Genomic DNA, 251,367 nt, shown 5'->3' with positions numbered 1-251,367 from the left:
TGGGTAGAGCACTAGACTGGTATCCAGAAGACTTGAGTTCAAATCCAACCTCAGATATTTTCTAGCTGTATGGTCCTGGGCAAATTACTTAATCTCTGCCTGTTTCCCATACTGTGAAATTGGTCTTCCACCTTCCAGAGTTGTTGTGAGGATAAAATAAGATATTACTTGTAAAGTACTTCCCAAACTTTGAAACACTGTATCAAAGATGGCTGTATCCATGATCTCACTGTGGTATCTGACATTGCAGGTGGCAGTCCTTCCTCATTAATCCTAGGCAATTCCATGGCTTTCCACAAATCTTCCATTGAAATTCCAGGACTTCCAGGTCTTTTTTTTTTTAACCTTACCTTCTGTCATAGAATCAATACTGTGTATTGGTTTCGAGACAGAAGAGTGATAAAGGCTAGGCAATGGTGGTTAAGCGATTTACCCAGTCATACAGCTAGGAAGAATCTAAAATCAGATTTAAAGCCAGGAACTCCCATCTCTAGGTCTGGCTCTAAATCCACTGAGCCACCCAGCTGCCTCCCTCTAGGTCTTTAAGTATCCTGTGTATGCCATAGGAAGTGGTCATCTGCCTATTACAAGGCAAGGGTTGCCTTCTTTTAAGAATGTGTTTTCTATATCCTTTAGACTAAAGTCCTGCTTCATTTCTTCATGGTAACATATTAGGGACTAGGTTTCTTTAAGACCATGCTAGCAAGAGTCCAGAGTCTGATAAGTTCTACCAAGGCATTGATTAAAGTCATAGCAATAGACTACCAAGGGGTCCCTATTGAGCTCAGGGAGTTTGTGAACTTGAAAAAAAATACATCTCTGTTTTCAGTAGTATCTAATTAAAATTCAGCATCTCCTTTCAGTATGAATGTGGGCAACAAACATTCTGAGAAGGGGTACATGATCCTCACCAGACTGCCAAAGGGATACATAACACAAAAGGTTATGGACCCTTGTTCTGGGTCCCTGTCAGTACATGCCAGAGGAGGCTGCTCCCTTCCTCCTTGCCACACTCACCTGAAGATGTTTTTCATATCATCCAACCCCCTGACCAGCAGCCCAATGAGAGTGCTTCCTCCTTCCCCTGTCTGGGATAAGATGGGGGGCTTATATGCAGAATGAGGACTCAGGAGTTTGGGAACTCAATCTCTAAGGTCTCTAAAAGGTTTGCCATCACTGCTCTAGGTCATGAATTCTGTGACCATGACAACCCATGTTTAACACACAGACCAATTCCATTTATAAGCATTAAGACATCTGCATAGAAGACACTGCTAGGAGAATAGTAGCAATAAAGAAATTATGACATAGTTCTTATCCTTATAACCAGAATTGCCAGCCAAACCTGGAAAAATTTGTAAGAAACTCTGCTAATTGATAAAAGAATGCTGACAGTGACCCTGAATGCCTAACTTCATGGGGGATAGAGTTGATAGGAGCCTGGAATTATTATTCTGTTTTGTAGTAAATCTTTCTTTGTTCTTCTTTGAGAGTATCTGGAACAACAACAAAGCAATGGAAAAAAAAAGGAATATAAGAGGAAGCTAGCTTCTCATATGTTCCTGATTTCTAGCTTGCATTCCTAGGGATTTTGGGGAAATTCCCTTGGATGAGATAAGGCCCTCTCTCTTGGTTAAGCTGAGATATCTCTCCCAGAGGAAGAGCTCATTTACTCTATTTTTCTAGTATAATAAAATCTATATAGCTTCTATTTTTCTTTGGTTTTTGCTTATATAAATGGATTTATTTGCTATTCATTATTTATGATGGTCCCTTGTATAATCAGTATTTGGCAAGAAGAAACCATGCTTGGTACTTTTGTCCCCTTAAGAGATGGGAGCCAGGAAGCTAGAGGCTTTCTGCTCTTAACATTTTTGTTCTTAAACCTCTCTAACAGCAATGTTTAGCTGGATATATAATATGTAATTCTATTCTGGTAAACCTTCTTTCAAAGTAGAACAAGGTAGCCACCTTTATGGACCCTTTTCCTGCACCTCATAAGGCCATAATCAGAGTCACCTTTGGAGAGAGACGGGCAAAATTACAAATATATCTATTCATATTTCTAAATTATTTGTTTATATACTTACATATCCTGTGTAGACATACATAACCTACAGAGAGAACACACACCTTCCACTCACTAGCTGCTTAGCCTAAATACAAAGTATACTTGCTTCAAAATAGAGTAAAATTAGGCAAAAGAGAAACTGACAAAGTACTTGAGAAAAGCATTGAAAGAGGAAAGAACACTTGGGAGATCAATAGAATTAGTTCTAGAGTAGACCTTAAAAGATAACCCATCTGAATTGCCTCATTTCATAGATTAGGAAATTGAGGCCCAAAACATTTGATTTGTTTAAGATTATGTAGATTGCAAACTGCAGAAGCAGGATTTGTATCCAGTCTCTTGACTCCAAATTCAGCACTCTTTATGAGACAGTGTTTCTTACTATATTCTACTATCCTCACCTACAGTGAATCCCTGGAAGACTAGAAAAAAAAAAGCAGGTTTGGGAAATCTCTACAGTAGATTCTAGCTTTTCTCCACTAGTGTCTCCACTCTTATTCCAGTTCAAAAAGGCTCACAATTTCCCAATGTATTTTTAAAATTTGTTAATAAATATTTCACTATTAAAACAAACTTTTTTTGAAAAATAAAAACAAATGTCTTGAAAATTATTCTGGGAAAGCTAAACAGAAGTGATACCTGAACTGACTTCCATGCATGGGGGATGGCTTGCATCTTAGACAGGGAAAATGGCAAGATGATATCAAGGAATAGCTACTAGTCCAGTTTGGTTAAGATTAAAGAGTGTATAAAGGAGAGTAAAACAAAACTGGAAAAGAAGATTGAAACCAGATTGTGGCAAAGTTTAAAAGCTATGCTGAGCTTTAAAAATTGTCTTATTGACCACAGGTAGTCATTAAAATTTTTGAACCAGGGAAATGACATTTTGGTATTAAGAATGGAAGAATGGTACCAAAGACTAAGAATGAACAGATATACCAGCTTTCAAAATAAGGGAATAATGGCATCTTCAAATGATCAATTAATTCTAGGCAAAATTGTAGATTATTGTTATAATATAAAAATAGTATACTTATATTATATACACAAATAATCATATACAAATAAATATACACAAAACACAAATAATTATATTATGAACCATTAAAATTATTATTCTTAGAATTTACAAAGAGAAGCAGTAATGGCTAAGAGCAAGCATGGTGTTATTAAGAACATGTAAAGCAGACTAATCTCATTTACATTTTTTATAGAGTTCCTAATATTAGGTCAGGAAAATCTCATTGGCATAATATATCTAAAATTCATTAGACAAAGAAACTCCTTATGGGTATTTTGATGGCACTGTGGGGTGGACTGAGAAGTGGCCAGACTAGACTATGAACTAGACCCAAAGAATATTATAAATGATGCCAAATTAGAACGTTTCTAATAGAGAGCTCCAGGGACCTATATCTGGTCCTATTCTGTTGAGGCATTTTTATCCATAACTTGGATTAAGGAATACATGATTAACATCACATTTACAGGTGATCTAAACCTAGGAAAGGTAACTAATGTGCTAGATATGTGTTGGTGAACTTATGGTGTGCCAGAGGGTGCTGTTTGCTTCCCTCTCTCTACACTTGCCTGAGGACTTTTGTTACCTCACCTGCCCCTCTGCCCAGCAGCAGGAGAGCACTTCCTCCCTCCCCTGTCTGGGGTAATGGGGGGGGGGGGGGAAATCATAGGTAAGATGAAGGTTACAGTTTGAGCATTCAATCTCTAAAAGTTTCTCCATCACTGTGCTAGATGATAGGATCCAAAATTATCTCAGCAGACTCCAACTGAGGACCAAACCTAATGAAATAAAATTGATAGGGATAAACATAAAGTACTATATTTTTTATTACAAGAATCAACTTGAAAAGTACAGGATTGAAGAGACATTGCTAGGTAACAGTTTAATATGAAAGAGATTTAGAAGTTTTAGTGCACTGAAAACTCAGCTTGAATCATCAGTATGATATAAAAATGGAGTCAATGGGATCATAAGCCTTATTAATAAAAGCACAGTGTTCTCAATCAATCAATAAAAATATGAGAGAAGAAATATAGACTGTCAACAACCATATTGTTTAGTCATTTCAGTCATGTCCTTCTCTGTAAGACTCTATTTGGGGTTGTCAAAGATACCAGAGTGGTTTGCCATTTTCTTCTCCAGTTCATTTTATAGATGAAGAAATTGAGGCAAGCAGGTTTAAGTGACTTCCCCAGGATCACACAACTAGTGTCTGAGGCTAAATTTGAGTTCAGGAAGAAGAGTCTTTCTGATTCGAAGCTCAGCACTCTGTCCACTGCACCATTTAGCTGCCTATTCAACAACCATATAAAATGCTCCAAATAATTACTCATTTAAAACATCTCTGAATTTCAACATTACATACATCAGTCTGGCAAAGACGATTAAAAACCAAACCAAACAAAACTCCTCCCATATAAGAGATTTTCAAGAAAAGCCAGATGATCACTAAACCAGTAGATTGAATTCTTAAATATTTATTCATAGTCACTAAAATCTCTTCTAACACTGAAATTGTTTAATTCTGAAGAAATTCTTTTGAATCTTTGGATAAGGAATTCATGTCTAAACAAGGTAAAGAAAAAACTGCTAGAAATAAAATAGATAATTTTTTATTAAATAAAAATTTAAAACTTTTGCATAAGCATAACCAATGCAGCTAAAATTAGAAGGAAACAGTTAATTGATAATAAAATATTTGCATCAATATAACCTAAGTTCTCATATCCAAAGTATATATGAAACAGATTCAAATTTATTAGAATAAAAGTCATTCCTCAATTTATAAATCATCAAAGAATATAAACAGGACAATTTTCAAAGGAAGAAATCCAACCTATCAATAGGAATATGGAAAAAATTCTCTAAATAACTAACAATTAGAGAAATACTTATTAAAAGCAACTCAGATTTTACCTCATGCCTATCAGCTTGGCAAAGCTGACACAAGGAAAATCACAAATGTTGGAGAAGCTTTAGGAAAACAGAACACATTAATTCACTGATGTTGGAAGTATGAATTGGTCTGTCCATTCTGAAAAAAAATTTGGACCTATGCCCCAAAGGTCACTGCATTATGCATGCCCTTTGACTAAGTGATACCACTATTAGATGTATATTCTAAAGCAATTAAAGAAATAGGAAAATTATCTATATGTTCAAAAGTATTTATAGCTCTTTTTGTAGTGGAAATAAACTTATATTTATAAATTGGGGAGTAGCTAAACAAATTATGGTATATGAATATAATGGAATACTATCATGCTATAAGAAATGGTAAAAGGGATGGGTTCCAAAAATCCTAGAAAGATTTGTATGGACTGATGCAGAATGAAGTGAACAGAACCAGTAGAGTGGTTTAATACAATAACAACCTCACACCTATGAGATTGGCCAATATGACAGTAAAGGAAAATAATATATGTCAGAAGGAAAGTGGCAAAATCAGGATACCAATGCATTGTTAGTGAAGTTGTGAACTGATCCAAACAATCTGTAGGGCATTTTGGAATTATGCTCAAAGAGCTATAAAAGAATGTACACCTTTTGATCCAGTAATACCACTACAAGGTCTATATCCCAAAGAGATAAAAAAATGGGAAAGAACCTATTTGTACAAAAATATTTATAGCTGTTCTTTTTGTGGTAGCAAGGGATTGGAAACTATGGTGATGGAATACTAACTATTGTGCTATAAGGAATGATGAACAAATGACACATGTAAAACCCAGTGGAACTGCGTGTTGACTATGGGAGGGGGGATGGAAAGAGGGGAGAGAAAGAGCATGAATCTTGTAACCATAGAAAAATATTCTAAATTAATTAAATAAAATTAAATATTAAAAAAAGAAATTCTTTACACTAATAAAATAAAGGAATGATGAACAGAATGATTTCAGAAACAACTGGAAAGATCTACGTGAACTGATGCAGAGTGAAATAAGCAGAACCAGGAGAACATTATGCACAGTAACTGAAATATTGTGGAACAATCAAATGTGATAGACTTTGGCTGACAGCAATACTATGATCCAGGACAATTCTGAGCAACTTATGAAAAACAATGCTATTATCCTCCAGAGAAAGAACTGTTGGAGTAGAAATGCAGATGAAAACATATGATTTGCCACTTGTTTATGTGGGTATATGATTTGGATTTTGGGTTTTATAAGATTATTCACTTACAAAGATGAATAATATGGAAATATATTTAACATGATAAAAAAAATTTTTAAGTCCAAAAAAAGTGTGGGTGGAGCAAGTTCATGGCCAAACAATCTTGTCCATGGTACTGATTACTTCTAGAGGACCACACAGATATATGCTACCACACACTGAATTACATACAAATAAATAAAATCTTGCTTAAGAGCCCCAGAGACAGAGCCTAGCCTGAAGTAAATAAAGATGGCTAATAGACAGTTAATCATAAACAGTTCACCATAAGGATTCACCAAGAAGGAAAACAGAAATGAAGAGTGAGGACCAACACATTTTAAAACATATTTACAAAAGTTGGAAGCAAAATTTAATAACAGAGGATGAAAATTTAAAAACATAACAATACCATAACATTAATGATGAGTGCTTAACACTCAGAATAAGCTGAGGCTAAGGAGAAAAGCTAATTACAATAAATATTTGTTCATTCTATCTTTCTCCATCCCTTATAATTCTTAACCCTATTCTTTGTTCTTAAGATGATCTCTAAATACTATCTCTGAGTTCTTTTCTCAGCCTCAGGCTGACCATTCCCTCCTCCCTTCCCTATTTGGACTCCTGAGTGAATCAGTTCAACTCTGTACTATACATATAATTCCCTTGCCCATTTGGTGATCACATCAACCCAAATCCCATCATCATCTGCTACCTTTACTTCTATTCATACCTGCTGAATTTGAGCTGGATAAAGTCATGAAATTGTGATGACTGTGTCTACCACAATTCCTACCTTTCCATTCTTCTTTATATTTTACTTCACTCCTTGTACTCTATGAGTCCTTAAAAAATGCTTGTTGACTTGTTGACAGAATTAAACCTATATTGGGGAGGGGAAAATGGGCTACAAAAGGAGTAGGACCAGGAATCAAATGGATGGAATGAGTCAGCCACTGATTACTGTTCAGAGTGGCTTGCACAAGGATAGTAAGGCAATAACATAAGATGAAGAGAAATTGAAGCTGCTCAACTCTTATTTTACTTCTGTTTCTTTGCCAAGGATCTTTGGGTTGGAAGACAAATTTAAGACTAATAGGGAATTGAAACTCAAGTAGGGAAAAGAAATGAACCCCTGGCTGCCTTGATAAGTTTGACTCACCAGGTCCAAATGGGTTAAATTCAAGGTTACTTTAAGAAACTACAACACATGAGTCACAATGATTTTTGAAATTTCAAAGAGAATAGGAGTATTACAAGGTGGGAAAAGGACAAATGTTACAGGTTTTTTGGGTTTTTTGGTAATGGTAGAGAACAAAGTCTGATTTTAGTTCTTGGTAATATTCTGGAATATATTTTAAACATAAGACTAGACCATAAGAGGCCAGTCATTAGGTGCGTGTGAATTATATGAAGCCTGATGAAATCGTCATCTAGATTTTGTAATATGTGCACATTTTCTATGGCTGTTTCTGTGGTAATGGTTTTGGTTGGTTTCTGAGCCAGAACTGAGAATGTATACAAAAGACTTCTTGAGCTCTTTTTGCTTCCTTGCTACTTGTGGGACTTCAGATGAGAGAGGAGTCTCATCTAGACTCTGCATGATACCATAAATGTATGATGCTATTGTTGTTGAGAGATGTATTTTTTGTACCAGGGATCTACTCTCTTCATTTTGGCCAAAATGAAGCCATGAACACATGGAACTAAAGTTACTTCTGTCCCTGTTGTGTCTATTTTTCCTAACTTAAGTGATATGGTCTTTGTTTTAAATATGGAATAACCTTGTGAGCTTTAAAAAGATAAGAATGAGCAGAAATAGGTCCAGTAATGGGAATCAATACCAGAGTTTTTAAACTATTAAGCCTGGTGAGGAGAAGCCCAGAAGATGTGTATGACCCAGCAGAGCAGTGGATATAAGGTAGTCAAAAGGAATATACTATATTTAGAAGTGGTCATGAGAGAGTTCAATGTTTTGTAAAAACTGCTTTAAATTTGAACTAATTCTCCCCAGAAACTGAGGGGATTTGGGGAAGATCATGGGGGCAAATGGTTGTACTTCTGTTCTTACTATATCTTCTCAGTCAATGTCCTTTTGTAATGGCTAATTTATGTTCTGGTGATTGGTATTGGGTAGAAAACACTAGAATGACCTCTTCCACAAAATGACTTTAAATATATTTTACATGATTACACATGTCAAATCTGTATCAGATTACTTACTATCTCAGGGAGGTGGGGAGGTAAGAGAGAATGACTTGGGTGAAAGGAGGGAGAGAATTAGAACTCAATATTTTAAAAGAGAATGAATGTTAAAATTGTTTTTATATTTTATTGGGGGAAAATAAAATATAAAAAAACAACAAAGCAGTATTTGAATTCTATTAGGTCTAGGAAATATTTGGACCCAGTTGTTAATAAACAACTCAGTGTGGTTGTAGGAAAAAATACACTAGGAAGAGGGCTTAAGCTGATAACATAAATTCTCAGAGGCTCCCCTAGAATCTTAAGAGCACAAAGTAGCCAATTATGCTCTAAGACTCAAACTGCTAATGTGTGTGTGAGTTGGAAAAATAAGTCTAGAGCCTTCATATGTAATATTAAAAATAATGAAGTGGTGAATCCATTAGCTTTATCTTGAACAGGTCATAGTCGACTAACCTCATTTTCTTTTTTGAAAGTACTCCTAGACTACTAGATCAAGTAAATATCATAGGCAAAGTTTGGCTACATTTTGGCAAAATATTTGAGAAGTATCTTATGCTATTCTTGTGCCAAAAGTAGAGAAATGTGGGCTAGGTAGTATAATTTGGTAGATTTGGAAATAAGTGAATGACTGGAGCCAAAGAGGAAGTATGGGTTTAATTTCAACTTGGAGATTTCTTGGTGGAGGGCCCCAATGATCTGTCCTGAACTATTTAACATGGCTATCAATGTCTTGGATAAAGGCATACTGATCAGATATACACATAGAGATAATATATTTATCCCATTAGCAAAAAAAGTAGGAGGCAATAGGCAAAACATGGGAAGACAATCAGCTTGTAAATATCTTGATGGGATGAAATGCAGGTTTGAGCTTAATAAAATGAAATTTAATGGGGGTAAAAGTAAATTCTTATATTTGTGTTTAAAATATCAGCTTCACAAGTACAATGTGGGAGGTGTCATGCCTAGATTCATATGAACAAAAATCTAGATTTTGATTGACTAAAGGTTCAATATGAGTCAATAACGTGTTGTAGTAGCCAATATAGATAGCTAGCATAATGTTGGAATTGATTGAGAGGAACTGGAAAAGTGATAATCCCCTGTGCTCTCTGCCCTGAGCAGACCCATCTGAGTGAGCTGGGCACTTGCATAGAAAGTTTAGAAGATCTGGAGTATGCCAGGAAGTCAATTAGAAATAATAAAAAGATTGCCACAACAATACCAACTCAATTGATGTTAGATAATATAAATATGTCTTTTAAATTATTCTCTTCTCTCTAGGTTTCCTGCTTCCTCCTGGTTCTCCCATTTATCTGATATAAGTCAGATAAACTCAGTGACATGATTTTCTCCCACAGTGATTATATCTTGCAGTAGAAATCCGTGAAGCTGTTGTTGCAGCTTGACCACAAAGACTAGCATAGTGTTCAAGATCTTAATCTCTCCTGCCAAGAAACTGCAACTAGTTCTCAGTCTCCTTTGCTGTATCTACATCCAGTCATACCTGGTAACAGTGGGTATCCCAAAGGACTCTGTCCTGGGTTCCCTTCTATTCTCCATCAATACTATTTCACTTGATCTCACTAGCTCCCATATATTCAATTATCATCTCTATGCTGCCAAGCCTCAAAACTACGTATCCAGCCCTAACCTCTCTGCTGACCTCCTGTCTTATGTCTTCAATTGCCTAGTCACCATTTCAAACTAGATATCCCATACATTTTTAACTCAACTTTTTTCCCCCAAACTGAGCTCATTATCTTAACCTACCAAACACTCTCCTCTTCCTAATTATCCTGTAACTATCCTGTGAACCACCATCCTCCCAGGCCCTTAAGCTCCCAACCTACATATAATCCTTGATACCTCACTTTCTCACCCTCCCCATATCCATTCTGTTGCCAATTTGCTTCTTGATTTTGCATTGACAACATCTGTTTATTGCAACCTTTCTCTCCTATGGTATTGCCATAATTCTTATGCAGGCTTTCATCACTTCTCTTTAATTTATTACTAAGTATAAATTGTCCCTTAGTCAATACTTCCAATTTTTAAATTCTATTTGCACTTTTCCCTTACCAATACCTGTTACGTTTTCTTCTTTTTCTGCCTGGAATGATTCTCTTGTAAGCTCCTACAAAGCAAGGATCACATCTCAAGTAACTTCCCTACAGTAGCAAAATGAATGGTACACAGTAGAGACTTTATAATGAATGTTAAATTGAATATGAATCAAATTAAATCTAAATCTTATCTGTTCTTGATCCAGTCTAACTTTTGTAATCTTTCCTGATTAACTAGACCACATTGATCTTCCCCTTCTTTGAACTTTTATAGCACATCTGTTCTGATTGTTTAAATATGTAAATCTTGTTTCCACAGTTATAAGCTCTTCAATCCTCATGGGCAAGGACTATGATATATTAACACAATTTTCAGCTTCCTTTTTTTTTTTTTTAAATATATTTTATTTGATCATTTCCAAGCATTATTTGTTAAAGACATAGATAATTTTCTTTTCCTCCCCCCCCACCCCCCATAGCCAACGCGTAAGTCCACTGGGCATTAGATGTTTTCTTGATTTGAACCCATTGCTTTGTTGATAGTATTTGCATTAGAGTGTTCATTTAGAGTCTATCCTCTGTCATGTCCCCTCAACCTCTGTATTCAGGCAGTTGCTTTTTCTCGGTGTTTCCACTCCCATAGTTTATCCTTTCCTTATGAATGGTGTTTTTTTCTCCTGGATCCCTGCAAGTTGTTCAGGGACATTACACCGCCACTAATGGAGAAGTCCATTACGTTCGATTATACCACAGTGTATTAGTCTCTGTGTACAATGTTCTCCTGGTTCTGCTCCTCTCGCTCTGCATCACTTCCTGGAGGTTGTTCCAGTCTCCATGGAACTTCTCCACTTTATTATTCCTTTTAGCACAATAGTATTCCATCACCAACATATACCACAGTTTGTTCAGCCATTCCCCAATTGATGGGCATCCCCTTGTTTTCCAGTTTTGGGCCACCACAAAGAGCGCAGCTATGAATATTTTTGTACAAGTCTTTGTGTCCATTATCTCTTTGGGGTACAGACCCAGCAGTGCTATGGCTGGGTCAAAGGGTAGATATTCTTTTGTTGCTCTTTGGGCATAGTTCCAAATTGCCCTCCAGAATGGTTGGATCATTTCACAGCTCCACCAGCAATGAATTAATGTCCCTATTTTGCCACATCCCCTCCAGCATACATTACTTTCCTTTGCTGTTATGTTAGCCAATCTGCTAGGTGTGAGGTGATACCTCAGAGTTGTTTTGATTTGCATCTCTCTGATTATAAGAGATGTAGAACACTTCTTCATGTGCTTGTTAATAGTTTTGATTTCTTTATCTGAGATCTGCCTATCCATTTCCCTTGCCCATTTATCAATTGGAGAATGGCTTGATTTTTTGTACAATTGATTTAGCTCGTTATAAATATGAGTAATTAAACCTTTGTCAGAGGTTTCTATGAAGATTTTTTCCCAATTTGTTGTTTCCCTTCTGATTTTAGTTATATTGGTTTTGTTTGTACAAAAGCTTTTTAGTTTGATGTAGTCAAAATTATTTATTTTACATTTTGTGATTCTTTCTATATCTTGCTTGGTTTTAAAGCCTTTCCCCTCCCAAAGGTCTGACATGTATACTATTCTATGTTTACCCAATTTACTTATGGTTTCCTTCTTTATGTTTAAGTCACTCACCCATTTTGAATTTATCTTGGTGTAGGGTGTGAGGTGTTGATCTATTCCTAGTCTCTCCCACACTGTCTTCCAATTTTCCCAGCAGTTTTTATCGAATAGTGGATTTTTGTCCCAAAAGCTGGGATCTTTGGGTTTATCGTATACTGTCTTGCTGAGGTCGCTTTCCCCCAGTCTATTCCACTGATCTTCCTTTCTGTTTCTTAGCCAGTACCAAATTGTTTTGATGACTGCTGCTTTGTAATATAGTTTTAGGTCAGGGACTGCAAGGCCCCCATCATGTGTGTTTTTTTTCATTATTTCCCTGGATATCCTTGATCTTTTGTTCTTCCAAATGAACTTTGTTATAGTTTTTTCTAAATCAGTGAAGAAGTATTTTGGTAGTTCAATGGGTATGGCACTAAATAGATAAATAAGTTTGGGTAGGATGGTCATTTTTATTATATTGGCTCGTCCTATCCATGAGCAGTTAATGTTTTTCCATTTGTTCAAGTCTAGTTTTAGTTGTGTGGCGAGTGTTTTGTAGTTGTGTTCATATAGTTCCTGTGTTTGTCTTGGGAGATAGATTCCTAGGTATTTTATTTTGTCTAAGGTGATTTTGAATGGGATTTCTCTTTCTAGTTCTTGCTGCTGAGCTGTGTTGGAGATATATAGAAAAGCTGATGATTTATGTGGGTTTATTTTGTATCCTGCAACTTTGCTAAAGTTGTTGATTATTTCAATTAGCTTTTTGGTTGAATCTCTAGGATTCTTTAAGTAGACCATCATGTCATCCGCAAAGAGTGATAACTTGGTCTCCTCCTTGCCTATTTTGATGCCTTCAATTCCTTTATCTTCTCTAATTGCTACTGCTAGTGTTTCTAGTACAATGTCAAATAGTAGAGGTGATAATGGGCATCCTTGTTTCACTCCTGATCTTATTGGGAATGCATCTAGTTTATCCCCATTGCAGATGATATTAGCTGTTGGTTTTAGATATATACTGTTTATTATTTTTAGGAATGACCCTTCTATTCCTATGCTTTCTAGTGTTTTTAATAGGAATGGGTGTTGTATTTTATCAAAGGCTTTTTCTGCATCTATTGAGATAATCATGTGGTTCTTGCTAGTTTGCTTGTTGATGTGGTCAATTATGTGGATGGTTTTCCTAATGTTGAACCAGCCCTGCATCCCTGGTATGAATCCTACTTGATCATGGTGAATGATCCTGATCACTTGCTGGAGTCTTTTTGCTAGTATCCTATTTAAGATTTTTGCATCTATATTCATTAGGGAGATTGGCCTATAGTTTTCTTTCTCTGTTTTTGACCTGCCTGGTTTTGGAATCAGTACCATGTTTGTGTCGTAAAAGGAGTTTGGTAGAACTCCCTCTTTGCTTATTATGTCAAATAGTTTGTGTAGTATTGGGATTAACTGTTCTCTGAATGTTTGATAGAATTCACAGGTGAATCCATCAGGCCCTGGGGATTTTTTCTTAGGAAGTTCTTTGATGGCTTGTTGGATTTCAATTTCTGATATGGGATTATTTAGGAATTCTATTTCCTCTTCTGTTAGTCTAGGCAGTTTGTATTTTTGTATATATTCATCCATTTCTCCTAAATTGGTGTATTTATTGCCATATAATTGGGCAAAGTAATTTCTAATGATTGCCTTAATTTCCTCTTCATCAGAGGTGCTGTCCCCCTTTTCATCTTTAATGCTGTGAATTTGCTTTTCTTCCTTCCTTTTTTTAATTAGATTGACCAGTACCTTGTCTATTTTGTTTGTTTTTTCAAAGTACCAGCTTCTTGTCTCATTTATTAAATCAATAGTTCTATCACTTTCGATTTTATTAATTTCTCCCTTAATTTTTAGGATTTCTAATTTGGTTTTCTGCTGGGGGTTTTTAATTTGATCGCTTTCCAGTTTTTTCATTTGCATTTCCAATTGATTGATCTCTGCTCTCCCTTGTTTGTTAATATAAGCATTCAGGGATATGAATTTACCTCTGATTACTGCTTTGGCTGCATCCCAAAAGGTTTGAAAGGATGTTTCGCCATTGTCATTTTCCTCGATGAAATTATTAATTGTTTCTATGATTTCTTCTTTAACTAAACGGTTTTGGAGTATCATATTGTTTAATTTCCAATTGGTTTTAGATTTGGTTTTCCATGTACCATTACTAATCATTATTTTTATTGCCTTGTGATCTGAGAAGGCTGCATTCATTATTTCTGCTTTTCTGCATTTGTGTGCTATGTTTCTGTGACCTAATGTATGGTCAATTTTTGTGAATGTGCCATGTGGTGCTGAGAAGAAAGTGTATTCCTCTTTATCCCTATTTATTTTTCTCCATATGTCTATTAATTCTAATTTTTCTAAGATTTAATTCACTTCTTTTACCTCTTTCTTATTTATTTTTTGATTTGATTTATCTAAATTTGATAATGGTTGGTTTAAGTCTCCCACTAGTATGGTTTTATTGTCTATTTCTTCCTTCAATTCTCCTAGTTTCTCCATTAGAAATTTGGGTGCTATATTATTTGGTGCATACATATTGATTAATGATATTTCCTCATTGTCTATAGTCCCTTTTAACAAAATATAATTACCTTCCCTATCCCTTTTGATCAGGTCTATTTTTGCATTGGCTTTATCAGATATCATGATTACCACTCCTGCCTTCTTTCTATCAGTTGAAGCCCAGAAGGTCTTACTCCATCCTTTAATTCTGACCTTGTGGGTGTCAACCCGCCTCATGTGTGTTTCTTGAAGACAACATATGGTAGGGTTTTGGATTCTAATCCATTTTGCTATTCGTCTACGTTTTATGGGTGAGTTCATCCCATTCACGTTCAAAGTTATGATTGTCATTTGTGGACTCCCTGGCATTTTGATTGCCTTCCCTAATTCTAACCTATTCTTCTTCGGCTCTACCTTTTAGTCCAGTGATTTACTTTGAAACAGTCCCCCTTGTCCCCTCCCTTGATGTTTCCCTTTTTAGTCCCTCCCTTTTTGTTCCCTCCCCTTCCCCCCTCTCTTTCCCTCCCTTTTTGTTCTCCCTCTCCCCCTCCCCCCCTTGGTTTTCCCTTCTCCTTACCCTTGTTGGGTAAGATAGAATTCAAGATCCCAATGGATCTGGATGTTTTTCCCTCTCAGAGTTGATTTCCCTGAGATTGAGGTTTAAGTAAATCCCCCCCCCCCTCTCTTCCTCTCCTTCTTATAGGAGTTTTCTTCCCCTCCCCTTCCCATATGAATCTTTGTGTGAGAATGATTATTCTATTTGGTCTTTCTTTACCCCCTATTTATACATTACATTTTCCCCACATATTAGTATACATAGGTTGATATAAATGTAGTCCTTATAGAAGAGAGTTTGAGTAAAAGAAGAAGATAACATTTTCCCCTTTCCTTAATATTTACCTTTTCAGGTATTCCTTGCTCTTTGATTTTCGGTATCAAACTTTCCACAGAGCTCTGGTCTTTTCTTTGCAAAAAGTTGGAAGTCTTCTATTTTGTTGAATGCCCATACTTTCCCTTGGAAGTATATAGTCAGTTTTGCTGGGTAGCTGATTCTTGGTTGGAGACCCAGCTCTCTTGCCTTTCTGAAGATCATGTTCCATGCCTTACGATCATTCAGAGTAGAACTTGCAAGGTCTTGTGTGACCCTGATTGGCATTCCTTTATATCTAAATTGTCTTTTTCTGGCTTCCTGTAGGATTTTTTCTTTTGTTTGATAGCTTTGGAATTTGGCAATTACATTCCTGGGAGTTGTCTTTTGGGGGTTTAGTGTAGAAGGTGTTCTGTGAGCTCTGTCAGTGGCTGTATTGCCCCCTTGTTCTAGAATCTCTGGGCAATTTTCTTTGATTATATCTTGTATCACCATGTCCAGTTTGGTGTTTATTTCTGGCTTTTCTGGGAGTCCAATTATTCTTAAATTATCCCTTCTCCCCCTATTTTCCAGATCTATCACCTTGTCGGTGAGATATTTTATGTTCTCTTCTAATTTCTTGGTATTTTGGCTTTGCTTTATTGATTCTTGCTCTTTTACACGATCGTTGTCTTCCAGCTGCCTGATTCTGGCCTTTAAAGCCTGGTTTTCTTTTACAGTTTGGTCAAACTGGTTTTGTAGATGCGTGAATTTCTTTTGCATTATTTCCAACTTTTCCTCCCAGAAGGCTTCCATCTTTTTGGTCATTTCTGATTCAAATTCTTCATAGGTTTGTGGAGAGTTTCCATTTCCTTTGGAAGGTTTTGGAGCATTTTCTTTTATATTATCTTCTATCTGCTCTGTATTTTGTATTTTGGCTCCATAGAATGTGTTCAAAGTCGCCCCTTTCTTCTTATTTTTCTTGGTATTTTGGGGCTTCTGTGCTTCTGTGGAGTTTTCCATCTCTGAATGTGGAGGATTGGCTTTTCTTGTCTCTGTCTGGTGTTCAGAGGCTTTAGTCCTGGGCAGATGGTTCTATGACTTTCCCTGGGTTAAACTGAATATGCCTCACTGGAACTGGAATGGAAGGGTCGGACCACGTTGCTTTCAGGAAGTTGCCTTCAGAATTGCTGGCCGTGAGGCTGTTTCATCGGCCTGCGGGGGGATGGGCTGCAGCTAACCCAAGCTTGGAGAGCAAGGACTTTCACTGAGACTTGGATAGCAGGATCCAGCCCGTGAGGCTGTCTTGCCCGCCCTGAGGGTTGCTGTTGTTTCGACCAGCTCTCTGCAGCGGAAGCCCCAGGCAGTAACTTTCACCGGGACTGTAGAAGGCCCTGAGGGTTCTGCTCTCTGAGCCCAGCCGGCAGGGCTGCGGCTTCCGGGAGCCTTGGACTCTGCGCTCCTACCCCTGAGGTCCGAGGGATCTCGGGTTCTGGCTTTTGAGGGGAGCCGTACCTTTTGAACCGGGTCCAGGTCCAGGAGGAGGGTTCTGTTGATCGTTTTGAATTTCGGCGCCTTAGGAGCTTATCGTTTGAGATCGGTCGGGAAGGTTTTTCCAGAGATCTGAACTTGAGCTTTCTCTAAGCCGCCATCTTAACCGGAAGTCCTCAGCTTCCTTTTAAATAGGATATTTTCAGAAAAATTTATTTTCCAACTTTCCTATTTGGAACGTGTAATTAATTTTCTTTAAAACAATGTTACAAATGGAGGATAAGTTCCTAAGCCAGTATATAAGCCATAATGCTTGTGGAATATGGTGATAAATTACTTCAAGATTGATAACCTTATATTAAAACTTTTACTATGAGAAAATACATTGTGAATTCTAATCAGAAGCACATATACCTGTCTTTATTGCAAGATGGTACCAATTCTCTTGAACACATAACTTTTTTACAAGTACAAGAGAACATCCTTCAAGGGCAACCATTCCTCAGGATATACTGAACTAAGGATCTTGACATCATCATTTCTCCACATCCCCAGCTGCTTCCTACATTATAACATAAGCATATTAAGAACAGGGACTATTTTCTGTTTTTGGTTTGTATCTCCAGCACTTATTACTTTGCCTGGCTCATAGTAAGTTCTTTATTAAATGCTTGTTGACTTGACTTTATAAATTGCCTATGTGATGCATGCCATCTCTGATGTAGCTTCTTCTTAGCTTATTTCTAAATATTCATAAATCAAACTGTCTGTATTTTTTTCTTCTCCTCACAACATAGTCTAGGCACATAGTAAGCACTCAGATATTTATGGATCAACTATTTTTTCCTAGGTATTTGACCTAGACCAATAATTCCCAATGTTTTGTTCTCAAACTCTTTCAACAACAAAAATGTTTTGTGAATGCTGAAAGTAACTTAATGTAGTATTCATATTTTTTTGGTTATTCATTAAGTGCTTGACAAAATTACCATGATAACTTTTTTCCCCAAAAGCTCCAAATGGCTGCAGAAGCAAATCTGTAACGCTTTAAACATGCACATTTGCATGCACATGCTGACACTGAAGCAAAATATATTTGAAGCATACTTGGACAATTCTTTACTGCTTAAGGTGCCCTTAAAGATTTCAAAATCCCTTGAATAGGAACCACGATCCCAAACAGTCTCTCTCATCTATATTAATAATTGAATATTATTGTACCTTAAGATAAAACAAGTATGAATGTAATCTGAGTTTCAATAATCCTTGCCCCATAAAGAATTTGGAAAAATGTGGGAAGACTAATATGAACTGAAACAGAGAGAAGTAAGCAACCAGAAACCAATTTACATGGTGACTACAAAAACATAAAGAAAATAATATCGAAAGATTTCAATATTTTAAGGCCTGATAGTGTTTATAGTCCAGTATGAAGCGTATATTTTCAGACATGTCTGGTATAATTTTTTTTACTCAACTATTTGTTAGGGGTAGAAAATGGAGGAAAGGAAAGATTGGGAAGGGAAGGTTATGTTTAAAAAAAAAAGATAATCAGAAAAACTTTTAAAAAGACATTTCTACTTATGTAAAGGCATTTGAACCTTGAATTCCTTTAATCTCACATTTATAGTTGTATTAATACTCTGAAGTTACCTCTGCATCTTTTAGCCTTGTCCAGATTCAGCTGCAAAATTCCTTTTTCATATAAATTTTTTGCACATTTGGCAGACTCCTCCTTAAAAACATTCCATACCCTAAGATCAATGACATTTTTGTAAACCTAACATTCATTGAAAATTCAATAATAGTTTTCATAACACTTCAAGTTTATAAAGTATTGTCTTCACAACAACTCTAAATTAAGTTTATCCTCAATATAACTAAAATGTTTTTTATTAAAGAGGTTTTCAAATTTTTTGTGATTATGGAGGAACCCTTATGCATTATTTCCTGCCTCAGTCTGATTTAACATAGAAAATACAAATTAAACATAATTTAAAAATCCAAGGTTTATTCCTAAAGTCTGAAATGCATAGTTATACATAAGTTTTGAAGCACTGGTCTCATTAACAAGTCATTCTCATGAATTCAGGAGCTACCGTCCATACTGCTTACTCATTACCAATACATAGAAAAAGATACTTATTTCTCATTCTCCACAAGACAAGGCCTGGTACTTAAATAAAGAGGCATTTTCTCTTTAAAAATTAGCTTTATTTGAAAGAATTTACTGCAAAATAACAATATAGGAAAGCTTACAATACATATTGTTCAAGAAAGCCTGCCATACATAATTTCTACTAATAGTAGATCTGTATTCTGATAAACAAACATTCCTCTTACTATGCACACATGACATCTGGCATAATCTTTGAAATTAAAAGGTCAACAATAACTCATATTATGAACTGTCTGGATGGCAGTAACTGTAACTTTTCTTACTACTTTTCTATTTGCCACTAACCTGAAAGGCCACAGTAATGTGAAACAAACAAATAAAAAATAAGGTGGAAGACAATAAATTATATTCCTTCAGAAGGTCTTATACTTAAGAATGGTTGGTGTGTAGGGGGAGAAGAGAAAGGGAAAAGATAACTTACAAATTAACTATACTTTGTAGGAAACATTTTTAAGTTAATTTGCTCGTAAAGAAAATAGAATTGGCTTGTCATTATCTAATTAAAGAAACTGAGAATATTTGGCTTAAAATTCAGGAGCACTTAAATAAACACTTAACATTCAATCAGTGAGCCAATTTTATTTCCCTGAAGACAGTAATCTACATACTGTCTATATAAAAAAGTCTAAACCATTTTGAGCAAATAATTCATCACACCACTGTCTTTTCTCATCTTAATTTTTCTACAAAGTCACTAGAGTTAGCAATTCATGAATCATTTAATAATAAATACTTCTTTAAACTTGTATAATAGAAACAAAAAAAATGAGAATCACTTTCAAAATATAATATGCTAAAGTGCCAGGCAAAAGCAAAATGCTAAAATTTTTCTTAAATACAAATTCTAAATAAAAAATAGACCCATGAAAAATGTTGTATATTCAAGTCTAAAGTCATGTCCATAATCAAAATAATCAGACCAAAGACTGATAAGAGCCTGTTTTTGTTTTTGTTTTTTGTTTTTAATGTCAAGACCTGAAACCAATTTCTCTTTAACTGATGACTAAAAATATCAGGTCAGTTGTTTAATATCTGATGCATTCCTGCATCATGAAAGTAGTGTCAAAATGAACACAGATTATCAATACAGTAAAACTTCACTAAGTTAGAACTTGAATAAAAAGTTTAAAAATTAGAATATTTTTATAGAAGTACAATTTCTATCCCGTTCACGTTCTTGTTTGAATTAGATTACATTCTCTAGCAGAGGTACCAAATGAGAATGCTGTGTGTTTAGCATATTATTTATATGTAAGCATAAATAATATTTACTTCTTATGTGCTTGAAGTGTGTTCTCTTAAGATTAACATTAATTATTCTTCCAATCTTGTTTTATGGGTTTCTCCAATAAACACCCATCTCCATATAAAACACAGAAGTTAAGTCCAATTCAGTACTTATCTTAATATAAATTCTTATAGTTTTTCATTTTAATGAAGTTTTACATTATCCCAATGCTTTTTTTTTTTTTTTAAGAAAAGTTGGTTATTATTACCTAAAAGGGGAAGGAGGGAAAGGGAATGATGGCAGAAATCTGTATAAGAAAGGCATACAAGTACAAAATCTGGCATGTTTGAAGTAATTCTACTTAATCTTTTTATTTTAAAAAATGTATAGAATTTATTCTAACCTACAAAAGCCTTGTAAAATAATTAGATGACTGACTGTCAAAAATATATTTTAGTCAATTGTTGATCACATAGTATAGCCTAAAGTGTCTATTTAAAATTTAAAATTAAATAGCACCTTAACATTATCAACCAAATTAAATAATCCTACCATATACTATATTTTCCAGATAATCCTTTCCTATTAAATTATACCAGTAAGAGATGACCAAGTTTTCAAGAAGTATTTATTCCATTATGGATACCATGAATTGCTAACATTAGATCTACCCTTCTCTCCCAGATCAAGGACACCAGGCCAGCCACCAATCCTTAACAGTGATGTTTCACATACTTCATAGAGTAGCTTAAAACATACCATCACATGAAATAATTAGTATTACATAGTAATTTTTCTTTGTCATAAGAATAAATGTTGGACAAAGTCTGGAAACTTTTTTTTTTCCAATTTGAATTACAGTAATTTTGCCACAGACCACAGCACTAATGCATGTGTTAATTCAGACATGCTCTAATTTATAATCAGAACAAAACTCAAAAAAATTAGTTGCAAAAATACATGTCACCAATGTGGAACACACTCAGATTTGTATAAAAGTACTGAACTAATATCCCAAAAAGAGGCATATGTAAACAGTACATAAGGAAGGAATAGTTTTAATATGAAACAGTCATTTAAGTCACATACATCATGATAAGAAGCAGGACTTTCTTTTATAAAAGATAACATTTTGACTAGCAGGCAACATCATCTATATAACATGAAAAGTACTAGTAATTGAAGATGAAGTCCTTTAAATATAACTACAGATAGTGCTACTAACAAGAATGAGAAAAGTGTTCATTTCTGTAAAAACTTCAAAATTAAGAGTCCTCAACTTTTAAAGCCCTTCTCATGAATGACCTTTATATCAAAATAGCTTATTCAATATCTTCCCCTCTATCTTTTGAGACAGGATATGCTGTCCCAAAAGTCTCTTCCACAACCAGTAGTAGGGTCCATTTATCTATCACTGGACAAATTTAGTCAAACTGGACAAAAGCATGCCATCCAGATGATTGGATGATGTTGAATGAAGTTCGAGTAAACCAGTATAATATAAAGGCTGTGAGAAAACTTGGAAATGTAAAATAGTCTATGGGCTTAGCAGGGTAGGAAAAAGAAGTCTGAGAAAGCAAGGTTAGGAAAACTGACCCCAGGCTATCTATTCTAAAATACCTCAACCACCACAGCTCACATTGCATTTTTTTTTTCCATTTCGGCTAATGACAATTCTTGAAATCCTACTAATTAGAGATTCATTTGGGTTAACAAGCATTCTGTACTCTAGGATGGTACTCTGTAACAAGCATTCTGTACTCTAGGATATTAGCCACTGACACTTAAAGCAATTTAGTTAAATGAGCCAAAGTCATTGAGTAGCAATTTCTATACCTGATGTGTGGTTTGGGGGTGGGGGTAGAGGTCAGGACAAGGAAGAATTAAGGACTCAGGCTGGGGAAAGAGTTCAACAGACAGGTATATGAACAAGATGTCAGTGTCCTGGAATACTCAGGGGCTCATCAATCAGGCAGTTTTCCTCCTAACATCTAGCTGAAACAACGATACTAAGGGAATGGGAGTTTTAATTAGATAGGAGACTGGTAACAGAGAAATCTGATGTAGGGAAAGGCTGAGATGATGTTTTAGGGGTAGTGGTTTGGGCAGCATTAGGGAATCTGGAGATCAGCAGAGAGAGGAAATAAGTGTGAGAAGAATGCAAAATAATAAAATATAAAGGTGGTAAAAGAGTTATTTACTAAAACATTTACTTAAAAATTCTGCATAAGGCAGACCCAGTACTAGGAAAGTAATAGGAAGGACCCTATCTTTCTCTTCTCATGTCCTCCCTCCTCTATGGACCATGGAACCCAGCCTCAAAGACCTCAAAAAAACTTCAGCCTCACTGTAATACAGCTACCACATGAATTAATTAGGTTTTTGTGGGCTAGCCTGGAAACCTAACTACTATTTATAAACTTTATTTTTATGGTAAATTGTGTTTTAAATTCCAAACCACTAACTTACAAAAATTTTTTCAACATATCCCTCATTTGTAACTTAAGGGATTGCCTGTATTCTTTAAATTAAAAAAAAAATCTAAAATTGTATATATTTTTCCATGCCTTTATACACTAGCAAAAGAAATCCAAAGCCTCTTCAGCTGCCTTCAAAAATAATAACTGCTTATATATTATTTCAATATGAATTATAAAATAGTTAACACAATGAAGGGTAAAATATACATCAGCCCTTTTAATGTGTGCCAGATAGACAAGTTTAAAAGATTATTAGATGAAGACTCTTGATACTTATTTCACCTGGGATTAAAACAATAGGTTGCAATGTTAAAGCACACTTTAAGGAGGTCATTCTACTAGGCAGAGCTGGGAGCCTTAGAAAAATACTGGATTTCTTTATATACTATTTTATCATCTATGCAGAACAATCACTAGCCAAGAAAATGTCCAGTTTTATTTACACAAGTATGCTCATTTTGACACTAACTCTTTAGCATTTAGAAACTCTTTTAAATATCACACAACTTAAAGTTAAAATCAGTGCAGATCTAATTCTAAGTACTCTAACTGATAAACACAATTTATTTTCCTGTATAAACTAAGCTAATTCTTGACTAGTGAAACTGCAATGTTTACAACCAGCATAATAGGAACTCTCCAGTGTTATACCAAGACAAAACCTCATAAAAAGTTCTGATAGAGGAATTGCCACTATGAAAATTGCCGTTAGTAACATAGCCTTTTTGAAAGGCCTCTTGTCATTTTAGCCAGGTGGAACATCAGCAAAACTTCCAAGCACGGATAGAAAAATTTTTTAAGATTTTCTGTTAAAAAATGTTTTCTTATGACAAAAGGAGCCTTTCAAGAATATAAAGGAGACTGCACCAGAGAAACCGTGATGCTGGAGAATATAACCTTTGTGCAAGTTCATTACAAATTCTAAGTTTCAGGGCAGTCCACTACTGTCCTGATGAGATCATATCTGTGTTTTTGATTAATTCAACCCCCTTTTGGTCAAACTGAGCCAATCAATTAGTATTTGGCTATAGCTTGTCTTCCCTACTCCCATCAATTAGAAAACTGTTGAATGAGTAGTAAGTGTAGGAACACTCTAAAAGTATCACTTATCTAAGCACACAAAAACATTTGGCTATTTGTACACAATTCAGATATAGTAAATATATTGTCGGAATCAATTACATGAAGTTTTCATTCAATGTTTGCAAGATAATATTTACTAATGTTGTTGCAAACTTAAATATTTCAATGAAAATCCTCTTGATCACAAGCAGGTAACTTCTATTTGAAAATGGAATATGAGAGAAGAATGTTATGAATCAAATATCTTAAATTTGCTTGGGAGAGGTAAATTTATTTCACTTTCATAGAAATAGTTGGCTGCACATTATAAAAGAGAGTCTAATTCTTCTCAAGTAGAGAGCTAAAAGAAATGTAGGATCAATTTAAGCCAGAATACAACTCAAGTGCTATTGTGTAGAATGTTAAGTGGACTCCTGAGAACAAACACTGAAATGCTCTATTCACAGTATCTATCCAGCTCTGTACATTATACACAAAACCAGAAGAAACTGTGATCTTATTCTATGAACAGAACACAGTAAGCAAAGAACCGTTTTTTAAAATCTTTACACAAAATCAAAAGAAACTGTAATTGACCAAGTTGATTGCTTAAAAGTTTACAGTAATTACAATTTCCAACAAAAATATAATGTAGACAAACTAGGAGTTTCACATTTTGCTGAATGCAAAGTGGCAAGAAGAGAAGAAAGCACAGACTATAGTTTAACCTGATTTATTAAATGCTAATTTTCACAAAATATTATCTATCCAAGTTTGGGGTTCATTTATTTTTAAACTTCCTACAAATATGCAGATGTTCTATTTACCATAGTTTTTAATAATTTTTCAGTACTTACCTCTAATTAATTGACATCAAAGAAAGAAAAACTGACCAGAATTGAGTGACTATTATGTATGTGTCTTCCCACCTACAAAAGACATATGCCCTGAAAAGGAATATTTGCAAATGTAAAGATAGCTAAAATCAGATGTCTAGAAAATTTTGATATTGTTCTCTTTAAAAATTTGTGAAACCTTAGTGTTTTTCATTTAAGTTTTTATTTACAGACACAATATTCTTAAAATAAGATAAATGGACCCTTCCCTAGAAAAGGGGATGCTAACTCAATGTTTTATATGGTGCTTTCAAAATTTAGCACTTTGGTACAGTTTATTCATTCAAAATATATATATTTATATATATTTGGATTCACTAATTTTATATTTTTTTAAAGTTACAATCTATGTGCAACCAATCTAAACTTTAGTAGATTGTTTTGAAGATTAAAGAGGCTTTTATATTTCTGATGAATACAAGAACAAATAAGCAAATACTATACAAAATTTACAACAGTACTGAGGCTAAATATTTGTAAAAACTAAAGGATAAATAATTGGTTTGGCTTGGTTTCTGTAATGTGAAACTTTAAGATCTTATGTAATAACCATAAAAAAAAAACCCTACTCTAAAAAATTTACAGATTACCCATCAGAACCCACTGCAGGTGGTACAAAAGTTTCTCTAGTGCGCATTAGCTGGACATCTTTTTCAGCCATGCAAGTATCACAACCCCATACTGCTGAAGCTTCTGCAGTCAGGAGGCCATAAGCCGTTTCAGTCATCCCTGTACAGATCCGGTGGAACCATTTCTGGCATGAGGCCTCACATAAGATGGCATCCTGATCATCATTCACTTCATTTGTACAAATGCCACAAGGATATACTGGGTCTGAAGATGAATGGCCATGTCGACTTGGGTGGAGGGTGGTTTTGTTGCTCTTTTCAGAATTACACCCATCAGCTGTAACTCTGGGTTGACGGGGCTTATTCTGAGTTCCATTCGCATGGCTGCTATTTGCATTATCAGTGCTGTTGGAACGGTTGCTTTCTTGATTTACGGTATTGTTTCGACTAACATTTTTCAAGTCAATATTACCCTGGTTTACAGTTTCATCCATATTGAGATGAGAGGGGTGGGCAGAGGAATTCTGATTAGTGTTTTTGGTTGTTCCTTGACTAAAGTCTTGTTTTTGTGGGGGTGCTTTTGTTTGACCAAAAGTGTTTGGTGGAGGGATAAATGAATGATTTGATTCTAATTGGGAAGTAAAATTTGGATTATTTCCAGGGACAAAATTGGATGCCAAGTCTGGATTAGATACTTGGCTGGCATTCTGTGGAGGAATCTGATTGAAGTTTTCAGCAGGATTTTGCCTAAAATGTTGATTAGACATGTTAACATTCTGACTTAGTGGACTATTATATGCTGGATTTCCAAAACCTGAATTATCGTGTGGCCCAAAGTTAAAAGCATGAGGTCTATTAAAACCAATTCCTAAAGGATTCTGAGGAAATGGATGTGGCTGGTTCCTAAGTGAGTAAGGACCACAGTAGGGGGATGACATTCTTGGGGGCACATGAGGTGGCATTCTGAATGAGCCGTAACCTCCAAATCCAGGGTAACCGGGGCTAAGATATGGGTTTGATGAAGGTAAAGGCTTGTAGGAAATAGTATTATAGTTGTCATCAAATGGATTAGCCGCTACTAGATGGTCAGCATTTGGATTCGGTGGTGGGGCATATTCAGACAGTGGAGGAAAAGAAGGCCCCTGGAAAGAGAATGAAAAGTAAAATATATACTATGAACAGAAGAGGACCTAAATTATTCTTTTATCATAGAACCAAATGACTTCTTTCTAGTACTTCTTTTGTGCTTGTGTTTCAGAAAATGTAATCTTTTCCCTTTTTTAACTATATTTTTCATTTCATAATCTTTTATTTGCATTTCATATTAATGTTTCTTCTTTTAAAAAATACCCAACAAGACAAAGGCATTAAATTTAAATCAACCTTCATGTAATACAAAGAAGTATAGGTAATTTTCATAAGAGACCAGATAATTTACATTTACTGTTATTATACATCTAGGAGATAATTCATTTAAAATACAAAATAATTCTAATTACAAACATTTATTAATGTCTAAATTACCATAAAATGATAGGGGTATAAATAGATTTGAAATATTTTCTTAGCTACATTTCATAAAGGAATTGCTAAAATAAGGCATTTCAGGGCTATAAACTAGAAAAATAAATTTACCAAATCAGTCATGCTGCAAGTTTCATAATTAATAATGGTTTCAGGAAGAAAAAAAGTATCTCTATGCACAGTGTATTTATCACCAGTCTTCCAGGATAAAAAGAATGCTTCAAATCTATAGAGAATAAAATGACATGAACTACATGTCTCCCACAGCATACTATATAAACACAAGACATCTACTATATTACTTTATACAGATATGATTATTTCCATAATACTAAATTTATAACAATATGCTATTTTTCAAATGCTTCAAATAAAACCTTTCGCACACATGTTTTAAAACATTATTTTGGCAGAACTATAGATTATTAGAAACATGTTTGGCATTTTCATCTTTGAAAACAGGAATATCAGTAATATGTGACATTGGATTTTTCAATTATTTCCAAGGTTTTCTTGTCTTTACTTCTATTTGCCTAAATTTGTATCTGAAGGACACAAAAATAATTCTACAAAAAGTGAAAAATTTAGTCAAGAAAGAATCATGAGAACTGATGGAAAAACCATGTCTAATTTTTCTTTTCAATAACAATAACTTGAAAAAGAGGAAAATTAGAATAAACAATTTTAAAATGTCAATTTACCTGGGTATTTGTTTTTCTCTTTTTCTTATCTGGGCTTCCAAGTTGTACACCCGGTCCTCCTAACCCATCCAGTCCACTGTCACCACCTACAAAGTCAGATACATTTTCTACTTATAAATGAATATAATGATGTCACTCATATAATAGAAAGTCTATTACAATTATCACTTGTTTTTATTCCAGCAAGATGAAATTATCACAGGAAACAGCACTTAACTTTTGTTAACTTTTGAACAATAAAAAAACTCAGTTGCTTTACATTAGAATGTTCTCAAATTTGGTGACATTAACATGAAAAATACTAACTAGTTCTCTATACTATCAAATTTTTGTTTTTTTAAAAGAGCCTTTCTCTGGTTCTACCTTCCATAAAATTAGTACCAGAATGAATTTGAATATTAACCAAAAGTTCTAGTTTCATTTGGTCTGAGGGCTCCATATAGACTCTACTCCTAAGACATATCCAAACCATAATCACAAAAAGTGAAACTTCTAGTTCAAAGTAAACCCTGTTTCTGTTGACATCTTCACCTCACTTTTTGGACCTCATCATCATATATTAGCTATTCTCTTCCTCTTCCTATAAAATTATAGGATTGGGGAGAAGGTTGGATTAGATTACCTCAAGTGACTTCCCATTTTAAATTTGTGAGCTTATGAAAATATTTTTTTCTACAAAAAAAATTCTTCTTGTCAAGGGTAAGGAACAAAAGGGACCAAGAACAATATGGTCCCTATCTAGCATCCTAACTTAATTGATTATAATTATAATATATTTAATTATCATAATTAAGCATATATTAAAACTCTTGACATTTAAGGATCCCTTCAGCAAACTTGTAAGCTGTGAATGAGCTGTTTTAAATACATTTGGGGAACAAAGTTACATGAATTACATTTACATTCAACAGTCTACCATCTTCTATAATGCAAATCTCTACTCTAAGTTCTCAATTTAGCAAACATGTTGCAATTATTGTATAATCTTCCCTGTCAACAATGGAAAGGTCAATTGAATACCCTGGGATTTCTCTACACAATGAAATCAGTGATGGATGGCTGAGAGGACTTCTGGTCAGTATAGCTTGGACATGGAAGAACTCTACAGGCATTTCTTTCACTTTTTTTAAAAAAAAATTTTATTTGGTCATTTCCAAACATTACTCATTGGAGATAAAGATAATTTTCTTTTCCTCCCCCCTCCTCCCACCACCTCTCCCATAGCCGATGAGCGATTCCACTGGGTATCACATGTGTTCTTGATTTGAACCCATTTCCATGTTGTTGGTATTTGTATTTGGGTGTTCATTTAGAGTCTCTCCTCAGTCATATCCCCTCAACCCCTGTGGTCAAGCAGTTGCTTTTCCTCGGTGTTTTTACTCCCAAGTTTGTCCTCTGCTTGTGGATAGTGTTTTTTTCACCTAGATCCCTGCAGATTGTTCAGGGACATTGCATTGCCACTAATGGTGAAACATTCGATTGTATCACAGTGTATCAGTCTCTGTATACAATGTTTTCCTGGTTCTGCCCCTTTCCCTCTGCATCACTTCCTGGAGGTTGTTCCAGTCTCCATGGAATTCCTCCACTTTATTATTCCTTTTAGCACAATAGTATTCCATCACCAACATGTACCACAATTTGTTCAGCCATTCTCCAATAGAAGGGCATCCCCTCATTTTCCAATTTTTGGCCACAACAAAGAGCGCAGCTATGAATATTCTTGTACAAGTCTTTTTCCTTATTATCTCTTTGGGGTACAAACCCAGCAGTGCTATGGCTGGATCAAAGGGCAGACAGTCTTTTATCGCCCTTTGGGCAAAGTTCCAAATTGCCCTCCAGAATGGTTGGATCAATTCACAACTCTACCAGCAATGAATTAATGTCCCTACTTTGCCACATTCTCTCTAGCATTCATTACTTTCCTTTGCTGTCATGTTAGGCCAATCTGCTAGGTGTGAGGTTGTATTTTGATTTGCATCTCTCTGATTATAAGAGATTTAGAACACTTTTTCATGTGCTTATTAAAAAATACAAAGGAAGGGGGCCTTGCAGTCCCAGATCTCAAACTATATTATAAAGCAGCTGTCATCAAAACAATTTGGTACTGGCTAGGAGACAGAAAGGAGGATCAGTGGAATAGACTTGGGGTAAGCGACCTCAGCAAGACAGTCTTTGACAAACCCAAAGACCCCAGCTTTTGGGACAAAAATCCAGTATTTGATAAAAACTGCTGGGAAAATTGGAAGACAGTGTGGGAGAGATTAGGTTTGGATCCACACCTCACACCCTACACCAAGATAAATTCAGAATGGTTGAATGACTTGAACATAAAGAAGGAAACTATAAGCAAATTGGGTGAACACAGAATATTATACATGTCAGACCTTTGGGAAGGGAAAGATTTTAAAACCAAGCAAGACTTAGAAAGAGTCACAAAATGTAAAATAAATCATTTTGACTACATCAAATTAAAAAGGTTTTGTACAAACAAAACCAATGTAACTAAAATCAGAAGGGAAGCAACAAATTGGGAAACAATCTTCATAAAAACCTCTGACAAAGGTTTAATTACTCAAATTTACAAAGAGCTAAATCAATTGTACAAAAAATCAAGCTATTCTCCAATTGACAAATGGGCAAGGGACATGAATAGGCAGTTTTCAGATAAAGAAATCAAAACTATTAATAAGCACATGAAAAAGTATTCTAAATCGCTTATAATTTCTTTCACTTTCTGTCAAGAATTTGGTTACTAACCATCTAACCATAAACTAAAGTGGGATCAGTTGTAGAAAGGACCTGTCTACTGAGCCAAGAAATGTTAACAGAAGACTAAGAAAGAGGCTGGGAATAGTTTTCAAATCTGTCAAAGAGAAACTATAGCTGTTTCTGCATTATCATTTGTTGTTGAGCAGAGTAGTTAACCAATGAGAGGATGAAGTATTCTACTGCAGCCTGTTGCTAACAACCAACTGAGAGGTTATATACTGCTTTCTTATTATTACTTGCTGCTGAGAGAATAGAGAAAAATATGATTTATTCTTTATTATATTTTTTCTGCTGATTAGAAGATACAATCAGGATGGTGGCAGATACTTCTCTGTATCACCACCTGTTGTTGCTGAGAGGTAGAGAAGAAGAATCCTGCAGAGGAGCAGATTTTAAGCTGATTTGCCAATTTAATAATAAAGATCAATACCTTTTCCTAAAAGAGCAAAACATAACTTCAGCTGAAAAGGCATTAACTAAGCCTAAAACTGAGAATAGTTTGGAAGTAGAGAACTTGCCCAGTGGGTCACTAGTCTAGCGATAATGTCCTGCTCAGTAACTGATCAGCTTAGCTTAGCTGTGGAAAAATCTTCAATACAAAAGTCAAATTCATCAAAAAATTTTTACAGACTGATCTTCAGACAAAGAGAGGAAAATGAAGTTTGTAGTTCAGACCTGCAGGTTGTTCAGGCCCCATTTGTTCCCTATATTGGTCCTTTACTACTCTGGAGCTCTAGTGTGACCATTCGTCCCAGGGACACTGTGTACATCGGTGTGAGAGTATAATTATGGGTAATATGTTGTTATAAATATTATGTGTTTGCTTTAGATTTTCAGTAAATGTTTTGGTGAAGATTAATTATTTGTGGCTGATTTACTGATGGGAAATCCACTGATGGGGTCTTACTAGCTACCATGTTCTGGAAATAGTCACCCATGAGAAAGAGTTAAGAGCAATATCACAGCTCTTCCCCAAACTAAGGAAAGAAGGAACCTACATTTCACATTGAAGAAGTGAAATCTAGCCCCAAACCAATAGTCTTTTCAAAACAAAACCTCAAGATTAAGGATTTCCTGAACATGTCTTCACTTTTTGGTACAGCAATGAATTCCAAGATGTTAAAGCACTTTTACATTTATTATATATTAAGTCATTTAATCATAATAAGGATATTTTTAAACCATTCCCTCATTTTGACAGTTTTAGAAATAATAGTTATATTTTTTCAAATATTTTATACTTTAGAATTTTTACTAATTCAATGCAGCCCAACAAACATTTATTAGATATCTGCTTCAAGCCATTGAGCTAGATGCCAGGGAAAAGAAGAAAGAAACAAAATAGTCCCTACCTTGGAGAAAATTATATTCTTTTGGGGACCAGAGTCAGACTAGCCTCTTCAATTATTTCAATTTTGTGATGTTTTACTGTATTATGTACTATGCATTAACATTCATCATGTCAAGTTCAGTTTGGTGAAACAACATTTATTCAATATATACTTTGTTGCCTTGAAAGACCTGTCATTTTATCAGTGTGGATACTTCTTCTAGCAATGTAAATCATAACCCCACCCTATCTTTTTACTCTTTATTCTTGCCTATATTTTCCTATAAATCTCTATAGAATTTTTTTTTTCATTGTGTCATAACCCTCCCCTGTATAGCATCACTAGAGGCATAATAGCACAGTAAATTAAGGCCCAACCTTAAAGTCAGAACAGTTCAGCTACAAGACCTGTTTTATACAATATCTTGGGCAACAAAGGAATACAAATAAAGAGATAAGTAGTCTATCTGTAGTACTGAAAGGAGCTTCCATGCCTGGGGTATCCCACATGGATAAAATCAGAGGTCAAGATAAAAGAAAACAAACACCATTGTGTTAAAGAAACAGGTTTTTGTGGTAGCAAACAAGTTTGGGATCATTCAAACCACAGTTCACTTTCCCAGAATTTTTCTTATGTTTCCCTAATTCTTTTTCTGTTTTAATTTTGAGTTGATCCATAAATTAATCTGTAATAATTGCTCAAGAAGCTCATGTTGAGGCATAAATTAGATGAGCTGCCCACCTAGTTTCATGTCAAAATCTCATTATTATGATTTTTTAAATCTACTTTGTTTTTTCAGTATATATGGAACTATCTCTTTCACAATTTTCAATGAAGAAGTTATTGTAATAAATACAATGTCACTTGGGAAGGAGCATTTTAAAAACTTTGACACTAATATGAAATATTTCTTTTTACAAGATCATTGGCTCAAATATGTATGCATGTATGCATGTTTGTATGATAGCTGGCCAGTGAGTCCATCAAATTATCCCTATTCCACTTAAGGTAACTGGCAAGACGATCTGTTCTACCTTTGAAGTGAGAACAAATCTCAATTGACTCAATTAGAGATGTAAACTATATGCTAACACAGCTTGAACATGCCCGATTCAATTCAAGCATTTCAACTAGGAGCAATAAGTATGTTAAGATTGGTTAAAGATCTTCCTTTGGGGCTTGTATAAAACCAGAAAACTAGTTTGGAAATGAGGAGTCTTGAGCCTAGTAGCTTAATGCTATAGTAACCTCCAATCAGATTCCTGAGATGGAATCATTTGGTGGAGGAAGAGGGCATTTTGATCTTCATTCCAGTTTCCTCTACCAAACACCTTGAAGAGAACCTAGGTACTGCTAAGTCAGAAGATTTAGATTTTCTCATCAGTAGCCAGGACAGTAGTGGCTGGCAGCACTGTCTGTGTAAAGAGGCCAAGGCAAAGTAGGTTGACTGGATGAAATAAGTAAAGGCAGATTCAGAGCTGTAAAAGGAGCCCAAAAGAAATGTTATAGCATACCTAATGTAAGAAAAGAATTGCCAACAAACAGAAACTATAAGTTTTGTCACGTGTATCAAGTCATATTTCTATTCTTGGTCCCACATTCCCTTGATCTCTGGTGTTTTAGAAGGAAAGTGTGCCATAAACTGTTAGGAGGGATGTTTTATACCAACTATTCTTAGTATACCACCAATATAAGTAATAAAATACTCTTTTTCTAAAAAGAGGATTCAATCTGGCTAATTGACAATAACAAAAACATGGGAGAATAGAGAGGTTATTGGGAGAAAGAGGAGATAGAAAGCAAACCAATGAAGGCTTAAAAATTAAGAAGGACTCTAAAAGAACTTTTGTTTATATGGCTTTTATCTACTGATATTTACATAATAGAAAGGAAAACAAAATTTTAAATGATTAATTAATTTAAAATAATAAACTTATTATATCCTAACATAAATAATATATTTGTGTGAAAATAACTATATTTTCCAAAAATACAGAGTGAAAAGAGTAGCATTATTTTACATATTTTGGCAAATCTCTTTAATGTCTATCTTTTGTATTCAATCTATTGTAATATATTATTTTGTTTGAAGAAGGAAATAACATATACACAGATTAGTAGTTGGGAAAAAGAAGAGTAGTATATTTTAATAGAGAAATAACAGTTTAGTATTATTGTGAAATTGTTTTGACCTTATTGACCCTCAGGGGTCCCATGATCATACTTTAAGAACCACTGAACTATAGCATTAGAAAACCATGACCAATTCCTTAAAAATATACTTAGAATCCTGAAGGAAATTATAGCAGCTATGGGAACTCTGTTTACTCTTGTTAGTGAGGATTGTAAGAATCATTCTAGAGTATATATACTGCCACTTTCTCCCACATACTCAGGTTATATATACATATTGATATAAAGTTAACAGTTTACTTGATATTGATAATTCAATAGCAGGTCAATGAAAAAAATTCTCCATCATTTATGCATGCCAGGTAACTTTATATAATTTATACAAACTTATGAGGAAATTCTCATCCGAGTACATGGTATTTAAAGTTGTAGTTTCTCTCAAGTCATAGGCTTTCTTAAAATCAGTAAACATAGTGGGGGTCTTATATTTTATACATCTCTCAAGAGTGTGATTCTAAAAATGTGGTCCACTTTAGAAAAAGGCCTACAAAACTCTACTGGTGCCCTTCTCAGGTTTTCATCAAGGGTGCTTTCCATATAATCTCCTCTCCTAAAGATTTTTTTTAGAGCTAAGAAACCAAGCACATATGTTAGATGTTTCTAATGCTTTCTGATGCCTTTTGGGAAGTGGGGAGAACTATCATTGATAATTTTTTTCTATCCTTTTGAGTTCTTCCTTTATTTGTAATATATTGGGAATTGATCCTCAAATTTTTTCAAAATTATGAAATCTTTAATATTAGCATGCATCAGGTTCAGCTATTATTCCATAATTTAACATCTTAACTGCTTATATGTATAAAACATCTTAAATGCTGTTATCACCATTAAATGTGTGATCACTTTTGGTGATAAGAACAGATAACTATAAAAGCCAAATCCACAAGTATTTCTTAAAAGTGCCCCCAAATTTTTTTGCATTTGATTATAGTTCTAAGGTTTTCATCTATAAATGCTTTGGGGGAACATCGGGTTTAGCTAGAACTCACATTCAAACTAGCTCTTTGAAAGATTGCTATTTCCTTAACTGATTTTGGCTATTTTGTGAATACTGTTCTTAACCTTTTGTCATTTTTCTTGATGGTGTTTTACTGATTTTTTTTTAATGATCTTGTTTTCTAAATAGGCATTGCCCTTTGCTACCATATCTCTGCTTGGCAAAGAGAAGTCAAGTTGGTTTCTGTACTCTTTTCTCCTCTAGAGTATAGTGACTATTTTATGTTAAACTTCTAAAAAACAGTAATCAATATAGTCAACATCTCCACTTTTATCCATTTCTCATTTCCAGATTGGAAACAAAGGCCCATTCAAATAAAGTAGGTTGGAGTTTCTTTAATTGCAAGTGGGCTTCTCATCTTTTTTCTCATCATTTTTTCTTCTAATTTAGTGTTTTCTTTCACCAGATGGAAAACCCAAAGTGGAACATGTATATCCACAACATTTTTTTTAAATAAGAGGAAGGACTTTAGTGCATAGGACCTCTATGAAATATTTATGGAAGTGCATGGCATGTGAAGGCAGGTAAGATTTATGTAACTCACAGTCTACTAAAATATCAAATTATGACTGACCTTTGCTCTGAACAGCACAAAACAGCTAGCTGTACATAGACAGCTAATTTGGAAATTCCTATTATCTCTAATATGTCTCTTCTGGTCTATATTATGTTGAGATACTCAGTATCTTAATTATTAATTGATACTTTGCTTGAATTTTGGTTCTGCTATGCGGTACCTTTATGGCTTTGGACAAGTCACTTCATCTCTTCTTCCTCTATAAAATAAGGCAGTTGAACCAGATGGTTCTTCTAGCTGGATCTTCTAGTTATTTGGAAAAGAGGTATAAGTCATGTGACAAACAGTCTTAGCTGCAGCAATAGCTATCAGTCTTTGAAAAGAAGGCAGCAAAAGGTCATGCAATTAACTTAAGGCAGCAGTTTTCTGTTAACAGAAAAGAAATTATTTTCCCCTTAACTCTAACACTGTGCTTTAAAAGGGCTTCCCTTCCCTCTGATCTTTTTCTACAGGCAGGTGGGCATCTCTGCCATTATATGGCACCCCTTCTGTTCTCTCTCTGACACTCTTTTCTTATGGGTATGGCAGGTCTCCTCTTCTCCATTCCCTTTTCTCTCTGTCACTTGGTGAGACTCAGCCACATAATAATCATTGATAATAGATTTATATATTTGTATTGAGTCAGAAACATTTCTGAAAGTCCATAAGCCTGCAAGTTCTCCTTGAATATTCCCTCCTTCTCTGAAGAAGGCTCACAAGAAACTAGAAAGCCTTAAGTGAAACTTAGGTGAGATTCAGTCAGCCAAGGCCTTGACTCAGAGCCCAAGAGTTGCTCATTAGGTGGTATTTGAGGCCCCAGTCCTTTCATAGAGCATTGTTCATAACAGATAGATGAGAATGTGGTAATAGTATCCACAGCAAATCAATTACATTTCTAGTTATGTTGTTTGGCACTCATCCCCAGAGGTAACTAAGGCTGGGAGACCAGGGTTTTGCCCCAAGGCAGGAGGAGTGGAGAGCAGGTCTGATTTTTTTAAAGAGATGCTCACTGTCTTCCTAAAGTGCTCTAGAGCCTGCTGTTCCTACAGCACTTTACAATATTTTCTGGTTTGTGCTGCCACAGACATTACTTAAAAAGCCCTAAGAGAAGGGAAAAGGAATAGGACTAAAGTCAACAGAAGCCAGGGGAATAGGGACAAGAGACCATCACCTTCTGGCCCACAAGTACTCACAGTTGTACTGTTCCTCCCAGGGCTCACCTATTACTGCCAAATCTATATTTGCCCCATGTGCTAAACTCCCTCATTATTGCTCTGCTTACTACATCCATTACTTTTGGACTTTCTACTTAAAAAATCTGAGTCATCTAAAAGACTAGCCTACCTATTTACTTGATCCCAAATAATATTTTCCAATTTAGTGTTCATCATTCTTCCTGGTGTACATATTTATACTGGTCACAAGAACCAAATTTACAAAGTAACAAATAACCAAACTCAAGTGTTTCCTGACTTCAAGTCCTGCATTTTGTCCATGTGTATTATTATCTCTGGCAGCAATAAGAAATTATTCCCACAGGTTCCTTTATCTACTTCTTCTAGTGAGTTATCCTTTCATTCCTTTTAGCTGCAAGCTTTTTTAAGCCTCACATTTTCATTCTATACTGAGCATGTCTGCACTGATACACGCCTCTAGTGGTATGTGACTTTGTTGGTCACTCAACTGAATTTGTCAGTTTTATTAAATGACCGTGTAACTTCAGGATTCCTAATACTCTCTGCTTCTACCTACCACTCACCTATCATCATTGCATAAGTAAAAGAGGGATGCACACAACTGTACTTTGTATTTTTAAGTATTTAATGAATCACCATAGCCAAAAGAAATTTATCATGTGCTCGTCAATTTCCAGGAGATGGACTTTGTTGCACTTGGCAAGCTTTCTTATGGGAAGGCAGACATGTAGTTCGTTGCCTCGTTCATGCTGAAAACCTTTCCACTTTTGTAGGATCTAATAGAGCATAATTACACTCTATATTACTTTGTAGTGTCTAGGGCCAATGTCATAATACTGCATCAAAGAAAGAATTGAATACTATATATGCTCAGTTGAAAATAAAAACCAATATTTAATGAATGCCCAAAGACTCTGCAAAACTGTATATTATAGAAATGTTAGAAGATGAAAGGACATGAACAAGATGGCATGAATCGGGTACAGACGGTGATAAAATCACATAGCTGTTAAACATTTCTGTTTATTATGTAGCATAAGAGGTTCTATAAGTAGAGAAGGGAGTCAGTTATCTTACTTGAGATCTTTAAGCAAATGTCGAGTGACCATCTAACTGTCTGTTAGGTTGGAGAAGAGATTATATCTAAGAACTGTTGTTATTGGTGTTTAGGCATTTCAGTCATGTTCAACTCTTTGTGACCCCATTTGGGGTTTTCTTGGCAAAGATCTTAGGGTGCTTTGCCATTTCCTCTTCCAGTTCATTTTATAGAAGAGGAAACTGAAGCCAAAAGGTGACTTTCCCAAGGTCACAAAGTATCTGAGGTCACATCTGAACTCGGAAAGATGAATCTTCCTGACTCCACACCCAACCTCTAGCTATCCAATGAGCTACCTAGCTGCCAAGCTAGTATTTGACTAGATGGTCTCTGGCGCCTCTCAACTCTGAGATTCTAGGATTCTTTCTATATATTTTAATCTCACACATGATACACAGTATTCTATCAAATATCTCTTATGCCTTGTATAAGTACTCAGTAAATAGCATGATGATAAAGCACAAGATTAGGATTAATAGTAAAGAATTTTAATTCCTAATTTCAGTTTATCCAATAATTCACTCAACTCAGAGCCAAACAACTTATTTTTTGTGTTCTTAAACAAAATGTATTCTTAAGAATAGTAATCTTAAATTGGAAAATGAGGACATGCCCTTCAAATGGAAAATGGCTGAACAAATTGTGGTCTATGTTGGTGATAGAATACTATTGTGCTCAAAGAAATATTAAACTGGAGGAATTCCATGTGAACTGGAACGACCTCCAGGAATTGATGCAGAGTGAAAGGAGCAGCACCAGAAGAATGTGGTACACAGACTAATACACTGTGGCATAATCGAATGCAATGAACTTCTCTAATAGCAGCAATGCAATGATCTAGGACAATTCTGAGGGACATATGAGAAAGAACACTATCCACGTCCAGAGAAAGAACTGTGGGAGTAGAAACACAGAAGAAAAACAACTACTTGATCACATGGGTTAATGGGGATATTATTGGGGATGTAGACTCTAAATGATCACCCTGGTACAAATATCAAAAATATGGAAATAGGTTTTGATCAATGACACATGTAAAACCCAGTGGAATTGCACATTGGCTATGGGGGGGGGGGAGGAGAGGGAAAGAACATGAATCATCTAACCATGGAAAATTTTTCTTAACTAATCAATAAAATAAAATTTAAAATCTTAAAAAAAAAAGAATAGTAACCTTTATCGTGGGCTTGGCTTGTGAATATATGAAAATAAGACATAGAAACTACTTTGCCTAGCATTCAAGACCCTCAACAATGTGGTGAAACTGAACTTTCCAGCTTCATTTCATACTAATCCCTTTCACATATTCTATGTGTCAGCCAAACTGGACTACTCAATCACCCATATGAGGTCCATACTTTCCAGCCCATGTGCCTTTGCTCATACAGTTTTCTGTCTGTAATGTCCTCCATTATCCCTCATCTTTTGCCTTTTCATTTCCATCTAGCATAAAGCCAGCTCCTGCCAGGAAGACTTTCCTGATTTCCTTGACATGAACTTATCTGTGAATCTCACATTTCAGGGTTTGTTACTGTCTTATGTACGTACTAATTTACATATAAATGTCCTATCTACTTAATAAACTCTAAGCACCATGAAAGCAGGGACTCTGTAAACTTTGTATGTCTCCTAGTTCTTAGCAGTGTGCTCTGCACACAGTAATAACTGATTAACAAATGTGGAAACTAATTAAACTGAATTGAATGCAAGACAAGTGTTTGAAAAAATATTTTTTCAATTTGGTAGTTGCCATTTTTTTTAAATAAACCCTTACCTTCTGTCTTGGAGTCAATATGGTGTATTGACTCCAAGACAGAAGAGTGGTAAGGGCTAGGCAATGGGGCTTAAGTGACTTGCCCAGGGTCACACAGCTGGGAAGTGTCCGAGTCCATATTTGAAGCTAGGACTTCCCGTCTCTAGGCATGGCTCTCAATCTACTGAGCCACCCAGCTGCCCCTGTTGCCATTCTTTTTAAGAGTATAAGTAAAATTGTTTTTCTCAACTTAATGCTTTCCTTCTAATCTTGGTTACATTAGTTTTATTTGTTAAAAAAACTTTTCAAGTTAATGTATGCAAAACTATTTTACATTTAACAATGCTTTCTATCTCTTGTTTATTCATAAAGTCTTGTATCCATAAATCTGATAGGTATATTTCCTGTTCTTCTAATTTGCTTATATCTCCCTTTGGGTTGAAGTCATATATATCCATTTTGAACTTATCTTGGTAAATGGTATAAGATATTGATCTGTATCTAGTTTCTGCCAAATTGCTTTCCAGTTTCCCAACAATTTTTACCAAATATTGAATTCTTATTCCCAAAACTCAGATCTTTACCTTTGCCAAGCACAAGGTTACTATAAAATTTTACAACTGTTTGTTGTATATCTATTCTGCTGATCTACTTTTCTCTTTCTTAGACAGTATCATATAGTTTTAATAATTACTACTTCATAATATAGTTCAAAATATGGTATTGCTAGGCCCTCCTTCCCTAACATTTTTTCATTATTTCCTTTGATATTCTTGACCTTTTTTTTCAAACACATTTTGTTATTATTTTTTCTGGCTCAATAAAATAATTTTTTTGTTAACTCAATTAGGATGGCATTAAATAAGTAGATTAGTTTAGGTAGGATTATTATTTTAATTATGTTGGTTCTGCCTACCCATGAAAAATTAATATTTCTCTAATTATTTTAATCTGGCTTTATTTGTATAAAACCATTTTTATGTTCATATAATTTCTGGGTTTGTTTAGAAAAATATACTCCTAGATATTTTATTCTATTTATGATTAATTTAAATAGGTTATCCCTTACTATCTCTTCTTGCAGGACACTGTGGCAGACAGAAATGCTATTGATTTATTTTATATCCTGCTACTTTGCTAAAATTATTGATAGTTTCAATTAATTTTTAGTTGAATCTCTAGGATTTTCTCTCTCTATATAATCATATCTGAGAAAAGAGGTAGTAGTTTTATTACTTCTTATTCCTTCAATTTTTTCTTCTTCTCTTACTGGTATTGCCAGCATATCTAGTACAATATTAAATAATATTGGTGATAATGTTAGGATCCTCATTTAACTCCTGATCTTAGAGGGAAGGCTTCTAACTTATTCCCATTATAATGTTTGCTGATGGTTTTAAGTATATACTTTAAATTTCTTAAAGACACTTTCTCAAATGGAGGCCTCAGATCTAAAATATATAGAGAACTTTATCAAATATACATGAATATCAGCCATTCCCCAATTGATAAATGGTCAAAATATATGAAGAGAGTTTTTGGATTAAGAAATCAAAGATACTATATGAAAAAAATGCTCTATATAATTATTAATTAGAGAAATGAATATTAAAACAATTCAGATATCATCTCATACCTATCAGATTGGCTAAAATGATAAAAGGGCAAAATGATAAATGTTGGAGGGGATGTGGAAAAATGGGGATACTAATACATTGTTGATGGAACTGTGAAGTGATCCAACCATGCTGGAGGGCAAATTTGAATTATACTTGAAGTGTCATAAAAAATTATGTTACACCTTTTGATCCAGCAAATTCACTATTGGGTTTATTTTCTAAGGTGACCAAGACAAAAGGAAAAGAAATTATATGTTCTAATTTATAGTAGTTCTCTTCGTGGTGGCAAAGAACTGGAGGTTGAAGAGATATCCATCAGTTGGGGAATGGCTAAACAAGTTGTAGCATATGATTGTGAAGAAATACTGCTGCGCTATAAGAAATGGCAAAACAGGTTGATTTTGGAAAAAAACACAGACCTACATGAAAATATGAAAAGCAAAACAAGAAGAACTAAAAGAACGTTTTCTACAGCAATAAAAATAGTCTTTTAAAGATGACTTGTGTATGTCTACCTCTAGAGAAATGACTTGATAAATAGGAAAAGAAGACAGTTTTATATATACAAATGTCTTTTTGTCAAATGATGCTTTCTCTAATAGGGGAGGGGGGGAAAAGGAGGTAGTTAATTGAGTATCTTAATATTTTAAATGTTACAAATAACTAAACATATAAATTTTAAATATAAATAAAAGACAATGTCATCAATTCTTAGCTCACTATATACACTGAATGAATTTTAAATAAAGAGGCATTCCTAGCTCCTGATTTGAGATTTTGAATATTTATGGTCCCCAAAGCCAATTCACCTCTTTCCCCAAGTAATAATTCTTTAACTTTATTGAGGCCAATGGGATATAGAACAACTTAAAAAGATGAAGAAGGGATATGAGAATGATGCACATTTGCAATGTATAATAAATACTTCAATTAACAAACCCCTGGGAATGTAATTCCTTTATAACTAACAGTGGTTTTTTTTTAAAAAGCCTTTCATAAATCATGTAAAAACAGAGCTTCAGTTAGTCATAAAAATACCTCCAGACATAGATTCTATTTACCTTCTCACATAGCTCAATGTACATAGAGCTGCTCATAAGAACTCTTAAATTTCAATAGTTTATTTTCTGAAATTATGGAGGGAAAAGTTTATGCTAAGGGACAATCTGATATAATATCGTTGTTGTCCAGTTATTTCAGAAGTGGCCAACCCTTCATGGTCCCATTTGGGGTTTTATTGGTAAAAAAAAATGAAGTGGTTTGTCATTTCCCTCTCCAGCTTATTTTACAGATGAGAAACTGAAGCAAACAAGGTTAAGTGACTTGCCCAGGGTCACCTAGCTAGTTAATGTCTGAGACCAGATTTGAACTCAGAAAAGTAAGTCTTCCTAACTCCAAGCCTAGCACTCTATACAATGTACTACCTGGCTGCCTCTCAGTTTATTAATGGATTACTTTAAAGAACATTTTAGATTTCTAATTTCTAAATGTGGATTCAAAGGATTTATTTCCTACTAAAAGAATTTCAGGCAAATGTCAAACCTTTTCTTGGGGAGGTGGAGGGGTAGCAGAGAAGCCCTTAAAATTACAGTTCATATGTTTTCTCCTTTATTTTTGCTTGCTTAGGATGACTAAAAGTGGAAAATAGAAGGTGAGAGGTAAGAGTGGACACAGGAAGGATTGACTAAGGAAGGAATTAATGAGGAATAGTAAAGGATCTCTTCTCATGTTCAGTTTCTTAATACTGTAATTTCTTTATTATTTGATTTCTTCTAGGATTGAAAGCCTTCCTAGCTACAGCACATGCAACCCTCCCTTCCAGAGTTTTCTAACTCCTTTCCCTTCTCTCTGCCCTTATATTAATCCAACTCCTTCTTTTCTCTACTCCTAGAAGCACATTTAGTTGTCTGGCATATTTGATTATTTTATTAAGAATTTTGGAGTATTTTTCAATCAGAAAATATTTTTGAATGGGCCTTAAAGGAAAGGGCAAGTTTTTTCCTTACCAAGGCTGATTCCTTTCCTTGTATCCTTGATTCCATGCCTTCCTATCTCAAGAGACAGTAAGGTATAGAGTAAGGAGAACTTATTGGGTCCAGGATCAAAGACCCAAGCTGAAATATTGGAGGTTTGCCACTCACTAGATGTGTGACTTTGGTCAAGACATTTAATCTCATTAGGCCTCAATTTCTTCTTCAGTCACAACAATGAAGTTTGACTAGATGATGTTTATAAACATGATCTATGATATTTCATAAATCTGACTATCAATCATACTCTCTATTTCTGATCATCAAATTCTACTGGCCTATTGGTTTCTTCCCTCTCCTAAAAAATTCTTACCAATTTCCCCCTTCTTTATAAATAAAAAACAACCTCTCTTTGAAGTTGTCATTCCCTCTAGCTATCTTCCTGTATTTCTTTTCTTTTTTACTGATAAACTGCTGGAAAGAATAGTTTTTGCTACCTGTCTTTACTTTCTAACCATTATTTTATTTTTTGACCACTTCAAGTCTCAACCACTCTACTGAACTTGTTCTCTGAGGTTGCCAGTGATCTCTTAAGAACTGAATTGAGGGCAGCTGGGTGGTTCAGTGGATTGAGAGCCAGGCCCAGAAACCGGAGGTTTTGGGTTCAAATTTGACCTCAGACACTTCCTAGCTGTGTAACACTGAGCAAGTCACTTGACCCCCATTGAGTAGCCCTTACCGATCTTCTGCCTTAGAACCAATAAACAGTTCCAAGATGGAAGATAAGAGGTTAAAAAAAAGAACTGATTCCAATGGCCTTTTCTTAAAGCCTCAGTCTCCTAGACCTTTCTGTGGTTATGGACACACTGTCAACTATCCTTTCATGTTCAAAACCACTTACTCCTGTTTCACTTCCTACCTAGTTTTATTTTCTTAGCCAAACCATCATCCTTTTCTCTCACTTGACATATGCGTGCCCTATAAGGCTCCATCCTAGGTCATCTCCGCTCCTTTCACTATACTCTCATTTGTATGCAGATGATTGCCAAATCAATATATATATATATATAATGTGTAATCTCTCTGCTTAAGTCTAGTCCCATATCTTTAGTTGTCTGTTGGATATCTCTACCTACAGGTCCTTCTGGCACCTCCAATTTAGCATGCACAAAATTGAATTCATCCCCTACCTCCCATTCAAATTCATTCTTCCAAACATCCCTACTTTCTGTTTAGAGCTAACACCACAAACTTTCCAGTAACCAAGGTTCCTAACTCAGTGTTATCTTTTCCAGTTTCCAATCCCTTCACCCTACCCATGGCCAATCAGCAATATCAGCTTCCTGGTCCATTGATTATTCCTCTACAAAATCTGCTCCTCCTCTATATTCATATTCCAGTTACCACCTTTTTTCAGGCTCTTTTTACCTCTTTTGGATTATTATTTTAGTTTCCTAATTATTTTCTTTTCCTCTTAAACTATGTCCTTCCCAATCCATCTTTCGTACAGCTATAGCAAAATAATCTTCCTAAAGCATTGATTGCTCTGATCATGTCACGAAGCTCATAACTCTTCAGTGGCCCCCAAAGGCAAATAGCAAAAATATAAACTCCTTAGCATGACCTTCCATAATCTAGCTACAAACTACCTTACCATATTTATTTCACAATATTTCCCTTTATATATTTTTAAGTTTAGCCAAATTGAACTAGTTGTTTCCTGAACATGCCTTTGTGTGGGCTTTTCTCCACCCTTGGAAAACACTCCCTCCACACTTCCAGTTGTAGAATTCTTAAATTCCTTCAAAGCTCAGCTCAAGTGCAAATCAAGGTATTCAGCATGATACCTATTCTTCTCCCTCCCCAACTCTATTAGAGTCCTTTCTCACAAGTTACTTTACCTAAATTATTTATTTACTTTTCTGGGCTCAAGTTATATGGCAGTAATTGAATTTCTTGTAGGCATTTTTTTTCTGTGTATCATCAGAACCTAGCACAGTGTCCAACAATTAATAGATGCTTAATAAATACTTGCTGAATGAATTTTCCTTCAATACTCAACTCAGAGGTCATCTACATATAACTTCCCCAATTCACACAACTTAAAATATTCTTTCATTTTTAATTTGTCTAATTGGCCTGGAGCTTTCCTTTATCAGAATTGTTTTCTACCTCCTATTATCCGTGTCTATACTATTCCTATGTATATACTATATTCCTGGGTAGGATATAAACTTTATAAGGAGAGAAACTATATCATTTAAAAAAATCTTTTTTATTCCTCACACCTAACACCTGGAAAGCAATAAATACTTAAATGACTGTCCTTTCTATTTGTGATACTAAAGTTTTTGAAGATGCTGAAGTCAGAAGAAAAAAGGACCAAAACAAGAATCAAGAGAACTGGGTCTAAATTCCAACTCTATTGCTTATCTAGCTTAAATTGTGTGGGTTTTGACAAGCTGCTTTATTTAAGTCTCAATTTCCTTTTATGGAAAGAATACAACATGGGGCAAAGAGGAGTGCTAGAAATGGTTTGTGACTTAGGGCAAGCTACTAAATCTCTAAGTACCCCTAGTTAATTCTTTAATACTATAAAAAGACATAGATCAGTTTGATATTCTGCAATAATGTAGTGTTTTCTTCTCTCAGAAAAAAAATCTTTGAAAGATACCTAAATGGATTAAGAGAGAGAGTTCAGAGCAGGCACTGAGGATATTTTAAAAAATTATCTCCAAGCCCATTCTACCAATTAGAGATTCAATTAGGTAAACAAGTTTCTCTTTTAAAATGTAAACACTTCCTTCTAGAGTTAAATCTTATTCACAATTTAATGCTAAATTGCTTTAATTACTGAAAGAACTAAGTTTGAGATTGGACCCTAGAGGAGAAATTCTCAAACTGAAAGGCAGAATTGAGTGGATGGGAAAGGAGGAGGAAGAGAAAGCACAGATACCTAAAATATTGGAAGCAAAAGAGGTTTGGAAAGAGAAAGACAGACTAACACTAGAATTCTTCAATTTGGCCTTGGGGGCCTTGGTAATACTTGAGTGCTATAGCCAAAGAATTTGCCAGGAAGTGAAGAGGCTCTTAATATTTATAGTTAGATTGGTCTTTGGATATCCATGTTACTGAAAATTGGGATACTCCTTAGCTTTGTGACCCTGGGCAAATCATTTAACCCCCCACTGCCTAGCCCTTACTGCTTTTCTTCCTTGGAATCAATATGTAGTATTGATTCTAATGTGGAAGGTAAGGGTTGAAAAGAAAATTGATATATTTAAGATAAGATGACAACACCATATGAAAAAGCTTCTAAACTCAGTTTCCTCTAATTCATCTTGATATATCCCATAACTTTCCATTTTTGGAGGAAGGAAGTAATAGAAAAGAAGAGGGGAGAAAGTAGAGGTGTTACACATACGTATGGAACTTCATCTGTCCTTTACCTCTTTATTACCAATGTAGTATAATTAGTATTCAAGGGACCTCCCTATGCCTGGAACCTCTAGAATGAATGTATCAATGACAGATGGCAGTTTAATCCAATGATATCTTTATAGTGGTGAGTACCAAAATTGCAAAGTGCTACAGAATTTTGTTACAAAGGTTCCTTAAATATTTTGGTGCCTTTAACTATTCTCAAAGAAATCAGTAAACCAGTTACTACAAAATCATGTATTAGGACTTTGCACACTGCCTTCAAGAAAATTCATTTTCTTTTATAGTCATTAAGTATAGAATATCTTTAAGCCTACACATGAATGTACAAGGCACTGCTGACTAAGATAGAGTGAACATGTTTAAAAGCATCAAACAAAATGTATATAAAGTCACATCCCCTAGGCAAAGCTAAAACATACACTGATTTTTACCTAGATTAACACAACGATCATGACTTCAATAATTGAAGCCAAAGGCATAAAACTGATACCCTGCTCCCACCCCCACAGACCAATTTGTAATAGGCAACTGTGGCAAAATATCAAGGGAATAATTGTACTTAAGAAAATCTGCTCCTTAGGGACTCTTGGCAAATCATAAACACAAGCATAAAGGAAAACAAGATGGCAAATCTTCACCAATGAATAACTAAACAACAATTAAATTCCTCAGATGATTTTTTGAAAGAGCATAGAATCAGCTTAGGTGAGCTCTCTTTGGGCCTCAGTTTCCTCCTCTGTAAAATAAGGTGGTTGGCCTAGATGAGAGGTGTCATAATCTCTGTCCTCAGGCAACATGTACCTCTAACCTGATAAAAATATAATTGGGAAATGTTTAATAAATTAAACAAAAAAATCAATAGAACATAGATAAGGTTGATTAGTGATTTTTATAAGACAATAAGCCACAGGGATCTGTTTCTATTTGATTATTACACCACTAGCCTAGTTGACCTCTTTTAGGATCTCTTTCAGGTCTAAATTTCTCTGTTTTGCATATCAGATTTTACTTTTTAAAAATAATCTTAAATGTTAAATAAGTTATTCTCTACTTAGATACTTCTGGGTCACACAGGCCTCTGTAACTGTACCACAGAAAAATAAAGGAATGTAAAAATTGACCTCTATGTTACTTTTTTCTATGGTGAAACTGTGTTACTACTCATTAATTTGAAAAGAATTCTGAGTTGTTTGGATAAATACTGTTTCTGGGAAACTTTCCCTGGAACTAATGTGAAAAAAACCTTCAAGTCTCAGCTAAAAGTTCCACCTTTTGCACAGTGTTTTTTTTTAACGCTCCTTAACCTTGCCTTCCCTTTCAGATTATTTCCAATTTATCATATATATATGTACATATATATATATATATATATATATATATATATATGCCTTGTTTGTACATTTTTGTATGCATGTTATCTTCTCTATTAGACTCAAAGCCTTTTGAGAGCAGGGACTAGTTTTTGTCTTTCTTTGTATCCTGGCAGTGATAGTATACAGAGGCTGGCACACAGTAGGCACTTAAGAAATGCTTGCTGACTTGACTTGGTGAACCTAAACACTAGGAAAAAAGGTCTTCTACTTTCAAAGAGATAGATGATCTTTGTTAATCCATTCCTTCTTAATTTTCTGATTGTGAGGTAACAGAAAAAAAAAAGATCCTAAAAGGTCTATCATTGTTTACAAGAAGCAACCAAAATTAATTCATAAAACAGGTTTTGTTGCAATGTGAACGTTATTGGGTAAACTATCTCTTAAATCTATAACAAGAGCTAGCATTTACATAGCGCTTTATGGTTTGCAAAGCACAGTCCACATTATCTCATTGGGTACATAAATCTTTAACCGTTAAAGAAAGAAGTTTCTGGTTTGTTATTGTTAATGGTGAAGGCCCTGCAAACCTTCTCCCCGAAGTGTCTCGGGCAAGCAAACTAACTTTTGGAAAAATCACTCCAGGTCTCTACCACAGAAGTCTTCCCTGGGCAGGTAGCTCTGGTGCACAGATAGTTGGCAGGAGCGGGGGTAGGCAGAGAGGACTAAAGAGGGGGGAAGGACGGGATGGAGATGCTGAAGGCGACTTTAACAGCTTCTCCACGCAAAATCAGGGCAGGGACCCTCCTGCCCAGATCGTGCCCTGGGAGTCCGTGGGGATGCAAACAGGCTGCAGGGAGGGCGGCGGTCACGACCGAGCTTGGATCGCTCTGGGGCCAGGCAAGCTCTGCAGTTAGGCCCCGGACGGCGCCCCAGGACCGCCTTCCCGCCCCCGCCCCGCGACCCCCATGCAAGCCCTTCTCACCGTTCGCCCTCCCTCCCTATCACCCCCTTCCATTCCCCCAGGTCGGTTACCTCGAACTCTCTTCAGCGCAATGGGATCCTTCTCCTGTTCTGCTGACATTACAGACTGCAAAGCATGACTCCCCCCTAGGCAGCGGGAATCGCGTCTCTTTGATGCTGCTGCCGCCGCCGCCTCCGCCTCCTCTCCGTGCCACTGCTGCCGCCGACGTTGCTCCTGATGCTGCCACTGCCACCGCCGCCGAGCTCGGGAACGGCCAAGGGCGCGAGGGACGCGGGCCCGACTTTGCAAAGTTTGGCAGGAGAACCGGGCCTAGGGGCGGCCTGGCCCGCGGGGGGGTCGGCGGCTTAGGGACGGCTGTGAGGACCACGGCCTGGGGGCAGCCCCCCGCCTGGGGCCGGCGGCATGTGCGGGGGCCGAGCCCGCAGCCTCTGCCACTGCCTCGGCGCCTGGAGCCGCAGGAGCCGCTGACAGCAGGAGGCGGGAGGTCCGGGCCCGGGTCGGCTCTCGCACACACACGCACACACGCTCACGCTCACACTCACACACTCACACAGCGCCCTCTGAGGAGAGCCCCGCTCCCCGCTCCTAAGCTGCGCCTAGACACAAAAGCCGCCCGCTCCCGGGCCGGGCGAGGGACGTGGCGCAGCCCCGCGGCTTCCCCTGCCCGAGCTTCTCAGCCCCGCACCGGGATGGGCTGCAGGGGCAGGGGGAGGGGGCCCCGCTCCCTCATCCCCTCGTCGTCGCCGCCCCTCTCCGCCCGCCGCCGCCTCTCCCCGCTCTCCACGTTCAGTGTCGTCCCTGCCCCCACCCCGCACAGCGGGCCCTCCCGCCGCCGCCACCGCCACTGCCGCCGGGCGCGCGCTCCTCCGTCTCTGCCCAAATGCACTGGGGGAAGACGTGTGATGTGGCTGCCCCGCCACACACAAACATACACACTCACACTCACATGCACGCCCACACGCACACCCCCCAAACGTCTTGCCCCCGCCCCAACCCCCACCTTCACCCCTGGGTTGGAGAAGGTCTAAGCGCTCGGGGGGACTGATGCCCACTAGCCCTAAAGCAGATGCTGCCGCCTCCAGAGCACGGGCCCACTTAGTGACTGTGACCCGCGCTGCCTGGGCGCTCGGTTTTTGCAGCCCCAGCGCCAACCCTGGTGCCACCCTTCTCTGCCCGCCTACCCCCGGGAGCCTGCCGCCAACCAGCCAGCCAGGCTGAGCCAGGCACTGGGTATAATCCGCAGGAGCGCTCACACCCCTTGTGCGCAGAGGTTTTGTTTTTGTGTTCTAAAAAGCTGGAGGTGGAAAACTTCTTCTGAACGGGAAGAAAAGGGGATGGTTCCACTGGCCAGGGCACGAGGAAATCGGGGTCTGAGGAAACTTCACTAACAGACATAGAAGTGGGGTTTGGTTTCTCCCGTGAGGCACAAGTGACACAAACACCCTGGTAGTCACACTTACTCCTGGAGTTCCCCCACGGGTAGTTCTGTCTAAGGCTTTCCAAGAAAATCTAAGATGTTAAGAAACACAGGCATATTACACGGACAAGACCCGATATTGGGAACTTGTTTGTTTCCGAAGTAAATATCCTCTTCCCATTCCCTCAATCTCCCTCTCTGTGCAATATTAGTTTGTACTCGATTCCTGGCATCCGTCATGAGTTTTAGCCGTATTCCTAGTTAAGAAGTGTGTGCCTATGGGAGCTGAAGTTATTTCTCTCAGAATTATCAAAAATCACCTTTTCAGCACCTACATTTTAATCTGTGCCATGAGCTATCTTTAAAGCACTCCTCTTCAGAATCTGCATGTCTCTCATCCAAACACTCTGGCCCCAACCTGCCCTTAGAGCTTTATCTTGCACTATTATTTCCTTACACTAAGTCTTCTCTCTTCTCCAAACATTATCAATGCTTTCTTCTCTCTTTGCTTAAACATTTCTGCCTACTGGAATGCCTTCCTTCACTTCAGGCTGCATATTATCCGATCCTTCAAGGCATAGCTCAAATGCCTCCTTCATGAAACTTTCTCTGATCCTGCCAACTAGAAGACTTTCTGAGGGTCTTCTCAGAAACTGTAGTACTTTGTACCACTCTATTGGCAGAATATGGTTAATATGCTTTATTGTACAATAAAATGTATATGTTCTATCCTTTCAGGAATGGTAAGCTCCTTCAGGGCAAAGGACTATGCCCTCCTTTTGAATCCTTCTCAATGGCTAACCACACAGTAGGCAATGAATTAATGTTGGATGAACATACAGATTCCAATGGACAGTATATTTATGGAGTGTAGAGTCATGGAAGTTCTGTTCTTTCAAAGGAGAAGGCAGGTCCAAGTGAAACTGTCAGTTCTCAACAGTTGGGAAAGTCTAGGGAGGTCGTGTGACTTTAGGAATAGTGAGATTGGCTAGAAGTTAGGTTAGTCTTGAGTCAAATCATCAAAGATGCTCCATATGATGATACATCTGAGAAGATGGATAGGAACTTACATTAGAATGATTGAATAAAGGGGCCTTGGGGGGGGGGGGGGACAAAATAGAAAATAAAGAGAAATGAGAATAGTAAATTAGGTCCCATGAAGATCTTAGAGGTCTGGTAACAACCATGAGTTTTTAATAATAGATAATGACATGATTTGAAAAGTTAAAAGTACAAAATCACGAACACATGATTGGAGGATACCTCAGAGGCTATCTAATTTATAATTCCTGGGATCATCCAGGGGTCATCCATTTGAAAACTTTCAACTATAAAGAACCCACTAACTATTGAAACAACACATTCTGCTTTTGGACTCTTTTAACAAGTTGGGAAGTTTTCCTTTTAGTCTGTCAAAATTGTCATCTGTACCTTTAGCAAAGCTATTAGTTTCTACAACAAGAATAAGTCTAATCCCTTTCTGCAATGATGGTCCTTTACATATTTGAAAATAGCTATTATATCCTCCCTAAATCTTCTCTTCAATCAATCATACACTCTGGCATTTTTCTAAGGTTCCCCCACCATCCTTAGAAACCTTCTCTGAATATTAATCCTGCTCTAAAAATATGATGCCCAGAAATGTACACACCACAACAGGTACTAAGGCAGAATATAAAATTATCATTTCCCTCAATCTAGACATTATGCTTTTATTAATGCAGCCCACAATTACATTAGCTTTTTTTTTGGCTGCTACAACATACTAGGTAACATTTTAAGCTTGTGATTCATTAAAATCCCTACACTTTCTATTAGGTTCTTTTCAGTTCTGTAAAGCTTTATTAAATTTAGACAATATAAACAGAACTATTCTAGGCACTGGAAAGAGAAAAATGAAAAAGTCTCTCTGCCCTCAAGGAACTTACATTCTACTAGAGGGATATGTACAAAAGTATAGAAGAAGAAAAATTAGGGAGGGAAAAAAGTATGCTGGGGGGAAATCAGGGAATTTTTTAAATGTCAATTGAGTCAACCCTTGAAGGAAAAGGATTCTGTGAAGCAGAGATAAGAAGAAAGTATATTCTAGGCATGGAGAATGATCTGTGCAAATCATTGCAAAGATGATTAATAAAGATGTGTTTTGAACATGGTTAGTAGAATAGTTTGTCTAGAATGTAGAGTTCATGATTGATGTTAGTATGCATCTGGACTGAAAAGGCAATTAGGAGCAAGATTATGGAGATCTTTAAATGTCTTGCCAAATTGTTCTTTAAGAAATAACAAAGGGGATGATTTCAGAGAAACCTGGGAAGATTTGTATGAGCTCATGCAGAATAAAGTGAGTAGAACCAGGGGAACAATTAATACAATAATAATATTGTACAGACAAACAACTTTGAAAGTCTTAGGAACTCCAATCAACACAATGACTAACTATAATTCCAGAGGAGTAATGAAATTTGCAATCTATCTCCTAATAGGGAGGTAATGGACATAGAGATCAAGACATATATTTTTGGAGATGCGTGAATTTCTTTTGCATTATTTCCAACTTTTCCTCCCAGAAGGCTTCCATCTTTTTGGTCATTTCTGATTCAAATTCTTCATAGGTTTGTGGAGAGTTTCCATTTCCTTTGGAAGGTTTTGGAGCATTTTCTTTTATATTATCTTCTATCTGCTCTGTATTTTGTATTTTGGCTCCATAGAATGTGTCCAAAGTCGCCCCTTTCTTCTTATTTTTCTTGGTATTTTGGGGCTTCTGTGCTTCTGTGGAGTTTTCCATCTCTGAATGTGGAGGATTGGCTTTTCTTGTCTCTGACTGGTGTTCAGAGGCTTTAGTCCTGGGCAGATGGTTCTATGACTTTCCCTGGGTTAAACTGAATATGCCTCACTGGAACTGGAATGGAAGGGTCGGACCACGTTGCTTTCAGGAAGTTGCCTTCAGAATAGCTGGCCGTGAGGCTGTTTCGTCGGCCTGCGGGGGGATGGGCTGCAGCTAACCCAAGCTTGGAGAGCAAGGACTTTCACTGAGACTTGGATAGCAGGATCCAGCCCGTGAGGCTGTCTTGCCCGCCCTGAGGGTTGCTGTTGTTTCGACCAGCTCTCTGCAGCGGAAGCCCCAGGCAGTAGCAGTAACTTTCACCGGGACTGTAGAAGGCCCTGAGGGTTCTGCTCTCTGAGCCCAGCCGGGCTGCGGCTTCCGGGAGCCTTGGACTCTGCGCTCCTACCCCTGAGGTCCGAGGGATCTCGGGTTCTGGCTTTTGAGGGGAGCCGTACCTTTTGAACCGGGTCCAGGTCCAGGAGGAGGGTTCCCAGGGTCTGTGCTGTTGATCGTTTTGAATTTCGGCGCCTTAGGAGCTTATCGTTTGAGATCGGTCGGGAAGGTTTTTCCGGAGATCTGAACTTGAGCTTTCTCTAAGCCGCCATCTTAACCGGAAGTCCCAGACATATATTTTTGGATATGGCAGATGCAAAAATTAATTTTATTTGACTATACATATGTGTTATAAAGACTTCCCCCACCTTTCATTTCCACAGTAGGGGGATGGGGGGGGTAAGGTTCATCATTTAGTTGTGTCTCCTTCATGACCCAATGGATCATACTGTCCATGGGTTTTTCTTGGCAAAGATACTCAAGTGGTTTGTCATTTCCTTCTCAAGGGGATCAAGGCAAACAGGTTAAGTGACTTGCCCAGGGTCACACAAATAGTTTTTCAGATAGGACTTGAAGTTTTATCTTCCTGAATCCAGGTCCAGAGCTCTAATCCCTAAACAACCTAGCTGCCTCCTAGGGAGAGAAGGTAGATTTTAGTTAGTTGAAAAACATTTTTTTTCAATGTCATGCCATATTATATGTTAAATGATACATACCTATGAAAAATAGGTAGACAATGGGTGTTTCAAGCCGAGAAGGAAATAGCTCTATGTCTAGGAAGAAATTTTAGTAGCTATGTGAAATATAGATTCTATAGGGAAGAGGCTTGAAACAGAAAGACCAATTACAAGGCTATTCCCACAGTCCAGTCAACCTGTTTTGATTCCATCCCTTCTCTATTGGGAGGCAACCAACCAGACTTCTAGAGGACCAGTGATAAAGTATGCTACCCACTTCCTGACAATGAGACAATAGTCTATGCAGAAATGAAGGATACATTTTTTAACCCCTTTCCTTCTGTCTTAGAATCTTTACTAAATATTGATTCCACAATAGAAGAATGGTGAGGGCTGGACAATTGGAGTTAAGTGACTTGCCCAGAATCACACAGCTAGGAAGTATATGAGTTCAAATTTGAACCCAGAGCATATATTTTTTTCATGTGGTCACGGTGGAACTTGGTTTTGCTTAACTGTGCTTGTTTGTTATGATGGCTTTGTTTTTCTTTGGGGAAGGGTGGGAAAGAAAAGAAATACTACTTATTTTTAAAAACATTTATTAAATGTTTTCATTGTTCTTAAGTCTGCATCAATATATATTAATTAATTCTTCTCTGACTCTTCATATTTGTTTTATTTTTCTTATAGCACAGTTATATTCCATGATATTTATGTACCATAGTTTGTTTAGCCAATCCCCTAATGATGTGCACCCACTTTGCTTTTTGGTTCATTGCTATTACAAAAAGGTGCTACTACAAATATTTTGGTATATATTACCTTTTTCTGTCTTTAACCTCCTTGGGATGTCTGGTAGTAAAATCTCTAGGTCAAAGGAGATGAACTTTCTTCCTCTTCAAACTGTTCTCCAGAATGCTTGGACTGATTCCTTATTCTCACAATGAATATTAGTGGGTTCTTCTTTCTGTAGGTTTCCAGCATTGCTCATCTCTTGTCTTCTTTACCAAGTCACTGAATGTAAGGTGAAATCTGAGTTTTTTGATTTACATTATTTTATTATTAGTGATTGGAGCATGCTTTCATATGGTGGTTAATAATAGTTTACAATTCTTACGTGTAAACTCTATATCAGATTGCTTTCCGTCTCATGTAGAGGGAAAGGACAGGGAGGCAGAGAGAGGAAGGATCAGAAGAAGGGAGAAAATTTAAAACTCAAAACTTAAGAAAATGTTTAAAATTTGTTTTTACATGTAATAGGGGAAAGATAAAATATTATTTAAAATTTTTTAAATAGTTTACAACTCTTGGGCAGTTAAGTGGCTCAGTGGATAGAATGCCAGGCCTGGAGTTGGGAGAACCTGGGCTCATATCTGGCCTCACACACTTCCTAGCTGTGTGACCCTGGGCAAGTCACTTAACTCTAATTGCTTAGCAGTTATCACTCTTCTGCCTTAGAATTGATATGTGTGTCTATTCCAAAAAAAAAAAAGAAAAGAAAAGAAAGAAAGTAAGGGTTTAAAAAAATAGTATACAATTCTTCATTTAAGAACAATTTGGGGGGCAGGTGGGTAACTCAGTGGGGTGAGAGCCAGGCCTAGAGATGGAAGGTCCTGGGTTCAAATGTGACCACAGACACTTTCTAGCTGTGTGACCCTGGGTAAGTCACTTAACCCCCATTGTCTAGCCTTTATCACTCTTGGAACCAATTCATAGTGCCGATTCTAAGATGGAAGGTAAGGATGAAAAAAAAAAACAGTTTGTTAATTTCCTTTGACAATATATCCATTGGTTCTTGAGTTAACAGAATGGTCCTTAAACTGGCTGAATTTTTCACCTGTCATTGGCTTATCTGGACTTAGGTGAACTTAATTTCAGAAAAAAAAATTATCTTTCTGTTGTCCTCAGACTTTTTAAATGACTGATTTTACTTGGAATAGAGATAAAAATCAAAGTTTTGTTCTATTTGTTAAGTCTACAGTGTCAGTTTGTTGTTTTCAAGGATGTAAATAAGGAGGAACCTTTTTACACTTGCAAATTTCCAGGAACTGCATCCTAATAGCAATAATCCTTTATTGGTGAAGTGACACCCCCTTGCCCCCAAAAAGTTTTCCACATAGAATTGCATTTCATACTCATACCTCTTCCCCAACTGGAAGAAATGTTATAGGGATTTTAAATACTGACAGATATAAAGAATTTTCTGAAAATTTTATTGAGAGGCAGCTGTATTTTAAAAAGTAGAAAGAGCATTCACTGGAACTAGGCAGATTTCAATTAATTTATTTCATGCTTACTAAATTTTAGGTTCCCTGCTTGAAGTTAAAAATATAAAGATAAAAATTAAACAGTCCTTGCCCCTGAAACAGCTTATAGTCAACTAAGGGATATAACAGACAAATAAGTAACTACAAAGTATATACTAAGTTTTATTTTATTATTCTTTAAATACACAATTCTGTGTATTGGTTCCAGGCAGAAGAGCAGTGAAGACTATGCAGTGGGGGTTAAATGACTTTCCCAGGGTCACATGGCTAGGAAGTATCTGAGACCAGATTTGAACCCATCTCTAGGCTTTACTCTCAATCCACTGAACTGCCTAGCTGTCCCCTATACAAAGTATTTTAAAGAGAATGTTAATAACTAGGTAGATTAGGGCATGCCCCATATAGGAGACAGTGCCCAAATTGTACTTGGAGGGAATTTAGGAATTCTGTGATGAGGGAGTAAGGAGAGAATTCATTCCAGACATGGGAGACTACTTATGCAAAGGCATAAAAAGATTAGCTATTCGGCTACTCTGATGAGAATGGAGATGGCTGGAAGGGCAATAGTATGAAATTAGGTTGGAAAGGCAAATGGGAACCAGATTGTGAAGGAATTTAGATGGCAGACTAAAGAGCTTGCCTTTTATCCTAGGGACAACAGTAGTGAGTAGAAGATTTCTGAGCAATTGATAAAATGGTTAAGGCTATATTTTGAAATTTCATTTTAGTATCTGGGTTGAAAAAAAGAGAGACTAGATGCAGGGAGACCAATTAGAAAGCTATTATTGTTACTGACCAGTCATTTCAGTTATGTCTTTTGGGGTTTTCTTTTTTTTTACTCTTTTTTTCCCTTTTAAACATTATTTTATTTGGTCATTTTCAAACATTATTCATTGGAAAAAAGGATCATTTTCTTTTCTTCCCCCCCTTCCATCACCCCTCCCATGATTCCACTGGGTATCACATGTGTCCTTGATCTGAACCCATTTCCATGTTGTTGGTATTTGCATTAGGGTGTTCATTTAAAGTCTCTCCTCAATCATAGCCCCTCAACCCCTGTAGTCAAGCAGTTGCTTTTCCTCTGTGTTTTTACTCCCACAGTTTGTCCTCTGCTTGTGGATAGTGTTTTTTCTCATAGATCCCTGCAGATTGTTCAGGGACATTGCATTGCCACTAATGGAGATGTCCATTACATAGGATTGTATTTTGGGGTTTTCTTGGCAAAGATACTGGAGTGGTTTGCCATTTCCTTCTCCAGTTCATTTTACAGATGAGGAAACTGAGTCAAACAAAGTTACGTGACTGACCTAGGATCACGCAACTAGTAAGTGTTTTAGAATAGATTTAAATTCAGATCTTCCTGACTCTTGTCCAGGAGCTCTATCCACCCTGCCACCTAGCTGAAATATGATACATGGATAGAGAGAAGGGGACAGATTTGATGTTATGGCATTTACTAGTCTTGATAAATGATTGACTCTGTCATTAGGGGAAAAGAAAGAATCAAGGATATAAAATTATGTGACTAGAAGAGTGATAAGTCTCAACAGAAAATCTATAGGGAAGTTTGGAGAAGGAATTGTTTTTAGAGACATATGAGTTCCATTTTAGACATGTTGAGTTTGAAAGGCCCATGTGATATCCAGGTAGAACAAACAGTCCAGTGTGTTCAGGTGAAATTATAGTTAGGTCTAGATTTACAGATTTTGGAGTCAGCTATACAGAAGTAATAACTAAATCCATATAAACTATAAACTAATCAAATCACCAAGATAGAATATATATATATATATATATATATATATATATACAGAGATGAGAAGAGAATTTAGAAGTAAGCCTTGGAAGATGTCTATAAATAATCATCATCATAATAATAACATTTATATAGTGCTTAGGTTTACAAAGCACTTTATAAATATTATCTCATTTGATTCTCACAGCAACCTTTGGAAGTAGGTGCATTTATTATCCCTGTTTTAACAGTTGAAGAATCGGAGGCAGACAGAGGTTAGAAGACTTATCCAGGATCACACAGTTGACCATAGACTTGAGTTCAGGTCCAATTCTTTATCCATTGTACAACCTAGCTGTCTGCCATACTTGGTAGGAGAAGGGTGACCTTGCAAAGGAGAATGAAGATGAATTGTCAGGAAGTTAGGAAAACAAAGAAAAAGTAATGTCAAAGAAGACAAGAGAAGTGGCAGGACACAAGAGGAAGAGGTGAATAACAGTAGTATAATCAATTTCAAAGAGATAAAAGAAAATGGGGAATGAGAAACAGCCATTGGATATATCAGATGAGAACACAGGTAAATTTTGAGTTAAGAGTTTCATTTCAGTGATAGTGTACAAGTCAGATGGTAAGGGACTGAGAAGTAAGTGAGAAATAAGGAAAATAAGGCAATAAATAAAAATGACTAGATTTTTTATTTTAAAAAATGAGAAGATATATAGGATAGGCTTTTAAGGGAATGGTAAGGTCCAGTAAAAATTCTTTAGAGGTAGGTTGCACTCAGAATATGTTTGTAGGTAAGAGGAAAAGCACCATTGGATTAGATGAAATTAAAGATGAAGAGAAGGATGATGAAGAGGGTAAGTTTCTGAAAGAGATGGAAGAGAGTACTCTCAAGATCATGAGTGGAGGATTAGATTGGGCAACCTCTTCATTAAAGACTGGAGGAAAACAAGGGAAGATTTTGAAAGATTTTGAAATGTAGTGAAGGAAGGATGTAGTGAGGGGGTTCATGGAAGATGGTCATTTTTTTCTTAAATAGAAGATAAGTGCTCTGTTGAAAGAGGAGAGTATAAGTTGTCTGAGGAGAGAAAAGATTTGGAAGTAGACATATGAGGGAATGCGATTATCAATCAAGGAAGAATAAAAAAATTGCCATGCAACAATAAGGACATTGTTTAGATTAGGTGTATAATTAGAAATTTGCTCCCCAAGAACTCTCCCAGCTTCCCATGTTCCTTCTCATATTATGTGCTAAGGTAGAGAGGGATATAAGTTTTGGGTAACTCTGCTCTCTCGCTCTTCTCTCCTGATTGTGGCTGGGAAAGTTGGGTGAGTGCCAGGCAGGAGAATTTTTCTCATGTGTCTTTACTCAGGCTTTTACTTTTGTTCTTGTATTTTTTTCTGCTTCAAGTGATTATTCATAAACTTTATAAAATATAATACTTTGAATTATTGGATATTAATTTAAATCTCATATTTTTGGTGATCACAAAGGAAAAGAATCCTTGATTTTTTTAAAGAAAGCCTTTGAGTAAAGGATAGGGAGCAGATAAATTTTGCTTCTGCTGATAAACTGCTTTTTGTCCTGCTGGTTTTTTTCCCCGTTTTTTCCTGGGCTGTCCACAAGCTATTGCTATCCATGCCCAATTGCCTGAGGGTCCAAGAGCCATTTAGAAGCACCTTGTTTTTCTGTGTAGATGGTGAGGTATATAAATCCATCAACTCCCCCACCTCCCTCACATGGGTCTGAAGCCTGCATTAGCTGCTTTTCAGGAGGGGAACACAGCATGGAGTAGTCTTTCCACACTATTCATCCAAACCCCGGTCTGGCCAACCCAGGGGGGCTTCCATGCTCCTGGCTGTAGAGTGGGGCCCGAAGTGTCATGGGGTCACTGGCTTTACCCCTGGGGGGGAGGGAAATGGAGGTTACTCTTTCAAACTTCTTAACTTTATTCCTAGCCAGTATATACTAGGGGAGTGCCATCTACAGACAGGAAATAAATTTGCAACCAATTTAATAATTAGATTTTTTAAAATGGCCCACTCTATGAAAGAGCAGTGCATTACCAAAGTTTTAGGGTATCTTTTCTTACTACTGTTCCTGGGTCTACTAATTGGATACCTTGAGGTTGATAGCTTGAGTAATCTCAAGATTCAATTCATCTCTCTATACCCCCTTGCCATTTTGGCCTGTCCAATCTCTGCAACACATTCAATATGGAGTTTGTCCACACTATGATCAGTGCAGGTATGGGGAATCCCAGAAGTGTGACCAAAGGGATCTAAATGGATGATGATACTTGGGAGGAGAAGGAACCTTAAAGAATTTGGAGGTGAATTTTAAGCCTTTTCAGACTCCATTTTCCTTATTGATGTTAACTGTTTTAGTTTGTTCCCCTCCAAATAGTAAAGAAGCTATTGGAATTGGAGAAAAGGACTCTTGGATTGATTGCTCACATCCTGTCACATATCTTATATTTGCTGATTGTTTTAAGATTTGATTTTGTTTTTTAAGTTCACATATTTATCTAATCTAGTATCTTCTGTTACACTAAGTCATTTGCAGCTACTGTGTTCTGGCCATTAGTTTTATGTATTGTTACATTGGCTTTATTTGTACTCTCCCCATATGATGGTACTGGAGAAAATACCATTACAAAAGTCCATAAACAATGTGGACAAACCCTTTTTCATGGCAAAACCATTGGTCCTTATAGATGATGGGTTTGTCACCAGATCCATTGAGGTCACATGTTGCCTAAATGACCTTTTTTTCCTTTTTGCCTTTGTTAATTGTCACATAGATGCTAATGGATGTACTCATCAAACTGGTTACAACCTGTATACAACCTTTGGAGAATTTAATGAGCTAAGAATTTCAATTTGATTTAAGGGGTCTTCAGAAGTGATTTTCAGGTATTTAGTAGCACCACTACCTCTGACTGATTATTTGCCTACCTTTGAGTTGTTTGTAACAAGAGGTAAGGATCCATTTAGTAGTTGAAGTGAAGTGCAATAGCATTATTGTATTCCATACCTCCACATTTATAAAAATGTAATGGATGAGACATCAGAAGTGATTTTGATTTTCACTTATGTAGTGCTTGTCTCCACATTGCAATGGATGGGACATATAAAGACATGCATATTACAGTTGTTACAGTTTCATACCAGAGGATAGAGGTTTCCCAAGGGGCTTGGCTACCCCATGATGGATTATAATCTCATTCAGGAGGTGGGAAGGTTTTCCCAGGTGGCTTTGTAATCCCTAGATGGATTTTTCTACTTGTAACTTTTCAGCTTACTCTGCCCTTTCACCAGAATGATCTAGATTCTTGGTGAAATTTGAGATTCAAAAGGTTTTCATCAGTGGTACAGAGGATTTTCTGGTTTCTCCTGCCACATTTTGTTATTATGGCAGTAATAGACTTTGTTAGAAATATTTTTGCTAAGGTTGAAAGATTGGCTAGATTCTGGAGAATTTGTGACAAGTGTCCATGAGTTTCAAAGGTTTTTTTTAAAAATGTCATACTACAACTCATGTGAATCCTAATGATAGTGGGTATGTTTGCTGTTGTCATTAACTGGGCTATTATGATCTGGGGAATTTTGGTACTTCTTTGAATGCACATTAGCTGCTGTACTACTGTTTAAAAAAGCTGTTACTTGGTGAAAATCATGTGCACTCATGCTGTGGATCATAGCCAAGTTAAAAAGGAAATGGATCTCATTTTTGAGTAAAAAATGTTTGTGTTGTGCCTCTCTTTGGCTAACACAGTGTGTCACTGATTGTGAATTATCAATTTTTTATTTCTTTGAAATTTTATTATTGTTTTTCTTGTATGTGCAATAGAGTATTCTTTTTTCTCTCATTTTTGTTACTTGAAGTACATGTTATTAGTATTAATGGTTTTTTGATTTTGCACTAGGGTAAGTTTTTAATGTCCATTAGCCCTAATGTCAATGCATATCCCAAAGCTTTAGACTATGAAAACCTGCCATTGATTGTTATATATCATGGGACTTTTATTAATGATTGTGTCTGATTCCAGAAGAAGGGATCACAAAAGAGCCATTGCACAGTGCCAAAGAACACAAAGGTCAAGGAGACCAACCAATCCCAGTGGGACTAAGGAGATTCTGTGCCAAGACAGAGGAATTGAATTTATTTTGGATTTGAGGAAGCAGCTGTTTGCAAAGTCAGACTCAGGATTCTGTTGTGCCAGATCCAGATTTCTACCAAGTACCTCAGTTTGGCTGCCATTTTGGCTGATGTAAGGGTTAGAAATGTGAGGGTTTTTTTTTTATAAAAGGTTGGACTGGATTATTTAAGAATAGGATCATCAGGAATTTAATTAATTCCAAACATATTTTTTAACAATTTATTTATAAAATATAGAGAGTGAAAGTAAGAAAATAAAAGAGAGAATAGGATAAGATATCTAGCCTATACACTAAGTATTTTGCTCTGGCCCTGGGCTCAACCCAGGAAGGGCTAATTAGTCCTTAGCCAGAGGGGCCTCAGCCTCAAGCTGAGGATATGGGGATGCAGGGAGCCTCTTTCAAGAGGGTAGGTCTCTCTTGAGGCTAGTCCTTTCAGAAAATCCAGGGAAGGAGTCAGCCTTTTTCACTCACCAACATTGTAGTTCAAAGGGAGAGATTTAGGAACATTCACACCTAGTTCAAGGTCTCAAGTCCAGTAAGCAGATTCTTCACCAGCCTCCAACTCAAACTCAGAACTCCAGAAGAACTCCCCATAGGAGGCTGTAACTCCTTTTAAAAGACACTTCTTTTGTGTCACTTTTTGTGCCTCCTTCCACTTTACATATACCAATTACAGCTAAAGCTTTGCTTAGGACTGCCCAGGGGGCAGTCAGTTGATTCTGATTTGTCACTCACTTTTGCACATGTGGGTCACAGACCTCCCCCACTCAAGTGCAAGTGGGGTGTATGCAGTTTTGGTGATTAAATCTAAAAACAAGCAGGTGAGAGTTAATTTAATCTTCACACTCCCCTATCCCTGAGAGGAAAGGTAAAACCAGACCAGGAAATTCTATTTCCCTTCCTCTTCAAAATTTATTCTTTGTTTTCACTCTTTTTTGGTATGACAATTTTCTGTAGTCCTGGATGCTGATTAGGTAAGTACATAATTGCTACTATAAGCTTGTGAGACATAAATCACTTTAATTGGGCCCTGATTCAAAGACCTTTAATAGGTTTATTCTTCCTTACTTAGAATTGTTATACATGAGACTTTGATATTTTATGTTTCATCCAGAAGTTGCTTTTTTCCTTTTATTTATTTATTTATTTTTGATGTTTTTGATTTTTTTTTGACAATTGATTCATATAACTCATAACTCAGCCATGTATCCCAGAGTGATCCATGTGCTGGTCAATATCCTCCTCAGGGGGGATTGTATTATTATCACAAAATTCTAGATTTATAAAAATTTTTCTTGTTTGAGAATAAATTATAGGATAAGAAACTTGCTACTTCCCTGAATCTAGAAAGTAAACTGTTTGGAGAAGGTGCCATGAAGATACCTGCAGAAATTACACACTATACCAAAAGATCCAGAGTGAACTTTGGGATGTAGTGGATTGAACTGTGGGGAGTTGAATGCATTTATTTTGAATGTATACTCTTATGCCAAAGGGGACTGCCCTTGATTAGTTTTTTGTCAATGCACCTAGCAATCATTGGTTTTACTCTCTTTCTTTTATTTCTCTCTTATCCTCAAATTATTATAAGTTCCTCTTTAAAACTGCAATATTGCATGTACCTCTAGTTAGAGATCTTTAGAGATTTAAGTAGGTTATGTGTTCTGATTCATTGGTGTAGCAGTCCACCCCTAGCTATGGGCAAGGGAAACAGTTAGTATGTACAGAGTAGCTTAGAAGAGAGCATGCTCAGTCTTGAGCATGCTCAGTCTTGCGCATGGCTAGGAAAGCCTCTGACCCTTGACCCCAACTTCCCCCAGGTTAGGTGGGAAAACAGGTTTCTTGGTGTTCACCTGGCTAAGAGAAACCACACCTATACCTTGTCGTTAACCAATGATAATCATCCCTATGTATTGTGTATATTTGCATATCAAAGAGATTAAATACAGGGCCGCAGCAAGCTCCGCCCCCTCTTCCTCTTGGATCTCAGCTCTCACTGATGCCTGTCCTTGCTGGAGCTCTGGCCAAGCTCCATCTTTGATTCCTTTCCCGATCTACCTCTCCCACCTGGGACCTGGCCTTCAGCCAGGCACTTTCTTTTCTCTATCATGTCTCTGACTTGTGTGGTATTAAATTTGGAGCTTTGGACAGGTATAAGCCTTCTGAGTAGTCCACTGATCAGAGTTTTTGCTGTGGCTCCTTTGTAATCAATGAGGTCTGGATTTCTGACTCATTCCTGCCACCTCATATCTCTAAGTTGGCTCCTCCATCCCCCTCACAGCATCCAGAACTTCTATCCTTCCTCTATCTTCCTACCTTGAGGCTTTTCGCGGGTTCAAGGAAGCTTCATTCGGGAAAGTAGGCATGTAAATCTCGGAGATTTACATGCTCATTTCCCAATGGAATCACAGAGGGGATTGTATGATTAGAAATTTGCTCTCCAAGAACTCTCTTTCCCAGCTTCTCATGTTCCTTCTTATACTACGTGCTAACATAGGGAGGATATAAGTTTTGTCTAACTTCACTCCTTGCTCTTCTCCCCTTATTGAGACTGGGAAAGTTGGGTGAGTGCCAGGCAGTAGAATTTTTCTCATGTGTCTTTACTCAGGCTTTTACTTTTGCTCTTGAATTTTTTTAACTTCAAATGATTATTAATAAACTTTATAAAATATAATATGTAGAGTTATTGGCTATTAATTTAAATCTTACATAGGTAATATAAGATCTAATGATCTTATATTATATATATACATATATATATGTATATATATAATAAAGCCCTGTTGGCTTGGTTGCATTATTTTTTCGAGGAACATCAAGTGAATATAAATGAAGAAAGTAGATAGTGGGAGGAAAAAGGTAATCCAGAGTTGGGGTATAGCTAACAAGTTATGGCTGATGACAGAACAAGGAGATAAAAGATTATATCATTTTACTGATCAAATGAAGTGAGGGAAAAAGACCAGAACATAGGAAAATAAAAAACAGATATAGATAGAGGGACTGGCCATTACTATGATAATGAATAAAAGGTTTGGAGGTGGGGGTGGGGTAGGAATGAGGCAGAGAATGGAAACTTTGATAAAAGGAATAATTTTGAAGTTCCAGATTATGGAGTTGGAACAGTTAAAGGTGCTGATCACATCAAAGGCATGCCCATGTACATATAAGACTGTGGGGTTAAGATGGAAGTCTTGGAAGTTAAACAAGTTGATTAACTGGGAGTCCAGAGGGTTTGAGATGTGTTTGAATCCCAATTCTGCCAACTATTATAGTTCACATTTGCCTCAGTTTCTTCATCTTTAAAATAGAAATGATAATATTTGTAATACCTACCAAAAATCTAGCCTTCTACTGAAAGAAGGGGAACTCTTGGAATGGAATATTCCCTTTAGAAGAAGAGGATTGAACATATGGCTCTTCAAAGTGTAGGAACAGCAAAGGATTAGAGCCATGGCATAGAGAAACAAAAAACTTGGATGTGCCAGGCATTATACTAAGAATTTTACAAATATGTTCTCATTTGATCTATTACTAAAAGTTATTCAGACAATGAAGTTTGATAGGGATGGAGTTGTCAGTGTAGCAACCCCAATTTAAATATGTAATAGATATTTAAGTTAAAGTATGATACCTTGGGATGTTCTGTGGTTGCCTGTCTAGTAATCCTAAGTATATTTTCCCCTTCTAAAGAAGTTAAGTCTGGATGACTCTTTGGGATGAATATAAGACTCACTGGAATGTTTGAAAACTGCTCCTCCTTAGAATTCCCTTCTTAGTGGAATTAAGAATTCTACAGTAGTGTTATAACCCTGCATATGAGTCTGGAGCAAGGTGTGACTGACCACAGAGAGAAGAAAATTGCATTGATTATTTATGGGCTACTGAGGGTCTTTTATGTCTTTTCTTCATTTCCTGTGCAGTAAAATGAAGTTGTCCTTTGTTCAGTATGTATTGTGATCTTGAGATGGAACCTTTTTACCTATATCTATAAAAATCTAGAGAGAAGCTAGATTCATACTATATCTGAAGATTTCCTAGAATGAACTGTGGGTGGGGCAAACAAGTCAAAGAATTACAATTTGTAGAACCGCTCCCAAGAGAGAGTTTTCTGTATGAAATCCCAGACTCTGGGGTGCTGGACCATAGATTGCTTTAAAAATATGGAATTTGAGATTCAAGAGCAACTTGGTATCATTGAAAGCATTGTGTTTCCCTAATGCAATTCTGCCCGCTCTCTTACTCCTGAACAATTTTTGATTAAGTTCTTTGCCCATCTATAGTATTTATCCATGATATATGTGTGTGTATTTTAAAATTTTACATTGCATATGATTATCTGGACAATAGTCCTTTTTTATATTCCCCCCCACCAATTTCCTGTAATAATAATTTTAACATGTTTTCCAAAATTTTGAGATTCAAATGTTTTCTTTCCCTTTCCCCCTCCCTGAAATGGTAAGTAATTTGACTTAGGTCATATATTTGTGATCATGCAAAACATACTTCCATATTGATCTTATTGTAAAAGAAGATTCATTTAAAAAAAAGATTCTAACCCTAAATGTCCCCCCACACAAATAAAATAAGGTAAAAATAGTGTGTTTTGATCTGCATTCAGACTCCATCAGTTCTTTCTCTGGTGGGGGACAGTATTTTTCATGTTAAGTCTTTCAGAATTGTACTGAATTAGTGAAGAACTAAGTCTTTTACAGCTGACCATTACAGAATATTTCTGTTCTTGTGTACAATGTTCTCCTGACTCTGCATCAGTTTCTATAGTTTTTTTCCCCCAGGATTTTCTGAAATCATTGTGATTGTTATTTTTTATAGCACATTAATATTCTATTATAATCATATACCACAACTTACTCAGTCATTCCCTAATTGATGAACACCCCTCAATTTCCAATTCTTTGCTACCATAAAAAGAGTTGCTATATATTTTATATAAAATTAAACAAAATTATATAATTTATAAAAATATTTTTTAATTATACAAAAAATTTTAAGCAACCAAAATTAGAAGGGAAGCAACAAATTGGTAAACAATCTTCATAACAAAGACCTCTGACAAAGGGCTAATTACACAAATTTTTAAAGAGCTAAACCAGCTGTACAAAAACACCAAGCCATTCTCCAATTGATAGATGGGCAAGGGACATGAATAGGCAATTTTCAGTTAAAGAAATCAAAACCATTAATAAGCACATGAAAAAGTGTTCTAAATCTCTGATAATCAGAGAGATGCAAATCAAAATAACTCTGAGGTATCACCTCACACTCAGCAGACTGGCTAACATGACAGCAAAGGAAAGTGGTGAATGCTGGAGGTGATGTGGCAAAGTAGGGACATTAATGCGTTGCTGGTGGAGTTATGAATCGATCCAACCATTCTGGAGGGCAATTTGGAACTCTGCCCAAAGGGCGCTAAAAAATTGTCTGCCCTTTGATCCAGTCATAGCACTGCTGGGTTTATACCCCAAAGAGATAATAAGGAAAGAGAAATGTACAAGAATATTCAAAGCTGTGCTCTTTGTAGTGCCCAAAAATTGGAAAATGAGGGGATGCCCTTCAATTGGGGAATGGCTAAACACATTGTGGTATATGTTGGTGATGGAATACTATTGTGCTAAAAGGAATAATAAAATGGAGGAATTCCATGGGGACTGGAACAACCTTCACTCATTTAAAAACAAATTAATTCCCTGGATATTCCTGACCTTTTGTTTTTCTGGATGAATTTTATTATTATTTATTCCAGGCCTATAAAATATTTTTTTTTTGCTAATTTTATTGGTATGACACTAAGTGAGTAAACTAATTTAGGTAGAATTATCATTTTCATTATATTGGGTAGGCCTATCCATGAGCAATTAATATCTACCCAGTTGTTTAGATTTGACATTATTTGTGAGAAAAGTGTTTTGTAATTCTGTTATAAAGTTCCTGGGCTTGTCCTGGCAAGCCGATCCTCAGGTATTTTAAATTGTCTAGAGTTAGACAATAGTAATTCGTTATCCTTTTGTTGTTTCCTGTGATGATTTTTTAGAATGATCTCTTTTGAATAGTTGTGAATCTCATAAAGAAGGTCCTGTAATGTTCTGAGACCTGATGCAATAAGTATTATGTTATCCATAAATAACATCTGAAAGATCTCATCAATCTATAGGATACCCCATTTCCATTGGAACTCCACATAGGACATGACTGTGGCAAATACCTTTGGTGAACACATCTCTCTGTTTTATGCTCACTTGATAGTGACAATTATTTCAGTGATTGCATCTATTAGTGACCTTTGTGTTATCTTACTAGAGAAGTCAATCCATTGCCACTTATTTAGGGAGGAAAAACATCTGTATTTAAAAATAACTTTGGCATATTTCCCAGAAATTTCTAGTTGAAAAAATAAAGACAAGCTATTTAAAATAAGCTATCAAATAGACTCTGAATTCTGTTAATGTATTCAGGAAATTTCCAGGACAAGATGCTAATATCTGTTCAGTCCCTCTAGATCTTTGTATTTCAAATGGATAAAAAATCTCTGTTAAGTATTCCTTATTACTGTAAATACACAATGTGGCTAAAGAGATGAGATTATGATTTATTGTTGGGGGGAAGTGGAAGAAAATGTATCAGCCTTAACTGAGCAGAAGAGAGTGATGGTGGATTTTAAAAACAGTTTCTGCTCCTCCATTTCAGTCAGCTCTTTTTCTGTTGGAGAAAGTAAATATTTGCCCCAATTAGAGGATGGGTTATGATATAAAAACAACAACAACAACAAAAGCAAACAAGAATTAAAGTGAATTTTTGGCCATAATTTAGAGGTGAACTGAGAGACTCAGAGGAGACAGTATGGAAGAATAACGTTAAAAGAGGAATTCAGAGAACAGATGCTATCTTAACCAGGGAATCTGCTTCTTTTTTAAGATCAGAGTGCTGGAGGAGAAAACTTCATAGCCATTGGCTGAAAGAGCTGACTGATAGAGTTCCTAAGACACTGGTTAAAGGATGTGCCTGGGGAGACCTGCTGATCTCATTTGCATGGAAGAGGTTTAGGGGACACAGTAACGGATGTCCCTGAAGATAGCACTTTAGCTAAACATTATAGCAGATGGTCAGTAGGGAAATGACATACACATAGTTGACTAAAAGAGTTGTGGAACTCCCTACTTGGGAAGAGGCTTTCTAACCAGGAGATCCTAAAGGAAGGGTGTTCCTGAAGACAGCTGAAAAGCAGCTAGAGTAAAGAGTGCCATTTCTATTAGGGAGCAAAGAAAAAAAACAATTCAGTGGAGACAGGCAGAACTCAAACTCCTGACCAGAAGCAGGTCTACCGGAGAGAGCAGTGCAGTGATATCTTCCACAGAAATTGGGAGTTCTGCAAAAGTGGAAGTATAACTTATGTCTTCGTGTGTGTGTCCTGGCCACATGTGCTCTCCACATGTGCATGTGCCTCATATGTGATACCTGTGTAGGTTCATTCTTCTCATTAAGGGCATATATATTTGTGGGAGAATGTGCTCAAGATTTATGGGGCGAATGTTCTCTTGCTACTCTAATTATTATGCTATTTTATTAAATGCCTTTGATTTTTAACAGGGCAACCTCTGGCTGAGTGAACATATTAGCTAGGGCTTGTAAACTATGGTTTGGAGAAGGTTCTGATCCACAAAGAACCTTGGACCTGGAGCCGCTTTTGGAGTCCACGCCAGAGTATCTAACATAGCGAAAGAAATCCAATTTCTTTTATAAGAATCAAAAGACATTTGATTTTTCAGAACAGAAAATGTTGCCAGCAAAAGCAGACTGTTGCACTGTGGGTGCCTGAGAAAGCTTTCAGAATAAGCAAGATGCGTGCATATTTGTGAATGAAATGCAGTTGGATCAGGGCACCTAGGAAACAGTCAAAACATAACTGTTAGAGCAACACAATAAAAACATGAAGCAATCAGCACTTTAGGAAATCTTACCAAAATAAAGCCAGTGCTTCCATTGCTTAGGAAGGGCCAAGAAGTATTTTTTCCAATTGTGTGTGTGTGTGTGTGTGTGTGTATGTGTGAGAGAGAGACAGACAGACAGACAAACAGACAGACAGATGGAAGGAGAAGAATGAGATAGACACTGATACAGAGGCAGAGACAGATATAGAGACAGAGACAAGTAATGTGTGTATTTGGGTTTAAATCAAGACCTTCAGAAAAAAAAGCAATGCAAATGACTAAATCTCTAGTCTCTAACGTTATTATAATTATACATATCCATATAATTGGACATATGGGTGGCATGGTGGATATAGCACCAGGCCTGGAGCCAAGAAGACCCAAGCTCAAATCTGACTTTAGATATTTATTAGTCTTCTGACGCTGGGCAAGTCACTTGACCCTATTTACCTCAGTTTCCTTATATGTAAAATAAATTGGACAAGGAAATGCCAAACCACTCCAGTATCTTTGCCACCCCCCCAAATACCCTAAACTGGGTCCCAGACCCATAACTGAAGGGACTGAACAATAACAAAATTGTACTTATGCATATATATGTACAATACAGTTTTTGAGTTTAGGAGTAGTGGACCACTATCTGGCTATGATCTTATTGGGCATAAGAGTCCATGTCAACCCAATTACTTATCCTTCTGTAATTAAAACTTCATTCTTTTTAATATTAAAATCCCATTATTATGTGTATAACCCAGATCAGATCACCTGCCAGCCCGGGGATGGGGAAGGGAAGGAGATAAATTTGATATATAACTTAGTGAAAATTGTGTGGAAATGTATTGCATGAAATTGGTAAAAAATTAAAAATTTAAAAATCCCATTATTCTTTAAGAATCAATGAAAAGGTAAATATCCCTCAAATAATCATATTGTAAGCCAACACCTTAGCCAGACTGTGTCAACAAGCCCTTCAGAATCATTATCAGGTTTTGTCCCATGTTGGGCATTTTTTGGAGGGAGGAAGGCCAGGTCAGAGGAGGGAAGAGGACAGCTGGGAGAGCGATTTGCAAACGGGGTAGGTAGTGCTAGCTATAGCTGTAGAAGTATAAAAATATATGCCTACATATATATGAGTGAAAGGGGGAGAAGGACAGAAAGGGGAGAAAGTGGGAGAAATCAGACTAGTGTTGTAGCAGACTGAGGCCGAATTTAGAATTAGGAAGAAGGTGATAAGATTTAAGAGAAGTGGACTGTCTTTAAGGCACATACTTAGGAACTCAAGGGAAAGAATTTTAGCAGGCAGAAGGCAGAGGAGGAACAATTTGGAAGTGACATCTGCTAGAGTAGTGACTTCCTGTAGGAGGTTGGATTCTTCCTGTCCTGAAGGGTGGAGGAAAGGCGGACTTTTCAGAACTCATCTACCTCAACCTGACTGTGGAAAAGTAAACTCCTAAATCATCTTTGGAGGTACTCTATTTGACTGGGAAACATCTAGAAAAGGATCTGACCATACCTGCTGTGCTTCCCAGAAGGTTTTTATCTAAAAATCCTGTGAGATCGGCTTTGAGGTTTTACCTCAGAGGTCAGACCCTCTGGGGTAAACTTAGCTGTTTGAGATCAATCATAACTGGTTTTGGAGACAGCTTTTGAAATAAATCTAACCAACTACTGAGGGTCATAGTGTAAAGGATAATTTTAGCATTGTGACCTAAACTATATTAATTATTAGTAGTATGACTTCCTGTAATTACATACTTCCTGTAGACAGGGGATATTAGGCAGGGACGTGAAGGATCCTGACCTCTTTGGTGTTTTGGCTTGATGGTGGTGAGTGGGATTTTCAACAGGCTGATCAGCCATGGGCACGTGGTCTTTATTTTGTATCCCTCTTATTCCTTTATTTCTAATGATCATTAATAAATCCCCTAAAATATAATATTTTTATTATTGATCTAATTTTAATTTTTACATTTATGGCAACCAGAAGGGATACAAAAAACCCAATTATTTAAAGATAGCCTAGATAAATTTTTTAAGCCACATTTCTCCTGCCAAGGCTTTTCACCCACCCCACCCACCCACCCACCCTCCCTCAAAAACTCTGAGAGAACTCCAAACTATTTGATGGAGCTGCTGCCTTTTTCTTTCCCTCCTTTTTGCCTGGTCGCTCTCTCTACTGACTGAGCTATTTTTAGCCTGGGGACTCTTGGCGCAAAAGAGATAAGCCGCTTCTCTTGCCCATCTGCTCGAGCCCGTGTTCCTCAGTTCCTTGCTGCTGCCTCTAGCATTACTGCTCCTGATTCCACTCATTTAGGCTGCTAAATTCCAGAGGCTTGCTCCTTGCTCATACTCCTGCTACTGTTGGCAATCCAGCCTCCTGGGTTGTCCCAGCCATCTGCTCTTGATCTTCTTGATCCTGATCCTCTTCCTGTTCTGGCCCCAGCCCCAGCCCCAGCCCAGTCCCATACTGCTGGTAGCTGCCACTGTGTCTTTGGAACTCATAAACTTGGAGCTGCTCTCTGGGAAGCTGGTAAAAAACCAGGGTGTATTTTCCTTAGCCTACTAACTCCCTCTCCACATAGTTGGGGAAACAAATTGCTCCCTAGCATTTTACCTCAGGGGGAAGGGGAAGGAAAGAAGGAAGTTACTCTTCCAAACAGGAAGTAAATTACAAGCATGACACATTCTATGAAAGAGCAGTGCATTACCTATCTCAAACAGCTTCTACCATTCATGAGTGCACTGATCCTTTCACTTATCTTGCCTGAGATTCAGGGGAGAAATTCATCTCCCTATAACCCTTTGCTGTTTGGGCCTGCCCAGTCTTTAAGATTCATCAACTTTGGGATTCCTTCACACTATGCTCAGCAAGGAATTCTCCCTTGCTATGGGAGATCCAAGAGCTGTGACAAAAGGAATCTGAATGGATAGAGAAAGGAACTTTAAAGAGTCTGGATGTGAAATTTTAAGCATTTTCAGACTCCATTTTTTATGAAAGTCTCTGTATTTTATTGTATTTTGCTGATTGTTTTGTTTAAGATTTAATTTGTTGTTTTAAGTTCCTATATTAATGTATTCAATACTATTCTTTTACACTGAATCATTTTAATCTACTGTGTTTAAACTACTGTTATATTCTGTTACCTTTCCCCTATGGCTACTGAACAGCATATTGTAAAATATTGAAAAAGCCCATAAACAGCTTTTTTTTTTTCCATTTTTCATTTGTTAATTGTCACATAGATGATGGATAGACTCAACCTGGCTAATAACCTTTGAAAAATTTAATGAGCTAAATATCTTAAATTGATTTTAAGAGGTCTTTAGACATGATTGAAAACATTTTTTTCATTAACTCTGACTGATCATTTCGCCTGCTTCTGAGTTATTTGTAACAAGAGGTAAAGAGTCCATTTTAGTAGCTGAAGTGAAGCACTATTATAATCCCCACCTCCCACATTTGTAAAGATGTGAATGGATGGGACATAACAGTCTCATACAAAAGGAGCTGGGAAGTTGATCCCAGGTCATGGTATCCCTAGATGACTCCCAAGAGTGAGTATCTCTCATTTGTAACTCTTCAGCTCACTCTACCCTTCCACCAGAATGATCTAGATTCTTGGTGACATTTTTTTTAGACTCAACATCAACAGTATAGAGGTTTGGTTTTTTCTAGACTCCTCTGCCACATTTTTGTAATGATGGCAGAAATAGATTTAAAAAAATATCTTAGTCAAGGTTCAAAGATTTGCTACATCTGTAAAAACTTGTGACAAATATCCATTAATTCATAGGTTTTTTTAAAATGTCATACAGCAGACTCATGTGAATCCTAGTGATAATGGTTTTGTTTGCTATTGTAATTAAATGGGCTATTATAACTTGGGGATTTTGATACTTCTTAAATGTGCATTACCTGTTGTACTATTGTTCTTTATAAAAAACTGTTACTTTGTGAAAATCATTTGTACTTGTAAAGATTAAAATTTAGGGGAGACTGAGGCAGGTAGAAATTAGTTTCTCTCTGCAAGGAGTATTATTTTTTAGAGGTTTATTAAAGTTTAAGGATTAAAGAAAATACAGGATAAGAAACACGTGCCTAGGCCAGAGAGGCCTAGACAAGATACTCTCACATCATGGAAGAGACGCATCTGCTCCAAAACAGAAATCCAAAAAAGAGAGCACAAAAGCCTTTGCAATCAGATTAAATCCCTTCTTGATCTTGGCCCACCTCAGAATTCTGTGAGATTACAAAGCATTTTGGGGAAGTGGAGCAAGGGCTTGTGGGGATTGAAGTCCAGAGTTCGAGTCTATTTTTACATTCTCACACAGAGTGGATCATGGCTAAGTTTGAAGAGGAAATGGATCTCATTTTTTTGGGGGGGGGATCTTTGTATTCTACCTTTCCTTAGCTGACACAATGTTTCAATGATTGTAAGCTACATATTTTTGATTTTTAAAACTCTTTTATTATTGTTTTTGCATGCATGTGCAATATACTATTTCAGTTTTCTTTTTTCCCTCCTTTTTGTATTTGAAGCACATGTCACCAGTATTGATATTTTCTTTAATTTTTTTGATTTGCAGTAATATAAGTTTGAAATACATTTGCCCTAATGTCAATGCATACCCCAAAAGCTTTAGACTATAAAAATGATACCAATGATTGTTTAAAAAATTATGGGGTTGGAGGTTGTGGCTCTTTTGACATGTGTCAAAGGCAAGTCTTCCTTGTCCCACATTCTACCAAGTATCTCAAATTTGGATCCTATCTGGCTCCTATAACCCAGTCCCTATTCTGTCTTTCATAGTGTGGCAATCTTTCTGTAGTCCTGGCTCCCAATTGGGTAAGTACAAAATTTCTTAAATCACTTGAATTGGGCCCTGATTCAAGGACCTGTTATAGCTTTACTTTTCCTTTACTAAAAATTTTTACACATAAGACATAGTTTATATTTTTTGATGTTTTTGATTTCTCTTGCCAATTGATTCATACACCACATAACTCAGTCATGCATCCCTAAGTGATCCCTGTGTTTTTCAACACCCTCTTGGGGGGGGGGGATGTATTATTATTCTAAAATGAAAAATTTAAATTCTTTTTGAGAGTAATTTTAGGTTAAGAAACATGATACCTCTCTGAATCCAGAAAGTGAACTGTTTGGAGAAGGCACCATGAAGATGCATCCACAGAACACACTCTGTACCAGAAAATCCAGAATGAACTTTGGGATGTGGTGATTTGAACTGTGTTAGGTTGAATGCAGTTGTTTTGTTTGTATATACTCTTATGCTGAAGCCTAACTGGCTTTTTGTCATCTAGCAACCATTGGTTTTGTTCTCTTTTCCTTTTATCCCCAAATTATTGTAATTTAAAAGTTGTTTATATTTACAAGATCCATTGGAGAGACCAGTCTTCCATGTATCTCGGGGTGGGGGGAAATGTATAATTGAAAATCTGTTACTCTAAAAAAGAACTACATTTCCTCAATGACTTCCTGTCATACTTCCTGTTGACAGGGGATATTAGGCAGGGATGTGGAGGGTCCTGCTCTCTTTGGTGCCTTGGCTTGATGGTGGTGAGTGGGATTTTCAACAGGCTGATCAGCCATGGGCACGTGGTCTTTATTTTGTATCCCTCTTATTCCTTTATTTCTAATGATCATTAAAAATCCCCTAAAATATAATATTTTTATTATTGATCTAATTTTATTTTTTACAAAAGCCCAGAGAGGTGGGGACTGAGTCCGCTGGTTAAGGATGGTAAGTAAATCTGGGGGGAGGGAAAATGGAGAAAATAACAGCATCTGCAGTTCAGCATTTATGTGAGCATCAAGTGAGAGACTGCAGGGACAGCGACTGGCACAACCCAAATACTAAGGTGCTCCTGAAACTACAACTACTACTTTAACCTTTACTACTGTGGCTACTGTTACTACCATCACCACCACCACCACTACCACTACTACTACTACTACTATTACCGCCATTACTACCACTATTACTACCAACAGCATCACTACTACTACTACCACCATACCACTTTACTCTTACTACTATCACTACCACCATCACTATTACTTTTACCATCATTATGACTACTACCACCACTACTACAACTACTACTACTATCATGCCACTACTACTACTACCACCACCACTATTACTACTACTACCACTACACTACTATTATCACTACTATTACTACTACCACTACTACTACAGTTACCACCACCACCATGACTACTACCACTGCTACTACTATACTATCACTACTACTATTACTAATACTATTATTTCCTCCATTATTTTATACAAAATTTATCTGGCATGTTTAGAAAATGGATTCTGATTAACTAGATATTTCTATGAGCAGAATAATTATATTTACTATACATGAAACTACTGCAGTTAAATGGATAGATTTCCAAGCCTGGAGTCAGAAAAACTCATCTTCATGGTTTTAAATCCAGCCTCAGACAATTTCTAACTGTGTGACCCTGGGCAATTTGCATTTTTGGGGGGGGAGGGGTTTGCTTTGATTCCATATCTGTAAAATGAGCTAGAGAAGGAAATGGCAAATCACTCTAGTATTTCTGCCCCAAACACCCCATAATAGGGTTATGAAGATTTGGACATGACTGAACAATAAACACATGAAGCTATATACAATCAAACTTTGGTTTTGGAATTAATGGTTTTGGAACTCATTAAATTTGGTATTCAATACATTTTTATGAAAAAAAAAAATTGTAGTATTGAGTGTTTGCTTGGCACTTGACCTGCTTGCTAGAATTTGTTGCTGTCATGATCTTGGGAAGTGAAAGCCAGCTCCATCTGAAACAAAGGATGATGTGTTAGTTCAGAACTAACATAAAGAAGAGCTCAACACTGAGGAGCTGTAGGAACTTCAAAGGGAGCAGTGACAGTGAGGGGTGGGAGAGTTTTTTTTTCAAGTGAGGAAGAGGCAAAAGATGATGTTACTGCTTCACTAATCAAGGAAATGTGTGCAAAATGAGTGGAAAGGCAAAGCTTTGTTGAAAACTTGTCACCCTGATAAAGCTTTAACTAGCAGAATTGTACATTTGTTAAATAACCAAACCATTTCCCACTCTACCACAGACAAAACCAAACATCATTAGATAGGTTTCTTATGAAACTTACACCTGGTGAAGCTCAAGCAGGGTTCAGTGGTGATAAGGGACAGAAAGAGAAACAGAAAGAATTCCAGAGGGGCCATTGTTCTCAGATATTATGGAAGGTTACTCCTCTTCCAGACAATAACTTTTCTCCTTCCTACCATCCCCTTAGGCCATGAACTCCTCTCAGTATAAGTTGAAATTATTTTATTTAACCTAGTTATTTTTTATTCCTATGTATTATTAATGCTTATTTAGTAAAATAGGACTCCATTAATCCATATAATGCCTTATAAAATCTGGGTTTTCTGGTATCTGGAACAGATGATTTCAATATACATTATTCCTTATGGAAAAAAATTCGTTTGGTACTCCACCTTTTTGGTACTTGACCTGCCTTCTGGAACAAATTAACACTGAGTACCAAGGTACTTATCTGGCATCATTGGGAAAGGAAGTATTCTATAGAAGTTAAAGAAGTAATGGGAGCTGGATTCCTTTGAAAGTCATACTTTCTTATTTTAACCATCTTCAATGAAAATTCTTCTGAAATGTGTTTTGCATTTTTCTGCTTTTTAAAACAGTTCTCAGTTTGGAGTAACTCATATCTAACAGTTACACTGGCTGCACTGATGTTATTACTTATAGAGTTTTAGGGCATGTTTGCTTTCAGCAGGTTCAGACTAGTTTATCCTTCTCCTTTCATCTAGGTTCTGGCTTACAGTGATATCAGGTATTGCTGCTATCCTGGAAGAAGGAATGTTTATGCCTCAAGAGACTCCTCCAACTGTTTCCTATGGCTCTCTAACCTTCTTCCTCCTGCTCTTCTAAGTTCCCCACCCTAAATTTTATGTAATTGGTTACCATCTTACTCAAATGCATATCATATAAACTGCACAGATTAACAGAAGAGGAAATAGAGTACTTAAATAACCCCATCTGAGAAAATGAAATTGAACAGGGCATCAATTTTCTAAGGAAAAAAAAAACACCTCAGGGTCAAATGAATTAACAGGAAATTCTACAGAGTATTTATTTATTTTAATTGTTAATAACAGAAGAGAATTTATTTTGAGCCCTGAGCATGGTCAGAGAATTGCCATTTAAGGGTGAATTGTAGGGGAAGATAATTGGGAAAAGAAATGCTATGGTGTGAATCTTAACATTTCTCAGACTCTACCTTGGAACATTTTCTTAAGGTTATGGTTAACGTTATTCCCCATTTAAACAATGGAGATATTTGATCAGGAATGTATTGGGAACTTTAAAATTACTCCACCCATACTTAGGCATACTTTAGGGGAAGATAAAATTGTAAACTCCTTACTGAACAATGAAAGTACTTAACTCATAGGTATAGTGAGGCAAAAGCCCTTAAGCTAGGTCTATTTTTAGATCTAATACAAAAGAGTGCTAAGTACCTATGAAGGTCAAATTAATCACTAAAAGGTCAGGCAACTTTCAAGGGGCAAGCTTAACAAAGAGGTGTGAAGTACTCAGAAGATATAATCTACCCAGAGAAGGTGAGAACTAAAAACTAAGAATGGGCTGTCCTAGGGAAAGTGTCTACTGTGATTGGTAGACGTAAAAATTTAGGGGAGGTGACACAAGAGAAATTTCTCTTTCAAAGGAGCTGTCTGAACCAGTTCAAGGTAGTTCGATTTAATTCAGCTTTGGAAGCTGAATTGGAGGTCAGGAGTCAGAGGAGGCTGCTGGGTCTCTGAACACTAGAGTTTTGCTTGGAAAGATCTTGTGGTGAGTGATTAAAGACTGACTTAGTTTCTCTCTTAAAGAGAAAGGTCTAGGCCATTGGCCTAGGCCCTATCTTTTTCCTACTATTTCCTCTTACTCTGTCTCTTTCCCTTTCCTTAATTCCTTCATTTGTATTAATTAAATCTTCATAAACCCAGCTGACTGGGTATTTCATATTTGGGAGTTTTCCCATGGCGACCACTTCTTTTTGGTAAAAATCAAGACACTAAAATTATTTTTACAGTTTTGGCAATACAAAGTCTTGAAACCCACATTTTTGTGGTCACAATGGAGGAAAATTGGTTATTGATATAGTCACAAGGGCGAATGGAAGGGCTGAGAAATGGCTCAGCGAGGCTTCTGTCAAGTTCAATAGGTGACTGCTGCTCATTACCAACTTAGGCATGGCATTAATCTTCCAAATTACGGGAGCTTTTCTCCCTCATTTTGTTACTTCCCACTTTTTGACTGTTATAGCAAATTTTCTATAATCATACTTGAAGGGAACCTCAGAAAGGCAAGGCCTAGAATATGGGAATTGTGAAGGCAGATAGAAATTTTTAGCCTTTATGAATGAGTAAGCAAGTTTAAAGAGGTCCCTTTTCTTAAAAGGAAGAAGAATTTAGGTCATATGGAAAACCTGGCAAAACATCAGTGCCAAAAAGTGGGGGAAGCAATACATAAATAATGAATTCTAAGTGGCATTTTTAATAAACAAGGTTCAGATAGAACACTGAATGGCTCCCTAGTACCAGTAAAATTTATAGATTTTGGAGTTTCTAAGCAGGAAATGATGAGATTAGAAAAAGCCTTTTTGTGCCTAGGAATACTAATGAAATCACCTATAAAACAGGCCTAAGTTCAATGGTAAATGAGCCCTTATTACCAATAAATACTCAGGAAATTGAAGTGTGTACCCCAAACTAATTTAGAAAGATTTAGTGATTCCCCAGCTCTATCCAGCTTGGAAGTGAAAGCCTCAGGCTTGAGTCTGTCCTTCGGAGAATCCACAATCCACCTCAGATGGGGGCCAAGCCCAAGCCGAAGTGATGTGACTCTTCTAGTCTCCAGAAGCTTCTCCCAGTATATCACTCCCTCCTTCCAAGGATCCAACTCGGGACCTTCAGCTTGGGAGAGTGACACGCTGCTTTGTTTATTGCACCAAAGAGTCACTCGACTTTGTCCTGGGCTTAGCCCCCATCCGAAGTGGATCATGGATTCCCACAGGGACAGGCTCAAACCGGAGGCCTTCTCCTCTGAGCTAAATCAAACTGGGGAATCACCAAATCCCTCTAGGCTACAAGTTTGGGGTCTTCTACATTCCATGTTGACATTAGAATTCAGCCCAATCAGGAGAATTATTTTCACAGTAATTTTTATCTACAAACTTTACATTAGCTGACTCAGTTGCAACATTATTTTTTTCCCATACAAAATAATAGTTAATAGAAGTAAAAAGCCCAAGTTATTTAAGAATGATTGTAGTTCTTAAGTAGTTAAAGGTGAATGAAAATAGTTTTTAAATCCTGAGCATCTCAACCTCCCCAAAGGGGGATTGTGAGAGGCTTTAAAATTAAGGAATGGGGGCAGCTGGGTGGCTCAGTAGATTGAGAGCCAGCCCTAGAGATGGAAGGTCCTGGGTTCAAATGTGACTTCCAGACACTTCCTAGCTGTGTGACCTTGGACAAGCCACTCAACCCCCATTGTCTCGCCCTTATGGCTCTTCTGCTTTGGAGCCAATACATGGTAATGACTCTAAGATGAAAGGTAAGGGTTTAAAAATAAACAAATAAAATAAAATTAAGGAAAATTAGAAGCATTTTTAATCTTCAGAATTTTTGGAGTTCATTTTCCCATTTTGAAACTTAAATTTGTCTTTTAAAATTGTTTCAAGGCTTAAATTGCCATGCAGTCATTTTAATGTGGTTTGGGGTTTTGGGGTGATAGAATATCTAGTTAGAATTTACCTAGTGCTAGACAGTATTTTAATTTTGGCCACGAAACAGGAGGAAGGATCATTTTCAAATTTAGAAGTCCTGGATAACCTGTGATGTGGATTTTGTTTTTGCCTTTATACTTCTATAGTTTGTAGGGTTACTTTTTATATGATAATTTTGATAGAATAAGGCAATCTTTCTGATTAAGCATGTAGTTTGTATAATTTTATAACTGCTGTAGAAAAGACATTAATATAATTAATAATATGGGATGGCAAATTTAAGGTTAGCAGCATGGATAATTTTTATAGTGAGTAGTATATGGGGATTTGAACAAGTTCTGTTAAAGAATGTGTTTATGGATTTCTCTTGTAGCATTGAAGCTGTACAAAAGGAGGAGTCTGCAGGAGGACCAAAGTCTGCCAGAGAGAGGAGGCCGAAGGAGGCACATCAGAACCCACCAGATATGAAAGACTTAAAGACTTTAGGGGGGCGGGGAGGTAATTGTTGTGTTGTCAAAATTTGCCAAGGTAGACTGCCTACCTTTCTCTGGCACGTGTCAATGTGTTGGGCATTGGGGAGTGCCCCCATATGCCAATTGCCCATCCCTGTACCCCAAGGCTTTCCCACCATTAGTGATAGAGTCCAACCCTATATAGCATCACCCATTTGTCTTTTTGTTTGGTCAGTGAAGTCCAGTCTTGACCAAAAGGGGTGGGGGGGTCAACATGGAATCTAGAAGCCCCAAAACTTGTAGCCTAGAAAGAGTTAATGATCTCCAGTCTACATAGCTTAAAGGTGAAAGCCTCAGGTTTGACTTTGTCACTTGAGAGTTCCTCCCTGAGGGAAAGTCCAACTTCATAGGTCTCAGGCTAATAATAGACCTCCAGGTAGTTTGGGTGGGAATAGCTAATCTCATCAGATCAGATTAAGTATCTCTTTTGTCCTAATGGTTTCTCCCCTGAGGCCCAAGTCCTTTACCAAGATGGCGCTACCCTTGGCTGGGTTTTTCCCTTTTGTGTCCATTGTAAAGCCTCAGCCCCTCACTATTATTCCTGTCTGGGACTCCTCATTTTCCTTTGCTACCATTGTAAAGTCAATCAAACATCCCTCTTATCCTCAACCCCCAAGTTTCACCTAGAAATGTATTTAAGCTTGCCCACTTTAATGGCTCCTTAGAATTGTCCAATCTAGTGTGGTTGGCTTTCCCAGAGGTCAGTGTCCCGAATGACCAGAGTTCAATCCTCCGGCTCTGAGTGGGCCTGTGGCGCACAGTTCTGTATAGAGGCCCACCGTCACACTGAACCCCTTTCCTTAATTAAACAGCGACTTTCCGACTATTTAATAGTTCTGTGTTTTTCTAAGTCAACAATACTATTCCATCATATTTATATACCTTAACATGGCTATTTGTTCCCCAACTTATAAGTATTCCCTCAGATTCCCACTCTTGGCCTACTCCAAAAAAATTAAAAGTATTTTGTATATTCTTAGAGTTTTTTTGGCTAAGGGCTAATCCCTCCTACAACATACTTTTCCTCTAATTCTCCTTACCCCTGTCTTAACTTTTCCTACTATTTCCTATTGAGTAAAATGAATTTTTGTTTCCAACTCTTTTTGTGTCTGTGTGTTTCCCTCTTTATTTGGACCAGTTCAGAGGAGGGTAGGGTTCAAGTGTCAACCTGTTCCCCATCTCTTCTTCCTTGGTATAGCTATGATTGCATGATATTATTTTCCCTAGCCCTTTCCTTTTCCCCTCCCCCTTGGATGTTCCTCTTCCTTTCTCTTTCCCTTCTTAAGATTGCCAAGTGATAACTACTCCCAGACCTCCTCTATTTGAGGATTCAGAGGAAATATGTGTATCATCTTTCCATTCATGTTGACCTTTTTATGTTTCTCTTCACTCCTGGGTTTAAACTTCAAAGTTTCTCTGTAGCTCTGGTCTTTTCATTAGGAATATTTGGAAGTTCTTTATTTCATATTAAAAAAAATTTTTTTTTTCCTATATAGTATCATACTCAGTTTTTCTGGGCAAGTAGTTCTTGACAGAAAACCTATATCCTTTGCTCACTGAATTTCATATTTCAAGTTTTCTGTTGCTTTATAGTTGTTGATCAGTCATTTTTCTGTCTTGTCCATCTCTTCTTGACCCTATTTGGGATTTTCTTGGCAAAGATTCCAGAGTGGTTTGCCATTTCTTTTCCAGATTATTTTACATATGTGGAAACCGAGGCAGAGGTAAGTGTCTTGCTTACAGCTAGTCAGGGTCACACAGCTAGTAAGTGGCTGATGCTAGATTTGAACTCAGGACAATGTATCTTCTTGGCTGCAGATCTGGCACTCTATCCTACTGCATTGTCTCACTGCTTGATAGTAGTAGATGCTAAATTGCATGGGTGCTTGCATTATTTTTGCCTTGACTGGAAGCACTGGATGGTGGCTATCATGTTCCTGCAGGACAACAGAGGTGAATTAGAGGAAGGATCAGGTCCTCTCTGCCTCCCTTGCTATGATGCGTTCTTTAGCCTCCATCCTGGAACTTACCAAATTCTGCCTTGTATGCTTCCAAAAACAGAAATGGAAAGTGGACTGACATCCGACTTCTCTCCACACTGATGGGCAGTTAGCTGCTTTTGGGACATCCATTTGGGGAGGAACTGAACTCACTTGTTCTTCTCTTGTGTATGGTGGTCCTTTGGAGAGAGTCCTTTAGGAGCCCATCCTGGAGGCTGTGGAAACTGGCCCTTTGGTCCAGCAGTCAGTGGCCTGGTTGGGGCCATTTCCACTAGGTAAACAGCATCAGCAAACCTTGTGGACCAGCACTGGCTGATTGTCCTTCTCTCCCTCTCTAAGACTCCTCTATTGACTGGGAAAAAACACAGAATTATTAAATAGTCAAAATCACTCTTCAATCAAGGGCAAAAGTGCTTCAGCACCAGCAGGCCTCAACACAGAGCTGTGTGCCACACATGACTGCACAGACATAGGAGGATGACAATTCCCTACAGAGTATTTAAAGAACAATTAATTCTGATATTATATAAATTATTTGGAAAAATAGTTGAGGAGAAGAACCCTACCAAATTCTTTTTATGACATAAATAGGTAACAATACCTAAATCAGGAAGAGGAAAAAAAAACAAACAGAAAAAATACTACAGATCAATCTTCCTAATTAATAGACAAAAAATTTTAAAATAAAGTACTAGCCAAGAGCTTACAGCTACATATCACAAGGCTATGAACATGTTGGTTTTATATCATAATGCAGGGATAGTTTCATATTAGGGAAATTAGCATAATTGACCATATTAATAACAAAAACAACAAAAACCATGTAATTATCTTGATAGATGCAGAAAAATCTTTTGGCAAATTATAAAACTTAATTCTATTAAAAATATGAGAGATCAATGGACTATATGGAACATTCCTCAAAATGATAAGATCAGGAGTGAAGCAAGGATTTCCATTATCACCACTATTATTCAATATTGTACTGGAAATGCTAGCTATAGCAAAAAGAGAAGGAATTGAAGGAATTGGAATAGGTAATGAGGAATAAAGCTAACATGCTTTGCAGATGATATGATGACATACCTAGAGAATCAACCAGAAAAGTAATCAGAACAATTAACAACTGTAGCAAAGTTGTAGGATATAAGACAAATCCACATAAATCTTTAGCATTTCTCTATACTTCCAATAAAGTCCAACAGAAAGAGATAGTAAGAGAAATTCCATTTAAAATAACCAGAGACAACCAGAATCTACCTGCTAAGACAAACCCAGGAAGGATATGATCATAACTACAAAACACTATTTGCAAAATACAATTCAATCTAAACAATTGGAAAATCATTAATTCCTCATGGGTAGGTTGAGACAAAATAATAAAAATTATTATTCTACCTAAATTAATTCACTTATTTAGTGCCTTACCAATTATACTATCCCACAAATTATTTCATAGAGCTAGAAAAAATAATAAAATTTATCTGGAAGAACAGAAGACCAAAAATATCAAGGGTTGAATAATGAAAAATATAAAGGATTACTGCTGACCCTGACCGTGGCAGATTACATATCAAACTGTATTATTAAGTGGCAACCATAAAAAAAATCTGGTCCTGGCTAAGAAATAGAATATGGATCAATGGAATATATTTGGCATGCAATGTATAGCAATAAGTAACCATAACATCTAGAGTTTGAAAAACCCAAAGATACAAGCTTTTGGAAGAACTCACTATTTGACAAAAAGTACTTGGAAAACTAGAAAACAGTACGGCAGAAATTAGACATAGACCAATACCTCATACATATACGATCAACTGTGAAAGACTTAACTATTATTAGCAATACAAGGATCCAACACAACCCCAAGATGCTCATGACATAAAAGGTTATGCATTGCCATAGAAGGAACTGATGGAATCTGAATGCAGACTGAAGCATATCATTCTCCATTTTATTTCCTTCATGAATTTTTCTCTATTGTAAGCTGCATGAGTCTTCTTTTACAACACGACAAACATAGAAACATACTTTATGATAATACAGGTGCAACTTATATTAACTACAAGCTTATAGTGGGGGGGGGGAGACATAAGAGGGTGGGAGAGAACATGGTTTGCAAAATATCAGAAAATGACTCAAAATTTTTTTTAATTAAAAATCTTAAAACTAAAAAAAATTAAAAAGTCACAGTATTACTTATAGTTGGTTAAACTGGTATTTATTATTGTAAAAATCTAGTGATCCAGTGGTTATGAGTTCCATGTTTTATAATATCATTTTTGGGCAGGGCAGAGACCAGATGGCAGAAAAAGTACACTGACCCCCCTGGTCCTGAATAAGTACTCTTCAAAAAACAGCTCAAAATGAATTCTGGAGCAGCATAACCCACAAAAAGACAGGGCAAAATAATTTTTCAGCCTAAAACAACTTAGAAGACCAATACAAAAGATCTACCACATTGGGGTGAAAGTGAAGCTCAAAGCAGCACACCAAGAAAGGTCCCACCATGGCAATAAAAAGCTGAATAAGGTTTCCAGAGCTCTCAGCCACAGAGGGGAAAGTGGGTTGGATTACTGCTCAGAAGATTATGGGGTCCCTTTGCTACCTCTGGATGCAAAAACTCTTGCCACATTGCTCATACATAGATCAAGATTGAAGTCTTGGGTCTCAGGATGAGGAGGAGTGCTAGTACTTGCACTTGGACAGTACTTGCAGCCTCAGGGGAGTTGAGAGCCCTGGTCATAGTTCCAATGCAGAAAAGAGGGTTTGTGATTGCTCACAGATCAGAACACAGGCCAGGAGGATGTTAAACACATTTCTACTTAAATCATGTCACCATGGAAGAACTGAAAACATATAGATTACTAGAGCTAGCTCTGAAGGCAGCTGACAGAGAACCTAAAGTTTACAAGAGCACTCCTTTCACCACAGGAACAGAAAACAACTTTAATAATTTCGTAAGTTAAAAGAAAAAAAAAGACTGGAAAATGGGCAAACAAAAAAATAAAAAATAAACTCATAATAGGAAGTTATTTTGGTGACAGAGAAGACCAAAACATGAACTTTGAAGATGAAAACAAAGTCAATATTGCTGAATTCAAAGCCTCCAAGAAATAAGGAATTAATCGAGGAACTGAAAAAGGATTTCAGAAATTAAATTAGAGAGGTAGGAGAAAAACTGGTAAAAGAAATGAAAGTGATACAGGAAAATCATAAAAAAAGAGTCAATAGCTTGGCAAAGGAGGCACCAAAAACTATTGAAGAAAATAATATCTTAAAAAACCGAATAAGCCAATTGGTAAAAGAGGGACAAAAATCCACTAAAGAGAAGAACTTAAAAAAGTAGAGTTTGCCATATGGAAAAAGAGATACAAAAATTCTCTGACGAGAAGAACTCTTCAAAAAGTAGAAGTGACCAACAGAAAAGGGGGTACAAAAACTCACTAAAGAAAATCGTATCTTATAAATAAGAATTGGATAAGTGAAAGCTAATGACTCCATGAGACAGTAAGAAACAATTAAACAAAGTCAAAGGAATGAAAAAAATAGAAGAAAATGTGAATTATCTCATTGGAAAAAAACAACTGACCTGAAAAAGAAATCCAGGAAAGATAATCTAAGAATTATTGATCTACCCGAAAGCAATGGTAAAAAAATAAAGAACTTAGAGATAATCTTTTAAGAAAATTATCAAGGAAAACTGTCCTGATATTCTAAAACCAGAAGGTAAAATCAAAATTGAAAGAATTCACCAAGCACCTCCTGAAAGAGATCCCAAAAGAATAATTTCTAGGAATATCATTGCTAAATTCTAGAATTCCCAGGTCAAGGACAAAATATTGTAAGCAACCAAAAAAAAAAAAAACCACAAACAATTCAAATATCTGGAACCACAGTCAAAATATCACAAGATTTATCACTTTCTACATTAATGAATTAGAGGTCCTCGAATATGATATTTTAGAGGACAAAGGTGTTAAGATTTCAATCAAGAATCCCATGTACCCAGCAAAACTGAGCATAATCCTTCAGAGGAAAAATGAATATTCAATAAAATAGAGGACTTTCAAACATTTCTAATGAAAAGACCAGGGTTGAATGCAAAATTTTATTCTCAAATATTAGACTCAAGAAGTATAAAAAAGTAAACAGGAAAGAGAAATCAAAAGACATTTAATAAGTTAAACTGTTTGCATACCTACATAGGAAGATGATTTTTGTAACTCCTAAGAACTTTATCTTTATTAGGGCTGTTAGAAATAGTGTACATAGACAGAAGGGTAGAGTGTCAGTTGAATATAATGAGATATCTATAAAAGAATTAAAGGATGAGAAAGAGGAATGCATGGGGAAAAGGTGGAAGGGAGAAATATAATGGGGTAAATTATCTCACATAAAAGAAGCATGAAAGAACTTTTATAGTGGAGGGGAACATGGGGAAGGTAAGGAGGAGAGCATGTGAAACTTAATTTTATCAGAATTAGATCAAAGAGGGAAAAACATACACAATCTTTTAGGTATAAGAATTTATCTTACCCTGCAAGAGAATAGGGAGAGAAGGGGAATGAGGATGATAGAAAAGAAGGCAAACTGGGGAATAAAAGGGAATTTGGTGGTCAGAAACTAAACTCTTTTTGAGGATGAAGAGCATGAAAGGAGAGAGAAAAGGATAAACAAGGACCAAAATAGAGTTGTGAATAATCATAATAATGAAAAAAATTTTGAGTCTCTCTGAGTCCTCATTTCTCAAATACATAAAGAAGTGAGTTGAATGCACAAGAATACAAGTCATTCCTCAATTGATAAATGGTCAAAATAAATGAATAGACAATTCTTAGACAAAGAAATTAAAGCTCTCTATAGTCATGCAAAAATATTCTGAATCACTATTGGAGAAATCCATATTAAAACACCTATCAGATTGGCTATAGTGAATGAAAAGGAAAATGACAAAACTTGGAGGGAATATGGGAAATTTGAGACAGTAATGCATGGTTGGGGGGAATTCTGAACTGATTCAACCATTCTGGAGAGCAATTTGGACCTATGTTCAAAGGGGGTATGAAACAACATATAACTTTTGACTTAGCAATACCATTACTAAGTTTGATAAAGGGATGAAACAGAGATTTAAAAAAGAAATAAATAGAGAAAAACAAAGATAAAAAGAGATAAAAAATGACAGGGAGAAGGACCTACATGAACAAAAATATTAAAAGCAGCTCCTTTTGTGGAGACAAAGAATTGGAAAGTGGAAGGATATTCATCAATTGGGGAATGTCTAAGTTATAGTATATGATTATAATGGAATACTATAATGCTAAGAAATGATAAGTAGGAGGAGCACAGAAAAACCCAAAAGACTTACATGAACTGAAGCAGAGTGAAGTAAGCAGAACCAGGAGAACTTTGTATGTGGTGACAGCAATGCTCTCCAGTGAATAACTAAGAATAACTTAGCTATTCTCATCAGTACAATGATTCAAAACAATCCCAAAGGACTCATGATAAAAAACATCTGCTTCCAGAGAAAGAACTGATGGACTCCAAATGCAGACCAAAGAAAACTTTTTCCACTAAGACATGAATCTTCAAATAAAATGTCAATGGTGAGTAAGGAGAAAATAAGAAATGATGAAAATAATTTATTACAACAATCTTTACAGATTTTTTTCAGTCTTTCTTTTTTTGCTGTCCTCTTCCTCTGCTCATATTTAAAGCCTTTGGCCATCTTTTTTTGTGACAAGGATAGGTTCATCTTCATAATTGGGAACATCTCATTTAAATTCTTTAATAACCTGTGGTGTGAAAGGTCTGTTTTCAACATTAAGACATTCCCATTTGGTGCTAATTTGAGCATGTCCCTTAAAGGGAAAAGACATTCATAGGAATCAGTCACTGCTTGTGGTTTTCTAGGTGTCTGTGTGGACACTGAGGTAGTACAAATAGGAACCTATATGGTAGGGGGATGAGGGTTTTTGGGGGCTGGGATTGGTAGTGGGGTGGGAGGAGGGACAGGGAAAGAAGGGGCATCAGGAAAAGGAGCAGGAGAGGGAGTTTTAGTCAAGAGTTGCTCAAAACAAGAGGGGATGTTTTCCATTCAAGACATATGAGAAGAGTCCATCTGTATTTCAAGAGAAATGGGATTTTTCTCTCTGAGTAGTTTGGGAACAGGCTCGTAAAAATTTGAATTAGACATTTGAGTGGGATCCTCCTTTTCTATTGGATCATGTGAAGAGTGTTTAAAATTTTTCAATTGAATATCTAATGCTTGTATTTTTGCTTGCAATTCCTGATCTTCAGCCTTTTGCATCTTAATATTAATAAGTAGGAAAAGAATTTCTAGCAACATTAGGAAAAAAAGTCAGTTGGGAACCTTAATGGTTTCAATTCGACAAAAACCAAAAGGCTTTCTTGTACAGAAGTGATTATGTTGTTCTGTTTTTATTTTCTACAATGATATAGCATGGCTGTATTAGATGGTTGGTTTTTTTTTTTTTTAAGAGGAAGTATAGGAAGCTGGGTGGGGTGTTTTTTTTTTTTTTTTTGGAATAGGATCTAGTTAGGAGAGAGGATCAGTAGCCCCCTGAAAAAGGAAAATGAATCCCTCCTCCACTGGAATAGAGTTTGGGGGGCAGAGAATTTAAAGCTTACCAGTATCAGGAATAGCAAGCAGCAGTGACAGCAGAAGGAGTTAGCAGGAACAGCCTCTGTGAGGGAGAGACCCGGCTACCTGACTCTCCTGGTGGGCAGGTGTAGGCAATGAGCCTTAGAAGGCTTTGAAGGGTTTTCAAGAGGGAGAAGGGAGAAGGAAAAGGGGAGAGGGGAGAGAGGAGAGGGAAAACCACAACAGGAGAAAAAAATCTGGTTCCTCTAGTTCTTTGTCTCTTTGTGGTCTCCAAAAATTTAGGGCTAGGGTTAGATGATAGATATTGAATTGTTTCTTTCTGTCTACTTGCAATATTTTCTCCTTGACCTGAGAACTCTGGAATTTGGATATAATATTCCAGTGAATTTTTATTTTGGGATATCTTTCAGGAGGTAATGGATGGACTCTTAATTTTACCCTGTGGTTAAAAAAATACTAGGACACTTTTATTTCCTTGATAATTTCTTGTTTTATGATGTACAGCCTCTTATTTTGATCATGGCTTTCCAGCAGTCTAATAGGACTCTCTCTCCTGGATCTACTTTTTTCCTTTTATTTTTCCATTTATTTTCCATCCAAGTCAATTATTTCTCCATTGAGATATTTCACATTTTCTTCCATTTCCTCCCCTATTCTTTTGACTTTGTTTCCTGTTGTCTCAGGGAGTCATTAGCTTTCATTTGCCCAATTCTAATTTTTAAGAAATTATTTTCTCCAGCGAAATTTCTTATATTCTTTTCCATTTGGTCAATTCTGCTTTTTAAAGAATTCTTCTCTTCAATGAAATTTTTTTAACCATTTGGTCCATTTAGTTTTCAAGATGTTATTTTAGTGTGTGTGTGTGTGTGTGTGTGTGTGTGTGTGTGTGTGTGTGTGTGTGTGTGTCTTTCACCAAGCTGTTGACTTTTTCTTGCATTGCTACATGTAGCTGCCTTGATGCCAGTCTAATTCTGAGTTTGTTCCTTGATCTTCCCTGTCACCATTGGAACTTCTATGGTCACATTATTTTTTCGATGCTTGCTCATTTTTCTACTCTTTTGTTTCTTGGCTTTTAAATTTAGATTACAATTGGACTCTGTTCCCATTGTGGAAGGGGCCTTTTTTTTTCAGTTTTTTCATGCTACTCTGCAAATTTTTAGTTCTTCCAAGATAGTATGATCTAAGGAGAGGTATAGTCAGTGACTGCCTGGCCTGTGCTTTGGTCTATGAACAACCACAAGTACTCTTTTCTGTTCTAGAACTGTGACTCAAGTCCTTGATTCTCATAATCCTTCCTCTTACTCTAGGACTGCAATGCTGAACAATGGGCAATGCAAAAGTATTCTGCACCCAGTGCCAGCAAAGGGTAGCCTATAATCTACCTTTTTTTTTTTTTAAACCCTTACCGTCTGTCTTAGAATCAATACTGGGTATTGGTTCTAAGGCAGAAGAGTAGTAAGGGCTAGGCAAGGGGGGTTAATGACTTGCCTAGGGTCATACACCTAGGAAGTGTCTGAGGCTAGTTTTTAACCCAGGACCTCCTGCCTCTGGACCTGACTCTCAATTCAGTGAACCACCCAACTGCCCCCCTGTAATCTACTTCTGACCAGTTTTCTGACCCCGTTTCTACCTCTGAGTTGAGAGCTCTGGAAACTGTGTCCCATCACTAATTCAGTTGCCTCCTAAGGTTTTATGTTGACTTGCAATGGGTATGAACCATTGCTAAACCCTGCTGGTTTGCCTGGCACAGAGTATACTGAACTATGCTTCCCTCTCACCCTAGTTAAATAGACCTTTCCTGACAAACTTCCAAGCTGTCTTGAGATGGAAAATTGCCTTACCTCATCCCTTTGTTAGTTAGTTAATAGAATTCCAGATGATAAAATGTTGCATTTGACTTCAAAGAGAGATAGTGGGATTTCCATAATTTAAAATGGATTGAGCTTTCTCCTAATTTATAGGCAAAAGGGAGCTCCTTATGATATTTTTCATCTTTTAAAGACAATTCTGATGTCTTTTATTTATTTTTTTCACAATTATTTTGGGAAATAGCTGCTTCTACTCCCTGCCTCATAATTGAACCCTCCCTTGTAATAAAGTTAGGCAAAATAGACATAATAGACTGTGCCTGAAAGCATACATTTTGTTTCTAGTAGATCCACACATTACTGGATCTTGGGATGGATTAAAAACATTTACTGGAAAAAGCTTTTGATTTTTAGTATACTTTGTCCTTTAGCATCTGAGATGAATAAATATCCAAAGTAGCAAGATTTTGAAGACACTCAATATGCCATATGAAAGTAAACCTGAGGTTCCATTTTCTTTTCTTATGGGGGGACTCCAGAATGCTCCCATTCTAGCACTCCTCTTAAGAAAATGAAAGGAGAACTTTCTAGCTCTCCTCAAAGAAAAGTGAAACAGAAAAGGATGCTACTTTTTACTAAGGAAAAGTTTTATTAAAACTGTGCAATCAATCAGTATTTAGACAGCAGTTTCATAAACATTTTGGCATTTAAACTTCTATTCATTTTTGGCATGACCTTTGGGATAGCATATAAACAATCCTGGGGAAGGGGAAAAACACTAGATAACATATACTATAATGCTAGAAAAAAGAAAACAAACTGACATTATAACAAAATTATTTTTTAAAGACATGAAAAAGGTACATTCAAAATCAAGGCAAACATTGGCTTTCTTTATACAATGGTGTTCACAGAGCTGATCCCCTGAGTCAAATATAAAATTAAAATAACTCAGCTCTATTCTCCATTGGCAAGTCTGCTAATGTTACCCTTATATAAGAAAATGGTATATGGAGTGAAAGGACCCAGAACACCCACAATATGAGATATATAACTGGTTCCTACACTTTCAAATCATTCACATCTTTGAAGGATAAAAAAAAGTGGAACATTTCATAAAAAATTAACAAAACAACAATATATACCCATCTACTCTAATGATGGGCTGAGGCAATGTATGTATATTCAGTCTTTATAAATCCTTTTAAAAGTAGGCTCAAATTACCAATTACATTTTTGTATAATTTCAATTAGAAATAAAGTTGATATCCAATATTTTCCCAGAGTATCAGACTATTTTATGGAAAGAATTTTGATAATAAATTAGAAGTATGGAGATATAATTTCCTAGAAAAACAATGCTTTGTGTGAGATACAGAACACTTGCATGCTTTGTAATTGCTGAATGCAGTTTACTCTTAATTTATCCACATGTGGATTATCCAGGCAATTTTAAATCCCAAGTTGTATTCTCTCTGCCACTTTCTTCCCATGATTATTTATTTGGTTACTATGGAAAGGATGTTAATATTTTAATTTTGACTTAAGCAAAGGATTCGATAAACCTACTGTGAAAAGAAAATAAGATCTATATATGCTAACCTACAGCCTAATAAAATTTCTTTGGCGGTAACTTTCTTTTATTGGACAGTTCTTTAACTTTTCAAAGCATATCTTCTTTCTTATTTGTTCTTAAAAGTGGCCCTCAGAAGTTAGTATAAAGAAAGCTGTACTCTAAAACTTGATTCAGGAAAGTATAGAAAAACACTTCTTGTTCTTTGCTCCAATCAAAAAATAGCATTGACTGTCAGGCTGATTCAATACTCCAACCTACATTGAGCTTTCCAAGATTGTCTTTATAATGCTAAGACAATGAAAACAAAGTTTGTATTTAATATTGTTCAGTTGGAACAGACTAGAACAATTTTTTTGGGGGGGATTTAAAATACCTCCTTTTGGGGATTTAAAATACCCCTACCTGGGGTATCAAAAATAAATACAATTGAACTGATTCAAGAGAAATATTGTAAGAAGAAGCACTGGGTTCAGAAGCTCTAGGTTTGTAACCACAAAACATTCTATATATGTAAACTAAAATTATACAATGTTAGAACTAAAAAGAGTTGGTCCAACCTCATTTTGCAGATGAGAAAACTGAGATGAGAAGGGTTCAGTGAATTGCCAAGAAGACACAGTGCATTAGTAAAAGAACCAGTCCTATAATCTGCACTTTCTGAATCTTAGTCTAGTACTCTTTCTTCATTCTGACCCTGCAGGTAATGACTCTATTATAGCTCAGAAGGAAACCTGGTAGAACATCTGATGACGTCTTCTGCTATCAAAAAAACAGATTGTGTTTTGTTTTGTTTTTTAGGTTTGATAGATGGGATATCTCAAGAGCAAACAACATACAAAAGCTTCATTTGTTCTTTAGAGGCCAAATACATATGATCAGAAATAACATCGTAAATAACCCTTTTAAGCAAGAGTAGAGCTAACTTGAAATAAAAATTTTGTTCATGGTAAAAGAATTCAAATTCAATAAAAAGTAGGAAGTCATATTAAATACAATATAAATAGTTTCCAAAATACTGCTAAAATTAATAAAGATATAGGCAAGTATTTTTAAAACTTTCTGTTAAATTGGAATCTAAAAACTTCTTTTAAAAGCACATGTTGGAAAAATTAAAGTTTAATTCAAAATGTATGCAGTGTTTTAGAGAGAAAATTTATTATGAACATTTGATGAAATGTCAGGTGTTTTCATGGTCTTTGCATCATGCAGAAAGCATCTACCCTTTTTGCCTAACTTTGGACTGATTTCTAACCAGTAAAGGATTATAGGTGTCTTGCTAAGAGGATTTAATGGAAATAACTTAATGGTAAGGTTAATATAAGACTTTCCTATTGCTCTTAAACACTTGGAAAATACATGAGCTGCCTGGCAAAAGACCAAAGACTGAAAACACACATTGTATTAGCCTTGCATTCTTATTTTCAAAGTATAGTTTTAAAATGAGTTCAAAGAGTTTAAAATAAAATTCCACCTTTATGTTCATCTTCTAAGTAAATTGAGCAAAACCCACAATGACAATTTATAGTATTTCTGGTCTCCAGAACCCTTACTCTGTAATCACAGCCAACAGAAATTGCTGGATAATCTGTGGCTATTAAGATAATGTAATCAGAGGTCCACATAATAAATAGGCAGGATAAAACTTGACAAAGTAAATGTGTATTGTAGTTGGCCTTGGGAAAATTTTTTTAAAAAGCTGAATTTATTAACACTGTAGGTTCAAAATTTAATGAAATAAAGTTTATGTTAAATAGATAAATTCATCCTTTGCTGAATGGTCCAACATCTGAGGTTTAAACAAATTTTATATGAATTATTCTTACACTAAATTTAAATACTTTCCACACAATATATTTTTTTTGCAAACTTCAATGGTTATCAAAGCTGTGTCTACATTATGGCCCTGACAAGGTAGAGTGTTTATAGGTTGGCAACTGGTGAGCATTCTTCTTGCAAGGATATATTTTTGGAGCAAAGGGCTACTTTATATTTCTCCCAGTGCTTACAATGGGAATAATATGAAATGGAAGTAAATTTAGTCCAGAATGCTGAGGATATGAACTCCCTTAACACCCTAAATTAAATTTCTTAACTCACTTAAAACACTACAAGTGTATCTTGCTTTAAGCTAACCCAGCATCTACAATATACAAATCCAACTGGAAACTGTAGTCTTTGCTTTGCTTTATAAAAAAAGATTTCCCACATAATTCTTTTAATTAGCAACCTCCTTAGTGCATTTGCAGTGATTTAAGTGAAGATTTGAATTGTAAATAAATTTTCAGTAGCATATATTGCAGAAAGTGAGATCTACCTGTTCTATGATCACATCTGTTCTTTTTACCTATGTCCCTAAAAATTTACCTGAAGACCTTTACCCCCAACATCATTACAGAGGAAAGTTTCAAACCTTTTGTATTAACACTGAAGATAATTGCCTAGGTTAATTCAGAGGGTTGCCATAATGATCTGAAACTGAATATAGTCTGATGAAATTTCTGGTGGGATTTTGTGAGCAGACTGTTAAAGAAGAATGGCTCTGTATTGATTTTAAAAAAATTCTATGATTGAATCATTAGATTCAATGGAAAGTACCGATGCCTGACATTTATATGTGGAATGGGCTCTGGAGAGACATAATTGGTTAACATAAAAATAAGAGACAGAGGGTTTAATGTACAACTAAATTTGCCTATATGCTGAGGTAACTTTAAATATCTTTGGTTTTTCTTTATTTGCTGATAAAAAGTACTTGAATAAAAACATTAATAGCACCATAGCTATATTGTGTTTTAATTATGTAAACTTTGATATCTTTAGCTACTAATGCTAAATATCCTTTCTAAAAAGCCACTAAACATTATTTCAAATCTGCTCATCTTTAATTTGTCATAGGCTAGCCTATATAATTTACTGGTCTTTGGTATGAAAATATGGATGAGCAACATCTACTTGTACATTTGGCATAAAATGAAATGTATTAGTACTTATAGCAAACAAGTCTTTGGAGAAGAATACAGTTACCCTTTGCATATCAGCCCCTTGGGAGTGAAAAACTGTGAAGTGACACTACTCTGAAAGAGAGTGATAAACTTCACCTTTTGGTAACAAATTCATATTTAGATTTAACACACTTTAGCTAGTAGAAAGTCATATTTGCTGTACACTAAAATTTTTGCTTGATGAGACACATATGTACATATCTTTGGTGACAAAAATTTTTCCCCCCTTCAACAAGTAGATTCAACAATTTAAAAATAGTTACTCTAATACTGTATAGTCAGAAAATTACTTGCTGAAGGAAAAAAAAATTACACTTGACATTCTTTGGAACTATTTCTGGTAAAATGCTCTGGTAACAATAAGGTAGTTAAAATTGTAGAAGTCTATACTAATCTATTTAATCAACTATAATCATATAAGCCCTATAGTCTTGGGTTAGTAACTACTTGTATAATAAAAAATTTTAATCAGAGCTTCAAACCTATAGTTTTTAGCTAATTCAATTTTTTTGAAAATAATGTTTGACTTTCTTCTCTTTTCTACAGAAAATTCTTTGGTAACAGGATTATTATTATTATAATTATTATAATGCCTGTTTAGCAACAATATTTAAAGAAAAAGGTACTGGTACACAATAAGCAAAGAGGTAACAGCCTAAAGATCTGCATCAGCAATGGCCTGGTTAATCAAAACCAAACAAACAAACAAAATACTTTTATTCAGGGATTCTGGATTAGTTTCTTAGGCTTTTAAAACTAGCTCTAAGTCAAACCACTCCAAGATGCATGTCCCATAATCTTGATGGGATATTTTTTAGCTTTTTAAAACTAAAAGTTTTTGGTTTTTTGTTTGTTTGCTTTTTGATAATGTTTATAAAAATTTTTTAAAATGTCTAATTGTATTCCATAATTTTAGATACTGGTGAAATTAACCTATACACTGCTCCTACTTAAAAAGCAAAAAACACCATACCCTGTCAGTTTGCCCACATTTACATGAGGCAGCTCAAAAGCAACACAATGTTCCCTGAGTACAGGAAAAAAAAATAACACTAGAATAACTTTAAAAGGAGGTAGTATAAAACAGGAGCTATAACAGGCAGGAGTAGCATTTATTCTTGCATCAGATTGTTCACCTAAAGCTCTGCTTTTTTATTTTTTCCTGAAGCTCACATTTTAAATGGACTCTTTAATGGAAGCTTTGAATTTGAGTTGAAAAGTAGTTGTCTTTCCAAACTTCAGTTTAGTTTGCTTCTAAGTGTATTCATTTTGGCATACAACAGAATTCAATAAATATGTCCCTACCATTGTTTGGGAATGCTAGGATTGGGGAAGGGATCCTCTTTCTTTATCAAAGGATTTCTAGTTCATTTTATAATCCTATCCAACAATGGATCTATTCAGGAAAAGTTTTAACGAGATTAAAATATAAAATTCTTCTTAAAATAAGACCCCAAAGTAATTTCTAGACAATTTTTATAACATTAAAGGAATGGGGAACCATGTTAAGATCGTGCTATTTTTTAGAAAATCCCCTTACACTGCTGTTCCATAGTGTTCAGCACAAGGTAGGAGTTCAATAGATACTCATGACTCACTATTCTCTATAATGCTCTATAGTATAGACGGTATGCCCATTTAAAATCAGCACGAGGATGAAAATCCCTCCCTGAAGTTAATGTTCTCCACTAACAGCTCTGATACTGAAGGAAAAAATAGTACTGAGTTCTCTAAATAACACATGGAAATGGATAGAGCCCTGAACACTTGTAACCCTAGATAAATCCCAAATAAGTATTTTGGAGGGCTACTGTACTTTACAATAAAAAGCAACCATAAAATTCAGTATATACTTAAGGCAACTTTATGTGCTCCTGTCCTAAGCAATGCTGTGAAAATTGACAAGGCATAAGGCAAAGAGTTTCATAATAAATAATGGAAGGCACCGTTACTGTGACGTTCTCCTTTGGGAAGTTTCCTTATCCCTTCAAAATCAAGCCAGGATTAGGAAAACAACCTACAAACTTAAGGAATTCACTCTCAAAAATGAGTTCTACAGTTAACCTTGGGAAAATGATGAATGTGAAATATTTCCATGGACAGGCTTAGACAGCATAGTCTTTTGAACAACTGTCATCATTGAGGGCATACTGAAAAGGCACAGCTCTAGAAGGGTTATCTGGGTGTACTCAGGCTCTATAGGAAAACTCTAAATGTCTTTAAAGATGTAATTTGCTACATGCAATTTAAAAATTATTGTTATTTCAATAGAGTCCTCTTTTTGCCAGTGATTAAAATGGTCCCAATTTCCTCCAACCCCCCAATTAAATGGCTCAATACTTCTCCTGGTCAGAGGTACTTAATTATCTCACCTATGTGGATCTTATAATTTGTTAAAAAGTCAGAGCTTCAGGTAAACATTCTTACTCTTCCACCTATTACTCCTTCGATCAAACACATTACACATACAGCAATAAAAAAAATGCTAGTAGGAAGTATCATTGGTTACATAGCTGAAATCAACTACAACACAAATGAGGTCACTCAGTTGTCTTCAGAGTTCACCATTTGGCAAACTGAGGTAGATAGTCAGCAAAGGGGCTTAAAAAGTCCTCTCTGCTCCAGTGATATAGTTTAAACTCTAGTCAGATTGACCTTTTCACATTTCTTACAACAAAACATTCAAAAAAAAGTGAGTTTGAAAATTAAAAAAAAAAAAACATTCAACAAAAATATTAAAAACATCCAGTAAGACATCAGGACTTTCACAACATGCTTTGGCTTCCTGTTCATTGTCCTTCGAACAGACATTTATATATATATAATAACATATATATATATAAATATACATATATGTATACTGTGAAAATGTCTGGCATGGCTGTCTAGACTGGAAACTCATTTTTATCAAAGCACAGCATTGTAGACTGTAACTGTAAAGAAGAAGCAGAAGTCTGCTCAGCAACTGATGGCACTGAAGGGTCTTCACACTTATTCATGGCAGGATCTCCACCAGAATCACTGCCTAAGAAGGAATTGGAGGTAGGGGGTGTCGTACTTATAACTGAAGACAGGTGTAGCTCATCATTAGACTCATGAGAGAATCTTCCAGAATCTCCAGTCTCATGGCTTCCTTCACTATTTGCTGAATGCTCTGTGTCAGTTGTAATCCCAAAGGGCACTTGGAAACTGGTTGGCTGGCCTGGGGAATTGGGGGAGTCTTCATCGCTTATTAAAACAGTAGTACCTGGCTGATAAAAGCAGACCGTTTGAACAAATCTTCTTTGAGGCTGTAAGGAAAAAATACAAAACAGAAATGATAATAAAACACTTGCAGAAAATCCTAAGGACTAACAAGTATAAACATAATGAATCTGATTTCAAGGGCTCTACAAAAATATACTCTTTAAATACAAACAAGATATTCTCATAACAAAATCTCTTAAATATTATCTATAGTTTTAGAACAATTCACTTTTATAGAGTAGACAAGCACTTTTAGCAAATTGTTACTTTGTATGAGTATAATTAATGAGTTATATCTATAATGAATAGCACCACACATATTTTAAGAAAGAATGAAAAATTAAAGTATAGTTCTTTATTTTGCTTTGTTTTCCCTTTTTATAAATACTACTACTTCATATGGAGTACTTTCAGGCCTGAATTTAGATGAGTTACCTGCTCAATTTTCACCTTCTTGGAATCTTGAAAAAAGAGCCATTTTTTCTTAGGGTTAGTTTTTGTTATAGGACCATAGCTATTGATAATCAGGTCAGTTCCACCCTGAAATAAAAAAAGAAAAATTTTAATTTAATTTAATTTTAATTTAACTTCAAAAGCTTCAACATATTACATTTATATTTGAAAGAAAATTATAAAAATAAATATATTACATAACGTTATTTCTTTGATTCTAGTAGCAAATATCAATCTGAGATGTTTTTAAGGTTATATCTAAGCTGACCAAAAGTATAGAACGTGATTAACTTGTGAGATTCGTTTTTGAAGGATTTTGTAGTGCTGATTACATATATTGCTTGGTGCTACATGTAAACACAAAAAGAAGCATAGTTTGATGGATTTATGACTCCTCTCTAAGGGTATTCGAGATGATAATCTACCCATGCTTTCTTAGCTTTTGTCATTCTTGTCTCTATCTTTCACCCAAATTCTTCATAGGGAATCTACCCAACACAGTGGAGAACTTTCTCTAATTCTTCTAATATTCTGTAACATCCTTATGATAACCCCATCTCTTGCTAAATGACGAGGCCACCTTCTTTTCTCATCATGATGATAGCTTTCAAGGTCACATCTTATGTGCAGACTACTTATATCTACTATACATCTATCCATTACCCTTTGGGTTATCCATAGTTCTGAATTTTCCAAGGTTGTGGTGATTCAGACCATTCTCCTCTTTAATCTTTTGGGAATAATAGCTCTTTTGCATACAGACTAACTTTTTTTGACAGATGTATTTCACACAGGGAAGAAAAATGCATATAGTTAAGGTAATACATTAAATTAGCTTCTAAGCTCAGGGTACCTTTGCATCCACAAAGCTATTTTGTGCTATCATTGGTAGTAAAGATTCTTCATTCTCTACAATTCCTTCCAGGCTCTTCCTCATCTCATTCCCACTGGTTAATGAGGCATTGGTACGAGATAATTGTTCAGTTCCTGTCTGTGAAGTTTTAGAAGCAGATGTTTTCCTAAATGAAAAATAGGAAATATTATTACATAAAAATATGAAAAATGCCAACTTACACAAATTACATTTTGATAAGAGTAACATTCTTTAATATTTTTCTCTAACATATAAAGACATTACTACAATTAATAGTAGGTGTTAAGAGTACTAGATTTTACTTTTATCACAAAATACTTTACTTATGGGAATCTACTTTAATTCTCCCCTTGATTTCTGAACATGTACAACTTGTTCCCTTAATGTTAAGCATCAACTGTCTAACATTGATGGACTGTTTCAGGTGTTAGGTAGTAGTATATTATTTACCTCCAGTTTATGTAGAAATAATTATTATCTTCTTGCCTTATTTTCTAAAGATTTTGAGATAATCTTTAGCTTGTCATACAGTCAAAATGACTTTAATCTGTATTTTTTAATGATAGTGACAGACTAAAACAGTACAGATTATGAACAAGACTTGGATATCTGACTATGTGAAGAGATTTAGTGATTTATCATTCATGGTTCACTTAATCTGAAGTCACAAACTTCAAAAGATTTATTTAAAATCATTAAAGTAAGAAAATAAGACAAAACTGAACTGTTTTATCTGGTCAAGGGAACGCTTTCCAAGTACTTGTACTTAATATTATGTGCTTGTATAGAAAATTCTAGATGATCTTCTAATGGAAGGGAAATAGAAGCATGAATAATTTTAAAATTGTGTATATTTGGTTTTGACTTTCAAAAAGTAGACTCACCTTCCTAATGATATTTTGTCTAGATTAATTAAAATAAAAAATACACTTTTAAAGTATAAACCAATTAAGGACAAAGGAATTAGCCTCTAAGTGAATGGTTGAGAGAATTAGTTTAAAATTAAAAACCTTTTCTTCTAAATAATGGGTAATCTTCATGAGACTGAAAATTGATTATATACATGTTGTGTGTAAAATTTTATTATCTTGGTTTGAATTGACAATATTTTAAAAGAAAAAAAGTAAAAATCTCTTAACTCTATAAAAAGGATATTTGTTTGTCGAAATTATTTTTACTCTTTACTAAACAGGAAATTTTTTTGCTTCCTCCACCTGCAATCTATTCTTTATATTTGTTACAGCTTGTCATAGGACATATAGTACAAGGAATTTGGTGCCTGCCATCTGTATTTAGTTGTAGAATCAACACAGGATTTTGAATTCACAAAAAGCTTTGAGATTCCTCTTTAAGTTTTAGAAAGGAACAGCGTATAAAGTAAGCAGTTATCAACTTTCCTACTTCTATTTTAAGATGTATTTAAACTATTTAATTTAGAATGGCATGAATGATGCAAACTTGGCTCAATGCTGTCTAAAGTTCACTATTTAAGCAGTTACAAATCAATGATGGTTTGAAATGGTATCATTAGAATTGCCTAGAATTATCTTTTACATTGTGGAATTTGTTTTCTCTCACATTCTATTCATAGAAACCTCAAAATATTTCTTTTTAATTACAGATCAATAGGAATTATTTTTATAGCCGCTTCCCTAAAAGGAGTAAACTATATTACTCTGGTTAGCTGTAGTAATAAAAATTTATTATTTCTTCTTGAACAATGAATCATTTAGGCATTTGAAATGGGTACTTAAGAGGTTTTGATTAAGGATCACATTCATAATCAAGTGCCTCACTTTTATTGCATCATATAGAAATGGACTAAGAGTGTCCTGGCATCTCATTTAGACCTCCAAAGAAATCAGGAAAACTTTTTCTTGAAAATTTCAAAAGAATCGCAGTATTTTATAAAGTAATCAATTTAATAATTTCAGAATAATCTGTGACATTTATTCATTAAAATTTCTTTCACAAAGAATCCCACTAAATTACAAAAATAAAAAGAAAATTTTTAGATGGGAAAATGTCCCACAATTTTACAAAGAATTCTCTATGCCATTCATTTTACTAATGGGGTCTGTTTTGTGTTATAGTTATTTATATTTTCTTTTAAAGCTTTTCAGATCTCTCTTACTGAAAACATACCTGGCTTTGCTTCGGTAGATCAAAATGAGGATACAGATAAGTATGCAAGTCAGTGCTATGCACACACCAACAACAATGCCAGTCATGGATTTCTGGTCCAACTGATAATAACCAGAATAAGCTGTAAGGGAAAATGGCATATATTTATTTCAAAGATTATGTCATAAAATAAATCATTGTTATTCTTCAAAGAAGTCTAAATTTTTTTTTACCCTTGTCTAACTTATTTCTGAGGGAAGAAAACCTTTCAATATTGAATAGTTTCATTGGGCATGGTTATACATACTTATAATGCTTTCTATCAGGGAGGCTGAAGCTAGTAGAACATTTGATCTTGGAGAGTTCCAAGCTGAAGGGGGAAAAGGACGATCAAGTATAGTCACTATCTGACATCAAAGAATGAACCCTATGAGAATGGTGGAGGTGGAGAAGTTGTGGAGGGATCCATGAGGCTTCCTAAGGAAAGGCAAACTGTCCCAGGTAGGAGACAGAGCAAATCAAAGATCCCATGCTAATCAGCAGTAAGATGGGACCACCGAATGGCCACTGCATTTCCACCCTGTCTGATTGTATATACGTATATCTGTGAATAAATAGACATAGTTAATGCATTTTCTACCTGAAACTATTCTATTTATGTATAACATAATTATATGTTAAATAGTACATATATATACAACTCTACACATATATACACATACTAATATACAATTAGATGAAAGAAAAAAAAGAAAGAAATGAAGGAAGGAGGGAGGTACGAAAGAAGGAAAGAAAAAAGAAAGAATAGTTTCAAACAGAAAATGCCCATAAATTGAATATTTTTACAATCAAGAAAGTCCATTGGCTAGTTTTATTTAAATATGTACAAAATACCGATGTCTCCTGATACACGGAAGGATTACATTCTAGTTAAGTCTGCTAAGTTATTTTTTTAAACTTAGAGACAGAGACTAGACCCGTAATTGCAATAACATAGGCAATTCTTTGATAGGGAAACACCTTCCATCAGTGGATGTTGGAGCCTTCTCTGCAGTTTGGAGACTGACAGAGTTGCCTGGAATTATGAGAGCTTAAGTGACTTGCCCAGGGTCATAAAGTCAATACATGTCAGAGGCAGGACTTGAACCCAGACCTTTCTTGTTCCAAGGCCAATTAACTACATTATGCCATGTAGCAATCAGCTTGAATTCACATTAAAGAACTGAAGATGGATTCCTTCATGGTTTCCTACCATCTTATTTCCATAGACTCATCCCGCTATTATGGCAAAAGTGGTCATCATTCTGTTTTCACTTCTGCTACTACCTTTACCTCTATTGCTGCTTTATCTGGTACTGACAGCCTACTTTCACAGCAGCCTCGGTTCATTTGCAGCTCTCTACCCTACTCACTGTCTTATCCTCACTGCTACCTCCTTAGTAATACCCATACATCGGAAGCTCTAGACTCACACTGGTCTGAGGCAGTATCTACCAGCTAAATGGGCTGAGGATGAAATAGTATCAGACTGGAGTCAATAAGCTTTTAAGAGGTTCTGTTCTTCTGTTAAAGAACTTCTGTGGAGGGAAATAAACATTTTCTTTCACACTTTCTATGGAAAAAAGAAACCATGCCCATCTTTGCCAAAGCACTGCTAATGATTCTTTTTCTTTCTTTCTTTCTTTCTTTCTTTCTTTCTTTCTTTCTTTCTTTCTTTCTTTCTTTCTTTCTTTCTTTCTTTCTTTCTTTCTTTCTTTCTTTCTTTCTTTCTTTCTTTCTTTCTTTCTTTCTTTCTTTCTTTCTTTCTTTCTTTCTTCCTTTCTTTCTTCCTTTCTTCCTTCCTTCCTTCCTTCCTTCCTTCCTTCCTTCCTTCCTTCCTTCCTTCCTTCCTTCCTTCCTTCCTTCCTTCCTTCCTTCCTTCCTTCCTTCCTTCCTTCCTTCCTTCCTTCCTCCCTCCCCCCCCCTCCCCGTCTTGGAGTCAATACTGTGTATTGGCTCCAAGGTAGAAGAGTGGTAAGGGCTAGGCAATGGGGATTAAGTGACTTGCCCAGGGCCACACAGCTGGGAAGTGGCTGAGGTCAAATTTGAACCCAGGACCTCCCATCTCCAGGCCTGGCTCTCAATCCACTGAGCTACCCAGCTGCCCCCCTAATGCTCATTTCTAGGCAATCATCCTTGGATTTAGCTCACCAAAAAAGGCTTCATGGAAGAAAGGTGATGGAGAGTTGGGCAGAAGTCCAGTGACTGTAGCTAAGACTAAAGTGGATTCAATGCAGAGGGCAAACAACAGTGAAGAGCATGCAGGAATGTGAAAATGAATTTTGTATATAGCTTTAATCAACTAGAATATCTGCAAGCATTTACTTTATTAAAAAAAATCCTTATGTTCTGTCTTAGAATCAATAATGTGGATTGTTTCCAAGACAGAAGAGAGGTAAGGCTTAGCAATGGGGGTAAAGTGTGTAGGATTTTAATCATAATTAAAAGAGAAGGAAAAGAAAAAGGGTTCTTTCAGTGGGAAAGGAGCTCAGGTGTGGCAAATTTTTCCATCTGCACAAGTGGCTTGCATAGTCACACCACTAGGAAATGTCTGATGCCAAGTTTGAACTCAGGACTTCTTATCTCTAGGTCTGGCTCTCAATCCATGGAGCCATCTAGCTGCCCCCAAGCATTTACTTTTAAAGTTATGCGAGCACAGAATTCCAAAACACGGGTAGCCCGTAATATCCTGAAAAAGTATGGTTTCAAGGTTGGCCCAAAGAAACACATAAAGACATTCTCTGTCAATGGACATTTTTTGTACAGACAGAAGGACTCTTTAACTACGGATGTGTACTTTGTGTGAGATGTAAAGCAGGCAAAGATCTCAGAATGTGGAACATGAAGTTTTTCTCAGCAGAGACGCTAGATCCATGCCAGTATATACACATTTTGTGGGTGGAAGCATTGGGTGGTAGGTTCTCAGGCTGGCGAAAATGTAAGTTTCCCCATCCAGATCACTGTTGTAGCCCTCTGCTGATTACTTTTTTTAAAATTTTTTCTGCTGATTATTATATTATATATTTTTTATTACAGATTTGTTCTCTCAGTAGTTGGTAGAAATCAGTTTATGTATGAGATGTTAAGCCACTATTAACTGTCCAAAAAGACCACAAAAGGAGAGCTGAAGAATCAAGAGGCAAAGCAGTTCCAAATGCAGATCCAGACAATTTGGGGATGCAAAGGGAAAACCAGAAGAAAGTGATGTGAGAAGTGAAGTAGGTGACCTTTGGTGGCAGGTTGAGAAATAATGAATAACAAGCATTAAGTCAGCTAGGAACCTGTTAGAAGGATTAAAGAAGAGCAGAGAAGAATAATCAGAGATTTCCCTCACCATCCAAGGCTTGTGGCAGGGAGGTGGGGGGAGAAACCCAGCATCTTTACAAACCTTTCGCATCAGTAGAATCTAAACGTTTTGGCCTCTGATTTGATTCTGAGGTTTCCTTTGGAAGAACTGCAAGCTCTACTGAATTTGAGAAGGGGCCCTCTCCCACTTCATTGGATGCAGCTATCTTGACAATGTAGACGTTTCCCGCCACCAGATTTTCTAGCAAAGCCATGGTTATTGCTCCTACAAATACATATAAATTCCTGTTAGTGTAAGAAAATTCTCTTGACAATATCTCCTATTTATTCAACTTTACAGTTTGCAAAACACCCTTCCTACATCTCACTTGATTCTTAAAAGAACCCCATAAGGTGTGTAGTTTAAGTATCATTATTTCCATTTTACAGAAGGTAAAACTGAAAGCCTTAGCAATGTGAACTGACTTGCCTGAAGTTACAGAGCTAATTAAATGGCAGACCTGCAACCTGGGTTCAAATATGTCTTATGATTATAATCCAGTACTACTTCCTTGATACCATTAAAAAAATACAAATCTAAAAAACAAAAACAATCAATAAGTATTTCTCAAGTATCTACTATGTGCCAAGCATTGTGATAGACTTTAAGAGATACAAATGCAATGAAACAATTCCTATTCACAAGAAACATTTTCTAATGGAGGTGGAGAAATGCACACAACAAATACATATATAAACATATACAAAACAAATATAAAGGAAATAAATTCAAATAAATACAAAGTAGTTAAATCTGAAGTAATTTGTAAGGGAAGGCACTCTAGCAGTTGAGGGTTCCTCTAGAAGGCAGTGCTTATGCTGAGTCTTGAAGGAATAGAAGTATTTGCTGAAGCAGAGCTGAGGAAGAAATCTATTCCAGGAATGGAGGACGGTGAATGCAAAGAGGTGGAGGAAGAGTCATGTGAGAGAAACAGGGAGAAAGCCAGTTTGTTGGGACTGCAAATTGTAGGAAAAGGAGTAATAACCAAAGATTGAGCTCAAGCTATGAAGGGCTTTAAAAGCCAAACACTCAGAGGTAGCACAGTAGATAGAGTACCAGGTCTGGAGTTGGGAGGAACTGGGTACAAATCTGGATTTAGACACTTCTTAGCCATGTAACCGTGGGCAAGTCACCTAACCTCTATTGCCTAGCCCTCACTACTATTCCACCTTGACTCCAGGACACCCTGACAAAGGTTTCAGTGAGTCTATAACTAAGGACTTTACTCCAAGTTCATATGCAGTGAACTATTGCCTCCTTGTTGCTTCCCTAATGGGAAGTCAGCAAAGGCTTAATCTTTTAAGCTGTTGTCCTAATGCACATGGCACCACTTCAGGTCACAAGGTATGAGACAGCTAAACTAGAATGGCAATGATCAGGAGTTGACTAGAGCATGTTTTGGTGATCTTAGGTTTCAACTTGACCTTAAAGGCATGTGATCTTCTTGAGAGTACAACTGTTAGATGAACACACAGACCCCTATATTTAGAGTTTACTTTGGCAAATAGAATTTAAAAATTAAAGATATGTCCTGAGAAATTATATTCAGCTACCATAAGGAATGTTTTAAGCCATTCACCTTTGAAGCAAATGAATGGAATTACTATTGTTTGATATTCTTCTTGTTACAGAAGACCATATGTTTTATTCTGAAAACAGTGGCTTAAAATTTCTTGGAATATTATTATTCTCTATTCCAAATAAATCTCATTTTGGAATTAGTGAAATCATTTAAAGCTTATTTCCATTTGAAGGATTACTTCTTCACATTCATGATAAGCAGAATACATAAAAGAAATGACTGTTTTTGGTTAATAGGCAAAAAATAATTCTCAAAAGTCCTTGTCCTTTCATTTTAAAAAGCTCCCAAATTACAAAAAAAAAAAAACTAAAACAAGTAAAATAGAAGCAAAACATGAGGCCTCTGTGACCAAAACAGCCATCATTTGCAGTGCTGTTATTAAAGGCAAAAGTTCATATTGCAGTTAGAGATCCTTCCCCAATGGTACCTTTCAGAGAAACTGCATCATTAAAGAGCCTGAGTACTTTGGGCTGATTTACTACACACCAGATGTGTAAAAGCTGTAACCTCTGATCTACTTGGAGATCAGAGAGGAGAAAAAAATGGTTATTCAAATTGCACAGGCAATAATTCATCATCACATTACTGCTTAACAATTTTAGCCAACAACATCACAGAAACTTAATCGACAGATTTTTAAAAACTGGAACTCAAGCAATAATTTTGATTATTTAATGTTAAAATTTGAACTTGTAGAGAACATTTTAAGAGTTTATATTTGAGAAAATTCACCAGTACAAGATGTGTATGTATGTTGCATACTGAGAGAGAGAGAAATAGACAGAGAGAGAGAGAGAGAGAGAGAGAGAGAGAGAGAGAGAGAGAGAGAGAGAGAGAAACAGATGCAGTGGCAAAGAGAAAGAAACTTACATGCCAGGCAGATTGAGAGGTTAGTGAATAACTATTCTGGTAGTAGAGGTGAGGGATAGGATACTGGTGCCAACCCTGGAAAACATTTTGAGCATATGGGAAAATTCAGGAAATCAAAACCATAGAGTTTCCCAAACCATTCATATATAAAAGACATGATTTAAGGGGTGCAAGAAGACTCTTTATCTCTTCAATATTTATGTCACAACCTCTGTGGCTTGGAAGGAAAAATGAAAGGAAATAGTAGCTATGTAGGGGATACTGGCCAGAGGAAGTGAGGTTCAAACTACTATGGTTTTTAAAAAAATAAATTTTATTGATGCCTTTTGTTTTATAGCCATTTGACATACTACTTCTATCTCCACCAAATAAAACTAAATTATCACTTGTAACAAAGAAAAACAGTAAACCAAAAACAACTGATTCAGTTACCAGTTTGACAATGTAAGCAATATTCTGCCTTTGTAGTCTCTTACCTTTCTACCAAGAAGAATGGATGTCTTAAAGAATGGATGTCTCAGCATAGGACCATTATTGATTTTTTAATGATGTAGATTTTTATTTTCTTTTGATGTTTTTCCCTATTTATATTCCTGAGGTCTTTGTGCAAATTTTTCTTCTGCTTCTGATTATTTTTCTCTGTATTAGCTCACTCAAATATGTGTTTTCCTAAATTCTGCATTTCTTACACAATAAGATTCCATTATATACACACATGTTTATTCAGCTATTCACTATTCAATAGACATCTATTTTCTTTTCACTTCTTTGCTAAGAGATTTAGACTACTTTGTCAGAAAACTGTAGGGCAAGCCAAGCAAAGTGAAAGAATTAGCTTAGTCAAAAGGGGTGGTCAGATGGGGGTTTTAGAGGTAGATCTTTGAGGAGTACTATCAGGTTAACTGATGAAGTTGCAGAGAACAAATACTGTAATCAGTACAGAGGGACTATCAACTTCTGCCCTGGAGACCACATATCTTGGCATTTGTTTTCTTTGGCTACTTTAGCTTATGGCTTACTTGTAAGAAGCTTGCAGTCACTAAAATTCACAGATTTTAAAAATATATCCTGAGCTACTACATAGGCACATCTGCCCCAATTTATGTTTGGTATAGTTGATTCTTTGAACCTAAATCTTCATATTTATTCCTAGTATATATACTCTTACTAGCCTGTTCATTGTTGTAGACTGCTATAGATTTTTTCCATCTAGAATCTGAAAGATATTAATCTTTATTATTCACATTTACTTTGGTACTAATCTTTAATGGAGAGAGTAGGTTTTTAAAAAAAATTTCTCCTTCAAATAATAAAGTTAAATTGCTCTTATGATACCTCTCAATATTTCTTTCTATCCAATATATCAGAATGGAAATAGAGAACAAGCTGCATATCCTTACTTTGACACAGAAGATTTACAAACATAAGGATTCTCCATTTTTTTAGGAGAATCATTCTTGGAAGCAGCATGGAATGATAAAACGATTAATGACAGATCATTTTGGTCCCATAAACTATTAAAATTAGAATGAGGTATTCAGGGCAAATAGAATGTTTTTTTCTTTATCCACTAGATGGTGCTCTAACATTTCTAGAAAAAGAAATAGCCATGAATTTGAAACCAACCAAAATTCCTTTTTAAAAATTCTAGGTGCAAAGTGGCAACCCCCCCCCGCCCCCCCCCCCCCCCGAACATCCTGCCTACATACTTAAAATTCTTCACTGTCATAAATACAACAATCTTTGGTCATAGCTCAAATGCCATGAAAGCAATTCAGGCTTATATAGGACACATGAAAAAACTCAAAAAATGCCCATTCCACAAACCAGTATAATATTGCTCAGGCAACTAATCTCATAAGCAAGACCTCATATGCATGGTATCTTTGAACCCACAACAAAAAATTCCAGCTCAGGTTGGATATACTGGGTTATAGTGTGATAAACTGATTTTCTCATAACAATTCTGTGAGATAATATTCATTTAGTTCATTTAGTTTGGTGTGGTAGATTAATTAGAGATTCATGTTGTAATAAAGATTAGTAGTGAAATATCTACCAATCTTGTTATCAGCAGACATACCAGAAGTTATATTCAATAGAACTATTATGCCATAAAATATATTTAGTCTCTTGTTTTTATAGATTGGATGACTTCTTCAAATACCATTGTTAGCTCACCCAGGAAATTAAAGCAATAGGAAAGAGAAAAGGAATAATCATTTATGTTAGGGGCAGCTAGGTGGTTCAGTGGATTGAGAGTCAGACCTAGAAACCAAAGGTCTTGAGTTCAAATCTATCCTCAGATACTTCCTTTAAAAAATAAACCTACCCAACATTGCTCTTATTTTATGATCTCTGTACATAAGGGGATTATGTTATATTATTATAAAGATTTATGAGAGGATATATATATTAAGCATTGTAATAATATGCATTCGTTTATGTATATAATCATAATTATTTGCTAATTTAATAAATTTTATGCATATGTCAGACAACAAATATTTATCAGGATTATCAATCTGAATGAATGAAAAAATCTAATTTAAAGACTTTCTAAATAAATAAAATTCTATTAGCTTCAAGCATAAAAATAACTTGCTTGGTAGGCTAAAAAAGAAGTAGCAAGGTATTATGTAATAAATGCTAAACTAGGAGCTGAGGGTGAATTCTAGTCTTACCTCTGCCAATAACTAACTGGCTGTGTGACTATGGGCAAATTGGGCAAAAAAAAAAATTAAGTGATTTCACTTAAATGCTCTGGGGTTCCTTCTAGATCTAAAATTCTAGGATTGTGTTTTGCTTTCAGGAACAAATATGGGGGGGGGGATAAATATTAAAGGATTAACTTAAGCTACTGGAGATAGGAAATAGCTGTTTTTGTCCTGACCTGATCTAGTCCCTACTTAAGTCTCCTCTTGCCTGGCAATTCTATCTCTTCTTCCCTGTTCCGGCTTTGAACTCTCTCTACTTGACAGATTTCTAGGGAAAAACTTCTAATTTCTTAGCTAATTGGAATCTCCCTGTCTGTGACCTTGGGGCCAGAAACCAGTAAGACTCAACTGAATTGGACCTCTCCACCTCCCTCCCCTTTATATCTGATCTAGAAGCTGTCATTATCCCATGAGGATTGCAGAATTGCCATAAGCCCTGGGCAGAGAAAAGTGCCAGGAGCCATGGATCCAGGAATTCTATGATATTAGGACTTCCTTTTTCTGATACAGCCTGGAAGAACACAGTGATGCAGGCTCCAAGGTGACACCCCTTCCTTATCTCTTCCCAGATAAGAAAGAGGGAGGTGACAGGGAAATGGAAGAAAAAAAAAATCAGTGTGCCTGCATGTGGGGATGGGAGGAGTCATGAGGGTGCTGGTGGACTAGTATGGAGTGTGGTGGTACCAGGGATAGAATCTTGGGCCTGGAATCAGTTAACATGTTGTGGTTCAGTCATTTCAGTCAGGTCCAACTCTTTGGGACTCCATTTGGGATTTTCTTGGCAGATATTAGAATGGCTTGCCATTTTCTTCTCTGGCTCATTTTATAGACGAGGAAACTGAGACCCAAGTTCAAATCTGGCCTTAGTTATATGACCCTGAGGAATCATTGAACTCTCTTAGACTTAGTTTCTTTATCTATAAAATAAAGAAAGTAGGTTGTTGTGAGCATAAACTGAGATAGTACTTGTAAAGCACTTTGCAAACCTTAAAGCATGAAATCTAGCTATTCTGATTATTATGACCTAGTTTGGAAAGTTAGGGGGGATCCTTTTGTTTAATGAATTATCCTAGCCTGGAGGTGTCTGTCCTGGTCTAAGTATGTAGTGACCAGGGATGCTGTCCTCTTCCATGTGTGATCCACCAACCAGGTCACCGACCCACTGAGAAGTTTCAGTGGCCACTTACGGCCTTTAGGATAAAATATAAGCTCTCCTCTTTGACATCTAAACTTGTTCATAAGCTGACTTTATCCTTTCTTCTCAAGTGGTTTATGAACAACATCCCTCCTCACACACTTGCTATAGCAGCCTCGCTAGCCTGCTTGGCATTGTTCTGTATGTGATAACTTCTCTCCCATCTTTGCACCCTGGCATAAGCAGTCCTCTACCCTTGAAATATATTGTTTTCTCACCCCTTCCTCTTGGGGATTCGAGTTCTTTTCAAGGCTCAGTTTGAGCCACACTTCCAATTAAGAGGCCTTTCCAAATCCCTGAGGTTGTTAGTGCCCCGTCTCCTAATCACTTGTGGTTTATTACGTATTATTTATTATGTACGGGGTGTTCTGGGAGGACCTCCCCCTTCTGGTGGGAGGCTCGGCGAGCTCTTTTCAGGGCTGCTTCATCTGCCTTTGGTGTCTATGTGTCACCTAACTCTCCCTGGTGGCTCCAAGGAGCTGTAGCACGGAGCAGCCGCCAACCTCGAGTAAACCTGCAAAATGAGCAGGCAGGCTAATAAAGCAGGAGGAGAATGGCTAACAGCCCTCAACCCTATCAGTGACTTAGGAGGATGCCGGTCCCAAGCTCGTGAAGACTTCCCCCGACTGACCGGGCAGCTGAGAACAATTTGTTCCCGTGGTCATGAAGGCAGCTAAAGCAGGTAGGTGCTGGGGAGCCCCGTGAGCTTGGTGAGACATCAATGATGCCCGAGTCATCCACTGCATCCTGGGTCATCACTACTGCAGTGGTGGCAGTCTTGCCACTGGGCTGCAATGACTCTGGAAGACAGAGTGAGGCCAATGACTGCCTCACTTACATCCCCCTCAAGCATGAGTCAAGCCATCATCCTTGGGGCATTCTCGGTCCTCTGAAGATGAAGGACACAATTCCCCTAATGGAACTGGGCAGCTGGGAAGCATGATGGATAGAGTGCCGGGCCTGGAGTCAGGAAGACTCCTCTTCCTCAATTCAAATCTGGCCTCAGACACTAGCTGTGAGACCCTGGGAAAGTTTGCCTGAACCAGTTTGCCTCAGTTTCCCAATCTGTCAAATAGCTGGAGAGGGAAATGGCTAAGAAAACCCCAAATGGGGTCACAAAGAACCGGGCATGGCTGAAATGATTCAACAACAAAACTTAACAGAAGCTACATGAAGGTAGAGAACACTTCAGTTTTTACATCTTAGGTACCCAACATATTACCTGCTTGGCACACAGTAAGCACCTAAAAAATACGGATTGATTCTTTTACTGTCACCGCCATTTGCTTCATTGGATTTGTTTTGTTATGACACAGGCCCTTTCCTTAAATATCCTAATCAAGGGGCCCCTTACTTTCAGCATTGACTGGCTTGTGGGGTAATCTTAAACCCTTACCATCTTAGCAATGGATGCTAAGGGTTGTCTTTGGCTTACATCATAATTACATGGGCTTTAATAATACATGTGTATAGGCTCTTCTAAAATTTATTCTCTTAATTAGGCAAGCATTTCCTGTGAAATCTTAATCATACTATTAATTTACTTATGAATTTTTTTCACAGTTCAAAGCCACTATGTATTTGAATAAGTTAGATACAAATTAATGCTACTTTGCTATTTATGTAATGGGCCAATATATAGAAGAAGCTAGGCATCTGCCAAAGAGGATGTTAGCAATTGCACAAATTCAGAAAAAATGTAAATTCAAAATATAAAAAGAATTATTAAGTTTCAAAAATTGAATGAAAAATAGATCTTTGGAACATCAATTATTTTGATAAAATAGATAACCCCATCATGGATTAACTGTTAAATTTTTTCCAATCCTTGTCATTTATGATTATATTTACCTTCTCGGTATAGGACTTGCCATTCTCCGGCAATCCAGGCCTTCCTAGAAGCATACAGGATGGTGTAACGAGTCACAACCGTTTCAGGGCCATCAGGGGGTTTCCAAGAAACCAAAGCAGTGTCATCCTCTATCAAAGTCACCTTCACTCCAACTGGCGGGCCTGCTGGTGCTATGTACAAACACACACAAAAAAATCACATTACTAAGGAAAAATGCTTGATTGTTATTTAAATTAACTTAGTTTATATGCTTAGGAGAAAATTTAAACATCTCAAAACCACTACCAAAGGCTCAAAATAAAATCTTAGAACACTTATAGGTATATTTTAATTTCCCATATCTTTTTTGATCAAATTAACTAGTGGTTTACCTATTTTATTTTTCATAAAACCAGCTCCTAATCTTATTTATTATTAGTTGAATGGGTTTCTTTCAATTTTATTAATTTCATTTATGATTTTTAGGATTTCTAATTTGGTGTATAATTGGAAATTTTTGATTTGTTCTTTTTCTAGTTTTCTTTCCATTACATGGCCAATTCATTGATCTGCTCTTTCTCTTTTACTGATGTAAACATTTAGAGGTATAACATTTCCCATGACAACTATTTTGGTTGTATTCCAAAAATTGTGGTCTGTTGTCTCCTTGCTGTCATTCTCTTTAATGAAATTTTTGATTGTTTTGATTTGTTCTTTGACCCATTCATTCTTTAGGATGTTATTTAATTCTCAATTATTTAGCCTTTTTTTTTTTCCTGCAGTCCTCTGCAAGTTCTTTGTGTAATTTTTGTAGCATTATGGTCTTGAAAGGATGCATTTCTATTTCTGCTTTTTTGCATTTGGTTGTGAGGCTTTTATATTCTCTTTTATGAATTATTTTTATGAAGATGACATGTACCGCTGAGAAAAAGACATACATCTTAAGATCCAAACCAAAGTATAGAAACTTTTGAATAGAAGAGACTGAGCTCATTAAATATATATTTTCCTCAATACTGGTGTAAGGTGCAAGGGGGATAACAGAATTACAAAATAAAAGAAAAAAAACTTAGGAAAAAAATTCCAGCATTATAAATCTGCAAAAATCAGTCAAGGGGCAGGAGGCAGTATGACATGGTAAACAGAGGAAAGGCTTCCAGAAGGACAATCTAGTGCTTTTGATACATAGTGGTTATATGACCCTGGGCAAATTATTTATCTTAAGCAACTTCTAAAACTTTAAGTTAAAGAGAGAATTGCATGAATTGTTCTTTCAGAAAGTTGTGGTCATTAAAGATGGTTTTGCTGCCTGCTCATTGAAAGGGCAACTATATAGTGCAACAATGGAACCTCTGTTCTCATTAAAGCACTATCTGTAAAGATTATATTCATATGCACCACAAGTAGCTATTATTCCAATTGGTATAGCTGTACCTGCAGTCCTCTTATGGACTCTATTTTATAAAAGTGTGCTAATTTAACATAAAAAAGAAAAGCAACTGAAAGAAATATTATATGTTATTTTTAATTAATTAATAACTACCTCTGGGCATAGACTTAGAGTATCAGGTAAACACATGTGTAACATATATGCATAGAAGTGCCTTTGTATTTAACTTGCAGTTCCCTAAGACATCTGATCAGTAAATTAATTCAGTGCTCCTGTAGGTATTTTTTTGCCAGATTTGCCAGTTTGCCAGATTAAAACTGTCTATGAACTGTTGGCTTATGAAAATGGTATATATTGGACTTTACAAAATGATAAAATGATTGCTTATTCTATTCTGAAAATTATTTTTGTGCTTTTTAAAATAACTCTTAACAGTGGACCAAGAGCCAGGGCTACAGGTGGGATATATTGGGTTCAAATATGGCCTCAACACTTCCTATCTGTGTGACCCTGGGCAAGTCAATTAACCCCAAATGCCTAGCCTGTACCACTCTCCTGCCTTTGAATGGAAGATAAGGGTTTTAAAAACATGGTGAAAAATAAAATAAAATACCCCTTAATATTTTACATGACCAAATTATTTACTAACATGTCTTTTTCTCATATGAAAAATACATTTGATTGTGTCAGTCTAGCACGTACAAAAAGAAATAGTCTTGGAATCCAAACTACTTCATTATACCCTAGGGGAGTTTTGAATAGAAGGAGAATAGTACTACTATATTAATATTAAGTTTTAATTGACCACAGTTATGAGTTCATAGTATGATAAGGCTACTAAAAAGGGCATATAACCTTATGATTACATTATTATTACATGTACAAATAATTTTGATTTTTACTATAATATATAAAACATAAATCACAGCAAGCTATATACTTCTACTGTACTCAGTGCTATTTAGACCACATGAGTTTCATATTTTAAGAGTGACATTAATGAGTTCAGTTTGGCATTTAAGATGTCCCAAAACTATTCAAATAAACTTTTTTCCTTTTTGTGGAAGAAGGAATGGATAAAAAGGTTATTTCCAACACCTTATGTGATTCAGACATGAACTTTGAATACAAACTAGAATCTCATAGTTTTTGAAGGAGAAATGTATTGACCATTATTAAATTCTAAAATTATTCTATCAGTCAAAAAACTAGCTGATGGGTAGCAAATACAAAAGTACCTATCTCAAAAGTTACTTTCTAAACTATCACTAGTGATGGAACACATATACAAGGTGACATTTCTTTACCTTCTGGAAGTGTTGAATGGTAAACTACAGGGCTCCAGGGACTGGAGAGCTGGTCCACATGCAAACGAACAGCAAATTCATACTTGGTATTTGGTTCTAGGCTTTGAACCAACATATGAGTTTCTGATCTATATTAATAAATAATAAATTTATTAATACTGATAGCTCACAACTTACAAATTCAGACATTTTAACAATTCTAATCAATACAAAGGAAAACACTACTATTCTTTCAGATTCATATTATCCTTATAGAGAATTTTATTAGAGCAAAATAAATCCTTGTGAATATAGCAATTAACCTGGAAAGTGGCAGTCAGAGAGAAAATTAGCAATATAAGCAGTCCCTACATAAGGGGAGCACTATATTACAAATTCAGTTACACAAAGGGTCAAATCATATTTCCTGGGTATATAGTACAGTGTCTTAACAAGGAAGATTTAAAATAAGAGTTACATCTTCTTTTCCTCACACAATTATTAAAATCCATTTTTTTTACATTTTTCATTAAAGATGTTTGGTTCAATTACTTTTAAAAATCATGGCATCTTTATTAGTAATATTAAATAATCTAGTGCATGTAACATTGATTTACATATTTTAAACTTGTCATGTAACAACCAAAAAAACTTAATAATATAATTAGTAATTTCCTGATTCTGAACACATTTCTTTAAATATATTCTTAGTTCTAATTCAAACTCTTCCATTTATGGGAGAAACAATAATTCTCTTTAAACTACCATTCCTATGCATTTATGGGAGAAACAATAATTCTCTTTAAACTACCATTCCTATGTTAAATGATTTAGGAATATTAAAAGACAAATCATATTTCAGTTGGAGGTCTTACTACTGCTAGTACCTCTAAGATTACCTACCATTTACACTGTGTGTGTGTGTATGTATCTTTTATTTTTTTAATTTTCTTTAAAAAATAATATGTAGAAATAACTTTACATCTTTTAAATTATATAACTACAAAGTTATAGAAAGCAAAATATTAAAATCAAAATGACTAAATATTATACCTAAAGACAAATATACACCAATGAAATTATTAAAATGCTTGAAATTATTAAAATGCTGTTATTGACACATCAAATATTTTAGCACCATGTCCTGAAATGTTTTCTTTTAGAAACAATTTTTTAACAATTGATTTTTGACTCTTGCAATTCAAATTCTTTCCTTCCCTCCTCAGACAGTAAACAATCTGATCAAGTTTATTTCAGTGTTGTTGTACTATACAATTTTCCATATTCCTCATATCAGGAAAGAAGGTATATATCACACATGCAAGGAAAAACTCATGAAAGCCTAGAAGATGGGAGGTCCTGGGTTCAAATATGACCTCAGGTACTTTTTAGCTGTGTGACCCTGGGCAAGTTACTAAATCTCCATTCCTTAGCCTGCACTGTTCTTCTACCATGGAACCATTCATTACATGGTATTGATTCTAAAATGAAAATGACAAAGAGGCAGAAGATCTGAAATGAATATTAAGGGTTAATTAAAGATGATAGAACAGGTGAGTCCAAATGGAAAAAGAAAAATTTAACCATCAATAGAAGCTACATACGTTTGAAGATACTGAACCAAAGAAGCATTCTGAAGGCCCACAGGGTTACAGCGGATGGTATAATTAATTATTTGTGCAGAGGTAAAGGCAGGCCTCCCCCAGTTCAGGTAGATAGAAGATGAGGTATTAGCCTTTGCATAAAGATGATGAGGTGGAGGTGGTGGAGGAACCATACGATCACGAACAGCTAGTTAAAAAAAGACAATATTGATTTATGAGCAACAAAAAATTCATTTAAGATTTCAGCAAGATCATAACACTATCACCTTGAAAAAGCAGTTTTGAATCTTCTAGAAATACACAATGATGTGCAGACACTATCACATTAAAACTTCAACCCCTCTTCTATCAGCCCAATTAAAAAAAAAGAGATGTCATTACTTAGGGTGGAAAATAGAATATGTTAATAATGCTCTTAATATACTATGTATTAAGATGTTTGCCAAGGTTACTCAGAGAGTGAACATGTTACTAAGAACTATACTTTGGTCCTCATAAAATTGCACAATGGTCTGTATGGGATAATTAATTTTAGAATTAAGTACATTAGCATGTAATAGAAAAACACTCCTCATCACTTAGTTAAGCTTCTACTTAGTATAAGATGCAAACTAAACAGAAATAGATCTTTAAAAGGTTAATTATCAGGGGTTCTTTAATTTAATCTGTTTTCTTAGAAAAGAAAATAACAATAGTCTTTACAATGCTTTGCCAAATTATTTCACAGAAATTTAGTACTTACAAACACACCCTGGAGTACTGACTGTTTGGTCTGCCTGATAACCATCTTCCATATTGTTATATGCCAGCAGTCTCACATGATATTTCCTTCTTGGATCTATTGAGAAAGGACAGATATAGGAGCAAATTTCAGAATTAAAAAGCTATTATTGCAAAATCTTTCTGGGTTTTAGGTCTTAAGGAATTTTTTGGACTCAATAAAATTTCGTCCCCCCCAAAGTGATATTCCTTCTTCTTTTTTTTTTGTAGTACATACTGATTCAACTGTTACCCTCTGTATCTTTAGTAAATTGTCATTAAAAATTTTATCTTGTTAGTCTGAATTTAAATACTTAAAAATAATTTCCATACACATAGAACACAAAAGGGGAATCAACATGAAACCAGAATACTTGCTTCAAATATATGCTTTTTACATTGCACACATAATATTCCCTTACATTCATGTACTAGTTTGCTCAAACACTTCCCATACATCTAAAAGGCCATTTAAAGCACCCCTTTAGATTTTTGCCCTTGTGTTCTTTTAACATTTTTGTCATTTGCTTGGTTCAATGCTTGCTTGTAAAGTATACAGTTGATAACAATTGAGTAGGATAAGCAATATGTTGAATGGCAGAGTGAGAAAAATGTCAGGTTAGTACACTAAGCCAAATTTAAGACAAAATTTAATAGAGATAATATAAAACAAAAGCCAGTCCTGCAGGGAGTGTTGGAAGGAAGTCAGGGATTTTCTGAGGCAAAAATGACTCAGAAGAGCATTTTAGACATTGGGGGCTGGAAGAAAAGGAAGATTAGCCTGTATAAGCAGAAGGATACAAGAAACAGGTAAAGAATAAGTAGACCATTTCTAGAATCTAGAATGTATGACAGAAAGTAATATACTGCCAATTTAGAAAGTTAGACTAATTAGAGCTTAAAATGGCAGACGGAGGAATTTGGATCTTCTCCTAAAGGCAGCAAGGAACCATTTAAAGCTTCCTGAACAAGGTCAGAGCTTTAGTTCTGGAATATCAAATTTGACATCTACAAAGTGTATGGATTGGAAAATGGAATAGATTCTTAGATAGTCGTAGGTTGGGTTATATGGCAACTACTTTGTTACTTCACCCTAAAGACCACAGAATTTCTCCTATGATTTACAGTTTATTCCAACTATTTGTGTTGTCTCCCCCATGAGAGAGGGAGCTTCTTGACAGCAGGAACTATCTTGCTTTGGTTTTTGTATCCCCAAGGCTTTGCACGGCACTAAAAACATTTTCATTCAGTATCTTCAATAATTAAGTAGTTCTTTACTTAACCTTTCAAATACCTCAGTAAGAATTTTAATAAAGTAGGTTTTATTCTGACATACCTTTGAGGCATTATCTTCCTAGAAAATAAATCCAAGGAACCCCCATTGTATTTCTTTTCCTGAGTTACATTTTTGGCCAGGAGGTGGTGCTCAGTTAAAGTTTCCTAGTGTATACTTTTTATTTAACTGTTTTCTATTAGAGTAGTCTGAGAAATTGTGTTATAAAGTTTCTAAAAAGTATCTGTAAGCTAAAAATCAATAAGCCCTAAATACTAAGTTCTGTTGTGAAAAACCGACTCAGAAGGTCTTCCCGATTTGCTTCCTGGGGGAGGAAGCAATCTTCTAGGATCTCAGCCAAAAATATATATTATAGTTTCAAATTAGATGCCAACAATCATCAATGATGACTGAATTAGGTTTACTTCAGAAGCCTTATCTTTTACCATCTTAGAAAATTATTTTTACACATTCATTATTATAAAGCAAACAAGTTAAACACCACAAATCCACTTAACACGATTCCTTAGACTCTGCTTTTACACCCTCAAAACATTGTAAGACAATCCATTGATTTGGCAATGATAGAATAGTAGAATGGTAGAACTGATGAGCCTCAACCTAGAAATTTCTAAATCTCCTAGTAATAATATCAAAAGCTTAGTTTCCTAGAAAATGAATAATAGGGGAAGCAGCTGGGTAGCTCTGTGGATTGAGAGCCAGGCCTGGAGATGGGAGGTCCTGGGTTCAAATGTGGACTCAGACCCTTCCCAGCTGTGTGACCCTGGGCTAGTCACTTAACCCCCATTGCCTAGCCCTTACCACTCTTCTGCCTTGGAGCCAATACACACTATTGACTTCAATATGGAAGGTAAGGTTTTGTTTTTTTTTTTTAAAGGAAACAACTGTTTACAAAGTACTTAGCTATAGCAACGAGAAAGGATAATATTGCAGTCATTAAAACCTTGCTATTGTTTCTTTCAGCTGCTACATGTTTGTGAGACTCCAAAGGCCTTGAAAAGAACCAGACCAGAGCCAACAGGTCAGGGCCAGATAAAATTAAGAAAGAATCTCAGGTCAGAACCATGGGGAAAAAATTTCTCTCCTTCTCAAAGCAGTGGTTCTACCTTCAACACCAGCTATTTTAAAATTCAAAACTGATGATAGAAAAGAAAATTAAAAGTTCTCCCTTTGCAAACTGGTTTCCAAATTCCTTGGTGGTGGTGCACGTGTAAGAAAAAATGCCTCAGGTCTCAAAGAAGATAAGGCAAGGAAATAATTTTAAGGCAATTGCTTGTCTCATTCAATGCATAGACAGTTCCATTTGGAGGAAAAATATGCCCTTTAGTATGGTCATTGCCTGTAAATATGTGGAATGACGAATCAGCCTTACAAATAAAGTTTTTTTTTTAAAAATCACTAACTATTATCCTTTCTTAAAAACTGTTACTCTTATAAATTGCCATTTAAATAGGAGTCAAACGAATACAGAATTTCATAAGGAAACTAAAACTCTATAAGGACTGTTATGAAAACTAAAGTGATTTAAGGTTTTAAATCTATTGATTTTGAAAATTATAAACCTAACTGAATCATGTTAACTGAAGTAAGAATAATCCAGAATAAATGTGAAGGGTGAAAGAAATAAGGATAATAAGTCTGAAGAGTATAAAACTTAGTGTCTGGACAAATGTCCATCTTTAATTTAATCTTTTGTGCTTTGGGGTTTTATTTAACCTACAGGTCTATTGTTTGGTAAGGTCCGGCTGTAGAGCTCATTGGTCTGGCTTTCCAGGGTGACTGCGCTGCCCCCAAGCTTGTCTCTTCAAACAATAAACTCCATATAATTATTCAGAGAAGAGGCCGAGCTGCTGTGACATCTGGGTCATGGCCTTTGACACAGAATCTGGGGCTAGCCAGGATTTGCTCTAAGCAACAGAAGTCAAGAGGAATAGCTAAGGGGGATGGGTGGGAAAAGAAAAGCTGAAAGAAATACTATTTTTTTAAAAGGTACAGTAACATAAATTGACGAAATTAATCTTATCCATTATCCAAAATGAGATATCTGCTTACCCCAGGAGAATGTAAACTCCCTGAAGGCAGGAACCTAGGTTCCTTTTTTTGACTTAATTTTAGCACCTAGAACATTGCCTGGCCAATATAGGCATTTAATGAATGCTTATTGAGTTGAATTCTAATTGCTTCTTCATGTCAAACTTCAACGAGTTTGGAGAAGGTTGGTTCTTCCAGAGTTTGTCTAATTCTATGATACTTTGAAGATGTTCTACTATATATCTGTACTATACTAGTTAGAAATTTTTAAAGGTTGTAGTCAAATAGTTCAAATTATGCATTTCAGAAATATTTAGTAGCATAAACATTTATTCATTTAAAATATTATTATATCTTAGATAAAAGTATAAGCTGTACTTAAGATGCAGAATAAAAAAATATGGTTCCTATGAACTAAAAGCATTCTTTACTCTCACTTTAAAAATTTAAATATCCAAGAAAAATGATTTTATATGAATATTAGTGCTATAATTGTTGTTAATTCCATGATGTTCTGTGACAATATTTAATGTTTATCTGAATGTGAATCCATCCCACCAAGTAATTCTTGTAGTGTTATATGACTTCTGACTAAACCTGAAAATGCTTACCTTTTGGTAAAAATATCCTTTCATGTAGGGGAACTAAAAAGAAAAATTAATTGTATGTGGCATTGTGATATTTAGAAGGGTTTCTTATCAATCATCTAAATTTTAAAAATATCCAAAAAATCAGAATGAAAAGACAGTTAACATTACATTGAAAAAACCCAAAGACTTCAGGAACATAGAGCTGTAACCCTTTAGGAATTTTAAAATCACATAGCATTTTATACATTTTTTTCTTATGACTTTTCATTTTCATACATTTACAAGGACTTAATGCTTTCCCCTTTGAAGAAAGACTTTAAAATTACTTTAGGATACTCAAATGTCATATATCTGGAGATGAAAATTTTCATCTAAATTTACTAAACATGATTTGTATTATAACCAAATTCCTACAGGCTGATTTGAAAGTGATATGGGGTCTCTTTTATGCTCTTCTTTTCTTGTGGGAGAGCTTTTCTTTTGTTGCTGCCAGTAGAAGGAGCATACCTCACTGGTCCTGCTTTGTAAGATGAGAACATTGCCATTAATTCTACCATTCACAATACAATCCATTTAATGGAATTATGCAAAGGAGACTTTAGGGTAAGGGAAAGATGGAAAAGTCAACCAAAACCAGCAGCACCTAACTGACATAGTTAATGACATTTATAACCTAATCATATTTGTAGTATCCATCTATGTAACAATTTATGGAATAATTTTGCAGCAAAAATTTTAAATTGTTGTCTAAAAAAACCTATATAATTATCCCTAAAATGGTATTATAAAAATATAGTTTAAGTTCTGGATGAATTAGTAGTAGGAAGTCAAGGCCTGTATCATAAATTATGTAAATGAACTAGACTCTGATTGTGAAGGAAAAAATTATAATTATGTTTTTTTTTCCCTTTAGGAGAGATATTTTGCCTAAAAGTATGGGAAAGTATAATATACACTGTTACTTTATGTTATTTAAAGGTCTGTTTAAGTAGCTGCTCTGTTCTGCCAAAACACATATATTGACTGACATATAGCATCATCTTATAAACAATATTTTTACAAACTGACAGAGAGGACCTATTCATGGCAACAAAACTTCCCCTGAAGCTATGAAATAAATTTCCTTTTAGGACTAACACTTCTCTGTTGGACTGTTATGGACTCTCCATGCCATTTTGACCCTTTTGTAAGGCAAAATGAAAATACCATCTATCATCTCCTGTAGCACAGCAACTTTGTTGTAGGTTCACAGTTTCATTGCAAAAACATCTGTGGTTTGATGACCCTCATCCCAAATCCCAACCTTCTGCTGTTATAGGAATGCATACAAGAAGGGAGGGGTAACAGCAGGTAGACTGGATTTCTTCTCAAGTACCAAACAAATATAAGTTCATTTGATTATCAATTGACTTTATCTTAATAATAAAGTAAGCAATGTTTGTTTCTGGAATATTTATAACACTCTCAAAGTTCAAATGTTTGAAATATTTATTTTAAATAATGCTAAATAATTTTTCTACAATAGATTTTAATATTAGTGAATTAAAGAATTTTGATAATCACTACTTTATTTTGATGTATGACATAGACCAAGGTAAGCTAAGAATATATTATTAACTATATACTATAATAGTCTATTCAAATTTCTAAAATCTTACTTCTATGTAAACCATAAACACATACATTTCTGGAAGAAATTAAAGTTTTTTTAAATGCTTTAAAACACATCAAAGAAGACATTAGGAAATTTCAACATATAAAATATATAAAGACAAACTAATTAGAGTACAATCTCTATTACAAATAAATTGTTGAAAGAATAATATTAAAATTAGAGATTCCTTCATAGTAAGCAAAAATGCCTATTGCCTTCAATAGAAATGCTTTATTATTGAATAACACTTTTAAAATTATTGAAAAAAATACAGACTAACCATTATGGTAATACGACAATCCAGACGAGGAGATATTTTCTGTATCCCTACTATACCTAAGTCATTAATTGTTTATAGGGGGCAGTAATGACTTTAGGTACTGTTAGAAAAAAAATGTTCAGAAGAACAACTGGTTCTTTTAGATAACTTGCACAATTACTCTAAGAACATCCCTGAAAATTCTTAAGAATCATTCTGTCTTATTGTTTACTAATATTTCTGGAATCATTTTATTTTTACCATCTCTAACTGATACAAACTCCTCTGAAGTAAGGATACTAGCCACAAATTAAACACTTCAGTCATATGCATTATGCCAAATGAAAGTCACTATTTTAATACATTTAAATAATATTCTTAACATGAAACAGATTCAGAAATGACATGTATTAGGACACTCTTTTTTGGGGAAATATTTCAAATATACTCCCTTTCCAATAGTGACAGAGTTTCCTAAGCAAAAAACAAAACAAAAAACCCTCAACAAAACAAAAAACAAAACCGTGTTTCAAAATGTTGATATCTTTTTCTAAAATGTTATTTATTGATGTAATTAACAGAAAAAGAAAAAGTGGTGGGTTTCTGTTTCCTTTTAAGAATGCTAGAAAGCTGTTGCTCTCTGTGATTAACACTCCAGATGCTGCTTTTTAAAATTTTAGAACACTGGGGTCATAAGTGGCAAAGGGAGTATTATAGGCTTTTGAAAGCTAAACCCACTGTATGAAAATAGCTTTGCCACACACAGAGCCATGGTCAATATCTATATATATCTATATAATTTTAAAGACAATATGAAATTTTTTAAAAATTAAAATTTCCCATAATGGAAAATGTTTGGAGAAAAAGGAACCATTTTCAATAATGTCCTCAATCCTAAAAATCTACAGAGGTTTGAAATATCTTACGGGTCAGAACCCAAAGTCACATCTGTCATGACTTTTCTTCTGAGACCACAAAGGTCATTTTTTTGAAAAGAGTGGGAATATATGTTACCAACAAACAAAAGAAAACATGCTAAAAATGGTTGTTGGGCAATCCAGATGGGAAAAGGTGAAAGTTCAAAAAAGTATGTTTTTTGTTTTCTCCCTACTATCCCTAAATCATTCATCTAGAAACTTACAATTTCTTAAACAAACATCCTATATGTCCCTCTTCCCTCTTATTTTCCCCTTAATATAACTTAGGTACATTTCAGTATTGTTCAATAGCAAGTTTACAAATGGTTCCAAGCAATGCCATACAGACATTTCTATCTAGAAGCAAAACATGTAAGAAATTATCTAATTCAATTTCATTATTTTCGAGATGGTGAATCTAAGTCCCAGAGATATAACATTATTTTTCTATTGCAATAGTTTAGGAAAGAATTCATTTGCTTTGAATTTCTGGAGATGGCAGTAGTTTTTTTTTTTTAGGATATTGATCTATGTCCCACACCATTAATATAATTACCTTATACCCTACTGAGTCCAAAGAAAAAGAAAAATAGTATTTTACAGTAATAATTAGATAAAATGATATACATGTCCTTATCTAAAGTGGGGTAGGTTTTTAATGTCACATCCCATCAACCACTGATCAACAACTTTTAAAGATTTTTTTGGGGGGCGGTTTGCATTATCCTGAGTAGTTAAAGCAGCCACGGTCTCTGGTATGCCAGCTGAAGCAATTTATCCGGTTGCTACAATTAACTACAATAAAATGTTAATAGAATACTTTAGAGAAGTGTCAAGAAGACACAAAAACAACAGCTTTTTGTGATTGGGAGTGATCTCTTTCTGCCTTTCATGCTTAATGTCAGAGATGACTTTTTTAAAATGCATAATGAAGATAATTAAGCTGGGGAGGATGTTCAAAGAACATCCTGCCCTAATTAGTAAGTAAATTTAGGTAGTAGTGAGTGAATTGGTGTGAAGTGTTGAGTTAGTTTTGATAGATAACATTACCCTCTTCTGACTATAAAGAATGCAAGCTCAGTTCTATTTTGTTAACTTCTCTCTATAATTAGTTATCAGATCTTATAGCACCAAATTGCCTACTAAGCAATAAATACTTTGAGAGGTTCACTGGCCGCTAGGGTGTCCACTACTACAATAGGAAGATATTAATGATTATATAACAGGGCAGATACTGCTGACTGAGGTAATTTCAGAGTATAACTTAGAATCACCCTAAAGTCCTATTATGTAGTACCTTTTATAAACTTACCAAAAGTTATGAATTATTTTCAATGACCTTTGAAAAGAAACATATCACTTATTGTGCCAAATTTAAGAAGTTACACAACCATAACTGTCTCAGGGTTTAAAATCACATTTGGACTTTTATTTTATTTACACCCTGAAAAACACACTAGAATATATTTATATTAGTACTATAAATGGTGCTCCTTTGACAACAAAGATCAGCTATAGTGGTGGCCAACCTACTATTTAGACTACAATCTTAAGATAAGGATCATTTTCATAAATTTTATAGCAAAAACTCTTTTCTAAGTGATGTTCTTTTGTATGCTTTATTATTGTTGTTCAGTTGTGTCTAACTCATCAGGACCCATTAGGGGTTTTCTTGGCAAAGGTAATGGAGTGGCTTGCCATTTCCTTCTCCAGTTAATTTGATAGATGAGCAATTTGAGACAAACAAGGTTAAGCGACTTACCCAGGATTACACAGCTAGAAAATATCTGAGGTTGGATTTGAACTCAGATCTTCCTGACTCTAAGCCTGGAGTTCTATCTATTATATTACCTAACTGCTAAATCATAAATCTCTGAGCTGTACTTTTATAAAACATATAGTATGTTTTATATATATATATATCTCAATCATATAGTATATATAGTAAGGCTAATCTGGTTCTGTATACCTAATGGTTTAGGGACTATTAAAGATTCATATGGACCAGGTTCAAATCTGAGGGCTGACCCAAAGAAATTTTCCATCTCTCTGCCATTTGTTACCTTCATTGAGGTATCCTCCAGGAAAAGCTTGCATACTCACAATGTAATTCATGGCTAGGTTTCCTTAAATGTGAGAAATAATCCCAATTGATAAGTCCCCAAGATATCAAATGTATATTATGTATAGAACTGTAAATTTCATTCAACAGAATACAAGAGACACAGAAAGGACCCACAAGAGCCCCAAAACAGACGTAGAAAAAAAACAAAGTGGTCAAATCACTGTCCTGATTAGGTCAGATTCTCAGGATCATACTGCTTAGGAAAATTCCAAATCCCCTTTCTCCATACAGGAGTTGGAGCTCCCACATATTGTCTATGAGGTATCTTCTCAGGCTGAGTGCAATCTCATGTCTGCCTTACAATGAGGACACTCACCTGGGTGGTCTCCCTGCCTCAAGTCTCTCTCCACTCCAATCCATTTTCCCAATCAGAGAGTTGCCAAAGTGATTTTCCTGAAGCATAAGTCTGACCATCACACACATACCCACCCACCAATAAATAATATCCATGGGCTTCATTATGCTCTAAAACAACTATTTGTTCCATTAAAATTTCCATTCACAATCTGGTCCCTTCTTACCTTTTTATTCTAACACCCCACCCCACCCATATACTATATAATCCAGCAACACTGGCCATATTGTTCCTTCTCTTGGCCCCTTACTTCTCACAGCCTGGAATGCTCTTCTTCCTCAACTTTCCCTCCTGGCTTCCCTCAAGACTCATTTCAAATCTTACCTTTTGCAAGAAGCCTTTCCTGCTTCTCCCCATTCCCAATAACCTTCCCTGTGAGATTATCTCCATCTACTCCTTAAATTCTTAAGCTAGAGCCCACAAACAAAAAAAAATGATAATGTATTTCAGTGTACTTGTTTTCGTTTGTAATTCCTTGCATTTCATCTTATTTAAAAGATGAAATTTTAAAACATTATGCTGAAAAGGAGTCCATAGGCTTCACTAGTCTGTCAAAGGGGTCCATGACACAAAATATACTAGGAATTTCTGATATTGTATGTTGTCTTCCCCATTAGAATGGGACCTTGAGAGTAGGGATCAGATTTTTTTCCATTTCTTTGATTGTATTTGGCTTATAGGTAAATGTTTATTTTAATAAACGCTGTTGATTAACTGTCCTCCCTGAGATGCACACAAATTCAATCCTTTCTCATTCTCCTTCTCTCTGACTCCAACAATAATATTCTACACCCTGGACTGCCTACTTGAAATCTAAGAGATTAGCAATAAATAATGAATAAATCTATAATTATGCTTTTTACAGACAATGGAGAGCCATTTCCTTCCACAAGACTTCTTCAACAAACCCAACAACAATCTTCCCAAGTTTCAATCTGTCAATCATCTTGAGTTCCTTTCTTCAGCAAAGTGGACTTACCTATACTCCATGAGATGTTACCCCTTAGCTGCCTCCAAAGATTCGCAATTTGTAATATTATTAGATTGATTGAAGCACTTGTACAATTGACAAGGAATCTTTGAACCAACCATCCCTTGCACTTGTTTTGATTCTTTTCCTTTGATCAAGATAACTACATTTACATGTTTGCATATTTAATGTGTCAGAAATAATATATTAATTCAAATGGAAATAGAAATGCATAGCCAAAACTGGCTATTTCATTTTTTCCTTAATAATTGGAAAGCTTTCTAATTCTTGACTAAATTTTGCAACCAAAGTCACCTGTATTGACTGAGTGGGCAAATGCTCTGCCTGAGATTTGAGTACATAAGGATTTAGGAAGGAATCAAACGCAGAGAAAATATATTACAACATACACAGAAGACTAAAAGCATTTCAATACTTTTTGTTTCATGAACTGAAAAAATATCCAGTATGTATATTCCAGAAATACATTATTTCTAGATAGCTATTTATTATTACTCTGATAATAATGAACCAAATATGATGATATATAAAGAAAGAATTAGTGTGGATTTACTTTGAGAAAAAAATTTTTAAAAGAGGGAAAACTCTATGATAAGAAAAGGTAAGACTGAGATAAGATATTTCATGTTTGCTAAAATTGACAAAATTTACCAAAAAGTAAAAGAACACCTTTAGAAACATCATTTAACCAAAAATTTAAAAAGGAAGAAAAAGGTTGCTTTTCCCATTTCTGATCTACATAGATAAGCTAAACAACTGAAAATACATTTCAAAAAAATTCAAACTTTAAGAAATATGCTATCACTAAAAGCATATTTGTTTAGCATCAAATGCAAAATTTCTTTAAACACTGAGGCATAAATTTTCATGTTAAGGTATTGGAATTATGCTGACTAGTAATAAATAAAAATTACTTCCTCAACAATTCTGTAAAAACTACGAATAAAGGAGACTCATATAGTTGTTCTTTGTACCTTCAGAGTCTAACAAGTGATCCTGACAAAGTAAATAAAAGTATTTAACAAATACTGAAATATTTTATTGAATGAATGAAACCACTAAATTTTAGTAAAATCCATCATCAATTTATCTTTTTATTGTTATTTAAACTTTTTATTGTTATTTAAAATAAAGTAGAAAAATAAAAGTAGAAAAAAAATCTTTAAATGTTAAAATTGGTCCTATATAACATAATGCTTTCCTCTGCCTGTTCTGAAGTCTCTTTCATGTGCTAATGGTGGCATTTTTCAAACTCATTCCCCTTTGACTTACTTAGACCTTTAGGGACCTCACACATCTAAAGGCTCTTCACATTCACCACAAACTTTGAGAGTGGTCTGTGGAGATGGCAGGCAGTATGATTAATGGACAACGTTGATTTAATTTCCTAAAACAGGACTTCTCCCTTTTTAAAGGAGATGCTGTTTACAATGCATGCTTCAAGTATTTTATCTTCCTAATAAATCTTTACATAATACAATAATGAAGAGTTTATTTTAAGTTTTAACCCCTCACATTAAGAAAAAATATCAGTTGAAAGTGTAATGTAGAAACGTATGTGGAAATTTATAACATGTAATTGGTAAAACAAGTAAATAAATCAATAACATTTAAAAATAAAATAAAAGCTCAACCCCAGAAAAAAAGTTTAATCTAGAAAGAAAAAAATCCATTAGAGTATGAAAAACACCTAAGTTAAACATTTGCTTTTTTCTTTGATCATTGCAGAAAATAACTTTGTAAAAGGTTTTCTGTTAGTAAATGAAATAAAGAAAAACTCCAAACAAATAACAAGTTTAATAAAGAATAATTATCAAGCTACAAATAAAATGCTAATTAGTAGTTAAAATATGTTTATGTTTAACAAGATATATATATAAAAGTTAACATAATGTACATGAAGACATTCATCTACTAAAATATAAGAACTCATAATAAATTCCATTCTAGCCAAAGAGACATTAAGACGTGGTAAATATATATGAGAAATATGCAACAAATTGCCAATTACAACAATTAAGCTCCCAATTTTTTGTTTTTAATTTATAAAATTATTTGAAATAAGACAATTTATTAGTGAAGAAATATAGCTTCATCAATTAAAATGCTCATATGTAATTTTCACATTTTAAAGCTCCAGAGATACTAGGTTTTTTAAAATTTCTCTAACAATAAAAAGTATGTTTTTTTTGTCACTCTGACTTTTGGATCTTTGATCCATTTCAAGAGTTGTTTCATGAAATGTTGCTTTTCTTTTCCCAAAGGAAAAATGATACAGATACTTCATGTAGGGGTTTGTTTTGGAAATGGGAGTTGAGGAGGTTTTGTTAGTGTTTGTGTGCAAAGATTATTCTAAGGTTTTAACTACCCCCAACATTTGACTCAAGCTGTCCTTTTTCTACCAAAAAGAAGTTATCTGTAAAGAGCACAATCAGTATTTCCCTTTTCATTTTATGGTATGGTAAAAATGCATTGTTACTTAAAATAATGAAATTTCCTTCTCCTATTTATTCTTCCTACCAACACAGGGGGCCTTACTTTATTAAAGCCCTTTTAAGTTAGGCAAGTGAAGTGAGGTTATATAAGTACTGTAAATCTTTACTCAGTGCCAAAGGTCAAAAGGTTATCTGTGCTCTGCAGTTTTAGGGCAGAAAGATTTTCTTTACTCTTTTTAACAAGAAAGCAAACTTCAGAATTCAAGTTACAGCAGAAGTCCAAGCTAATTTGAGAACTAAAAACAGAGTTAAATCTTTCTATGAATAAAAATGGTTTCTTCCAGGAAAATGTCAAGGTTGTGATTTTATAGGAATAAAAGTAGGCTGCAAAGCTTATGCCTCCAACACCTTACTTCTTCCTTCCCCCTTTTTGTCTGGCAAGAGTGAATTTACTGCACAGATGCTAAAGTAGTAAAAGCAACTTCAAATCTCCCTAAAACACAAATGCATGTATTTCAGTCAACTGAAGAGACTTTTATTTATTTAATCTTAAATTATATATATATATGTAGCTGGGTTCACTCACAAATAAAAATATGACTCAATAATAAGCCATATTTTTCACAAATTCTCAAATGGTTTAGAACCTATGAAATGTGATGATTTGATTTGTTTAAAAACTGAAAGCATTTTACTTTAAAAGATTGAAGAACTGGATGTTTTAAAACAAAAATTACAAAATAAGATTTTAAAAGTTTAAAATGATATACACTAAAATCACTGCAACTTCTGTGTAGTCTGAAAATATTTCTGCCTCCAATGCGCTTTGAAAACTTCAGGATTTTACGAACTGTCAGCTTCATTGGAAAGATAAAAACAAAAAGCAGGGAATGAGGAGGGAATCTGTCCCTAATATTTATCTTACTGTATGTACTAGATACAGCTAAGTGGTCCAATGGATAGAGTATTGGGCCTGAAGTCAGAACATTTGAGTTCAAATACACCCTCAAAAAGGCTATGTGACCCTGGGCAAGTCATTTAATTTGTTTGCCTCAGTTTCCTTATCTGTAAAATAAGCTAGAGAAGGAGATGGCAAACCACTCCAGTATTTGCCAAGAAAATCCCAAATGGGGTCATGAAGAGAAAGAACTGAAATAACTGAATGATAAAAACAAGAACAGTAGGCACTATCTGCTTTCTGGGTATCTCCTGGATAGAGCAGGCAAAGGAGATACAGTGTGTGTAAATGTAATATACTGTATATATTTGCAGCTGTGCTGTTAAGATACATAGGAACAAGCCTGTTTTTCAATCTACCAGGAGGAGCTATGATAAAAGATAAAGTCAGGGTGAACAAAAGCTACTTCCATGAAAATACCCTTCGTATAACTCATCTTCCCTAATTATATCGGCAAGACTTTTGAAGTCAGAGGTCCTAGACCCCTATCTCAAATATCTTTAATTCAAGATTCAAAGGTTGAAATTATACAAGTCTGAAATTTCTATAAATGCATTTTGAATAATCAGTTTTGTATCTGGAAGGGGCTGTTAAGAGTCTCATTTGGTTTTGTCCATTTATTTTTCAGATGAAATACTGAGGCCCAGAGAGTCTGTGACTTGCTCAAGGTTACCTAAGTAGTTTGTGGAAGAAATGAGACTAGAATCTAGGACCCTTAATTTCCACGGTTCATTCATTATTCTCTCCAAAATACTATGCCTTCTTCCATCAAGAGATGATGATACAACTACTTTTGTTTCACTGTATTATTTAAGCAATAGCAAACTTAATGCCTGATGATAAATACTTCCAAAAAGTTTAAGAATGTAGAACATCTTCAGGTATTTTGTCCAGGAATGCAATTTGATATCTGGCAAGCATGTCCTTTTAGCTGTACTGTGTGGCAAAACCTTTGTATGACTCTGCCTCTGATTCCTTTTCCTTACAGCCTTTTCACATTCTTCTACCCTAAAGGAAACTTTTCTATACTCAGAAATCAAATAAAATGAAATAAAAATATTTTTCAAATCAAGTAAAATGAATTTGTCTCTGCCTAGGCAAGCATTCCCTTCGATGAGCTCAAAATTCCACTATCTCTGAAATTGAAGGACTTTTGTTCAAATCTTGCCTCTTATACTGTAAAGGTTTGGATGAATCATTTGCTTTCCTTTGTCCTTGGTTTCTTTACTTACAAATGAGAAGTTTGGCTACATCATCTCTGAGGTGATTGCCAGCTTTCATTCTAAGATCCTAGAATTCTAAGTATATAAAATTCCTCTAGAACTATGTAGCTCTAAAAGGTGCTGAAATGAAAAAGTAAAGCATATAATTATCCTCCAATTTATTCTCTCCCCAAAGTTTTTTCTCCCTCTGTATCGATCTAGGTTGATCTTCCCTAAGCTAACTTTCCAAAAGGTACCAGTAGAAAGTCAGAAGGTTAGGTCTAGAAACGCCCATATAAGATAATTTTCCCTCTTCTTTTATATAGGAGGTCACTGAGGCCCAAAGTTCACTGAATTATTTAAGGTTATAAAATATTTGGATATGGGACTTAAATTCTCCACTCCATTGTATTTCTTCACCCAGATTAATACTGATAGAAGTATAACCCCACAATATGGGGTAAGCTCATCCACCCTGCTTTCCTTCCTTCACTAGGATTAGTTTTCCCTGAAAGGACAGAAATCAGACCCAGGACCTAATCCACTTATTTTCCAGAGGCACCTTCTTGATCTCCTAAAGTCCCACCCTCATGGTGTCTTGCACTCTCCAACATGATGAATTTCTGCAGATCAAGTGAATCACCGCATTCTTCAGCAGATCCTGGCTAGATGACCAGATGCATTTCCATTTGGTGATGAGGAGGGCTGAGCCCAAAGGAGCTAAGTATCACTCAGTCTTTGTTGCATCTCCTTGCTGTGGTAGGATAAACAAACTCAACCTCCTTTTGCTAATTGTTCCATGACTTTTGAAGAGACCCATTCTGTCTCATCGTGGAGCCTGAGAGTGCTGACATATGAGCCTCTTCCAACACATAGGCTATGGAATAGGTTCCACTTGAATTGTGCTCATTTGATTCACCAAATACATATTAAACGTTTTCTATGATGTCCTTATGGAAGCAGCTTAGCTGGCTCAGATAGGAACTCAGACACTTACCAAGTGACTCTGGGCAAGTCACTTAACTTCTGTTTCCCTTCATCTATTGAAGAAGGAAATGACAAAACATTCCAGTATCTTTGCTAAGAAAACTTCATGGAAAATATGGTCCATGGGGTCATGAAGAGTTAGACACAACTAAATGACTGAACAACAACAATCATAATGTGTTTTGGGTACAAAGACAGAGATATGAGACAGACCCTGCTCTACTGAAGCTGAAACAAAAACCCCTACTCCCAATAAACTTACATTTTACCAGGAGAGACATTGAATATACATAATATGTGTATATATATGCATATATATGAGAGATATATGCATGTTATAAATATATTTTATATGGATTTACAGAAAAGTAAAAATATGCTTTAACATGGAAGGGTAAAATAAAATCATTTCAAACCAATCTGCACTCATAGGCTAATGTCCTGATTATAGAAATGCATAGGAAGTTTTGGTTTAAAAATTCAAATGTTTGGATTTGTAAAAAAAATGAGGCCCAAAAGAATTGCATTTAGTATCTTGAAATGTAGCAGAGAAATTAATGTTTACAATTTCTGTTCATTTGTCCAAATGAATAAAGTACAGTGGAAGTACTCCTTGAAGTCTGAATTGTAGTCTCACTATGGTTTAGCTTGAAAATGGATTAAACATTGTCTAAGATAGTCATTTAAAGTAATTAATGGGAGTAAAAATAAAATACTTTAAAAAACTCTTCTATTTGTTTTAGCTTGTATTTATACTTTGCTAGTCATTTTCCAAGCTACACAGTAGGTGGCTTTCAAAACAACTCTTTTATAAGAGAACACTAACTTTAGTTAAATGAACCCTATTTTGAGGCCTTTCCGAAAGGAAAGAATGAAGGAATGCAATCATAAAGATTCACTGTTGGACAGTGTCTGCTAATAGGAGAAACCATATTAAAGCACAGAAAGAACTGAATCTAGAGGTAAAAAAATGTGTGGTATGCACCCGAAGATCTTACCCTGTAGTGAATGGAAGCAATAATGTTAATGGAATTTTACATAGAGCTCAGAAAATAGTTGAAAAATAAATGAAGAGTAATCTAACATAAACAAATGTCATTGTAAAAACAGAAGCTCTTTAAGGTAGTAGAACGTAATCTAGTCATTAAGCTTAATGACTTCACTATTGAAACTTACTTTCCAAATACCTTTAAAAGACAAGAATTCGACTTCTATTTAGAATTAGATTTGAGTTAACTGATTTAAGTAGTCACTGAAGTCCAATAGCAAGACAAAAGTCAGGACTGGTTTTGGCCTGGGATGCAGTGGATGACCATGGCATCTTTGATGTCTGGCCAAGTGATTCAAAGCAAAGGAAAAAAATTGTTCTCATCCACCCATCCCACAGGGGAAAGTTTTCATTTAGTTGGGGTAGACACCTTCTTAATTCATAGGTTGGTTTGTGGTCCATTAGCTACCACCAATCTGGTTTAGTCCATCTGCAGTGCTTAGAGTGCTAGGGCTGGAGGCAGGAACATTCATCTTCCTCAGTTCAAATCTGGCCTCAGAAACTTACTAGAAGTGTGACCCTGAACAAGTCACATAACCTAATTGGTTTAGTTTCCTTATTTGCAAAATAAGCTAGAGAAGGAAATGGCAAATCACTTCAGTATCTTTGCCAAGAAAACTTCAAATATGGTCACAAAGAATTGGACTTGTTTGAAGTCACTAAACAAAAAAAGATGGTGAATTGGGCCTGTTGAAGTGGGAGGGCTGCCATTCCTTAAAAGGATAGGAATTATACATTTATATTAGTGGAGGGGAAAGGACCTGTATTTTAGCCTTAGATGCCACTGTTGCAAGACAGCTCTGGGGTCTGGTGAATGATCAGAGCTGAAAACCCTAGGGACAGAATTAGGCAAATTATAGGGGAAATGTGATAAAGAATAAATAAAAGAAACTGAAATTTCTTGAGTAAAGGAATGTACAAGGGCTGTGTTTTTCTCATAATTCATATATAAACAAATTGATCCTTAATATTTTACATTTTCATACTTGGTTTTTGAAATATAAAGCAAACAAAATTTAATTATTTTATGTGTCATTATGCAGAACTAAGAATATATTATTTTGTTGCATCCAGAAAAAAAGCTTTCTATTTCAGACCTATCTTTATTAACCAAGTTCTAGATTAAAACTTTCATGAAGCAAGTAAAAACATCTAACATAATCTATCCTAAACACAACTGTGAGGTTTTGGTTCTGAATTCATTAGTAGAAATAACAATATTTTTATTTATTCAATTGCTTATATTTTTTTTGTTCTAGTGATTAAAGTAGGACACTTAAAATAAAGGTTCTAAAACATCATATTCTAGTTACTACTCACAAATATTTCTGTTTAGAAATTGAGACTAAATATAATGGATCTCTCTTGGCATCCTTTTTTCTATGAGAATACTTGTATATATATGCTTTTTAAAAAGAATGATAGAATGTTTTGGTCTAGGGAATAGATTAACAATCAGATTTTTATAAATATTCAATGAAATATGAACATTTATATTTTTAATATGTTTCTTTTGTTATGTCTTTCTTTAGAAAAGATAAAAGACAACTTTGCATCTTATATTAAATATACTAAAAATATAGACTAGGGTGCCTTAAAAAAAAGTTTGTCTCTCACTAACGATCCTTTTTAGGGATTCTGGACAGAGGAATCTTATACTGGTATAGGTTTGATTAGATGACCTCTGAAATCTTTTTTGACTCTATACTTACATGATTCTAGGAATGAAAATAGGGCTGTAATACTGGATGGGATTTTAAATAGTGGGGCAGTTTTGTTGAAAAATTTTATAGTACTCTGCTGTGATGGTAAAAACATAACAAAACAAAGGGTTATTATATATTAATATTTTTAAAAATTGGAATTATTTACTCAACTATCAGCCTATAGTCATTGTTACTAAAACTGCTTTCCAGTTTGCTTTTGTTTGGAATATATGAAAAAAAGATGGTCTGAGAGAAATTCATCTCAAAAAGCCAGACCAGTTTCTCAACTTTCATTCTTTTGAAGATTCTATTTTCTTTGTTTCCTCTAAATAATTTCTTCCCCTATATACCATCTTATAAAATATTTTTTAAAGTTCTCAAAATGTTACCACAACAGCTTATAAAAACTGAGTATCTGCTGCTTTTCGCTTAACTTTAATTTCAAGATTTCAGAGTAATTTCTGAGATACAAAAACAAAGAAAAAATATATGAACTAGTTATTTCAGTATAGTTATCCAGAGTTCAGAAATTAAAAAAAAACAAACCCTAGTTTCCTTTAATTTATTGTGGGGGAATAGAACATTTTCCAAAAATGTAATGTAGGTAAAGTTAAATATTATGTGTAGAATAATGAAGAAAGTTTTAATGATCATATATTTACAAGGAGCTAAACTGACCATTATGAAAAAATTAGGACAAAACACACATCTGCTGAACCTTAGTGTATAAAAGAAGTGAAGGTTGTCCACAGTCTGATGACTATGTACCTTTCTAGTCTCCCCCCAACCCATACTGCTCCTCTTCATGAAATTATGTTCTAGCCAAACTGGAAAACCCAGCTGTTTTCTGAATCTGAGACCCCCACCTCCTTCCTGCTGCACAGGCAAGTCTTTCATGCCTTTAACCCTCTCCTCCCTCTTCATTTCAACTTCTCTGAATTCTTGTCCGCCCTCCAAAATTCAGCAGGCACCATTTCCTTTGTAAAGCCTTCTCCATCTCCTCAGGTGTTAATTAGTGGCTCTTTCCTTATTTAGTTTTCTCTGTGGTAAACTTATTTGTTTGTGAATTTGTGGTATAAAACCAGCAGATTGTATAATCCCCAAGGAAATCAACTATTTAATTTGTCTTGCATATAGTAGGCACTTAATAAATGTTTGTTAAAATGTTAGTGCCTAAAACCTAAAATTATTATGTTTTAAATTATCAAAGTAAATCAAAACAGGAACATTAACATGTTTTTAATAGTTTTTTAAGCACTGAACTATGCTATAATTGTCTTTTTAAAACACATATTTCTAAAGGTTAGAACCTTCCTAGGGGGCTGATAAGAGTTGGTGGGATCCTAAATTACCTTCACGGATAAAAACTTGAAGCTGACATATATAAGTGGCTTTATGATTTACATGAATTATCTTACTTGATTCTTACAATTCCTTTATGAGGAAAGCAATATAGCAGTAGTACTATGATCATTCTACAGATGATTTGTCCATGGTCACGTATAGAGCTACTAGTAAAATCACAGAATTAAGACTTGAAATGCAACTCAGAAGTTATTTAGTCAATGAGGAATTCTTAACCTGGGGTCTATAAACTACGCTACCTATGGGGAGATCCTTGGCTAGATTTCAGGTGGTCTGTGAACTTACTTGTACAAAGAAATAATTACATCTTTATCTTCACTAATCTCTAACTGAGATTTAATATTTCCCTCAATTTCAAGGTAGGTAAAAACCATTATTTTGAAAAGGGGTCCATAGGTTTTACCAAAGTCAATTATCAAAGGGATTCATAATACAAAAAATAATCCTCCCTATGATCTATCTGGCAAACCATTAGCCAGCCCCTGTGCCCCAATGAGAGAGAAAGTCGCCATCAACCAGTTCCATTTTTGACAGTTCTTTTAGAAAGTTTTCCCCAACATCAAGCCTAATTTGTCTCTTTGCAACTTTCAACCAATGCTACTAGTTATTCCTTTTGGGGTTAAAAAGAATTACCCAAATCCCCCATCCATGCATGTGACAGTTCTTTAAATTCTTGAACATAACTTCATTTGAACCTTGAGTATTTTCTTTTCTAAGTTGACTATCCCTAGGTTCCTTCATTCTATTTTCATATGGCATGGAATCAGGGTCCTTCACTACCCAACTTTCAATATCCTAAATTATGGTGCCCACAGCTGAATATAATGCTCCAGAAATGGCATGATCAGAGAGCAAAGAACAGTAGAACTTTTACCTCCTTGTTCTTAGAAAATACCTTTTTCAATGCAGCCCAAGACTTCATTACTTTTTTTTTTTGGTTGCCATATCACACAACTGACTTCTAGAGGAGAAGAAAGGAGGTATTTATATGGCACCTATCATGTTCCAGGTACTGTGTAAAGTTCTTTTTTTCCTCTTAAACAAATATAATCTTATTTGATTTTCCCTCAATCATTCTGGGTAAATGCTATTATTATTATATTCATTTTACAGGTGAGGAAATTGAAGCAAACTCTGCAGTAAAGTGACACACAGCTAGTAAATATCTGATATCACATTTGAACTGAAGTCTTCCTGATTTCAGGTCCAGAGCCACAAGTTGCCTTTTCTGTTGAGTGTTCAGTCCACTAAAACTCACTAGATTTTTCTCATACAAAACTTTTTTCGGTTTCTAGCCATTGTCCAGGTGGGCTATCTCTGTAGAGATGGGCTCTGCCCTCACCTTTACCACCAACACTGACTAAATGTCATGAAAGGTAGCTAAACTAGCAAGGTGCTCTGCAGGAAAGACAGGATAAGTCACATGCCAAACCAGGCACCACCTCAACTGCCACCTATTTCTCTGATCAGAAGAGAGGTAGCCTAATACTCTATGGCCAAAGCCCTGCAAACAGTACCATTGCCAGCTCACTTCCAGCCTCCCCTTGCAGCAACTCCTGCAGAGACACAATCTAGAAATTGCTTCCTGGACCACCAGCCCTGCTTCCAGCCCAGCCCCCATCACTTAGAGAAGCAACCCTGTGGAGATATGACCCGGCAACTTCCTCCAGAGCACAGTAACCCACAGCTACACAAGATCTAGGAAAGCCAGTTCTCACCACCAAAGTGTTTGGAACTAACAAATGTTTCAGCATCAACCATCAATATTGCTTTATTGATGAAAATGACAAAAAATAATTCTTTTTGTTTCAAAATAAGGATGGTGAACTCTTTTAAAATACATTGTCTTCCCCTAGGAGAATACAAACTCCTTTAAAGCTATGACTATTTGTATCTCTAGAGCTTAGTATGTTACTTTGCATATAGGAAACACTTGAAAATTTAGTTTTCATTCATTCAGTATTTATGTGATAGTTGTAAAGTTGAATTTTAAAACTCAACTATAAGACTTTTTACATTTATCACAACTAAATTTCAGGATATTATTGAGTAAGCCTAATGTTCTAGGTTTGTCAAGATCTTTTCTAATCTTGATTTAGTTATCCAGTGTGTAGGGCTGCCTTTCCCTTTTAAACCATTTGTATTAACTGCCAACTTCAGTTGCCTTTATCTGTCACTAATAAAAAAAAAATTGTTAACTCTCAGAAAGTCAAGCACATATCTCTGGGCACTCAACCAGAGATTGTGAAGTAGCAAAGCTTAGATTCAAACATAGGCTTTTCCAACTATGCCACCACAAATACTCCTGGACAACAAGTGTAAAAAAACTGCAAGTAATTAGAGAAAAAGGTATTCTGGATGATTAAATGAATTTATTGTTTATAGCAAAGTAAACTAGAAAATTCTTTTTTGTTTTAATGTTATTACTAAATACAATGAAAACAGCTCACAGGCAAGGCCCATCCTTATATCACTCTATCCCCTAGAGAAAGTATTACAGTTGCCTTGTACCCAGAAGACATATAATAAATATTTTGTGAATGAAAATAATTTGTAAATTAGTTGGTTTTCTTACTAGAAATCTAAAATTCTTGTATTAATGGAAATGATGGTTTATTTACTTATTAGATTGTTAGGTAGAGATATGATAGAAAACAAAGCAATGGATGAATTTCAGGACATCAGAGAAAATGATTGCATCAAATACACAATAGTTATTTTGAGATTGCCATTCAAATGTTTCAGTCAAACTGAATTTGTACATTTTAATCAGCTAGATTTAGGGGGTTGCTGTAGTTGGTACAAAATGGCTTACAAATGAACAGTTGTTAAATTTTCAGTGTGAGCATTATACTCTGGAAATCATAATGCTACAAGCCAGAGCTTGCTTTATTATTTTATTTGTCTAAAATTAATAAAATGATGGAGAAAATGCTTATATTACAAATTAAACTTATAAGTATGTTTGGGTTAAAAAAACTTTTTTTCATAAAAGAGAACTGGATGGTAAAAATGTACCAGCACATCCCTGATAATATTACATTTAATATTCCACTTAACAGGTAAAATAAGTTCTTGTTAAGAATCTTTCATGATATAGTATAGAGTGTTATTTTTAATATAATTAAAAGCAGAGTGAAAGCAAGTATTCAGCATTCAAAGCACAAACAGGATTCCTTTAACCTACTGCCCTCTGGTCACATCATTCTCCTTTAAACAGGGGCCAACTGCCAGATGCTGTGACTAAAAATGGTCACAGATGGTCAGTTGTCCAGTTAACACAGCATACTGCTTTCCCTAGGATATATACTGCAGAAGAAAAAAAAACCTGACAATGGTCACAGAGTCTAGTTAAGACTGCAGGTTAATTTGGCCAAAGTTAAACACTCCCTGAAAATAAAAATAATTTTTTCATGCATTAAAAAAAGATAGGCCTTATGTTGTAATTTACAGAAAAGACTAACTCCTTAAACAGGAAGAAATATATCCACATGAAACCCTTGAGAAACAGAATTCTACTTCTAATAGTAATAATAATAGAAGACTTATAAAGTGCTTTAAAATTTACAAAACATTTTACACATGCATTATCTCAATTGATTTTCATAACTCCATGAGGTAGTCATCATTATCCCCACTTTATGGATAAGGAAACAGATTCAAAGAGGAAAGCAACTTAGCTGTGGTAGCAAAGCTAGTATATTTTGCAATAAAGAAGTATGAAAAGGGAAGTGTCTATCCAAATCCTAATTATTCTTCAAAACCAATTCAAGATCTATTTTCATGAAATCTTCCCTGACTACTAAAACTCACACACACTAAGACTACTAAGACACACAAGAGTATCAGAATTTTAAAGTTGGAAGGAAAGCGCCAAATACCTCTGGTACCTCACCATTTGGCTGGAAAGTAATGAAGTCCTCTTAAAACTTCCATTTAATGCAGATATCCAGGCTAAGTATTTCTTCATTTCCCAAGCCTCCTCTGGACTTTTTCATCATGTCCCAGAAACCTCTTTAGCCAGGAAGCTCACTTCAGCCTTAGAATTCACAAACTCTGCTCTTCCTCTGACTAGATGTCTCCTCCAAGTCATCTCTTCATTTCCTACCAGGTAATGTTCCTCTAGAATTCTACATATGTCTGCCACTACCACCCTAGCAGAATATCTTTCTTTTTATCCAAATTTCACCATTCCCTCTGATCTTTTCAGCTTCCCATTATGTTGTCTTCATCAGAATGTAAGCTCCTTGAGAAGTTCTCCTTTCTTCTTTGCTTGATTTTGCATCCCCGCACTTTGCACAGTGCCTGGAATATTATAAAGACTTAATAAAGACTTGTTGAATGACTGACTGACATTTAAAACAATTCAAGTCAACAAGCTTTTATTAAGCATCTTCCATGTTGACAGGCACTATGCTAAGTGCTGAAGATCCCAAAAAAGGGCACAAGAAAATGTATACACTCAAAGTAGAGGAGGCATTATGAAAAACAACTATGTACCAACAAGCTGTATAAAGGATAAACTGGTTTCCAGTCCTAAGTCTAGTATGTATCCCCAATGATTTCAGCTATTAGATTCTGTCCAATATCTCAGACTATCAGAATCTTTCTGGATGACTATCATCCTTGGTGTGGGCTATCTCTTGCATTGTTGTGTCAAATGCAAATATGAGTAGCATACCATTTATTCCTTTGTTTGAATCACTGATAAAATATTAAACAGTTAAAGGTCAACCATAAATCCACCTTAGATATCCTGAGAAGTTGAGATCAAACCATTAATAAAACTCTTTAAGTCTTAAACAGTTCTTAATTCATCTAATTGTACTAATTTGGGCTGACATCTATGTTTTCATAATAGAATCATGTAATTTGTTAAATATTTTGCAAACTAGAGATAAACCAGATGTCTACATTTTTAAAACTTTATAATGCATACTTCACCTTTATGTTCATCCTGATCACTTTCCTTTGATTCCAAATTCTGTACATATCTTTAAAAAATCTAAGTTGTTTGGCAAATTCTTTGTGCATTATCACCTAGAATTTCATTTTTGAAAGCTCTTTAGCCTTTCTGATCTGTCTTCTCCTGTAGAATGTTAGGTCAATGGGATCCTACCTTTTAGCCCTTTAACATATGCCTCCCCAAACTTTAGGGTGCATGCCAGATTATCCCAGCTTTCTTCTCTTTTTATATCATATCTTTAGGAGAAAATGTTTCCTCTCCCAGAGGTTCATATCATTTCCACTCCAGCAAACATTTTCTGTTAGTGAGAATCAGATCTCGATTTCAAATTTCCCACTGGGGAGGTTCTCCCACCTTTTTTAAGGATGAAATTATTACGATATGTCTAAGCAATTGTTAGTGTCTGTGCTTAAGCCAGAGAAAGGTCCAGCAAATGCACCTATCATTATACTATCACATTTCTGTTCTGGACTTACAACTGTCTCCTGAAATATTATTCTTTTTAGGTGGCCTATAATATATTTGTATAACATATTACTTTAGTTTTCCCCTCCATTTATCTTTACCTAAATTATCTTAGCCGTGCTCCCTCCCTCTGGTTGCACATAACCTTCTTAGTGTACAATGTTACACCTGTCCTAACTCCTTTTTACCTTTTCTGTTTCTTTAACCAAGTCCTGTGAACTTCTAGGTCTTTTAACTGATACTTTTCTTCCTTATCCCCCATTCAAGTCTCCTACCTCACTTCTGTCTCTGAAATTCTACAGCACTTTTTTCTATTCAATACAACAATATATTTTGTTACATAGGATTTTATATGTTTTTGTTTCATAAATATTACTTTGTCTTCTGGGAAAGAAAGTAAATATATTAAAGGCAATTTATACTTCTTTTAAGTTATTACTTATTTGTGACAGTTCCAAAAAGGAAAGGGTAAAGAATATGGTGATAAAATAGTTAGAAGACAAAATAGATAAATTGATAATGGGGGGTATAGGGAAAATGGTTCTTCTAGCAAATAGGTAATGAAGAAATGCTGACAGGAGGAGGCAGTAACAGTTAATTAGCAATATATTCAGTTCCAAAAGTTCTTGTATGTCAGTCTTGATATTCCTTGATGGAGTTTCCTCATAATGAATTCCTATACTAATGAAGTCACAGTTCTTTGACATGATAAAACATTTTTTTCCTTAATACCATTCAGAATATGAAATACATTTTTAGGTTCTAGATTTTTAAACAGTTTCTTCGATTTGATATTTTCATTTTTGTTTATCTGTTAGATCTATTTAACTTTGTGAGAAGAACACTGAAGTCTCCTATAATTGTTATTAGCTACATTTTTCTGCAATTCAGTTAACTTTCCTTTTTGAATTTAGACTTTGCCATTTGATGCATGTACATAATTTTGATGTTGATTCTATATGTAATGTAGTTTTCCTTGTTTTATTTTCTTGTTATTATGGATTTTTATTTTTCCTTTCTCTGATAGCATGCTTATAGCTCCTGCTTTAAAAAAAAGTGCCTGACACAGTAAATTTTGCCTCAGCTACTGATCCTTTCTATATGTGTCTTTACTTTTTGATGGTTTTTTCTTATGTGAATAATTGTTGGTTTTTTTCTTATCAAGTCTTGTCATTATCTTTCATTTGAATAGATTATATAGTCCAATTATACTCAAAGTTATGATGCTTATGCTGGCATTTTCCTCTACTTATTTCTTTTGTATTTATTTTTATCTCCTTCATTCAAGTCAATATTTTGTCCCTGCAATTAAGTTTGCTCATATTACTTTGACACTCATATATTCCCAAAAGGTTCTCCCTTCTATCTCCTCTAAATTTATCTGTTCTATCCAAAGTTCTTGAATGTAAATAATTTATTTATTTATTTATACCTCTTTTTGTCTACTCTTTTCCTGAACAGTTAAATTATTCAAAATACCCCTACCCTTTTACTTTAAAAACTTCCTTTTGGTTTTGTTATTCTCATTACTTCTCTCCCCTTTGAACCTATTCTGAATGGTTTTCTTTGTTCTGATTTTCTGACTTACTTGTTTATTTTTTTTAATTGTCTGTCATAAAGGTAAAGCTTCTGATGTCCTGGGTTTGAACTCTCTCTTTTATCCATTTTCTATGTTAATGTCTTTGAAGTTCCCAATCCTTTCCTACTTTCTGTTTGCTGTGCCTCATTCTTATAAATATAAAATTGAGAAGGAAATAATTTCCCATGTGATAGGAGCTATTATTTGTTCCAAATAGTGAGGCCCAATTTTACTCACTGTTTTTACCATGATCCATCTCCATTCCTAAAGCTATGTTAATCTTATATCTAGTTATATTTCTCATTGCTACACTGGGTACTGGCTACTCAGGTTTTTAAACAAAAATCTGTTGATCAACTTCAAGTCCTTATGTTTCTATTCTGTATTTTTATTTTACCCACCCAAAATAATTAACTATGACTAATCTAATACCCTATTAGAAGTATACATTGGAGAGAAATTGAGATATAAAGTCAAGGGAACATAAGGAGACAAAACGAGAATTTGAAATTTTGAAAAGCTTCTAACAATAGAAGAAACTGTTTTGTTGTAAGTTGTAGTGGTTTAGGAAAGAAACACATTTTAAATTATTTTCCTATTTGTTACTATATTTGCTTTTTCCTATTTTAAGTGAATTCTTTTGTCTTACTTTGCTAGGAAAAAAGAAATAACCAAGTTATACACTCACCTAAACCACTAATTGTATGAAGAAGGTCACTAGCATCCAGAAGAACTGGTCCATTCTCCTGCTGCCCTTCCTCTTTGTAATATAGCTTGTAGCCCTGAACAGTTGCTGTATCCTCAGAATCTTGCTGCCACCTCACTGTAATCGTGGTACAATTCAGAGGTTCCAAACGTAATTCTGGAGATTTGGGGGCTGGAGATTTAAAGATAAAAAGCATAATCAAGTAAGAAAAACATAATATCTACATAAGTATTGCATTTTAGGTTGCACTTAGAGACATAGAGTCAAGGATTAAGGAAGCATGAGTGTTCCTTTCTCAAAGATGAACAGATCTAACCGATAAATGAAAAGTAAAGCATCAAGTTTAACAGAGAATTGGAAAATCTAGAGCAAATAAAAATGAATTTCATCTTCTGAATGAGAACACTGAAGAATATAAATGTTTCTCAATACTGTTATCCCAAACCACCCCCAAAACTGCCTAATACCACATCTGGATTGCAGTGCTCACTTCTTCAAATCCCATTTTAGAACAATAATAAAAAGCTAAAGGTGTCAAAAGAGGGCCAGCAGAATACTGAAGGTACTCAAGATCATGTCACATAAAACTAGTTCAAAGAATTCAGAAATATTTAGTCTGGGGAAATTTTTAGAAAAGATGGATTCCTATCTTCTAATAATTAAAGGACTAGCATAGAGAAGGTATAGCTATGTGGATCAGTGGATAGTGGAGTCAGGAAGAATCAAGTTAAAATCAAGTCTCAGACAGCTTTAAGTCATGTTTGCCTTAGTTTCCTCATTTGTAAAATGAGCAAATGGCAAATCACCTCAGTATCTTTGCCAAGAAACCCCAATAGGGTCAAAAAGAGTCAGACACACTTAAAATGACTGAACAACAACAAAAACAGCATTAGAGAAAAGATTAAATTTGTCTTCCTTGTTCCCATACAGCAGAAGTAGGACCATGGTGGAAGGGTGGAAGGTACAGAAAGGACTATTTAGGTTTAGATGGGGAAATAACATTCTTAACTATTAGAGCTCTCTTAACTGAATTGGGTTGCTTTAGGAGTAAATAGAGAAATTACCTGGTTTACAGTCTCAGAGGACATCATAGAATCTCTAGGTTTTATTTCAAATGAGAGACAATATTTGTTAAGCACTTAGCACAACATCTGGCATAAAGCAGGCACTTAATAAATGCGTATTCCATCCCTCCCTCTCTCTAAAGCAAATGTTCTTGATATCAGCCTGATCAGATTTAAAAACAATAACAACCACCTCACATTCACCAAGAAAACTCATTAATTTGTAATTGATGATCATTTACACAGAATGAAGGCCCAAGTTCATTCTATATGTGAAGAAATGCCTAAACAAATTAATAGTGTAAACAAGATGTTAAAGGAGTTTTTTTTAAAGTAAACTAATGATTTCTATGCAAAAAGATGCTAATTACAAGTAGATTTTTTTTCTCTTGCAAATTTTTTTTGCACTTCATATAACTAATTCTTGGACATTTTTTTCCCCTTCTAACCAGTCTCTATTTTCTATAGCTCATTATTTACTGCTAACGTCAATCTTTAAAAGAAATACATTTCTGCTTCACCCAGGCTCTCCAAACAAGAGCCATTCTTTTGATATAGAGAATACAGCTCTGCCACATGGCTTTCCTGATGCAATCAAAATTTAGTTTTAAAATGAAATGTTTCTCAGAATTTCTGTATTTTTGAAACCAGAACTGAGGCAATGGAATAGGCCATTGATGTTCTCTTTTGTTCTTGATACTACTTAGGGGAAAAAAAGAATTTTTTGTCTTGTAATGATCAAAAATGCAGTTTTGTCAAGCACACAACAGAATACACAATGTAAGATTTTGAGAGCTAAGGTTATATGAAAATAAATTATCATGAGAGAGAAAATTTAAAAGAAAGGTTAAAAAAAGCAACAAGGCTTTCAAAAGATTGGAGGAGGGAAGAAATGAGTGGGAAAAGTGAAAGAATGGAAAAAGGAATATTTAAGAAGAAGGAAAAGAGACAAAATTATGGGAAACAGACTTACTGCTATAAAAATGAATAAATTTTCAAAGTTTGTACTGTCAGACAAATGAAAATGAAGCAGATTTCAATGAAGCATCAAACAGAAAATTTTCTAATTTCAAATCCAAACCTATTAGACCCAAATATCATGGTAGAGGAAAGTTTAGGTATTTAAGAAAGTTTACCTTTCACACTTGTAGCTTTTGGTGTCCTATGAGAAGTCCACACTGATGCCTCTCCCAATCCCACCCTTGTTGCAGCAGTAATTCTGACCAGGTAGACACTATCAGGCTTCAGGCCCTCCAAGAGGTATTCATGAATGGTTCCTGGAAGTTCCAGAACTTGGACAGCATTCTCTGTACTGATTCGAAAGGACACCCGATAAAGGACAACCTGGCCTCGCCGGTATTTGGCTGGGATTGGTAGCCATGAGATGAGAATATCTGTGGGACTTCGACTTGTCAAACTAATTTCTGGAGGTCTTAAAGGAACTGTAAATATTAAAAAATGGGAGCATTGATATGTATTTGGAATTAAACATATTGGTGAGTATTTATTTAAAAATCCTTACCTTAGTAACAATTCTAAGAGAAGGATAAAGGCTAGGCATAGGGGGTTGAGTGACTGGCCCAGGGTTACAAAGCTAGGAAGTGTCTGAGGCCATCTTTAAATCCAGGTCCTCCTGAGTTGAGGCTTAGCACTCTATCCACAAGTGAATATTTATTAAATCTTTTTTATGCATTCAAAAATACCAAGCTTATAATGAATGCATAAAAAAGCAGATATAAATCCTGCTTATAAGGTTCATTAATGAACTAATACCCCTCTGGGATCACTGCCTTAAACCAAAAGCTATGCTATTCACAGTTACTCAAGACAAGCTAGTCATAGTGGAGAATTCTGACAAAAGGTGGGTGACTTACTGGAGAGAAAAATTGCAAACCACTTTTGTATACTTGCCAAGAAAATCCCCAGGGACAATACTATTTTAGGTGTGCTATGGTACATAGGGTCATGAAGACTCAGACCCTACCTGAATGGCTAGACAATAAACTAATACTTCCTCAATACCCCCTCAAAGATTAGTAAATTAATTGGTATAAGTACTTTCTAAGATAAAGGAGATTATAGACTCTTTGAGAGTCTTAATCGCCAGAAAATTCAATATTCTGTGGCCAATCTTTTTTTTTTATTTTCCTGTAACTTTATTCTTGTGGATGGAGATTAGAAACAGTTTTTGTTATAGGCACAGAATTTTTAAAATTGTTTTTATATTTATTAATATTTGCTAACTACCAAATAATATCTTTCTCAAACTGGGCAAGTCTGTAATAAATGACACAAATGGGTACATCTGATAATTACATTGTATCTTCAACCATCACTCAAACTAGGAGAATATATCCACTATGCCTGGTTTCTGTGGCTTCTTTTAAGTTTCATCTCAAATCTAATCTTCCAATTCCCAGAACCCAGCTAATTCCTAGAGTCTTCTGTCTGAAATTATGTATAACTTTTCATTACTTCATTTTAAAACTGCCTATTCAAATCTTTTGGCCATTTCTTTACTGAGAACTGTCTCTTATTTTTGTATATTTATGTCAGTTTCCTTGGATATCTTGGATATCCCCTTATATCTTAGATATAAGATGCTTAAAGAGAAATATGCAGCAAAGAGTGTACATTTCACTGTTTTTCTTCTAATTCTAGATGCATTATCTTTCCCGATGTGAAAAAATTTCAAAGTAACTTTTTTCAACTATATGTCTTGACGCTAAGGAAACAAATATATACAGTACTATTAAATTTTAATTTAATTATTAAAACATTTTTATGTATACCATAACATTTAAATGACTTTGATACACTTAATAATATAACTTAAAACCATACCAGAAATGACACATGAGTATTGCTGTTCAATTTTTAAAATATAAAAGTTAATATTCTCCATAATTCAAAACTCAAGATTAGGGGATAATTACAAAGTGCATCAATTTTAATAAAAATACTTTCATTTTCTAGGGTTATTTTCTTACCATCTTCAAGTGTATTCTGAGTCACATGATCAGACATTTGGCTGGCTCCCATTGGCATATATGCCACAATATAAAAAGTATAATTGCTGGCTGGCTCTAAGTCATCAATAATATAATGAGTTGTATCATTTCCAATGACTACTTGATACTCTTCATTATTTAAACCTGAATTAAAGAAATAATTAATAATTACTATTTAAGAAAATTATATAGCCTTGAAATATAATAAAAATTACCTAGTTCTACCATTGTAATAAAGGCCTCCTTTAAATCTTTACCTCCCTACTTGGTATGTACCATTCCCCTAAAAAAAGTACAAATTGGAAATGAGCAACTTCCTAGAAATAACAGTATTTTGTCACAAATTACCATAGCTGGCAATTTTTGCTGAATAAAGTCATCCTTAATACAACTAATCTTACTTAAACCTTATTCAATATTGAGTCAAAACACAAGTAGACGGTGTACAGTAATAAAAAATAAACCTCTGTAAAGTCTTGTCATTCAAAGTGATCTTAATTCTATTTACTTAAATTCAATGTATAAAAAAAACAAAACTAATTGCAAAGGCTTCATATTTGACCACAGAGGATGTGATGCGATTACTTGCTTTTCAAACAAACAAACAAACAAAAAAGTTATCTAGCAAAAGATCTCATTTTGCTCCTAACAATTCTATTAAATTAGACTGACATAAGTTTTTACTTTCTTTTATACTGAAAGCAAAAGGACTAGCACAGAAAGTGATTTTTTAAATGGTTTGTCCTATAATGAGTCTCTTTTGAAGGAAAATAAATTCTCATCAATTCTTATTAAAATATGAATGGCAAGGTATAGAGTAGGGTTTGTCTTTGTTGGATTTAATTCCTTTAGACTGAACCTGTAAAGTGGAACAAGTGTACTGAACACTACTATGTTTCCTTCACAATTCTTAGCGAATGCATGTCAACTTAATCAAAACTCTCTAAAGGATTCAGTCCCTGCTCTACTCAACTGAATTTATAAACAAAACAGAAGGCAAATTCCACTATTAAGTTTTCCCACATTTCTGAATTAACTTGATAGCATTTTAATTAGACAAGATTATGGGCATTTCACAACAGACTAGTTAATAGCTTGTTAATTAGGAATCCCATAGTACGATTTCTGACCTGCCAAACAAGGTTCTTGAGTTCAAATTAAAGAGCCTTGTTCTGTCCTTGAATAGGCTAGTAGGCCTCATGTGGAGGTTCTAATCAAACAACTATAATAGAAAACAAGAGCAGCCTTCCACCAAAATCAGTATTCCTTTTATGCCTTTTCTAAATCACTAACGAGGGAATTAACATACTTTAACATACTCCCTTCATCAGACCTTCATTCTTTCTTGCTACCATGACCCCTAATTTAAATGTAAAATATTCCCCTTTAAAATACAAAAAAAAACCCCACCTGTTAGTTTCTTCAGATAACATTATTACAACACTATTCTTCTGGAATAGTTTAAGTTGCTTTCAGTTTATATTTCATAAATGCTAGGCTTGATGTGCAATTAAAAAATGAATGTATTTAACTAATGGATGTTATTTGATACCATTGGAGAAATGTTTAGGCTTTCTGAAAAGCTTTTCTTTTTATCTTTCTTGTTCTTCTCTGAAAGTAAAATTTAAGGCTTTTAGATAAGACCCAACAGAAATGAACAGAAACTTCAAGATGGATTCAATTTCAAACTTAATTAAAAAAAATAGGTTCAACAAAGAACTTCTTATCCAATTTAAGAAGTATAACTTCACATGACTGTAAAAAGCATATGAGTATGCTTTGAAAAGTATACAAGCATGGAGAATGATAATACATATTTTATAACTTCATTATCAACTGTTAAAGAAAACTACCTTTACATTAAAGCTTACTGTGTTCTGTGAATAATTATGATCTAAATGATAAAACGTTTTAATCTCTGGACTAAATATTAATTAAGGAATTTAAATCTCAATACAAATGAAATTAATAAGTCCTTCATCTCAGAATTTTTATTAAGTGAAACATACTTTATGTTAGGCTTCAAGAATTATACATGCTCTAAACACAGCAAAATTTAAAACTTTCCTATAAGACAGGCTTGGATTGGTTGTTTGTGTTTTTGGAGAGGGAGAATACTACTTGTTTTAAAATTATACCTATGTTACATTAACAATTTTGTTTATAGAGCTAAACAGAACTTTCAAAAAACCCAACCCCAAAACATTGGGAAGATTATAATGTTGGAAGATTATAATGAAATAATTTGTACTGAAAAGGAAATCTGTTATAGTTGATGGAATTTTAAAACAAACTTTTAGTAGTACTCACCTTCTGCTTTCATATAATGCACTGAATAAGCAATAACTTTGTCAGAATTATAAAGTGGCCTCTCCCAAGCCAAAAGGATGGCTGAACTTGACATAGTTTCGGCATGAACATTACAAGGAGCACCAGGTCTATCTTCTGACATTACTACAGTCAGTCTAGCTCTGGACAAAATAGATCCTTGGCTATTCTCAGCCATACATTGGTAAATCGCATCGTCTTCAGGAATAATCTGGTTAATGACCAATTTGCTAAAAGAAGGAAAAATATTTTATTCAAGTCATATACATTCCTAAATGTGATACAAAAAGTAAGTTTTTAGTGATTATTGATTCTTCTCACACTAAAATAAAATTCTGACTGATCCAAAATTCATTACCGATGAATGCCTAAGTTAGTTATAAGGAAACATTACCTTTAGTTTTAAGACAGTTAAGTTTACCATAACTCACATGGGTGATACGGCTTACTCATTCAATTGTAATCAAATTCTCTCTATTTAGTAGAACTGGCAAGTATTTTCAAAATTTGTCCTCATACTGGTCTTATGGACCAGTACTACTAACACAACACACAATAGTATTAAATATATATTCATTATTTCATTTTTACAAATTAACAAAATTGATATAAGAATATTTTATTCAGTATAAACTACAATTTTGATAAACATTCATTTTTTAACATGGAAATATGTATTACATGATAATACATATACAATCTATATAATATTACCTGCTGTTCTTGGAGAGATTAGAAGGGTGCAGGGGAAAAATTACATGAACAGCAAAATAATACAATGAGTGGGTTTTCTGTTTGTTTATCAATACATAAATTATATCAATATACATCTTATCTATCTATCTATCTATCTATCTATCTATCTATCTATCTATCTATCTATCTATCTATCTATCTATCTATCTATCAAGTTGTCCGAAAATTTTAGAGTTAGGAGGAAAACTGGAGATTGTCTACTCTAATCTTCTTTTTATAGCAAAAGAGATTTGGGCCAAGAAAGGCCAAGAGGCTCACCCAAAGTCATGTTTTTGACAGAGGTAAGGCTAAAACCCCAGGTGTGTTCATTTCTGAATCTATTGCTTTCTCTACTGTACCACTCTGTCTCTTTGATATGCACCATTAATAAGATTGAGGAGATGACCTGCAACCACTAGAGGCATGTTCCCTCCTTATATTTCTCTTCATCCTCTCCCATGAGAAGACTATGGCAAAATCTGCCATCACTAATGGCATCCTTCTCCTGTCCCCTCCTCACTTTCCCCTTCCCCAAGACTCCACAGGTTTGGATGAAATGAAGAGTCAAGTACTCCATTCCTTTTACTGTGACAGATGATCACTAGTTCTAACTATATGCTTTGCCACTGTCCACCCTAAGGTCCTCCAGGCCTTGCCAGTTAAATCTTCCTTTATGCCTTTATGCCCTAGAGTGTCTGGGGTCTTGCACAATTTGTTACTAAGGATTTCTGGGCTACACAATCCATACTACCCCAGCACTCTTAGGACTTCTGGGACTTTTCATCTATCCTGCATCTGAATTGTCTTTTATGCGTGGTCTCACCCAATTAAAGTGTAAGTTCTTTGAAAAAGAGGACTGCGTCAGTTTTTAAAAAATCTGTAGTTTCAACACTTAATTCAGTGCCTGACACAGAGTAGATGCTTAATAAACATTTTTTTAATTATTAAACAATGGAACTGGATTTTATCCATTGTGATTCAATTTTGATTTTGTGGGAAAGGCAGAAATTATAAGAAGAAAGGATAAAGAAGGAATATATTCCAGGAAGTAGAATTATATATATGGCATGTATATGACAGACTTTTGTCCAAGGAACAGCAATATTGGCTGGACAGTAGAATGCTTAAAGAAAAACAATAGGTAACAAACCTGGAAAGTTAAGCTGGATTTAGTCTGTGAAAGATTTTAAGTATCAAACAGAGGAGTTTATATTTTATTCTAGATGAAATTGGAAGCCATTGTTTCTTTTTTGAGCAGAGGAATAACATGGTCAAACATGTCTTTTGGGGATACCAATTTGACAGTATGTGAAGAACATATTGAAAAAGAGAGAACATGGAAACAAAATGACCAGTTAGGGGGCTACTAAAATAGTCCAGAAGGCATTTGTTAAGGCACCTAACAAGGGTTTGGTGCAGTAGAATTAGAGGTAAAAGGATGAATTCAAGACATGTGGAGGTGGAAATTAAAAGGCTTAACAACTAAAATGGATATTTATTTGAGATGAGGAAGGCTGAATAATCAAAGATGCTTTAAATACTTTCTGTAAAAATATCAAGGAGTGTTGGATATTTATCAACCAAATTGTTTCACTTTAAAATAACTTTTAAAAGAATTATATCCCACTTGGATATAAAATATCAATTTCTTATCAATAGTGATAGGTTTAAAGTTATGATATTAAAAACTATACATAAGTTAATATATATTACCTGTTATACATTTTTATTCTTCCATTTGAATGAATTCTTCTTCCATTTTTCAACCATGACATTTTGGGTGAGGGAATTCCCTCTGCCTGACATACAAAACGAGCAGTGCCAGCTCGGGGCCTTGTTAAACTTTCTGGCCATTCCACAAATGAAGGAGGAGCTATTAGAAAAAGTTTTTTTAAAAAAAGCAAAATCAAAAATACTTCTCGATCTCAAATGGAAGAATTCAAAGAAAGGATAGCTAGTGAACCCAATTTTCCCCACACCAACTAAGATGTGATTCTTTGCCAATCAATAAAATACCTTTCTATCATTCTGAAGACAGTTGTGAGCTGTGTATATTTACAAATTACAAAACCAAATTCTCTGGCTCATCAGCAATATCTATTTTACCTTTTAAGAAACTCCCTAAATAGCTATACAAATATATAGACATTAGATAGATAGATATTTATGATATAGATACATTCAATATCTAATTATACATGTAAATATATTAATGTATGTCCACATGTAAATCTGTATATATATATATATATATAGAGAGAGAGAGAGAGAGAGAGAGAGAGATAACACAATCACACTCAACAGACAAAAGGGGATAAATATGAGGAGCTGGGTTTAAGTTTTTAAAAATCAATTGCAAAACTACACAAGTAGATTGCAATTTCAATATAATTCAATAGTGTGACATGGAATTATAAAAGTTAATGTGAAGTAAGACTTAAGAAATATATAGAAAAAGGGTCATGGCAGTTTCTGCCCTGGTGAGACTACATCTAGAGCATTATATTCACAGTTTTTAGTGTTGAAAGAACATTGACTGTTTGGTGTGATGGCACACACCAGGAGAACTGAAGCTAATGGATGGTTTGGGTTTAAGAGTTCTAAGGTACAGTAGAGTGGAAGGCAATTGGATGTTTATACTTAGTCTGGCACAAATGTGATAAGTCTTTGGAAATGGAGGGGCCACCAGGTTGCCTAATGAAGGACAGAAAAATGAAGCAGTTTAAATAAAGCTTCTCTGTCACTTGGTAGTGGGATTGAACCCATAGGAGGCTACTTCACTTCCAGTCTAAGTGAAACAGGGAAACCCAGGCTCACCAAAACAAACAAACCTGACAAACTAGTTCATATCCAAAAGAAAGTGGTGAGGTGACTTGTAATTATGCAATATAAGGATCAGCTAAAGGAACCAAATCAATTAGACTACAAAAAAGATAGATATTTTCAAATATTAAAAGGATTGCAATAAGGTAGAATTAGACTTGTTATTTTTAGCTTCAAAATGTAGAACTAGGAACAAGTGGAAGTTGCAGAGAGGTGAATTTCAGTTCAATGATTAAAAAACTTCCTAATAATTAGATCAGTCCAAAAGCAGAATGAGATAGTTCAGGTAATGAATTCTTAATCCTCAGAAACCTTCAAGAGGGATATAGTAAATGGGATTATGAGATCAATGGGAAAAAGTGGTTTGAATTGGATCACCTCAGAGGCTGCTTCCAAAAGAGACTATTGTTAAAATGGTATCTATTATCATAGAATGTTAGATCCGGAAAGAACCTCTGGCATCATCTAGTTTAAGCTTCTCATTTTTGAAATAACAAAACTAAGGTTCAGAAAAGTTCAGGAACATTCCAAGATCACCAACCTATTATACCACACATGGGACTAGAACCTATGTCCTTCTGATTCTGACACCATTATATTTCCACCAAACCACCACAGTTGCCTCTCCATTTAGCATCATTAAAAAGCTACATATTTTGATATATGTATTTTTATAGAAAAAAGGGAAATGAAATTTTAAAAGTGGGTTGAAAGGCAGGATAACGTGAATGGGTAAGGTGGTTATGGAAATAAAATTGGATTTTAATGTGTCATTCTAATTTTCTAATTATAAACTTAGAGCCCAAACCACTTAAATAATACATAAAAACTAGACTACACAATAAAAGATAGACTCTCAGTTATAAAAAACAAGAAAGCAAAAAAGGAAATTTTAATATTCTTTTGAATGGAAGGAAGAAGTCAACTTACCTAGTACAGTTAGAGTTGCCATGGAGACTGTAAAATTCCGTGTGCCTGGGGTAGTGGCACGGCAAATATATATTCCAGCATGCTGCAGTTTAACATCAGATATCATGAGATTGCCATTTCCAAGTACTCGAGTATTAAATACATCAATAGACTTATGATCTATTTCAAAGAAAAGAACCAGTTACAAAGATTTAAGATCTGTTCAAATACTACAACTATGGAGTAAGTACTTAGATGGTGTAAAGCAGATTTACATAAGGCATATTTCCCCTGTATTTTGCAAACAAGTATAAAACTTTTCTCTACAAAGAAAAGTCCTACAGGAGAAACAGCAGTATAATTATAATAAACATTTAATTTATTATAATGGAATGAACAAAAATGTTTTTTGGCCAGACCTACCAAGACGACTCCAAGAAATGATTGGCTTAGGGTTTCCTGTAGCCATGCATTCCAACACAATAGTCTGATGCAGAGAAGTTGTTATATTCTGTGGACCTGCTATAATAGTTGGTTTGTGGAATGACTTAGACTCCTTAGCTTTGAAAATAAAAATAAATAGATATAATTAAAAATGAAATAACCTGTGAAATGCAATAAATATAACAAACTTTTTTAGTGTTTACTTGAAAATTCATCATTCAATTTTTATTATGCTTTAACTCATTAAATATTACTACTTCCTTTGGAATCTACAAAGCAAAAAGCAAACAAAGAAGAATATATTTTAAGAACCAATGGAACATACTCAGTTTTTAGTAAAGATGCTAGAATCTTTGGTAGATAAGTCATTCTATAAGATCATTTGAATGAAAATTGAGGCTGCCACTTTAAAATTTAAAAAATGATGGTTCTACAAAGAGATCACAATAGTTTCTATTTAGTGGAAATGTCTCTCAAAAGATAAAATAAGAAAAAGCCTCTCCAAAAAGTGAATGTCCATTTTGTTACCTGGGATCACAGTTACAGTAGCCTCTATGCTTTTACGTCTACTGGCTATAGTAGTAGCAACACAACGATAATTCCCAGCATCCTTTTGACCAACACCATAGATTTGCAACACTCCTGTTGGCAGAGCTGTTATCCTATTATAAAAGCAAAATGAAAATGGAATCATTTGTACTAGCTTTAGTTTTTTCTTTTACTATATACCTTTCTTTAATATATCCCTTCTTACTAAGAAGGGATATATTACTTTTACCACTTTTCAAAGAAATGTATAAAATGCATTAAATTAAGCACCTTCAAAACACAATTAATTCCATAATTTTCTCTTGGACCAATTCTGCTCTCAAAAAAAGAAAAGAGATTTTATAGTATGTAGCTATGAAAATAAATTTTGAATTGTATATCCTAAGAATGCATACATGAAAAATGAAAATTAACCATATGGTTTTACAAAGGCAAGCCCGGTATTCAAGACTGCAGTCAACTGGCAACCTATATATTATTTGAAAAAACTCTTAATTTCTAGCCTTTTAGCTATTAATACTAAGAAAGTCCCAAATAAATAAGTTTCCTTGGGCAACCCTGTACCCACTCTAGAAAATGTTTTTGTCCTAGACAGATCCCATTAATTAAAGTGCTTAAAGCAGTGTTTCACAGTTTTGACAAGACACATGCTAAGAGGTTAACCTCTGCCCCTCCCACAATAAAGGAAAGGGAATTGTTGCAATGACCATTATAAAATGAAATTATAAGATATATAAGTCTGGAGAATCTAGTAATTTTATAACCATAGATATGATGAGAACAACTCCTAGGAGTCCGGAGTCTACTTGTACAAACATAGGAGCGGATAGGGGGAAAGAATATTCTTGAGGGGACAACTCTGCCACCTCCTCCCAAGCACATAATAGCAGACTAGTTTCAATAATCCTAATAGTAACCTTTAATACACATGGCACAGAGAATGCAAATTTCTGTACTAAAGCATGAGGCTCATCTAATTGCTCATCAGGGAAAAAAATTAATATTTTAATAATCTTTTTCTTGAACTATCTCTAATAACTCTTTTTAAAAGGTCGTTAAAAAGTTAATAGTCCTACCAACAGAGAAAAAAAATTATTTACCTGTCCATGGCCAATGGTAAGCTTGTTCGATTTAATTCCCAAGTTATGATAGCAGGAGGATGTGAAGTAATCTTACAAGCAAGTCTTGCAACCCCACCTTCTTGGACCTCAATTGAAACTGGTTGAACTTCAAATGCAGAAATGGCTGAAATAAAGTTTGAGGAGGTAAGAATGGTAAAGAAAAAAATACTTGAAAATGACAGATATTAAAAGATTGAAATACTAATTGTATTATTGCCAAAATGTGCCCACTTAAGCAAATGTGTAAAGATCATTTAAAGGGTAATTTTGCCAAACAGACATTTGTTCTCCATGTCATGATAGTAGCCCTCCTAATTCTGACCTATTATTTCCTTGGAACTTGTAAACACAAAGATGTAAGGGGATAAGGAAGATCCTGAGGTAAGATAGGGTAGAATAAAAATATTCATACATATATACATTGAAATATATGTTATTGAGAAAGAGAAAATTAATAATGTAGGGAGAGTTTGTCTTCATTTCCAGAAAAAATGTGGGTACATTCAAAAGTAAGAATATTTGGATAGTATGGAAAGGGGAAAGACAATTCAGGGAACAAGATAAATAAATTGTTAAAAGTTTAGATTAGGGGGGCATCTGGGTGGCTTAGTGGATTGAGAGTCAGGCCCAGAGATGGGAGGTCCTGGGTTCAAATGTGACCTCAGACTTGACTAGCTAGCCCTTACCACTCTTCTGCCTTAAAACCAATACCCAGTATTGATTCTAAGATAGAAGATAAGAGTTAAAAAAGAGTTTAGATTAGAAATCAGTAGGTCATTTTCACCTAGGAGGGAAAAGTTTAGGGGAAGTGTCATGGAAGAGGAAGAATCTGAATGAGGATTTTAAAGAAGGGAAAACTTCAACAGAGGGAAATTAGAGAAGAGTCCATTGTAGGCAAGGGCATTTTCATGAGCAAAGGCAACAAGATAGGAAAGATAAGAAAGAATAAGGCAAGGTTCATTCCTTTGAGTTGTAATGAAAAGTAGGAGGTCAAGGATAGTAAAATGAGATTAACAATTCAATTCAATAATTCAATTTATTGGGGGCAGCTGGGTAGCTCAGTTGATTGAAAGCCAGGCCTAGAGATGGGAGGTCCTAGATTCAAATCTGGCCTCAGACACTTCCTAGCTGTGTGATCCTGGGCAAGTCACTTAACCCCCATTGCCTAGCCCTTACCACTCTTCTGCCTTGGAACCAATATACAGTATTGAATCTAGATGAAAGGTAAGGGTTTTAAAAAATAATAATTTGATTCATTAAGCATATGCTTCACAAAGGGACTGAACTACATGCTAATGATGCTGGAAAACTATGAGATGAAGCTAGAAAAGCAGGCTGAGTCAATTTATGAAGGGTCTTACATACCAAGACTGGAAGTTTATACTTTCTATAGGTCAAGACTATAAACTCTTAAATCATTTTTTATTTTGGTGGGATTGCTATTATTTTAATATTAAAAATCTTTGTTATCTCTTTTTTTACAGCACTTTCATTTCCAAAAATAGTGTGTGCTCACAAGCATGTGTACACACACACACATACCTCTAACTAGTAAGCCATCCCTTGTAATAAAGGATAGAAGAGAAGAAAAAGCACTTCAGAAAAACAACAAACATTAATAGAGCCTCTTCTTCCCTTCTTTATTTCCCTCCCATCCTTCCTACTTCTTTCATCTTCCTTTCCTTCCTTACTGACCTAACACAAAAGTTTTTTTAAGAACCTCTGGTTTATCAGGACCCAATATACAATAAAGGTTCAAGAAATATTTGATGATTTGAGGGCAATGAATAGCAATAAGTAGTTTTTAAATCTTCAGTATGTAATTTTCTCCTTTGTAAAACAAGGATAACACTCCTATTTTATCTACTTTAATTGGGTTATTGTGAAGATCAAAAGAAATAATGGCTGTAGTGTTTTGTAAAGAACAATATGTTTTATAGAAATATTTAATTATATAAATGTCAGCTATTATTTTATATAACCTGTTAGTTTTCACAAAGCAGTCATTTTATTTGTATAGTATTCTTTTACACACATGTTGGTCCTAGATTCAAATCTGACCTCAGACACTTACTAGTTTTGTGACTGTAGGCAAGACACTTAATCCTGTTTACCTCAGTTTTTTCAATCTGTAAAATGAGGTGGATAAGGAACTGGTGAGCCACTCCAGTATCTCTGCCAAGAAAACCCCAAATGGAGTCATGAAGAGTGAGACATAACTGAATGAATTTAACAAAACAACAACAAATTTCAGTGAGACAGAAAGAAAATTAAGAAGTTAAGCATGTAATTAAAAAAAAACTTAATAACAAAAAGAAAATAGAAAGAGAAATAACAGAGTAAAGAACAGTACAATTGGAAATAAGAAAACAAAGGAAATTATAAAGAGCTGTTTTTTTAAAAAAAGATGAATAAAACTCATATAAACAGGGAGACTTTTTTAAAAAAGGAAAAAAAGAGACCATATCCAAATCATCCAAATAATTAACAAGAAAGTTGATATCACAAGAATGATAAAAAATACCAACTACAGTTTCAAATTAAGAAATCTTAACAATCAAATAAAACATGGATAATTATCTACTGAACGACAAAATTCCCATGTCAACAAAAAAAGAAGCATACAACCAACAATCTAATGAAGTGATCTATTAAGAAGGTGAAATCAAATGAACTATTAACAAACTAGCCTATAAAAAGGCACCAGGTCCAGACAAATTCAAAAGTAAATTCTATCAAATTATTAGCAATCAACCCTTCCATTATTTATGTATGCTTTTTCAAAATAGAGAACTGCCAGAAGTCTACCTAATTCCTTCTGCAAGATAAATATAGTTTTGATCCCTAAACTGAACAAAGACAAAGGTGAGAAAACTATAGACCATTATCATTCATGAATATTGTGGAATCAACTGTTATTCATTTAGCAATCACTGCCCTGCTATGCTTTTGAGTCTCCCCTATCTGAATGAAACCCAAGACATGGTAGATAAGTACTATATATACTTATCTATCTATCTATCTATCTATCTATCTATCTATCTATCTATCTATCTATCTATCTATCTATCTCTTATCTATCTATATAGATAGATAAGAGATATATAGATAAGTAATATAGATAATATAGATAGATATCTATAAGATAGATATAGATAGATAGATAGATAAGTACTATGGAGTTTCCAGGAAGCAGAGAAGCAGTCATATAGCTAAGTGTAATAATGGTGATGTAGGCCCAGGTCTTTCTGGACTTCAAGTCCAGCATTACAAATACTATTCTTCATGCTGACTCTATCATTTCTGATGATGTAATTAATTCAGCAGATGTGCAACTTCACTGACATAGTGGAGGCTCTGGATCATCAGTGACTATCAACAATTTTAAAAGTAAGTATGGTGCAGTGGATAAAATGGAGGACTTGGAGTCAAGAAGACCCAAGTCCAAATCCTGTCACAGACACTCACTGGTTATATGAGCTTGGGAATATTGCTTAATCTCTCTCAGCTTCATTTCCTCCATCTTTAAATTGAGGATAAAAGCACCCCACCAAATGCAGTTGTTGGGGGGTTAAATGAGATACATGTAAAATTTTTTTCAAAACTTAAAATACTTATACATTTAAGTAGTAGTATTTAATTATCCCATATAATCAAGTATAACTTATAAGTGTAAGATAAGCATCATTTAATAATAGTAAACCAAACTAAAAAATAAATCATATCAATAAGAGAAAAAATTAAATATGCTTTCAACATATCATTAAGATGCAGAGGACTTTGGGCAAAAATATAAAACTCTTATCAGCCAAATAGCGATTTTAAAAAATCCACTGAGAAACTGCAAAACAACTTTGCAAAAAGTTATCCAAAGATCTGTGGGCTACTGTAAAGGGGAATACTAGCAAAGGCATTATCAGAATATGCAATAATATCTAGCCTCATAGGGTAATAACCAGCTTTGTACGATAGAGAAATGTAACCTTCAAGGCTCTGTGTCTAATGCCAGAAAGAACAGAGCACCCCACATCCCAAGACCACAAAAAGGTCAGAAAATGTTAGAGTGCTTGGTAAACCCCAGGATGGAAACCTTGGAAGCTCAGGTTAACAGTAGTAACAAGGATGGCACCTGTAGCATTTTAACTAAGGATGTCAAAGAAAGCAGTGATAGTGTTCTGCATTTCAAAGATTCAGGGGAGTCTAACCTTCTGGAGTAGAGGTCAGGGTAGGAACCCAATTTTAAACAAAGAACGTTCAACCACCTCACCCAAGAACTTAGAAAGAGATTCAGTGTGGCTTTGGCACAAATTCCCAGTTGAATAAGGTTAGAGGATTGAGTAAATTTTAAAAAGCATTGGCCTTTATAAAAAATTATCCCAGATCTAGAGATCCCTTAAAAGAATGAAAGTAATAATTACAAAAACTGCAAATTGATACTCAAAGAGATGTCCAAAGGAATGACAGAACAAAGCCAAAGACCTTATCCCAAAGCCCAGTGGTATGGGATTTTCTCCTCAGGGTAAAGATCAACAACACCCTGGGCCTGAGTAAAAGATGGAGTGGAATTGTTTGGATGAGTGAGATACAGAATGCACTGCTAGTACAAGTGTCAAGAATGGAAGAAAAGAGAACTCTGGTCTCTTCAAGTCTCTCCATTTTCTTCTGGAGCTTAACTGTCCTTCAGGTTTCTTGAGGTCTACTTTTCATTTCAGAGCTTCTGGCTTTCATCTTTGAGGGAGAAGATGGATGATAATACAAATCCTGATTTCAGACTGCTGAAGGGAGAATAAGATTTTGGGACAAGTTGACATGAGAGGAGCTGGCAGTCTCCATCATGTCCATATCCCCGATTTGCTAACTCTGGAGACTATGGGGAATTTCCCCAGGATATAAGATTCCCTTTCTTGGTTGGGCTGTTAACTCACTCCCAAAGGGAGAGCTCCTTCACACTGTATTGTCTGGTATATATTCCTCCATGTATAGCTTCTCTGATTTCTGTTTTATTATAGACTTAAATATGAGTTTCTTTGATATGTGTGTTTATTGTGGAACTAGTATTTTATGGGAAGGGAATTAAACCTTGGAAGTAAAGCTGGAGTCCTGCTTTCCCTATTAATAAGGTATCAGAAGTTTAACTTGAACTTTAAAAATTGTATCTTCTAAATTAATAATATTTAAAGGAGGAGACATATAATTCCAACTCTGTACTCCCTCTATCTGAGAAGATCAGAGTGGCTAAGTTTCTGGCTTCAACTTCCTGCTTGTCCCCTGGCAGGAATGTCTCCCTCGAAGAAGGGTGGAGGGAAGAAAGGCTAGAGATTTCTCTTCTGCTTTTATTCAAGCCACATCATGACCTCCTCAGGCTACATGTGATAAAAGAAATCTGTCTAGCAGGAAACCACATAAATCAAGAAATTACAAATAGAGCCACAACAAGGAAAAGCAAACCTGAGGACCTGTCATTGCAATTATTAGAGAGGAGCAGTGCAATAGAAAGGGGTGTTTCATGAAAAGTAAGGAAACCAAGAGACATGACAAAGACAGGCAAATCAACAGACTTTGACCTTACTGATACTACAGAGATGAGTGCAACTAGGAAATATTCACTCTTAAGGAGCAACACAGACCTAACCCTTTGCTGGCAAGATGAGTCAAATAGACTATACAGTTTCTGAGGAAAGGAAAGAGAAGACTCAGAAAAAGGGCAGCATTTCTTGATTTACAGTCCAAAAGAGTTCAGAGGTATGAACCATTTTCATCTTTATCAAGTTAAATAAAATCTGTCCTTATTCAATCCTATAAACATTAAGTACCTACTATATACCAGACACTGGGCTACGTTCCAGGATACAATTAAGAAAAGAAAGATAGTTTCTGCTCATAAGGAGCTTATGCACTAATTCAAGGAGACAGCACATAAAAGGAGACTGGAAAGGGGGCACCTCTTCTTGGGGTACCCAGTATAGGAGGCATCTTGTTCTCTGGAGTTAAAATTCTGTAGAGGAGAAGACTCAAAATGAAGTGAGCTTAACGTCTCAACTTCTGCCCTCTGGAACAGAAGGCTTTGGGAGGAGCTTTTGGGAGGAACCCACCAGCCCTCCAAATAGTGGGGAGAAAGGACAGAAAGTGGTATCACTCAAAGCTTCAGCTAGCAACATGCTGATGAGAAGAGAAGTGATGACCTTGACATTGGAGGAACATCTTGCTCCTTAGAGTTGAAACCAGGCAGAGCAGCAGAAGCCCAGAGTGGTTTCAGAGGAGATAATAAAAAATAAGTCACAAAATGACTTTCCTAGAACTTTCATAGATGACAAATTAAGTCAGAGAGATTTAGGGAAAGGATTCTTTCCCTCCCTCCCCAAAAGATACTTACATCCATCAACTCTGGACCTGACACCTGGAATACATAAAACACAAACCCAATGGAATTTTGTATTCATTGAATTAATCTACTAATATTCACATGAACAGATACTGCAGTTAAACTATATTCAGAAATAAATAGGAAGAAGACAGCAGGCTAGACACATTGGAGAAATTGTGTAACACTTTCAACAACCCTAGGATAATACAAATCACCATCACCAACTTTCTCCCCCCCAAAACCAGTAGCCCAACATAGCTATACAATTGTGAATCATTAATTACAAAAATCTGCCCTTTCCCACCAAAATCAAGGTTCTAGGTGACACAAAAGACAACAGAGACATGTTAAGGTTATAAGCAAGATGCAGATTATTGCCAACAATAAATTGCATACAAAAAGTGGCTTGGAAAATAAGACCAAAAAGGGGAAGGAATATTGTAGGAATGAGGGATAACAGACCCTAAATTCAACCCTGGTAATCATGTAATATTAAAAATACCTGGAAGGAGGCATCATTGGATTGAATGGGTCTTCTCTGGAGGATTTATGAGAGAACTTGGGTAAAAATCATACAGGATGCAAAGGTATGGATAGGCTGAGATCTGCACTGTCGGTGGTATGTGCCCATAGTAATGTCATGAATAAGTTTAAGCATAAGTTCCTTGGAGGGCTAAATGCTATATTTGGAGCTCAGATTCAAATAAAAAACAATTTGATATATATATATATATATACATATATAAATAAAAAACATGTTTCATGTTTCAGACAAGCTCTGAAAGGAAATGTTCTTTTACAAATTATTTCTTTGCTTGTTCTATGAATTAATGTTTGTAAAGAGCATGACATACTAGTGTACAGTGTGGCAGGTTAAGTACAAACTAGAGACTAGGGAGAATAAAAAAAGGAATTAAAGATGTACATAACAAGGGCCTTCAAAGACAATATAGTTATCTAACTGTGTCAATAGCAGGGACTCTATTTTTTTCTTTCTTTTCACCAGTGCTTAAGCCCAGTGCCTTGGCACAGAGTAGTTACTTAATAAATGTTTGTTGATTGACTGCCTGTCAGACTAGAAATTCAGCAGGATTACTAGTAAATATAAATATGATCTGAAATGCCCAAAGCTTAAGAAAAATGGAAGCATTCAGGATATGTTTTTCTCTCTATTTTTTAAATTTAAAAAGATATTAAGGGGAATCTCACTCCAAAATGTCATTTAAAATAGGTAAGAAATTTTAGGAAATGATGACATGGACATAATTCATGTTTTGTGCCACTTTCAACAAATAATGGACTAGGTAGAAAAGATATTGGTGTAATCAGTATTGAAATTCCCTATACTTTACTTTACCTTACCTTACCTTGGTGTCTTACTGTTCAATCTAACCTAATTCCAAAGTAATTCTGACCCCAAACTATTTAAGATGAAAAATACTTGATTCATCCTACTTAAAATAAGGTTTCTTTTTAAAGTCTTATTGATGCTCTTTAAAAATTGCTTTAATTTCCCAGGACCATCCTACCCCTAATAGAACTTTTCCTTTAAATAAAGTACAGATAAACAAAACAAGCAAACCATTGATCATGTCTAATGGTCTTTTGCCTCATTTTGTACCTGTTGTCTACCACATTACTAAAAGAAAGGTGTGTTTCATCTCAATCCTCTCTATCATAATTTTATGGGAAGATATCCTTGGAGACACAATACCTAAGCATAAACGACAAGGGAAAGGTTTTTCCCCTCTTTTACAGCTTCAGAAGCTTTCAAACCAGAAGGGGAGAAACCTAACTTATTCTTATTTCTCTCTGACTTTGGTAAATATACTAGAAAACAGATATGGGATGCTTAAGTAAGGTTAAGGAAGTTATCCTGAAAATTAAAGGCAAAATCATGCAACAGAAGTCACTGATTCACTAGGCTATACTACTTATATATGCATCTTTCTTTCAAAAGTGTTCTATACAAATAGACTATTCAAAAAATTGGCATCAATAATATAGCATATGCTCTCCTTTTTGCCTTTTTCTTCAAATTCAGTTGAACTCAGTATATGTAGTGGTCATATAAGTTACATAAATCAGTTCATTCAGTGCTGAGAAACATAAATGGCAAATTTTTACATTTAAAAAGTGCAGTTGTCAGTTTATTTAATGACGATAAAATGTGGAAAAGCTTAATGAACAAAATCAACTTCAGAAAATATATAATTACTTAGAATTCAAATTCAAAATTTCTTTATGTAGAAAAAAAGTCCAAACATGTCCCCAAGTATATAAGTAGGAAATTAATTTTCTAATTTAATATAATGTCAAATTTTAAACTTTTGTGGAATCTAATTTTTTGCTAATGACAATCATCTTTGAATTGTCCAATTTTATATCTTACTCAAAAACTAATTTTTAAACCAATTTCTGTCATTATCAGATGTTCTCACTCAAATCAGCAATACTTCTGTTTATGCAAATTTCTTTCCCAATGTTGATTTTATTTCTTCTAGTAAACTGTGATTTTACAAGTCTATTGCTGTCTTGTGAAACCTGACCTTTTTGTAACTTGCGTCTTTCCCCCATGGCCAGTGCTAATATAAACCAAGAACTCAAGAAGAAGTCATTAAACTAGTGCTATTAAGAGGCCAGAGCTCCATAAAATGGGTAAGAAACAAAGTATCTGGAAACATTCTCGGTTCTCAAAAACAACCTTGCAAATGCAATAAACATAAGTGCCTTTTTTATTTGAGACTTCCTCTTTTTCACTAGTCTACTTAATCAATTTGGGTCAAAGATTTGTAAGAGGACTAAAAATATTAATATGATTAAATCTTTGTATTTAACAATATATTACTTATATACTTATATAACAACATATTATATTTTTAGTATTGTGTCAGCATTCATATTTGCAAGACAATTGAGAGTTATACAAATTAAGAGTTATACTTTAAGGTTTGTAAAATGTTTTCCTTACAACAACCCAGTGAAGTAAGATAAGTAACATTTGTAATTTAATGTTATGTTAAACTACATAAAAATTTAAATAAAATATTTACAGAATACAATTATCTCTCTAATATAAAATAATTTAAAATATTCTTAAATATAATGAAAACATGAGAAAATCATCTTTTAAAAATTTGACATGTAAATCACCTTTATGTTACCGAAAAGAAGAGTTTGTTCACAGTAAACCATAGTATCATGCTATGGACATACTTAAACTAAAGGATAGTAACATCAATTTAAACAAACTACTCAGGTTCTACCAGTCCAAGCAAATCCCGAGGGGCTGGGGGGAGAATAAAACAGGAAGTGGAGTTTGTCAGCAGACAGGCTTCCTGTTCCCAACTCTCCATCACTAACTTGTAGTCTTACAATCACTCCTCACCCCTTTAAATCTCTGGGGGGAAAATCAAACATATCATTAAGAAAAAGATATTTCTGATCTAAAACCCCATCTCTTGAGTAGGGAAAAGTATCTGGAATGATGATGTAAAATGTCAATAATACATTATAGATCAATAATAAGCATTATGATGACATTCATTTTTATGACAGAGCTTTCAACCAACACACATGAGTTACCTTCAGGGTTTTATAATCAAAACACTTTAAACATAATTATTATTTCCCCAACCTGTCAGGCTCAATTCACTTTCATACTACCAATTCCAATGATAGCTGGTATATACATTTATATATATGTATATAGACACACACACACACACACACACACACACACACACACATATATATACATATATATATATATAAACATAAGAAACCATGAAATACTGTTGAGAAATGCTAATTTCACTGTTTAAGGTATCAGGAAGCAAAAACTGAAGAATTTGCAAGACAAATATTTTTTAAAAGCATGGTAAAATTTTAATATATTCTAAAAAGCAGTAAAAATTTGTAAATTATATTTATTAGAAAGAATTAGGCACTAGTATTATAATTAGCTAAAGACATGAGTGAGACCAGGTTCTTACAGTTAATAGCATTGTTTCCCTAAGTAAATTAATCTTAATCTATGTTTCCTCAGCTAAACAATACAGGATTATTTTTTAAAAGTGCTTTATAAATCTTGAATTACTATTCCTGGTATTATTATTCTCAAATAAATGTCTGTTCGTTTAATAACAATCTATATCAAAACAATATATCAAAATATATTAGCAATGTTACTGATGTGAAATTCATAGAACAATTCTGAACATATTGCACATGCTCAAAAGTTATTCATTTTGAGCTGACCTTTTGATTTAATACTGAAATGTATATGCTATCTGTTTGACTATAATATAACATAAAAGTGTTGTGTTGCTTATTCATTTTTTGAAATTGAAATGTTAAGAATACTTTGAAATAAGTAGAAACCAAAGCCAAGGAATAGAATTAATGACTAAATAAGTAATTTCAACAAAGTAAACTTTTTCAAATGTGTTCACATCAACTAATAAAGAGTAGTTGCATTATGCACAATTTTTATATGAAATCCAGATAAATACCTTAGACTTTTCATGATTTGTAATTGAGAAGTATATTCCTACCCATACACATGTGCACATTTACAACTATGCAGAAACTGAAACATTTCTAACTAATCAGAAAAACTTCCTGAAAATTATAATAATAAAATAGAAACAAATGGTTCCAATAAGACAATAAGAAATACTAAAAATAAATTCCAAAGGCATTTTACAAAGCAATATACAATAAAGTTATATTCATTAAAAGGCCACTGAAGAAATGACTAAGGACTATTTGGAGAACAAATAATTCAATCCTAAAAAAATCTGTGAGTTAAAGAATAAATCATAGCAATAATAATTTTACCTAAGATAACAATGAGATGACATGCCAAAATACGTGGGATATGTCCAAAGCTGTTTTAGAGGAAAATTTATATCTCTATACATTTTCATCAATTCAATAGATAAAGATAAGGAGAAAAAAATTAGGTGTGCACTTAAAAAAACCCTAAAAAACCAACACATTTAAACCTTCCAATTAAATGCCAAAATGGAAATGTTAACAATCAAAGAAGAAATGAACAAAATTGAAAGCAACACAAACACTGATTAATAAATAAAATAGTTTTAAAGAAAAATAATAAAATAAGAGTTTTGATTTTTGATTTTGATTTTTAAAAAGAAAAAATTATCTGTTTCAAAATTTTACAGTGATTCACAGCCAATGAAAAATAAATTAGTAGAAACTATTTTACATAATTATATGCCAATAAAACTCACACTCAATAAAGTGGATACATATGTACAAAAACATAAATTGCTGAGATTAACAAAACAAGAAATAAAAAACCTAACTCAATCATAGAAAAAGACATTTAAAAAGCCATAAATGAACTCCCCAAGGGAAAAGCCAAAAGATCAAATGGATTTGCAAGTGAATTCTATGTTTAAAGAACAATTAATTCCAACATTAAAGAAACTGAAAAAATAAAAGTTCTTAATTCTTTTAATGATACTAATATAGTATCAATACCTCAAAACAACAAGCAAGAAAAATATAGACAAAAATTTCTAGTAAATATTGATACAAAAATTTTAAATAGAATTTTAACAAGGAGACTGTAGTAACATATTATGAAGATGATCAATTATGTCCAGATTGGATTCATTATTATTAAGATTAGGAAATCTATATAGATAATTAAACATATTAATAATAACAAAACTAATGATTAAATTGATAGACAAAAAACTTTTGACAAGAAATAATATTCCTGATGAACTTTGACAAGAAATGATACTCATTCCTGATTTTTTAAAAAAGAAATAAACAGAACTTTCCTTAATATGATAAGTAGTATCTATCCAAAATTAAGAGCCAGCATAATCTGCAATGGTGATAAACTAAACGTCTTTCCAATAGGATCAGAAGTGAGGCTGTATATGTATTGTCACAATTACTATTCAACATACTGCTAGAAAAGCTAGCTATACCAATAGGACAAGGAAAAGAAATTGAAGGAATAAGCATATGCAAATAAAAATAAAAATTATTGCTTTTTTGCAGATGGGGTAATAGTTTTCTTCAAGAAACATAGAGAGTCAACTAAAAAATGAACTGAAATGATTAAATACTTTAGCAAAGGAAAAGGAATAGGATAAAAAATAAATTCACATATATAACCAACATTTCTATATACTACAAAGTCTGGCAGGAAGAGAGAGAAATTCCATTTAAAATAATTGTAGAAAATATAAAATATTTGGGAATCTATCTGCCAAGACACACACTGTTACAACATGTACACTATTATAAAACATCTTTTTTTTTCAGAAATAGATATCCAAATGACTGGAGAAATGTAAATTGTTCATGGGTAGACCAAGTAAACACAATAAGAAAAACAATATTATTTAGATTAATTTACTTATTTATGACCATAGCAATCAAACTAACAAATGATTACTTCACAGAGATAGAAAAAAATGAAATTAATCTAGAGGACCAAAGGTCAACAGTCTCTAGGAAAATCATGAAAATAGGTGAGAATGAAAGGACCCTAGCAGAACCAGATCTCAAACTATATCACAAAGCAGTAAACTGCAAAACAATTTGATGCTGGTTAAGAAATAATGAGACTGGGGGAAGTTGGTGGCTTAGTGGATAGAGCCAGTTGTAGAGACGGGAGGTCCAGAGATCAAATCCAAACTCAAACATTTCCTAGCTGTGTGACCATCGGCAAGTCACATAACCCTGCTGCCTAACTCTTATTGCTTTTCAGTCTTGGAACTGATACACAGAACTGATTCTAAGATAGAAGGTAAGAGTTTAAAATAAATATATACTGAAGCTAATCAGTGATGGTACAGAGTAAGTAACAATATATAGACACAAGCAGGTAGCCTAAAGTTTGATTAGCCCAAATATCCTAGCTATTAGGTCAAGAACTCATTATTGTTTATGATTTTGTTCATAATCTCTTTCTTTGGTTTTTATTCATCTGTTAACTTGTGAGCAACTTGATGAATTTATAACAAAAAAATGAAAGAACACAAAGAAATTTCAGTTAACTGGAAAGATGAAGTTGGCAGAACTGGTTTCATCACTTGGTCCAAAGGAACAAGAAATATCATTTTATAAAATGTATTTTGTCATCCCTCCTTGAAGAAAAGATAAGAAAACAGACCACCATGAAAATAACTTCAGCTTATACACTAACATTTGTTGCAGAGGGCAGAGGAGTAGAAAATTCCATTAAAAAAAGATCCTCTCAAATACAAAGAGCCATCAACTTAGAAGCAGAACTTCTATATATCATGAAAACCTTCCTCAAGAATAGAATTAGACAAAAGGGAAGAATTTATGATGAAACAAGAAACAGAAATCATTACATAATGTAAAACTGATAATTTTGGTTACATTAAATTTAAAGGGTTTTGCACAAACAAAATCACTGCCATCAAGAGTAGAAGAAAAGGAACAAAAACCTGAGAAAACATTTTATAGCAAATATCTCTGATAAAGGCCTTATTTCTCAAACATATAGAGAATTGTGTCAAATTTATAAGACTTCAGGTCATTCCACAAATGATAAATGGTCAAAGGATATGAACAGACAGTTGTAAGGTAAAGAAATTGTGGCTATATAAATCACATGATAAAATGGCCTAAATTACTCTTAGAGAAATACAAATTAAAACAACTCTGAGGTACCACCTCAACACTTATCAGACCAGCTAATATGACAGAAAAGGAAAATAATAAATGCTGTAAGGGATGTGGGAAAATTAGAATATTAATGCATTGGGGTGAAATTGTGAACTCATCCAATCATTCCAGAGAGTGATTTAGGACTATAGAAAGGGCTGTAAAACTGTGCATACCCTTTGATCCAACAATACAACTACTAGGTCTGTATCCCAAAGAGATTTTTTTAAAAGGGGAAAGAACAAAAGTATTTATAGCAGCTCTTACTGTGATAGTCAAGAATTAAAAACTGAGGGGATGCCATCAATTGGGAAATGGCTGAGCAAGTTGTGGCATATGATTGTATTGGAATACTACTGTGCCATCAGAATGATTCACGGGATGATTTAAGAAGAAACCTGGAAAGATATAGATGAACTAATTCAAAGTGAGTAGAACCAGGAGAACAGCATATATGGTAATGGCAATATTATAGGATGAACATTTATAAATGACTTGGCTATTCTTGGCAATCAAAGAAAATCCTTGAGAATTCATGATGAAAAACCCTATCTACTTCCAAAGAAAGAACTAACTAATGGAGTACAAATGCAGATTAAGACATACTGTATTTCACTTTATTTCTTCATTTTTATTTTGTTTGAGCTCTTTTTTGCAAAATGATTAATAGGGAAAGATGCTTTACACTGTTACACCTGTAAAATCTATATCAGATTGCTTGCTGTCTCAAGAAGGGGGAAAAGAAGAAAAGGAGGGTAAGGATTTCACTCAAACTTTAAAAAGAGATAAAAATTATTTTTTCATGTAATCAAGGAAAAATAAAATGAAAAAAGAATAGAGTCAGATGGCACTAGAAAAAGTGAGCAGCAAATACCCAAACTTTTGCCACCACCACCACATATGCATATGCGCACACACATACACAATAATTTAATCTTAACAAAAATGAAAAGAATGACTTTTTACTGACATGAAAGGCATTTTAGACTGTTATCTGTATGCAGTTAGATTACTGACTAGTTAGAGAAAAGGTCAAAATCCATACCAAAGAAAAGATAAAGATTACAAGATGATATTGCATGCAATTACTGTACCTCGGTTCAAATCTGGCCTCAGCTATTTCCTAACTGTGTGACCGTGGGCAAATCACTTAGCCCCCATTGCCTAGCCCTTACCACTCTTCTGCCTGGGAACCAGTACTGATTATTAAATGGAGGGTAAGGCTCTAAAAATTTTAAGGAAGAACATAGCAAAGATTATGTCTCATGAAACAAAGAAAAGAGGGTAGAAAGGAAAACAGACATCTTGGTGCAAGACTAAGTAAACCCAGATTTATGATATAAATGATGATGGACCTGGAGTAAGTGGATATGAAATAGAACAGATTTAGCAATATTTTTGTAACAGTTTCACATCATAATCAATGATAATAATAATAATAAAAACATAAGTAAAAGGGCCATTCAAGAAATTTAATTAGGATAGCTGAAACTATCCAAATATGTATATTATAAATCTATTCTAGAAGCAAAAAACTTTGAAAATATATGAAAGATACTTTCAAGATATAAAGGGACACAAAGAGATTATAAGGAAAAAGACCTGTACAAGAATATTCATTGCTGCACTCTTTGTGGTGGCAAAAAATTGGAAAATAAGCCCTTCAATTGGGGAATGGCTGAACAAATTGTGGTATATGTTGGTGATGGAATACTATTGTGCACAAAGGAATAATAAGGTGGAGGAATTCCATGTGAACTGGAAAGACCTCCAGGAAGTGATGCAGAGTGAGAGGAGCAGAACCAGGAGAACATTGTACACAGAGACTGATACACTGTGGTACAATCGAATGCAATGGACTTCTCCATCAGTAGCAATGCAGTGATTCTGAACAACTCTGAGGGATTTACAAGAAAGAACACTATCTACATTCAGAGGAAAAACTGTGGGAGTAGAAACACTGAAGAAAAACAACTGCTTGAACACATGGGTCGAGGGGGATATGATTGGGGATGTAGACTCTAAATGATCATCCTAGTGCAAACATCAACAACATGGAAATAGGTTTTGATCAAGGGCACATGTAATGCCCAGTGGAATTGCGTGTCAGCTACAGAAACGGGTGATGAGAGGGGAAGGAGGGAAGAATGTGATTCTTGTAACCAAGGAATAATATTCTGAATTGACTAAATAACATTTTCTAAAAAATAAAATAAAACAAAATAAAATAAATTTTAAAAAATCATGGATAGTGTTACACTATACCTGAGTAGACATCAATAGCTACTGATACATTTTACTCTTTCTCAGAATGGGCATGCTTTTGCAACTAAAAATTCTCTTACTCTAAACCACAACTCAGACATGAAAATTTATTTATTCTTTTGATGACCTTTTTATTTTTTTAAATTAGTGCAAGGTATTATACAAAGACAGGTGAGATGGCCTTGTAGCAGAATAGCACAGGTCAAAGTCATTTTTATTGGTACTAATATCCCAGATGCCCTGGGCACTAGAAATACTAAATGATCTGTGTTCAAATTCCAGCTCTTCTGTACTCACAACTTGTGTAATCCCAGGTAAAAGTATAGTGAATACAAGGATTTGATAATTAAGGGAGAAAGTAGCACAAGGTATCATCAAGAAAACGTGTTATCTAAATCAGTTATATAGAAAGGAGAGATTACTGCTAGATTGCCTGAGTATTACAATGGTGCCTATTAAATATAAGAAGAATTTTGGTTAACATGTATATGTCATTACCTTTTATAAATAATTTTACATATATTATCAATTAATTAACAAGAATTTAATTGGTTCCTAATCTGTACCACCAACATAATAGGTACTAGGAGTACAAAAACTAAAATTAAAAAGTCCTTATATTCTATCAAGAATAATAACATGGAGGGGGGCATCTAGGTGGCTCAGTGGATAGAGAGCCAGGCCTGGAGTCAGGAGTACTATGTTCAAATCTAACCTCAGACACTTCCTAGCTATATGACCCTGGACAAGTCACTTAGCCACTATGACCTTACCTTTATCACTCTTCTGCCTGAGTCAATATTGATTCAAAGATGGAAGATAGGAGTTGTTGTTTTTTTCCCTTTTTTCCCCCTAAACATTATTTTATTTGGTCATTTCCAAACATTATTCATTGGGAACAAAGATCATTTTCTTTTCCTCCCCTCCCCCCACCTCTCCCATAGCTGACACATTATTCCACTGGGTATCACATGTGTTCTTGATTCGAACCCATTTCCGTGTTGTTGGTATTTGCATTAGAGTGTTCATTTAGAGTCTCTCCTCAGTCATATCCCCTCCACCCCTGTAGTCAAGCAGTTGCTTTCCCTCGGTGTTTTTACTCCCACAGTTTATCCTCTGCTTGTGGATAGTGTTTTTTAGATCCCTGCAGATTGTTCAGGGACATTGCATTGACCCTAATGGAGAAGTCCATTACCTTCACACAGTGTATCAGTCTTTGTGTATAATGATTTCCTGGTTCTGCTCCTTTCGCTCTGCATCACTTCCTGGAGGTTATTCCAGACTCCATGGAATTCCTCCACTTTATTATTCCTTTTAGCACAATAGTATTCCATCACCAACATATACCACAATTTGTTCAGCCATTCCACAATTGAAGGGCATCCCCTCATTTTCCAATTTTTGGCCACCACAAAGTGCAGCTATGAATATTCTTGTACAAGTCTTTTTCCTTATTATCTCTTTGGGGTACAAACCCAGCAGTGCTATGGCTGGATCAAAGGACAGACAGTCTTTTATCGCCCTTTGGGCATAGTTCCAAATTGCCCTCCAGAATGGTTGGATCAATTCACAACTCCACCAGCAATGAATTAGTGTCCCTACTTTGCTGCATGTTGGAGCAGACATGGCTCTTTCCATAATGTAGGTGAGGTCTTGTCTAGGCACCTCTCTGGCCTAGGCACGTTTTTCTTATCCTGTATTTTCTTTAATCCTTAATCTTTAATAAACCTCATAAAATATAATACTCCTTACAGAGAGAAACTAATTTCTACCTGCCTCAGTCTCCCCTAAATTTTAATCTTTACACGCATCCCCTCCAGCATTCACTGCTTTCCTTTGCTGTCATGTTAGCCAATCTGCTAGGTGTGAGGTGATATTACAGAGTTGTTTTGATTTGCATCTCTCTGATTATAAGAGATGTAGAGCACTTTTTCATGTGCTTATTAGTAGTTTTGATTTCTTTGGCTGAGAACTGCCTGTTCATGTCCCTTGCCCATTTATCAAGTGGAGAATGGCTTGATTTTTTGTACAATTGATTTAGCTCTTTGTAAATTTGAGTAATTGAACCTTTGTCAGAGGTTTTTATGAAGATTGCTTCCCAATTTGTTGCTTTCCTTCTGATTTTAGTTACATTGGTTTTGTTTGTATAAAAACTTTTTAATTTGATGTATTCCAAATTATTTATTTTGCATTTTGTGACTCTTTCTAAGTCTTGCTTGGTTTTAAAATCTTTCCCTTCCCAAAGGTCTGACATGTATACTATTCTGTGTTCGCCTAATTTGCTTATAGTTTCCTTCTTTATGTTCAAGTCATTCACCCATTCTGAATTTATCTTGGTGTAGGGTGTGAGGTGTTGATCTAAACCTAATCTTTCCCACACTGTCCTCCAATTTTCCCAGCAGTTTTTATGAAATAGTGGATTTTTGTCCCAAATGCTGGGTCCTCTGGCTTTGTCGTATACTGTCCTGCTGAGGTCACTTACCCTGAGTCTATTCCACCGATCCTCCTTTCTGTCTCTTAGCCAGTACCAAATTGTTTTGATGACCGCTGCTTTATAATATAGTCTGAGATCTGGGATTGCAAGGCCCCCTTGCTTTGTATTTTTTTCCATTATTTCCTTGGATATCCTTGATCCTTTGTTCTTCCAAATGAACTTTGTTATGGTTTTTTTCTAAATCAGTAAAAAAAATTTTTGGAAGTTCAATGGGTATGGCACTAAATAGATAAAATGAGTTTGGGTAGGATGGTCATTTTTATTATACTGGCTCATCCTACCCATGAGCAGTTAATGGTTTTCCAATTGCTCAAGTCTAGTTTTAGTTGTGTGGAGAGTGTTTTGTAGTTGTGTTCATATAGTTCCTGTGTTTGTCTCAGGATATAGATTCCTAAGTATTTTATATTGTCTAAGGTGATTTTGAATGGGATTTCTCTTTCTAGTTCTTGCTGCTGAGCTGTGTTGGAAATATATAGAAATGTTGATGACTTATGTGGGTTTATTTTGTATCCTGCAACTTTGCTAAAGTTGTTGATTATTTCGATTAGCTTTTTGGTTGAATCTCTAGGATTCTTTAAGTAGACCATCATGTCATCCGCAAAGAGTGATAACTTGGTCTCCTCCTTGCTTATTTTGATGCCTTTAATTTCTTTTTCTTCTCTAATTGCTACTGCTAGTGTTTCTAGTACAATGTCAAATAATAAAAGATCCTGATCTTAATGGGAATGCATCTAGTTTATCCCCATTGCAGATGATATTAGTTTATGGTTTTAGATATATACTGTTTATTATTTTTAGGAATGACCCTTCTATTCCTATGCTTTCTAGTGTTTTTAATAGGAATGGGTGTTATATTTTATCAAAGGCTTTTTCTGCATCTATTGAAATAATCATGTGATTTTTGTTGGTTTGCTTGTTGATGTGGTCAATTATGTGGATGGTTTTCCTAATATTGAACCAGCCCTGCATCCCTGGTATAAATCCTACTTGTTCATGGTGAATGACTCTTCTGATCACTTGCTGGAGTCTTTTTCCTAGCATCCTATTTAAGATTTTTGCATCTATATTCATTAGGGAAATTGGTCTATAATTTTCTTTCTCTGTTTTTGGCCTGCCTGGCTTTGGAGTCAGTACCATGTTTGTGTCATAAAAGGAATTTGGTAGAACTCCCTCTTTGCTTATTATGTCAAATAGTTTGTATAGTATTGGGATTAACTGTTCCCTGAATGTTTGATAGAATTCACTGGTGAATCCATCAGGCCCTGGGGATTTTTTCTTAGGGAGTTCTTTGATGGCCTGTTGGATTTCTTTTTCTGATATGGGATTATTTAAGAAATCTATTTCTTCTTCTGTTAATCTAGGCAATTTATATTTTTGTAAATATTCATCCATATCACCTAGGTTGGTGTATTTATTGCCATATAGTTGGGCAAAGTAGTTTTTAATGATTGACTTAATTACCTCTTCATTGGAGGTGAGGTCCCCCTTTTCATCCTTGATGCTGTTAATTTGCCTTTCTTCTTTCCTTTTTTAAATTAGATTGACCAATACTTTGTCTATTTTGTTTGTTTTTTCAAAGTACCAGCTTCTAGTCTTGTTTATTAGTTTAATAGTTCTATCACTTTCAATTTTATTATGAGTTGTTTTTTAAAGAGTAACAACATGTATGTAAATAAATTTAGAAAACAGGAGCAGAGCCAAGATGGTAAAGTAAACACTTAGCTGCACAGTCCTAACGTTCTTCCCCTCCAAATAACACCTCAAATCAAGTTCTTCTGGAGTAGCAGGGCCAACAAAAGATCAGAGACATTTTTCCATATTGAGATAACATAAGAGATAAAAAAGAGATCTATGATACAGGGGGGAAACTGGCTTAGATCCTATGTAGATAAAACACCAGTGGTAGAATGAGGTGTGGTGACAGAAGCATTAACAACTTTGGAAGTTATCAAGGCAGAGAAGGTATGGGGACCTGGCAACTTGTCGAAAAGAGATTACAATCTTTGTTGTTACATGTGGACATAGGGCCATATGCTGTTAGGAAACTCCATTGCCTGGAAGATTTAGAAACTACATAGCCACTTCTGGATCACAGTTCAAGGGAAGAGTAGAATACTTTCTGTCAAGAGAGAGTGGAAGCCTCAAGGGACAGTAAAACTTCTAGTTGCAAGGGATCAGGGACCTGGAAGAATAATCTTTTCCAGTCCCAAGGGAGGAAGGACCCCCAAAAGAAGTTTCTATTGTAGTTCTAAGAGATTTGGAAATGTTCCTGGGTTAGAATTACAATGCAGACACAAAAGAGTAGTGACCACACCTCTCCCCAGATCACATAATCTTAGAAGAACCAAAAACATCAAAACCCCTAGAAATAACTCTGAAAATAGCAATATGGTAAAATCTGAAGTTTGAAAACAGTGCCTCTCTTCTACCATGCCAAAAAAAGAACCTAATGTTAACATAAAGTTACAAATTAAGAAACCATATGGAAGGATGAGCAAAAAAACAAAAAATAACCTGACCATAAAAATCTGCTATTGTGACAAGGAAGATTAATGGGGAGAAAAAGTGGATAGGTGAGAAAGAAGTTCTATCAAATTCCTTTTATAACACAAATATAAATTTGATACATAAACTAAAGAGAACAAAAGCAGAGAAAGAAAACTATAGGCCAATTTCCTTCATGAATATCAATGAAAAAAGTTTATATAAAATACTAGCAAAAAAGATTACATCAATATATCATAAAGGTCATACACAATGACCAGGTGAGATTTATACCATAAATATAAGGCTGGTTCAATATTAGGAAAACTCTCAACATAATTGATTATATTGATAACAATAACAACAAAAACAGGATCATATCAATAGATGCAGAAAAAGACTTTGACAAAATACAATATACATTACTATGAAAAACACCAGAAAGAATAGAAATCAATGGAGACTTTCTTAACATGATATGTAATATTAATCTAAAACCAAGAGCAACCATTATCTATAATGCTCAAGGGTAGGCCAAGCCAATATAATAAAAATGAAAATCGTACTTAAGTTGATTTACTTATTCAGACTATGCCAATCAAACTACCAAAGAATTATTTTGTAGAAATAGAAAAAATAGTAACAAAATTCATCTGGAAGAACAAGAAATCAAGAATATTAAGGGAATCAGTGAAAAAGAAGTTAAGGAATGTGGCCTAGCACTTTCATATAGTATCACAAAGTGGTAAGCATCAAAACAATCTGAGACTGGCTACAAAATATAGTAGTGAACAATTAAACTAAATTAGGTACATAATACACATTAGTAAATGACCACAGAAATATGGGGTTTGATAACCTCAAAGATACAAATTTTGGGTGTAAGAAATCACTATTTGACTAAGAAAACTGGAAAGCAATTTGAGAGAAAATAGGCATAGACCTGACATATCATATACCATGATGAGGTCAAAATGAACGAATGATTTAGACATAAAGAATGATAAGTAAATTGGGAGTGCAGGGTAAATATGCCTATCAGATCTAAGGGAAGTTTATGACCAGACAAGAGACAGAAAGGATTACAGAAAATAAAATAGATAACTTTGGTAATATGAAATTTAAAAGTTTTGAACAAACTAATGCATCCAAAATTAAAAGGAAAACAAGCAACTGTATATGGCGGAGTGAGTTGATAGCAAATTTCTCTGATAAAGGCCTCACTTCTCAAATATATAGAGAATGAACCAAATCTATAAAAATAAGAGCCATTCTTTAAAGGATACAAACAGGTAGTTAGAAGAAGAAATTGAAACATCAATATTCATTGATCATCATCATCATACATTAATAAATATCAGAAAAAATGTTCTAAATCACTAGTGATTAGTGAATGCAAATTAAATAAGCTCTAGGATACCACCTCAAACCTATTGGATTGGATAACATCAGAAAGGAATAATGAAAATTGCTGGAGGGGACAAACTGGGACACTAATGTACTGTTGGTAGAGTTAGTTGTGAACTAGTCCACCATTCAGGAGAATAATTTGGAACTATGCCCAAAAGGTTATAAAACAGCATATGCCCTTTGATCTAGCAATACCAGTATTGGGTCTGTATTCCACAGGGGAAAGGACCTATTTGTATAAAACTATTTATAGCAGCTCTTTTTATCATGGAAAGAATTGGAAATTGAAGGGATGTGCAACCATTGGGGAATGGCTGAACAAATTGTGGCCTATGATTATGATAGAATACTGTTGTACTATAAGAAATAATGAATAGGAAGATGTCAGAATAACATGGGAAGGGGGTAGCTGGGTAGCTCAGTGGATTGAAAGCCAGTCCCAGAGATGGGAGGTCCTAGGCTCAAATCTGGCCTCAGACACTTCCTAGCTGTGTGACTCCGAGCAAGTCACTTAACCCTCATTGTCTCGCCCTTACCATTCTTCTGCCTTGGAACCAATACACAGTATCAATTCCAAGATGGAAGGTAAGGGTTTTAAAATAATAAAAAAGAATAACCTGGGAAGACTTATATGAATTTATGCCAAGTAAAATGAGAAGAATCAGAAGACCATTGTAAACAGTAATGGCAACATTGCAAAGATTAACTATGAAAGACTTAGCTATTCTTATGAAAACAATGATCCAAAACAATTCCAAAGGACCCATTATAAAAAAATGCCATCTGCTTCAGAGAGAAAGGATGAACTCTGAATGCAGATTGAAGTATACAGTGTAAATTTTATTTTACTTGTGTTTTCTTTTGCAACATGGCTAATATGGAAATATGTTTTGTATATCTCCACATGTATAATTAATATAAAACTGTTTACCTTCTTAAGGGGGAGGAGGGAAGAAGAATCTGGGACTCAAATTTTAAGTTATTATTAAACTTTTTACATGTAATTGGGAAATATTTAATTAAATAAAACAAAGTTAGGAATTTGGGGGAGAGAAAGAATGGGGAGATGGTAGGGGGATAGGGGAGAGAATCCATAAAATCTTCATGTAAAGCAAATGTTTGCATTAAATCTTTGAGTAAACAAAAGATTCCAACATTCAGATAAGAGGATTGAGTGCATTCCAGACAGAAGAGACAATAAGGTAGGTAAAGAAACAAGAGGCAGAATATAGATGAAGTAAAACTAAACTCTACTCCACAACTCCAACACAAATCTAGGAAAACATACTAAGAGCAAGTTCTATCCAGAAAGCAAAGTAAAAATCATGAGTCATTTTTTCAACCTCGAGTGTAATAGAGAGAGAGAGACAGAAGTCTGAGTATACTAGGGACAGGGTCTGGCCAGGGATTATCATACAGGCATTATAACACAAGGCAAGATTGTGAACCAAGCCAAAAAAAGGAACCAGATCCAACACAAAGATGTCTGACTTTATGCAGGATTCAGGGATAGGTACCATCTGGCATATATATCATTTACTATCCAATTCCATGTCATAGATTCTGTGCAGGCTGATTAGACCTGTGCCTAGAGAATGACATTCCAGGTTAAGGAACTTACATGGGCCCTAAATTGTATATTGAACAAGTGCAAGTTTAATAGCAAGCAGCAAGCTATGTAGCCCTGACCTCAGGAGTGAAGCTAGGGGTTTCAGTTCTAGCCATTGGCTCCAGAATAAACAGAGTAACTAGGACCGGAATATGAGACCAAAAGGAGAACAAAGTTCTATCATTGTGTACCTACAGAGCTTTCCAGCTAACTAACAGTAGCTGGATCTAGCAGCAGTCTACTAGAACTCCAACCAGAAGCAAGCCTACAAGTGTGCTGCTCAGATCTAGACACAGGTCAGTAATGTGAAGAGCTCAGATTAAGGACAGTCATCAAACTTTGCCTTGCATCACATCCCGCTGGAGGGAGCATTGAAAGCTTGTAGATTCTTAGCCTGAGCTATCCCTGAGATCCTAAAATAATGCAATACTCAATATTCCAAGAAAGCAGTAATGCCCAGAACCTAAGAGGAAACAAGTCCAGCCCAGATACTGCTTCCAGAAGTGCATAGAGGATTGTCTTAATGTAAAGAACTAATTCAAGAAGTAGGTTGAAAGTTGTAGTGGCCAAAAATTGGAAAATGAGGGGATGCCCTTCAATTGGGGAATGGCTGAACAAATTGTGGTATATGTTGGTGATGGAATACTATTGTGCTAAAAGTAATAATAAAGTAGAGGAATTCCATGGAGACTGGAACAACCTCCAAGAAGTGATGCAGAGTGAAAGGAGCAAAACCAGGAAAACATTGTACACAGAGACTGATACACTGTGGTACAATTGAAGGTAATGGACTTCTCCATTAGTGTCAATGCAATGTCCCTGAATCTGCAGGGATCTAAAAAACACTATCCACAAGCAGAGGATAAACTATGGGAGTAAAAACACCGAGGAAAAGCAACTGCTTGACTACAGGGGTGGAGGGGATATGACTGAGGAGAGACTCTACATGAACACTCTAATGCAAATACCAACAACATGGAAATGGGTTCGAACCAAGAACACATGTGATACCCAGTGGAATCATGCATCGGCTATGGGAGAAGTAGTGGGAAGGGGGGGCGCAGAGAAAATGATCTTTGTTTCCAATGAATAATGTTTGGAAATAACCAAATAAAATAATGTTTAAAGTGAAAAAAAAGAAGTAGGTTGAAAGGATGAATAAATTAACAAAGAATGCCATCATAAAAAAGCTATTATAGTCACAGGGACAATCAAGACCCAAAACTAGAAGAAGAGAATGACCTGAAAATATCTATAAGCAAAGCCTTGAAGAAAAATACAATGTGTTTGTTACTAGTAGTTACTTAGAAAGTCTGTATATTTTTTATTTTTCTACATCATTTTCTTCTTTGGGCTAGAAATATTAGAAAAGAGTTTATATTATTTTAACTTGTTCTCTATAATGATCACCATGATTTCTTTTCAAGGATCATTCAAAAGTAGTATAACTGGAATGAGAAAAAATGGATTGTAGAAAAAAATTATATTAATCATTTCTTTACAAATAACCTCACATCTAAAATCTATAGAGAATCAATAAAAATCTATTCAAATTATTAGTAGACACTTAAAAATGTTCAAAAATAGGAAATAGAAGAAATGCAAGTGAAAACCATTCAGAAAATATTTTATATTCATAAAATCAACAAAAATGGAAAAACATGATGTTGGCAATAATGTGAGAAAACAGACACCTTATTTCACTGCTGGTGAATTGGCCTGACTATTTTGGAAAGCAATATTGAATTATAAAATAAACATTTATAAAAGTTCCCTTACTCTTTGACTTATAAGTTCTCCTACTAATTTTAATCACTACCAGAAAATTTATGCTCAGAAAGTTAACTTACCAGTTAAAAAAATTAGTCACATTCTTTATAATAGTAAAAAGTTTGAAACAAATCACATGACCAAGAATTAGGGAGTGGCTCTCTGTCATGTTATACAGAAAATGGAAAAGTCTGAGGAAAACATACATTAAAAAGCTCTATCAAATGATGGAAATTATAATAACCAGAATCAGAATAATATCACACGAACATTGGCCAAATAACAGGGAACATGAATGAGAATGAATGGTAACACAAAAACTTTTCATCAGGAAGTTGAGGGAATGACTAAAAAAAAAAAGGTTATATTTTATGTAATGAAATTAAATTCAGTGTAAATAATTGCTGAGCAAAGATCATATTGACATTGAATATTAATCTTTTAATGAAATAAATTAGAAATTATAATAGACACCTTTCCACATATGTCAAGATAGAAATCTACTTGATCCACAACTTATCCTATAAGATCAAATGTTTTCTATTTAAAATTTCAGGGGAGTAGGAGCAACACAGCCAGTCAGGGCCACTGCAAAACAATCAATAAGAGGAGAAAGGGCATTGTTACAAAACAAGAGAATTAAAGGTTTGTCTTAGAAGAATACTAGAAGACAATAGATAAAAAAAAATAAGGAAAATTATTCCCAGAAGAAAATGAGAAGAAAAGACTCTGAAATCTGAAATTAAAAATGCATAGAAATCAAAACCCAGTCTTTACTACAGGATTTCTCAAGTTGTGATTTGTACATAGATTTCTGAGGGTCTGTAAATGTGTTTTAAAATTTTTCTTTATAATCATATTTCAACATAAATAGTTTCTTTTGTAATCTTACATGTTTATGCAATTAAAACATTCTTAGAAAGGGTACATGGGTTTCATGTGACTGCTGAAGGAGTCCATGATATAAAGAACCACTGATTTACTAGATGTTCAAAGAAATCCCATCATAAAATTACCACCAGGATTCAAAAACCCAAGTAATATAAACAACTCTTTCTGAATTTATAGCTTTCTAAATTCAGGCTACATATGACACTTTTATAACCTAAAGAAAGAAGATGGTTAGTTTTGGAGTAAGATTTGATCTAACTTTTTAAAATTCCCATTGGGATTTTCTTCTGATATAATGTATCATCCAGCCAACAGTGTGTGGCCATGGAATACTAATGTTAATGCTTTTATCAAGTAATTCTTCTGAGTCCCTATGTTAGACAAAAAAAAAAAAAGTGGTGAGGAGGAGTGCAGGAAATAGTATAGAAAAAAACTCGAAAAACTGCACACACAGTAAACCAGAATTAATAGTTCAAAGTTGTTCAACTTGTGTGGTTCTTATGAATACATGGAAAAAAGAAAAACCTGATGCTTTGTCTTTGCTAGGGCTGCTTCCCCTTCAGCAGTTTGCCAAGTGACTGCCTCATACTGCTGCTGCCTAATCCTAAAGATGCTTTTCTTATGCCTTGTCATTCCATCAAGAATTAGTTCTGCTTAATAACCCAACTGTGCAGGAAGAACATTCCATGTAACACTTTGTTCCATTAAGGAAAACAGATTGATCAAGACAATGTCTGGAGAAAGAATAGGGCTTTCCAACAAATGCATCACTTTGGTACTATGCCAATTTTAGGGAACTTTAAGTGAAAAAAATTACAAAATCCATCAAAACCTTAACTGATTTTCCCATTTAAATTATTTTGCTTTTCTGGAATCTTGGTTTGAGAAAATTCTAAATACAAACCCAACAACACAGCTGTAACACTAGAGCATTTGATCATATGTTCTCTCCTGTAACTGTTATATATTTATAAGGATTGTCACTCCAAAAAATTTGAAAATCTTTGTTGATGCCATATATCCCATATTTTCCAGGCAAATCATATGTATTCAATATATACCTGATAGCTAAATGTTATATAATAGACTTAATTAAAAGTCATGCTATAAGATCTTATCATATATATCTTTATGAAGCATGTACCTCAGAAGTTGGGAACCTGATACCATATAATTCTCAAATTGTCCTCAAGCTATTCTTCTTAGAATAACTGAGAATGTAAAGGGTCAAATTTAATTTTAATTTAAATTAGTTTTGAATACAAAATAAACCAGATTAACTTATTATAGTCGTAACTGCCAATAACCTATAATAAAATTATGAATACTGTAAATGAAAATTCTTTAAAAAACAATAGTAACACTAAGCAATTACCTATCAGTGATATAATAAACCTTACTGACAATTATTTTATTAGATTTAGTTATCCTATACAGACTACACCTAAAACTAAAGTATAACAAGTGAGTGTTTTACACTAACCTTTCTTTGAGATTGTTCCATTTAACAGTTGGAAAACACATTCCAACATTTATTAAGCACCTGTTGTGTGTAGATCACAGTGCCAATGACTAGGTGAAGGGGATAGATAATGTTTAGACATTATGAGTTCCTTGTTCTCAAGATCTTTATAGTCTAGTAAAGGATACTTTACTAGAAAAAATCCACAGAATGCCTGTCTCCCAAAACCCTATTCCCAGAAGTTGAAATGTAGTATAAAATGGGGTTGGAAATGATCTGCTGCAGTGTTTCCCAGGCCCTGAGAATGGACAGAATACAAAAGAAGCCATAAGATTTCAAGGCTTTCTCCTAGTATACTCAGCAATTCTTAATTTCCACTAAGACATCTCTTTCTACCACTTTCTGAGTGCTGTAGACAATAGACATACAGGTTCTTAAATATGGGAATGACAGGTAGAGCCTCTTCTAACCAACTCTTTCCCTGGGGTAGAGAGGACAAATACATAACCACCAAGACTTAAATGCTAGCCATTGTATATCTACTCTAATAAAAAAACTACACTCCTCTCGCTTTTTTTCCTTTAGAAGTTAGTTTTCTGGCATTCAGACTTTTGCTGACAGGTACTAACCTTAGTATATATTTTCAGTCAATGAATAAACAAAAGTATGAGACTGAAGTATGAGCAAAAATAAAGTCACAAAATACTACCCCAAAATATTCTCATTATGAAACACCCTTTGACATTAAAAGTTGGTTAGTGCTGAGAGCAGTGTAAATCAAAGATTTCAAAAACTCAGTCCTATTGGCTACCTGCAACACTCTTGAGTGACACTGGAACCAGATTAAAATATAATTGTTAAATATTTAACAAAAATACAACAAAACACAGATAATATTATTTTAAAAACTAAGTCAACATGTTGCAAGCAAAGATCCTTATACATGATCTAGTGTCCTCTCCTCCTTTTTGATTTTGATATCCATGATATAAAATAATTACATACCTTGTGCTCTTCCCCCATTGAACTATTTTCTTTAGAAATTACAAGACTTGTTTCAACTAATCATTTTCATGGTGATTCCAAAATCTCCTTCTATCCTGACCATTCATTACCTTTTCTCTGTTATTTTTCCAACTATCTGTAGGATACTTGGATCTTGTATTAACACCTAAGATATAGCATTTGAAAAACGTAAGCACCTCTCATTCCTAAATTATCACCATTCTCAAATTTCCTCATTACTATCTTCCTGGGTTCAAACGTGAGTTATTTTTTAAGTCTCCTGAATTTTTTTTTTACCCTATACAAAATCTATCAAGTTCTACCAATTCTTCCTCTTGAATTTCTTCTTACATCAGTACTTTTCTATCAAATATTCTTGGAGTTCAAGATCAGATTATCTTATGCCTGTGCCCTTGACTATCTCCTTTGCCTCTAGCTTTTCATACTCCAACATTTCTTTCCTTCCAAAGTAAACAAAGTAGTAATCTTCCACAAACAATGTTTGCTGACTCAAAAAGCCTAAGATATTTCCTTACAATCAACTAAGTTAATTCCAAGCTCAACAGAAAACCAGAGTCCTTTATCTTTTTTCATGTTTCTGGACTGTACCCTCTTCTCATCATCTTTGAGTCATTGAGTGAACAAAAGTCCTTAATCATATTTCTTATTATCTAAGGATGAATACAAAAGAGTAAAAGAATCCTAAAAAAATAGTGTTAAATCTCATAACAAGATAAGCTGGGGATAAGCAATAAATATGCTAAAAGGCTTTCAGTTTTTATTTTCATTAATTTGTTTATTTGGGCAAACAAGATTTTAAAAAGGGTGGAACTATTGACTGGGATCGATGAGGTTATAGTAATGAAGATAACATTGACTGATTCATTGACTGAATGGTAATAAGGGGAGAAAAGGAGTATCTTACATCTAGCAAGGTGAATTGGGTGAAATTTATAATGACTGCTACAGAGTGATGTTTTTATTTCTGCCCTGGTCAAATGACTTAATTGCCATCAAAATACAAATTGGTTTTCCTTCAACTAGAAGAGAAAAGAAAGGGGGCCAGGATGTCTTCTACCCAGGGGAAAAAAAGATAGCAATTTAAAAGCAGAGGAAAGATTCTGAAAAGACAGAAACAGATTTATGTTAAAAGTTTAGAAGTCTATTAAACAGAGGAGAAAGAGAAGAATGAACACTTAACATGAGGTGCTATTCTTGTTTTGTTTTTGCCTTTTCTTCCAAGGAGGGCAATCTTTGTAGTGGGAAGGAAAGCACAAAAATGATTATCAGGAAGTAGAAACCAAAGACGAATGGATGTAATTTAAGAAAGCATTTAATTGATCTCAATGAATTCTTGGCACCAGGCCTAGAGGAAGTACATATTGTGGTACGGAAAAAAACAAACAAACTTGTAAATGAAATTAGTGAGCCATTGTCAATGATCTTTAAAAGACTATGGAGAACAGAAGAGGTTTCTCTGAGGAACAGGGAAGAATAAACAACCTAATTTTGAAAGAAAGTGAAGCAATCAGATTCAGAAAACGAATCACTGAATTTGCTTTTAATGCCTTACAAAATTATGGGACATGCTATTAAAGGAATTATTATTATTATTATTAAAGCATTTAAAGGGGGACACAGAGACCACCAAAAAGATCACATAGCTTCATCAAGAACTGTTAATGCAGACTAGCCTCATTTCATTTTCTGACATGACTAGGAGAACAAGGAAATAACGAAGAAAGTAGTGCAGTTCAATTAGATTTCAGTAAAGCACTGGCAAAGTCTCTCATAACTACCCTTGAAGTCAAAATAACTATACAGTTAGTTATAGGATTGATTGAATGACAAGAACCAAAAAAGAGTCACTAAGACATCAATATCAAAGTCTCCTCTGGCATACCTTAGAGATATGTCCGTGACCCTGTGCTGTTCAATATTTTTATGAATATCTTGGATGAAACTTTAAAAGTTATATTTGTTAACTCTTCAAATGACATAAAACTACAAAGGAAAGTTAACAAAATGGTTAGGATCCAAATTGATCATGACAGGCAAGAATAATAATCTGGATTTAAAAAGAAGGAATTTAACACGATAATTGTACAATTCTATTCATGGATTTTAAAAAAGGTCAATTTCATACTCAGAGAATGTGTGTAAAATCAGTATGAGCCAACAATGGGATATGGAAATAATAAAAACATATGATCCAGAACAAGGAAAATAATAATTCTGCTCAATTTTTCTCTGGTCAGTCAATCTCTGGAAGATATTATTCATCCCCCAGAGAGTGCTTCTTTCTACAAACTCTCTTTGGAGTAAATTTGTGATAGAACATAGCGATTCCCCTAGATTGGGAAAACATGGGTGGGTTTTGATTGTTGTAGGGCATTTCCAAATTAATGAAATCATAGATCCATTTGAAGAAGAAAAAAACCTTCCTAACAATTGAAGTTATTCAAAAGTACAATGTCCTGTTTTGTGAATGGGGGGTTCCCCAATACTTCAGAGTAGGACCTATTTTGTTCTTTTTATGTATATCCCTAGAACCTAGTATAATGCCTCTAGATAGTAAGTGTTGAATACATGCCTTTTCCCATTCTTGGAATGCCCTTTCTTCCTCATCTCTGGGGATACTTGATTCCTTTCCAAGTTCAACTCAGATGTTACTTGCTATAGAAAGTCTTTCCTGATAGTCATAATCTTCCCCATCCTCACAGTTGTTAGTACTTTTGCCCACCCTCCAAATTGTTGTATATTCACTTATCTCTATATGTGAAGTATTCCATACCCACCCCCTTAGTAAATGTAAATGCTTTGAAAGACTGGATTATCTTATTTTTGCCTTTGCCTAGCCCCTAGCTTGGGGCCTTAAACATAAAGGTGGCACTTAATAAATACTTGTGTAATTGAATTCAATTATTCACAGGCTACTGGAAAATGGCTAAACATGTTGTGGTGTATGATTGTAATGAAATAATATTGTGCTATAAGAAATGACAACAAGGCAAGCACATGTTAAGACCTATATGAAGTTATCAGAACCAGGAGAACATTGTACATAGTAAAAGCAAAAGTGTACTATGATCAATAATGAATAACTTAACTATTATCACCAATGTAAAGATCCAGGAGAACCCCAAGAAATTCATGATGAAGAAGTCTAAAGAAGGAACTGATAGAGGCTAAATGTAGATCAAAGCATATCATTCTTCACTTTATTTCCTTCATGAATTTTTCTCTAGTATTAATGATATGTGCCTTCTTTCAAAACATGATGAACATGGAAATAAATACTTCATGATAACACATGTACAACCTATATCATATTACCTGCTGTCTCTTATAAGGAAATGAGCAGGAGCAGGAGCTGCTGAAAAGGCAGGAGCAGGGAGGTTCTGGAATTCTGGAGAAGTGATAGGACTGCTTCTTCTAATAATTAGGCTGGAGGTTGAGTTTTGTCTAGTCTCCTAGGGTGGACCTGTTGAACAAGCTATTCTCTTTCCTATTCCTTTGTATCCTGTTGACTGACTGAGAGATATTCCTACAGAGCTGCTTGAGACACCTAAAATCATCTGTCAATGAGACCTTTCTTTTAAGCCCTGTTCCTGATCACCTTCCAACCTTACTACCTCTATCACTATCTAAGGTGGGGGGGGATTTGGGTTAGTGAAGTGTATTTTATTATAGGAACTGGGACTTTTAGGTAGAGAGGTAACTGACAGTGAAGGTACCATCTTTCTGAAACTACCAACTAGATTTTGGTGAGAGATTTATTTTTGTTCCTTTAGTTTAGATATACCAAACCCCTTTTCACCTTTCCCTTATTTATTAAACCCAAACTGTCCTGTGATTATACAGTGTCTGTGTTTATTAGCTCAGGCTCTGGATCTGCCTGTCCTGGCCTAGTCTACTCTTCCCAAACCAGATTACTGGCCCTATAATACCATCCCCTGAACCTACAATTATCCCAAATAGTTATATGTGTCAAAATAGTTATATCATGTCTCAGGAAGGAAGAAAAAATGGGAGTCATAAAATGATTATTAAAGTTATGTCTGCATATAAAAATAATTAGAAATAAATAAATGGAAGGATTGTACCAAAAATTTTATTCACAGGATACAGTAGCAAGAGTCCTCTGATTGAGGATGTTTGGTTCAAATCCTGATTGACATATTGTCTGTGTGATCTTGGGCATTTTATTTCACCCCTGTGGACCTCAGTATCTTCATCTGTAATATGAGAGGGGTTTCACTAGATAGCTGTGGTGGATTACTCAACAATTCCATTTATACCTATTATTCAATGAAAGTCAGTCTTCTCTTTAGTGTCTAGTTACTAGATTCTAGCAGATCCCAAGCAACTGTTAGTTGAGCAAAAACATGTTTCTTCCAATCAAAAAGAATCTTCTCTAACTGATTAACTAATGGAAACATGAGGTTCAAAAATAGTAGCCTTCTGTTTACTATAAGAAATAACAGATTTCTTTGTTAGTTGCCAAGAAATACTTCATACTTTTCTAGGCTAGAGTAACATTTATAAAGGCACTAAAAAAGGATTTACAGGGATAAGCAGGTGTGTTTGAAATGCTTGAAGGTAAATTTCCAGGTGCCATATTTTTTAGTTCAAGTCTCTGGGAATAAAATCAGAGAGCAATTATATAGTCCCCCACACTTTTATTAACATTCCCCTCTCTTACAGAATATATGTATACAGAAAATGCAAAGGGGAAGTAAATAAAATGATATTGTTTCAAAAAGAGTAAAGGAAAAATATTCTTCTCCCCTATACACTAGGGCATAAATAACCCAGAAGAAAGCTACAACCATTGTTTGGAACTAAGTGGGTATTAAAATATAAGTTTGATGTGGTTCTTTCATTGATGTTAGAATGTTTTCTAATAAGAAAAAAATCACAATTTTAATTTAGGATTTGAGGAGAATCTTACTTGACAGAGCAGAAAGACCAGCTCAAAGGCAGAAAGACTTGGTTCAAAAGTCCAGTCTCAGTCAAATACAGCTCTATGACCCTGGGCAAGTAAGTCACTTAGAACTTCTAAGTGTTGTTTGTTTGTTTTTTTGCAATTGAACTTATTCACCCAAATGGTTCCCCTACAGTAAAATTACAGGTCCAGGTCCTATCTGCCACATTAGAAATAGGGACCATAATTTAAAATGACAACATTTAATTCTTGGAGACTAAATATTCCCAAAAGCATTTTTAAAAGAATTTGTAAAATGGCTATATTTCACAGACTAAACTTGAGAGTCATCTTATGGGGCTTATAAATGTTCCTCTACAAATTTTACAAATATTGAAGAATAAAGTAATCTATCCAATAAGGATCAATACTTAATCAGTTTGGGGGGAAGCTGGGTAGCTCAGTGGATTGAAAGCCAGTCCTGGAGATGGGAGGTCTTAGGTTCAAATTTGACCTCAGACACTTCCCAGCTGTGTGACCCTGGGCAAGTCACTTGACCCCCATTTGCCTAACCCTTATCACTCTTCTGCCTTACAGAAGGTAAGCTTTTTTTAAAAATACTTAATCAGTTTGGAAGATTCCATTAAGCAAAAAGAACCTTTTTTCAGTTTTCAAAATGAATTTAATCCTAGAAACACATTTATTATCAGGAATATTTGGAAATACAACAAATTATTTAGCATATCTGTAATTTTGATCATTGTCACCTTTTCTTGACAGTTGAGCTTCAGATCTTGCCTTTCATAGTTATATATTGGCTGTGTGTCCTTGGTCACTTGACCAATTTTAGTGCTCTAGTTAACTTTCAGTGACTATACAACTTGTAAAGAAAGCACCAATCTGAATTAGTAGAGAGAATTTCCTTATCTGGGAGTTTCCTAAACAAATGAAGTCATAGGTTAAACTACTGTCCCTTTCTGGAATATTGGCATGTATTGGCAAATCAGTCAGAAGCTCCAATAAAAAATAGCAAAAGTATACACATATGTAACATACATACAGATACAATATAAAAATATGTTACCTATGTGTTTGTAAAATTTTGCCCAAAGTAATTTTTGAAAGTAGCTTATGAAATGTTTTTGGAATCAATACCTGTACCTATTGTGATTCTAAAACAGTTTTTTTCTATAAGGTGTTAAATAGCAAATAAGTATATATGATGAGGTGTTTCTATAGACCTATGGAGGGGGAGCCACGGAAAAAAGACTACATTGTTGATTAGATAAGTAAAAACATTTTGTTGTCAACAAATAGATGCAAATGTTTCTTCTAGTAAGGTTCACTTGCTGTTAAGACCCACCAATTTAAAAATGGTTACAGGGTTTCAAAAACGTTTTCCTGCCTAAAAGGATTTGGTCCTATCATATGAAAGTATGCACCTTCATTATGTAAAAAACATAAATTTTTCCCTGTAAGAAAATTAAATCAGATTTTCCTTGTGAAATAAGTTAATTTGTTTTAAATCAAATCTCTATTTGGAGAGTGACATTCCTTCAATTTTCAACTACTCTCTCTACAAAGCTACTGAGTATCTTAAGTATCAGAGAAGTATTTTCTTTCCCTAAAAAGGACACATTTGTCTACTTCTCTGTATAGTTTTAAAACAAATGCCCTTTCCACCTATTTAAGTCCTTGTGTTTGTCAGGTAGGGACAGAGTTCTTTAAATTATATTCAGTTTTTTCCTCAAAAAATTATAACATAATTTTGGACCAAAACCAGTTTGAAATCCATCAGAATGCATACAATAAGCCAAATCAAAACAATACATAGTTTATAAGAGTGCACTAAAAGAAACTTGTAGCTCATATTTCATCTCCTGTAGAATGTCAGAGCAAGGTTAACTGGTGGGATCTGATCTGCCTTTTTAATGCCTATTATTTCCACTGGAGAGAGTTAAACAGATTCTTTCAGTGTATAATGAATGCCAAAGAAGAGGTAGGATAGTTAAGAAACATAAACCAACTGAAAAGACAAGTATAAAACAGTGAAGCTTATGTTTTTTTACTACAAAAATGTCGGGTTGAATGATATTAATATATTAGATACATTTTATTTTCTAAATGGCCTGGAAAATGACAAAATTTTCAAAACTGAAAGATATTTAGGAGGATTTAAATCCTGATATAATGCAATAGTTTATATATGACCTAATTTTAAAGTTTGGAAATTTTTGTTAGTTCATAAAACTTAGTAGTTCATAGTATTGGTGGAATAGTATTGTAATGAAGGCAATGAATCACTAAGTTCATTCATGTACTAAAGAATATAGAGGCATAAAATTTTTTCTATGTAGGTTAAAAATGTCTATTATTGGTTAAGGTCCTTTTATTATAGTAATCCTGAGCCTCTTTAGAAGAAATAATTATTGCTGGTACATAAGTCATGGATGACCTACAAACCCACTTAAGCTAAGACCATGTTTTTCAATCTTTCCCATTCTGACACCTACCCTTTCCAAATTGTATCTTTTCTAATACTTATAGACTATCACCTACATTTGTTAAATATCAATTACTCAAATTATTGAGAATGAAGAAAAAGAGGCAAAGAAACATGACTTCTGTCAGTTCTTATTTCTTTTTTCAAACCCTTACCTTTCTTCTTAGAATCAATACCATGTATTGGTTTTAAGGCAGAAGAGCAGTAAGGGATAGGCAATGGGGGTTAAGTGACTTGCTAGGAAGTGTCTGAGATCAGATTTGAAACCAGGACCTCTTGTCTCTAGACCTGGCTCTCAATCCACTGAGCCACTTAGCTGCCCCCATTTCTCTTTTCTTAAAGTCAAATATTACTTCCCATTAATGATAAAAAAAAAACTGACACAATGATCTCACATTCACAAAATAACTAGTTGTGTATTGTGTCACTCTCTTATCAGCTACCCCTAAGTCACTGAGTCCTCCCCCTGCCACTATAACCTAGCTGCTCTAGGTCAAAAGGGCTACCTGGCAGCTTAGGGAACTGTATTACCTGAAATTTGTTTTCTTTATTGTCTCCTTTCTTTCAAAGAGTTTATTCACTTGCCCAGTTCCCCACTTTCTTCCATCCATCACCACTCATATTTCATTTAATTCATGTTTGGTAATATTTCTTACCCTGTTGCAGTCCAGAGAATCTAAACAGAAGATTTGCTCCCACTAGACTTTTTTCTTGTGTCTGATGTACCCTACCCCAACTTATGGAATTATTTCCTTTTGGTTGTTCTCTACATTTGATCCAAAGAAGACATCTACCCCAAGAAAAGTAGCATAGCTTTTTTCTTGTAAAAACATTAAGAAATCCAAATGTTTTACTATCAATACTAATTAGAAAGTTCTAAGTACTTCTTGAAGACTGTCTAGGTCTTAAAATTTACCTATAATTAATTAGTCCACACTGCACCATTACTTCATGTTATAAATTGGTGTGAAATTTGTAATCTGTTGATTCATGTTATTTCAAATATCTGCCACTATAATCACCCTCTTAAATTACTTTAGCCTGGGTAAGCTGGTCTTGAATTTTGACTGGTAACTGGTAATTCAGCTCTAAACAGAGTCAAGAAGATCCACCTTCAAATTCCACTCAATTACTACCTCTGGGGCTCTAGGTAAAATACTTGACCTTTCTTTTACTCAGTTCCTTTATCTCTGAAATGAGGAAGCTACATTTGATGATTTCTAAATTCTCTTCTAGCTCTACATCTTTGAACAACTGTGCTATCCCCAACTTTGGGAATCCTGGGATTAAAAAAAGACTGTAGGTGCTGTTGCCTGAGTCTTTGCTTCGTGTAATAAGCATATTTATTTGAATTGTCAGAATTGTGCGGTGTTACTTTGCTTAACCTGAACTAGATGTTCGGACTATAAATTATAGTAATTTATAGCTTTGTGCATATATGTGTATGTATACCCCTCTCTTTCCTTTTCTTTCCTAAACATTACCCATTTAACTCAGGAAGTTTTGAACTTTTCTCTGTTTCATTTATAAAAAGTTATCTTATTAATGATTAAAAAGTTTAAAAAGTAGTATCAATAGTATCAAGAAAAGGGCAATCTTGAGTTTTCATCTTAATGTTTTATAGATGCATTTTTTACACCATAATCTGTTTCCAGTAACTCATACCTCCACATTGCCATCTCTTACAAAAACAAAATAAACAGTTAAGCAAAACATTCATCACAGTGACAGTGATTGATGGAATATGTAACATTCTACAATATAGTAATCTACCACCATTCTAGAATGAGAAAAGGTATTATTTCATCTATCAACTGGTCCCTACATTTGTTCTTGCATTTAACTTGAATCCTGCTGGGGTATTTTTTTTTGTTAGCTTCATTTGTTTTATTATAGTTATTGTGTTAAGTTGTTCTCTAGTTATGTTCTCTTCGCTCAATGTCAGTTTATACAGGTCCTCCCCAATCATCAATATTCCTTGGTTATTCTTTATAATTCATCATTTCTTCTTTTAATTCAATTTTATCTACTTAATTTATTTTCATTCCAAATTTTCTCCCTTTTCTCTTTCTCTCAACCATCCACTGAGAAGTCAAGAAAAACAAAACCCATTAAAATATGTGTAGTCATGCAAAAGAAATTTATTTCCATATTAACCATGCCCAAGAGATTAAAAAAAGGAAAGAAATAAAGAAAAAGAAGAAAATATGCTTCAGTCTATACTGAGTCCATTAGCTTTTCATCAGGAGGCAGAGAGCATGTTTCATCATGAGTCCTTTGAAATTGGGGTTGATGATTCTGACAACTCATTATTTTGCTACATTTGCATACTATATTTTGTGTAGCTACTCACCCCAATATAAACATATTTTTCTAGCTTTTTTTAAAACCACAAAATTGTTATTCAAAAAATTTTGAGACTAGCACTTTCCCTCCTGATGTTACATATATGACCTTACTTATATGACAAATAACTCAGGATCACTGAGCTAAAGAGTATAAAGTTTCACTTTTCGCACAAAATTATCAATCTCCCCCCCCCCCCATAGCTGAATCACTGTGCAACTCTACCATCAGTAAATTAGTGGACTAAAATTCCTCCAATATTTTCTGTCTTTAAAAAATTTTTAAGCCAATTTGATGATTAGTAGATGATATCTAACAGCTTAAATAATTTGCTTTTCTTATTATTAGTGATTGGGAGCATTTTGTCATGTTTCATGCTGATAATTTGCATTTCTTCTTTTGATAACTATTCATATCCTTTAGCTACTCACTTATTAAAGAATGAATCTTTGTCAACTGTTTGGTCATATATATTTTAGATGTGTGGTCATGATAAAAATAATTTTTTCAATCAATCAGTAAATATTTATTAAACACTTACTAGGTGGCAGCCACAGTGCTAGGTCATAGGGGCACAAAAAGAGGCAAAAGGCATTCCTTGTCTTAAAGAAGTTTATAATCAAATGGGAGAGACAACAAGCAACCAGATATATTCAAAGAAAGCTATAGTGAATGAATAGGATATAATTAACAGAGGAAAGGCACTAGAATTATAAAGGTTTGGGGAAGATTTCCAGGAAAAGATTAGATACCAGAGTAGAGGGAGAGTGTTCCAGGTATTGAGGACAATAAGAGAAAATACCCAGAACCAAGAGATAGTGTGTCTTGTTTGTGGAACAGATAAAAGGCCAGTGTCACTGGAAAAAGAATATATGTTGGGAACTAAAGTCTAAGAAGACTGAAGGTTAGGAGGAGGCTAGGTTATAAAGGGCTTTAAATACCAATCAGAGAATTTTATATATGATCCTGGAAGCAATAGGAAACTAAAAATAGGAAAAATAGTTTATTAAGAATGGGTAAATGTGATATTGTAGCATGCTTAGACTAGTGTTTTGTTTTGTTTTACAAATCGGAACAGACTAGTGAAGCAGAATTGAGAAGCAGTGACATAGTAGCCAGGTATTCAATACGTTTTCTATGTTTGTAACATTTCTTGTAAATTATCCCTTCTCTACTCATATAATGCCATCACCCTGGTGGACGTCTTCATCACCTCCTGCCTGAACTACTGCAATAGCCTACTGGTCTCCTTATCCCAAGTCTCTTCCCATTTCAATACATCCACTATTCAGCTATCAAATTGATCTCCTTAAAACACAAGTCTGAGCATTATCATCCACCCTATCTAGTCAAATCCAATGACTTTCTATTGCCTCCTTTTATATTTTATATTTGATCTTAGAGATCTACAGAGAGCTAATAAAGTCAAAAGTTGAATTCCTCAGTGGATAAATGTCAAGAGACATGAATAAAACATCTTCCTCCAAAATGCAAACTATTAATAACCATATGAAAGATTGCTCTTAATCACTTGTGCAAATCAAGACAACTCTCAGGTTTCACCGCATAACCAGAAAATTGGTAAAATTAACAAAAGATGAGAAAAATCAGTATTAGAGAAGTTTTAAACAAAATGGCACTTTAAATTTTTGGAAGAGTTCTAAATGGATCCAACCATTCTGCTAAGCAATTTAGATTAAGTTCTCAGTACAAATTGGTCATTTAATAAATGTATATTGAATTTAACTGACAAGAAAGTAACTAAAATATCTATACCCTATGACCAAAGATTCTACTGAAATCTATCCCAAGGAGATTATTGACAAAAATCAAGTCTCTTTATTCACCCAAACATTGATAGTAGTTCTTTTTGTGGTATTAGATAACTGGAAACAAAGCAGTTGTCCACTGAGTGAATAGCTAAATAAAAGTAGGACTATGATGGTGTGATTGTTTTTTTAATGATGAATGTAAAGAAGAGAAAGAATCACGGGAAGGCTTATATGAACTGATGTAAAGCAAAGAAGGCAGAACAAGGAAAACAGCATGCATGATGATGACAACAATGAAAATGGAAACAATAGCAACAAAATCCTCAAAATTATTATTGTGATATAATTTTCAAGTTTCCTAAAGAAGAGGTATAAAATAGACCTTCCTCCTTTCTTTGAAAAGTGGAAAACAAGGGCTATCGCACATACATGATGTTGGACTTGGTATATATAGTTTTTAGCTTTGCTGAACAGTTTTTCCTTCTTTATTTAAGGGATGGTTGGGGGGAGGGTAATATGTACAGGGAATTTAAAGTAATGCAAGAGCAAAGAGATCATGTTTTTAAAATAAGGTCTTAAATATTTGAAGGCCTAATGAAAAACACTGTGATAAAAGATAAAAAAGAAATATAATAAGCCCTGCCCTAAAAGAATTTATAATCTCATTGAAGAGCCAAATATAAGTACATGAAAAGTAAACTATAAAGATAAGACTATATATAAAAATGATAACCGGTATTTATTTTTTGAAGGCCATTTTCCTTACAACAATCTGAGGGAAACAGTTCAAGTATTATGAATCCCATTTCACAGATAAGGAAATTAGTCACATAACTAATTGATAAGTGTCTGTAATCAGTAATCAAATAACTAGAAAGGTATTATTCAGATCCAACAAATCTTGACAGCAAATCATTTCCTTCTTTCCACTATTTCCCACTGTCTTTCCAAAAAAGTCCAGAATGTTTTACAAGTCTAAATCTAAGTCTAAGGTTTTTAGTATAAATGACTAGGTGAATGATGGAAAAAAGTAAGGAATTAAGACCAGTTATACATAAAAAATTACAACTGGAGGGACAATATAATATTATGAAGATAAAGGGTTATAAACATATTCTCATTTCCATTTGTGTTATATCATATCTTTCTTTAAATTGTAAAATAAGCACATTCCTGATTTCAGATCCTGATAACTATAATTTAACATTATATTAAAGAGAACTGTTAAATGGTATTTTGGATATATGGTACAATGGCAATGTTGATTAGATAGAAGGAAAGTACTGTTAAAAGAAAAATCATAGTAAATTCATTTTATTTCATTCTAGTTGGCTGACAGTCCATGTATGATGTCTATAGTACTTTTCTAGTAACAAGAATATTTGAAAAATCCATTCCCCAGTGATGTCAGATAACAGTTAATTAATTGTACACATCTCTTAGCCTCACTCCATTAAAATTTTGCTATGTCCCAGAGTGGAGCTAGATGGTTATATTTTCATAATTTTTAAAATTCTACCATTGCTGTCAAGTTCTAAATTTTCTGACATGTCTTTAATAATCTGTTATTTTAATTTTGATTTTGTTCAGAAACCAAAATATGGTGGACAAATGAAAAGAAATAATACTGTAAGTCCTAAACCAATAGTCTTATAATGTTTTAAAAAGTGGGACAGAAAAATGCCATTTTAGATCATTACTGATTTGATATATGTCAGAATTTATCTTAGCAATGAATTCCATATACTGATAAAAATACAGTTCTCTCTTCAAGGGCCAAATGAAAATGAAGCAATGGAAGAAGTCTCTGACCCCAAAATAATTTCTTTTTATCATATAATTATATACTTTCTCTTAATAAAACAAATAATTCTATATATAATATTTTTTTCTTTAGACAAGTCTCTAACATAAGAATGTAAAACTAGATGCCTATGAGATCAAGACAACCAGAAGAAATGCCCAGTCAAGAATTCATTGATCATTGGTGAGAAAGAACAAGACTACTGGCCTAATTAAAGCTCAGTTTGGTGATGTTGGGGTCAATTTTGTGTGCTAACAAAAGGTTTTCTGGAAATGGGACTTTCCTATGTGTCTTGACTAAATCAGTTACTCTCTGGTTGATTTACTTTTTTTCCAAGCATCATAATAGCTCATCAAAGAGCAATGGATTTTAAGTCCTAATTGCTGATCTAATTTTATCATTAAGACATCCCAACTAGCAGGGCATGATCTGGTTATTTCAAAAATTCTGCCTTCAAAATTGGATCAACTATGGAAACAGTCTGATGGATTACCCTTAAATCAACCTAAAACAATTTGGTGCCATCCAACACAGATGTTACTTAAATCACTAAAATATTTTCCTTTTTGCATAAACTTTGTACAATCCTAAATTATTTTTAATACTCAGACATAACAAAAAGGCTAAGACATATAGGATAAATAAGGAATTTACTGCCAAATAATCTGTTAATAAAAACCTTTTGTAATTGTGAAAAAACATTTCTGAGGTCAGTGAAGGGGTGTTATTTGGCCCAATAAGAATTATCTTTTAAAATATTCATTTGTTAGGAGAGAGAATAAGTATAGTTTTAGACAGCATTCTTAAAAACTCATTTGATTTTCACACAATGTATAATCCAGGTATGTTTTATTCATCTAGAAATAAGTATTCAAAATCCAGAGATGAAATTTTAACCATTTATACATCCCCTAATTAATTTTAATGAAATACCACACATGATTTTTAAATAACTTGAACCTGGAAGAGGTTTATCAAAGCAAAATTGTATAAAATTTTTTATGAGGACAGATTCTGTTTATATCATTCATTTTTCATGTTAAACAAACTTCTTGTACTTTGGTTAAAGTTAAAGCCACAAACAGCAGAAGAGATATGGGATGATAACAGGAATAGAATAACAGGAATAGAAGGATCAAGAGAGGGCTTTTTGGGGGTTGGGGAGACATAAGCATATATGTGTAAGCTAAATAGGGAAAAAGTCAGTAAAGAGGGAGAGACAGAAAATAAATAAGAGTGGGGACAGCAGATAGAGGAATCTCCAAGTTGAGGGGTTTGCCTTGTCAAAAAGAAGCTGAACAAATATAATATAAAATGACAGCACTACTTAATTTACTTATTCAGGGCAATACTAATCAGTCTATAAAGGATTACTTAACAATCATATAACCAAAATAAGCACGAAATAGATATATGATTTAGTTATAAAAGCTTATGTCATAAACCAATTAGAGGAATAAAAAAGAAATTACTTTGAAAATCTGTGGATAGAAGAGTTTATGATCAGAGGACAGAGAAAATTATAGACAATTTTGATTATATGAAATTAAAAACTAGCACAAACAAAATCAAATAAAATGGAAAGTTATCTGGGGGAAAATCACTGCAACAAGTCTCTCTAACAAGAGTTTCTTTTCTAAGAAAAATGAGGAATTGATTAAAATTTAAAGTAACACACACAAGTCATTCCTCAACTGATAAATGGTCCAAGAATATGAATAGGCAGTTTTCAACAGAAGGAATCTAATATCAGTGACCATATGAAAAGATGCTCTAAATTGCTAATTTTAAAAAATGGCAAATGAAGCCATTCTGGAATTCTGCCTCATATCCATGAGACTGGCAAAGAAAACAAATAAAAAAAACAGAAAATGTTAGAGGGGTTACAGGAAAACAGCCACATAAATGTACTGCTGATGAATCTGTGAACTATTCAAACCATTCTGGAAAGCAATTTGGAACTCTGCCCACAAAGTCACTAACCCTTGACCCAGAGGCACTACTACTAGGACTGTATCACCAAACAGATGAAGAAAAGGGCCCATATGTAGTCTTATAGTAGCTTTTTTGTAGTGGGGAAAAAACTAGAGACTAGGTGCCCATTTGGGCAAATTATGATATATCACTCTAATACATAACTTCCATAATTTCCATAAGAAATTAGGAAAGGAGAAGTTTCAGGGAAAACTGTAGAAAGACTTGTATGAAGTGATGCAGAGTGAAACAAGTAGAGCTAGGAGAACAATTATATAATAATAGTGTTGTAAAGGCAACTTTTAAGTTTTCAAAAACTCTGATCAATGAATGCAGAGATCAAATACAATGCTAGTGGATCAATGATGAAGCATATTACTCACTTCCAGACAAGGCTGGGACTCACAATGCAGAATGAGACATGATTTTTTGCATGTGCTTGCCTTTACATATTAAAAAATTTAATCCAGACCCTCCCTGAACTCCCCACATCATAAAAGGCAACATCCAGCAAAATATAGAGTATGTCTTTTGTGCTTCCATTTCTCAGTTCATTTTCTGGAAGTGAAATTCACATATTATACTTCAAATATTAAATCCATAGTTGTGTATAATGTTTTCTTGGTTCTACTTGTTTCACTCTTCATTATTTCATGTGTTCTTTTAAAATTAAAAAAAATTAATCTGCTCATCATTTCTTATGGTGCAATAGCATATCACAATTACATACCTCAATTTGTTCAACTATTCCCCAATTGGTAGATATCCTCTCAATTTCCAGTTCTTTGCAGTACAAAGAGAGCTTTTATAACTATTTGGGAGCATATAGGTTCTTTTTCTTCTCCCTGATCTCCTTGAGAAATAGAACCAGCAATAATATAATATAGCTCTCTGGAAGTCCTTCCAAATTACTCTCCAAAATAGTTGATCAGTTCACAGTTCCGCCAACAGTGTATTAGCATCTCCACTTTTCTACATGCCCCTACAACATTTGTTATTTCAAATTTTCATAATTTTAGCAATCTGATGGGTGTGAGATGGTTTGTATTTCCTAGTCAGTAGTATTTAGGGTATTTCCTAATCAGTAGTAATTTAGGGTATGTATCAAAACATGGCTTTGGTTTCTTATCCCAAAAAACTGTCTGTTCATATCTTTGGCCCCTATCAATTAGGGAATGGCTCTTATTCCCATAAATTTGATAAAGCTCTCTATAAAATTCTGATATGAGACCTCTGTTTGAGAGACTATCTATGAAAATCCTGTCCCCCTCCCATTTTCTGCTTTCCTTCTAATCCTAAAACATTTGTTTTATTTGTATAAAACTTTCAGTTTAATATACTCAAAATTATTCATTTCACATCTCACAATGTTATCCATCTATTTGTTAATTTAAATTCCTCTTTTATCCATAAATCTTAAAGGTAATATTTTCCCTGTTATAATTTGCTTATGATATCTTCTTTTATGTCTAGATAATGTATTTATATTGATCTTAATGAATGGTGTAAGATATTGGTCTATATCTAGTGTCTGCCAAACTACTTTCTAGTTGTTTAATCTTTTTTTTTATAAGATCATGATTTTTTATCCCTATAACCTAGATCTGTATTTTTGACAAATGCAAGGTTTCTATAATCTTTTAGTATTGATGTTGTATGCCTGCTCTGTTCCACTGATCTACTTTTCTATTTTTAATTCAGTAATTTAATTTAATTCAGATGGTTTTGAGAAATACTGTTTTATATTGCCACACCACTTTCCTTTACATTTTTCACCAATTCTATTGCTATTCTTGATCCAAATAAATTTTGTTATTATTTTTTCTAGATCAATAAAAATGTTGTGAATTTGATTGGGATGTCATTGAATAAGTAGATTACTTTAGATAGGATTGTCATATTAATTATATTGTCTCTTCTCATCTATCAACAATTAATACTCCAATTGTTTGGATTTTATTTTATTTGTGTAAAAAGTGTTTTATCAATATGTTCATATTGTTTCTGGGTTTGTTTTGGCAGGTATACTCCCAAGTATTTTTATTCTATTTGTGTTTTATGTATATTTTTAAGGGAGGTTTGGGTATTTTTTTTCCTAATGGGTAGGGGAAAAGAAAGATGACATGGTCAGAAAATAAATGCTTAATTGAAAAAAGCTTCAAAAAAGATAAGCAACAGCTGTGGATTGACATCAATTAATTCCAACTTGCTCCTAGAGTGTACATATGGGAATTTATGGGATTGAAAATTCAGTTATCCAATTCAACTTGTTCTTTACCAGATATCATTTTGCAAAGAAACATTTCTTTGCAAAATGATATCTGGTAAAGAACAAGTTGAATTAAACATTAAAATGCTCCAATCTTGCTCATATTAACTGAGTATTTTCAGACTCTACAATTCTAATGTTTAGAATTAAGTAAACTGCTTACAATGCAGCAGTTTCTAAAATAGAAAAAAAATTGAACTGAATTTTTTTCAGGTCTTGTAATTCTACTAAATGACATTTTATATTGTCATCAAATCAAAGCAAGCTATCACAAATCACAATGACAACCTTCCTAAAGTACCCTCAATATTGCTGAAAAAGAATAACTTATGGTAAAGGAAAGATTGCATTAGTTTTAATACCTTCTGAATTATGAAGAAAAGTACTCTCAACTATATTTGAGATGAAATCTTTTAAGTGTTTAATTTTCTCAACTATCTAAGAAAGTTCACAAATTGATTTCAATTGCTATTCAACTAATTCTACTAACTAGTAAACAGATATCTCTATAACACTAGAAATTACCTTAAGGAAAGATGAAGTATAGCCTCAAATCTGTAAGGACATTAGCAATTAATTTTTTCTTCAAATAATGAGAAAAATATTTGGTAATTAGAGGAAAATCTTAGCCTCCCAATTTTCCTAAAAGAACTTCTAGAACCATGTAAGCATGTTAGAAAAAAGAATTGTTTTTGTTACATCTGGTGATTCTTTCACAGAGATTTAGAAAACTTTCATAGCAATAGCATCACAGAAACTGTTTACTATTTTGAGATAGAGGAACAGTGAAGAAATCCTAAGAGGTTTTTTGCAGTTCTAAATGGAATTCATCCCTATTAACATCCTTATGTTACAAAAAATATGACTAGCTTTTATAAGACTAAACTTATGCCTGCATAACACCAAAACATCTAGATAAAAAGTAAAAATTCCTATTCATTGGGTATTATTTACAGTATACATCTACATGTTTGACAATATCTGAATGTTTGATGGCAATTTTTTGTCTTTCAAAGGGAGAAGGAAGTATTTATATAGCATCTACTAATGAGGAATATGTCATTAACTTGAGGAAACTCAAGGCAAACTAAAGAAATGTTGAGATAAGTATGAGTTAAGTGACTTGCCCAGGTTAGATAGTATCTGAGTTCAGGTTGAACTCATCTTTCTGAATCCAGATTTGGCATCCTATCTATTGAGCCACCCACCTAGCTAACTCAAGTATCTCATCATACAGAGATAGTCTTTAATAAATAAATGTAAATACATACATATATATACACATATATATGCATGTGTATTGTTTGCATGTACATATGCATCAAAAAAGCACTATTGGTTGTCAACAGTCTATGGTAGTAGTTAACTTCAGAAAAACCCAGGTTCAAGTTCCAACTCTGACACATACTGGTTGTGTGACCCAGGGTGAATTATTTAACCCCTCAGTGCTCAAGGCAACTCACTAAAATTATACATTGCAGAATGTTTGCTAATCTGAAAGGTAAAAGGGTATTTCTTATATCATTGAAATCATGGCTAACCAAAACAAACAAACAAACAAACAACCAATGTGCAATTAATGTAATCAATTTATATTTAACTGAGGATAAATATTTTACTTGTTTCAAAGTTTGAAATATTGAGCTACAACTAAAAATACTGCTTAGATTTCTTATAAAATGAGTGAACACTGGCACATTGGACAATTAGCTACTTCATATTCAAAACAGTTAATATTTAATGAAACAAAACATTATACTTCAGGGATATGTTATTTATGTAAAATTCTTTAAACTAGAAGTAGAATGGAAGGTTTCTTCCTGTTAATTTATAAAGCTTTTTTCTAACCCTGCTTTCCTATTTGAGTTTACATAAGAGAGAAAATGCAAATGGTCAAGATGTGCTTTTCTGGATTTTCCATCTGAAAGCTCTTATTCTTCCACAGAAAGTTATGACCTTTGACATGGTGCTATGGTGCCAAAGAAACTGCTCATAAATGTATGTCAGCAACGTAACAGAAATCAATAAATTAATTTAATTCATTGAACTATTATGTATTGAGACACATTTTATTCTAAAAAACCAAATAGTCTTCCATTAAAGAATGAGTAGAGTAGGATTCTAAGGGGGAGAAAAGTTGTCATCTTTGTTTTATATTTTTAAAAATATATTTTACCACTAAATATGAAATCATAGTTTAGCATTTAATATTGCTTTAAAGCTTGTAAGAATTTAATTATAAAAAATTTAATTCAACACCGTATTTAATTTACTTCTTGAAAATATAAATATTTTATATGCATTGAATAGAATCAAACTCAAGTTACTTCCCAAGAGCAATATTAAATCTTAAAAATCTACAATTTAGTTGGTTTGTTTTATAGAATTTTAGAATTCAATTGAAGGTGGATATTATATTTTAATATTAAGAAAAAACAAGATTGTTTGACTTGATTGGGTGAAATTAGGATAGTTTTTTGGTATTTACAAAAGGTCAGTGAGAAAAAGCTTTTGAGCTATGTATGCACCAATTCCTCATTAAGCACTAATAAACCATATTTACAAAGTTATTTATTTATCTTATAATAAAAAATAAATGACACATTATACTTTTAATTTAGAAGTTTTTCCAAAATAATATAAAACTAGAACTCTTAAAAATATTATTGGGAAACATTAACTTATGAAATGCCACAGTCTTAAATGAATGATGAATGTCTCCAAATGGTTTAGGTGTGTGGAGCACTGTATATTATGTTAGACTTCTTCTCATTTCTTGGTTAGTTTGGTCAAACCTTTTCTCTTCTCTTTTTAAAAATTTGTTATAAGGGATTTCTCTCTGGGAGATATGTAATGGGAAATTTAGGTACTGCAAAAACAAAAGGTATCAATAAATTTTTATTTTGAAAAATAAAAACTGTATATTATAAAACACTTTACCACAGATCAAGTTGATTATGGTAATATAATAATTTAAGCATCTATGTTGATAAAAATTGTCAATTATGGCCATTGCATTTATTATTTAAGATAATAACTTGACACTTCCCCCCCCCCACTTATTTTAAACAACCCATTTTTAATTCCAGCACATATTTTCCCCAACTAAATAACAAGTCCCATTGAACAGTGAGATTTAAAAGAACAAAAAAAATTGGAAATTTAAGTCATTTTTCCCCAAAATGAATCATTACTGAGGAGTGAAATAAAACATGAAGTACATTCCTCAAACATCTAATGTATTTATTGAATGCCTATATACTTAACTCTGTCCTTGGCATAATAGCACACACAAGATTTCTGACTACAAGGAATTTAAAGTCTAATTAAAGAGGTAAAGTAAATAGATGCGATTTGTTAAAGTATTCATCAAATGAAAACTATAAAAGGAGTGAAGTATGCAGGAGTGTGGAGGGGGAAGAGATCTATGCATATTGAAGTAGTCAGAGAACTTCATGGGAGAAGCTGGAAAGAAGAAAATGAAAATGAAAAGAGCATTCCAGAATGTAAAAGCACAATTTAAAAAACTGATAAAACTAATAGTCTCTTCCTAAGAAAATTTAAAAATAAAAATGTTTCTTCCATAACACATGAAGGAAGTCTCATAAATCAGTTAACTCAATGAATTGTCCAAATAGTCAAATTTAAAACATAAGAATTTGGGATTCTGAAAAACAAGACACCTTGACAAGTTCTCACAAAAGCAGAATTGATTTAACAAAATAAGTTTTGCATTGTGTTTAAAGAGTATATATTCCATGGGTATCTAAGGATTGACTGAGCATTATTATCTTAGCATGTAGGTTCTTCTCAAAGGCTATACCACTGGAGAACAAACTTGAACAATTCAATCTATGCTTGAAAGACTTTGATATACATTTTCATCAAATAATCAGCCTGCCTAAGTTCTAATAAGACAGAAATCTGGCCACTCTGTGAAAATGTTATTAACCACAATAATGCTTAAAGGTAACTTGCTAAGGCAGCATGGGTTTTTGGCATGTATAAATGGAGGGAGCAGTCAAACCAATGAATTCAAAGATCTTTTGCAGAAGTATTATAAACCAGCCTCCAGTTTGAACGGATTCTCACAACCACTAGTCTAAGAACCACACTTTGAAATCCACTCACCCATTCAAACTATTGCCTCCAGCATCAAATATAAAATATTCTTTAAAACCTTTAAAGTCATTCATAATCTTGTCCCATTCTTCTTTCCAGTACTTTCACACTTTATTCCCCTTTACCCACTTTAGGTCCAATGTGCTCCTTGCTATTCCTCAATCAAAATTCTAACTTTTGCATTTTAACTATTTCTCAATTTGAAATTCCATCCATTCTCACCTCTGACTCTAGATTTTCATCAAATCTCAGCTAAAATCCAACTTTCTGCAAGAAGGCTTTCCTGGTCCTCCTTAGTGATCATACATGACTTATTTCTGAGATTATCTTTAATTTATCCTATCTTGTTTGTTACGTAGTTTTTTTATAAGTAGTTTTCTCCTTCCATTGGACTGCGAATTCCTTGAGGGCAGGAGCTGGTTTTGCTTTTCTTTGTATCTGCTCACTGTCAGGCACATATTAATGCTTAGAAAATGCTTGCTGACTTGACAATATATAGTGAAACATGTAACTGAACTAAAGAGAACTAAACATTAAGTATTAGAGGAATTTGTGAGTTAAATATCTAAACAATGAAAAAAATTTAACATCTTTTTAAAGAATCTGGGGGTCCAGCATTACTACTCTTTCCATAGTTACCAATAATAACTTAATTGCCAGATTTGGTGTGCTCATAACGTCCTAACCTCTCTATTATATTTGACACTGATAAACCCATATTCCTCCTTTCTGGATTTTCATGGAACTATATTTACTTGGTTTTCTCTCCTTTCTGGATTTTCATGGAACTATGCTTACTTGGTTTTCCTCCTACCCATATTATGTCCTTTAACTGTGGTAATGTACAAAGTTCTTTTATGGGCCTTCTTTTCCCTCTCTACTCTGGTGAACTCATCAACTCCCATGATTTTAATCAACATCTGTATGCAGATGAGTCAGAGCATTCTCTTTTTGGAACTCCAAGCAGGCATCACCAAAAACTTTGGGACATTTCAAACTGGATGTAACAGAGACATCTCAAATTTAGCATGTCTAAAACAAAACTCTAAATTTCATTCCCAAACCCATTCCTCCACAAAAGTTATCCATTTCTGTCACTAATAATATGATACTTCCAGTCTTCCAGCTTTACAACCACAGCATTATTCTTGACTCTTCACTTTCCCTAATTCCATGTTTCTAGTTACCAAATCTTGCTATTTCTCTTTCTACAAAATCTCTCACACCTGATACCTTGTCTCTACTCACAAAGTCACATTAATTCAATCCCTAATTCAACCCCTTGGACTTTTGCAATGACCTCCTAATTAGTCTTTTTCTTTTCCTCCACATAGATATTTCAGTGACTTGAGGATCCCACCCTCCCTCACTCAGTAAAGGTCTGTACTTCCCTATTGCCTTTAAGTCAAAATGTTAACTCTTCTGTTTGCTGTTTAAAGCCATTTACAAATTGGCTCTATTATTCATTACTCTTTTATGTTTCATTATGTATTCTATTTCATTCAAATATTATATACATGTCAATTATATTCTATATATTATATATGTGCATGTTATTTAATTATATATTCATAGTTTCATTATATATTACTCCTCCCTTTTCCTATACTTTATGGTCCAGCCAAAACCAGACTTCCTATTTCTCACTTACAGTAGTAGATTTCTCATCTTCAGAACTTTAAAAATGGTCATTCCCAATGTCTACAATGTACTCCCCTCTTCATCACCATCTCATACAATCCATCACTTCTTTCCAAGATCCAGATCAAGAACTACCTTCCATTATAAAGTTTTTTCAGAATGTCCTTAATTGCTAGTGTCCTCCTTCAACTACCTTTGTATTTAACCTGTATAAAATCCCTATGCACACACACACACACACACATATTGTATGGGTAAATCTAAAATTCACAATATGCATATATGTATGCAGTGTCTTCCAATTGAAATATACATGTAGGTATGCATATTGTTTCCTCCAATTGAATGTAACATAAGTAGGAGTTGTTTCATTCATTGTATTTTTATCTTCATGCCTAGAACATAGTACGTGTTTAATAAATGTGTGTTGATTGATTACCTGAGAACATAAAAGTAGAAACATACTGAAAATAAAACTCCACTAATAGCCTTCCTTTACTTATTGTGCCAAAAAAGAAACCATTCACTTTAATTGATGTTTCCATTCTATCAATTCAGCTGTCCTTTAGCTTTTTCATAGACATCTATAGCTATAGATCAACTACAATGTGAGAAGTAAAATTTAATAGTTCTAGAGATGACTTTAGTGTCTGGAAGTCATGGGTTTAAATTCTGCCTCTGACACACAGTAGCTGTGTGACCACTGGCAGTCCTAGCATTTCTAGGAAGCGCTTTAAGACAATATAGATCTGCATTAGAGTACAAACTGTCTAAATCCAGAGTTCTCATAAAATCACAAGTCTAGATTTAAAACAATCCCCTTCCACCAAAAAGACAAATTTTGAAGGAGTAAGATAGAATTATGGGCTTGATATTTTAAAAAATTCAAGGCTTATATTCTGCCTCTAGCATTTACTTTTTCTGTCATTATCTTTTTCTCTAAACTTAACCCTCCTCTAAACTTCCCTATAATTATTATCATTCTTCCAGTTACCCAGATTCATAGTCTTTGTTATCCTTGACTCATCCTTTTTCCTTCACTCTAATTTATAATCACTTGGACAACTTCCAATCTCTAGCTATACAACACTTCCATTTGTCCCCTTTTCTTAATTCACATTCACCATTACCTAGTTCAGCCCTCAAACTATGAGACTAGTCAATATTCTCCTCATTGGTCACCAATTCATCCATCACACCATTGCCAAAATGGTTTTCCTAAACTGTCAGTCTGACCATGTTACTCAATAAATGCCACTGATTCCCTTTTTGCCTCGAAGATCAAATATTAACTTGTCTGTTTGGCATTTAAAGACCTTTATGATCTAGCTCTGGTATAATAATGCAGTATTTCTTTTCATGCATTCTTCAATACACCTAAAACTTTCCTTCTGGCTATTCCTCAAATATGACAATCATATTGGAAGGATGGACCAGATCACTAATAATAAGAATAATACAAATGAAAACAACTGTGAAGTTCTACCTCAAACCTATCATATTGCCAGGAAATGAAAATGATGATTGAAGAACTTCATGAAAACAAATACCTCAATGGTAGGTAAAGTTTTAAAGTAGTCCAACAATCCTGGAAAACTATTTGGAATTATCCTCTTCTCACCTTCAACTCATAAAACCATCCAGATCCTCTGACCAAGCAATACCACTACTAAGTCTATTACCTATTATCTATTATCCACCCCCAAGCCCAAATGAGAAAAAGGGCTCATATGTACAAAAGCATTTAAAGTAGTTCTTTTTGTAGTGGCAAAGAATTGGAAACTTGGAGAATGTCTCTTTATTAGGAAATGACTGAATAACAAAAAAAGGTAATGAACTCAAAGTATATAATGAAGCATATATTTTTTGGATGGGTGATAAAGAGATTTCTTTTGTTTCATTATACATATGTTTTGAGGGTTTTTGGGTTCCTTTTTCAATAGTGGAAGATGAGAAAGTTGGTTTTATTCATTGAAAAAATAAACTTAATTTTAAAAAATAATGAAAGGTATGGATTCAAAAAAAGCTGGGAAAACTTCTACGAACTAAAATAGTGTGAAGTGGGCAGAACTAGGAGAATAAAACACTTTAAAACTCTGATCAAAACAATGGCCAATCAATGACCCCAAAAGATTCTGCTTCCCATGTATTTACAGAGATGATAAGCTAGAGGTGCAGAATGAAGCAAGCATTTCTGGCCCATTTGAGGACTTCTTTTGCTTTATTGTGCTGACTTGATAGAATAAAGGGCTTTTGGATAGCTATTTTTAAAAGGGTTTAATTAGAAAGGAGTTGAGTTAATCATAATAACAATGCCATCCAAAAGTAAATGACAGATATATAACAACATATGATAAAAGCAAATGACAAAAATAAGATTAAAAATTAAGTAAATAAAGGCTGGATTCTGCCAATGTAAAAATAATAACAAAAAAGACATGAAACAAAACTAAGTGGAAGGGGATGAATACACATTTTTGCAGTCAGAATAAAATTAAGAGAGACGCAGGTTAGTTAATTATGAGGTTGAACTCATAAAACCAAATTTTCAGCCACCCCCCCCCCATCCATTTGGAAAAGTACTCTTTCTCCTTCTTCCATGGTAATTAGCTACTTCCACTGAAAATTAGTGACTAAGGGCATCCACAAGTGATTAACTGTGAATAGCAGCAAATCTAACTTTGTCTAGAAACAGTAGGCAAAAACTAGAGTCAAACATTTAGACTGTTGGGAGAGAAGCAGGGTAGAGAAGAGTATTCATCAGGGAATAAGGACTCAAATTCAAATGCCAGATCTGCCACTTAATAAAGATGACCTTATTTATTATTATTGTTATTATTACTCCTTACTTCTATTTCATCATTTGCAAAATTAAGGGAAAGAGAAGTCTTTCTAAAGTCCCTCCCAGGCTACCTTCAATTGTCTTTTAGTCAACTGAGGAATGACTAAACAGAAGTGTAGAATATGTGTTTTAAGGGACTATTACTATACCATGGCAAATGACCAAAGAGATAATTTCAGAGAATCCTTGGTAGTAGGAACTAGTTCAGAGGAAAGGATTATTCAACCAGATGGTAGGGAATAGACAGGGGAAATGGTATTTCCCTAAGGACAGCAAGGAAGTTGGCAATTCTATGGAGGTAGTAACTAGATAGCAGACAGTAAAGTGAAACATGGCTGGTGTTTTCCAGAAATAGAGGTGCAGGAGGTATCCAGGAGTTCCAAGCTATTAGACATACTATCTTCATGATGGTGGAACAATAAGCTTGACCAGGACCAAAGCTACCTTTTCCCCACAATACTCTGCCACTGCTGCAGTTCTCCTGACTCTAATCTGTATACCTCAAAGGACAATGATTAAGTATTTTCTGGGGCACAGTATTCCTGAGGATGTAACAAAAAACCTCTTTCCCCAGCAGTTCAGGATCTCCATCATTATTTCATAAATCAACACTTTAGAATGAAATCAAATGTTCGTTTTTAATAGTTTTAGAGATTAAGCCAAACTAAGCAATGAAAGTTAGAAACCAAAGCTGAGCACTGATTATTTTATTATTCAAACTCTTTTCATTAATCTCACCACTAAAAATACTCAAGCTATAAACAATGTAATAATATTGAAAAGTAAAACCTATCTGAAGCCAATAAAGTTAACATTTAAAATTCAAGTCTCCTGTGTAAATGAAAAAAAAATTTTTAAGGCTTATTAAAAGTGCATTTTAGAACCCAAGGTTTAAAAATGTATTAAGAAGTCTAAGTACTGCTCAAATTAATTTTAGTTGAATAATGGAAGGGGTTAATTCTTTATCTTGTGCAACATGTGTTTCAAATAAAATGTCAATTTTGCTTAACTACCAGTGATGTTTATTGAGTAATTTAAATATAAATAAGCCTTTCTTGAATAACATCATCATCTACCAACATTTACTGAGCTCCTACTTCACACAAGAACATCTTCTCTCTTCTCCCTATCATTTACTTAACAATGAATAGTGAGGGGTTTTTTGTTTGTTTGTTTGTTTTTTAAAACCCTTACCTTCTGTCTTGGAATGTTCCAAGGCATGTGTGGTAAGGGCTAGGCAATGGGGGGGGGGGGTCAAGTGACTTCCCCAAGGTCACACAGCTAGGAAGTATCTGAGGCTGGATTTTAACCTAGGACATCCCTTACTCTAGGCTTGGCTCTCAATGCACTGAGCCACACAGCTGCTCCCAATAAGTTTTATGCAGACTTTCTAAAATTGAATTTTTTCTAGATTTAACAAATGCCAGATAAAATGTGAATTTCCATACAGTGGGTGAAACAAAAAAATAAGATTGTACTAGAAACCATAAATCTCTACTTGCCTAAGTTTTCTAACAATATTGTACAGCACTTTCAGATATAGCACTTAATTTTAAGCATAATTTTAAGACCTCCTAAAATACTTAAGTGGATAATTGTTGCTGTTTTATGCTCAATAAAATGCCTGAACTGAGATCTTTGACTACTTTTCATATAAATGGTGATTACTACCTTAGAATGAAAGAAATTCATCTCAATTTAACTGTCAGGTCTTTAAATTAAAAAAAAAAAAACCTTGAAAGACATCTCTACAAATATATGTCCTATTTCTTCACTTGAAATACTCTATAGTTTAAAATCTTGCTTTAATAATTCATCTTTTGTTATTTTTTAACCACTCTACATTATATCACTATACCTAGCTTTAAATTCAGAAGTAGCAACAAATCTTGAGACAAACAACTGCAGGGAATAAGACTCCTTTATTTTGAATAACGAGATCTGAATGATTAAAGGAGACCATGTCCAATACTCTCTTTCAATAGCTACTGTAAGAAGGCTATGAAAAAAGAAAATAAAGGCACTATGGTGGAGGAAAAGGGTTCTTAACCTTTTTTTTTGTCACACACCCCTTTAGCAGCCTAATGAAGTGTTTTTAAATGCATAAAGTATAATAAATGGGATTTACAAAGGAAATAAATTATACCAATATAGTCATCAAAAATATATTTTAAAAGTTCATAGATCCCAGTTTACAAAGTGGGATCTATGAACTTTTAAAATATATATACTCATGGGTAGTGACCAGAAGACTGAACTTGAGAAGTCAGCTAGACCTAGGCTTAAATTCTATTTCTAACATACTAGCTATGTGACTTAAGGCAAGGCACATTTTCTCTCTGAGTCTCAGTAGTTTCCTGATTTGTAAAATGAAGATAAAAATAATAGCACATACCTCAAAGGATGGTTGTGCCAATCAAATAAGATCGTGTATTCAAGATATTTTGCAAGCTTTAAAATGTGATATAAGTTTCATCTACTAGTAAAATGAATACATTCTATCTGAGTTAAGGAAATTATAATCTCCCTCTGCAGTAGCCCCTACTGACAAGGGAACTGGGGAGGGACAGGTATGTTGGGAGTAAGAAAGACTTTGGCAGTTTTGAGAGACAATCAGATTCCTGCAGGAGAAAATTGATACTCTGTGGTGAACTACAAAAAGAATAAGTAGTACAATTACCCAGAGTTTATCAGGTTCCTGATAAACCTTTTAAGCAGACATCCTATAAAAGCCAAGTGTCACTTTAAAATGAAATCTGTTAGACATCTATTGAATAAGTCAGAAGACTTTTGAAAACTTCAAAATGGAGTAGGAAAAGGAGGAGTAATACATATATATATATATATATATCACTTTGCAATTTTCAAAGAAAATAATTTCTTCAAAAAAAATAAATCTTTAAATTCTAAAAAGTGCAAAGCCTTAAAAAACAGAGTGTACTATTTTCCCTTTTAAATATCATAGACTTTGTCACAATCCTGTTTTTTAAAACCAAATATTCTTTATTCTCCTAGCTCACTGATAAATGCCACATTTGTTGTTGTTCACTTGTTTCAATCATGCCTGTTTCTTCATGGCCTCATTTAGGATTTTCTTGGCAAAGATACTGGAGGGGCTTGCCATTTCCTTCTCCAGTTTATTTTACAGATGAAGAAATTGAAGCAAACAGGGTTAAATGACTTTGCCAGGCCCACACAGCTAGTAACTGTCTGAGATCAAATTTTAATTCAGATCTTCCTGAATCCAGGCCAGCACTCTATTAAATGTCACATATACATTTACAAATGCATCATATTTGCTTAAAGGGAACTGCAAGCAGGTAGAGAAAGAATTTTGCAATCCACAGCATTTATAGTCATAATTATCACTCAGAATTTTAATAATATAGCAAAACCTTGCCTATTTTTGGTGCAAGGAACTTCTCTTTTAAAACTCAATTGGTATCAGGAAATGCTTACTCTTGAATACTGCCTCTGTCATTAGCTGTATTGACTTAAGCTTCCTCATCTCTAAAATGGGCAGAAAAATATCTTTGAACTTCCTCACAGGATTCAAATTACATAATTTAAAGTCCTTAGCAAAATAATATAGTATGTATTAGTATTTTGTTTTAGTAGTTATTGTTTTAACAAAATATAGATCAGTTTTCATTTCTTTTTAATTTTTTTAGTTTCAAACCACATTTGAAAATCAATGCCCTTTTTTACTTCAATGCAACTTAAAATTTTCAATTACTTTCCATTTCATCCACATATTTCTAGCAAAACTTAAAAAAAAAGATCATTAAAGACTGGATTTTTACTTTTTCCTTACTAATTAGTGTAGCACCCACTAAATGTTATATATTTTTTTTACTTTTTAAATTTTATTATAGGCATATAGCCACTGGCAAATCATTAAATTTCATCTCAACTTATTAAAAAATAATTAAGTTTTTAAAATTCTACATCCTTTAAAAAGTGTCTGTTTGCTTAAGTTTGTTAAAAGGTGTTTTACACAATGCCAACAAATTTAGCACAATCACTCACTCCTTTGCTATTCCAGTTACAAAAACTGAATCATAAAAAAATTATTTTCTATCCAGTTGAATACAAACATTAAAAAAAAAAACAACTAAGAAGAGCAAGCCTGCTTTGTATCCTTTCTCCCTCAATCACAGGATTTCAATCTCCACCTTTTATGGAAAGGAAATAAACAATTAGCTTCCTGACCAATCACTACCTTACAGCCAGTTACAGACCTTTATAAGGGCTTAGTCTCTCATCCTTTATTTTTCCCAATCTCCCTTATTTCAATCTAACTATTTAAAAGTGACTTTTTTCTTTGTTCTCACTTTTGCTAGGATCATTATTTCATTCATTTCAACAACAGAAATGCAAAATTATAATCTTTCAAATGTCTCCCTGTCATATTTAGAAAATCTTGAAGAAATTAAAAGTTGAAACCACACTTACATATCATAGACTCACCACCTAAAAACAAATATCATATTGCCAGAAACATCAGTATTTATTTAACTTTATAATAAACCATTTAATCCTTGCCTCATTTCTTTAGCATTTTATTCCACATGTTGCCTCACAAAGAACCCTGCTGGAAAAGAAGGTCCTATCACAGTTTTCCCTCCCACCCACCCCAGCCTTTTCTGTTCTAGTTACACGAAAATATAAAACTATTATCAAAGAAAAGTTGTTTTTTTTTTTTAATTTAGCTAAATGTTACTTTAACCCAATAGTTTCCTTTAAAAAGAGATCCATTAGAAAATCTAAGTTGGCCAAATTCTTTTGTGCATGGATGAACAACAGGAAAGCAAAGCCTTGGGGCCTTGGGGAGGAACCTTGTCCCGAAAGACCAGCTCTGATGTGCTCATGAGATAAGGCTCCATAGTGACACTTAAGGAAAGGCCTGTTCACATTTGAATTTCTGCATTCCACAAGAACAATTCATGGCAATCACTAACTTTGCAGAAGAGCTACATGAAAGCTTTGGCCAATGAATGAGGGTCATCTGCTCTTTATCACAAGGGTAAACCTCATCCTGGCCAGTTTCTAACCTTTTAACCCTGTGAATTCCTAATTTACACATGAATAATGGAATTCTTGCCTAGAGTGCAACTTTCAGCTTCCAGTTCCTAAGTTTAGAAACCAAGACCTGATCTCCTTGTGTATTTAAAACCTTAAACTACTGCACAGATTAGAGTTTTAGGTTTCCAAATGCTGCATTATTACACTTCTGAGGCAAAAGATAAGCTTTCTGGTGAAAGCTTTGACCAAGCAAAGAAAAAGCACATACTTGAATCCTGCTTCTATTAGTGTCTACAGTAGAACCTGCTTTTTTCTAAAAGAAAGAATGCCCACTTTATGCCTATTCTCTTCCTGTTTAATATGTATAACTTACTCAGACAAGATAAAGTCATTAGTATTTACAGCAATTGACATTACTTCTAAGATACCAAGACAACTTTGTTCATTCAAAATGACAAGTACAAATAATATCCTTTTTTATGAAAGAATTTCACACATCCCACATGTCATATTTTAAACCTATAATCCTGCATAAATTTGTCAGATAATTTAGCTATTAGAATTGGGTCGCTTCAAAATTAAAATGGTGATATGGGCTTAATAATTTAAGAACAATATTCAGTATCAAAAAACTGTTTATAGATTGATTTGGTTTTATCTGCAGTTTATTATTAAGGACAAAATAATGCTTGGATAACTTTTCCTAGAAAGTCTTAAGACGTTTACAACTTTAAGTAGTCATAATGCAATGGCTTCTACAATATTTAATTAAACTGATAACGCTGTCTAAATGTGTCTAAAGACACATACAAAAAAGGGAAAGCTATATTATAATACTAAATGTCCTATTTTGGAAATTAGAACAATTCACATGGTAGAACACAGGGAGGTTATAATTATTCCCATTTGACAAGAGATAATTGATGCTCCCAATGGATGCTCCATAGAGTCACACAGCAATTAAGTATCCTAAGTTAAATTAGAACCCAGGTGTAACACTCTTTCCTTTACACAGGACTAACACTATCAGGTTCCCATCAGAAATCAAATGATGTAATTTTGTTATACCTCTTACACAGCTGTTGTCACTCCAGATTAGAAATTTTCATTACTAGGGAAATTTTAACTTTGTTTCAAGGTACACCAAGATTCCATAAAACTCTTCTGAAAGTTCTTTGAACTTGTGGTCATGGAAGACATGTGTTTAATCTGCAAATGCTTCAACAACATAAAAATTCCCTTCAACATCATAAAAAGTCTGGTGGTTTTTTTATTTTTATTTTTTGAAAAAAAAAACTGCAGAAAGGTTCCACAACCTCAAAAAATTTTTTTAAATCACTACTTTAAATAATAGGGATTAGAGTTGTGATCGATAAAGAATACTCTTGGATGAGGAAACTCCCTCTACTACTACAGTTCTTACCTCTGCAGTTTATATTCTTGGGGGACTGATCTCAGGATTGCCTGACTTCGAAACCACACTGCCTCCTAATAGAACTTAGTCATTGGGGCAACTATGTGAGTACAGTGAACTGAGCTCCAGTACTGAAGTCAAGAAGCCTTAAGATCAAATCTAAGTTCAGACACTTACAAGATCTGTAGTTCTGGACATGTCACTTAACCCTATTTGTCCCTCTTAACCCTGTTTGCCTCAGTTTCCTCTTCTGTCAAATGAGATGGAGAAGGAAATGGCAAACTATTCCAGTGTCTTTGCAAAGAAAATCTCAGATGGTATCCTGAAGAGCTGGACACAACTGAAATGACTGAACAACAATGAAAGCATTTAAAATACTATCCTGAAAATGACAGAGCATTTGAAAGACAGGAAAACCTGGATTTGGATTATACCTCTGACACATATTAGTTATATGATCCTGAGGGCAAGTCACTTAACTTCTCAGTCCTCAGTTTCTTCATTTCATAAGCTCAATAAAATGAAGATAATGAATAGCAGTTTCCAAATGGGCTGGTGTGAGGACCAAATGGGGTGCTATACATAAAGCTCTTCAGAAACCAATTAAGTACTGTGTAAATGAGAGCTACTGTTACTATTAAAAATATCTAGCCAATCAAAATTGTCAAATAATTAGAGAAAAACTATTAAACAGAACTTCTTCCTATTTTCAAATATTTTTCTATTTTTAAAGGATATGGAATTAGAAATATGATTTCAAGTTTTTGAGAAATAAAATTTAGTTCCTAAAATGTATTCTTCTTAAAGTACTCTACTTTAAACTACTCGACTGTTCTATTAAGCCTAGACTATATATCCCACTGACAGGAAGTCCTGGATGAGGAAACACGCTCTATGAATGTGGGTTGGCATCTTCTCTACCACTTATAACTTTGGACAGGGTTTCTTAGCTTGTTTTTCAAAACATTTTCACAAATTTATTTGATATAATCTGTTTCTTTATAATACCATTTACTTGATTTTATGGATTTAAAAACAATATGATTCTGAGAAGGGATTTATAAACTTCACCAGATAGTCAAAGGTGTACAAGACATAAACAAAGGTTAAGAACATAAGTCTTAGGAATTGCCTAGATTCTAGGCAATTGTTCTAGGCCCTGGAGAATCAGATATTAAGGGACTTTTCCAGGGTGATTAAGCCAGTATGTGACAGAGGTAGGACATGAAATCAGATCTCCCTGGCTTCTACACTAGAGTACTACCTCTCTGAACGTACTATATAATTATATATGTACTTTTCTATAGATATACCAGATAATCAATATAGCAAATATGACAATGGAATTTTATAATAGCTACAGTACTAGTCATTAGCTTATCAAATTCCAACTTCAGCAAACTAGTTGGACATTTTCCATGGGAAATCTATATCATAAGAAAATACTACTGCCACTGATATTACAAGCATTAAATTTTCTGATACAGGTACACTGCCTTTTAAATACACAAACCAAATTATGAAGACCATATGTCTAAAAACTTTTAAAAGAAAAGTTGAGGGCTTTTCAAAGACTTGAATTATATGCTATTATGACCAAATGCTATGTGACTTGCTTTCAGATAAATAGCTATAACTTTGAGACTTGAATACTCAACTTCAGTGAGTTTTTTTTTAAACCCTTACTTTCTGTCTTAGAATCAATAATGTATATTGGTTCCAAGGCAGAAGAGTGGTAAGGGCTAAGCAATGGGTGTTAAGTGACTTGCCCAGGGTCACACAGCTAGGAAGTATCTGAGGCCACATTTGAACCCAGGACTTCCCGTCTCTAGGCCTGGCTCTCAATCCACTGAGCTACCCAGCTGCCCCCTTCAGTGAGTTTTTTAAAGAAGCTCTAGTTTGAGTTTTAGGATATGTCTTTACATACTCACGGTTAGTAGGCAAAACAGTTAAGAGAAAGGAAATTTAAAATGCAAATATTATGACATTTAAAAAAATGAGTCAATCTGGTTTCCATCCCACTTGATGCAATATAGACAGCTATGATTTCTTTCCTTACAAGGAGAAAAATAACAACAATGTTACTGATCATCTCTTTTAAATAAGTAGCAATATAGGTGATCTATAAGATCCAAAAATAATTAAGGAACAGAAAAGAAGAATGAGGCAAAATACAATGATTTTACCTTTAAAGATCACCCACAAAAACAGAAGTATAAGGGACAGTTGTTTTACTTGTGAATAGAAGAGCTTAATAATCAATGTCCAAACCAAGAGCTTCCAGATCAACTTTTGTCAAGCTGACCAAGCTTCTCTACCACATGGAAAATGTTTGGATGCCTAGAAGCACTGCAAAGTTCATACATACCAAACAAATTTCAAAGGCCTGTCTTAGTAGAAACCAGAAACAGGGCCAAATCCAACTTGGTATATGCTCTCAACTACTCATTCTAATAACCAGGTACAGAATGAAGTTGCAATTTTTTTCATGTATATTCGGTTGGCATTTTCTTTTTGTCTTCAAAACCATCAAGAAAAAGACAGTTTGTTATTTTCAGGATTTTGGCACATCAATACATGCAAGACAAAGTAATGAGAAAACAGACTTACTTGCTAATGTGAGATGAGCTTTTTGGCTCAAAATGGCCCCATATTTGTTTAGAGCCAAACACTGGTAGAGTCCTTCATCAGATAGTTCTCCTCGTTTGCCTTCTACCTCACTGATATATAAAGAGCCATTAGATAATGCATGGATCCGTTTATTTTCAGAAACTTTGGCTCCATTTTTTAGCCATGTGATCTTAATAGGAAGTTCTCCATGTGCCTGACAATCCAAAACCACTGGGTCCTTTCTTGTGACAGTTACATCCTGTGGCTCTTTTATAAAGAACAGTTCACTAAAACACCACACTCCTGAAAGGAAAACAAAAAGGAAGGTATACAAGGAATTATATGTATATGATCAATTATCACATCAATGAGACTACAAAGAACAGAACATATACATTAGGTTTAATAAATCATATTTCAGCTTTGCCATGTTCAGATAGATAGATCCATCAACATTTTTCATAAGATTACAGTTTGAAATGTTTGATTATTCTATCTACAGAATTAGCAAAGATAATTGTCAGATTTTTTTATATTCTGTCCTTATTCATTGACGTAGGTAAAATGTTAATAACTTTAGTTCTCACTACAATAATCCTGTTCTAAGTCTCTTGCTTATATCATGAAAACCACTAAGCACAAGCTGTTTGCTACTTTTACAAGCTTGTCAAAAAAGATCTTGAACAGGGTAAGTCGTAAAAGTCTAATTTTACAAGAAATCATTAGCAAAATCCTGACTCTGTGAACAAGCAAGTTTATTTCCTCATCCCTTGAAGTGTTTTGGAACCCTCTCTACACCTATTCCTTTAGAAAGAAATTTTATCTTTTGTGGTAAATTACAAATTTGGATTTAAGGACAGTCCTTTTATACCAACAACTTTCACTTCTGCAAAGAGGAACTACCGACAAATTTCTGTAGCTCAAGCTAGGACAACCAATGAATTTTCGAATATTTAACTTTTGTTTCTAGTAAACTAGGAAGGGATAGAATTAGGAAACCTGTATTTCATTTTCTTCAAAATGCTGGCAATTTTTAAAAAGTGTAACTAATTGTTCCTTACAGTCTAATAGGTATAGGAGATTACTTAATCAAGCAATAAACATTTTATCAGATGAGGAAAGATTTTTATCCTCAATACATACAGCCATGTCCCTTCTCTCTGACCCCCTAAGAATATGATATCTAACTAAATTCCTATAACCTCTTTTTATTTAATTCTAACCCTTCATGGTTCCACGGTACTGATGGATTTTGAATTTAGAAGGGGAATTAAAAAAAAATTTTTTACTCCAATCCCTGCATTGTGATCATTTTGGATCCCACTATTGATTTCTTAGTTTCTCATCAATGCTGTTCTCCAGGAACCTTAAATGAAATTCAAGATCACAAGCAAGGAATTAATACTTCACTTAATGTATTCCAACTACATCTTTGTGAGTCCCTAATAATCCCGTGGATCGCAGATGGCTGCTGGAAGGCTTTTATTTTGTTTCCAATCTCACATCTGACTTTTTTTCCCTAAAAATTAAAGCCAAAATTTTACACTCTGAAAATAAGCAAATTAACTACACTGGTTGCCCCCAACTTTTCACCTTTTCCCACCCCTGGAAGCTTGTAACTTAGAAGGAAGCAGAGAAACATTCCTTCAGTTAAGTTAAAGCGCATAGAACACAAACCAGTCTCTCCCCTTTAATATACCATTCCCTCAAAACACGGAAGGAATAAAATTGATTTCGACATCTCTACAAATATCTGAAAAGCTAGCAGGCACAAAATCCTCTTTTCCTCATTCCCACGTCCAGTAGAAATTGGCAAAAAAAAAAGAAACCTTTATCTCTCCTGTCTTTACCTCTTCCTCTGTCCCCTGGGAGAAATGAAGGTAGGAGAGGGGAATAGGAGTTCTAGATTTGCCACCACTTCCTTCCCCTTAGGTTTTGGGAGTCCTCCTGGTCCACGCTGTATGGAGCCTCATGGGGCGCCCCCTAGGCGACACCACAGCCACCACGGAAACAATATAAATAAAGCCACGTGCGGTCGCCGCCTCGGCTTAGGCGAAGGGAGTCCCGCGGGCTGGCCAAGGAGGCGGGGAGAGGGGCCGGAGCCGGGACAATGGACGAAGGAAGGGACTGGGGGGGGGGAGGGGCGCTTGCGAGTGGACAGCAGTTATAGTAGCGTGGTCACTGAATCTGCAGTGGCTGGAGACGGGTCTGATATACTGGGAGGGGGCTTGCCCCGCTTTACACAGCAGCCTCAATAACTTTTGCATCCCTGGCTCTTCCAGGGGGACACTCTGACCTGGGAGTCATCCAGAATGACCCTTAGGGACTTCCAGATCACTAATACACACAGACCCCTCTCCCTGGGTCTCATGCGACCCTCCTTAAAACCCCTCATCCTTCCCTCCATCCCCTCCAGAAAATAAGGTACCCACCTGGGCCAGAGATGAGGAGGAACAGGACGGCTCGCAGCAACATCCCGGGTGGTCGCAGCCTGGTTAGAGGTCGGGGAGAAGGCGCCATTCAATTGGGCTGCCCCAGCATGCTCCCCCCAAGCTCCACCTGGGCGGCTCGGGGCTCCCCAGTCTGGCTCTACCTCCCCGCTCCGCCTCGAGGGCCAAGGCTGGCTTGGGGACGAAGCAGTCCGGGTTTCCTGCAGGGGATCCGCCGTAGCGCAGCACCGCACAGAACAGCGCAGCACAACTCAGATAGGTTTGAGCATGGACTAGACCTGAGGCTGGGGTTAGACTCTTTGGTCCGGGTGGCCGGGCCCCAGCGCACGGACCAACGTTCTAAAGGAGGAGAGAACTCGGAGCCCAGCTAGGGGCGGGGTAAGAAGGCGGCGGCGCCAGGGCGGAGGCGGGATGGACAAGAGCTGCTTCCCTCCCTCCGGTGTCCGCCACCGCTAGCCTCGGACTACTTTGTGCATCTGGCCTCTGGTGACCGGCAGGCAGGATGGCCGGCCAGGCGGAAGGAGACGTTGAAAGGAGCAGCAGGGCAGCCAAATTGGGGGAGGGGAGGGTCGCGGCATGGGGTTGGGGGGTGGTCGCGGCTGGACAATGCACCTGGGGGTCAGGCGGCCAGTCGAAGTATCTCTGCCCTATGGCCCGCCCCCTCTGCTTCTGGCGCTGCTCTGGGGGAAGGGCCACAAAGACCCTGCTTTCTCTCCCAGGGGGTGGGGACAGAGAAGGTAGAAAAGGAGAAAGGGGGCCCCTCTCTGTCCAGCTTGCTCTGGAGGTCGGGAAAGAGGGCGGAGGGGGTGGGGGAAGGAGGCATGGTGATGAAAGATGTTGTAAGGCCGGAGACTTCTTCTCTCCTCTCTACCCAGCCCATCCCTCTGGTCCTTCCCCCTCCTCCTTTCCCTCTCCCCACACTGTGGGGCCGGGTGGAGGGAAATCTGAGGAGGAATGGAAAAGAGTGACCGCTCTCCACTTCAGAGATTGGTCAGCAGTGCTGGATTCATCCTCGAGTCCGGAACCCCTAAGGCCAGATGTGGGAGAGCCCCTCGACCCCCAACATCTCACTTTCTAGAGAATAGTTTTGCGGGCTTTTGGGGCGGGACAAATTAGTCAAGTTTTCTGAGTGTCTTTGAAATCCATTCACACAGACACCCTGGTATTGTCCATAAAATTTTAGATTTGATTAAGAACTTTGCAGATTCCTCAAAGCTTTCACTGGAAGCTACCTTATAACTGAGGAAAAGATACAAAATCAGTTCAGTTCACAAGCGATTTTTAAGTGCCCATTGTAACTTGGGCAATGCGCTGGTGAAGAGGATATTTAGGCAAAAACTAGGCAAATGTTGGGAACTTAACACTAAACCTTTCGCAAATATAATCTAAACAACTTTGTATAAGGCCATTAAGAAATTGAACTGACATCTGGCACCTATATTTTAAAATGTAATCAAATTGCAAAGTCAACTTTTTTTTTAACCCCAAATTCTTTTAAAGTTGGTGACTTATGGGTGGCATATAAGCATAAGGCCTGAAGAGTCATCCACCTTTAAAGAAATCTCATGACAGAAATCGAACGTTAGTCACAGGAGCTGCAAATACCAATACCCATAGCATACTCAAAAAATACTCTTCTTTATGTGGAGGAAAAATTAAAGTAAAACTTCACGGAGAATTGTCAGTAATATCCTATTCACCTCTTACTTAGCAAACAAAGTGTACAAGTGTCTAATCTGATGGATGGAAGAAGTTTGTGGTTAATTTTAAATCAAATCCACTGCATATCCTGCAAGGAGGAGATGGATTTTATTTGTAATGGGTGGTTCCAGGCATTGTTTAGGGGCATATGCAAGTCTAAAAGGGAAGCAGTCCTTTGGAGCTTATTACTTAATGTTAACCAGTTTTCTATGCTATTTTAATTTTAGGTTCAGAAAAACAATCTTAATCCTTTCTAAATTTTTCAACTGCCCAGGCTTTTCAGTGTAAAAGTTTAAAGCAAGCATTAACATTATGAATGTTTAAAGGAGACACTTGCAAAAATGCTTTAAACTTTTCTAATAATTGAAATGGTTGAGAAATAATATTAGGTTTTATTCTGATTGCAGTTGAATTAGACACTTTTCATTGTGTGACTTCTTCACTCCTGGTGTTCTTTGGTGCCCCCCCCTCCCTCCCCATCCCCTTTCTCTTGACCTTAAGTGCTCATATCTCCTGGATAAGAATTGCTAATAAGATGCTTTTATGTTCCCTTTCTTGAATAAATCAGAAGAATAAAGACTGAGGGAGGGGAAATCTAAAAGAAGAGGGAAGAACTTTTTTTTTTTTTACTGCCATTTTGCTTAGCCTTTTCTTCAAGGTTTCAATTAATCATAGAAGACTTTGATTCTTAAAGGGTAGGAATAAGCTTTGTGCTCAGTGAGAAGAATGCTGGAATCAGTCTAGCATAGAAAATGTCTATAAGATATAAGTATAATATTTCTAGTTTTTTTAAATGTTGCAGAATTTCTATACCAAATTAATGCTTCCCCCCCCATCCATACCCAAATAAATATGATCCTCTTTCAAAATAGTCACCCTTGGAAGGTTATTATATATTCATTTTAATGAATTGCTTCCCATGAACATGCTTTTTAATTTTTCTTCAATAATGGCAAATCTTTTTTTTTTCCTTTGAGGGGGTATATTTGATTTTTAGAAAGCTAAAAAGAATTTGGAGCTTTGGATTTGAATTTATTGAGTGGTCAATCTGGGTCATATTGGTTTGGTTAAAGTTTATTAAGCACCTACTATATGTCAGACACTGTGCCAAGTGCTAGAGATAAAAAAGAAATAAAGGATAGCACTTGGCCTCAAGGAACTTACAATCTAATGGAGACAACAACAACAAATTTGAATTATACTGACCACAAAGCTTACAGCTAGAAAAGAGAAATAAAATGTATTTCCCCTTCTTTGCAAAAATAGGGAATTCTTGGGGTAAAATATTACATTTCTTGTCAGACTTGATTGATGTGTTGGTTTTGCAGAATTGTTCATTTTATCTTTTTAAACTATAATTTGTTGTTACAAGAAATGTGTCCCTAAGAATTTAAGGAAAGAAAACTATTCAGGTATTTTTAAAACTATTCAGTAATTTAAAAAATCAGTAAAACAAGGAGACCTGTTCTTAAACAGGATAGAAACAATTACACAAGCTAAAATATATAACTAATTGCATGAAACTGAAAAACTTCTGCATATACAACATTGCATTCTTTTTACATTGAGAAAAATTATTTTCAATCTGGAAAGGATAAAACTGCCATAGGGAAGATGGAATTGAAGCCACAGGTAGATGAAAATGGCAAGTGGCTGCATAGGATAGCTAAACTTTTTAAAGCTAGATGAGTGAAGTTGCTGATATGATTATCTCTGAGGTATCATGCAGAAACTGGAAAGGTATTGGAAATCTAGAGATGGATCAGTGTATAAGATTTTCAAAAAGGGATTAAAAGTAATTTTTGAAAACTACTCACATGTCAATCCTTAACAGATTCTACAACAGAGTACTAAATAGCCTAAGAGTTCTTAGAAAGGAAGCGGGGATGATTAGGAATTCACATAGATTTTCCAAGAACAAATTACACCAAAATCTCATTGCCTTTTTTCATCATTACTAATTAATAAGTCAAAAGTATTTTCTTTGAGAGTGGGAACAATTTGACTTTTGGCTGCATATCCCCGTACCTAGCACTGTGCCTTGCAGATAGCAATTACTTCATAAATATTTGTTGAATAGTGTACTTTCTTTTTTCAGAAAAAAATTAGCAATCTCCTATGATATTCCTATAGATGCAGTGATAAAATATGATTAATATGTCCTTTATTTCTTTGTTCTTAACCTTGATCTCTTCATCTTTTCTAATCAAAGATTTCATGATGCAAGAGGATGGATGACCACCTGTTTGGGATATAACAGAAAGGATTCCTGCATTGGATTGGAGATTGACTGTCTGGCCTTTAGGATCACATCATTAAATTTTAAAATTATTTATCTGGGAGAGAAAGTTAATGTATGGGAGAACCCAGGACTCAAAAAGGCTTCAGAAGGTTTAATAATGGGTCAAAACTAACGAAATAAAATTTAATAGTGATGAATGTGAAGGCCTGCATTTAGGTTCAAAAAATCAATGTGCAAGTTCAGGATGGAGGAAAACCTGCCTTAACAGCAATTAATATTAAAAAAAAATTAGGGTTTTTAGTTCACTGAAAGTTCAATATAAGTCAATGCTATAATATGACTGCCAATAAAAGCTAATGCAGACTTTGCATTAAGAGAAGCCTAGTGTCTGGGACAAGAAAGGAAGCAGTCTCACTACACCAAGATTATAAAAGATCTGGATCCCATGTCATGTAAGAAACAAATATACAAATGAGGGAAATTTTGCCCAGAAAATGAAGACTTAGAAGGGGAGGAAAGAGAGATGATATCTGTTTTCAAATACCTGAAGGATTGTCAATATTCAAGAGAAAATGGAATTATTCTGTGTAACTCAAGCCACCAGAACTCTCATTAATGAATGAAAGTTATAGGGAAGTAGATTCAAGCTTAATATAAGTAAGAACCAATTGCCAAGTCTTGTTATTTCTACCATCACAACATTTCTTGAATCTGTCTCCTTCACTGCACTCACAAAGCCACTTCTCTAGCTCAAGTCTTAACTCCTCTTGGCTAGAGTATTACAGAAGCCTAACTGATCTCTCACCCTCAAATTTCTTCTCTAATATTTTATACAGCTCCCAAGGTGATATAATTAAAATGTTGGTCTGACTATATCACTCCATTGCTTGGTTAAAATACAGTGGCAGCATCTTGCCTGTATGATAAAACATAAACTATTTTTCAATGAAGGCCCATTACAACCTGGCAGTAACCATCTTTCCTAATTTATTACCCCACTTCCGTTGCTCTAAAGTTCAGCCACTCTTACTGTTCTACAGATTTCTACTTCGCAGCTCCCTATCACTGTACAGGCTGTTTCCCAAGCCTTAAATGCTCTACCTCCTTACTTCACTTCAGAAAATCTTACACTTCTTTCAAGACTCAACTTTCTAGGGCCATACCTCCATAGTTACCTTATATTTGTTTTGCATATATTTATTCCATATATTCTTCCCATTACACTCACATACAGATACATGCATGCAATAAATTTAAGCATCTTGAGAATAGAGATTTTTTCATCTTTGCTTCTATATCCCCACCATCTGGCACAATGTTTAACATGTAGGGCATAGGCCAAAGGGCCATAAAACTGTGCATACTCTTTGACCCAGCAATACCACTACTAGGTCTGTACCCCATAGAGAGTAAAGATGGAGGAAGATAATCTACTTGTGCAAAAATATTTATGTCTTTTTGTGGTGGGAAAGAACTGGAAATTAAAGGAATATCCAACAATTGGAGAATTACTGATTAAAATTGTGGTATATGATTGTAATGGAATACTATTGTGCCATTAGAAATGATAAACAAGATGATCACAAAAAAACGAGAAAGAAATGAAAGTGATGAAATGAAGTGATACAAAGCAAAGTTGGCAGAATAAATAGTACATTATACACAGTAACAATAATAATGTACGATGCTCAAATGTGAATGGTTTAACTATTATCAATAAGGCAAAGATCCAGGACAATTCCAAGAGACTCAATTAAAAAAAAGGATATCCACTACCATAGAAGGAATAGTTGAAATTAGAATGCAAATTGAAACATCATTCTTTATTTCTCCCATGCATTTTTCTCTGTGTAAGCAATGTATGTCTTTCACAACATAATGAACTTGAAATATGCATTATATATTAATATATGTGAAACCTATCTCATATTACCTGAATTATTGGGGAGGTGGGAGATATGGAAGGGAGAGAGAGAAAATGGGTTGCAAAATAATAGAAAACAAATATTTTAAAAATTATATTGATATGTAATCTGAAAAAATTAAAATGTATTATATTAAAAATTATTAAGATTGTTCCTGTGATTTCTTTAATCTAAGATGCTCCCATGTGATGAAATTCCCACAACCAATGAAGGTCAGTACTTTTCTTATAACTTCTACTTTTAGTTGTCTAATTGTCTTAGTTGACATGACTTGCCAAGGGTCATGAAGTCAGTAGAATCCAAAGAAGGGACTTGAACTTTCTAATTTTGAGACTACATCTCTAACCCAGAGTGCTTTCCTATTAAGCACAGGCTTAATAATATTAATAACTAACTATTGATTGAGTTTAAGTATACTGTGTCATATTACTCGTTAATTGCAAAGGAAAAGAAGCATAAGGAATTCAGCAAAAAGATGTAAGGCTAGAAAAGGAGGTGTGATGATCAATCATGAGCTAGAGAAAAAATAGCTGATGGATAGCCATGTGTTCTCTTGGCATCCAGATGATGTCAAGAGATCTAAGAGAAAGTGCTTAGCACATTGTATAGACAAACCATGGAAGCTTTATGAAAAAATATGGACAATAATTTAATAGGACAAAATGTCATAATTAATTTAGATCTGCACCAATAGAGGCAGTAATCCACGTGTATTGATCCATCAAAACCTCTAAGTACTTGTTAAGTGATTTTAAAAAGATGCTTTAAAAAAACGCCTTAACATGATACTGCAATGCATAAATATCAGAACATTTATTACCTGTGAGTTAATTCTTCCACCATATTTAATAATGGTGCATTAGGTTCCTATTGAAATGTTGTTTCCAGTTTCAATCTCCACAATAATAGGAAAGGATCAGGGGTAATGTGTGTGTATAGAGTGTGTGTGTGTGTGTGTGTGTGTGTGTGTGTGTGTAGGAAATGCAGGAAAAATATGAACTTGGAAAGACAAAGAAAATTTAAAAACTAGAAAAATAAGACCTATAAAACATTCCATCTCTGGCTACACTCTCCAATTTACTGTGCCAGATTTCATACAAACTGTACTAGTGAATTATGATTTTAATTTGAAGAAAGAATACCTATTTTATTTATGAAAAATGTAAGGAAGAGATACATACAATTTTTATGTTTGTAATATAAATAATTGATTCTCTAATCTTTTGGTCACTGCCATACAATCCCTAGAATCTTCCTTGAAAATAAAGAACGGAAGATAAGAGACACACAGAAATTTGTAGCCATTAAAAGGCAGTACTCCCAGCAATACCACTACTGGGTCTGTATCCCAAAGAGATAAGAAGAAAGGACCTATCTGTACAAAACTTTTTACCAGCTTTTTTTGTAGAGGCAAAAAATAAAAAACTGTGGGGTTATCCATCACTTGGGGAATAGTTGAACCAGTTGTGTTATATGGTTGTAATGGAATATTATTGTGCCATAAGAAATGATAAACAGGATGATTTCAGAAAAACCAGGAAAAACTTATATGAACTGATACAAAATGAAGTGAGCTGAACCAGGATAACAATGTATATAATATCAGAAATATTATATGATGATCTAATCTGAAGGATTAAACTATTATCGGCAAAGCAAATTCCCATGATATCTACAAGGGACCTGTGATGAAAATGTTCTCCATAGGCAAAAAAGGAACTGTTGGAGTCTGATTGCAGATCAAAACATGTCATCTTCCACTTTATTTCCTTCATGGGATTTTAATTGTATTGTGATGTGTGTCATCTGTCATGACATGAGCAATATGGAAATATGTATTGCATGAAAGTATTGGTATAACAACATGTCAGACTATTTTCCACTTCAGGAAGGGGATAGGGAAGGTAGGGAGAAAATCTGAATACTAAAATGTCAGAAAACAACTATCAAACCCCCCACCCCCCAATGTTTCTATAGGTAACTGAAATTAAAAAAAAAAATTAGAAATAATAGGTAGATACCCAAGTCTATAATGGAATTCACTGAATAATTAAACACCAATTCAGTAAGACCTCCAACACACACTGGAAGCTTATTAGAAGATTATTACACAGGATGAGAAGATATGGATGAGTTGCAATCTGTACCACAGGAGGGATAACACACTTTAAGTTCGTTGATGCATTGAATTATTTATTGAGTTCCTGAAGTAACAGTTTTCCACAAAAGTGGAGTGGTGGTGTTTTTCTATGTGTGTGTTCTAAGAAGAAAGCCTCAAAATACAATAAATGTTTCTGAGGTTCTTGTCCAACCCTAAAAAAAATAAAGGTAGCATATTTTTTTACTATATAAAGGCAATGCTGTATGGTAGAAAGAGCACTAGATTGGATTAAGAAGAATGGGTTCAAATTATGTGTCTTATACTAGTTTTGTGGCCATGGACAATTTAGGCAACTTCTCTGAGCATAAAACTAAATATGCATTAAATGGGCATAATTATATTTTGCCTACCCTTTTCATAAAACTTTGAGGAAAGGAATTTGTCAACCTTAAAGCATCATATAAATATTTGTTACTTTACAATTTTTCAGAAGGTTAAAAGCTGCAGATACTGGTTTTTCTCTAAATTGTCAATACATTTAGCAAGACAGGACAGTGATTGTCTCATGTTAAGACATTACTGTACACCAAAAATTATAAAATAATAAGGCTATTTTTTTGTCCATCATTTCTAAATATGGCATAAAATTAAGAAACAAATAATGGTTGTGGTTTAATGTAATCATTAAATTCCAAGGTAATTAACCTTCCACGATTTAATAGGGTAGGATATGTTTTATTTCTCATATGTATCAGAGTATTAACAAAAATTGTTAACATTATTTCCACACATATATTCTTTAACAATTGGAGAAATTTGTGACATTTTCAGTTTTGTTCTCAAATTTTCCTTATGCTGGATGCCAACTGTTAATCATATTCCCATTCATACCAGGGGCCTCATGGCCTAGTAACTGAAACAGTACAATGTATACTTGCTTTCAGTTCAAAGACCTCACACTGGTGAAGGAGTGTTAATTTCTTCAAAGGCTTCACAGTTGGCCCCTTCACAGCAGCTCAGATTGCAGTGATTCCTTTTCCATGTCCTGGAGAGTCTGTCCACTTTATCATACTAAATGTAAGAACAGTGGGAGTGGCCAGCCTGCCTCTCTCTCTGTCTCTCTGTCTCTCTCTGTCCCTTTCTCCCTCCTTCCCTCCCTCCCTCTCTCTCTCCCTGTCTCTTTTCTGTCTCTGTCTTCCCCTCTTTCCCTTTCTCTCTTTGCCTCTCTCTCTCTCTCTTATCATCTCTCCCTCTGTCTCCCGCTTTCTCCCTCTCTCTCTCTCTCCTCCCTCTCTGTCCCTATCTCTCTCCCTTTCTCTCTGCCTTTCTCCATCTCTTTCTCTGCCTCTCCCTCTGTCCTCTCTCTGCCCCCAATTTCCCGCTCCCTGAAAAATTATCAGACATAATAGAAAATGTTCATAATTAAATCTTTGGGATCTCTTCCAATATTATCTCTTTTTCTAATGGGAAAAGGAGAAAGGAGGTATGGAAAGAATGGGATCAGCAAAGAAGGTAGATTATTCTTTTGTCAATATTTCAATGAAAGTCCAGAAGATGTCTCTGGAGTGCTCATTTTTTATAGTTTGCTAATGAATTTTCTTTATTTAGAATGTTTGTCTTATATTTCACTTAAGGTGGTAGCATCTTTACTATAAAAGAGACTTGAGGAAGTCCAATACATGATTAAGTTAATTAAAAAAAAATTTGTTCATTGGATATCCTGGCTCAACTTCTGTAGAAATGTCCTGTTCATTTAAGGTCAGATTTGGTACTGAGGAACTAAGTTTAAACAAAGTCTCAGAAAGACTTTAATAGTCATTTTGGAGTTGTATAAGAATCATATTAGTTCCAGGGCCATCCTGGAGGTTTAAGTTCATTCTGGTTCAGTCCTAGAATCTCTATGACTATTCTGTCCCCATCTTCTGGTAAATGTAAATATTTGAGTTGCCCTAGAATTGACCTGTTCTCCCCAGGGTACATCAGATCTTCTAAGCTACTGATACCTGAGCAAATCTGATCTTACTCCACCCCCGACATACTATTCAATAAATATATGTTGTCAATCAACTAGTATTTGTCTGATCCCACTATGTGCTTTGTACTATTTTAAGTGCTGTGGGTTTTACCAAAGACACAAAATGTAATCTTTGTACTAACACAGTTCATAATCTAGTTAGGAAGACATGACTAAGTACAGCAAATAACATGACAAGTATGTAGGCAGCTCTCAGCTTAGAAGCAAGTCATATTCCAGAAGTTCATTAGTAAGTAATTTATATGATTCTTAGACTGAATTTGCCATCAAACAACCTAATAAAAATTATTTACCATCCCAAAATAGCACATAAAAACTACTTAATTGAAAGAAACTAAGTGTACTTGTAGTCCAGGATGAGTGAACTGATCTTTATTCTATCTGATTCTAATGAAGAATTTTGAGGACTTTTAAAAATTGACAAAAAATAAAATGAGTAGAATTCAGAGGACAATTTAAATAATAATATTGTAAAAACAAGCAACTTTGAAAGCTATAAGAACTATGATCAATACAATGACCATTCATAGTTACAAAGGATCATTGATGAAACATAAAAATATATATCTCATTCTGTGTGTATGTATGTATATATGTATATATAGTCACTAAAGGAATTCATTTTTGCTCAACTATGCATATTTGTTATAAAAATTGTTTTTCTTTTCTCTTTTTTTAGGGGTAGGGCCAGAAAGGAAGAGAAAATTAATTCTTATTAATTTTTAAAAATTAAGTACAAAGCTCTAAATATGAATTGTTGCACTTACTGTCAAAGTAAGTCACTATTAATTTTAGTTAGCTGTTTTACCTTGTTATGAGAGATTTCTCTTAAAGTTTTTATCTTAAATCCTAAAGATTACTCTAAATTTTTTAATCAATAGAATTTATCCACAAGTGTCCTAGCCCTTCTATACTTCCCTGCATCACAGAAGACATAATCCAAAAGACAGACATATCCATATAAATTATGTCTTTCATGTTTACACCTTTCAGTTCCCTCTCAGGAGGTAACATTCACAATTTATCCTTCTAGAATTAAATCTATAGCTGTTCATGATGTTTTCTTGGTTCTATTCATTTTGCTGTTCATTATCCCATGTAGTTTTTTCCAAGTTTTATTGAAATTAGTCTGCTCTTAGTTTTTTATGACACAGTAATAGTCTGTCACAATCATGTACCACAAATTGTTTAGCCATTCTCCAGTTGATAATAATCCCCTCAGTTTTCAGTTCTTTGCCATCACAAAGAAAGCTGCTATAAAAATTGTGGAACATATAGATTCTTTTCCTTTTTCTTTGATCTCCTTGGGAAACAGACTTAGCAATAGTGTATAGTTCCAAATTGTTCTCCAAAATGGTTGGATCAGTTCACAGCTCCACCAAGAGAATATTCCTCTCCAGCATTTGTCATTTTGCCCTTTTGTAATTTTAACCAAACTGATGAGTGCAAAATGATATCTCAGAATTGTTTTGGCTTGCATTTCTCTAATCAGTAGTAATTTAGAGCATATTTTTCATATGCCTGAATATGGCTTTGACTTCTTTACTCAAAAATTTTCTGTTCATATCTTTTGTCCATTTCCTATACACGTTTACCATGTAAAAATAAAACACATCAATAAAACATTTTTAGTTTTATTTTTATTTAATTAATTAATTTAGAATATTTTTACATGGTTAGTATTCTTCCCCACCTTCTCCCTCCCTGCTCTCTGAGCCAACAAGCAATTCCACTGGGTTTTACACGTATCATTGTTCAAAATCTATTTCCATATTATGACTATTTGCAATAATCATTTAATATCAACATTCCCAATCATAACTCCATTGAACAATGTGATCAATCATATGTTTTTCTTCTGCGTTTCTACTCCCACAGTTCTTTCTCTGGATGTGGATAGTGAATGAAACATTTTTAAAGAAAGAAATATGGAGAAAAGGGACTCTAGCCAGTATTATATTCCTGCTCTTAAGCCCAGAATGATTAGAGGTCTTCCTCATCTTCAATATAACTGAAGCATAGTCACTAACTCTGAAAACCTCAACCCAATTAGCTATCATACTTGTGATCTTACTACTCATTACCTGGTCCTGGGGCCCTCTTTGCTAGCAACCACCCAGTTCCTACAATCAAGGACATCAGCAGCAAACTCAGCTTCCAAATATACATTTGATTCCTGACTTTACAGGGAATCTTTCGCTGTAGTATTTATCTTTACATAGTTGAGTATTCAGATCTAGGGGATTATTTCTATTTTAAAAAAGTGCTAAATTATGTGGCATTCACTGGCAATTTGATAATCATCTATTGCCATTAACTACAAATGCTAACAGTTTTCGAAAGGGAGAAGACAAGTAAGAAGTAATCTGGGAATGAATGCTTTATGGAAAAGCTTGGACTTGAGTTGGTTCTAAAAAAATAAGTTGAATTTGTATTAAAGTATAGAAAATGAGAGCATAATCCATGGAATGATATTCCATATAAGAGGAACATGTTTAAATGTAAAGACAAGCTGGGTAGTGTAGAGGATAGCAAAGGAACATATGACATGGTTCTTGATCTTAAGGAATTCATAATACAGTGAAGAAAAGATAACTTAAGCATAAAAAACAATTAAAGAACAATACAAGGAAGAATCTAATTATAAATTGTGCAATACAACTTGAAAATGAATGCAGAGGAAGAAGGAAAGGGAGAGATGGGACAAATGCTGGTCATAATCTACTTAGAGTCTGCCATCTACTTAAAGTTTGTGGCATAAAAGAGGGAAAAAAGAAATCTAGTCAAAATGGTATGTAGGTGAAAACAACAAAGTACCTAATAAGAAGCTGTATTTACAGCATCATCTATCTATTTAGTAATATGCAGAGTATGTCTAACCGGTATTTTGAAATATGAATAAATACAATACCAATTGTACTCATACTTGGTAGACTAGTGCTCATGGCTAATATACAACAACTGAATGATATAATTTGCTCAAAAGACAGAGACTTTTGTCCTCTTGTGGGAAGTAGAAGGTGGGGAAGAGAAAAACTGCACATATAGAGATACATAATGCCATAAAAATGGTAAATTTGAACAGAAGCATAGTAAAGATCATTTGGATAAAGAGAAAAGGAAATATATATAGACAGCATGGCATAGTGGAGGGTTGGACTAGATCAGTGATGGCAAACTAATGGCACGGGCACCAAAGATGGCACACAGAATGCTCTCTGTAGGGACATAGCTGCCCTTCTCACTTCCAGAGTTCATTACTAGAAAAGCAGAGGGACTCACATGGAGCTGCTCTCTTCCCCCTCTCCACCATGCCTGATGATATTTTTTTACATTACCTGCCTCTGCCCAGCAAGTTGGGCAGATCACAGGTGGCAGAGCTAGAGGGGAGCAGAGTGCTCAGGCCACTCCCCATTCCTCCTGTACACTTGCTAAGGACATTCCTCACTTCACCCACCACTCTGCCCAGCAGCCCAATGGGAGTACTTTTCCCTTCCTCTGTGTGGGGTAATAGGGGGGGATATGCTCAGCACTTGGTTTCCAGGGGATGAGGTGGGAGTGGGTCCTGGCCCTCTCTCTAAAAGGTTTGCCATCACTGGGCTAGGGGAACTCTAATATCCTTTCCAATTTGAAATACTAAGATCCAAGAAGTGATTTGGTTTTGGAAAGTGTAATAGATGATATTTTGAGTATGTATATTTGATGGATACTAGATAACTAATGGATCAGGTAGTTATCTTCTTTTTACCTAACCTCCTCCCTTTTCCTCCATCTTCAGAAGCCTTTCAGCCTCCCCTCCCCCCTTCTTCAGTCTCCTTCAAGTCACTCAGGGTGAGCTGTGAGGTTTCAATGAAATAGTTCTTAATCTTCTTTGTCAAACAAGGGGTTTATTTGGGGAAGGCAGGACAAGTGTGGAGGATAAGGTAAGAGGGGTGGGATATCCCTATTCTCTACAGTGAGTGTTGGATTGGAGGATATTGAGAGAAATGGCAATTCAGTCACTAGCATGAAACAGAACCAGTCAGAGAGATATATGAGGACTACTGTCTTCTTCTTCCTTCAAATCAGCCAGGTCACCTCCAACTTGATTATCTCAAGTCCCAAAGATAAACAACCAGTTTCCTCCTTCAGGTCAGCCAGCAAGCCAAAAGCCTTCAGCTTCAGTCAAGCAGTTGACTCTTGCCTCCAACTGTTTCCCAGTCACATTCCAAATGGAATCTTAATTTGACTGACAGATGACTCATCTCCAACTTCTGTCCTTTGCATGCATTTTCTTATAATTTCTCTCTTCTCCACAGAAGATATTATAGACCTGCATTGGCCAAGCCATGGCACAGGTGCCATGGGATGGGGGGAAGAAGGGGGAGGAGGATTGCTCCATTCCCCCCTCCACAGTGCCCAAGGACATTTTTCACATGCCCTGCCCCTCTGCCCAGCAGCCAAATGCAAGCACTTCTTCTCTATACTCTCTGGGTTAATGTGAGGGGCTCACAGGCAGCTTGAAAGTGTAGTTTGGGTACATGATTTTAAAAGCATTTGCTAACACTGCTATTGATTGTCCAGACAAATTGGAGATATGAATAATTCTTTCTTAAAATGAATTATACAATGTGTCTATGAGTAAACTATAAAAATAAGAAAGAATTTCAGCTATCCTGATAACTATTGAAAGTTTCATTCTGATGAGAGGAAAAGGAACCTGATAAATATTTGGTTTATATTGCTTTAATTTATCAAAAGATAAAGCAAATGCTTTTCTCTACTTAATTCTATCTAATCAGAGAGCATTATTTACTGATGTGAAAGTGATTGGGAATGTGGAGAAAAGTGATTATGTCATCCTGGAGTTTAGAGATGGATAAAGACCTTATAATTTAGAAAAGTCTATTTTCTACAATTTAGAAAATACAAAGATAAGATCTCATAGTTAGAAACTTCAACCCCATATGGCTTCCTTTTTACAAAACCCATTTTATTAGTGCCTTTTGTTTTTATTTCACAGTTATTTCCACCCACCCAGAATTAATGGTCCTTGGTGACAAAGAAAAACAATTAGACAAAAACACCTGACAAAATGACTGTTTTTGGTAATTACAATGTATTGTGCTAGTAGTCTCCCACCTCTCAGAGAGAACTTCTCTTACCCTTTACCTCATTTGAAAGAAAAAAAGAGAAAAAGACATTGCCTATAATGTATAGTCAAGCAAAACAAATTCTTTCATAATATGCTCAAACTATTTCTCTCACTCTATACCCTGAATTTATTACTTTTATTCTCAGAAAGTGCATAGCATGCTTCATTACTGGTCCTCTGGAATCATGTGTTGGTCATGTTATTATAGATTTCAAGATTGTTTTTTCAGTACAGCTTTCATTGTATACATTGTTCTTCCAGTTCTGCTCATTTCCTTGATCATCAGTTTATAAATGACTTCAAAATTAATCATTTGTATAATTTGGATGTTATAGTATAAATTGTTCTTCTGGTTCTACTCATTTTGCTCTCCATCAGTTCATTCAAGTCTTTGATCTTTGAAATGATTTATTTCCTTATTTCTTAAAGCACAATGATATTTTATCACATTCATATACCACATTTTCTTCAGCCATTTCCCAACTGATATGCCTCTCTTTAGTTTTCAATTTTTTTTTCTACTACAAAAAAGAGCTGCTAAAAATATTTTTGTACATATAGGACCTTTTCCTCTTGATTTGATCCCTTTGGGGCATAGGTCCAACAGGGGAATACCTGGGTCCAAGAGTATACACTATTTGTTAGTATTTTTTTAATATATAATTCCAAATTTCTTTCCAGAATGGTTGTACACATTCACAGGTCTACCAACAATGCATTGATGTACCTATTTTCTCATAACTCTAACAACATCAGCTATTTTTCTTTTCGGCAGGGAACAACTAGGCCAAAGTGATGAGCATGAGGTGAAACTTCATAATTATTTTAATTTGCATTTCTTTATTAATGATCTGAAACATTTTTTCATATCCTATATGATTTTGGTTTCTTCTCTTGAAAACTACATATTCATATCTTAGACCATTTATCAAGTGGTGATTAGCTCTTATTCTTATAAATTCTTATAAATAAAAGGAATAAGTTCTTTATATATCTTGGAAATAACATATTTATCAGAGAAACTTACTGAAAAGATTTCCTTTTAATCTTAGCTTTGTACAAAAAGATTTTAAATATGTAACTAAAATTATCCATTTTATCTTTCATGATTCCCTTTATCCCTTGTTTGATCATGAACTTTTCTTCCAACTATATATCTGATAGGTATTTGTTCTTTTTTTCTCTCATTTGTTTCTGTTGGGCAATACACATTTAAGAAGTGCCTAGTATGTGGCAGCACTCTGATATGTGCTAGGAAGAGTTCCTGCTCTTAAGGAGTACACAGTATAACGAGATTGTCAATATGCAAATAACTATGTACCAACAAGCTATATACAGAATAATCTAAAGATAATCAACAGAAAGAATGAACTAGAATTAAGGGGAGATATTCATGATGTGATCTTTGATATCTAGGTCATATATAATTTGGATTTTATCTTAGTATTCAGTGTGAGGTATTGATGTCTAATTTCTTCAATTCTACTGCCCAATTTCCCCATCAATTAAAAAAAATAAAATAATGAGTCCAGATTGGCATCTTTGTGTTTATCACACATTAGGCTACTACTTCTGTTTGCTTCTATGTGTTGTGCATATAATTTGTTCAAATCATCGATCTATTTATCAACCACTTTCAAGTTCAATTAATTGAGAATTACTATAGTATTTGAGATTTACTGCTAGCACCATTCCTTCCCACCTTTTTAATTTTTTTCTCTTGAGAATCTTGAACTTTTAACCTCTGTATAAATTTTGCTATTATTTTCTAGTTTTTATATAGAAATTATTTTTAGTTTTATGTGACACTAAGTATATTGATTTAGGCAAGAATATTATTTTTATTATATTGAATCATTCTAGCCATGGGCAATTAATATTTCCCTAATTATTATGATCTGTCTCTTTCTGTAAACATAAGTTTTTAATTGTATTTATATAGTTCTCAAGTGTTTTATACACTATTTTAAATTAATTTTCTATTCTTATCATTATTTTAAAAATTATGTAGAAAAAACTGTTTACATTCACTTCTTTACTGATTATAGCTACTATCACGAGTTCAGTTTTTCACCTCTACCAAAATAATTTCCAAATGTGTGCACATATACAGATATAACATGTAAGGGATAAAATTTCCAAGACTGGTAAGGGTAAATTTAGGGTTGAGACTGAATGTAAATTTGGGTTGGTTGCCAGGGATTTAAATTCTAAATCCCAATAAAATACTCAAGTCAGAATGGAATTTTATGGTGGTTTATTTACAATAGAAGGAAGAAATTAAGAATGAGAGAGAGAGGGATAGGAATAAAAACTGCTCTGCACAGGCTGAGCTAGGCAGAGGTCTTGGCCAAGGGGCCTCTCCAGAAAGCCAAGGGAAAGGGGAGTAAGTCTTATCACTTACCATGTGACCATCTAAAGGAAGTAGTCTGAGTTGCTCCTCCAGGCTCCAGTTCTGGGGCCAACTCCGCCAAAGCTCCCTCCTCACAGGAAGTGACTTAAAATATAAGGCAGTTCTTTACATCACTTCCTGTGTCTCACATGTGCCAATGATGGCTTAAGCTTGGCTTAGAACAGCCCAGGGGATCAGTCAGTTGTTTCTGATTTGTCACTTGCTAGCACATGCTGGTCATAGGCCTTCTTCCCTGACACTTAATCTGTAAGTGGGGATGTATACATTCCTGGTTGCTAGAATTCTAAAGACTAAGCAGGATAGAGTAAAACTAAAATTCACAAAAAACACCTTTTAAGTGGTTATTATGTTTAAATCATCATGCTAAACACTGTGGATACAAACAGAAGAGTAAGAAAGTCTCTGCTCTCAACCTTAAAAAATGGGAGGGGAACACTGCCCAGAAGTGTTTTTAATAACTAGTTTCAATCCTCTTCAGTACTTTTCTAGTTCTTTGACTCTTTACAGGGTAAAGAGATCTCAGAAGCCTAATCCAACTTGTTGTTTCACTAATGAGAAAGCTGAAGCAAAAGGAGGTTAGGTGACTTCCTAGTTCAAAGATTTAGGATTTGAATTCAGGTTCTCTGAATGTAGAGTAATAATATAGTAGTAATTTTTTTAATGGCCTTCCTTGTTGAAAAGATGAAATACTTACATTTACATTACCTTTAAAGCAAAAAAAAAACAAGAAAAGGCAAATATAGATAACTAGAAGGAAAAACTCAAAGCATTTTCTCCTCCATAGGTTTCTTTAGAAGGTAGCTTATATTAATTTGATCATTTGTGTGGTTCTTCATTGGAATAAAATTATATTTATAAACTGGCATTCAGACAACCAGAGAATATTAATTAAGTCCCTTGGATATGCCAAGATTTTAGGCAAGATGAAAAGATAAAACTAGAAACAGTTTCTGAACTCAAAGGCTTTGTATTCTGTTGGGGGTAAACATTTTGTATGTGATTAAGTACCAAAGAGAGATTTTGCATTTAGGAGAGAAACAGTACAAAACAAAGTAATTTCCCTTGTATTCTCCATTGCATCATGGTTAGAGAACATGTATCCAAGTCAGGAGGGTCTTGATTCAAGTTCTACCCATTGACCTACACATACTGGCTGTGTAATTCTGGGCAAGATACTCAACCTCCAGTTACTCTGGGGGTAGTGTCTAAAACAAAGTTGCAGAAGAATTTCACTTGTGCATTGGAAGGGAGAAATCACAGGACTGGATAACTTAAAAACATTTAATGAACTACAAAGACTATTCTAGTGGTAATTAGAATAGTTGGGAGGGCAGTGAATAGAGCTCTGGACTACCCCCTTGCAGATTGGATTTCAAAGTCTGGAAGCCAGAGGCTTCTGGGCCTTGGCCTCCTTTCCCACCAACTGCTCTTGTCCCTACACTTAATCCATTAACTAAATTATAATGTTCAGTCCAAGGGACAGGTAAGGGAGAGAGGCCCAAGGAAAGGATCAGGTTGACTCGGGCCAGAGAGAGTCCAAAAAAATCCCTCTTAAGAATCAGGGAGTTGTAGACAAATCCCAGAAGAGTTTTGAGGATCTCTGGATAGACAGGTTCCCCAACGGGTTGAGAAATCCAGTTGAACACTCCCCTGAGCCTCAGGAAACCCCTCCTCCTCTCCTTCGCAGGCTCAAAGTCCTTCTCAATTGCTTCAGAGTTCTCCTCAGCTTCCAGAACTGCTGGGATTCTCTTGCCCCTCTTCCACTGCTCCTCAGGTTAATCTGTCCATCAGACTGGCTTCTCATCCCAACAGCAAGGGTCTCTCTTCTTTACATAATAATGCTCCTATCAGCATTTAATCTGATCAATTTAACCTATCTGGTTCTCAGTTAATATACACTACCAGGGTCATATTTAACAAGATTTGTCTTTAGATAGCAGACATAATCTGCTGCCAAAGCCATAATATTTCCAAAACCATGTCTTTCCAGCTTGGTCATACCCAGTAGACATTTGTTTCAATGTTATAACCCATCAGGAATGCAGGATTACCTCCACAGCATGATGTGTGTAAAAGTAAGACTTTCACACAGAATATTTATGTTCTCTATACTATTGTTGTCCCACCAGAGACTATGTTTGGATTATGTGTATGCACAGGCTTAAATCTACTACTAGCCTCATACAAGTGTGTGGAAGTTCTCCAGATATCTATCTCATTTAACTTATCTAAGGTTCTGTTCTTCTCCTTAACTTTTTTCTTATTTATCTTTTGGTTAGATTTAGCTAGTTCTGAGAGGGGAAAATTAAAGTCTTCTGTTATTATTTTATTATTTATTTCCATCTATATCTCATTGAGTTTTTCTTTTTAAAATCTAGATTCTATAACTCTTGGTAAATACATGTCCAATATTAACAATGCTTAATTAACCATAGTACCCCCCCACCCCCGCCTTCATAATATAGTCACCCTGTCCATCTCTTCTAATTATATTCATTTTAACCCTAACTCTGCCAGAGATACTGCTACCCCTATCTACTCTGCACTGGCTGAGACATAGTATATTCTCCTCCAGCCTCTCACCTTCACTCTATGTGTGTTTCTTCTCTTCATTGTGTTTCTTGTAAATGACACATTATGAAGTCCTGGTTTTTGATGCTTTCTGCTATCCATTTTCTCTCCATGAAAGAAATTCATCACATTCATATTCAATGTCATAGTTACTAGCTGTGCATTCCCATCTACTCCATTCCTCTTCATTATTTTCCCTTTTCTTCCTTTCTTCCTTTCTTTTCACCACATTCCTCCTCAAATATCCAATTTCTTTTGACCAATACCTCTCCAAATCATAGCCCTTCCCCCAAATCCACTCTTATCCTCTTCTTTTGTCCTCCTAGATCCAAATCACCCACCTTGTTCCTCCCTTGTTTCCTTCTCTTTTACCTTTTACTTCTTGTTCTCTTTCCAAAAAATCTCCTCCTTATCTCCCCAACCATGTGCCCCTGCTTCTTGATATGAATTTGATTCTAAAAATTCCTCCCCTATCTTATCTTTAGTCCATTCTTTATTTCCTCACCTTATTCCACCATCTCTTGAGATGTAGTCTGTTTTAGGTATCCCTCCTTTCCCTCCTTATCTCCTTAACTTCCTTTCTCTTAACCCACTCTTCTTTCTCTTATTCCCTCAGTCCTCCAAGGGGACTCTCAGTCTCTCCCTTATCCCATGTCCTTCCCTCCTGTTTCTACACTAAGATTTTACTCTTCTAACTATGTATGCATTTTCTCTTTATCCCAGGTCTGATGAGAGTAGGATTCTGATAGTTCCACTCTTCCACCCCCTCCTCCCATCTCCATGGCAATTCCCCTACTCACTCCTCTTCCATATGAACTTTTCCTCCTCCTGGTCTATTCTACACCATTTCATCTCATTTCATTCACCTTAACCTCAAACCTTTAATCCATACATACCCCTTCAAAATGCCCAGGCAATGATATTATTACCAGGAGCTATATATGATGTTTTTCCATATAGGAATCAAACACTTTACCCTTTTGGGTTGCTTATGATTAGTCTTTTTTATTGCCTTTGTATGTTTCTTATGTATCAAATTTTCTGCTGAATTTTCTGAGTTTTTCCCCAGGAATAGTTGAAACTCCTTTAATTCATTAAATATCCATTTTTTTTACATTTTGTAATTATGCTTATCTTTGCTGGATATGTTATTTTTGGTTATTAGCTCAGTTCTTTGTTTTAAGAATGTTGTGTTCCATGTCTTGCATTTTTTAATGTTGTGACCGCTAAGTCTTGTGTTATTCTGACTGTCATTCCACAGTATTTAATTTTTTTTTCTGTTGCTTGTAGAATTTTCTTCTTACCTGGAGGCTACAGAACTTAACAATGATGTTCCTGTGCATTTTCATCTTTGGGTCACTTTGAGGTGGTGATCACTGGATTCTTTCAATTTCTATGTTACCTTCTGATTCTAGAATTAGAGTATGGTGTCTAAGCTATTTTTTTTTTATTCTAACTTTCTGGCAGTCCCATTATTCTTACATTGTCTTTCCTTTATCTATTTTCCAGATAATTTGTTTTTATGATAAGATGTTTCAAAATTTCTTATTTCATTCTTTTGTCTTTTTTTAAATTAATTATTTTTGTCTTAGGAAATCATTAGCTTCCCCTGGTGAATTCTAGTTCCATTATTTTCTTCTGTGAGTTTCTCAATCTCTTTTTTCATTCAAGTGACCTTTCTTTCATAAATTTCTTTATTTTCTTACATCACTCTTATTTTTTTCTAAATTTTTATCCACCTCTCTCATTTGGTTTTTCAGAGCTTTTTAAAGTTCTTCCTAAAGCTTTTTTGAGCTTGTGGCCATTTATTATATTTCTTTCCTGTTTTTCAAGTAGGTGTTTTTGCTTCATTGTCCTCTGAGTTTGAGTCAAGATCTTCTCTGTCCCCATAATAACTATCAATAGTTGGGTTCTTTCTCCTTTGCTTGCTCATATTTATTGTTATTTTTTAAATTTTAGTGGCTAAGACAAAGCCTTCTTATTGGCTTTTTGTAAGAGTCTCAGGGTTCCTAATGTGTTGAGATGTGCCTTCGAGTTTCAGGGTTTTTTTTTGTGCATTTGTTTTTTCCTGAGTCCTATTTAGTTATTCTCATTTTTATAGTCCAGGGTCAGATGTACTACTGGTTCCTGCTGTAAGGGTTAAAAGTAGGAGTTCAATAAAAGCGAGGAGAGAATTTGAATAAAATAGTTTAATTTGAGAAGTACAGATGGAAAACAGAAAAGAAGGAGAGAGATTATTATTCTAATACCCTATGACTATACCTAAATTCCTAATACTAACTAAAATTTCTAATAACCTACTTCTAACTGTCTTCTAAGGACAGGTTCTTCTTGCTTAGTTAAGACCAGGCCTGTTCTAACCTACACTACACTATCTAAAATTGATTCACTAACTACCTATCTTCCTAAATAATGGATAGCCACCACCCATGTACTCCTTCAATTAGTTTCTACCATCCAACTCTCAGTAGCTAACTGCCAGTAGCAGAGAGAGAGACCTCCTGCTCTCTCATGATACAGAGGCAAAGAACCCTCTAACTGCCAATGTTCCTTCCTTATCTTTCCCTTGGTCTCCCTGGTATGGAATCTTCATCTCTGGCTCACTGACACCGTCAGTTCTGCTTTACTTAGAAATCCTGCTCTCTTGCCTCTTAAGGAGACAGAGGGAGAGATTAAGGAAATTCCTTTAATGCTGCTTAAACCTCCATCCATGACTGACCTCAGGTGCTTCAACCAGAGCCCACAAGCAGTTCTATCACTGAAACTGCAAGCAGATGGTCCACCTCCCCCTGTGACAACAGCCAGGAACTCCACTCTCCTTGGAGTGACCACAGCTAATGGGCTCTAATCCCTCAGCAACCACACTCATAGTTGTTTGTTCCTTTCTCATTCCTTTTTGCCTACTGCTGAAGCCTAGGATAAAGCCGGTGTCTAGTCTGAGTTTCTTGGGCCCCCAAAGTCCTACATTTGTTAGTAGTAAGACTTTCCTGATGGCTTCCTCCCAGTGTCCGCTCATTCAGTGCCTAGTTGTAAGCCAGCAAGGGTTTCTGTAGCTGAGGCCACAGCAAATCCAGTTGTTCTCAAGACCCTTCACCTGTGGATTCCAGTGGTATCCTCTGGAATGCAAGCTCCTAGGCTCAGCGGAAAAAAAAGTGATGGTATTGGTTGTGGAATCCACTCTTCTCTTTTCCTGCCTTTGGGGCCTGCAGTGATGGGACTGAGGCCAAGGAAGTCAGAAACCTCCCTCCCTAATTATTCCTGGCAGTTTAGCTTTATTCTTGACGCTTGTCTGGTTTTTCTGCTTTTAGCATTGATTCAGTGAAGTTATTTTTGGTTGTAGGAGAAATTAGGAGAGTGAGGAAGCTTCATGCTCTACTCCACCATCTTCCCACAATTCCTCTTCAAGACCCTTTAATCAATTTTCCCTCCTTTGAATACACTCTAGCTTATTAAATGTTCTTAAAAAAAATTAAAGCTCCTAAAAAATGAGCACACTGGGGTTCATTTAACTGGGATTCCAGATGGAGTCTGACCAGGAGTGACTACAAAGGGTCTATCAC

At 34.9% G+C, this 251,367-nt stretch overlaps 2 protein-coding genes and 1 long non-coding RNA gene across 3 annotated transcripts; 1 reads left to right on the top strand and 2 right to left on the bottom strand.

Annotated features, from left to right (window-relative positions):
- Nucleotides 1-19,219: 19,219 nt before the first annotated feature.
- On the bottom strand, nucleotides 19,220-49,066 carry PYGO1 (pygopus family PHD finger 1). The gene is made up of 3 exons (XM_007479704.3): nucleotides 48,936-49,066; nucleotides 27,667-27,752; nucleotides 19,220-26,583 (listed from the first exon to the last, which is right to left on the bottom strand). Exons 1-3 carry the CDS (start codon nucleotides 48,982-48,984, stop codon nucleotides 25,459-25,461), a joined length of 1,260 nt encoding a protein of 419 aa, XP_007479766.1. The 5' UTR covers nucleotides 48,985-49,066; the 3' UTR covers nucleotides 19,220-25,458.
- Nucleotides 49,067-92,661: 43,595 nt separating this feature from the next.
- Nucleotides 92,662-228,444, bottom strand: PRTG (protogenin). Its single transcript, XM_003339999.4, has 20 exons — nucleotides 227,668-228,444; nucleotides 225,236-225,538; nucleotides 160,526-160,670; nucleotides 159,405-159,538; nucleotides 158,856-158,993; nucleotides 158,454-158,612; nucleotides 156,414-156,573; nucleotides 153,948-154,195; nucleotides 151,617-151,781; nucleotides 149,763-150,068; nucleotides 147,545-147,733; nucleotides 119,913-120,008; nucleotides 119,171-119,357; nucleotides 117,588-117,715; nucleotides 114,911-115,081; nucleotides 106,738-106,920; nucleotides 103,332-103,452; nucleotides 101,166-101,331; nucleotides 100,295-100,399; nucleotides 92,662-99,903 (listed from the first exon to the last, which is right to left on the bottom strand). Exons 1-20 carry the CDS (start codon nucleotides 227,753-227,755, stop codon nucleotides 99,499-99,501), a joined length of 3,597 nt encoding a protein of 1,198 aa, XP_003340047.1. The 5' UTR covers nucleotides 227,756-228,444; the 3' UTR covers nucleotides 92,662-99,498.
- Nucleotides 227,950-233,695, top strand: LOC130456191 (uncharacterized). The gene is made up of 2 exons (XR_008914788.1): nucleotides 227,950-228,063; nucleotides 231,599-233,695. It is a non-coding gene; the product is annotated as an uncharacterized LOC130456191 (long non-coding RNA).
- The last annotated feature ends 17,672 nt before the right edge of the window (nucleotides 233,696-251,367 follow it).

This window comes from Monodelphis domestica, chromosome 1 (genome assembly GCF_027887165.1).
Source record: "Monodelphis domestica isolate mMonDom1 chromosome 1, mMonDom1.pri, whole genome shotgun sequence".
Taxonomy (NCBI): Eukaryota; Metazoa; Chordata; class Mammalia; order Didelphimorphia; family Didelphidae; genus Monodelphis; species Monodelphis domestica.
This window is presented reverse-complemented; position numbering and strand designations above follow the sequence as displayed.

Excerpts from the sequence above, each read along its gene's own strand:
- PYGO1 (XM_007479704.3), bottom strand. The coding sequence starts at position 48,984 with ATGTCAGCAGAACAGGAGAAGGATCCCATTGCGCTGAAGAGAGTTCGA. Across the intron at positions 27,753-48,935 it reads TGCGCTGAAGAGAGTTCGAG|GTGGTGACAGTGGACTGGAT; the intron begins GTAACCGACCTG and ends CTGACTTTGTAG. Across the intron at positions 26,584-27,666 it reads AGAGAAAAACAAATACCCAG|GGGCCTTCTTTTCCTCCACT; the intron begins GTAAATTGACAT and ends TTCTCTTTCCAG.
- PRTG (XM_003339999.4), bottom strand. The coding sequence starts at position 227,755 with ATGGCGCCTTCTCCCCGACCTCTAACCAGGCTGCGACCACCCGGGATG. Across the intron at positions 225,539-227,667 it reads CCTCCTCATCTCTGGCCCAG|GAGTGTGGTGTTTTAGTGAA; the intron begins GTGGGTACCTTA and ends TTTTCCTTTCAG. Across the intron at positions 156,574-158,453 it reads GGCAACTCTAACTGTACTAG|CTCCTCCTTCATTTGTGGAA; the intron begins GTAAGTTGACTT and ends TTTTTCTAATAG.